At 45.0% G+C, this 259777-nt stretch overlaps 1 protein-coding gene across 3 annotated transcripts; it reads left to right on the top strand.

The window, feature by feature from the left end:
- The first annotated feature begins 84352 nt into the window (after positions 1 to 84352).
- LOC138769460 (NXPE family member 1-like) lies at positions 84353 to 208259 on the top strand. Of its 3 annotated transcripts, none has more exons than XM_069947961.1 (7): positions 84353 to 84509; positions 115217 to 115439; positions 120960 to 121057; positions 126539 to 127239; positions 164238 to 164302; positions 194916 to 195128; positions 206989 to 208259. In XM_069947961.1, exons 3-7 carry the CDS (start codon positions 120971 to 120973, stop codon positions 207522 to 207524), a joined length of 1602 nt encoding a protein of 533 aa, XP_069804062.1. In that variant the 5' UTR covers positions 84353 to 84509; positions 115217 to 115439; positions 120960 to 120970; the 3' UTR covers positions 207525 to 208259. The 3 variants fall into 3 exon arrangements, with proteins under 3 accessions (XP_069804062.1, XP_069804061.1, XP_069804063.1); XM_069947960.1 differs by lacking the exon at positions 84353 to 84509 and adding an exon at positions 112238 to 112599; XM_069947962.1 differs by lacking the exon at positions 84353 to 84509 and adding an exon at positions 112375 to 112390.
- The last annotated feature ends 51518 nt before the right edge of the window (positions 208260 to 259777 follow it).

The raw sequence follows: 259777 nt of genomic DNA, 5'->3' as shown, positions 1-259777 counted from the left end.
TACAGGTATACAGGACCTCTACCAGCTATACACTGCAGATATACAGTACTTCCCAAACTATACAGTACAGGTATACAGCCCCCCCCCCCCCAATTATACAATACTGGTATACAGTACTTCCCAAACTATACAGTACAGGTATACAGCCCCCCCAATTATACACTACTGGTATACAGGACCCCCTCAACTATACACTACAGGTATACAGCCCCCCCCCCAACTACACACTACAGGTATACAGGACCCCTTCAACTATACACTACAGGTATACAGTCCCCCACCCCAACTATACACTACAGGTATACAGGATGGATGTTTGAAGTTTTTAGTTTATTTCTAATGTGCACAAGCTACTATTTACATAAACAGTGCAGAACTATCGGGTATATGGGGGCATATAGGGCTACTGGTGATTTTCCATTAAGCAAAAAAAAAAAAAACAAGGACATAGATTGGCCTCCTGGGCACCTTAGAATAAATCTAATTAACACACTGACACTTTATACCCGGGCAGCGCCGGGTACATTTTCTAGTATATTATAGATTTGGAAAGTTATAACAGCAGGTACACTTTAATAGATCCCTCCACCCCCATCTTCCCAATATCTGATCAGATACTTCTTAAGTAAGCAAAATTTTCTGTGGGAGCCATTTTGATGAGACTACACATTGGAATGATATCCATTCTTACTCATCTGGGCTTAGATCACCACCATACTGGAGTAAGAAGGAGAGGAAGACTTGGAAAGGAGATTGGATTGGATAATTTGGATAATTGAAGAGGAGGTAAGAAGAGAGAGGCTGCCACAAACAGCCCATGTCATTCTGCATTTCCATGTTGGGTAGCAAGAATAAGAACCATTCTGGATGCAAGGAATGAGAGCAGAAGATATGTTGGGTGTCAGGGATGGGAGGGGTTGATGCTGAGGACAAGAATACAGATGTAGATCCATACTGAAAGCTTAGTATGTGTTCTGGGGTTGAGAGGGGTAGCCATGCTGAATGCAACAAATGAGAGCTGGAGACATATTGAGAACTGGGATTAAGAGGGGGACCCATTACAAGGGGTCAGGAATGAAAGGAGGAGCTTGCTGGAAACAAGAAATAAGATCAGTAATAATAGATATTGCACCAATGTTGATAGTGTCATTGGTGTGGACTCTCTCTTTCCCAGGGTTAGCCCTTGATGGTAAGAGGTGCCCTGCAGAAAACCAGTAAGCTGGGAGACGAGGAGGGAGGTGGAGCAACAACAACTTGTTAGTAAAAGTCGTAATACTTTAAATATGCAAAAAACACTGCAGAGACACCATCACGTGTCTCGACGTCAGTGAGCTAGCCAGACCTTCCTCCGGGAAGGAACAACGAAGCCAAGGAATGTCTGCAGTCAAGGAAACCACCCAAGCAAGGTATCCATTCACAGATAGCTGTTTCGGGGTATTTGCCCCTCATCAGTGTGGAGTAGGATTCTGACTAGTGGGAGCAATGCCTAATAAGTGCATGCAAAAGGACGCAGGTTGACCTTAGGGAGATCAATCAAAACACCAAAACTCTGGACTCATACTCCTTTCAACTGTCTTCACTCTCCCCTTAAAGGAGAACTCCGACACTGATAAAAGAAAAACAGAACTGAAGCTCCAGTTTGTGTAATTTTTTCTTAACTTCCTGGTTTGGGCTTTCCCATGATGCACTTTGTCTCCTGTGTTGTCTAACTGACTCTGTAGAACTGTTAGATGGCTTTCAGCTTGCTCAGCCAATCAGAACTGAGCAACCTGAGTCATCTGACTGAGGGAGGCTGACCTAACAGGGCTTAGACAAGTTTCCCTCTTGATGATGTCATTGTCACAAAATGGCTGCCACGGAAAAGCCTGGGGTCAAGTCATTAGGTAAGAATGAATTTGCTTCACTTCCTATTGGGGGTTTTAGGGTGATAGGTGATTAAAGCATATAACAAAGTTATATAACTTTGTAATGTGTTTCAATTACTGGGAAAAAGCTTTTCACCAGAGTTGTCCTTTAAATACGGGAACTACTTCCTGCATAGTTGCCAACATTTGAATTTTTTCCAGGGACACTTTAGCCATGACAACAAGGGGTGTCGCTTATTGTGGATGTGGCTTGTCACAGGTCTTTTAATTTTTTTCTTCTGAATTTTCCAAGTCAAATTTTTCAGACAGAACAACACAAAAGGTGCATCACATACCTCAGTATCAGGTCCCAGTATACTACAGACCCCAGTATCAGGTCTCCAAACTGATAAGCATCCTGTATATGGGCCTGATAAGCATCCTGTATATGTATATGGACCTGATAAAGATCCTGTATATGTATATGGGTCTGATAAGCATCCTGTAGATGGGCCTGATAAGCATCCTGTATCTGGATCTGATAAGTAACCTGTATATGTATTTGGGCCTGATAAGCATCCTGTATATGTATATGGGCCTGATAAGAATCATGTATATGTATATTAGCCTGATAAGCATCCTGTATATGTATATGGGCCTGATAAACATCCTGTATATGTATATGGGCTGATAAGCATCCTGTATATGTGTAAGCATCCTGATAAGCATCCTGTATATGGGTCTGATAAGCATCCTATATATGGGCTGATAAGCATCCTGTATATGTATATGGGCTGATAAGCATCCTGTATATGGGCTGAGAAGCATCCTGGATATGTATATGGGCCTGATAAGCATTCTGGATATGTATATGGGCCTGATAAGCATCCTGTATATGTATATTAGCCTGATAAGCATCCTGTATATGTATATGGGCCTGATAAGCATCCTGTATATGTATATTAGCCTGATAAGCATCCTGTATAGGAGTTGGGAAAGAGCTAACACTACATAACACGCACCCCAGTCCCTCCATCACTCACACACTCTGCTGCTGATTCCTCCTATGTCCCGACCGCTGCTCCTGACAGGGCGGAGGTGAGTCACACAGACGCTGCCCCCGCTGTATGTATATGGGCTGATAAGCATCCTATGTATGTATATGGGCTGATAAGCATCCTGTATATTGGCCTGATAAGCATCCTGTATATTGGCCTGATAAGCATCCTGTGTATGTATATGGGCTGATAAGCATCCTGTGTATGTATATGGGCTGATAAGCATCCTGTATATTGGCCTGATAAGCATCCTGTGTATGTATATGGGCTGATAAGCATCCTGTATATGTATATGGGCCTGATAAGCATCCTGTATATGTATATGGGCCTGATAAGCATCCTGTGTATGTATATGGGCTGATAGGCATCCTGTATATGTATATGGGCTGATAAGCATCCTGTATATGTATATGGGCCTGATAAGCATCCTGTATATGTATATGGGCCTGATAAGCATCCTGTATATGTATATGGGCTGATAAGCATCCTGTATATGTATATGGGCCTGATAAGCATCCTGTGTATGTATATGGGCTGATAAGCATCCTGTATATGTATATGGGCCTGACAAGCATCCTGTATATGTATATGGGCCTGATAAGCATCCTGTATAGGAGTTGGGAAAGAGCTGACAGCCTGACACTACATAACACGCACCCCAGTCCCTCCATCACTCACACACTCTGCTGCTGATTCCTCCTATGTCCCGACCGCTGCTCCTGACAGGGCGGAGGTGAGTCACACAGACGCTGCCCCCGCTGTATGTATATGGGCCTGATAAGCATCCTGTATGTTTGTCTGATAAGCATCCTGTATATGTATGCAGTGTCCCAGAACATGCAGACTACTACTCCTATTATGGCCATTTCTCTTGCTGTGTCAATGCCTGTTCTGGTAAGTGTTTGCACTGCAACTGCTGCTGGTTTTCCCCTAGTATTCTCTAGTAATGTGCATTCTCATGTGTATTCTCATGTATTCCTGTGTATTATTGCATTGTACAGTGGTATGCAAGGCTGTTGATCACGTGACCGGTAACCATGGTTCCTCCAATGGCCGACTAACTCTGGCCAGGAGCAACCATGTGACCTCCCACTTCCTGCTGACAAGTGAGTTCAGCCCCTGCTTTCAAGCAAGGAGGTTGTGTTGTTCTGTCCTCTCCCTCAGAAGAGTGACTGATTCTGCTGCTGTATTCAAGTCTTCGGCTGTATCTGCCTGCTCACGTGTCCGGAGTCTTCTCTCTCATCTGGGTGTCATTCCGTTATCTTTCCTCATCGCTGCAAGGATTCACAGCAAGTATTCTTCTCCAGTAAACTACCCAGCAACGCTATTTCTCTCATACTCCTACTCCCATCATCCGGCACGTATTCTCACAGCCTATGCAGCACCACTCCTGCTTTATTTGTCAAAGCCTGCTATATACCCGGTTGCATCCGGACAGAACTGTTGCTACTAGTTACCTCATCTATAATAAAACCGCTGTTACTGAACCCTGGCATTGGTGTCCACTAACTGGTGCCCTAAGTGCAGCGAAGAATCGCATGCCCATCATCACCCGCAGATTCCACAGACCGGCCCTACAGCTGTGCTGCCCTCAGGCCTATACCGTGACAAGTATAACCCCTGCAGCTGCCCCGGTCATTGCCCACTCATAACACCAGCACTGCGGAAGTGGCCCCCAGGGCCTTACGAACCAACGGCCAAAACCGGTACAGCCAATCACAGGATTTCCCTTGAAAATCTACCCGACAACAGCATCTGTGAAGAAACTTCGAGAGAGGTCAGTACCAAACCGCCCCCACTAGGGTGAGGACGGGAGAAACCATTTGCACACATATATACTTACCATTATAACTCCATAGCAGAACGAATAAAATTTAAGTAACATAAATTATTATAAAACAAGACCATTTTAGGAACCTGGAGTACGTGCTCGCCCATTTTGTCCCTACATATGCATTACAGGGCCCTTTCAGTGTCTTAAAACGGTTTCAAGGGAAATATCTATGGTTACCCTATGCACTTTATAGCCTATGAATAGTTGATTGGCGCAGTACTGACACCCCACACCCCTTGTAATCAGATGTCTGGCTCCTGCACTACACTGCGTGTAAAGCAGGAGCATTTAGGTTGTACTCAGTGTAGCTGCTGTGTCGGGTAACTGCAGCTTCAGATGCTATTCCCTTAAAGTGATACTGTCAACCCCTCTTCACCAGCAACTCCTAAAAAACCTTTGAGAAATGTGTCTTAGTAACTGTACCTAAACCCCTATAATATCTATTATCTCTAATAATAAGATTAGTAATAATGTAATATGACTAGAAATAACCGGTCATGTCATGTAGACAAAACTGAGACCCGCTCCTCTGGTAACACCTGTCTCACCTACACATAGTTTCCTCCACATCCACATTTCAACATTTTCTATATCAGTACAAGGTTGTGTGATAACAGCTTGGATGCTCCTATCTCTAGTAAAGCTTTATGTGAGGAATGGCTGCTTGTGTAAGTCTCATGAATATATGACACAAGAACTTATTTTGTCAGCTAATAACGTCGTACATTTCTATATACAGAACCTCGGAACGTGTAATTCTAGGTGAGCCATGACTATGACTTCTTCTCTGCTAAGCCTATTCAGACTAAAACCACTGCCATTGTAAGTGGAAACACTACACACATGTTCTGCATTTTTTTTTTTCCATAAATAAATATTTTACATAAAATGATTTTAAGGCAGATGTTTTTCACAGATCTTCACACACCCTGGCTACAACCCTTCAACCCTTACAAATGACATTGCACTTGTGAAGCTGACCAGCGCTGCTACTATCACAGCTTGTGTGTCCCCTGATGTATTCAGTGCAGAAGAGAGATGTGTCTCTACTGGATGGGGATACATAAATGGTATAAGTAAGTTATGGCCAGACAATAGTCATTTACCAAGCTGGTTATTACATGACTTTACCTTGATAGCCATAATCAAAGACATGATATGTAGATCAACCTCAATGTTATTTTGACTTTTAGCACAAACAAGACCAAGCAAACTGCAGCAGGTGCCACTGCCTCTTCTACAGCAATACTGAATGTCAGAGATACTTCAGAAGCAACTATCCAGCAGCATACCTCCCAACTTTGGCTGAGAGCAAAGAGGGACATGGACACGCCCTAACCACACCCAACGACACACCCTAACCCCACCCACACCTTAAGACACGCCCCCTTCTCCTGTATGAGTACAGGAGGATAATAAGTATATAATACACTGCTGTATACCTACACAGAATGGAGAGGTATATACACACTCATACAGGAGGATAATAAGTATATAATACACTGCTGTAGGGCTGGGTGATATGGCCCAAAAAAAATCTTGATTTTTAAAAACATGTTCTTGATTTTTTATTTAAATTTCGATTTATAATTTTTTTTTTTTTTTTTTGCTAATTATGATGGGTGTAGTAGTAGAGGCTTGGTGGATGAGGGGTGTACTAATATTAGAGGTATAAAAGATCAGGGGTGTAGTTGTAGATAAGGGGGGTAGTAGTAGTGACAGTAGTGGGTAGTGGTTAGTAGTAGTGGGAACACTCTTCTTAATGTTATGGTGCCACTTCAGTATAAGGGCTCTATGTTATGGGGACATTCTTTAGTATGGGGGCAACTATATTGTGGGGGAACTCTTCAGTATGGGGGCTCCTCTCTATGTTATGGTGTCTCTCTTCAGTATGGGGGCGACTATAGTGGATCGGTCTATGCTGTATCCCCCCACAGACATCTATCTACTGTATACTGCCTGTACCATTTACAGAAAATACAGACATCTATCTACTGTATACTGATCACACTATATACAGTACCTGGATACTAATCCAACTATATACAGCACCTAGAGACACAGTTCTATATACTGATCACACTATATACCTGGATACATCTATGTGCTATATGGAGCTAATATTATATACACTGACTGTCCACAACTCCTAGACACATCTACTGTATACAGCTTATATACTAATCCTACTATATACACCATGTAGAGCACCTAGAGACATCTATCTCCTGTATACAGATTACAAGATATCCATCTCCTGTATACAGATGATATTATATACACCACATACTGATCACACTATATATGACAGCTGAGCTTTTGCTTCTGTGTATTAGCCCACAGTTCTCCAGCACCATGTACACAGGATACAGCACCTACAGACAACGATCACCTGATACAGATGACATGATATCCATCTCCTGTATGCAGACTACATACACTATGAAAGCTGAAGCTTTGCAGCAGTGTGTCAGCAGCCTGCAGTCCTCCAGCACCATGATCACAGGATGCAACACCTAGAGACAGCGATCTCCTGTATACAGCTGGCATATAACTCTCACACACTGAGAGCTGAGGCTTGGCTGCAGTGTGCCAGCAGGGAGAGGGGCTCAGGAAGTAAACAGGTGCCTCCATTCACGATGGTGATCCGACAGGGGGGAGGGGGGGGGGGGGGTGCGCCGGGCGGTGATCTCCTTGGTGTGGGTGCGATGCCCTGGCCCCTGGGTGCCACTTCCGCAGTGCTGGTGTTATGAGCGGGCAATGACCGGAGCAGCTGCAGGGGTTATACTTGTCACGGTATAGGCCTGAGGGCAGCACAGCTGTAGGGCCGGTCTGTGGAATCTGCGGGTGATGATGGGCATGCGATTTTTCGCTGCACTTAGTCAGGGCACCAGTTAGTGGACACCAATGCCAGGGTTCAGTAACAGCGGTTTTATTATAGATGAGGTAACTAGTAGCAACAGTCTCTCCGGATGCAACCGGGTATATAGCAGGCTTTGACAAATAAAGCAGGAGTGGTGCTGCATAGGCTGTGAGAATACGTGCCGGATGATGGGAGTAGGAGTATGAGAGAAATAGCGTTGCTGGGTGGATTAGCTTGAGAGTAATACTTGCTGTGAATCCTTGCAGCGATGAGGAGAGATAACGGAATGTCACCCAGATGAGAGAGAAGACTCCGGACACTTGAGCAGGCAGATACAGCCGAAGACTTGAATATAGCAGAGCACCTGATCCACACTTCTAGTGGTGAAGTGGGAGCTGCAGAGAAGAAGCCCAACTCCTCTGAGGCAGGAGAGGGACGACACACATCCTCCTTGCTTGGAAGCAGGGGGAAGACTCACTTGTTAGGAGGAAGTGGGAGGTAACATGGTTGCTCCTGGCCAGAGCTAGTCGGCCATTGGAGGAACCATGGTTACAGGTCACATGATCAACAGCCTTGCATACCACTGTACAATGTAATAATACACAGGAACACATGAGAATATATATGAGAATGCACATTACCAGAGAATACTAGGGGAAAACCAGCAGCAGTTGCAGTGCAAACACTTACCAGAACAGGCATTGACACAGCAATAGAAATGGCCATAATAGGAGTAGTAGTCTGCATGTTCTGGGACACTGCATACCTCCCTAGCAAATTTGAGCCGACCTCGGTGAATCTAGAAGGCAGCAAACAAGAATAGACTGGACAATCAAACAACAGGAATGAATGATGAGAGTGAGTGTGATGAGGTGTGTGTTTCCCACGCCCAAGGCACAGGTTAAAAGAGAGAGAGAATGAGAAACCCTAGTGGCAGGACTTCACCTAGGGGTGCCTAACGTACTCTGGTGACCAGGTAGCTAGTGCGTGAACCATCTGACGTGTAAGCCAGGACAACTTAACTGCTGGCGGGTGACCCTCCATATTCCAGCCAGTTAGACAGTAGGTTTTCTGTTAAATGTGTTACCCTACTGGAAAAAAGAACTGTGAAGACCTGTGTACTACCTTGGCGTGTCTGAGTAGTGTCTTGGATACCTGGAAGAGAAAAGAACAAAATAATAAAAGCAAACATACATGGGGAGCTCCCTTTCATACCACTCAATCACACACACAAGCACTCCACAGGCCAAACACACGAAAAGGTATCCAAGGTGCGATATGTATGGACCAGTGTGAAGGTTAGGTATGACTATGTGTGATAACTACTGTGTTGGGACAAGACAGAGGCGAACAAATACTGGAAACAAAAGGAAGGGAAACACAAGGGACAACAAATACTGCGAGGTCTTGAGGAGAACTGGCTCACATGAATCTGAATGAAACCTGAGAGAAATCTGAATGAAAATCTGAGAAAAATCTGCATACGAACTGGCTCAACTAAATCTTTCCAGCTATAGATATGATAATAATACACAATACTGAGACTGGATGAGAAAATACACTCCTACATAAACTGGACTTTCTCTGAGGTATATGTAAACTGACTTCTCTTACTCAGAGGAGGAGCTATCTGACTTAGACACTGGAAAATATACTGTTTTACAAAAGAGGCGCTCTACTCTGAGGCAATCTATGTAACCTTGTGCTTACTCAGAGGAGGAAATACAAAGACTTCGATAACACTGGAATGCAATGGTAGAAAAAGTGCAATAATGAAATAAGTGCAATAATACCCTGTGTGGAACACACAATCACAGGAAAGTGCATTAGGAAGGAATGGATTAAGTGTCTCTGTTAGGTAGAGTCTCTTTTAGGCAATTAGACATCGTCCATGTAAAAGGCTCTGGGACAGGCACTAGAGAACCTTTTGTTATGATAAGTGTCCATCAGCTCATGGCTGGTTAGTACAGGGAACTTGGTCAGGAGGACCAGGCACGAACCTTAAACGTTGCATAAACTGGAACAATACAGTTAGACAACAAAAACAGTTTAAGGGCTCTGGTCTCTGTAACGGAGTGGAGGAATTCCTCTGGTAGAGCGCTCAGACCGTCTCAGCGGAGGATCCTCTTCAACAGTGATTGGTGCAGGTACAGGTCGAAGATCACCCCCAGCGTCTGGTTGTAGAGATGGAGTTGTTGGAGGCACAATTGGAAGTGGAGGGGCCACTGGAATGGGTACAGGGACCGCTGGATAGCCTATGGCCATGAGGAACGGTTCAACTTGGAACATTTCTTCCAGAGAGAGAGGTTTAGCTGGAGCTGCTGGGGGAACCGGAGGCGTGGATGCAGGTACCAGACACCGTGCTGTAAGGCCCTGTAGGTCCTCCTTAGTGCAACGTTTTATCCTATTCCGATGCACCGTCTGTGAGGCTAGCCCGGGCTTTTTGACTTCATACACATTAGTCTCTGGGTAAGGAATAGAAGAGATGACATAGGGCTCAGGCTCCCAAAGGCTTTCAAGTTTGTGAGAGCGATGATATTTCTTTAGCCAAACTTTATCTCCCACTTGTAGTGGTGTGGCATTCGCCCTTTGGTTGTAGGCATCCTCTTGGCACTGCTGAGCTTCCCCCATCCTCCGGTCAACAATTTCCCGGGCATCCTGGATTCTCCTCTGATGCTCCCGAACCCAGTCAGTTTCAGGTAGGGGGTTGAAGGTGTCAGGAGCTTGGACTCCAAGAGCACGGTCCTGAGGAAGTTGGCCTTGGCGGCCGAACATCAGGTAGAACGGGGAGTAGCCAGTGGAACAACGAGTGGTATTGTTATAGATCTCCACCAGTTCATCCAACAAGTGGGGCCACTCTACTCTCTTCGTCACTGAAGCCGTTCGGAGCATGTTGATAAAGACCTGGTTAACTTTTTCACACAGACCATTCCCTTGAGGGTGATAGGCCGTGGTACGGAGCTTCTTACATTCGTGGTAGGCACACAGCTCCTGGAAAAGTTGCAACTCGAAGGCCGGACCCCGGTCCGTCAGCAGAGACTCTGGGCACCCATAGTGCTTTACATACTTCTTGTAAAAAGTAAGGGCGGTGGTCTTGGCGGTCAAGTCTCTGACAGGTACCACGACTACCCACTTGGAGTAATGGTCGACCATGGTGAGGGCGTAGGTATACCTGCATCTTGTAGGGGCCAGCTTTACATGGTCCAGGGCGACTAGCTGATTCGGCCGGTGGGAGGTGTTTGGATGCAAAGGGGCCCTGACTTCTCTTCCCCCAGCTTTGGAGATATTACAGGCAGGGCACTCAGCACACCAGTTCTCGATGTCAGCCCTCATCCTGATCCAGTAGAACCGCTGTCGGATAGTGGCCTCCGTCTTGTGTACCCCGAAATGACCGGACCGGTCATGGTAGGCATTTAGCACCATCTTAGCGTCTCGTCGGGGAATGAGGATCTGGTGGCACCTCTCCCCAGAGACCGGGTCAATAGAGTTCCGCAGGATCAGTCCCTTCTGTAGGAAGAGCCTCTTTCTTTGCCTCCAGAGTCACCTTAGCTCGACATCAGGATAGGGCCTCTTTATCCCCATGGGGACCCGACCAGTAGAGAGGTAGTCATAGATCTCCCCCAGGACACGGGACTCTTCCTGGATGGTCTGCCACCTGGCCAAGTCTTGCGAGGCCCTAGGTGGAGGCGAAGGCGTTTCAGGCCTAGCTGCATCAATAGCACTCTGGGTAGCGAACCTTTGATAGAAGGGAGGCATTTCTACATCTTCCCAATCGCTGTCCTCTGGGGCCTCTTCGCCCTTGGGTAGTCAAACTGGAAATTGGCCAGTCGAGAAGCCCACCGCTGTTCCAGTTGTTATCCATATAGATGGTAACAGGGGTGGCAGCCAGGTAGTCCTTGAACTTTTCGGTGACAGCCCACACTAGGGCTAGTAACTCCAACTTGAAGGAGCTATAATTGTTGTCGTTCTTTTCAGCGCCCCGAAGACTCCGGCTGGCATAAGCTACAACTCTCTCTTGGTCATCTTGAACCTGGGACAGCACAGCTCCCAGGCCTTGGAAGCTGGCGTCCGTGTAGAGCCGGAAAGGAAGGTTATAGTCCGGGTAGGCCAGGATAGGAGGCGTGGTCAACAGGCGTTTCAGGGTTTGAAAGGCAACCTCCTGCCGTTCGGACCACTCGACGGGGAGTCGTCGGTTGTAGCTTTCTCGAGGGCAACCCCGGAGTAACTCATTGAGGGGCTCGGCCACTTGGGCAAAGTGGGGAATGAAGCGGCGGTAATAGCCGGCAAATCCCAGAAAGCTTCTCACCTCCTTGACGGTCTTAGGGGTATCCCAGTGTTCCACAGCCGAGATCTTCTCTGGATCGGGTCGTATCCCCTCAGCACTCACAACATGCCCCAGATAGTTCACTTGGGGTTTGAGAAGGTGGCACTTGGAAGGCTTGATTTTCAGGCCGTGATCGATTAGGACCTGGAACACTTCAGCCAGATGATGGACGTGATCTTTGTAGGTACGTGAATAGACAATCACATCATCTAGGTCAGCAGGACACTCTAAAAGTTGAGATGGCCGAGACACCTTTCCATCAACCGCTGGAAGGTAGCGGGGGCGTTGCACAGACCGAAGGGCATGCTGGTGAATTCAAAGAGCCCCATGGGGGTGGTGAAGGCCGTCTTCTCACGGTCTTCGGGTGCCATGGGCACCTGCCAGTACCCACTGGTGAGGTCCAAGGTGGAGAAGTAGGCGGCTGACCCCAAAGCAGCAATAGACTCTTCGATCCGGGGCAAAGGATAGGCATCCTTGTGGGTGATTGTGTTTATCTTCCTATAATCCACGCAGAACCGGATGTTACCGTCTTTCTTTTTCACGAGGACAATAGGGGCAGCCCACGGACTCTGACTTTCTTGGATAACGTTAGAGTCTTTCATCTCCTTGAGCAGTTTCTTGACCTGCTGATAGCTGGCAGGAGGGATTGGCCGATGTTTCTCTTTGATAGGCAAATGGTCCCCAGTGTTGATCCGATGCTGGACCAGATTGGTCTTCCCGAAATCGAGGGAGTGTTTGCTGAAGGCCTCGTGATACCTTTTGGCCACCTTGAGGATGCCGTGGAGGTATTCAAGTGGGGTATTGGCATCGCCAATATGGAGTTCGTCCCACCAAGGGGCGAGAGCCCTGTTTGAGTCCCTTTGAGTGCCACGGATGGATCTCTGATAGGCGATGGTTTCCTCACAGACGATGTCCTCAGGATCGAGTTGGTATAGCATGGCCACGGTGGTGAACTTGGGTAGGTCAGCTGGGGAGTCTCCAAGGTTCACCAGACGGACAGGGACCTGACCATTGGAGACGGTCACCAGGCTTCTAGCGGCCCTGACAAGAGGTTGCCCCTCAATTTCAATAGCATCGAGAAGGGCCACATAGTCAGCATTGTTGAGGCCCGGACGGACCCTGCACCAGATGAGGAACTCACTGTTAGCTGGGATGGTGATCGGACGAGCATCTCTAGTGCGGACACGGCAGATTTCTCCTCGAGGATTGGCAAACTTGCGCTGAGCGGTGAGCACTTTAATGGTCTTCTGGACGGCTTGCCTGTACTGAGGAGAAGCACAAGACATAGAGGCATTCAAGGCATCCAACACTTCAGTGAATACATGACGGATAATATTCATGCCTAATACCACGGTCCCACTATCTCCCTGAGCCTCAGTAACAATGATACCCTGACATGCTAGCTCTCGCTTCCCTATGCAGACAGTGGGTTCCCAGTAACCTAGTTGCACAATAGGACAACCATTACTAGCAATAAGTTTGAGACGGTATTTCTCAACCGGACCTAGGGTTCTCAGATCCCAATGTTCTTCAAACACATGCCTCGGGATAGTGGTAACCTGGGAACCTGTATCTACCAGAGCCTCCAGGGGGACTCTGTCCACCCAGAGAGTCACATGCGGGCATTGTGAGAGGAACCTTGAGAACCACTGTGCTTCCTGCGGGCCTGGATCTCGACCTCCTGGGTGTTGGCCCTCGGACCCAGGGGTTAGCCCGTTTAACTGATAGCACTGAGAGCGGTAGTGTCCATGTCGCCTACAGTAGCGGCAATAGGGGCGTTCAGGGGATCTAAGTCTCTGTGGAGGAGGCCGATCAGGAACTGAATACTCAGGGCAGGGGTCCTGTGGTGGTGGAGGTGTTGGATAGGCCCCTTGTAGCCCCCTTAGGGCTTGGCAGAGGGAGTCAACCACTTGCGTAAGGAGAGCAGGGATCGCTGGTGAGCTAGCCGGGATAGACTGTTGGGCAGCTTGTATAGCGGAAACCGGCGGAACCATAGTGGGCACTGGAGGTGAGGGTATAGGTCCCACCGGGTACGGGGAATCTGAAGCCGGAGTACGGCCGGCACAGGGATTGTCAATGCCAACCACCCTTAGAGCCAGAGTCTTGAATTCCAGGAAAGGCATTGTAGGGTTTTGGGCAGTCAGCATACGCAGTTGGCACTGGATGAGTCTAGAGTCCACCCCCTCTATGAAGCGGTCAGTGATCATACTCTCCACGGCAGAGGGGTCTATGGTATCAACCTGTCTCAGGGCCCGGTAGGCAGATTGGAGTGCTAGTGCATAGTCTCTGAGGGTCTCACCTGGCCTTTGTCGTCGGTCATAAAACTTAAGGTGGACCTCCGTGGGTGACTGTACCTCAAATTCTTTACTCAGCCGGGCCAGGATCTGTTGTACATTAGCTTTCTCCGTAGCTGGCCAGGATCGCACCTCCTCTGCAGCGGGACCCTCAAGTTGTCCTAGCAGCAACTGCACCTGCTGAGTGGGAGAGAGTGAGACAAGTTCAAGGGTGCGGGAAATTTTTTCCTTGAAAGCAACCAACGTGTGGGGTTCCCCTTTATAGCTGGGGAGATTGTTGGGCCCAATGAAGAACGGAACCGCTGCGGTAGCCATAGCAACGGGAGACGCGGGTGACGCCCGGGCCATCGGCGGACTGCTGGACCCGTCAGAGTCACTGTGATGGCCAGTGGACATGATGAGGGGTTCCGGTGTAAGGCGCCTGGAAGGGAGCAGAGACGAGGAGAACTCGCGGGAACAGCAGGCACCGATAGGCAGGGTGTCCGGGACCGGAGAGGGATAGGGCGGAAGTCAGCACCAACACTTCCGGCGGTCCGGGCACAATCTTCTTCCCTCCTGCAACAGAGGCTTGGGTACTGCAGGGCCGGGGCGGAGCCTGAGCGGAGCGCGCGCACGCGCGAAGACAGTGCGTCACCAGCTGACTTGACCCCTTAGCAGGCCGCAGCGCGGCAATAGCAGAGTTTCTGAGGATGATGAGGGGTAGCAAATATGAACACCGCGGGGTGTACGTGATCCTGTTCGTGACGCCAAAAATGCGATGCCCTGGCCCCTGGGGGCCACTTCCGCAGTGCTGGTGTTATGAGCGGGCAATGACCGGAGCAGCTGCAGGGGTTATACTTGTCACGGTATAGGCCTGAGGGCAGCACAGCTGTAGGGCCGGTCTGTGGAATCTGCGGGTGATGATGGGCATGCGATTCTTCGCTGCACCTAGTCAGGGCACCAGTTAGTGGACACCAATGCCAGGGTTCAGTAACAGCGGTTTTATTATAGATGAGGTAACTAGTAGCAACAGTCTCTCCGGATGCAACCGGGTATATAGCAGGCTTTGACAAATAAAGCAGGAGTGGTGCTGCATAGGCTGTGAGAATACGTGCCGGATGATGGGAGTAGGAGTATGAGAGAAATAGCGTTGCTGGGTGGATTAGCTTGAGAGTAATACTTGCTGTGAATCCTTGCAGCGATGAGGAGAGATAACGGAATGTCACCCAGATGAGAGAGAAGACTCCGGACACTTGAGCAGGCAGATACAGCCGAAGACTTAAATATAGCAGAGCACCTGATCCACACTTCTAGTGGTGAAGTGGGAGCTGCAGAGAAGAAGCCCAACTCCTCTGAGGCAGGAGAGGGACGACACACATCCTCCTTGCTTGGAAGCAGGGGGAAGACTCACTTGTTAGGAGGAAGTGGGAGGTAACATGGTTGCTCCTGGCCAGAGCTAGTCGGCCATTGGAGGAACCATGGTTACAGGTCACGTGATCAACAGCCTTGCATACCACTGTACAATGTAATAATACACAGGAACACATGAGAATATATATGAGAATGCATATTACCAGAGAATACTAGGGGAAAACCAGCAGCAGTTGCAGTGCAAACACTTACCAGAACAGGCATTGACACAGCAATAGAAATGGCCATAATAGGAGTAGTAGTCTGCATGTTCTGGGACACTGCATGGGCAGGCGGCCCAGCAGGTGGCGCTCTGACCTGCAGGCGAAGCAGCTTTCCGCTCCAGGCCCCGCTGAGGCTGGAAGCCGCCGGTCAATGCGAGCCACTGCTTCAGCCACCTGCATTGATTGGTGGAGCCAGGGCTATGATGGTCACATGATTTTAAACTCGCAGCAACTCCCCAGCAACCTATTGAGGGGCACTATATGTGAAGCGGGACACTGCATGCTGTTCCGGGACAGCGGGACGGCACCCCGAAATCTGGACCATCCCGTTTGATCCGGGACAGTTGGGAGCTATGCAGCAGTCCAGAGCAACATGATCTGTGCCAAAGTATCTGGAGCCTTCTCCTGCATGGTATGACATCTCACATCCCTATCCATGTCATGTCTATTAACTAGTTTATATAGTTTCTAGCTATTGCAGAGTAATCTGAATAGGCACCAGAGTCAAAGCAAACTGCAAATCAGACTACTTAATAAACTGCTCCATCTTGAGATCAGCTAACTGAAGTATCAGGATATAGCTGCTCATAGAAATCTATGAAAAGGGAAAGGGGAGAGATACTGATAAAATCTAGTAAGAGTTATACTCCCCCCCGATGCTGTACTCACAACTGCCTTGTATTGTCCTCCATTCTGCTACCATCGGCAACAACGGCTGTACTTTATGCGCATGTGAACACTGCCTATTGATCTATGGGATCCCGGCCGGAGTGTATACACATCGTATACGCTCCGGCCGGGATCCCGTGTGGCGCCGCAAATAACTGACATGTCAGTTTTCTGCAGCCGCATTTCAATGAATTGCGGCCGTAGGAAAACCTGTCAGTTCACTTAATGAAGCAAGTGGCTTCGGACGCTTTCTTCATTGTGTGCTGCGGGAGGTCATGATGCAGGCGCGCGCCCATGCGCCCGCATCAGAACCCTGCGGCTTGAAAGATCATCCGGCCGGTACTTAAGGTGTCACGGAACGGCCGGTCGTTCACGTAATGTGAACATAGCCTAATAGTGCATTTACACAGAGAGATTTATCTGACAGATTTTTAAAGCCAAAGCCAGGAATGGATTTGAAAAGAGGAGAAATCTCAGTCTTTCCTTTATGACCTGTTCCCTGTTTATAGTCTGTTCCTTGCTTTGGCTTCAAAGATCTGTCCTTTCTGTGTAAATGCACCTTTAGATTGTCATGGTAACCGAGCAGAGTTCAGTCAGTAAAGTAGCAGAGCTCTGAGCCAGCCTTGTAGCAGAGCCGATGTAGCAGAGCTGAGTCCGTGATGTAGCAGAGCCGATACCCGCATGACACAGCACAGTTGAGTCAGTGAAGTAGCAGAGGTACTAAAGTCACTCTTGAAGGTACAGTAACCAAGTTGCTCTTAAAGGGGTGGTACTCGAGTCGCTCTTAAAAGGGGCGGTACCCAAGTCGCTGTTAAAGGGTCATTACATAAGTCGCTCTTAAAAGGACAGTACTTGATAACCCCTTTAGTCCAGTCATTGTGCTTCTGCATGAACAATACAGGCTTAATTTCATTTTCATGCACGACAGTGCTCCATCTCATCCAAGTAGCATCATTAGGAAACAGCTGCTGGAGACTGGGGTGCCTAAAAAAGAAAGGCCTTCACTGTCTCCAGACCTGAATCCTATAGAAAGCCTATGGGATCAGCTGTGATACCATGAAGAGGCTTGTAACTCTGTACTCCAGAACCCCAACGACCTAAAGGCTGCTCTTCAAGAGTGGGATGCCCTGTCTCAAAAGACAATAAGTCGACTTATGAACAGCAGAAGACGTTGTCAAGCTGTAATTGACGCTCTGTAGGGGAATACCCACCACTGTTGTTTCAATTGATTTTAAATGTATGAGAATGTAGATGTATAGAGATATAGGCCCAGATTTATCACACTGGGTAAAACACAAACTGGTGTAAACTGCCCCAACAACCAATTACAGCTCAGGTAAAATGAAAGCTGATCTGTGATTGGTTGCTATGGGAAGTTTAACCCAGTTCCTGTTGTACACAGTTTTATAAATCTGTGTCTGGGACAACGAGCCAGTGGCGTAGCTATAGGGGTTGCACCACTCGCCATGGCGACTGGGCTCTGGGCTCCCTCGCCACTTCCTGCCTCTCTGCAGTTCTTCCGGATCAGCTGTCATAGCCGATTCGGGAGAACTGCACTGAGCCTGCAGTCTGGGTCCTGTTTCCTCATCTATCTGCTCTCCTCTGCTGTTGGTACAGGGGTGCAGGGGAGGAAGAACCCATTGCTGGGACCTGGATGAAGATAGAAGCAAAACTGCAGTGAGCCTGCAGTCTGGGGTCATACCGGGTCCTGTTTCCTCCCCTTCCTGCTCTCCTCTGCTGTTTATGGGAGGAGGGGGAGGGGCGGAAGAACCCGGTGCCTGGACCAGGAGGAAGATGGAGGAGGGAGGCAAGGGGCTGCTGACAACCAGCAGTTTCTTCATAATAAGTAAGTTTGTGTGTGTGTGTGTCTTCCTCTCTCTGTGTATGAGAACTGTGGATGTAAACATGCAGTGTGGAAGTGTATGTGTGTAAGGTTTGTTACTGTATGTAATGTGCTCAGTAAATGTACTATGTGTGGTTAAAGGATATGTGTATATGATGTATGTATATGTGTATGCATGTACAGTATGTGTATATGATGCATGTACAGTATGTATTGTAGGGATCTTCCCGGGGGATGGTGTGTTTGGACACAGTTCACAACAGACTTTGCTTTATAAAACAGGAGCTTGGCGTTTATTTGCAGCATAAACAGTCCAGCAAACAGAAACTCAGCAACACCGTGCTTTTAAGAACAAAAACGAAACAAAAAGGTCTTGCCCGTCTGGGCGCTTACTAACAGGTCTTCTCACCTATCTGACACTATAACACAGCATCTTTTGCCTGGATACCGCAGGGTGTATATTTGCTCCAGCCGTGGCTGCATTCGCAGCTTCCACCAAACACACTGGCTGTTCACTCCTGGCTGAGAGCGACCACCTGCAGCTCTGCAGAGCTTTTACCTTTTCCAGGCTCATCAAATCACACCTGATCACAAGACCAAACTGGATCGGGGGGAGGGAATGGCAAGTCCCACTACCAAAACCTACCTGCCATTCCATGTAAATCCAGGCCCGGTAAAAATAAATAATAACTCAGCAGCATAGCACTGCTGAGCAACAGATCCCTCCTGGACTTACCATCTCACACTCTCGAACACATCTCCAGTGACATGTCTACAGTATGTATATGCATGTATATGATGCATGTACAGTATGTATGTATGTATGTATGTATGTATGTATGTGTATGCATGTACAGTAAGTGTATATGATGCATGTACAGTATGTATGTATGTATGCATGTACAGTATGTGTATATGATGCATGTACTGTATGTATGTATTTATTTGTATGCATGTACAGTAAGTGTATATGATGCATGTACAGTATGTATGTATGTATGTATGCATGTACAGTATGTGTATATGATGCATGTACTGTATGTATGTATTTATTTATTTGTATGCATGTACAATATGTTTATATGATGCATGTACAGTATGTATGTATATGCATGTACAGTATTTGTATATGATGCATGTACAGCATGTATGTATATGCATGTACAGTATGTGTATATGTGTATGCATGTACATACAGTATGTGTATATGATGCATGTACAGTAAGTGTATATGATGCATGCACAGTATGTATATGTATGCATGTACAGTATGTGTATATGATGCATGTACAGTATGTATGTATATTGTGGCATGGTGGGGCTGTAAGAGGCAGTTCTATGCCTCTGGAGTGGGAATTGGAGTTTAGGTAGAGCTCCTGCTCCAGATACTCCACTCCAGCCCTAGAGCTAATGAGGCTCTGAAACCACCTGGTGGATCTATTAGAGACTCCAGAGCTTTCCAGGTGATGGCTCCCAGGTGAAGACTCCCAGGGTGGGAGAACACAGGCAGTGCTAGGCCTGTGGGAGCTGCAGCCAAAAGGGCTTGGTGAGACCAGTGTACCTGGTAAAGTTGAGCAGTAGGCTCAGAAAGTCAGCTAGGGAAGCTGCAATGTGTAGTCAGTGGCTAGACAGCCCAGGTTTTGTTTTATTTGCAGTGTTGCTTATGTCTTATGTTTTGAATGGATAAATAAAGCTGACTGTGGTCAGTATAAAGCATACTGACTGGACTGCAAGTTGTGATGTGCCAACCGTCTCAGGCCCAGGAGATGGCGATCCCAGCGAGTGAGTAACCCCCAGATTGTCACATATGGTGAAGGATTGCTGTGGGCAAGAAAATGGCACATGAAGTTTGTGGCTGGATTTAAAGGGCCAGAAGCCTTAAGAGAGGTTGTGTCTCTGTGGAGAAAGTGATATAGAGCCTGTGTTTCTGCTGGATTTAAAGGGCCGGAAGCCTTTTGAGAGATTGTGTCTCTGTGGAGAGAGACATACAGAGACTGTTGCTGGGGAGAAAGACATACAGAGACTGTGTTGGATGAGGCCAGAATTGCTGGTGTTTCTGCTGCTTAAAGAATATTGTTGCCATGGGTCATGAGGACTTTGTCAGACGCATATGGGACATACAGCGTCGTGAAGACATGGCCAAACAGACGGGTCATAACCCTGTGCAGTTTGAAGCAGAGCGGGAGGCTGTTCGGGCCCAACTGCAAACGACATTAAATAAGCAAACTTCTGTACAAAGTGCATGTACTGCTACACACAGCTGGTGTCCAAATACATGCACTGACGTTAACCCACAAAGAGACAAGGAGCTAGACAAACGTTAAAGAGTGCACTCCACCATATAATAAATGTATAAAGATATATGTACAGAAAAATATATATATAATTTTTATTAGTTAATTATACTCACAAAAAACACTCACAAAACACACTACACAATACACTTAAAAACATTTAAAAATTCCTATCAGGAACATGCAAATCTACGGTCTACCCACACTAATGATGAAGGGTATCAGACCTACGGGGAGTAGCAAACAAATAGTATTGTCAACATGACCCAAATAGAATATATGGAATGTAAACAAGTAAGGGAATAAAGTCCCTAGGCACTCAATGTAAGAGACCAATGTAGCCTGTAGAAACAGAATTAAACAAAGAGAACACTAAATCAGATGAAGAATAAAGTCAAAAACATCATCATAACAATAATAATATAAATCCAAAATATCGGCAAAGCAAAGAACCAGAATGCCAAACCATAAAGGATATGTAGATGTATAAGGCAAAAAATATATATATCACCCAGAGCAACACAGGAAGGGAATGTGTAAATCTCGGTGCCTAGATAAATAAAGGGTCATGGAGCTGCTACCCCCGGCAAAGAACCCCACGCGTATCGTCACCCTTTAATTCTGTTTCTACAGGCTACATTGGTCTCTTACATTGAGTGCCTAGGGACTTTATTCCCTTACTTGTTTACATTCCATATATTCTATTTGGGTCATGTTGACAATACTATTTGTTTGCTACTCCCCGTAGGTCTGATACCCTTCATCATTAGTGTGGGTAGACCGTAGATTTGCATGTTCCTGATAGGAATTTTTAAATGTTTTTAAGTGTATTGTGTAGTGTGTTTTGTGAGTGTTTTTTGTGAGTATAATTAACTAATAAAAATTATATATATATTTTTCTGTACATATATCTTTATACATTTATTATATGGTGGAGTGCACTCTTTAACGTTTGTCTAGCTCCTTGTCTCTTTGTGGGTTAACGTTATTGCTATCTAGACATTGAGTGGCACCCCCGCAATTTCACACAGTAATTGGTTGAGCCACCTGTCTTCTTTTGTGTTCAAATACATGCACTGCACTGCAGGAGGCTGCCAACCAGAAAGTGCGGTGTCCAAGCCAAGTGGTTGCTGTATCAAGGTCCAAGGTGCATCCTTGTCTGATTCTCCAGATAAAAAGTGTGAGGTTGCCGCCCCTAAGGGCAACCAGCCAGAGCCGCGCTAAGGATGTGTGAGAGTGGACTGTTGTATAGTTGGATGTGCTTTTGCCAAGTGCCCATGTGTTAAAAAGTCACTTCTGCAGAGGCGCCATGATGATGATGTTGCTAGGAGCAACCAACCACAACAGCAAGCGGCAGTCACTGAGCAGAGAGCGCCATGTTGGAGGTGCATGGGAGTGGGTGTCTGTGAATCTCATTGTCCTCTGGTCAGGAGATCAGAGAAATTTAAACCAAAAACCTGTGAATTGCTGGTGGGGGGAATCCCACTAATGGTTGACCTGGATTGTCGCCAGGAGGTGTCCAGGGTCCACCCGGATATTATACTGTTCGTGAAGAGTCGACCAGAGCCATATGGTAAGACTATTTTAATTGACTTTAAAACCTGTTATGGGACAGTAATCATGTGCTTGAGGTCTGTGCGGAGCTTGAGGTGGAGTTCATACTTGGCAGAGACTTTCCTTATTTCTGGCAGTTGTGGGAGGGAGAGTCCCCTGTAAAGTGTGCTGTACCACTGCCTAAGGGGGAGAAGCCATATACAAAAGTCCCAGAGTTACCACTGGGCGGGGCCTCACCATCTGACTGTGTGAACTGTGACCAGGATGAGTCCAAATGTTATCCAGAGATGCTACCAAGTGAGGAGAAGAATCCTGCGGGTGCCAAGGCCATCCTGATATCTGATGAGATTATTGCACAGTCTGAACATGGACTTGATAAGTCAATTGTACTTAATGATAAAAATTAGGGATGAGCGAACCGAACCGTAACGAACCAGATTTGTTACGAACTTTGCAAAAAGTTCGGTTCGTCACCGAACTTTAAGAAAGTTTTTAACGAATCTGGTTAAAATAACAATAACCAATAAAATCAAAGACATCCAAGACATCTTTAGAAAGTGATGCAAACACCTCTGGAATGCATCTGGGAAAGCAGGGAAACAGTATTAGAGGAATCGGCATTACGGGGTTAGCGATCCTCTGCAGTAATGCCGATGTCTCTAATGGTTAATATATTTAATTAATAAAACACATTTTCGTTGTAATAAAGTCACTTTCGTTGTTCAATAATTTAATTAAAACGAATCCATCATTGTGCAATTAAATATACTGTTAAAATAAATATATATATAAATAAATGTATATTTATTTTTTTTACAGTATATTTAATTGCACAAGTATGGATTCGTTTAAATTAGATTATTGAACAACGAAACTAATTTTATTACAGCGAAAATGTGTTTTATTAATTAAATATTAATTATTACAGGAAGCTCTAGTAAAGCCGTTAATTCATATACCCAGCAATAGAGCTTTCTGTCCTAATTAATACTTTAATTAAAACATCAAATTTGTTTCATCTAATTATGCTATCACAATAGCATTATTAGAAGAAACATTTAGAATTATATGTGCGCTCAGCTGATTGGCTGATCGGCTGAGCGCACATATAAAGAGCCGGTCCGCAGTACAGTGACTTCATTGTGCTGCGGACCAGCGAAGAGGCAACATCGGGACATCGGATGGTGAGTATAAAGATCTCCCCACCCCCTCCCCAGCACTGCACCCATCCCAGCAAGGAAGGGGGGTCACTTAACCCCTTCCTTGCTGGGATGGGTGCAGTCTGACATCAGTCTGGCCCCCAAGGGGTTAAGGGGGATGCAATGCATCCTCCCTTAACCCCTTGGGGGCCAGACTGTAAGCAGCGATCTGTAAAGATGCTGCATACTGTAAGGTGCACAACACCGCTCACAATGATGGGTGTTGTGATCTTGTTTGTGTGTTTTTTGTGTGTTTCTCCCTTTTTCTTTTTCAGATATCGGTATTCTGTGGATTATGTCGGATTCGCTGGACTACGTCGATGACCAGCGGTTGTTTGTGGGGGTCAATGAGGGGTGTGGGGGTGTTTTTATTTGAATAAAAAATTTTTTTTCACTTGTGTCTTGTCTTTATTTCTTTACTTTATAGACTTAGTAGTGGAAGCCGTCTAATAGACGGAATCCATTACTAAGTCGGGGCCTAGTGTTAGCCAGTATAAAATGGCTAACACTAACCCCCCATTATTACCCCAGTACCCAATGCCACCAGGGGTACTGGGAAGAGCCGGGTGCCACTGGTCCCGGAGCGTCAAAATTGGCGCTCCTGGACTGGGGCGGCAGCAGGCTGGTAATATTTAGGCTGGGGAGGGCCTAAACCAATGGCTCTTCCCGACCTGTTACAGATCGCTGCTTACAGTCTGGCCCCCAAGGGGTTAAGGGAGGATGCATTGCATCCATATTAACCCCTTGGGGGCCAGACTGATGTCAGACTGCACCCATCCCAGCAAGGAAGGGGTTAAGTGACCCCCCTTCCTTGCTGGGATGGGTGCAGTGCTGGGGAGGGGGTGGGGAGAGCTTTATACTCACCCCCATGTGTCCTCTTCGCTGGTCCGCAGCACAATGAAGTCACTGTGCTGCGGACCCGCTAATTATATGTGCGCTCAGCCGATCAGCCAATCAGCTGAGCGCACATATGACTCAAAATGTTTCTTCTAATAATGCTATTGTGATAACATAATTAGATGAAACATTTGATGTTTTAATTAAAGTATTGATTATTACAGTTTGCTCTATTACCGGGTATATGAATTAACGGCTTTAATAGAGTTTCCTGTAATAATTAATATTTAATTAATAAAACACATTTTCGTTGTAATAAAATTAGTTTCGTTGTTCAATAAGTTAATTTAAACGAATCCATACTTGTGCAATTAAATATACTGTAAAAAAATAAATATATATATAAATATACATTTATTTATATATATATTTATTTTAACAGTATATTTAATTGCACAATGATGGATTCATTTTGATTAAATTATTGAACAACGAAAGTTACTTTATTACAACGAAAATGTGTTTTATTAATTAAATATATTAACCATTAGGGGAGTCGGCTCGGCATTATTGTCGATTTGCCGGCTATTTTTTTTTTTTTTCACTATTTTTGCACTTTGATTTTTTCCACTTTCTTCATTGTAATAGCAACTGCAACTACACAAAACTATACCCTATCACACTCCCACTACTGTAGCTGCAATTATTCAGCTGTTATTGCAAGGTTCGTTTTCGGTTCAGTTCGGACCAATGCGAACTTCAGGAAAGTTTGGGGGATCGAACCGAACCGAACTTTTCAAAAGTTTGCTCATCCCTAATAAAAATGTATTGCATGCAATGTCTGTTGAAAATGTCACCCAGCAGTTATGTGATAGCAGTAATGTCAACCAGCAGTTATGTGATAGCAGTAATGTAATGTCAGATATGCTGCCTAACGTGCATTTAACCCATAACTATGTCACACAACCTGAGCTGGTAAATGATGGGTGTTCTACAGCGTTAGTTCGAGTGAATGCTGAGTGTGAACTAACCTCTAAAGCAGACAAAGCAGTAGAGGGGATTAACTCTAGTGTGCCCCTAAAGGTCATGATGTGTAATGACGAGAAGATTGCATGTGATGAATGCGCTGTGCTGCCCCTAGAGGTCATGGTGTATAATGACCAGAGTATTGCATGTGATCAAGGTGCAGTGCTGCCCCTAGAGGTCATGGTGTGTAATGACCAGAGTATTGCATGGGATGCATGTGCTGTGGGGCAAAGCAGTGCAGAGAGTTTGGAGGCCTTTACAGACTCAAGAGAGGCTAATGTGAGCAGCTCAATGAGGAAGAGGAGGAGCTAACGGACACTTCTCTACCCGTTGGCTGCGCTGTGGAGGATGAGAGCCTAGGGAGACGCTAACTTGAATCACCTGGCCTGCATTGGGTGTATGTAGCGCCGATCTGACTGGGACGCCGTTCGGAGGTGGTGGATAGGAGCGAGGACGGGACACACTACCCTGCTAGCTGTGAGAGAGCTGGTCGGGCCGTACTTAGGAAGCCACGTGGGAGAGAGCTTGAGGCGCCGCAGTCACAGAGGAGACGCTAGAGGTAGCGGTACAGGAAGCCGCCGACTGCTGAGAGGAAGACATGTGGCAGCTGTGAGAGAGCTGGCTGGGTGCCACAAGGACGCTGACCTCCTCGGAAGGAGGAGACCAGAAGCAGAGCGGTTACCGGGGCAGTAGGGGACATATCGGAGCAATGAACGAACGAGCTACAGAGAATAAAGTGGCAGTGAGAGTGCCACACAGAAAAGAGAAAGGGCGCCAGGACGATCGGAGAAAGACATTCGGCTTCTAACAACGTGCTCAGGTGACTTTGTTCCTTTTTTTTTTAAAAGGAGGGACTGGGTGGAGGAGTCTGCACCTTCTCAGAAGAGTAGGGGTGGTAATTTAGGGGACTATGTGTAAAGGGGATTGTGTAACATTTAAGTCCTCTTTTGGGTTGATGGTTGGTGTCTACTGTACTAACAAAGTGGCAACTTGGACATACAGGGTTATTTGCCCATTGTTTTTTGTGGGTAACAACTGAAACTGGAACAACAGTGCAACTGGAGTACCTAATTTGGAACAACGGACAAATACAGTGCACCCTGACTAGAGTGTAATCTGAAACAACTGGGACATTTAGTGCAATTTGTGAATCTTTATTTCTCTTTTCTCATTTTTTTGCAATATTTTTTTTTTTTTTGAATAATTTGATGATTTTCCCTGTAATAATTGATTTATATATTGCAATTTGACCACCTCTCTTGTGATATCGGGGACATATAGAGCAATCTGATTACATTCCAGTGTTTTGTTGGGACATATAGTGCAATCTGATTACCTTTTCTGTGATGTCTGAGACATATAGTGCAATTTGATTATTTGCTTGTGACATATTGTGTAATCTGATTGCATTTCTGAAATCTTTTTTGTATATATAGTGTAATCTGATTGCTTTTTCTGTGTTACCAGAGATATATAGTGCAATCTGATTACTCTCTGGGATATTTGGGGCATATAGTGTAATCTGATTACTTTTTATGAGATATATAGAGTTAGTGGATTACCTTCCCTGTGATATCTGAGACATATAGTGTAATCTGATTAACTCTCCTGTGAAATTTGAGATGTATAGTGCAACTTGATCATCTTTCCTGGGATATCTGGGATATATAGTGCAATCTAATTACTTTTCCTGTGATATCCTGCAATATCTAATATATATAGAGCTATTTGATTACCTTTTCTGGGATATTTGAGACATACAGGGCAACTCGATTAACTCTTCTGTGGGATTTGAGATATATAGTGCAATCTGATCACCTCTCCTGTGATATCTGGGACATATAGTGCAATCTGACCACGTTTCTTGTGATATCTGAGATATATGGAGCTAGTTGATTACCTTCTCTGGGATAGCTGAAATATATAGTGCAGTTCGTTTAACTTCTGAGATCTGAGATATATTGTGTAACTAGTGCAATCTGATCACCTTTCCTGTGGTGTCTGGGATATATAGTGCAATATGACTACTTTTTCTGTGATATCTGAGATATATAGAGTTAGTCGATTATCTTTTCTGTGATATCTGAGATATATAGTGCAATCCGTTTAACTTTTCTGTGAGATCTGAGATATATAGTGTAACTTGATCACCTCTCCTGTGATATCTGGGACGTATAGTGCAATCTGTTTATCCTTTCTGTGATATCTGGGATATACAGTGCAATCCGATTGCATTCTCTGTAGCATTTGGGATACATAGGGCAATCTGATCGCTTTTTCTGTAACATTTGGGATACATAATGCAATCTGGATGCTTATTCTGCAATATTTAAGATACATACAGCAATCTGATTATCTATTCTATAACATCTGGGATATCTAGTGCAATCTGACTATCTTTTCTGTGATATCTGAGATATATAGTGTAATCTGATTACTTTTCCTTTGTAGTATCTGGGATATATAGTGCAATCTGATTACATTCCTGTGGTATTGAGACTCATGGTGTAACTTGATTACAGTTCTTGTGATATTTGGGAGGTATAGTGTAATCTGATAATTTTTTTTTTTTTTTTTTTTTTTTAATTTTTAAAGCATATAGTGCAATCTTATTACCTTACTGGTAATATTTGAGATATACAGCTCCTGTAACATCTGGGATACATAGCGCATTTTGACCCCTCCTGGTAATATTTGGGATATATAGTCTGATCACTTCTCCTGTAACATCTGGGATACATAGAGCAATCTGATTGGTTTTTGTTTTTTTTTGTTTTCTGTCTGTAACGTCTGGGATACATAGTGTAACCTGATTATCCGCCTGTAACACCTGGGATATATAGTGTAATCTGAATTTTGCGGTAGCATCTGGGATACATAGTGCAATCTGATCACCTTATGATATATAGTGTAAACTGATTCCCTTTTCTGTAATATCTGGGACACATAGTGTAATCGGATTATCTTTCTTGTAACAACTGAGATATATGGTGCAATCTGACTACCTCTCCTGTAGTATCTGATACCTATAGTGCAATCTGATTACCCTTCCTGTAATATCTGGGATATATAGTGCATCCTGATCACTCTTCTGTAACATTTGGGATACATAGTGCAATCTGATATTAAATTTATTTGTCTCCATAAGGATAGACTAGAACAGCAGCTCTAATATATCAGCGATTGTGTAGTGCGGGGGGTAGAACTCAGTCGCTGTAGGTGGAAAATCGGTTGTTGCAGGAGGGTGTTGTGGTGGCAAAATGAGTAACAAAGGGAAAAAGGGTCCTGCTAGCCCCGTAAAAGAGGGAAAAGGGACAGGTAAAATGGAGCAAGCAAAACTAGAAATCCAAACATAAAGACATTGGTGAACGCTAGTATGGAGGAGGCATGAGGGGGAGGCCTTCAAGAAGAATTAGATCCTAATTCAGCACTGGGGAGAATTCTGGCAGCAGTTAATAGAAGTAATGTCGCATTGGAGGCCTTAACAGGACAAATAGGAAATTTGCAAGCAGAATTCTCTCTAATTAGCGGTGCTGGCCGGGTTCTGGTGTGGTGTTTTTGGGTCTGGTCCTGTGGCATGGGGGTCGCAGGGCCGTCCCATGGCCCCCGTTCCCTGGCTGTGCGCGCCTGCGGGGTTGGTGGCCATTGACTGGCACGGTGTGGACTTAGTGTAGGGACCCATGTGTATCAGATACCGGCACGAGGTACATGGGGCAGTATGGCTTGATCAATTCATACACAAAATTCTGATGTGTTTTTTATTTAGCCTAGCGGCACTAGTATCAGCCATAGGTGTGAGGTGCAGCACTCTGTTTCTTCCCTGAACCGCATTTTGTTTCTCTCTTTTCTCCGTGTTTTGCACTCCTCCTGGTGAGACCCACATGACCGCAATTAGCAGGAGACACCTGTGTGCACATGGTTTTAATCCCTCCTGTTTTTTTCCCATTCTGTTTGCTGCAGCTATGGCGAGTGTAATACCTTATCCAGACTTGTGCTGCTTGGGGGCGACCTTATTCGCCGGCTCTGCTGGCCGGGTTCTGGTGTGGTGTTTTTGGGTCTGGTCCTGTGGCAAAATGAGTAACAAAGGGAAAAAGGGTCCTGCTAGCCCCGTAAAAGAGGGAAAAGGGACAGGTAAAATGGAGCAAGCAAAACTAGAAATCCAAACATAAAGACATTGGTGAACGCTAGTATGAAGGAGGCATGAGGGGGAGGCCTTCAAGAAGAATTAGATCCTAATTCAGCACTGGGGAGAATTCTGGCAGCAGTTAATAGAAGTAATGTCGCATTGGAGGCCTTAACAGGACAAATAGGAAATTTGCAAGCAGAATTCTCTCTAATTAGCGGTGCTGGCCGGGTTCTGGTGTGGTGTTTTTGGGTCTGGTCCTGTGGCATGGGGGTCGCAGGGCCGTCCCATGGCCCCCGTTCCCTGGCTGTGCGCGCCTGCGGGGTTGGTGGCCACTGACTGGCACGGTGTGGACTTAGTGTAGGGACCCATGTGTATCAGATACCGGCACGAGGTACATGGGGCAGTATGGCTTGATCAATTCATACACAAAATTCTGATGTGTTTTTTATTTAGCCCAGCGGCACTAGTATCAGCCATAGGTGTGAGGTGTAGCACTCTGTTTCTTCCCTGAACCGCAGAATTCTCTCTAATTAGGGAGGATTTAAAGAAAGTGAGAGAAAGGTGTAGTGAAGCAGAAGGTCGTATTAGTATGGTGGAAGATGAGGTGGCCAGGTTAAAAAAGGAAATGGTGGAACTTCAAGCAGATAATAAACAGATGAAAGGGAAACTAACGGATTTGGAAAATAGGTCTAGGAGAAATAATCTAAGGGCCCTATTCCACCGGACGATTATCGTTTAGATTATCGTTAAATCGTTCGAATCTAAACGATAATCGTTCGGTTGAAATGCAGTTAACGATTAACGACCGAACGAGAAATCGTTGATCGCTTTATAAGACCGGAACCTATTTTTATCATTGCTCGTTCGCAAAACAATCGCAAATCGTTCGCATTGAATAAGACATCGTTCGGTCGTTCGCAATAGATACGAACGCAATAGCGAATAAATAGTGAAGAAAAACGATCGCAATTACGATCATAAGTAACGATTATCGTTCCATGGAAATGAGTGAACATTTTCAGGTCTTTCGCAATAGCGGTCGTTTGAGATTGTTAATTGTTAACGATTATGCAAACGATAATCGTCCGGTGGAATAGGGCCCTAAGAATAGTGGGAATACCAGAGGGGGAAGAGGAAAGACGAGCCAACAAGATTTATCCAGGAGTGGCTATTGAAACAGTTTTCAACGCAGCTGTCCTCAAATTTCACTATAGAGAGAGCCCATAGAATACCAGGCAGGAATGTAGTGGCAGGAAATAGTCCTAGAGCAATGATTGTAAAGACACTTCTCTCTAGTGACAGAGATATCATTCTGAAAAAATCACGGGACGGATTGAATTTGGAATATGGGAATTCAAAAGTCTTTATATACCCAGATTTTGCAATGGAGACACAGAAAGCAAGAGTGAAATTTATTGAAGTTAAGAAAAGGTTGAGGAATAATGGAGTCAAGTACTCGCTTATGTTCCCTGTAAAATTAAGAGTGGAATGGAAGGAGAGGGTGTGGTTTTTCTACTCGGCCGAGGAAACGGTAAAATAGGCGGACTCCCAGGGCCTGAAATAGATGAAATTAATAAAATTAATTATCTATGTTAAAAGCGCAGCCAGCGGGTAAATCTCAAGTTTAGGGACCGTAAGTGGTAGGTAGGATTAGTAGGGGCCAAACGGATGGGGGTGGAGGGATGAGGGTGGTTTTTAGGGCCGGAAAATTTGTGTGTTTTTTGTCTTCTCTTTCTTTCTTTCTTTCTTTCTTTCTTTCTTTCTTTCTTTCTTTCTTTCTTTCTTTCTTTCTTTCTTTCTTTCTTTCTTTCTTTCTTTCTTTCTTTCTTTCTTTCTTTCTTTCTTTCTTTCTTTCTTGTTCCTCTCTCTTCCTTCACTCTCTTTTGTTTGTTGGTTTCTATTGGGTGGACTTGCTCTCTTTCTCCTCAGATGGGGATTGGTTACGGGGACGGTATGGTGGCAGGTAATTTTGAGTATAATAAGCAACAATAACTCACATAATAAGTATAAATAATACACATATTAAAACACATAGTATTATGATTATATGGTATCACTTTAGGTTGTGTATGTGCTTATATTTAGCATTCATCCCCTCTTTTAGTGAGGATGTGAGGATTATGAGGCTATTGTTAAAAACAGCGGTCTGATGGGAGAGACGACTACAAGGTTGATAATGTGGAATGTAAGGGGGATGAGTGATAGATTGAAAAGGCACGTTATCTTTCAAATAATAAAGAAACACTTTCCAGGAATAATTTTATCTCACGGAAACACATTTAACACATGACACGATACACTGGGTAAATAGAAAGTGGTGGCAATATCAGTGTCACTCAGTCTTCTCCTCTTTTGCAAGGGGAGTGACAGTATTAGTACATAAGAACGTTAAATGGGAGTTATTAGATAGTAAAATAGATAATGAAGGACGTTATGTTATTATTTATTGTACACTGGGGAATTTAACCCTTTGAGGACCAGGCCCAAAATTACCCAGTGGACCGCGCAAATTTTGATCTTAGTGTTTTTGTTTTTCCCTCCCCCCCTTCTAAGAGCTCTAGCACTCTCAGTTTTCTATCTACAAGCCATGTAAGTGCTTGTTTTTTACAGGAATAGTTGTTCTGTGTAATGGCGTCATTCATTTTACCATAACATGTATGATGGAATTCCAAATATATTATTTATGAAGATATAAATAGGTGAAATCGTAAAAAAGAATGCAATATGGTAACGTTTGGGGGGTTCCTGTGTCTACGTAATACACTATATGGTAACAGCGACATGATACTATTATTCTATAGGTCATATACACCTACAAAAAATATACTGTACCCAGATGTAATATAATCACAAATAAATTTTTATTGATAACAAAGACATGTAAAAAAATACAATAAAAACACAAACTGAATCAGAGCGGATGGGGGCGCACCTCATGGGTATTGTATGAACACACATCTTAGGTAATGTTTCAGTGATAGGGGTTTCTGTGATATCGGTTTATGGTCTTTTGGGATATGTTGCTTACTGTAATGAACCCTTGCTGAACATGTAGACCCCATTTATTTATTGTGCCAGGCACTTGACTTGCAGTACTTACAGCACTTGCATTTTTGCACATTCCTGCTACATGCCGGCACTTTAATATATGCACTTTACCCATGTTTTTTGTAATCATCCGCTCTGATTCAGTTTGTGTTTTTATTGTATTTTTTTACATGTCTTTGTTATCAATAAAAATTTATTTGTGATTATATTACATCTGGGTACAGTATATTTTTTGTAGGTGTATATGTATTGTTTTGCTGTTGTGGCACCCAGTAGGTTATCCCCATATATATTGTATTTTGCATTTGCTTGTTGTACCATTGGGGTAGAATATCAGCTAGTACAATTTTTGTTTGTATTCTATAGGTCAGCCCGAACACAACCATATGCAGGTTACACAGATTCTCTAATGTTATATATATATTTTTTTATGAAATCCTTTTTTTGGCAATTAAATATTAATAAAATTGGCCTATTGTGACGCTTATAACGGTTTTATTTTTTCACCTACGGGGCTGTATGGGGTGTCATTTTTTCCGCCATGATCTCTAGTTTTTATTAATACCATATTTGTGAAGATCGGACGTTTTGATCACTTTTTATTAATTTTTTTTATATATAATGTAACATTAAATCGGTAATCTGCGCACTTTTTTCCCTCTTTTCGTCTACGCCGTTCACCGATCACAATGAAGCTTGTTATTTTTTAATAGATCGGACAATTACGCACGCTACGGTATATTATATGTTTATCTATTTATTTATTTTTATATATGTCTTATTTATATAATAGGATAGGGGGGGTTATTTCAACTTTTATTGGGGGAGGGGTTTTGGGGTAGTGTAATAGTGTTTTGAACTTTTTTTTTTTTACACATTTGAAGTCCCTTTGGGGGACTTTTACATACACTAGTTTGATTTCTACACTGATGATTGCTATGCCATAGGCATAGCAATGATCAGTGTTATCGGCGATCTGCTCATTGAGCCTGCCTGTGCAGGCTTAGTGCAGCAAATTGCCGATCGGACCGCACGGAGGCAGGTGAGAGACCTTCGGCGGGGGTCCCGATCGGTAAGTGACAGGGGATTCCCCCTGTCACTTACACTTAAACTTTAAGGGGTTAATGACACGCGGCAGCGCGATTGCTGCAGCGTGTCATTACCAGTGAGGTCCCTGCTGCTCACTGCAGCCGGCCCCCACCTCCTATGAGGTGGGGGAAACACCCAGGACGTACAGTTACGTCCAGGGTCGTCTGGGGACAGACTTCCATGACGTAACTCTACGGTCCCCACCTCCTATGAGGTGGGGGAAACACCCAGGACGTACAGTTACGTCCAGGGTCGTCTGGGGACAGACTTACATGACGTAACTCTACGTCCTGGGTCGTCTAGGGGTTAAGATGTATACTTGTTTTTATTTATATTCCGCCCCCGTTTTAGTCTTCCATATTAAAAATGGTGTTTGAGTATGTGAGTAGAAGAAATAATTGTCCAGTGCTTGTCATGGGGGATTTAAATAATGTAATGGATGAGCAAGTGGATAGTAAAAAGGAATAGAGAGGTAAAAAATATCCCAAAGGTTACAGCACTAGCAAGAACGTGTGAGGAGATAGGGTTGATTGACATTTGGAGGAAGTTACACCCTGAGGATGTTTGTTTCTCGTGTGTAAATAAGACCAGTGACACAATGTCACGAATAGACTTGGCATTAGGGAGTCAGCAGATCTTAAGATATATCAGGGCTGTAAAGTATTTGGCTAGATCAGTATCGGACCACGCCCCACTATATGTAGAAGTGTTGATCGGAGAGGGTAGGAGGAATATATCTTGGCGGATCAACCCCTATTGGTTCAAATTGTTAGATATTCAAAATAAAGTGGTGGGACAAATAAAAGAGTTTCTAGACATTAATTGGAATTCGGCCCCTGAGGGAATGGTATGGGATGCATTAAAGGCATTCATGAGAGGGGTGCTAAATAAAGAGGTGCAACGGAAGAAAAGAGAGTTTAAGAAGGAGGGTCAGGAGATAAAAGTAAGCGAGGAGGAGTATGTAGTGGACCCCACTGAAGCTAATAAACAGAAGTGGGAGGAGGTTCAAGAAGAATATAAAGAGTTTTTAAACAGGAAGTCTAGGAATAAGTTATTCTTTTTAGGGAAGGATGAATATCTGGGGGGAGGGAGGCCAAGGAAACAGATAATATCATTAATCCAGAACCAGAAAGAACACAACTATATCTCTGTGATAATTAATGGTATTGGAGATGAGGTGAAGGTACAACAAAATATCAAGAGATAATTTTTTGGGTTCTATAATAACTTGTATACTAAAGGGACTACATGTGATGCTGTGCAGATAAGGGAGTATTTAGATGGTATTAGCTTTCCAACTGTGAGTGCAGAGCAGAGGAATATGTTGCAAGGTAACCTGACATTGGGAGAATTCAAGAGGGCATTGCAGGAGGTTAAAGGGAATACAGCACCAGGACCAGACGGGTTGCCCAACGAAGTCTATAGGAGGTATGAGGAGCAGCTGCTCCCGGCGTTGCTGAGAACAATGCAAAATGCGGTAGAAGTAGGGCTACTGCCAAACTCTATGAAAGAGGCTGATATAATTTTAATAAGGAAGGACCCAACAATGGTAGAGTCATATAGACCCATCTCACTATTAAATGTTGATGTAAAACTGTACGCTAGGGTGTTGGCTAATAGGCTAAAGAAAGTAATATCTGATTTAATTCATCCAGATCAGTGTGGTTTCATGCCAGGGCGTGTAATTTGGCAGAGCATCCTTAGAGTGTTCCACAATTTGCAGAAAGGGTCGGACGCTGGCTCCCACTCCATCCTGTCACTAGACGCAGCTAAGGCGTTTGACAGGGTGGAGTGGCAGTTCTTGTGGGAGACTTTGAGAAAGTTTGGCTTGGGGGAGGAATTTATAAACATGATAAAGTTGTTGTATAGTAGGCCGGTTGCTAGGGTTCTGGTGAATGGGGAGAGTACGGAGGGATTTGAGTTGGTAAGGGGAACCCGGCAAGGGTGCCCTCTGTCACCCATGCTATTCGCATTGGCTCTTGAACCTTTAGCGATTCTCATAAGGGAAGATGAGCAGATCAGGGGCTTTGGGGTGAAAGGAAAAAAAGATAAATTGAATATGTATGCAGACGATATGTTAATTTTCCTGGAAACCCCGGAGACTTCTTTAAAATATGTGATAGATTTGATTGAACAGTTCGGTAAATATTCAGGGCTATTGATAAATTGGCAACCATTTTAATGCCTTTGTCCGGTCCTTTGCTTTTGCTGCCGGGAGCAACGTATTTAGATGTGAAGGTCCTAAAAGAACGGGATAGCTTTAAATATCTAGGTATAAATGTTACAAATAAGGTCTCTGAACTCCACGAAAGAAATGTAAAACCTCTAATTCAATTCCTAAAAAGTAAAATAGAGATATGGATAGATTTAATAAAAACAAAGGTGGATAGAATGATGTTAGCCAAAACGGTCATACTCCCAAAAATGTTATACATATTTAATGCAACACCAGTATGGATTGAGAAACACATCTTTAAAAAAATAGATGTTCTAATGAACCGCCTAATTTGGGGGAGAAAGAGAGTGAGAATAAAGCTTAACTATTTTTGTTTATCATCAGATAAGGGTGATTTTTCGTTTCCCTGTATTAGATTATATTTTTTGCCATCTCAGTTAAATTTGTTAAGGTGTAGGGGTAATTTTGATTTATTACAATGGCTGGTGGGGGAGGTAGAGGGACAGCAGGAGGATTTGTTGGAGGTATTAGAGACTGGTCTCCTGGAAGATAAAAAATGGAAGTTATATCCATCAGTACAAATATTAATCAAGACGTGGAAGGAACTTAAAACCATTAGTGGAATAAAAACATCTTTAGGGCTCGTTCCCACTGAGCAAAAGCAGCTGAATTTCTGCGCTGAATCACCGCTGAAATTTCAGCCGTTAAAATAGGTGCAGAGCTAATTTCCATTGTGTTGAATGGAAATTCTGCTTTGCAGTTCACACAGTGGAATTTCCGCACTGAACTAATCCGCTTTCCGCCAGAAGAATGAACATGTTCATTCTTCCGCTAGCGGAAGCCTATACAAATCAATGGGGCTCTGATTTTCTGTTTCAGCGCGGATTCAGCGCGGATTCAGCGCGGAATACAAGCGTAATACAAGCGGAAATTACTCGCTGAATCAGCGCGGAAATGGGGAAAAGGGGGGGGAGGAGGATTCTAGTATATGTTCTGGTATAGTCTAGTTTACTCGCCAAATACTCGCTGAATTTCAGCGCTGAATGCATGCGGATTCAGCGCGGATTCCTCGAGTATTCCGCGCTGAATTTGTCAAGAGCTGATTACGAGCTGAACACTTTCCTAGCAGAAAACGCAGGGATTCTGCTTGCATTCTGCTTATATTCTGCTCGGAATTCAGCGTCAGTTGATTTCAGGCGGAAATATTTCCTTGCGTAATCCGCTCCTTTTGCTCTGTGTGAACGTAGCCTTAGAGATCACCCCCCTGTGGTATAATAAGAATCTAGCAGGCATAGGGAAAATGGAGAGATTAAGGTGGTGTGGAAAGGCAGGGATAAGTAAAGTGAAAGATGCGTTTCATTTGGGTCAATTAAAGACATGGGATAGTTTACAATAATTAGACAAAATGGTAAAAGGATTGGGAAAAAAAAAAAAAAAGAGAGGCTAATGTGGTTGCTAGTGGCAACCAGATATCTGCTGTTGCTGCAGATGATAGAAAGGAGGGTGAGCAGACTGTTGACAAGCCTTTGGGTTTGCATTATGCCAGGAGAGTCGCCTACAAAGTCAAACAGCATGTGAGAAGTGACTGTGGCAGTAAGCGGTATGTGTGCTGGGTTTGTGGGGCACGTTTTTCCTAAAGTGGTGCAGTGAGAATGCATGTGATGTGGAAACATAGTGAAAATCTGGTGTGTATTCTCACACCTAAACTGCGTCCTTACAGTGAGCGAGGCAAGAAGTGCTGCTGTAGTAATAAGGTCTTCCATCACAGCCGTGCTAGTCTGGTGCCCAAAAGGTATGGCAGAAATAAAAGGGGAAAAAGTGACCAGTCTGAACATGGTTGTAGACAGAAATGTTGCATGGAGATAGCCAGGTGTGCTTGGCCTGGTAGGAAGCCGTATGCACGTGGCTTGACTGAGAGCGCCCCCTATGTCTATGACAGTAAGCCTGGTGTGGGTGACTTTGTTACAATGCAGAGCCAGATAGACCTGAGTGATGCATCCAGTGAGGTTAGTGGTGGTCACACAGTAGTAGAGAGCCACCAGAAGCTGTTCCTGAGGCTAATGTGAACATGCCTCAAGTAGCAGGTGATGAGATGGTGGCCAGAGAAGGTCAGGTTGAAGAACTAGTGCCTCTTACAGGGAGTCTTGAAGCTGCTGAGGTTCATATAAATGGTGAAGAAGTAAATTTGGAGGAACTGAGTCCTTAGTACACAGATGTGCATGAAAGAGCTGATGTGAAGACTTTTCCTTTGGACACTGAAAGTGTCTGCAGTCTGTATGTTGCCCTGTCTGGAGTGAGACTTACCTCCCCGGTTCCAGTGTCGGGTCCCGCATCATGGCGCTCCAGTCCGCGGTTCCCGGCCGCTTCCGGGTGTCTGACGCCGCCCGAGACGCTACGTCTCAGGGCCGCTCAGCCGCTCAGCCACTCAGCGAAGGAGGCGGGATCCGAGCGGACTTCAAATGGATCCTGCCTCCTTCACTGAGTGGCTGAGCGGACCTGAGACGTCACGTCTCGGGCCCGCGTCAGACACCCGGAAGCAGCCGGGAACCGGGCAACGGAGCGTTGTGATGTGGGACCCGCCGCTGGAACCGGGGAGGTAAGTGGACGTCTTTTATTTCAGCCACCTCCTCCCCGGTCCCCCCGAAAAAGTGCCCCCACGCTGGAGCACCCCTTTAAGGAAAATGTGGGGGAAACAAAAATCTCATGAAAAGTGTGATGTGTGTCCCCAGAAAAAGAAAATAAGGCATGAATGGTGTCACATCAATGTAGGACCTTTGACCCAGGAGGGGGTGTTAATATAGTGACAAGTCCTACGGCCTGTGTCAGGGGGGGGGGAGGATATGTGGCATGGTGGGGCTGTAAGAGGCAGTTCTATGCCTCTGGAGTGGGAATTGGAGTTCAGGTAGAGCTCCTGGTCCAGATACTCCACTCCAGCCCTAGAGCTAATGAGGCTCTGAAACCACCTGGTGGAGCTCTATTAGAGACTCTAGAGCTTTCCAGGTGATGGCTCCCAGGGTGAAAGAACACAGCCTGTGGGAGCTGCAGCCAAAAGGGCTTGGTGAGACCAGTGTACCGGGTAAAGTTGAGCAGTAGGCTCAGAAAGTCAGCTAGGGAAGCTGTAATGTGTAGTCAGTGGCTAGACAGCCTAGGTTTTATTTTATTTGCAGTGTTGCTGATGTCTTATGTTTTGAATGGATAAATAAAGCTGACTGTGGTCAGTATAAAGCATACAGCACTAACTGGACTGCAAGTTGTGATATGCCAACCGTCTCAGGCCCAGGAGATGGCGATCCCAGCGAGTGAGTAACCCCCAGATTGTCACAATATGCATGTACAGTATGTATGTATGTATGTGTATGCATGAACAGTATGTGTATATGATGCATGTACAGTATGTATGTGTATGCATGTACAGTATGTGTGTAGATGATGTATGTGTATGCATGTACAATGTGTGTGTGTGTGATGCATGTACAGTATGTGCAACAGTGTGAACAGGATCCAACAGTATAAGAGTGTGAACAGGATCCTATGTTAGACCTGGGTGTTGGGTGTCTTTCACTAAAGCGGCTACAGAGCTGTCACAATCACATACTAGTCCATAAAGAAAAAATAAAATACTTATTTTCTAATGCTCAAATCTTCATTATGGGTAGCTTCACATGTACCGTATTGCTGCTGTTTTTACGCACAAAAAACACAAGAAAATCGCAGATCCGCCCTTGCGATTTTAGAGGCAGAAAAATCGCATGAATTGACCTGCATTATGTATATATAAAAAACGCAGCGTAAATTGCGCACATATAACGCAGGTCAATTCATGCGATTTTTTTTTTTTCTGCATCTAAAATTGCAGGGGCAGATACAAATGTACATTAGTAACATTCATGTATATCACCCAGTGCATACGACGCAGCTTCAGAGAACATCTATTCCTCCAAGTTCAGTCTTTGACATCTCAGGTGTTGTTCACAGAGGCGAGATGAAAGGTTCCATGATACATGTGCAACGTTTCAAGCCTTGACAAAGAGAGCATTTGCTCTTGAAACGTTGCACATGTATCATGGAACCTTTCATCTCGCCTCTGTGAACAACACCTGAGATGTCAAAGACCCAACTTGGACGAATAGATGTTCTCTGAAGCCACGTCGTATGTACTGAGTGACATACATGGATGTTATTACTAATGTCCATCTGTATGTGCTGCAGAAATTTACTAATAATACAGATTTGAGCATTTGAAAAGAAATATTGTATGTTTCTTTTGTATATGGTATGTATGGTGTACTGTATGCATGAACAGTATGTGTGTATACAATGTATGTACATGGAGTATGTATTTACAATATATGTGTAGCCCCAGAGAAGAGCAGGAACATTGACAGGTTATCCCTAGAACTACAACCTCCATCATGTCCTACTGGCAGCTCGTGATGGGAGTTGTAGTTTTGCAGTCAGTGTCTCTTCAGATCGCAGCATTACAACCTCAATCATGTCCTACTGGCAGCTCATCATGGAAGTTGTAGTTTTGCAGTCTTCTGTCTTTCCAGGTTGCGGCACTACAACCTAATCATGTCCTGCTGGCAGTGCATCATGGGAGTTGTAGGTTTTCAGCTGGAGAGTCAAAGATTGGTAAACAATGATTAGAGAATGACACAGTACAGTCCATTAAGTATAGGGGACAGTGGTACAGTGCATGGGTTGGAGGCAGTGGTACAGTACATGGGTTGGAGGCAGTGGTACTGTACATGGGTTGGAGGCAGTGGTACAGTGCATGGGTTGGAGGCAGTGGTACAGTACATGGGTTGGAGGCAGTGGTACAGTACATGGGTTGGAGGCAGTGGTACAGTACATGGGTTGGAGGCAGTGGTACAGTACATGGGTTGGAGGCAGTGGTACAGTACATGGGTTGGAGGCAGTGGTACAGTACATGGGTTGGAGGCAGTGGTACAGTACATGAGGGGGAGACAGTGGTACAGTATATGGGGTGGAAGTTGTGGTACAGTACATGAGGAGGAGGCAGTGGTACAGTGCATGAGGGGGAGGCATTGGTACAGTACATGAGGGGGAGGCAGTGACAGTTCAGTAAGACATGGTGGCACATTAGAGGGTGTCACCTTAAATTCATTGGGGGGCAAGCTAAAATTCTGCACCAGGGCCCATCAGCCTTAAGCTACGCCCATGTTATGAGCTATTAACAGTAGGAGGAAAAGAGTGGCATATGAGGAGGAGGCAAGTTTGCTAAATAAATATAAATGCAAATATAATTTGGTACAAATGAAAGCAATTAAGTGAATCATTTGTGGAACTAACATTTTGTGTTAAGTTTTACTCATCTCATATGCGTACGATTAACTCCAGTGAAAAATGTTATAAAAGTATTGTATTGCCCCTCCCCCCCCCTCCCAAAAGTTAGACAAATCACCAATCTACACCTATTATGGGAAATGCACATAAAGTGCTTTTTTCCCTGCACTTACTATTGCATCAAGGCTTTACTTCCTGAATAAAGTGGTGATGTCACTTCCTGGATAAAATGGTGATGTCACGACCAGACTCCCAGAGCTGTGCAGGCTGTGGCTGCTGGAGAGGATGATGGCAAAGGGACACTGAGGGACACAGGGCACTGGAGGGACACTGAGCATCCCCCTGCCATCATCCTTTCCAGCAGCCACAGCCCATAAAGCTCTGGGAGTTGGGTCGTGACATCACCATTTTATCCAGGAAGTGAAGCCCTGATGCAGTAGTAAGTGCAGGGAAAAAAAGCACTTTATGCGCATTTCCTATAATAAGTGTATATTGGTGATTTGAATAACTTTTGGGCGGGCAATAACAATTTTTGCCGGACTTCTGCTTTAAAATTTAGGTCAGAAAATCGGTGCAAAAAACAAACCGACCATAGAACCTTTAAATCTTATAAATTTTACCTGTAACATTAAAGCACAATGTAGTTGACCTCTAATTTTCATAGATATAATTAGTTCCAATAATATCTTGTGCAATGGCATTTTTATATTGACATATTAAAACCTGGAATTAGAATTAGACACCTGCCTGTGAGGGTTTGACTACATTGTTAGCAATTTATTATTTAATATTGTGCAATAACGATCAAATTTGAACGATAATCGTACGTGTAAACGCAGCGAACGATCAAACGACGAACGGGAAATTGTTCATTTTGATCTTTCAACATGTTATCAAATCGTCGTTCGCAAAAAATTCGCCGATCGTTCTGTGTAAACAGTCGTCGCGCGATAGTCCGGCAGCCCGCAGCCTCGTCCGGCCCCCCGCTCGCAGCCCGGCCTCCCGCTCATCCACAGCCCCCTGCGCCGGCTCGATCGCCGCTGCCGCTCTGATCGCCGCCGCCGCTCTGATCGCCGCCGCCGCCACCGCCGCTCTGATCATTGACTGATTCATTCAGAAGGAGGAGTGTCACCGAGGGTAGCGAATATAAGTGTACTGGGGGCACCAGGCCTGTCTCTTGTGCATAGAACTGGCCAATTTGCACATCACAAAACCGGTGCAGATGGCAGTAACTGGGCGGCAATTAGAAAAAAGGGACCGTGCCACTGGGATCTCTGCGCTGGCGCTGAACAGGTGATATAAAAATAAAATTAAGGTAGTGAATTGATATATTCGCTTTAAAGAGTACCTGTTATAAAAAATAACTTTTCACATGTCATCTGGAATGTCAAAAGTAATTGATCACAGCGGGTCTCAGCACTGCTGACACCTGCTGTGATCAGGAGATACAGTATAGCTGGGGAGAGAGTGCATCAACAGCGCCATTCACTCCCTGGCCGTATGTCTATAGCAGCCAAATTCGACTAAGTATGTCTCTGAGACTACATTATCAGAATTGGTGGCTGGCCAGGAAGTAGACTGCGCTGCTGCCACTCTCTCCCCGCCTATATCTCCAGGTCACAGCAGGTCTCAGCAGTGACAAGTTAAAAGTTATCTTTTATGCCAAGTACTCTTTAAAAACTATTCTAACAATAAATACAAAATATTCACCATAGACAACAATTTATCCTGGCTTCTAGGCTATTAGCACTACTTAGATTCTTGTGTCACACAGAGACTCCAAACTTCACAAGCACAGTGTGATGTGACACACTGTGCGAAGTTTCAGGGAACTCCCGAATTCCCACTACCACATTTATCATTAACGGTTACCAAGACAACATTTCAAGGTTTTTTTTACGTGGCTTCACTTACACATACATAATCTTTCTCATAACTTACAAAAAAAGGTTATTTCTTGCAGTTCCATGAATATACCACTAGATGGCATGATGAGTCTGTCTAGCATGCATTTTACAAAAACGCTAGAAAGTTACACTGTTGATTTAAACCGTTTTGGCATAGAGATTCTAATGTATGTATCCAATATGTTTCTTTTTGTAGTAGCCTCTTTTTTATGTCAGTTACATCTTCTTCCCTCTGCTGTAAACTCAATCACTTCATGTCATTAATTAATCCCTTGCCACTGCTGCCTATTTTGAACTTAATGACCAGGCCATTTTTCATTTTTGCGTTTTCATTTTTTTCTCCTCACCTTCTAAAAGCAATAAGAGTCATTTTTTGTGCCATGATCTGTAGTATTAATATTACATTTGTGTAAATGGAATTTTTTTTTTCTGATAATGTTACAATACATCTGCAGTCTTTGCCCTTTTTTTTAGTTTACGCCATTTACCATGCGGGAACACTATTGTTATATTTTACTAGATCATCCATTACTAGAACAGGCATACTATAATCTATTAGAGATGAGTAGGTATTTGATCGAATGTTGCGGTATTCGAAAGACTCGAATACAATCGAGTAGTGTGTTGAATATGTGGCAAACATTTGAAAACCCTCCCATGGCACTTGGCGCTTTTTTTAATCCAATCACCATGCAGGGAGGCTGTGAGGGACCCTGGGAGTACGCACGCAGCGCAAAAACGGCGTCTACCCTCTTTGGATGGCTGAACCACATGACCTCGAATATTTAAGACTTGATTCCGCCTCTCGACCGCAGATGCGCTTTTAACCTAGTCAGGGAGAGTTCTTCGAGCAGGGAGAGATAGGTTTTAATAGCGTTTTGGTTAGGCAGGTTTACTACTGAACCCAAAAGTCCTTTTCAGGGCTAATATCCATCAAAAAAGTAATCCCTGGAGTCTGCATCCAAAGCACTTCTCAGTGCTAAGAAATAGATGATATAACAGCAGCATCAGCTGTATTCATTCCAGTACCCTGGTTTAGCCCACTAAGGGCACTTTAACCTTATACCTATTGTGCCAGTTGCCCAGTTAAAGGCACGTGATACCTATTGTGCCAGTTGCCCAGTAAAAGGCACGTGATACCTATTGTGCCAGTAGCTCAGTAAAAGGCACGTGATACCTAGTGTGCCAGTTGCCCAGTAAAAGGCACGTGATACCTATTGTGCCAGTTGCCCAGTAAAAGGCACGTGATACCTATTGTGCCAGTTGCCCAGTAAAAGGCACGTGATACCTATTGTGCCAGTTGCCCAGTAAAAGGCAAGTGATACCTATTGTGCCAGTTGCCCAGTAAAAGGCACGTGATACCTATTGTGCCAGTTGCCCAGTAAAAGGCAAGTGATACCTATTGTGCCAGTTGCCCAGTTAATGGCACGTGATACCTAGTGTGCCAGTTGCCCAGTTAACGGCACGTGATACCTAGTGTGCCAGTTGCCCAGTAAAAGGCACGTGATACCTATTGTGCCAGTTGCCCAGTAAAAGGCATGTGATTTACCTAGTGTGCCAGTTGCCCAGTAAAAGGCACGTGATACCTATTGTGCCAGTTGCCCAGTAAAAGCAAGTGATACCTATTGTGCCAGTTGCCCAGTAAAAGGCATGTGATACCTATTGTGCCAGTTGCCCAGTAAAAGGCAAGTGATACCTATTGTGCCAGTTGCCCAGTTAATGGCACGTGATACCTAGTGTGCCAGTTGCCCAGTTAACGGCACGTGATACCTAGTGTGCCAGTTGCCCAGTAAAAGGCACGTGATACCTAGTGTGCCAGTTGCCCAATAAAAGGCACGTGATACCTAGTGTGCCAGTTGCCCAGTAAAAGGCACGTGATACCTATTGTGCCAGTTGCCCAGTAAAAGGCATGTGATACCTAGTGTGCCAGTTGCCCAGTAAAAGGCACGTGATACCTATTGTGCCAGTTGCCCAGTAAAAGGCAAGTGATACCTATTGTGCCAGTTGCCCAGTTAATGGCACGTGATACCTAGTGTGCCAGTTGCCCAGTTAACGGCACGTGATACCTAGTGTGGCAGTTGCCCAGTAAAAGGCACGTGATACCTATTGTGCCAGTTGACCAGTAAAAGGCACGTGATACCTATTGTGCCAGTTGACCAGTAAAAGGCACGTGATACCTATTGTGCCAGTTGCCCAGTAAAAGGCACGTGATACCTATTGTGCCAGTTGCCCAGTAAAAAGCAAGTGATACCTATTGTGCCAGTAGCCCAGTAAAAGGCACATGATACATATTGTTCCAGTAGCCCAGAAAAAGGCACATCATACATACTGTTCCAGTAATGTTCGTACAGCATGATGCGTGATACGCGCGAATAACATGACGCTCTACAGACGCACATTGGAATCATGTATGTAACAATGCGCAAGAAATACAAACGAAATGTGTGAACATTGCCATAAAGCATTCACAAATATTTTTCCTTCTCAACTGTGGGGAGTGGCATTATACTGCGATTTTGGGGTGTTGGGTGCACCCAGGCATGCTCCTCCTAATGTCCCAGTGTCATTCCAGAGATGTACGCATCGTTTAGGGAGGTTTCATGGGGGACTTGGTGACCTCCAAATGGTCGAATTTGGATTTCCAAGTGCCGAGCATTATTTTCCCATAGACTATAATGGGATCAAATATTCGTTCAAATAGTCGAATCTCGGTGCTATAGTGTGTGATGAGGAGCTCTGTATACACTGAGGGGGCTGCTATAGTGTGTGATGAGGAGCTCTGTATACACTGGGGGCTGCTATAGTGTGTAATGAGGGGCCCCTTATACACTGAGGGGGCTGCAATAGTGTGTGATGAGGAGCCCTGTATACACTGGGGGCTTCCATAGTTTGTGATGAGGAGCCCTGTATTCACTGAGAGTCTGCCATAGTGTGTGATGAGGAGCCCTGTATACACTGGGGGCTTCCATAGTGTGTGATGAGGAGCACTGTATTCACTGAGAGTCTGCCATAGTGTGTGATGAGGAGCCCTGTATACACTGGAGGCTGCCATAGTGTGTGATGAGGAGCCCTCTATACACTGGAGGCTGCCATAGTGTGTGATGAGGAGCCCTGTATACACGGAGGGGGCTGCTATAGTGTGTGATGAGGAGCCCTGTATACACTGAGGGGGCTGCTATATTGTGTGATGAGGAGCCCTGTATACACTGGAGGCTGCCATAGTGTGTGATGAGGAGCCCTGTATACACTGGAGGCTGCCATAGTGTGTGATGAGGAGCCCTGTATACACTGGAGGCTGCCATAGTGTGTGATGAGGAGCCCTGTATACACTGGAGGCTGCCATAGTGTGTGATGAGGAGCCCTGTATACACTGAGGGGGCTGCCATAGTGTGTGATGAGGAGCCCTGTATACACTGAGGAGGCTGCCATAGTGTGTGATGAGGAGCCCTGTATACACTGGAGGCTGCTATAGTGTGTGATGAGGAGCCCTGTATACACTGAGGGGGCTGCCATAGTGTGTGATGAGGAGCCCTGTATACACTGAGGAGGCTAGCATAGTGTGTGATGAGGAGCCCTGTATACACTGAGGAGGCTGCCATAGTGTGTGATGAGGAGCTCTGTATACACTGAGGAGGCTGCCATAGTGTGTGATGAGGAGCTCTGTATACACTGGGGGCTGCTATAGTGTGTGATGAGGAGCCCTGTATACACTGGAGGCTGCCATAGTGTGTGATGAGGAGCCCTGTATACACTGGAGGCTGCCATAGTGTGTGATGAGGAGCCCTGTATACACTGGAGGCTGCCATAGTGTGTGATGAGGAGCCCTGTATACACTGGAGGCTGCCATAGTGTGTGATGAGGAGCCCTGTATACACTGAGGGGGCTGCCATAGTGTGTGATGAGGAGCCCTGTATACACTGAGGAGGCTGCCATAGTGTGTGATGAGGAGCCCTGTATACACTGGAGGCTGCTATAGTGTGTGATGAGGAGCCCTGTATACACTGAGGGGGCTGCCATAGTGTGTGATGAGGAGCCCTGTATACACTGAGGAGGCTAGCATAGTGTGTGATGAGGAGCCCTGTATACACTGAGGAGGCTGCCATAGTGTGTGATGAGGAGCTCTGTATACACTGAGGAGGCTGCCATAGTGTGTGATGAGGAGCTCTGTATACACTGGGGGCTGCTATAGTGTGTGATGAGGAGCCCTGTATACACTGGAGGCTGCCATAGTGTGTGATGAGGAGCCCTGTATACACTGGAGGCTGCCATAGTGTGTTATGAGGAGCCTTGTATACACGGAGGGGGCTGCTATAGTGTGTGATGAGGAGCCCTGTATACACTGGAGGCTGCTATAGTGTGTGATGAGGAGCCCTATATACACTGAAGGGGCTGCTATAGTGTGTGATGAGGAGCCCTGTATACACTGAGGAGGCTGCCATAGTGTGTGATGAGGAGCCCTGTATACACTAGAGGCTGCCATAGTGTGTGATGAGGAGCCCTGTATACACTGGAGGCTGCCATAGTGTGTGATGAGGAGCTCTGTATACACTGAGGGGGCTGCCATAGTGTGTGATGAGGAGCCCTGTATACACAGAGGAGGCTGCCATAGTGTGTGATGAGGAGCCCTGTATACACTGAGGAGGCTGCCATAGTGTGTGATGAGGAGCCCTGTATACACTGGAGGCTGCTATAGTGTGTGATGAGGAGCCCTGTATACACTGGAGGCTGCCATAGTGTGTGATGAGGAGCCCTGTATACACTGGAGGCTGCCATAGTGTGTTATGAGGAGCCTTGTATACACGGAGGGGGCTGCTATAGTGTGTGATGAGGAGCCCTGTATACACTGGAGGCTGCTATAGTGTGTGATGAGGAGCCCTATATACACTGAAGGGGCTGCTATAGTGTGTGATGAGGAGCCCTGTATACACTGAGGGGGCTGCTATAGTGTGTTATGAGGAGCCCTGTATACACTGGAGGCTGCTATAGTGTGTGATGAGGAGCCCTGTATACACTGAGGGGGCTGCCATAGTGTGTGATGAGGAGCCCTGTATACACTGAGGGGGCAGCCATAGTGTGTGATGAGGAGCCCTGTATACACTGGAGGCTGCCATAGTGTGTGATGAGGAGCCCTGTATACACTGAGGGGGCAGCCATAGTGTGTGATGAGGAGCCCTGTATACACTGGAGGCTGCTATAGTGTGTGATGAGGAGCCCTGTATACACTGAGGGGGCTGCCATAGTGTGTGATGAGGAGCCCTGTATACACTGAAGGCGGCCATAGTTTGTGATGAGGAGCCCTGTATACACTGAAGGCGGCCATAGTTTGTGATGAGGAGCCCTGTATACACTATAGGCGGCCATAGTGTGTGATGAGCCCTATATACACTGAAGGGGCTGCTATAGTGTGTGATGAGGAGCCCTGTATACACTGAGAGGGGTGCTATAGTGTGTGATGAGGAGCCCTGTATACACTGAGAGGGGTGCTATAGTGTGTGATGAGGAGCCCTGTATACACTGAGAGGGGTGCTATAGTGTGTGATGAGGAGCCCTGTATACACTGAGGGGGCTGCCATAGTGTATCCGGAACCTGCCAGTGTGCAGCGGTCGTTCCCAGGTATGCTGGGATATGTTGTGCACAAGGAGGTATGCTGGGAGTTGTGCACAAGGAGGTATGCTGGGAGTTGTTGTGCACAAGGAAGTATGCTGGAAGTTGTTGTGCTCAAGGAGGTATGCTGGGAGTTGTTGTGCTCAAGGAGGTATGCTGGGAGTTGTTGTGCACAAGGAGGTATGCTGGGAGTTGTTGTGCACAAGGAGGTATGCTGGAAGTTGTTGTGCACAAGGAGGTATGGTGGGAGTTGGAGTTGTGCAGCAGCCTCCTGACACTACAACAACTCCCAGTATACTGTCTTGTACATAAACACTTCCACCATGATATCCGCAGTCTGGGCAGGGGTCATTACATTTGTATTTAGCATTTTTAGATAGTACTATACATGTATAAATGTAATCTGAGTGTGTTTGTATCTGTGTAATTTGTGTATCTGCATATTTGTGAAATGTGCCCATCTATGTGTTGTGTATCTATGTTATGTGTTTAGTTGTGTGGTAGTACTGTAGAGGCAAATATATATGTGCATGTATTTGTATATGTATGAAATGTATGTGTACATCTATGTCATGAGTCGCATCATGGGAGCTTGGCAGGAAAGACATTTAAATTGAACCAATCAGCCCAATTAGGCTGATATGGTTTCCAGGAACGCTGTATAAAGCTCTCACAGCTGCCGTGGCATGTACCGTCCGCAGCTGCTGCAGAAGTTTTATACTGGAGAAAAACAAGTTTTAATTCCCGGGTGAGTAACAGGCAGAGACAGGGAGGTAGTCATCTGGGCAGAGGCCAGAGAGGCCAGTAACAAACACCTCTGCCTGTCAATCATCCCTCCGAGCGTGCTGACAGCCAGAGAGTGGTGACTAAACACGGGGGCAGGGAGCCACCCAGATGACTACCTCCCTGTCTCTGCCTGTCACGCACCAAGGGAATAAAGGAAAAATTGACTCTGATCACACTGCAGTTTGCACGCTGCTTGTGGCTAAAGTACAGACAAAAAAACAGAAGGTGCAACAGCAACCAACAGGTGCAAGGGCTTACCGTATATATTCTCATCCCAGTGTACACACGGTAAACACCTGCTCTGTAGATATTAAAAAGTGAGGATCTAAGCAAACTATTTGATTAGAGTGTACCATGTCGCCACGTTAGGGCGTCATTGAGACATGGTCCCTACTCTAGCATATTCACACTAGTTATGGCCTCTCCTAGGCTGAATAAGCCTGCAACTCGGCAGATAGGAGCCAAATGATCTTTTTTTATAGCATCCTTGGGACATTGGTGGAGTGCAAGCCAACAGGAGGTAGACACCCCCCCCCCCCTTCCCACACACACACACACACACACACACATTCAACAGGAAAAAAGGAAAAATTGGCCACACATCTATGACTCTGTTCACACTGCAGGTTGCACGCTGCTTGTGGCTAAAGTACAGATGAAAAAACAAAGTGCAACAGCAACCCACAGGTGCAGGGGCTTATCGTATATACTCCTCCCAGTGTATACACGGTAAACACCTGCTCTGTAGATATTAAAAACTCCACCCATGTCCCAAGGATGCTATAAAAAGAGATCATTTGGCTCCTTTCTGCCCAGTTGTAGGCTTATTCAGCCCAGGGGAGGCCATTGCTAGTGTGAAAATGCTAGAGTAGGGACCATGTCTCGAGGACGCCTTAACGTGGCAACATGGTACACTCTGATCAAATAGTTTGCAAAGATCCTCACTTTTTAATATCTACAGAGCTGGTGTTTACCGTGTCAACACTGGGAGTATATACGATAAGCCCTTGCACCTGTGGGTTGCTGTTGCACCTTTTGTGTTTTTGCCTCCACCAAGGGAATAAAACTCATTTTTCTCTGGCATAAAGCTCCTGCTGCAGCCGCGGCTGGTGCGTGCCATGGCTGCTGCAGGAGCTTCATACAGAGCTTTTTTTTCACATGATCTGCTGCCCTCTGGTTTTATGTGTGTTTGTCAGATGTTTTTTTTAATCACATACAGAAATATAATTGCAATCATATTATGAGTAACAAAAGCTTATATTGACAGTTAGAATGAGTTAATGCAGCAAGTCAATATTTGCAGTGTTGACCCTTCTTCAGGACCTCTACAATTCTCCCTGGTAGGGATGGTCCGAACCGAGTTCGGTTCGGGTTCGTACGAACCCAAACTCTCGGAAATGATTCCAGCTGTCTGCCCGCTCCGTGGAGAGGGTGGATACAGCGGGAGGACCGCCTGGAAAACTGGGATACAGCCATAGCCATAGGCTGTATCCCAGTTTTCAAGGCGGTTCTCCCGCTGTATCCACCCACTGCACGGAGCGGGCAGACAGTGGCAATCTGATGCCAAGCGTTAGGGTTCATACGAACCCGAACCTCGGCAGTTTCGGACCATCCCTACTCCCTGTCAAGCTCTCAATCAACTTCTGGACCAAATCCTGATTGATAGCAGTCCATTCTTGCACAATAAATGCTTGCATTTTGTCAGAATTTGTTGGTTTTTGCTTGTCCACCCGTCTCTTGATGAGATTAAGATCTGGGGAGTTTCCAGGCCATGGACCCAAAATCTCAATGTTTTGTTCCCTGAGCTATTTAGTTATCACCTTTGCTTTATGGCAAGGTGTTCCATCATGCTGGAAAAGGCATTGTTGATCGCCAAACTGCTCTTGGACGGTTGGGAGAAGTTGCTCTTGGAGGACATTCTGGTACCATTCTTTATTCATGGCTGTGTTTTTAGGCAAGACTGTGAGAGAGCTGATTCCCTTGACTGAGAAGCAACCCCAGTCATGAATGGTTTAAGGATGCTTTATAGTTGGCATGAGACAAGACTGGTGGTAGCGCTCACCTCGTCTTCTCCGAATAAGCTGTTTTCCAGATGTCCCAAACAATCGGAAAGGGGATTCATCAGAAAAAATGACTTTACCCCAGTCCTCAGCAGTCCACTCCCTGTACCTTTTGCAGAATATCAGTCTGTCCCTGATGTTTTTTCTGGAGAGAAGTGGCTTCTTTGCTTCCCTCCTTGAGACCAGGCCTTGCTCCAGGAGTCTCCGCCTCACAGTGCATGCAGATACACTCACACGTGCCTGCTGCCATTCCTGAGCAAGCTCTGAACTGCTGGTAGCTCAATCCCACAGCTGAAACACTTTTAAGAGACTGTCCTGGCGCTTGCTGGTCTTTCTTGGGCACCCTGGAGCCTTTTTGGCAACAATGGAACCTCTCTCCTTGAAGTTCTTGATGATGCGATAGATTGTTGACTGAGGTGCAATCTTTCTAGCTGCGCTACTCTTCCCTGTTAGGCCATTTTTGCGCAGTGCAATGATGACTGCATGTGTTTCTTTAGAGATAACCATGGTTAACAGAAGAGAAACAATGATGCCAAGCACCAGCCTCTTTTTAAATTGTCCAGTGGTGTCATTCTTACTTAATCATGACAGATTGATCTCCAGCCCTGTCCTCATCAACACCCACACCTGTGTTAATGGAGCAATCACTGAAACAATGTTAGCTTGTCCTTTTAAGGCAGGGCTGCAATGTTGAAATGTGTTTTGGGGGTGTTTGACTTTGCAAGTAATTGCTGTTTAGCTGATCACTCTTTATAACATTCTGGAGTATATGCAAATTGCCATTTTAAAAACTGAAGCAGTAGACTTTGTAAAAATTAATATTTGTATCATTCTCAACTTTTGGCCATGACTGGATTTGCCCTTGTACGAATAGACCCTTGGTGTGGAGGCTTATGTGTGTGTGTGTGTGTGTGTATGTATGAGTCTGCATGTGCTGTGCGTATGTATGTGCATATGTGTGCTGTGTGTGTCTACCTGTGCTGTGTGTGTATGTGTGGGTATCTTTGTGTGGGGCTGCAGTTGTGTGGGGGCTGTAGTTTTGTGGGGGGCTGGGGGTGGTAAATGTGGGGGGGCTGGGAGTTTGGGGAGCTAGGGGTGGGAGTTGTTTAGGGGCCGGGTGTGGTATTTGTGTGGAGGGCTGGGGGGGGTGTAGTTGTGTGTATGGTGGGGGGGGGGGTTATGGGTGTTGTCTGGAGGGCTTGGAGGCTGAAGGAGCTTTATGTCACCTTAAAGGTGTGTGTAGGTGTGTTTGGGGTTTGGGGTGGGGGGGGGAAGGGTTTTGAAAAAAGGTTTCGCACAGGGCGCCATTACCCTAAGGCCGTCCCTGGCAGCTCCTTTCTCTCCATGTCCGTATGTGTTGAACCCCAGCTTTTTTCTCCTGTGACATCATCCTCTCATGTCACAGGAAACTTGACTGGATCTTGTCTCCCACTCCCCTGAGCCTCCCTTGTCTCCCACTCCACTCCCTATGACTAGCCCCACCACCATACATCTGAGCAAGCAAGGAATGACAGAAGCAGGCGTTGTAACTTCACTGCTTGACCAATAGTTTCCAGTGAAATTAAGGCTCTGTTCACGCATGTTAGTTTTACAAATGATGGACAATGGAATGGAAACACAATGGAATAATACTAAACAGAACAGAGGATTAGAGCCGGCACTGCTAATCCCACCTGCACAAAAAACAAGACATAAATGGCATAGCCAGTGTAAGATAATATCAGATAAATTCCTTATTGTGGGGCTCTACTTTAACCCCTTCCCGCATATGGACGTACCGGCACGTCCAAATCTGCATACAGTTCCTGCAGATGGACGTGCCGGTACGTCCACGGGATGACAGGGGCGCAGGAGCTGCACTCCTGTCATCCTCGGTGGGGCCCGGCTGTCAGTGATAGCCGGGCACCCGCCGCAACTGCCGAGATCCGTGCTGTGCCCGGATCCCGGCAGTTAACCCCTTAGTGGCCGCCGATACGGCGGTCACTAACGGGCCGGCGCTGTACTGCATTTCATCTCCCCCCACCGTGAATCCACGGCGGGGGGAGATGAAATAAGTCAATCAGACCCCAGATCAGCCCCCCTAGTGGGCTGGTCACTAACCCTCTCCCTCCCCGCGGCGGCCATCAGATCCAAGATGGCCGCCGCAATCACTGTGAACAGACTAATGTCTGTTCACAGTGATCAGAAAATAAAAATGAATGAAAGCCCCATGCTCTCCGCCACCGGAGGTAGCGGAGAGCATGGGGCAGTCATCGGGACCCCCCCGTGGGGTCCCGGTACAAGCGATCAGCGGTATATACTATATACCGCTGATCGCTTGTGCCATGTGGAACCCGGCACTTTTTATCCCCTGTCACCATCAATGATTGGTGACAGGGGATAAAAAGTGTCACCGTGCCCCCCCCCCCCCAAGTGGCCCCCCACCCCCCTGTCACCCTCGTCCCCCAGTCACCCCCCCCCTTCCCCATATACTCACCTGCTCCTGGAGCTCCTTCCTCCTCGACGTCCAGGCTGGTTATGAAGTGCGCATGCGCTCCATAACCAGCCAACTCTGAAAATTTAAAGTGACAGAGACCAATTTGGTCTCTGTCACTGAACTATGATTACTGTGATAGAAAATATCACAGTAATCATAGTAATACAGTGAAAATGAATGTATAAAGTACAAAAAGTGACAAACATACAAAAAAATAAAACACACACTTTTTATTATAGTAATAATTGCAGTTTACTCCCAAATTACCCTTAACCCCCCCAGATTACCCGTAACCGCCCCAGGTTGTCCGTAATCACGCCAGATTGCACGTAACCCCCCAGATTACACGTAACCACGCACGTTGCCCGTAACCACCGCACGTTGCCCGTAACTACCGCACGTTGATAGTGACCCCCTCCAGATTGTCCATAATCACCCCAAATTACATGTACCCACCCCAGATTACCTATAAACACTTCAGTTTATCCATAACAATGCCAGATTGTCTGTAACCCCCCCCCCCCAGGTTTCCCGTGACCACCCCAGGTTGCCGTAATCATGCCAGATTACATGTAACCCCCCCAGATTGCACGCAACCACAGCAGGATGCCTCTGAACACCGCAGGATGCCTCTGACCACCGCACGTTGCCACTGACCACTGCACGTTGCCACTGACCACCGCACGTTGCCACTGACCACTTCACCTTGCCTCTAACCACCCCAAATTGCCAATGACCGCCTCCAGATTGCCCGTAACCACGCCAGATTACAGGTACCCACCTCAGATTACCTATGAGCACTTCAGTTTATCCGTAACCACCCCAGATTGCCCATAACCACCCCAGATTGTCCGTAACCACCCCACGTTGCCCGTAACCACAGCAGGTTGCCTGTAACCACCCTAGATTACCCGTAACCACCCCAGGTTGTCTGTAACCACAGCAGGTTGTCCGTATCCATGTCACGTTGCCCGTAACCACCCCAGGTTGCCCGTAACCACCCCAGGTTGCCCGTAACCACCCTTAGGTTGCCTGTAACCACCCCAGGTTGCCCGTAACCACCCCAGGTTGCCCGTAACCACCCCAGGTTGCCGCGACCATTCCATGTTGACCGTATCCACCTCATGTTGACCGTATCCACCCCAGATTACCCGTTACCACCCCAGGTTGTCTGTAACCACAGCAGGTTGTCCGTATCCACCCCACATTGCCTGTAACCACCTCAGGTTGCCCGTGACCACCCCATGTTGACCGTATCCACCCCAGATTACCCATAACCACCCCAGGTTGTCTGTAACCACAGCAGGTTGTCCGTATCCACCCCACGTTGCCTGTAACCACCCCAGGTTGCCGGTAATCACCCTAGGTTGCCTGTGACCACCCCATGTTCACCGTATCCACCCCAGATTACCTGTATCCACCCCAGGTTGCTTGTAACCACCTCAGGTTGCCTGTGACCACCCTATGTTCACCGTATCCACCCCAGGTTGTCCGTATCCACCCCAGACTACCAGTAACCACCCCAGGTTGTCCGTATCCACCCCAGATTACCCATAAGCACCCCAGGTTGCCCGTAACCACCCCCAGATTACCTGGAACCACCCCAGACTGTCCGTAACCACCCCACATTACCTGTAATCTCATTTTTTTTATTGTATTTTAGTAACTGTGCTATTCTAATAACCGATACTAGCTGCGGTTTTGCTCCAGCAAATCGGCGCTCCTTCCCTTCTGAGCCCTGCTGTGTGCCCATACAGTGGTTTACGCCCACATATGGGGTATCGTTGTACTCAGGAGAACCTGCTTTACAGATTTTGTGGTACGTTTTTTCTTCTGTTCCTTGTGAAATTTAGAAATTTTAAACTAAATGAACATATTATTGGAAAAAAATCGAGTTTTTCATTTTTACTAGCCAATTTTGAATACTTTCCTCCAATACCTGTTGGGTCAAAATGCTCACCACACACCAAGATGAATTCTTTAAGGTGTGCACTTTCCAAAATGGGGTGACTTATGGGGTGGGTTCACTCCACTGGCACTACAGGGGCTCTGCAAACGCACCTGGTGCTCAGAAACTTCTTCAGAAAAATCTGCACTGAAAATGCTAATTGGCGCTCCTTCCGTTCTGAGCCCTGATGTGTGCCCATACAGTGGTTTATACCCACATATGGGGTACCGTTATACTCAGGAGAACCTGCGTTACAAATTTTGTGGTGAACTTTCTCTCCTGTTCCTCAAGAAATTTAGAAATTTCAAACTAAAGGAACACATTATTGGAAAAATTCGCGTTTTTCATTTTTACTGTCTACTTTTGAATACTTTCCTCTAATACCTGTGGGGTCAAAATGGTCACCACACCCCAAGATGAATTCTCTAAGGGGTGCACATTCTAAAATGGGGTGACTTATGGGGAGATTTTACTTCGCTGGCACTACAGGGGAACTGCAAATGCACCTGGCGCTCAGAAACTTCTTCAGCAAAATCTGCATTGAAAATGCTAATTGGCGCTCCCTTTCTTCTGAGCCCTGCTGTGTGCCCATACAGTGGTTTACGCCCACATATGGGGTACCGTTGTACTCAAGAGAATCTGCCTTATAAATTTTGGGGTAATTTTTTTTCTCTTGTTCCTCGTGAAATTGAGAAATTTCAAACTAAACGAACATATTTAAGGAAAAATTCGAGTTTTTCATTTTTACGGTCTAATTTTGAATACTTTCCTCTAACACCTGTGGGGTCAAAATGCTCATCCTACCCCAAGATGAATTCTTTGAGGGGTGTACTTTCCAAAATACGGTGACTTTTGGGGGGGTTCTATTCTGCTGACACTACAGGGGCGCTGCAAACGCACCTGGTGCTCAGAAACTTCTTCAGCAAAATCTGCATTGGAAAAGCTAATTGGCGCTCCCTTCCTTCTGAGCCCCGCTGTGTGCCCATACAGTGGTATATACCCACATATGGGGTACCGTTGTACTCATGAGAACCTGCGTTACAAATTTTGGGGTGCTTTTTCTCTCATGTTCCTTTTGAAAATTAGAAACTTTACTCTAAACGTATATATTATTGGAAAATTGTAATTTTCCATTTTTTTACGGCCTAATAGTGAATACTTTGCTCCAGCCCCTGTAGGGTTAAAATGCTCATTATACCCCTAGATTAATTCTTTAAGGTGTGAAGTTTCCAAAATGGGGTCACTTATGGGGGTTTCCAGTATACAAGCCTCCTAAATCAACTTAAGAAAAGAACTGGTCCCTAAAAAAAATCAGTTTTGGAAACTTTCACGAAAATGTGGTAATTTGCTGATAAATTTCTAAGCCCCGTAACACCCTAAAAAATTAAAATATGTTTATGAAATGAAGCCAGAATAAAGAGGACATATCGGTAATGTGACTTAGTAACTAATTTATGTGCTACGACTTTCTTTTTTAGAAGCAGAGAATTTCAAAGTTCATAAAATTTTTTTAATTTTTCATGATATTTTGATGTTTTTCACAAAAAACACACAAAGTAGTGACCAAATTTTGCCACTAATATAAAGTGCCATATGTGACAAAAAAAACAATCTCAGAATCGCTAGCATATGTTAAAGCATCACTGAGCTATGAGCGCATAAAGTGAGACAGGTCAGATTTTGAAAAATGAGCCTGGTCATTAACCTCTTAAAGGGGTTGTCCGGCGATAAAAAAATATTCACAGAATAACACACATTACAAAGTTATACAACTTTGTAATGTATGTTATGTCTGTGAATGGCCCCCTTCCCCGTGTTTCCCCCCACCCACGCTAGACCCAGAAGTGTGGTGCATTATACTCACCGCATATCGTGTCGTCCACGGTCTCCGATCGTCAGCAGTGACGTCTTCTTCGGGAGCTTGGCGGATCTTCCCGAGTGCCGGCCACCCTCTGCAGCGTCATCCGAAGCTCAGCCGCGATTGGCTGAGCATAACTGTGCTCAGCCAATCGCGGCTGAGCGGCTGATGACGCGGCCACGTCATCAGCTGCTCAGCCGCGATTGGCTGAGCACAGTTATGCTCAGCCAATCGCGGCTGAGCTTCGGATGACGCTGCAGAGGGCGGCGGGCACTCGGGAAGATCCGCTGGCCTCCCGAAGAAGACGTCACTGCTGACGATCGGAGACCGTGGTCGGCACGTGACAGGTAATGTATAGCGCACCACACTTCCGGGTACACGGGTGGGGGTGGTGGGACACGGGGAAGGGGGCCATTCACAGACATAACATACATTACAAAGTTGTATAACTTTGTAATGTGTGTTATTCTGTGAATAATTTTTTATCGCCGGACAACCCCTTTAAGGACATATGACGTACCGGTACGTCATATGTCCTCACTTGCACTTCAAAGCGGGGCCGCGCGGCGGCCCCGCTTTGAAGTGCCGCGATCCCGGGTGCCGCGTGTAGCCCGGGACCGCCGCTATTAGCGGGCACGGTCTGATCGCCGTGCCCGCTAATTAGCTAATCGGAGGCAGCTGTCAAAGTTGACAGCTGCCTCCGATTACCGGAGGCAACGTTTCCCTGGTGTCTAGTGGGGGAGATCGCTCCTCCGGGACCTTGTCCCGGAGGAGCGATCTCCGTTACTGATGCTGGCCGGGGACGCGTCCAAGATGGCGCCGTCCTCGGCTCGGCACTCGTTCGTTTTCGGCTGCAGCAGCCGAAAGCAAACGAGTGCCGATCTCATGGATCTCTGCAGCATATCTATGCTGCAGAGATCTCAATGAGAGATCCAAGTGTATATACTAGAAGTTCCCTAGGGGGGCTTCTAGTATATGTGTAAAAAAAAAAAAAAAAGTGTTGTTAATAGTAAAAAGCCCCCTCCCCTAATAAAAGTCTGAATCACCCCCCTTTTCCCAGGTTTTAAATAAAAGTAAACAAATAAATAAATAAACATGTTTGCTATCGCCGCGTGCGTAATCGCCCGAACTATTAATTAATCACATTCCTGATCTCATACGGTAAACGGCGTCAGCGCAAAAAAATCCCAAAGTGCAAAATTGCGCATTTTTGGTCGCATCAAATCCAGAAAAAATGTAATATAAAGCGATCAAAAAGTCGTATATGCGCAATCAAGGTACCGATAGAAAGATCACATCATGGCGCAAAAAATGACACCTCGCACAGCCCCATAGACCAAAGGATAAAAGTGCTATAAGCCTGGGAATGGAGCGATTTTAAGGCACGTATATTGGTTAACAACGGTTTGAATTTTTTACAGGCCATCAGATACAATATAAGTTATACATGTTATATATCGTTTTAATCGTAACGACTTGAGGAACATGCATAACAAGTCAGTTTTACCACAGGGCGAATGGCGTAAAAACACATTTCCCCCAAATAAAAGAAATGCGTTTTTTTTTTTTCAATTTCACCACACTTTGAATTTTTTTCTGGTTTCGCAGTGTACTTTATGCAAAAATTCAGCCTGTAATTGCAAAGTACAATTAGTGAAGCAAAAAATAAGGGGTCATGTGGGTTTCTAGGTGGAAAAATGCAAGTGCTATGACCTTTTAAACACAAGGAGGAAAAACCGAAAACGTAAAAACAAAAATGGGCCATGTCCTTAAAGGGTTAAAGAGAACCAGTCATGGACGAAAGTTAAAAAATTTTTATTCCTTAATTAGATGCAAATCATAATTTAATTGACATTTGCAAATATAATTAATTATTTTTATTGTCACGTTTTTGAATTATTCCCTTTTTACTTTCCTGTCTCGAGCCGGCTCTTTTCAAAAGAGCCGGCGCGAGACAGGAAACTCCCGTCATGCAGAGTGGCAGGAAAGGTTCTCATGATCCTTTGCCTGCCGCTCTGTTAACACACAGTGATCTCGCGCTATACAGCGCAAGATCGCTGTGTATTATCTAAAGTCCCTCTTCTCTAATCTATTTATGAAGATACAGACTGCCTCTGCAGTCTGTATCTTTATACTTTACCTAATCCTCTTCTTCGGTGCAGCAAGGCTGGCGGCGCCATCTTGATTACGTCACTTGCGTTCCAGCGGTGGAACGCAAGGCCCGTAATCAAGATGGCGGTGCCCTGCCTTGCGGCACTGAAGCAGAGGATAGGTAAAGTATAAAGCTACAGACTGCAAATGCAGTCTGTATCCTCATGAAGTCTATCTATGAAGATACAGACTGCCTTTGCAGTCTGTATCTTTATACTTTACCAGATCCTCTGTTCCCTGGCTGTTCCGGCGGCGCCGCCATCTTGATGACGTCACGCTGGAACGCACAGCTGAAACGCAAGTGACGTCATCAAGATGGCGGCGCTCACCGGAACAGCCAGGGAACAGAGGATCAGGTAAAGTATAAAGATACAGACTGCAAAGGCAGTCTGTATCTTCATGAATAGACTTAGGGATAGATGTACTGTCATAATAGGGACAGTTATATTTAGGTGATTGGTTCTCTTTAAGGCCCAAATAGGCTTAGTCTTGAAGGGGTTAAAGACAAATGATAAAGATCATAATAATGTGCATGGAAGTGAGAAGAAAAAGACCATCACTGACCAAATTAAATAAAAAAAAATCTTTATTTTATTCCAATATCAGTAGAGAATACAGCATGCTGTGTGATTATAGGCAATAATAATAATGCTTTTATTTGTATAGCGCACACAGATTTCGCAGCAGTTTACATAGTTTTTGCCAATTATTGTTCCCTGGCCCATAAGGTCTTACAGTCTAAATTCCCCTTTCTGCATGTTTTGTGTGTGGGTGGAACCCGGAGTACCCGGAGGAAACCCACGCAAACAAGGAGAGAACATACAAACTCTTTGCAGATGTCACCCTTGGTGGGATTTGAACCCAGGACTTCTGCAAGGCTACAATGTTAACTGAGCCACCAGTGTGCTGTGTGGTGTTAAAGGTAGAAATTACAGTGTGCTATGTGATGTAACAGTTAGAGAATACAGCGTGCTGTGTTGTGTTATAGGTAGAGAATACAGTGTGCTGTGTGGTGTTACAGGTAGAGAATACAGTGTGCTGTGTGGTGTTACAGGTAGAGAATACAGAGCGATGTGTGATGTTACAGGTAAATAATACAGCGTGCTGTGTGGCGTTACAGGTAGAGAATACAGCGTGCTGTGTGGTGTTACAGGTAGAGAATACAGTGTGCTGTGTGGTGTTACAGGTAGAGAATACAGCGTGCTGTGTGGTGTTACAGGTAGAGAATACAGCGTGCTGTGTGGTGTTACAGGTAGTGAATACAGTGTGCTGTGTGGTTACAGGTAGAGAATACAGTGTGCTGTGTGGTGTTACAGGTAGAGAATACAGTGTGCTGTGTGGTGTTACAGGTAGAGAATACAGCGTGCTGTGTGGTGTTACAGGTAGAGAATACAGCGTGCTGTGTGGTGTTACAGGTAGAGAATACAGTGTGGTGTTACAGGTAGAGAATACAGAGCGATGTGTGATGTTACAGGTAGAGAATACAGTGTGGTGTTACAGGTAGAGAATACAGTGCTGTGTGGTGTTACAGGTAGTGAATACAGTGTGGTGTTACAGGTAGAGAATACAGAGCGATGTGTGATGTTACAGGTAGAGAATACAGTGTGGTGTTACAGGTAGAGAATACAGTGCTGTGTGGTGTTACAGGTAGTGAATACAGTGTGGTGTTACAGGTAGAGAATACAGAGCGATGTGTGATGTTACAGGTAGAGAATACAGTGTGGTGTTACAGGTAGAGGATACAGAGCGATGTGTGATGTTACAGGTAGAGAATACAGTGTGCTGTGTGGTGTTACAGGTAGAGAATACAGCGTGCTGTGTGATGTTACAGGTAGAGAATACAGTGTGCTGTGTGGTGTTACAGGTAGAGAATACAGTGTGCTGTGTGGTGTTACAGGTAGAGAATACAGTGTGCTGTGTGGTGTTACAGGTAGAGAATACAGCGTGCTGTGTGATGTTACAGGTAGAGAATACAGTGTGCTGTGTGGTGTTACAGGTAGAGAATACAGAGTCTGTATGCCATGGAGAGGAAAATTCAGCTCACCCTATAGCAATGGTGGTTAGAGTGTAGGTTGTGGGCCGTCACCCGTGTGAAGTATTTCAATATAAAGGTATCCACAGCTCCTTAAAAGTATTCAAGGCTTTATTGGTACATCTTTAAAATAACAAACAAAATTAAAACCGTGTGGTTTTAATTTTGTTTGTTATTTTAAAGATGTACCAATAAAGCCTTGAATACTTTTAAGGAGCCGTGGATACCTTTATGTTGAGAGAATACAGAGTGCTGTGTGGTGTTACAGGTAGAGAATACAGCAGGACCACAATGAAATGATGCAGTACTGCAATTAAATAATTCAGTAATGATGTGCTTACACAGAGAGATTTATCTGACAGATTTCTGAAGCCCAAGACAGCAATGGCAATGAAAAGATCATAAAATATCAGTCTTTCCTTTATTATCTGTTCTCTGTTTATAGTCTATTTCTGGCTTTGGCCTTTAAAAAATCTGTCAGATAAATCTTTGTGTAAACACACCCTTACACAATGAAACAGCAATGTGTGAGCACAGCCTAGATGTCCTACAACAGCTTTGGGTGGGTAATGGGCAGGGTGGAGGAGTGTGATGAACAGCTGAAGGAAACAATGCATTCTGTAAGAAAAAAAATTGTGACAGGTGCGCTTCTATGCAAAGGCAATCTAATGCTACGTTTACACGGAATGCTAATTCGCCCGATCGTAGGATTATTGATGTCGAAGTAACGATGTGTTTTTCATAACGATCAACATTTAGACGGTATGATATATCAAACGGAAAATTCGTTTTGTGATCGCCTATGCCCATCTCACACATAGGGTAAGTCGGTAAACGACTGTTTACTCGGAACGATCTGCAAATTTTTTGCGAACGATCAACGACGATTTGAGAACTTGTTGAAAAATCTAAATGAACGATTTATCGCTCGCCGCTTGATCGTTCGCAGCGTTTACACATACAATTATCATTCGAATTTGATCGTAAACGCAGCATTAGCTAATAAACTTAGATTGTTGGAAAAGGATGAAAAGCATCTAGTGAACAGGATTGCAAAAGTGCAGTGTAACATCAAACCTGTTGGTTGCGGGAGCTTTGTCAAGGTGTCAAAAGTCTCTTCCCCATATCCTGAGGAAATGGAGAAAGGGAAGGCTTAAATGTAGATACTCAAATGTAAAGTATCCAGATCAATTAAAAAAATAACAAATCACTGCAAGAATAAAGAAAAACTTGCAGAAACAGTCAGCAGGGAGTAACCACTTCTGGGCTGATCTGAAACTTGCAACCTATTAATCCAAATGTCTAAAGGCCCTATTACACCAACAGATCTGACGAAAGATTATCTGCCAAAGATTTGAAGCCAAAGCCAGGAGTGGATTTGAAAAGAGGAGAAATCCAGTCTTTCCTTTGTGACCTGTTCCCTGTTTATAGTCTGTTCCTGGGTTTGGCTTCAAATCTTTGGCAGATAATCTGTTGTCAGACCTGTTGGTGGAATAGGGCCTTAAGGTCCCATTCATAGAATCAGTTTAAGTGGTTAAGAACATACACCCCGAACTTAAACAAAACCAATAACCTGGGGCCTATAATAAATTCTTAAGAAACAACCATATAAATTATGCCTTACATTTCTATCTCATTTTAATCATTTTAAGACAAAAATACATTGTTATTTTCAATCTTATAAAGCGTGTCATTGAAATCAATGAAAAATTTGATGACAGTGCACTAACCGTATAGAAAACTGCTCAAATAAATGTTTTTACCTAGTTATTTAGATTTGTAAAATACTTTTCTTTAAAAATCTCAAGTCTTCCAGTACTTATCAGCTGATGAATGCCTTACAGGAAGTGGTGTATTTTTCCAGGCTGACAGTGCTCTCTGCTTCCACCTTTTCCAGTTTTCAGAGCAGTAGAGGTTTTCCATGGAAATTTCCTACTAATTTGAGGTGGGTGCTGATCTTATAGGGGAGGTCACAGCAGCACAGAGGATGTCAGGAGAGGAGGGTGCTGATCTTATAGGAGAGGTCACCGCAGCACAGAGGATGTCAGGAGAGGAGGGTCCTGATCTTATAGGAGAGGTCACAGCAGCACAGAGGATGTCAGGAGAGGAGGGTGCTGATCTTATAGGGGAGGTCAAAGCAGCACAGAGGGTGTCAGTAGAGGAGGCTGCTGGTCTTATAGGGGAGGTCACAGCAGCACAGCAGCACAGAGGATGTCAGGAGAGGAGGATGCTGATCTATAGGGGAGTTCCCAGCAGCACAGAGGATGTCAGGAGAGGAGGCTGCTGGTCTTATAGGGGAGGTCCCAGCAGCACAGAGGATGTCAGGAGAGGAGGGTGCTAATCTATAGGGGAGGTCACAACAGCACAGAGGGTGTCAGGAGAGGAGGGTGCTGATCTATAGGGGAGGTCACAGCTGCACAGAGGATGTCAGGAGAGGAGGGTGCTGGTCTATAGGGCAGGTCACAGCACCACAGAGGATGTCAGGAGAGGAGGGGGCTGATCTTATAGGAGAGGTCACAGCAGTACAGAGGATGTCAGGAGAGGAGGGGGCTGATTTTATAGGGGAGGACACAGCAGCACAGAGGATGTCAGGAGAGGAGGGTGCTAATCCTATAGGAGATGGTCCCCCTCTTCCCCCCTTATAGATGCTCCCCCTCTTTATAGATGCTCCCCCTCTTTCCCCCTTATAGATGCTCCCCCTCTTTCCCCCTTATAGATGGTCCCCCTCTCTCCCCCTTTATAGATGGTCCCCCTCTTTCCCCCTTTATAGATGGTCCCCCTCTTTCCCCCTTTATAGATGGTCCCTCTTTTCCCCTTTATAGATGGTCCCCCTCTTTTCCCCTTTATAGATGGTCCCCCTCTTTTCCCCTTTATAGATGGTCCCCCTCTTTTCCCCTTTATAGATGGTCCCCCTCTTTTCCCCTTTATAGATGGTCCCCCTCTTTTCCCCTTTATAGATGGTCCCCCTCTTTCCCCCTTTATAGATGGTCCCTCTTTTCCCCTTTATAGATGGTCCCCCTCTTTTCCCCTTTATAGATGGTCCTCCTCTTTATAGATGGTCCCCCTCTTTTTTCCCCTTTATAGATGGTCCCCCTCTTTTCCCCTTTATAGATGGTCCTCCTCTTTATAGATGGTCCCCCTCTTTTTTCCCCTTTATAGATGGTCCCCCTCTTTTTTCCCCTTTATAGATGGTCCCCCTCTTTCCCCCTTTATAGATGGTCCCCCTCTTTCCCACTTTATAGATGGTCCCCCTCTTTTTCCCTTTATAGATGGTCCCCCTCTTTATAGATGGTCCCCCTCTTTTTTCCCCTTTATAGATGGTCCCCCTCTTTTTTTCCCCTTTATAGATGGTCCCCCTCTGCTCCCCCCCTTATAGATGGTCCCCCTCTGCTCCCCCCCCTTATAGATGGTCCCCCTCTTTTTTCCTCTTTATAGATGGTCCCCCTCTTTTTTCCCCTTTATAGATGGTCCCCCTCTTTTTTCCCCTTTATAGATGGTCCCCCTCTGCTCCCCCCCCTTATAGATGGTCCCCCTCTCCTCCCCCCCTTATAGATGGTCCCCCTCTGCTCCCCCCCTTATAGATGGTCCCCCTCTGCCCCCCCCCTTATAGATGGTCCCCCTCTCTCCCCCTTTATAAATGGTCCCCCTCTTTCCCCCCTTTATAGATGGTCCCCCTCTCTCCCCCCTTTATAGATGGTCCCCCTCTTTTTTCCCCCTTATAGATGGTCCCCCTCTTTTTTCACCTTTATAGATGCCCCCCCCCCCCTTGCACAGCAGTCAGTAAATAAAAAAAAACACAACTCACCTGCCATCCGTTCCCCTGTCGATCCTCTCGGCTCCTGGTCTGTCCCCGACTGCCTCCGGCTGATGTGCGGCTGCCGGGGGTGTCTCGTCCTCTCCCCGGCAGTGCGCGCATCACACAGCTCACTGTGCCGCCTGGGCCCTGACTTCCGGTACAGAGCGTCTCTAACGTGCGCTCTTAATACCGGAAGTCAGGGCTTAGGTGGCACAGGGAGCTGTGTGATGCGCGCGCTGCCGGGGAGAGGACGAGACACCCCCGGCAGCCGCACATCAGCCGGGGACTCCTGTGACCGCAAGCGAAATAATGCTTGCGGTCACAAGAGTGCAGTGGCGGGCCGGGCCGCAGCGGTGTGGGCGGATTATAATGTGGGCGGCACGACATGGGGCCCCCCGGAGCCTCGGGCGGCCGCCCAAACCGCCCACATTATAATCCGCCACTGCAGAGAGCACTGTGAATGACTTCAAAGAATAAACCACTTCCTTCAGGACATATAGTAGCTTATAAGTACTGGAAGGATTGATATTTTTAAATAGAAGCAATTTACAAAACTGTATAATATTCTGCCAATTGATTTAAATCAGATTTTAACAACCTTCTTTTGCAAAATATGGACAGTGTGTGGACATAGCTGTATAGTAATAAAAATGGTAATTTCAAGAACAAACAATACATTAGAAAAGTCATTTGAAACTTTTTTTAACGACTGTAATCAACACATCTTGCAGGTTTTGTAGGTTTGGTACCTACAGGAAATAGTGTATACTTGCTTTGACTAACTTGTTCTTCCAGTACATTTATGTCTTCACAGTGACTGAAGATATTTCCTTTGTGCTGACGTTATTCTACTTGCTGAGGCATGCCTAAATACCAGAAGGTATTCTTCCAAATGGTGCCTGGGGCTGTTAATCTAAACTATACCCTTACCTTCAGTGATGGTCAGCAACCAATCAGTAACTTGGGTCTCCTGGTGCCGGAAGTTTCAGCAGCCCGCCACCAGGACCCCTCAGAGACTGACCCAGCTGGAAGTTACCCCAGGGAGCAGCAACTTGACAGGGACCCCCAGAATCACCCAGCAGCCAGTCTGAGCTGGTGGTAAGTTACGCCCTCCTGCCGCTGCTGGTCTGTGGATTAATGTTGCTGCAGCCTATGCCTCGGTGCTGCAGCAACGTTAATTATCATCCTGAGATGACACAAGCGCAGGAAAGTTGTGTCTGTGTCATCTGTGCAAGGGTCCCGGCTGTCAGACAGCCAGGGACCGCCTCAACTGTCATCACTGGAGCCGCACTTCAGTGCTGAGAGATTACCTTAAATGCTGAATCCAGCACAGCTCCAGCATTTAAAGGGTTACAGAGAAAGAATTCCCCCTGTATCCTCTCTCTGTTTACTATCCGGCTGCTGTACAGAGGGGAGAGGTCACACTGTGTGGTCCCAGCAAGGCCGGCATTAGCACTACTCGGGAGATTACCTGTGTGGAGACACCGTGAGGGGTCCCTGGGGGGTGCTGCGGCATCCTGACAGCACTGGAGGCGGTCGGCATCACACTGCTGGCTGACTGCTGACTGCTATGCATGCTGTCTGACTGCTATGCATTTCGGCTGGGGGGCTGGGGGGGTGGATGCAGTCAGACAGCAGAGTGATCAGCAGTGTGTATATACTACCTCTCTATTGTGTGTAGTGATCAGCAGTGTGTGTATATAGTACCTCTCCATTGTGTGTAGTGATCAGCAGTGTGTATATACCTCTCCATTGTGTGTAGTGATCAGCAGTGTGTATATAGTATCTCTCCATTGTGTGTAGTGATCAGCAGTGTGTACTGTATATAGTACCTCTCCATTGTGTGTAGTGATCAGCAGTGTGTACTGTATATAGTATCCTATTCATTGCTACTGTACTGTATATAGTACCCAGGGCCGGCTCCAGGTTTTTGCGGGCCCTCGGGCGAGGGAGCCTCAGTGGCCCCCCCCCCCCATCCATCCACTATGCACCCGTCATCCACACAGTATGCAAACACTAATCATCCACACACTGTACACAATCACTTGAGGCACCACTAACATACACAAACACACAGTACTGGCACACAGTACTTACAGATCAGTCTTCGCCCCTTTCCTTACAGTGCTCTGCACACTGTAAGGTTGAGGACCTTCAGGTCATGTGATCAGGTCTTTCGCCCTTTTCTCTCTGTGCAAATCCTGCTCCTTCTCTGTATTCTGATGTTTATCCCCTTACCCTGCACTAAAGTGAGTGAGCTGAACATTAGAACACCAGGCCCCTCTCCCTATCTGGGCCCCTAGAGGCGCTGTGGGCCCTGGCACTTGCCCAGGTATGCCCTGAGCTGACGCCGGCCCTGATAGTACCTCTCCATTGTGTGTAGTGATCAGCAGTGTGTATATAGTACCTCTCCATTGTGTGTAGTGATCAGCAGTGTGTAGTGTGTGTAGTGATCAGAAGTGTGTACTGTATATAGTATCTCTCCATTGTGTGTAGTGATCAGCAGTGTGTGTATACCTCTCCATTGTGTGTAGGTATACAGCAGTGTGTATATAGTACCTCTCCATTGTGTGTAGTGATCAGCAGTGTGTGTATACCTCTCCATTGTGTGTAGGTATACAGCAGTGTGTATATAGTACCTCTCCATTGTGTGTAGTGATCAGCAGTGTGTATATACCTCTCCATTGTGTGTAGCGATCAGCAGTGTGTATATAGTACCTCTCCATTGTGTGTAGTGATCAGCAGTGTGTATATACCTCTCCATTCTGTGTAGTGATCAGCAGTGTGTATATAGTACCTCTCCATTGTGTGTAGTGATCAGCAGTGTGTATATAGTATCACTCCATTGTGTGTAGTGATCATAAGTGTGTACTGTATATAGTATCTCTCCATTGTGTGAAGTGATCAGCAGTGTGTGTATACCTCTCCATTGTGTGTAGGTATACAGCAGTGTGTATATAGCACCTCTCCATTGTGTGTAGTGATCAGCAGTGTGTATATACCTCTCCATTGTGTGTAGCGATCAGCAGTGTGTATATAGTACCTCTCCATTGTGTGTAGTGATCAGCAGTGTGTATATACCTCTCCATTGTGTGTAGTGATCAGCAGTGTGTATATAGTACCTCTCCATTGTGTGTAGTGATCAGCAGTGTGTATATACCTCTCCATTCTGTGTAGGTATACAGCAGTGTATTATATACTTATTATCCTCCTCCTGTACGAGTGTGTATATATCTCTTCATGCTGTGTAGGTGATGTTTGTCTTATGTGAAATTTATGTGTATGTCTAATGCTGGGTTTACACGGAGCGATTATCTGGCGAATTTTCGCGATAACGATCGAATTCAAACGATAATCGTACGTGTAAACGCGGTGAACGATCGAAAAATAGTTAATTTTGATCTTTTAACATGTTCATAAATTGTTGTTCGCAAAAAATTTGCCGATCGTTCCGTGTAAACAGTCGTCGCGCGATAGTCCGGCAGCCCCGCCCGCCACCCGGCCCCTGCTCGCAATCCGGCCCCCCGCTCATCCGCAGCCCCCTGCGCCGGCTCGATCGCCACCCCCGCCGCCGCCTTGATCGCCACCCCCGCCGCTCCGATCGCCACCCACGCCTCTCCGATCGCCTCCCGCAGCCCGCCACCGCCGCTCCGATCGCCCCGCCGCTCCGATCGCCACCCCCCCCGCCGCTCCGATCGCCACCCCCGCCTCTGCGATCGCCACCCCCGCCGCTCCGATCGCCACCCCCGCCTCTGCGATCGCCACCCCCGCCGCTCCGATCGCCTCCCGCAGCCCGCCACCGCCGCTCCGATCGACACCCCCACCCGCCGCTCCAATCGCCCCGGCGGGGGTGGCGATCAGGGCAGGGGGGGCGGGGCTGCGGGCGCGCGATCGCAAAACGATTTTTCCGTGCGATATATCGTACCGGTGGTGGCAATCGGAACGGCGGGGTGGCGATGGGGGAGGGGCTACGGACGCGCGAACGCAAAACGATTTTTCCATACGATATATTGTACCGTCTAAACGCTGATTGTTATTAACCTCTTAAGGACATAGGACGTATGCGTACGTCATATGTCCTCACTTGCACTTCAAAGCGGGGCCGCGCGGCGGCCCCGCTTTGAAGTGCCGCGATCCCGGGTGCCGCGAGTAGCCCGGGACCGTTGCTATTAGCGGGCACGGTCTGATCGCCGTGCCCGCTAATTAGCTAATCGGAGACAGCTGTCAAAGTTGACAGCTGCCTCCGATTACCGGAGGCAACGTTTCCCTGGGGTCTAGTGGGGGAGATCGCTCCTCCGGGACCTTGTCCCGGAGGAGCGATCTCCGTTACTGATGCCGGCCGGGGACGCGTCCAAGATGGCGCCGTCCTCGGCTCGGCACTCGTTCGTTTTCGGCTTCAGCAGCCGAAAGCAAACGAGTGCCGATCTCATGGATCTCTGCAGCATATCTATGCTGCAGAGATCTCAATGAGAGATCCAAGTGTATATACTAGAAGTCCCCTAGGGGGGCTTCTAGTATATGTGTAAAAAAAAAAAAAAAAAGTGTTGTTAATAGTAAAAAGCCCACTCCCCTAATAAAAGTCTGAATCACCCCCCTTTTCCCAGGTTTTAAATAAAAGTAAACAAATAAATAAATAAATAAACATGTTTGCTATCGCCGCGTGCGTAATCGCCTGAACTATTAATTAATCACATTCCTGATCTCGTACGGTAAACGGCGTCAGCGCAAAAAAATCCCAAAGTGCAAAATTGCGCATTTTTGGTCGCATCAAATCCAGAAAAAATGTAATATAAAGCGATCAAAAAGTCGTATATGCGCAATCAAGGTACCGATAGAAAGATCACATCATGGTGCAAAAAATGACACCTCGCACAGCCCCATAGACCAAAGGATAAAAGCGCTATAAGCCTGGGAATGGAGCGATTTTAAGGAACGTATATTGGTTAACAACGGTTTGAATTTTTTACAGGCCATCAGATACAATATAAGTTATACATGTTATATATCGTTTTAATCGTAACGACTTGAGGAACATGCATAACAAGTCAGTTTTACCCCAGGGCGAATGGCGTAAAAACACATTTCCCCCAAATAAAAGAAATGCGTTTTTTTTTTCAATTTCACCACACTTTGAATTTTTTTCTGGTTTCGCAGTGTACTTTATGCAAAAATTCAGCCTGTAATTGCAAAGTAAAATTAGTGACGCAAAAAATAAGGGCTCATGTGGGTTTCTAGGTGGAAAAATGCAAGTGCTATGACCTTTTAAACACAAGGAGGAAAAACCGAAAACGTAAAAACGAAAATGGGCCATGTCCTTAAAGGGTTAAAAAAAAATTGTTACTTCGAAACTGTTAATCGTGCCATCGGGCCAATTATCGCTCTGTGTAAACTTAGCCTTAGGGTGCGTTTACACAGAAAGATTTATCTGACAGATTTTGGAAGCCAAAGCCAGGAATGGATTTGAATAGAGGATAGATCCCAGTCTTTCCTTTATGACCTGATCCCTGTATATCGTCTGTTCCTTGTTTTGGCTTCAAAGATCTGTCAGATAAATCTGTGTAAACGCACCATGAGGCTGCGTTCACACTACGTATATTTCAGTCAGTATATGTATATTTCAGTCAGTATTGCAACCAAAACCAGGAGTGGATTAAAAACACAGAAAGGATCTGTCCACACAATGTTGAAATTGAGTGGATGGCCGCCATATAACAGTAAATAACTGCCATTATTTCAATACAACAGCCGTTGTTTTAAAATATTTGCCATTAAATGGCGGCCATCCACTCAATTTCAACATTGTGTGAACAGATCCTTTCTGTGTTTTTAATCCACTCCTGGGTTTGGTTGCAATACTGACTGAAATATACTGACTGAAATATACATATACTGACTGAAATATACATAGTGTGAACGCAGCCTTAGGGTGTGGGTGGTTTGGTTAGGGGCATGTCAATGTCCCTCTTTCTTCTCAACCAAAGTTGGGAGCAGGGCAAATTCTAGGTTTTCTGCTGCCTAAGGCGAAACCTGAAATGCAGCCTATTGAAAATCATAAGTAAGGTGTGTTTGTGCACAAAACCTGAAGCTTATAATAATAAATGCATACTGTATACACAATCCAGCACCATATTTCACTCTATCCCAGCACTACCTTCCATCCTAGGTGAGGACAAGACAGAAAAAATATCAAAGTTTCCAATTCTTCAGGGGTGATGATCACAGTAGTGACGTGTTAAGCGTATAACAATACCTGCAAAGTGTTTGCAGTCCTGTCTTCCTTGCATTCTGATAAGGCTACGTTCACATCAGCGTTTGACCATCTGGCTCACTTCTCATAAGGCAACTGACAGGAAACATGGCTGGGCACTGAGCCGTAACTAGTTGTAATGATAAGGACACAGGACGCTGATGCCGCCCCCCTCAAGGGCTGTGTTATCTGCCGCCTGAGGCAAGACTTCACCTCGCCTCATGGCAGACACGGGCCTGCCTACAAACTACAAAGCTGCTGCCCTGAGTAATAAACTCATCTCACCTCATGGCAGAAGCGGCCCTGGTTGGGAGGTATGGGCTGATATTTCTTCTGAAGCCAAAGAGTTAGCAGTGACAGTAGGTGAGTGTACTGTGTCACTGATCTGTGTGTGAGGCGGAGCAGGAGTGCAGGGCAGCTGTAACCAGTGTTATGTCCTGTTCTCCTGTGATCAGTTATGTCGGGTTACCCTCCTCCCCTCCTCTCCTCATCCCCCCTCCTCTCCTCTCTCCTGTTATGTGGCTGCTATGGCCTGGGTAACATCAGTCTTATGTGGCTGCAGAGGTCGAGTCAGGGGAAGAGAGGATAAGGGAGGATCAGCATATACTCTGTTACAGTCTGTGTGAGTGCAGAAAGAGCAGGATCAGGGCAGTGCTGGCTCCATAGTCCTGTGCTGTGCCCAGAGACCCCCAGCCCCCTCACTGCTCTCCTAAAGATGGATATTAAAAGCCCCTCAGCAGGGTGGTGGGTATGCATCTGTACTGTGTCCTAGTGTACATGGGGAAATATATGTCATGTAGGTGTAACAGGTGTGTGCATTCATGTGCCTCTGAATGTAATGCAGATACCCCCGATACAATATAGATGCCCCCCGGTATGATGGTATATGTACAGTGAGGATAGATGCCCCCCCCGGTATAATGGTATATGTAAAGTGGGGATAGATATCCCCCAGTATGATGGTATATGTACAGTGAGTAGAGATGCCCCTGGTATGATGGTACATGTACAGTGAGGATAGTTACCCCCCCCCCCCCCCCCCCCCCCCCCGGTATGATGGGATATGGATGGTATGGCTCTGCCATGATTTGCAAAAAATCTGTTTTTTTTTATGCAGTTTTGCACAAATCAGGGCAGCATGACATTATTTATCCTGTACTATGAACACCACGCTAGTGCTGCCATAGTTACAGTGGGGTGGGGGGGCCCAGGCTTGGTGAACAGCCCAGGGCCTATGGTAAAGTTAATCTGCCCCTGTATGTACAGGGAGGATAGATGCCCCCCCAGTATGATGGTATATGTACAGTGATGATAGTTGCCCCCCTGTATGATGGTATATGTACAGTGAGGAGAGATCCCCGGTTATGATGGTATATGTACAGTGAGGATAGATGCCCCCCGATATGTTGGTATGTACAGTGACAATATTCGTTCCCTGTATAGTTTTCCAGCATCGCTGTGCCTGTGTCTGTGTACTAAGGGTGCAGACTGCAGTCACTGAATGCATATCAGTCATCCGGTGTATTGGGGACAGTCAGGCCAGTAGCAGTAAGTGGCACATATTGTTACATATACACCGTGAATGGGGCAAAAAGTAAATGGCTTCCCTCCCTATGTAGTGGCTATGCTGAGTTACTGCAGCTTTCATACATTCTATCAAGAGTTGAGCTGCAGTAACTCAGCATGGCCACTATGCAGTGAATGGTGCAATCTGCTTCTGGCGCTGTCCACAGCATAGATTTTTGTAGAACCTTTGTTGCAAAATTGTGGCCTCTGGCTGCCATGCCAAGCATGTTGTGATTGGGAGTGGCGCTAAAGTGGCGTGCCAATGCCCATGAGACATTAGCTAGGCCCCTGGTGCCAGGGACTGAGATTTAGCGATCTGAGTCACCAGATCCGGCTGCAAGATGGCCCCTACCACACCAGGGGACAGAATAGTATCAGGATGGACCCTGGGAGTGGTCTCAATGTGAAAGCTGCGAGACAGAGCTTCAGCCTGGACATTGAATCGGGTAAAAAACAAGGCCCCCCTGGCCTGACGTGGTGTAAGACGTCTAGCTTGGTCCAGGTACATGAGATTCTTATAATGGGTAAAAAACTAAATCTTATGCTTTGCACCCTGAAGGAAGTGTCTCCATTCATCAAAAGCCATTTTAATCGCTAACAACTCCCTGCTACCTATATCGTCGTTGTATTTGGCCTTGGAGAACTTCCTAGAGAAGAATGCAACCAGTCGGCGGTTGGTAAGAGCTACAGACACTTGAGATAGCCCAGCTCCTACCCCGACCTTGGATGAGTCTACTTCGACTATAAAAGGACGTTCAAAGTCTGGTTGTGTCAGTACTGCAGCCTCCGAGAAACATTGTCTGAGTTGGTTAAATGCCATAATAGCGGGGGTCCAGTTTTCAAGATCCGCCCCTTTTTTAGTTAGGTCAGTAAGGGGTTTGTCAAGGAGTGAGAATCCCTTGATAAATTTCCTATAATAGTGCGTGAAACCCAAGAACCTCTGCAAAGCTTTAAGGTTATTGGGTCGCTCCCAGTTTTCGATGGCCTTGACCTTCAGAGGGTCCATTCTGAAAGAATCCGAGGTTATCTTATACCCTAAAAATGAAACCTCTTGAATTCCAAATTGACACTTGGACAATATGGCGCAGAAATGGTTGACTCTCAGAAGCTCCATGACCAATCGAACACCGGAATTATGTGCTTCCAGCCAGGGTAACCCCAAGATCACATCAGAAGACAAATCCTGCATAAGAAGGAAATCGAGGGTCTCGACATGGACAGACCCCACCTAACTTCAAGGCGGGGGTAATATACCATATGTCCTCTTGGGCAAAGGGGGCCAAGTCAGCTCCAGTTCACTGGACACCTGAGCCGAAGAGGTCATGCTTCCAAACCAGACCAAAACATGGGGTTAATGAAATTTGCAGAAGACTCAGAATTGACCTGGGAATACCCAGAAATGCATCTATTCCCCAACACCAGAGAGATAGGTAACAGTAGCTTGTTCCTTCTCATGAAGGTTACCTGTGCGCCTGAGAGACCCCCTTGATAGTCGCTCCGGCGCCTGGAGCTTTCTGGCGATGGTTCAGGCCTGGAGGGACATTGCCGTACTCCACTCCACTTTCCACAGTACAGGCAAAGGTTGTTCTGTAGACGGTGTGGTATCTGTGGCGTCCACTTGCATCAGCTCCTCCCGAGGGGGTGCAACAGGAGGGGAAGGTTTAGGGAAGGAGGTTGGAGAGAAAGAGGTTCTAGTCAGGTCTGGGGAACCCCTTTCCCTCTGTCGGTCCCTCAACTATATCCACCCGAATGGCCAATGTTATACTCTCTTCGAAGGTGTCAGGAGTCGGGTAGGCCACTAACACATCTTTCAGTCGGTCGCTCAGCCCTGCCCGGAATGTGAACCAGGGGTTGAGTCGTTCCAAGTAGAAGGGCCGCTCCACTGCCGGAACTCTGAACAATAGCCCTCTATTGGACATTCACCTTGCTGTAACCTGGTTAGTTGTCGCTCCGCATTGGTTGCACAATCCGGGTCATCATACAGCAGGGCCAATGCAGAGAAAAAAAACGGTTAACTGTTTGCAGGTTGGGGGAGTGAGGTGAAAGGGAGAAGGCCCATTTCTGAGGTGGTCCTTGGAGGAGGGATAAAACTATGCCCACCCTCTGCGACTTGTCTCAAGAGGAACGAGGACGCAGTCGAAAGAACAGTTTACAACCTTTCCAGAAAGTGCAGAAGCTTTTCCGGTCCCCCTTGAATTTCTCTGGGAGCTGGATGGGAGGCTCAGGAGGTACCGGGAAGGTCATGGTAGGTGGTCGTGGACAACTACGATGACGTTCTCTGTACTAGATACTTGCACACAGAACAAGACAGACAAACAAACACAATATCGGAAAGTCAAACAAGCAAGGTCAGAACCAAACGGGCAGCGTAGTACATTATCAGGTAAAAATCGGATAATCAAAAAGTCAAGCCAGGTAAAAGTCAAGCCAGGTAAAAGTCAGGTAACAAAGTCGAGCAAGCAGAGGGAGTTAGGACGGGGATCACAGGATATGGGGGACCAGGGTATGAAACGCAGGCCCGGATTGGTAATCTGGCGGGCCGGGCAAATGCCTGCTGGGCCGCCAGATTACCAGTCAGTGGGGCCGCTGGTCCTGCTGTAAACTTGCATTGGCCCTCTGCAGTGGCTGAGAGAACCGTGTGGCCGGTCGCCGCACTGTTCTCTCAGCCTCTGCCAGTGTGACTGGGCCGGAATATTCCGCCCCTGCTCCCCCCTCCCCTCTGTCTATTCCCCTATGGGAGGTGCCGCACAGGCCGTCTACTACAACTCCCTCTCTCACAGCTGACGTCATTTCCTGCAGAAGATCAGCTTCCTGGAGGAGAGAGAGGAAAAGAAGTTACCCCACAGCTGCAGCACTGAGAGGCTGCTGCTGACTGAGGTGTCAGTCAGAGGGGGGCCGGGCACTGCTTGGTGATCAGACAGGACCCATTCTCCCCACCAAGCTACAGCCCGAGCCTGTCATCTGTCCCCCTCACAGTGATTTTATCATCTCCTTGACTCCTTCCTGCTCTGCAGTCGGAGGGGCAGGGGAGAACCATGCTGGCTGTGAGGGAGCTTAGTGATGACAAGTAAGTGATTGTATGTGCATGTGTAAGTGTGTTACTATGTGGAGTGTGTTTAAGTGTGTAATGTATACAGTATGTGTGTGTACAGTATATAGTGTATGCATGCCTCTAGTATGTTTATGATGTATGCATATATGTATGTAAAGTGTGTGTGGGTTTGTATGTGATATATGTACAGTAATACATGATGTATGTACATTATATATGTGTGTATACATAATGTATGTACAGTATATATGTGTGTATATATATGTATGTACAGTATATGTGTGTGTAATATACACACACACATACTGTACATACATCTATACACACACACACACACACACATACTGTACTGCCATATATACACACACATACTGTACATATATATATACACACACACACACATATATACTGTACACACACATATATATTATATAATGTGTGTGTATATATATATATATATATGTATGTACAGTATGTGTGTGTATATATATGTATGTACAGTATATGTGTGTGTTATATATATATATATATATATATTTATAACACACACATATACTGTACATACATATATACACATATACTGTACATACATATATACATACATATATACTGTACACACACATATATATTTATAATGGGTGTGTACAGTATATAGTGTATACATGCCTCTGTAGTAGGTTTATGATGTATGAATATATGTATAGTGTGTGTGTATATGTATGTACAGTGTATAGTGTATACATGCCTCTGTAGTATGTTTATGATGTATGAATATATGTATAGTGTGTGTGTGTAGATGTGTGTATAGTGTATACATGCTTCTGTAGTATGCTTATGATATATGTATGTGCAGTAGGCATATGTGTATATAATTTTATGTTTGTACAGAATGTGCTCATATATGATATGCATGTGTTAAACAAAATCCAGAGGACCTCATCTACTAAAAATTGTGCCTTCTTATTCTGACATATTGCACATACAGTATTACATATATGTTGTATATGCAATATGGCAGAATATGAAAACACATTTTTTGTATGAAGGAGATGCTGTCCTAGTTTATAGTCTCCATTGTGTGACAGGGATGCTATGGGTTGGTTGTAGTTTGCCCATCCCAGGGTATTGGCAGTACACAGCCAGGGCCGTATTTGCCACTAGGCACCCGCGGTCCGGTGCCTAGGGCGGAGCCCCGGCACCCGCAGGGAACACATTTTTTTTTTAACCCCCTCCGTCGCCATAGGCACCGGCCCACGGGTGCCTAGTCCACGCCGGGGGGGGGGGGGGGGGGGGGGTCGGGGGGTATTAATTGCCGGGGTCCGGGGTGAGCTTCCCCCCTCTCAATGCAGGTTTGGGGTCTGCAGGTCGCCGGGGCCGGGGTAAGCTTCCGGCACATACAACCTGACAGAGGCCGGAAGCTCACAGCTGCAGCCCCGCGATCCTGGACTTCTTCCCTGCTCGGCGATGACGTCACATCACCTGACCGCCGCAGAGCAGGGAAGAAGTCCGGGACCGCGGGGCTGCAGCTGTGAGCTTCCGGCCTCTGTCAGGCTGTATGTGCCGGAAGCTCACCCCGGCGACCTGCGGACCCCGGACCTTCATTGAGAGGGGGGAAGCTCACCCTGGACCCCGGCAATCAATACCCTCACCCCGGACCCCGGTAATCAATACCCCCGCCCTGGACCTGCATTTGGGGGAGGGGGGGCACCAGCCTGCCTCTGCTCCCCTGCCCTCCGTCTGCCCCCAGCCGCTCTGTCTCCCCCCAGCCTCTCCCCCTGACCCCCCAGCCTCTTCCCCTGACCCCCAGCCTCTCCCCCTGACCCCCAGCCTGACCCCCCCAGCCTCTTCCCTGACCCCCAGCCTGACCCCCCAGCCCCTCCCCCTTACCCCCCAGCCTCTGTCTCTTTCCTGCCCCCCAGCTTCTCTCCTGATCCCCAGCCTCTCCCCTGCCCACCAGCCTCTCCCCCTACACCCCCCAGGTTCTCCCCCTGACCCCTAGCTTCTCCCCTGTCAACCCAGCTTCTCCTCCTTCCCCCATCTTCTCACCCTGCCACCCTAGCTGCCCCCTATCTGCTCCCCCTGCCTGTCACCCCATCTGCCCCCATCTTCTCCCCCTGTCACCCAAGCTGCCCCCCATGTTCTCCCCTGCCACCCTAACTGCCCCTCCCTGCTGCTCCCCCTGTCACCCCAGCTGTTTCCCCTGTCACCCCCAGCTGCCTCCCTTCCCCAGTCACCCCCAGCTGCCTCCCTTCCTCAGTCACCCCCAGCTGCCCACCTGCAGACTAGTTGTGGTCGGAGAAGTCTTCATGATGCTGCACCAGATGCAGAAGAAAGAAGACAACAATCGGAGAAGACGTCACCTGTGAGTCATTAGTAACTGCACTGTAATCACTATACTGTGCAGAGCCTGTGTACCATTGGGGTCTAAATGGGTCAGTGCATTGTTTGTGGTAGTGTACTGACACAGCCCCGCGGACACTACAGTACACTAGTACAAATTTTTAAACTGGAACCCAACTACAACAGCTGCAGGCACTACAACTCCCAGCATATCCTGAGGGCTGCAGACTGTCAGTACATGCTGGGAGTTGTAGTTGGGTCCTATACACTGGATGATTTGTGGGAGATCAGAATACATAGATCTGTGGGGGCTCAGTGCAGAGAAGTGAAACCAGAACAGCACTAATAGGGGATAGAACAAAAACATCTCCCCCTATATCTTATTAGTGATGTTCTGGGGTCACTTCCCTACACTGAGCCCCCACAGATCTATGTGTTCTTATATGCCACAACGCATCCAGTGTATAATGCACCTAGGACCCAATTACAACAGCTGCAGGCACTACAACTCCCAGCATGTACTGACAGTCTGCAGACCTCAGGATATGCTGGGAGTTGTAGTACAATAGTAGAATCCTCTGATAACTGCTGCTGTAGACAGATGTATTGCTGGACCTTCAGGGCTGATGGTTGTCACCCACAGATTGCAGCCACCAGGAGCCTCTGCACACAGTGATTTACAGTGTCCACTCAGAGACTACAACTCCCAGCATACCCTGAATAAATGGAGGGGGTCCTGAGAGTTTTAGTTTGACTGAAAATGTTATTCCCAAGGGATTTGTCACAGATACAGATGAATCCAGGAGAGGACGGGTCAGCATGTCGTGTTTCACTGGTTCTATATTGGTGGCCCCAAGGATCATTTCCTCTGGTGGGCCCTAGGTACCCAAGTCCGACACTGGACAGAAGTGGTCCCGAACTAAGACATTTCCAGCCTCCTTCCTACCTCCATCACGTCTGTTTGATGAGAAGAGCGGGCGGCACCCAAGTGCCAGGGTATATACCATGCATGTAACCTGCCAGTGCCGGGGGGGGGGCGCCTCAGCATGCAAAGTGCCTAGGGCAGCATGAACCCTAAATACAGGCCTGTACACAGCACTACTACACAAAGTGTATACTGCCAGTTAGGGCTGGGCGATTAATCAAATTAATTTGATTAATTCGCCCAGAAAGTTAGAATCGATTTGATTTTTTGTAAAAATCGTAAATTCGAGTTTCATAAAAAAACATTGCGGGCGAGCGGTGCAGGGACGGGTAGCGCGGTAAAGTGTCGGGTCCGGAGGGTGTCAGGGCGGCGCGGTGAGGTGCAGGGACGGCAGTCAGGAGAGATGTGGTACCGGTGGCTCCAGGCTCTCCACAGAGCCGCGGCTGAGCTGTCCCCACCCCTTACACGGCAGAGCCGCGCTGACCTGAGCCTGGAGCCGCCGGTACCACATGTCTCCTGACTGCCGGCCCTGCACCTCACCGCGCCGGACCCGACACTTTACCGCGCCTGTCTTAGTCCCCCTCAGCGGCCCCATACCCACTTGGTTATCCCCAGTCTGCCCCATACCCCCCAGTGACCCCCAGTCTGCCCCATACCTCCTCAGTCTGCCCCATACCCCCTGTGACCTCCAGTCTGCCCCATACCCCCCAGTGACCCCCAGTCTGCCCCATACCTCCTCAGTCTGCCCCATAACTCCCTCTCTGCCCCATACCCCCTGTCACCCCCGGTCTGCCCTGTGACCCCCAGTCTGCCCCATACCCAGTTACGACACCCCTTATCCACTATACCCCCACTATTACACCCTACCTAGATGGAGGCACATGGAAGATCTCCTATACTATATGGGGGCACAGAGTACATAGGGCACATATTTGGGAAAACTACTTATATGGGACACAGAGGGGGCTTGTCTACTACATGGGGGCACAGGTGGAGCACTGTTACATTGGGAAGCAATACAGTTGTTTCAAATGTTAATAAAATAGTATCCGATGCTGCAGGGAGAAAAATGTCCTGTTTATTTAGCAAAAAGAAAAAAAAATCGAGATTTAAATCGAGAATCATCCAAAATGTAAAAAAAATTGAGATTTTATTTTTTGGCCATATCGCCCAGCCCTACTGCCAGTGTTAGACACATTGCGCTGACATGTGACCATACCTGAACTGTAGCATCAGCACAATCTGTTTAATGCCGGCTACATGTTTACGTACGTACTGTATGTGTATATATATATATATATATATATATATATATATATGTAAAGAAAAATGAGCGGCACAGCGGCGTAGATATGGGTGCCAGCGGCGTCTGTTGGATTGCTGCACTTATGATTTGAATAAACTACAAACCTTCACGACTTCGGTGTGCCGCGGATTTTCTCTCTCTATATATATATATATATATATATATATATATATATATATACATATATATATATATATACATATACACCACTGGAATAATCTGTAGTTAAATGTGACTGTAAATATATGTAGGATTCCATAGACAAAAGCCCAGCACTTTCTTCCTATGTAATTATATTCACATCTTTATTGTAAATCCCTGATACAAGACTCCATCACCATCACATGATGCAGTTGTTGGTAACAATGGTGTCTTACATTATGGATCTGTTATAAAGCTGTGAATTCTAATACACCAGAACGAGGTGCTGGACTTTTGTCTGTCAGGCTATGTTCACACACACTTTTTTGAGCCATAGGCCGCATTCACAAGTTCCGTGTTCTGCACAGAACACGGACGTGTGAATACGACCATACAGTAGCTGCTCATAAAGTCCTAAAAGGTCCATAACAGTTTATTATGTTCAATTAAACTTGATATTAAAATGGCTGTTTGCGCACACATATAGTGACTTTATGGTCATAATCATCACTACAGAATTTAAAAGGATTATCCAGAATTAGAAAAACATGGTTGTTTTCTTCCAAAAACAGCGCCACCCTGTCCTCAGGTTGTGTGTGTTATTTTATTAGAACTCCGCTCCATTCACTTCCCTGGAAATAAGCTGCAGTACCGCTCCCTCTTTGCAAAGTGACACTAGTTGAGGGGCTAGGTAGCTTTTAATATATCATCCGGTCATCAGTATTGTTCTATGGATAGTAGTCTGCAGCTACTACAGTATAGGCAGGGCCAAGGTGGGCCGCCATATCCATACACTTCATATACTGGTGACCTGGAGTGTATTTTTAATAGTGTCACCTTCATCTTCATGTTAAATTTATTCTTTTATTGGGTATTAACAAACACTAAGTTTTAATAATAGGGTCACGTCTGAGGTGTGAGTGGGGCATTGGCCCTTTTGTTAGGGGGGCCCCAGACACTTTGGCAAAGGTTACTCTGTGAAGCAATACACTTGGGTATGATGCTGGAGCAAGGATCCTAAAATGTTTGTCTGGTAGATCCTACAGAGGGGAGTCACAGACGGAGAAGTCTTCATGATAGGCGAGCAAGAAAAAGAGAACAACTTTAGCAAAAACGTCACTTGCAATTCATGCAGAGAAGACGCCTCCTGTAAGTCACTGGACGTAATTGCACTATAAGCACTCCTTTTATAATCATCCTTTTTATTACCAGCTACAGTGTCACAGTGACAGCCGCAGCACCGCCATGTATGTAAATCAGTCAGAACAGGAAGGATGATTATGAAAGTTTACACTGGACTAAAAGTCCTGTCACTTATACTGTATCTCCCCCGCACCTTTCTACAGCTCTGTACCTGGTATGGACCTCACAGATTCCCGTTTGCACGTTCATACCTAATCTATTGCGGATTTGGTGCTGCTGAAATACATAAATATGCACAAAAGATTTTTTTTTTTTTTTTTATGTGTTGATGGTAGGGTTCAATATTTAAGAAGTAGTGAGTAGTGAGTAGAATTCGCTACAGCATGTATAGTACAATGCTATCTCTAATATATCAGGGAGGATATGGTATGTGGGCTGCTGAGGTTTGATCTTTCAGGTTCCAGACAGGTAGAAAAACCAGTCAAACAGACTACTCAGCAGTATAAACAAGTCTAGTCAGTGATCAGTTTAACTCCTGCATTGCCAGGAAGCTGGGAAGCAAGTCTCACAAAAGAAAAAAAACAGTCCCAGTTCACACCTAGTTACTGCACATTCCTGACAGAAGTCACTTGTCTGAGCGGAAAATGGCGGCATCAGGGGAGCGCGCGCTCTCCCATAGACGGGCTATGACACACTAAGACAGGCGGAATTCCGCCTGTTTTATTCAATGTGAACATACCCTTAAACTGTCAGTTGTAGAACTCTCTCCTGCTGCAATCTGCACAAAATAAATGATACTCTGAGCCACTTCCAGTCTACAGACTGGAAACATTAACTTCACTTATTCAGAGCATGTCACAGTGATAGGGATGTGATGTGAAACAACAAATTCTGTGCTGGAAATCGGGCTAAAATGACTGTTAATAATGCAAACATTTCTTGTGGTAGTTATTTTGGGTATGATTACTGTACCAAAGACACATGATAAAATAACAGAGTAGAGGACTACAATGGTTGCTTGAAGAAAGGCAGAAGCCATTTCTGAGATGGTGTGTATATATATATATATATAATATATATATATATATATATGTGTGTGTTCGAGAAAGATCTCGCGATGAGATTGAAACGTTGCATGTATTTTCTGCTTTATATGGAATAAAACACTTGAAAGTCTTTTCACAAGAAGGTTGTGCTGCGGATTTCTTGGATATATATATATATATATAAATATAAAATAGTTTTTTTCTTTTCTTTGTAGAAATGGCTAAAATCATACAGTTGATATATAACTTTATATTATGACTGATAAGGCCAGATTATGGGATTTTACCTACTTGCACCGTACCTATATGACTACACCTATATATATTGCCCTCTTAAGAGACTGGAGATGATCAGAGCGTGATGAGAGCGTGATCAGAGGGTGACAGAGAGATGTTCTGGATAAAGAAGAGGAATGCTGGAAGCACGTCACTGAGAACAGCTCCTGGAAAGTTATCATTTGTAGACACAATCCCCAAGGACCCAGAGACACTTATCTATAAACAATTTATGGAAAACAAATACATTGTGCTCTTGGATTCATGAAAAAGTATCTTTGCACAGAATGTATTGTTCTACCCTTTTTGACCTTTTTGAATAATAATAATGAATACTAATATAGGTGCCATTGCGCATGACTGAATATCTAAATCACTAGCACCGCCTCATCTATGTCTTATTAGCATTTGTTACCACCCTATATTTTATCGGTCTATAAAATGTGATGACCATAATAAAACTTGGGCCATTTCTCCAGGCTTATAATCATGATACATTGTCTTATCTGTGTCCATGACTTATAAGTAACGAGCTGGTAATACTGCAGGATTCCAACTCTAGATATAATTTAAAAACCATCCTTTACCTGGGTTTTCGGCTTCTCTCCATAGAGAGAGGTCAACATCTAAATTTAGTCTTAACAATGACACAGGTATTGTCATTGTTTGCACCCAAGCTGGATGTTCTGGTTTGTCTCTTGCATGTCCACCACACCTCAGGAAATTCCTGCAACATTCCTGTGTTTGCCTCTGGAGGAATAATGTAAGAATCACTGCTATGTGGTGCTATGGAAGGAATCTTGTAAGATAAGGATCCACTCAGTTGTTTGGAGAGAAAGACCGCTGGCTGGTAGATATGATGATTTAATTATAAATGTTGTGCACATGTTTATGTATTGTTAGTTTAGTGTATTTTATGGTGGAGGATTATTGTATGTTTTACTGTTTTAACCCCTTAAGGACAGAGCCTGAAATTGCCTTAAGGACAAAGACAAATTTTATGAATATGACCAGTGTCACTTTATTCATTAATAACTTCGGGATGCTTTTACCTATCCGGCTGATTCTGAGATTGTTTTCTCGTGACATATTGTACTTTACATTTCTGGTAAAATGGAGTCGATACTCATAACAAATCTTTATGAAAAATACCAAAATAACGTGAAAAATTGTGAAAAAATGCATTTTTCCAACTTTGAAACCTTTCTGCTTATACAAAAAATGGTTATGCCACATAAATTATATATTAAATAGCATTAGCAACATGTCTACTTTATGTTGGCGGCATTTATTAAACTATATTTCATTTTTTTTAGACAATAGGAAGCTTAAAACATTAGCAGCAATTTTCCAAATTTTCTGTAAAATTTCAAAATCAGATATTTTTAGGGACCTGTTCAGGTTCAAAGTGTATTTGAGGGGCCTGTATGTTAGAAAGCACCACAAAGCACCCCCTTTCAGAAACTGCTACCCCAAACTCTGCAAAAGCATATCCAGAAAGTGTTTTAACCCTTTAGGGGAGTCACAGAAATAAAAGCGAAGTGTGTAAGAAATTAGAAAATTTTTATTTTCTGTGCAGAGATTTTATTGTAATCCAATATCTTTCATAATGATAAACCTATTACCAGAGAAATCCACCCCAATATTTATTGCCCCGTTTCTGCAGTTTATAGAAATACCCCATATGTGGCCCTATTGCGCTATTTGACACAACCACAAGCCTCAGATATAAGGGAGCGCCTAGTGAATTTCAACGCCTCCGTTATATTTGGTCATTTTTGACTGTACCACTTCAGGTTGGCAGAGGCTCTGGGGTGCCAAAACCTAAAAAACACCCCTAAAGTGCCACCATTTAGAAAACTGCACCCCTCAAGTAATGTAACAAGGGGTGCGGTGAGCATTTGGACCCCACAGGTGCTTCGCAGATTTTCAGAACAATGTGGTGTTTATATAAGGAAAAATTCTATTTTTTACACTAAAATGTTGTTCTAGCCTTCATTTTTCATTTTTACAAGGGGATAAAAGAAAAAAAAAAACACCAAACATGTAGCGCAGTTTCTCCCGAGTACAGAAATACCCCACATGTGGACATAAAGTGCCAAGCGGGCGCAGGACGAGCCTCCAAAGGGAAGGAGCGCCAATTGGCCTTTGCAAGCTGGATTTTACTGGAATGGATTTCAAGGGTCATGTCGCATTTACAGAGCCCTCGTGCTGCCAAAACACTGGAAACCCCCCACAAGTGACCCCATTCTGGAAACTACACCCCTCAACGGGCACAAATGTGGAACAATGTGACGTGAAAGGGAAAAATTTCATTTTTTCACTTTCATGGCACAAATGTGGCCGTCATCAAGGGGTCCATATCCTCACTGCACCCCTTGTTAGATTCCTTGAGGGGTGTAGTTTCCAGAATAGGGTCACTTGTGGGGGGTTTACAGTGTTTTGGCAGCACGAGGGCTCTGTAAATGCGACATGGCGTTCATCATCCATTCTGGCCACATCCAGCCTGCAAAATCCAAATGGCGCTCTTTCCCTTCGGAGGCTTGCCCTGCGCCCACATGGTGCTTTATGTCCACATGTGGGGTATTTACGGACTCGGGGGGAATGGCTCTACACATTTTGTGTGTTTTTTTTCTCTTTTAACCCCTTGTGAAAATGAAAAATTTAAGGCTAAACCAACATTATAGTGTAAAAAATGTAACATTTCATTTTCACGCCATATTGTTCCACATTTGTGCCCGTCACCAGTGGGGTCCATATGCTCACTACACCCCTTGTTACATTGCCTGAGGGGTGTAGTTTCCATAATGGGGTCACTTGTGATGGGTTCAACTGTCTTGGCAACACAGGGGCCTTTTAAATGCAACATGGCCCCTCGAAATCCATTCCAGCCAAATCCAGCCTCAAAAAGCCAAATGGCGCTCCTTCCCTTTGGAGGCTTACCCTGCAACCGCATGGCGCTTTATGTCCACATGTGGGGTATTTCCGTACTCAGGGGAAATTGCGCTACACATTTAGTGTTTTTTTTTAAATCTTTTAACCCCATGTGAAAATGAAAAAATCAAGACAAGATCAATGATTTGGTGTAAAAATTAAACATTTTTTTTACACTAAATGTTGGTCTAGCCTTGATTTTTTCCACAAGGGGTTAAAAAAGAAAGTGAACAAAAAACGTGTAGGGTAATTTCCCCTGAGTACAAAAATACCCCACATGTGGACATAATGTGCCACATGGGCACAGGGCAAGCCACCAAAAGGACAGAGCGCCATTTAGAGGCTGGAATGGAGGATGGAGGCCATGTCGCAACTACAAAGCTCCTCTGCTGCCAGGACAGTAGAAACCCCCCACAAGTGACCCCAATAATGGAAACTACACCCCATAAGGAAGCGAACAAGGGGTACAGTGAGCATATGGACCCCACTGGTGAAGGGCACATAAGTGGAACATGTGCCATGAAAATAAAAAATACAATTTTTTCATTTTCACGGCCCAAATGTGGCTGTCACCAGGGGGCCATATCCCCACTGCCCCCCTCGTTAGATTCCTTATGGGGTGTAGTTTGCAGAATGGGGTCACTTGTGGGGGTTTCTACTGTCCTGGCCGCACAGAGGCTTTGTAATTGCATCATGGTATCCTCTAATGGGAATGGCGGCCATACCTATTTAGCTCGGGAAAAGGGACAATTATTAATTTATTTGGGGGTATTAGGCCAATTATTAGTTTATAAGGTTGAAAATGACAGGTGTCCATCAAATTCAACCTGTGTTGATCCAGAGGAAGGCAAAAAACCCTCGTGAGGCAGACGACAGTAGCTTTATCACTGGGAAAAATTCCTTCCCGACTCCATAATGGCGATCAGAATAATCCCTGGATCAACGTGACCCCTGAAATAGGAATAAGGGACAGAATTTAGATAATGTAGAACTCCGATTACGTGTGGTACGCCTTGAAGCGTTCCAGTATGCAGAGGCCGGGGGGATCAGGACAGGTGTCACACTGGAAAATGGTGTCCCCTGTTACACCACACTCTGCACTTCTTCTGGGGTCTCCCTTTCTCCAGTGTGGGGGGCGTCACCTGGAAAATGTTGTCCTGGTGCGATCCGGGGTCCTTCATATCCAGAAGCGCTGGGTCCGCTCCATGGCTGCTAAATATTAGGGCTTTATTACTGCTTCTGATATTTTCGTGTCGCAAGTTACAGTAGCTCGGGCAGCGAGGGACCGGAAGAGGGGGTGCTGGTATAAAAGTTATCCCCGTACAGGTGGTAAACTTTATCCAGCAGTGGGAAGATCAGTTCCCGAACGATCTCCCCACTAACTCGGAGGATGGGGGGGGGGCATCTGGGGGCTGGATTCGGGTGTCCCTTCCTTCATACACTCTAGGGGAAGATTTATCAAAGTGTGTAAAATTTAGACTGGTGCAAACTGCCCACAGCAACCAATCACAGCTCAGCTTTCCTTTCAGCACTGCCTAAAGCTGAGCTGTAATTGGTTGCTGTGGATATTTTGCACCAGTCTAAATTTTACACCCTTTGATAAATCTCCCCCTAAGGGTACATGCACACTGCGGAATGGCGAAGGATAACCCTTTGTGCATTCCGCAGCTGGCACCCGCCGGCGGACTGGTGGAGGCGCGCGTCTCCGCTCGTGTCACACTCCATTATATGCACAGGCGGATTCTGCCCTCTGTCCAAAGAATGAACGTGTTCATTCTTTGGACGGACGACGGAATCTGCCCGTGCATAGAATGGAGTCTATGACACGGGTGGAGACGCGCGCCTCCATCAGCCCGCCGGCGGGTGCCAGCTGCGGAATGCACAAAGGGTTATCCTTCGCCATTCCGTAATGTGCACGTACCCTGGATCTGTAAGAGTACCCTGAGGTACACTCACAGAGTTTGGAGAATTTCACGCCATACCGTGATCTCTTATTGGGACGGTACTGGCGGAAAAGACGTGTCTGGAGGGCAGCGTACGCTACGCTACCCCCCCAGACACGTCACTGAATGATGAGGATGATGAGGATGAATGGAGGAAAGAAGGATCCCCCCATTCATCCTCACTGGCTGTTTCGGTGTGTCGGAGGCAATAATAGCGTATGCGTCCGTAGTGTGGTGTAGTGTAGTGTTTTTTTCGTGTTTTTTTGACATTAAAAAAAAACATCCCTTCGCCAAGAAAGGAGCTGCTGATAAATGCCGCACTTATGTGCGGCACTTATCAGCAGACGGTTGCGGTAGGATATAGGGGGGGAAAAAACGCCCTTACGCCAAAAAGGAGGAGTTGCTGATCAGCGGCGCATTTACGTGCGATGCTGATCAGCACTCAGCGGCGTTAGGGTGAATAAAAAGAAAAAAAAAATTGGGGAAAAAAAAAAAATCTTTTTAACCCAAAGCAACTGATCAGTGAATGATATTCACTGATCAGCCGCTAGGGGGCAGTAGAGCGACGCTGCCGGAGATTGCCGAGACCCGCCGAACCCGAGGACCTGAACGTTTCCGAAGATTTCCAAAGAAGATGCAAGGACGGCGCGTACCGCAGATCGTCGCTCCGGACGCCCAGATCAGGTGAGTATGGTACACCTGCACCACACACACCTGTTCTGCACCCCTCAGTTACCTAGCTGAGGGGTGCAGAATCCGACAAAACAGTTTTTTTACAGTTTGATCGCCATGATGGGCCGGCCGATACTGTCCGGCCTATCACGGCGATCGTGGGGGTGGCATCGGCGCCATCTTTCCCCAGTACACTAATGGCGATTGGTGCTATCTCGGACAGCACCAATCGCCATTGCTTTCCGGGTCACCGATGACCCGGAAAGCTGTTTTTAGCGCTATATGCTTATCTGTATTGATCAGCATATTGCAGCGATCGTCGGCACGGGAGGGGTTAACCACTCCCCGTGCAGACGAGCAGAGATTGCCTGCTATACATTATAGCAGGCCATCTTCCCCGACCGCTGTGTGTGAACACACAGCGATCGGGGAAACATCAGGCGTAAGTATACGCCCGTTTGCGTTAAAGCCCACCCTGCGGGGGCGTATACTTACGCCCGATGTCGTTAAGGGGTTAAATGCATGCTTAGGTTAAGAACTTTATAAGGAGGCATATTTACTAAAAAAAATTGCTGATTGAAGCCAATTTGTGCAGTTTTGAATTATTATTATCCAAGTATAGCTGTGCATATCTATGTGTATCAGCATATAAGTACAAGCATTTTTAGGCTCAGGTCGCACATTAACACTAGTACTAAGCGAATACATTTGGAATAAATTGGTTTTAATCTGAATTAATCAAATTTTTTTATGATTCACTTTGGGATTCTCTGGGTCAGTAGACAATGATATATATACCCAGGTGAAAGACGCACTTGTGATCAAGTGTCAGATAGGTGAAGAAACCTGTTAGTAAGCGCCCAGACGGGCAAGATCTTTTTGTTTGTTTTTATTCTTAAAAGCATGGTGTTGTATTTCTGTTTGCTGGACTCTTTATGCTTCAAATAAACGCCAAGCTGTCCTTTTATAAGTCCAAGTCTGATGTGAACTGTGTCCAAATACACCATCCCCGGGAAGATCCCTACAATATATATATATATATAATTTTTTTACTGTCTATGGCCTCAAAAAAGACACGGGTGGAGACGCCCGCCTCCATCAGCCCGCCGGCGGGTGCCAGCTGCGGAATGCACAAAGGGTTATCCTTCGCCATTCCGTATTGTGCACGTACCCTGGATCTGTAAGAGTACCCTGAGGTACACTCACAGAGTTTGGAGAATTTCACGCCATACCGTGATCTCTTATTGGGACGGTACTGGCGGAAAAGACGTGTCTGGAGGGCAGCGTACGCTACGCTACCCCCCCAGACACGTCACTGAATGATGAGGATGATGAGGATGAATGGAGGAAAGAAGGATCCCCCCATTCATCCTCACTGGCTGTTTCGGTGTCGGAGGCAATAATAGCGTATGCGTCCGTAGTGTGGTGTAGTGTAGTGTTTTTTACGTGTTTTTTTGACATTAAGAAAAAACATCCCTTCGCCAAGAAAGGAGCTGCTGATAAATGCCACACTTATGTGCGGCACTTATCAGCAGACGGTGGCGGTAGGATATAGGGGGGGAAATAACGCCCTTACGCCAAAAAGGAGGAGTTGCTGATCAGCGGCGCATTTACGTGCGATGCTGATCAGCACTCAGCGGCGTTAGGGTGAATAAAAAGAAAAAAAAATTTGGGGAAAAAAAAAAAAATCTTTTTAACCCAAAGCAACTGATCAGTGAATGATATTCACTGATCAGCCGCTAGGGGGCAGTAGAGCGACGCTGCCGGAGATTGCCGAGACCCGCCGAACCCGAGGACCTGAACGTTTCCGAAGATTTCCAAAGAAGATGCAAGGACGGCGCGTACCGCAGATCGTCGCTCCGGACGCCCAGATCAGGTGAGTATGGTACACCTGCACCACACACACCTGTTCTGCACCCCTCAGTTACCTAGCTGAGGGGTGCAGAATCCGACAAAACAGTTTTTTTACAGTTTGATCGCCATGATGGGCCGGCCGATACTGTCCGGCCTATCACGGCGATCGTGGGGGTGGCATCGGCGCCATCTTTCCCCAGTACACTAATGGCGATTGGTGCTATCTCGGACAGCACCAATCGCCATTGCTTTCCGGGTCACCGATGACCCGGAAAGCTGTTTTTAGCGCTATATGCTTATCTGTATTGATCAGCATATTGCAGCGATCGTCGGCACGGGAGGGGTTAACCACTCCCCGTGCAGACGAGCAGAGATTGCCTGCTATACATTATAGCAGGCCATCTTCCCCGACCGCTGTGTGTGAACACACAGCGATCGGGGAAACATCAGGCGTAAGTATACGCCCGTTTGCGTTAAAGCCCACCCTGCGGGGGCGTATACTTACGCCCGATGTCGTTAAGGGGTTAAATGCATGCTTAGGTTAAGAACTTTATAAGGAGGCATATTTACTAAAAAAAATTGCTGATTGAAGCCAATTTGTGCAGTTTTGAATTATTATTATCCAAGTATGCACAAGCATATTATCCAAGTATGCATTATTATCCAAGTATAGCTGTGCATATCTATGTGTATCAGCATATAAGTACAAGCATTTTTAGGCTCAGGTCGCACATTAACACTAGTACTAAGCGAATACATTTGGAATAAATTGGTTTTAATCTGAATTAATCACATTTTTTTATGATTCACTTTGGGATTCTCTGGGTCAGTAGACAATGATATATATACCCAGGTGAAAGACGCACTTGTGATCAAGTGTCAGATAGGTGAAGAAACCTGTTAGTAAGCGCCCAGACGGGCAAGATCTTTTTGTTTGTTTTTATTCTTAAAAGCATGGTGTTGTATTTCTGTTTGCTGGACTCTTTATGCTTCAAATAAACGCCAAGCTGTCCTTTTATAAGTCCAAGTCTGATGTGAACTGTGTCCAAATACACCATCCCCGGGAAGATCCCTACAATATATATATATAATTTTTTTACTGTCTATGGCCTCAAAAGAGACTTGCCATAGAATACCTGTGCTGACCTGGCTTTCTGTATCTGTTTAAAGGGAATCAATCAACTCAATTGTGCTGATATGGGTCCCTGCTGCACAGCTTACAGTATCTCTGTTGTGCATCTCCCCAAAGCTACCAGCTGTGTCTGCTTTACAGGGGGGAAAAAGGTAGTCATGGGTGCCCCCCCCCCCCCCACCCTCATGCGGCAGAATAAAACTACTTTTTTCCCCACAGTACAGGTACAGCCAAAGACGTGGCTGGTAGCTTGTGGGAGCTGCACAGCAGGTCTATACTGTGCAGCAGGAAGACATGATTGGTCCCCTTTAATGTCATACAGTTTTCTGGACAAAAAGCACTGGTAGAAGCCGTTGTCAATCACTGCGTCCCCCTGTAGTCCTGAAGAGGGAGTCTTCATTGGTTCTTATTCTGGGCCATGACATGTCATTTAGGCCTTATCCACACATCAGTTTTTCTCCAGGATCCGTGATATCCTGGAGAAACCATCAGTGTGGCATCAGTGATGGATCACTTTTAGCAGATCAGCAAAAGCAGATAGGAGGGTAATAAATGGCCATGGGGTGGAGCCTGCCCCGGGCTGCATGGCACTGAGGTGCTCAATGAGAGGGCCACTGACTGTGGTGCCCTACTCTTTCCCTAACATGACTAGCTTGCTGCTTGCTAGTTGTCCTTCTTTATCTTTAACCCTTAGAGGACCCGGCCAATTTAAATTTTTGCGTTTTCGTTTTTTCCTCCTTGTTTAAAAGGCCATAGCACTTGCATTTTTTCACCTAGAAACCCACATGAGCCCTTATTTTTTGCGTCACTAATTGTACTTTGCAAAAATAGAAAAATACTATAGCACTCCTCTTTTTAGACTTGCCAGTCTTAATGAGTAAATAAATAACAAGTTAGTAAGAGATGCAATAGTTACCAGCCCTAGTGTCCAAATAGGGCAAAAACAGTCCAAAGTACAGCAAAGGTAACAGCATCTCACAAGGCGGATTAGATAAAAAAAAGTTATTGTTTATTCCAGCATGGCACCAATACGTTTCAACCGCAATGGTCTTTTTCAAGTATACAGGATCAGAAACATATCATGGTGTCACGATCCCCGTGACTTAGGTTCTGGCTAGTAGGCAACCGGGCTCACCTCGGACCGTCTTGGATCAGCTACCAACCAGAACCTAACACCCAGTTACACGTTTTCTGCTGCCACCACACGTCACAATAAGGCTGACGTGACACCTTACCCTTATGCACACCTAAGGCAACTACAAATTACATCTATCACAATCTTATGGTAATCACTTACCCCTGGTAACGTTTTACTTCAGAGACATAGGGCCTTTTTAGAACACAGGAAAGCTCTTATTAAAGTGAAATTTAATATCAAATAAAAAAGGACAGTGCATACAGTACAGGTCACAATAAAAAAGAGATGGTACAAAATATACAGACACATACATACACAGTAAAAACAGTTCTTAAAATAAAAAGGAGAAAACCAGAACCTACTTTGCTATCGGGCTGTTTGGAACTGGAACGCTATGGGGATTAGCAGGAACGGCGGGCCAACACACTCATAACAAGTTCCCCAAGTGTTGAACACTCTCCCATCATACTCCCTGCCTTATCAAGCATGGTGAGAGCAGTTGTCTCCCTCCCTCCTCTGACCTCACAGGGGGGTGACAGGGACTATGCTAATGAGCTAATGGTCCATCTTTTATGACCGGAGACGCTTGCCTGAAGATTTTCAAATCCTCATAACTTGGCAGGCGCGTTTCCGATCAGCATTCCAGGGGCATCAAACTACGGGGCATCACCTGCCGGTCACGGGCATACCAACCATGGGTCTGGTGTGTACCCGATTAGCAGGGGCTGGCTGGCAGATTTTAGCCTGGGGGGCAAGCACACGGCACTGGCCCTTGACTGGCAGGCTAGCGGCCCATCCACCACCCTGGCCCTTACCTGGTATTACCCTCCCCAAATAAGTGCGGGAAAGGAAGATTACACATGCGCCACAGAATTATAGTATTGTGGCCAGTGTTCCCAGCCACGAAAAGCCCTTGTGATATACATCTATTGGATTAAAGGGAACCTAGCTCCAGGTGCACAGCATAGTACCTTAGGGTGCCTTTAAACAGAGAGATTTATCTGACCGATGTTTGAAGCCAAAGCCAGGAACAGACTATAAGCAGAGAACAGGTAATAAAGGAAAAACTGAGATTTCTCCTCTTTTCAACTCCATTCCTGGCTTTGGCTTCAAAAATCTGTCAGCTAAATCTGTCTGTGTGAATGCACCCTTAAGGTACCATGCTGTGTACCCGGTGACCCTGTTATCAGTGCTGTAATGCCCTCTTGGTTCTCTTATCATGTTAAAACCATCAGCCCTGAATCTCTGCAGCACCAGCTGTTATCAGAGGATGTACTACAACTCCCAGCATATCCTGAGGGCTGCAGACTGTAAGTAAATGCTGGGAGTTGTAGTGTTTGCAGCTGTTGTACTTGGAGGATTCCTGGTGTATTGTATACTGGAGGCTTTGTGAGAGATCAGTATACAGAGTTCTGTGGGGGATCAGTATGTGGATGTGACCCCAGAACAGAACTAATAGGGGATAGAAGAAATATACCGTTACTGACCAAATCCAATACACCAGTATATAAGAAACATATATTGTCACTGTGACCACAACCATTACCACCCCATACTAACTAATACCACCACACCATAACTGAGATCCAGTATAACAAGACCAATAATACCAGTATAAAAGAAACAAATATCACAACCCCTTCACCACCACCGCCATTACTAACTAACATCCACTGTACAAATACCAGGATCATCCCCATAGAAGGTTCTCATTATTAAAATGTGTCTGCTGGTTGTGATCTCATGTGTAATCAAAGATACATAATGAACTGCTAGATAGCTATTTCCTACTGGATATCTATCTATCTATCTATCTCCTATCTATCTATCTATCTATCTATCTCCTATCTATCTATCTATCTCCTATCTATCTATCTATCTATCTATCTATCTATCTATCTATCTATCTCCTATCTATCTATCTCCTATCTATCTATCTATCTATCTCCTATCTATCTATCCATTATCTATCTATCTATCTATCTATCTATCTATCTATCTATCTATCTATCTATCTCCTATCTATCTATCTATCTATCTATCTATCTATCTATCTATCTATCTCCTATCTATCTATCTCCTATCTATCTATCTATCTATCTATCTATCTATCTATCTATCTATCTCCTATCTATCTATCTCCTATCTATCTATCTCCTATCTATCTATCTATCTATCTATCTATCTATCTATCTATCTATCTATCTCCTATCTATCTATCTATCTATCTATCTCCTATCTATCTATCTATCTCCTATCTATCTATCTATCTATCTCCTATCTATCTATCCATTATCTATCTATCTATCTATCTCCTATCTATCTATCTATCTATCTATCCATCTATCTATCTATCTCCTATCTATCTATCTATCCATCTATCTATCTATCTCCTATCTATCTATCTATCTATCTATCTATCCATTATCTATCTATCTATCTATCTATCCATTATCTATCTATCTATCTATCTATCTATCTATCTATCTCCTATCTATCTATCTCCTATCTATCTATCTCCTATCTATCTATCTCCTATCTATCTATCTCCTATCTATCTATCTATCTATCTATCTATCGCCTATCTATCTCCTATCTATCTCCGGTATAAGAACACTGACAATAGAACACAGTTGTCAAACTCCGTCCCTCCAGTTGTTACAACACTACAAATCCCATCATGACTGGACAGATAAACCATGACGGGAATTGTAGTTTTGCAACATCTGGAGGGACATAGTTTGACACCCCTGATAAGTTATAAGACCTTATAAGTTATTATAGTGCAGTTACATTCAGTGACTCACAGTAGGCGTCTTCTCTGCATGAAGAGACGTCCACTTTTCCTTTTCTTCTCCATCCGGCTCCGGCCATCATGAAGGCTTCTCTGGCCATGACTCCTCTCCACGGGATCTGTCAGACAGACATTTTAGGCTTCTTGCTCCAGCAACATCCTCATCAATACATCCCTCCATATAGAATAGCCCCCCGCTGCACATCTCTCCATATAGAATAGCCCCCCCCCCCCGCTGCACATCTCTCCATAAAGAAAAGCCCACCTGTGCATCCCCCATATAGGATAGCCCCCCCCTGTGCATCCCCCCATTTAGAATAGCCCCCCCCCCGTGCATCTCCCCATATAGAATAGCCCCCCGTGCATCCCCCCATATAGAATAGCCCCCTTGTGCAACCCCCCTCGTAGAATAGCCCCCTGTGCATCCCCCCTCATAGCATAGCCCCCTGTGCATCCCCCTTCATAGAATAGCCCCCCTGTGCGTTCTCCTTTATAGAATAGCTCCCCCTGTGCATCCCACTTATAGAATAGCTCCCCCTGTGCATCCCCCCCTCATAGAATAGCCCCTTGTGCATCCCCCCTCATAGAATAGCCCCCCTGTGCATCCCCCCCAATATAGAATAGCCCCCCTGTGCATCCTCCCATATAGAATAGCCCCCTGTGCACCCCCTCATAGAATAGCCCCCTGTGCATCCCCCTCATAGAATAGCTCCCCCTGTGCATCCCCCTCATAGAATAGCCCCCATGCACCCCCCCATATAGAATAGCCCCCATGCACCCCCACATATAGAATAGCCCCCCTGTGCATCCCCCTTCATAGAATAGCCCCCCTGTGCATTCTCCTTTATAGAATAGCCCCCCCTGTGCATCCCCCCTTATAGAATAGCTCCCCCTGTGCATTCTCCCTTATAGAATAGCTCCCCCTGTGCATCCCCCCCTCATAGAATAGCTCCCCCTGTGCATCCCCCCTCATAGAATAGCCCCCTGTGCATCCCCCTCATAGAATAGCCCCCTGTGCATCCCCCTTCATAGAATAGCCCCCCTGTGCATCCCCCCCTCATAGAATAGCCCCCCTGTGCACCCCCCCTTATAGAATAGCTCCCCCTGTGCATCCCCCCCCTCATAGAATAGCCCCCCTGTGCATCCCCCCCTCATAGAATAGCCCCCTGTGCACCCCCCCTTATAGAATAGCTCCCCCTGTGCATCCCCCCTTCATAGAATAGCCCCCCTGTGCATCCCCCCCTAATAGAATACCCCCCCTGTGCATTCTCCTTTATAGAATAGCCCTCTGTGCATCCCCCTAATAGAATATCCCCCTGTGCATCCCCCTTATAGAATAGCCCCCCATGCATCCCCCCATATAGAATAGCCTCCTTGTCCATCCCCCCTCATAGAATAGCCCCCCATGCACCCCCCCATATAGAATAGCCCCCCTGTGCATCCCCCCCTCATAGAATAGCCCCCCTGTGCACCCCCCCTTATAGAATAGCTCCCCCTGTGCATCCCCCCCTCATAGAATAGCCCCCTGTGCATCCCCCTAATAGAATAGCCCCCCTGTGCACCCCCCCTTATAGAATAGCTCCCCCTGTGCATCCCCCCTCATAGAATAGCCCCCTGTGCATCCCCCCTCATAGAATAGCCCCCTGTGCATCCCCCCCTAATAGAATATCCCCCTGTGCATCCCCCCTCATAGAATAGCCCCCCTGTGCACCCCCCCTTATAGAATAGCCCCCCTGTGCATCCCCCCTCATAGAATAGCCCCCTGTGCATCCCCCCTCATAGAATAGCCCCCTGTGCATCCCCCCTCATAGAATAGCCCCCTGTGCATCCCCCCCTAATAGAATATCCCCCTGTGCATCCCCCCTCATAGAATAGCCCCCCTGTGCACCCCCCCTTATAGAATAGCCCCCCTGTGCATCCCCCCTTATAGAATAGCCCCCCTGTGCACCCCCCCTTATAGAATAGCCCCCCTGTGCATCCCCCCTTATAGAATAGCCCCCTGTGCATCCCCCTTCATAGAATAGCCCCCCTGTGCATCCCCCCCTAATAGAATATCCCCCTGTGCATCCCCCCTCATAGAATAGCCCCCTTGTGCACCCCCCCTTATAGAATATCCCCCTGTGCATCCCCCCTCATAGAATAGCCCCCCTGTGCACCCCCCCTTATAGAATAGCCCCCCTGTGCATCCCCCCTTATAGAATAGCCCCCCTGTGCACCCCCCCTTATAGAATAGCCCCCCTGTGCATCCCCCCTTATAGAATAGCCCCCTGTGCATCCCCCTTCATAGAATAGCCCCCCTGTGCATCCCCCCTAATAGAATATCCCCCTGTGCATCCCCCCTTATAGAATAGCCCCCCTGCGCATCCCCCTTCATAGAATAGCCCCCCTGTGCATCCCCCCAATATAGAATAGCCCCCTTGTGCACCCCCCCTCATAGAATAGCCCCCTGTGCATCCCCCCTCATAGAATAGCCCCCTGTGCATCCCCCCTCATAGAATAGCCCCCTGTGCATCCCCCCCTAATAGAATATCCCCCTGTGCATCCCCCCTCATAGAATAGCCCCCCTGTGCACCCCCCCTTATAGAATAGCCCCCCTGTGCATCCCCCCTTATAGAATAGCCCCCCTGTGCACCCCCCCTTATAGAATAGCCCCCCTGTGCATCCCCCCTTATAGAATAGCCCCCTGTGCATCCCCCTTCATAGAATAGCCCCCCTGTGCATCCCCCCCTAATAGAATATCCCCCTGTGCATCCCCCCTCATAGAATAGCCCCCTTGTGCACCCCCCCTTATAGAATATCCCCCTGTGCATCCCCCCTCATAGAATAGCCCCCCTGTGCACCCCCCCTTATAGAATAGCCCCCCTGTGCATCCCCCCTTATAGAATAGCCCCCCTGTGCACCCCCCCTTATAGAATAGCCCCCCTGTGCATCCCCCCTTATAGAATAGCCCCCTGTGCATCCCCCTTCATAGAATAGCCCCCCTGTGCATCCCCCCCTAATAGAATATCCCCCTGTGCATCCCCCCTTATAGAATAGCCCCCCTGCGCATCCCCCTTCATAGAATAGCCCCCCTGTGCATCCCCCCAATATAGAATAGCCCCCTTGTGCATCCCCCCTCATAGAATAGCCCCCCCCCCCCGGTGTGGCCACATGTTAATGGGTTTAAAAAAAAAGAAAAACAACTCACCTTTCCTCGGGCCGGATCTTCAGTGTGCAGCAGCTTCTCCCTGCTACTGCAGCGCGGCGGCTCCTCGCCTCTCCCTTTCCTATCAGGTCCTCAGCGGTGCGCGTCAGGGAAGTGACGTCACCGCTGGGGACCTGATGTAGGTGCCTGCAGACGTGCCTGCGTACAGCACGTCTGCGGCTCCTGGGGGATCAGGCGGCCCGGAAGAGACTGAGGGAATAGCGCGGCGGCCGGCCGCGCTATTCTTTCAGTCTCTACTGCAGAGAGTCGGCCGCGGGTCGCGGCCCACTCATTGGTGGGGAAGACCGGCCCGGGGGGCACATGCCCTCCTGCCCCCCGGCCCAGCCCGCCCCTGCCGATTAGGGGAGTTACAGGTTTCCCTGGGTTCCCCTAGAGCCACTTTCTTGCTTTTACAATGGTGGGTCCCTCTCCCTACCCTGCTGACCTGTAGCGAATCTCACCTCTGGAATATGACAGCTTGTCATCTTTCTGAAGGGGTCAAATTTCTCCATAGACGTCTACAGTGACCTCTGATTGTCTCCTGCGTGAACTCTGGATGCATATTGCAGCCAGACCCCTTGTCATAAAGCCATTACGCCATGAGGACGTTTTATTGCGCCCCCAGTCTGGTAAGAGATAAGCGAATCTGTTAATATCCAGGACTCTCACTATATGGCCCCAATCCATCTAGCCATGACATCTAGTGCCCAAAGGAAAACAGGACACCAGCTTCAAAAAGAAACAAAAAAAAAGTGTGTGTGGGGGGGGGGGGGGGGGGGGGGGGGGGGGGGCGAGGAGCTTTGCCAAATATGAGTGATCAGGGATATTTTATTCAAGATCGTGAATATATATTGATCATCCTCACACCTCCCCCTTTGAGATATGGCACGGGACTATTGATCCATCCATCAATATCCCACGCCATCCTCGACCACTTCGCCCTGCCGGGACAATCCGTCAGCATTACCATGATTACTTCCCTTCTTGTGTTGGATGGTGAACTCATACTGCTGCAGCGCCAAACTCCACCTCAGCAACTTCCCGTTGTCACCAGCTACCCGGTGTAACCAACTCAGAGGGTTGTGATCAGTAATGACCGTAAATCGGCGCCCATACAGGTACGACTGCAACTTCTGCAGGGCCCACACGATGGCTAAGCACTCTTTCTCCACCGTGGCGTATGCTACTTCCCTAGATAGCAGTTTCCTACTCAGGTAAAGTATGGGATGCTCTTCCCCTGCTGCATTGACCTGACTGAGCACAGCGCCTAGGCCATATGCGCTGGCGTCAGTCTGGACGATGAATTGGCGGTTAAAGTCGGGGCTTTGCAAGACTGGTGCGCTTGCCAGGGCCCGCTTTAGCGCCGTTAGAGCTTGCTCACAATCTGGGGTCCAACTAATCACTTGTGGCAATCTCTTTTTTGTGAGGTCCGTTAAGGGTTTTGCAAGGGTGCTATAGTTGGGAATGAACTTCCTATAGTACCCTGCAGTCCCTAGAAAGGACATCACCTGCTTTTTGGTCTTGGGGGTGGGCCAGGCTACAATAGCCTCCACCTTACCTTGTTCGGGTCTCAAGGTCCCTCCCCCTACTCTGTGTCCAAGGTACTGGACCTCTGTCATGGCCATCTGACACTTTCCAGGCTTGATTGTCAGCCCGGCTGTTTGGATCCGCTGTAGCACCTGTGACAGGTGGGACAGGTGATCCTCCCAGGTCTGACTAAACACAGCGATGTCATCCAGGTAAGCTACTGCAAACCCTTCAAACTCCTCGAGCAGCTGGTTAACCAAGCGCTGAAATGTGGCAGGGGCATTCTTCATGCCAAAGGGCATGACGACATACTCGTACAGCCCAAATGGCGTGATGAAGGCTGACCTCTCCTGGGCTTCTTTGGACATGGGAATCTGCCAGTATCCCCTACTTAAGTCCATAATCGTGATGTATTGGGCACCGGCGAGCTGATCCAGTAACTCTTCAATGCGGGGCATCGGATACGCATCGAACACCGTGATGGCATTCAGTTTCCGATAGTCCCCACAAAAACGAGTTGTCCGGTCTTTCTTAGGGATAAGAACAACCGGTGAGGCCCATGAGCTATGGGATCTCTGGATCACGCCCATGCCCAACATCTCCTCTATCTCCCTCTTCATGTCCGCCCGCACCTCTAAGGAGACCCGGTAGGCTGACTGTCGGATAGGGAGGTGCGCACCCGTGTCTACATGGTGCACCGCAAGGCTAGTCCTCCCTGGTTTCCCCGTGAACGTGGACAGGAACGGGTTCAGCACCGCCCACAGCTGGGACTTCTGGGTCTCTGTTAGCTGTGGGTTCAGCTGGGCCTCGGCTAGGGTCCCCTCGGTCTTTGCATCAGCTACGACGTCAACTAGACTGTCACTCTCCCCTTCCTCTGGCAGACTGCACACTGGCATGACACACGTGTCACGCTCCACATGGGCCTTGATCATGTTAACATGAAACACTTTGTGCTTCTTGCGAATATGATCAATAGTGACAACATAGTTCACATCATTCACCCGCTGGTGAATGGTGTAAGGTCCTTCCCATGCGGCCTGCAGCTTGTTTTGAGGCATGGGTATTAGTACCCACACCTTTTGTCCGACGGCGTAAATGCGCTCTCGGGCATTTCGGTCGTACCACCTTTTCTGACTATCCTGCGCCTGGGCCATGTTCTCCTGAACCAGGCCGGTCAGGGTTTCCATCCTCTCCCTGAATCTTAGTACATAGTCTACGACCGAGACGTCAGGGTGACCCACTTCTCCCTCCCAGGATTCCTTGATGAGATCTAGGGGACCCCGTACTCGTCTTCCATAGAGGAGCTCAAACGGAGAGAACCCAGTGGATGCCTGAGGTACTTCTCTGTAAGCAAATAGCAGGTGCGGGAGGTAGCGCTCCCAGTCCCGTCCGTGGGACTCCACAAGCATCTTGAGCATCTGCTTGAGGACGCCATTGAACCGCTCACACAGACCATTAGTCTGTGGGTGATAGGCACTGGCGACCAGATGCTGCACCTGTATTTTCTTGCAGAGGCACTCCATCAAGTTAGACATAAACTGTGTTCCCTGATCCGTCAGCATCTCCTTAGGAAATCCTACTCGGGAAAAGATGGTGAGAAGTGCATCCGCAACTTTATCGGCCCTGATGGAGGATAGGGCAACTGCTTCTGGGTACCTAGTAGCATAATCTACCACGGTAAGAATGTAGCTTTTGCCAGAACTACTGGGTACTGCTAACGGTCCTACAATATCTACGGCCACCCGCTGGAACGGCTCATCTATGATCGGTAAAGGGATGAGGGGAGCCTTGGGAACATGCCCAGGCTTTCCCATCCTTTGACAGACCAGACATGACCGGCAGAAGTTAGCCACTTCTTTTCCCATACCCGGCCAATAGAAACGCTGTTTCAACCGGTCCTGGGTCTTGCGGATACCCAAGTGGCCTGCGAGGGGTATCTCATGGGCCACTTGCAGTAGTCGCTCCCGGAATGGACGAGGCACTACCAGCTGCCTACTCTGCACCCATTCCGGTTGATCCTCGGTGGGAATCATCTGCCTATAGAGACGGCCCTGATCCCAGGTTATCCGCTCGGTATCAGACTCAGCCGGGGTGCTATCAGCCAGCTCTCTCAGTTTCTGTAACGTCCCATCAGTCAGCAAAGCTGCCTGAAATTGGGCCCAGTCACTTTGAGAGTTGCCAGACATCACCTCGTCTGCTCTGATGCCTTGATTCAGCTGTGAGCTGTCAGCTGACCCTCCAGCTGCTGGTATACACACCGCAGGGGGGCTTCCACTCACTGTGTCAGAGTGGCCCCGCCCACTACGCGTCACCACAGCTATGTACTTACAATCTGTTCCGCCCACCTGCTGAGGATCAGGGGTGAGGGGGACAGATGGAAGCCTGGTACAGTCCTGGTTATATACATCAGATTCATTACCTATGTAATTGGCATCAGGATTAGTACTCATGTTTATCACATTTAAAGGGTTAGTACAAACAGTGAGGTCATCTTTATAGACCTCCGCACTAGCACCAACCAATGAGGGGGATGCACATGAAATGCCAGGAACCTGTGAATCCTCCCTGACATCAGCAGGTACATAGTGGGAGACTAAGGAACCAAGATCAGTGGCTAATAAGACATCCGTGGGAATATGATCCGTCACTCCCACCTCCCTTATTCCACTCCCAGCCCCCCAGTCAAGAAATACCCTCGCCATGGGCAAAGCGGGGCTCACTCCTCCAATCCCAGTCACAGTTCGTGTTTTCCCAGGGATTAAGTCCTCTTCGTTCACCAGTTCCGGGCGAACCAGGGTGATCTCCGCCCCAGTGTCCCTCAAGCCCATCGTGATTTTGTTACCCACGGTAACGGCCTGCATGTTATCACTGAGCTTCCCTCCCCGTCCACCCACAAACAAAACAGTAGATGGGGAAACCGGTGATTTGGGCACAGGGGTTGGTTTCTTCCTCTCGGGACAGTCTCGACTAATATGTCCCCCTTTGCGACACATAAAACAGATGCGGGTATCAGCAACAGGTTTGGTGGGGACCACAGGGGTAAAACCCCCAGAGGGTCGAGTAGCAGGGACAGAGTTGGTAGAAGTCTGCTTACCCCCTTTCCAGCTGGTCACTGCCGGCTTCTGATAGTGCGGGGCCCGATTGGCGGTGTACGTGTCGGCCAGCTTGGCTGCTTGCGCGGCATCTCTGGGTTCTCGGTCCAAGATGAACTGACGAACTTCTGCGGGACACAGGTGCAAAAACTGATCCTTGACCATCAGGTCTTTGAGATCCTCAAAGGTGTGGATAGACAGTCCTTCGATCCACTGGTGAAAGTTGGTGTTCAATCCATCAATGACATCTGAGTAACTGTCATGAGGTCCACGCTGCATAGCCCGGAATCGTTTCCGATACATCTCTGGCGAGAGATTGTATTTCTGGATGAGGGCTTGCTTAATGGCCTCATAGTCACCGTCCTTGTCTCTGGGCAAGGAGACAAAAACCTCCAGGGCTTTGCCTCTCAGTCCTGGGGTCAAGTACCGCGCCCACTGCTCACAAGGCAACTGGTACTGTCTGCAAATTTTCTCAAAGCCTCTGAGAAACGTGTCCAGGTCCCCATCCTTCTCCATCACCGGGAAGTGATCTAAACGGGGTTTAAGGTGTCCCGTCTCACTGGACTCACGGTTGGGTGGGAAATTACTGGACCTCTGGGCACGTGCTAGTTCCAGCTGATGCTGCCTCTCGGCCTCTGCCTGTCGTGCGGTGAATTCTCGTTCAGCTTGGCGTTCGCGTGCTGCGAATTCTCGATCAGCCTCCTGCTGTCGTGCTGCTGCAAATTCCCGTATAAGCTCCAACCGCACAGCTTGGTCGCAGTCGGCCATCTGTTGGAGAATCAAAGGTAAAGGAGAGTCCGTACCATTCTGCGGACTGGCGCTACCAGTACGTTGGTGCCCCATTGATTCCAGAACCGGACCCTCTGCTGCCTCCGATGATGGTGTGGAGACCACAGGCTGCTCTGGCCGGGCATCATCTTCCATCAATGCTTGGATCAGCTGGTCTTTACTGCGATTCCCTCCTTCCAGACCTCTTTGCTCACAAAGGCTGCGTAGCCCATCTCTCGTGTAATTTCGATATGCCTCCGCCATTTTAGCAGGGATTTGCCAAATAAAAGATAGGATAGAAGAACAGAGAACAGGGGAGGGGAAAAACTGTTTCACGTATATATATATATATGTCTGTTATAACCAAGTGTATGCACTGAGAGCCTTCCTGTAGACTGAGAAAGTCTGCTACAGATAACTCAGCCCTTAAGTGTACAGAGCAATTTATTACTCCACAGACTTAATGTTCTAAGATATCCCACCGCTGCCACCAATTTGTCACGATCCCCGTGACTTAGGTTCTGGCTAGTAGGCAACCGGGCTCACCTCGGACCGTCTTGGATCAGCTACCAACCAGAACCTAACACCCAGTTACACGTTTTCTGCTGCCACCACACGTCACAATAAGGCTGACGTGACACCTTACCCTTATGCACACCTAAGGCAACTACAAATTACATCTATCACAATCTTATGGTAATCACTTACCCCTGGTAACGTTTTACTTCAGAGACATAGGGCCTTTTTAGAACACAGGAAAGCTCTTATTAAAGTGAAATTTAATATCAAATAAAAAAGGACAGTGCATACAGTACAGGTCACAATAAAAAAGAGATGGTACAAAATATACAGACACATACATACACAGTAAAAACAGTTCTTAAAATAAAAAGGAGAAAACCAGAACCTACTTTGCTATCGGGCTGTTTGGAACTGGAACGCTATGGGGATTAGCAGGAACGGCGGGCCAACACACTCATAACAAGTTCCCCAAGTGTTGAACACTCTCCCATCATACTCCCTGCCTTATCAAGCATGGTGAGAGCAGTTGTCTCCCTCCCTCCTCTGACCTCACAGGGGGGTGACAGGGACTATGCTAATGAGCTAATGGTCCATCTTTTATGACCGGAGACGCTTGCCTGAAGATTTTCAAATCCTCATAACTTGGCAGGCGCGTTTCCGATCAGCATTCCAGGGGCATCAAACTACGGGGCATCACCTGCCGGTCACGGGCATACCAACCATGGGTCTGGTGTGTACCCGATTAGGGGAGTTACAGGTTTCCCTGGGTTCCCCTAGAGCCACTTTCTTGCTTTTACAATGGTGGGTCCCTCTCCCTACCCTGCTGACCTGTAGCGAATCTCACCTCTGGAATATGACAGCTTGTCATCTTTCTGAAGGGGTCAAATTTCTCCATAGACGTCTACAGTGACCTCTGATTGTCTCCTGCGTGAACTCTGGATGCATATTGCAGCCAGACCCCTTGTCATAAAGCCATTACGCCATGAGGACGTTTTATTGCGCCCCCAGTCTGGTAAGAGATAAGCGAATCTGTTAATATCCAGGACTCTCACTATATGGCCCCAATCCATCTAGCCATGACATCTAGTGCCCAAAGGAAAACAGGACACCAGCTTCAAAAAGAAACAAAAAAAAGTGTGTGTGTGGGGGGGGGGGGGGGGGGGGGGGGGGTGAGGAGCTTTGCCAAATATGAGTGATCAGGGATATTTTATTCAAGATCGTGAATATATATTGATCATCCTCACACATGGTATATAAAGCACTTCCAGCCAATAGCTGGTGTAATCCAATCAGTACAATTAAAATAATTTAACCCATACCACCCCTGTGACACAATCACTATATACATATACTTTATTAGAACTCACAAAAGGTGCTTCATAGGTTAAAAACATACTCAGAGAGACCCACCTCCCTGCAGCTGCGATCTCCAAATAGAGCGAGGAAGGAGCGTGCCATGCGCAGATGCCGTCGTCCTGCCGCATCCACCGCATCAAAAGCCAATCGCAGCGTCGTGGGCGTTACCTCGTGCGGTCAGCTGACCGCTGTCATGGCGACCACAGACGCCATACTACACAGATATCAGCAAACCCCATTAGAAGTCCATATTCAGTAAAGCACGTCCAAGCTTACATTAGGTGCCATCCAGTTCTTCTTAGATCATCATCTGAAGCAAAGTTCTTTATTGGAGTTCCGGCTTGGTAGATATTGCCGACGCACAACACTCATTCATCCACAGTATCTCTAGAGTTTACAAACACGGTCAAACATTAGTGTAGATGGTAAAGTCTCTTATTTCCACAATCACTTCATGATCGCACCAATAGGGCTACAATGTCCATTGATTAATCAGACGTCATAAGGAGTATTCTCTCACCATGGTTCCCAATGGCATCGCCGCGCAGTCCACACACAGTCTCCCATGTGTGTCCGCTACTCGCCAGTAGCCTCGGATCCCGTTCAACAAGGTTAAGAGTCCACTCCAATAGTCGAGTTAAGCCCCAATCCGCGTACGAATTCACTTCTGGTTTAGATGGAACAGACCTTTTCATATGCATGGAATTTCCGTCCGTGTCCATAACTCATATAAGGGCAGATTGACAACCATACAATCAATCCACTCTGAAGATATTATGGCTTAATATGGCAGCAGTCGGCAAAAACATCAATACACCGGATATAAACTTGTGTCAACTTTATACGTAATTGCTTCACACAAATCCGACACCTTGGCGTCGTATCAGATTTTCTAACGAGACATAGGGGTATTGCTGACATCTTATGTAGTAGTAAACTCCTCCTCATAGCACATCTTTAATTTGGCAGAACTCAACCCGGAAAAGGTGTCCAATCTGTAAATAGTAAATAAAGAATTGTTAAAAACATGTAAATGTAAAAAACTATAAAAAACACATTAAAAAATCCCATAATACAGCCTTAACGCATCACATACCAGGCAACACCTTATATTCCAAGTTCAATCCCTTTGGGGCCAAAGTGCCCAACAGAAAAATCCACTTTAACTCCAGCTTTTTTAACTTAAGTTTCTTATCACCACCTCTCACTAGTGGTGCAACATGATCTATTACACGGAATTGTAGCTGACTCATGGTATGTCTCGCTTCCAGAAAATGTTGGGGAATTGGTAATTCTGTTTTCCCTGTCCGGATCGTGCTCTTAAGTTTCTTGATCCTCACCCTGATATCATTAGTGGTCTCCCCCACATAGTATAAGCCACAAGGACAAGAGATTATGTAAACAACATAGTCAGATCTACAACTAAATCTTTGCTTAATTGTGAATTTCTGTCCTGTGTGGGGATGACTAAATGTATCACCTTTCAGCATATTACTGCAACAAGAGCAACTCAAGCATGGGAAACATCCCATTTTACTGGTCTTAAGTGTAGTTTGTCTAAGACCTCTAGATATGCCAACATCCGATTTCACCACCATGTCTTTGATGTTACGTGTACGTTTGTATGACATCATAGGGGGATTCTTGAACTCCTCTATCTTAAGGCATCCCTTAGCAATAATACCCCAATTCTTTCTGAGAATGTTTGCAATTTTACCACTAAGTGGTCCAAGAGTGGAGATGAAAGGTATACGCTTTTCCATATTGCACAATTTGGGTTTAAATAGATCAGACCTTGGCATATCCAGAGCCCTATTCTTATGTTTTTGGACTAGCTGTGGAGGGTGTCCCCTGGCAATGAATTTCTCACACATAGAGTTCAATCTATCATCCACTACCTCCTCTTGTCCAACCACTCGTCTGACTCTGAGCATTTGGCTCCAGGGTAGTGACTCTAGCATTCTTTTTGGGTGGTTACTCTGAAAATGTAAAATGTTGTTCCTATCCGTTGGCTTTACGTAAAGATCGGATTCCAGTCTATCATCAATTTTGAAGATGCGTGTATCAAGGAATTGGATTTCCACCTGTGAGGACACTAGAGTGAATTGCAAACCGTCATGTATAGTGTTTAAATAGTCACGAAAACAAAATAGCTCCTCCTTTGTCCCCTCCCACAAAAGAAAAATATCATCTATATACCAAAGCCAGCAACGGACATGACTCCAGAAAGATGACACATACACGAACTCCTCCTCCAGGACCGCCATGTAGATGTTTGCATACGTTGGGGCCACATTGGACCCCATGGCGGTCCCGCGACGCTGCAAGAAAAATTCATCGCCAAACGCAAAAAAATTCAAACAGATATGCAACAAATTTTCCTTTGACATTATGTTACTCAATGCGGAATGTTTACAAACAGAGGTGGAGAATAGCAAAGTTAAAATCTTGACTTATGAAAGACAACTTAAAACGTTGATTCCTGCTGAGCAATGGACACAAATATCTGAGAAAGTGGAAGCGAATATTAAAAAATTCGGTACAGACATAGAGGAAGTAAAGAAAAATAAATGGTTCAGGGATATGTATGATTATGATAATGGACAAGTCTATAATTGGCATTCTTCAGTTGATTTTCAACAGGACAGAAAGAAAAAACCTAAAGGACGTAAAGTAAATTGTGGAAAAAACTTCAAACAAAGAAAGGAACGTGACTTTGGTTTCACTGATGAATATGACTCTACAGATGACTCAACACAAGGAGCAACAGGAAGGAATCCAGCACCTTTTTTGGACAAAGGCCCAATGAGAGATGCAGGAGGCGGACGCGCAGAGGAGGGCGCAAAAACTGGAGGAAACGTAAGAGAGAACAACAACAAAAACAACAGGGTGACTCGCACGACAGGGAAACGCAATCCACCGACATAGCCCAAGCCTCCCTAGTGGTAAATATTTCTGATATTTCTCTAACCGATGAAAAAATGCATTTATTATCTAAAGGTTTATCATTTTGTCCCATCTATTCTATGGATTGGTTCAGATTGGACCTGGACTTACATAATTTTTTTCGCAGATTAAAACTAAGTGTTTTTTTCAGAGCAGCCTAAAAGCAAACCCAAGTACAAACAGGACAATATGCTTTGTTTGAAGGATAAAGGTTTGACTAATGTGAGCAACTTTTATCCACCTGTACATAATCATTGTGTGGAAGCATATGTACAAATTGTTTTGAAGGAAGAGGAGTCATTAAGACAGAGGGAACAAAAAGGTGTTGTTAATTTTAACCTCACTAGGCCAGAAAAGCAAGCTCTGGAGGAGCTGATGTCGGATGTGCGCATCATCATCAAGCCCGCCGACAAGGGCGGGGCCTTGGTGGTGATGCGCACTGATGCCTATAAACAGGAGGTATATAGACAAATTTATGATGTGGAAGTCTATACTAAACTATCGAATAACCCCATCTTTGAGTTCCAGAGGGAACTAGGGAAACTGGTGACTGATGCAATGACGATGGGGATTAATGATGAACATCTGCATGAGTATTTATTGATTGAGAACCCCACCACACCGGTTATATATATGCTCCCTAAAATCCATAAGCGGCTGGACGCCCCTCCAGGGCGTCCAATCGTTTCTGGAAGAGGTTCAGTATGCTCTAATGTTGCCATTTTTCTTGACCGTAAACTCAGACACTTTGCTGTAGAAACTGACTCTTATGTTAGAGATACAAGCGATTTTCTAACTAAAATTTCTACCTTACATGTTACAGGCCAATGTATATTAGCGTCTTTTGACGTAGTTTCACTTTACACGTCAATTTCACACGACCTGGGTTTGAGTGCAGTTCGGAAGAAACTCACCAGCACGGACATGCCTCCAGAACACACGGAATTCCTCCTGACGCTGCTTGAATTCGTCTTGCGTAAGAATTTTTTGCGTTTGGCGATGAATTTTTCTTGCAGTGTAGCGGGACCGCCATGGGGTCCAATGTGGCCTGGAGGAGGAGTTCGTTTATGTGTCATCTTTCTGGAGTCATGTCCGTTGGATGATAGATTGAACTCTGTGTGAGAAATTCATTGCCAGGGGATACCCTCCACAGCTAGTCCAAAAACATAATACTAGGGCTCTGGATATGCCAAGGTCTGATCTATTTAAACCCAAATTACGCACTATGGAAAAGCGTATACCTTTCATCTCCACTTTTGGACCACTTAGTGGTAAAATTGCAAACGTTCTCAGAAAGAATTGGGGTATTATTGCTAAGGGATGCCCTAAGATAGAGGAGTTTAAGAATCCCCTTATGATGTCATACAAACGTACACGTAACATCAAAGACATGGTGGTGAAATCGGATGTTGGCATATCTAGAGGTCTTAGACAAACTACACTTAAGACCAGTAAAATGGGATGTTTCCCATGCTTGAGTTGCTCTTGTTGCAGTAATATGCTGAAAGGTGATACATTTAGTCATCCCCACACAGGACAGAAATTCACAATTAAGCAAAGATTTAGTTGTAGATCTGACTATGTTGTTTATATAATCTCTTGTCCTTGTGGCTTATACTATGTGGGGGAGACCACTAATGAAATCAGGGTGAGGATCCAGAAACATAAGAGCACGATCCGGACAGGGAAAACAGAATTACCAATTCCCCAACATTTTCTGGAAGCGAGACATACCATGAGTCAGCTACAATTCCGTGTAATAGATCATGTTGCACCACTAGTGAGAGGTGGTGATAGGAAACTTAAGTTAAAAAAGCTGGAGTTAGGGTACAAACCCACACACCGTATACACAGCAGATACGCAACAAATACGCAGCAAATTCGCAGCAGGTTTGTTGGTACAGATTTGATGCTGTGTTAAGTTATTTTGATCTAATCTGCTGCGTATTTGCTGCGTGTTTGCTGCGTATTTGCTGCGTATCGCAGCAGTAAATACGCTGCATATACGGTGTGTGGGTTTATACCCTTAAAGTGGATTTTTCTGTTGGGCACTTTGGCCCCAAAGTGATGCGTTAAGTCGGTATTATGGGATTTTTTAATGTGTTTTTTACATTTACATGTTTTTAACAATTCTTTATTTACTATTTACAGATTGGACACCTTTTCCGGGTTGAGTTCTGCCAAATTAAAGATGTGCTATGAGGAGGAGTTTACAACTACATAAGATGTCAGCAATACCCCTATGTCTCGTTAGAGAATCTGATACGACGCCAAGGTGTCGGATTTGTGTGAAGCAATTATGTATAAAGTTGACACAAGTTTATATCCGGTGTATTGATGTTTTTGCTGACTGCTGCCATATTAAGCCATAATATCTTCAGAGTGGATTGATTGTATGGTTGTCAATCTGCCCTTATATGAGATATGGACACGGACGGAAATTCCATGCATATGAAAAGGTCTGTTCCATCTAAACCAGAAGTGAATTTGTACGCGGATTGGGGCTTAACTTGACTATTGGAGTGGACTCTAAACCTTGTTGAACGGGATCCGAGGCTACTGGCGAGTAGCGGACACACATGGGAGACTGTGTGTGGACTGCGCGGCTATGCCACGGGAACCATGGTGAGAGAATACTCCTTATGACGTCTGATTAATCAATGGACATTGTAGCCCTATTGGTGCGATCATGAAGTGATTGTGGAAATAAGAGACATTACCATCTACACTAGTGTTTGATCGTGTTTGTAAACTCTAGAGATACTGTAGATGAATGAGTGTTGTGCGTCGGCAATATCTACCAAGCCGGAACTCCAATAAAGAACTTTGCTTCAGATGATGATCTAAGAAGAACTGGATGGCACCTAATGTAAGCTTGGACGTGCTTTACTGAATATGGACTTCTAATGGGGTTTGCTGATATCTGTGTAGTATGGCGTCTGTGGTCGCTATGACAGCGGTCAGCTGACCGCTCGAGGTAACGCCCACGATGCTGCGATTGGCTATTGATAGCGCATGCGGCATCTGCGCATGGCACGCTCCTTCCTCGCTCTATTTGGAGATCGCAGCTGCAGGGAGGTGGGTCTCTCTGAGTATGTTTTTAATCTATGAAGCACCTTTTGTGAGTTCTAATAAAGTATATGTATATAGTGATTGTGTCACAGGGGTAGTATGGGTTAAATTATTTTAATTGTACTGATTGGATTACACCAGCTATTGGCTGGAAGTGCTTTATATACCATGATATGTTTCTGATCCTGTATACTTGAAAAAGACCATTGCGCTTGAAACGTTGTATTGGTGCCATGCTGGAATAAACAAGAACTTTTTTATCTAATCCGCCTTGTGAGATGCTGTTACCTTTGCTGTACTTTTAATTGTACTTTGCAATGACAGGCGGAATTTTTGCATAAAGTACACTGCGAAACCAGAAAAAAAATTCAAAGTGTGGTGAAATTGAAAAAAAAAGAATACACATTTCTTTTATTTGGGGGGTTTGTGTTTTTATGCCGTTCGCCCTGGGGTAAAACTGACTTGTTATATATGTTCCTCAAGTCGTTATGATTAAAAGGATATATAACATGTCTAACCTTTCTTTTATCTGATGGCCGGTAAAAAATTCAAACCATTGTTAACAAATGTATGTCACTTAAAATCGCTCCATTCCCAGGCTTATAGCGCTTTTATCCTTTGGTCTATGGGGCTATGTCAGGTGTAATTTTTTGCGCCATGATGTTTACTTCCTATCGGTACCTTGATTGCGCATATGCGACTTTTTGATCGCTTTTTATTACAATTTTTCTGGATTTGATGCGACCAAAAATGCGCAATTTTGCACTTTGGGATTTTTTGGCGCTTACGCCGTTTACCGTGCGAAATCAGTAATGTGATTAATTAATAGTTCGGGCTATTACGGACATGGCGATAGCAAACATGTTTATTTATTTATTTTTATTTATAACATGGGAAAAGGGGGGTGATTCTGACTTTTATTTGGGGAGGGGGCTTTTTACTTATAATATCACTTTTATTTTTACTTTTACACATATACTAGAAGCCCCCCTGGGCTGAGTATATGCACTTAGATCTCTCATTGAGATCTTTGCTGTATAGTTATACAGCAAAGATCAATGAGATCGGCACTCGTTTGCTTTCGGCAAACGAGTGCCGAGTCGGGGACGGGCCATCTTGGAGAGGTCCCCGGCCGGCAGCAGGTACGGCGTTGTCCCGGAGGAGCGATCTCACCCACTATACCACCACCGATCATCTGCAGCCGGTAATCGGAGCCAGCTGTCATCTTTGACAGCTGCCTCAGATTACCTGATTAGCGGGCAAGGCGATCACACCGTGCCCACTAATAGCCGCGATCTACAGGCGGGCTACAGGCGGCATCCGGGATCGTGGCAGTTCAGAGCGCGGCCGCCGCCCGGCCCCGCTCTGGACGCGGGGAGGTTGCCCTGGTCGTACGGGTACGTCCAGGGTCGTCTAAGGGTTAACCCAGCCAATCTTGGCATTCCCTCCCCCTCTGTTATAACCCAGAGGGCTGTTCTAATTCCTCAGTCATAGCTGAGCACAGAACTTTGTCCACCATCCCTCCTGTTTTTCCTATGTTTCAATGTTGTCAAAGTCAAAAGAAGATGTTCACACATAGTATTTCAGTCAGTTGTTTTTGCAACCAAAACCAGGAGTGGGTTGAAAACACAGAAACTGTGTAAATGTTTCCAATATAAGGGCCCATTCACATTGAGGAATCAGGGCTGAATTTCAGCGCTGATTCCTCACTGAAAATTCCACCTGAAAAATAGTGCTGAGTTAAATGGAATTTGCGGTTTGCAGCTCACACAGCGGAATTTCAGCGCAAAATTTTGTGGGGCGGATCCGCTTTCTGCCAGAATAATTGACATGTCAATCCTTCTGGCTGAATTCCATTGAAATGAATTGAGCAGTGAATTTTTCAGCGCGGAATGCCCATGAAAATTCAGCACAGAATTGGGAAAACGTAATTTGTTTAAATGAAAAATGAATTTGCACGGCATTCCGCCAGAGGTAATCCCAGGCGGAACACTTTCCTTGCTGATTCCGTGCGGAATCCCATGAGAATTCCACCCAAAACACTTTCCTTACTGATTCAGTGCTGATTCCTCAGGGTAAACTCGCCCTAATTTTGCCCGGTCAGTTTTACTCCTGATTTTGGTTGAAAAATGACTGACCAAAAGACTGACAGAAATACTATGTGTGAACATAGCTGAGATGTTTGGCTTTGTACAGGTCCTGCTTTTTTGCGAATCAGTTGTCAGAAATAGATGTGTGGATGACCATATTGAAATCCATGGGGGAGATTTATCAAACATGGTGTAAAGTGAAACTGGCTCAGTTGCCCCTAGCAACCAATCAGATTCCACCTTTCATTTTCCAACGTGTCTGTGAGGAATAAAAGGTGGAATCTGATTGGTTGCTAGGGGCAACTGAGCCAGTTTCACTTTACACCATGTTTGATAAATCTCCCCCAATGTCTCCCCTTTCCGTCCATGATTGAGGATCCTGATTCACAGACAGAAAAAATAGATGTGTGGATGATATCTGTTCAAATGATCAATGCACTTCCTTATACCTAGGTATTTGCCTATGACAAGAGTACAGTGTTCCTGAATTTCAGGTTTTGATAATTTGTTTCACACCTCTGACCTTTTACCAGGAACATTTAAGAGTTTTTGACAGTCTAAATAGTAGGAAGAAAGTCAAAACTGTTAAGACGCAAGCAGTGCCAAGAGCAGAGGAGGATGCAATAACTCAGGATTATTCTTGTGTGTACACAATTTCTACAAAGTGACAGAGGTAACCTTCTATCCAGGAGCAGCTGCCAGTGTTCAAGCCAAGACACCACTTCATCCATTACTGACTCTAACAGTGCTGCTAAGGTTAGTCACTACCATTTTACATCTTTTATCATTGACTGTATAATCCTTATCTCTGTATAGCTCTAGATAAGATAAGAGACTATAAGAATACATTCAGGGAGGCTAAACTTAGCTATTCTGTGTGAAAGGAGCTACATAATCATCAGTAACTGTAAAGCTCATCTTACACGTAGTGATTATCATTCAAAGATTCGCTATAATGATCGTTTGCTAGTGATAACTAGCGATTTTGTAGCGAACGATTCTGAGGTTATTATATTCACTGAATACTATTATGAACGATGGTTTTTACGTGGTTATATGGGACAGCCCACACAACATTTTTTATTGGGAACGACTTATTACACAAACAAATATGCAAACGATCGGCAAACTACCAATGATAATTTTTCAACATGTTGAAAGACAAAAATGAATGATTTTTCATCCGTCGTTTGTTCGTTGGGTGCTATTACACGGACAGATTATTGCTCATTTTCAGTTGTTTTAGCAAATTTTTAAACAATAATCGTTCTGTGTAATAGGGCCTTAATGAGAGTTTCTTTGGGTGCGTTTACACAGAAAGATTTATCTAACAGATTTTGAAAGCCAAAGCCAGGAATGGATTTGAAAAGAGGATAGATCCCAGTCTTTCCTTTATGACCTTATACCTGTGTATAATCTGTTCCTGGTTTTGGCTTCAAAGATCTGTCAGATAAATCTTTCTGTGTGAACGCACCATTTCTCCCCTCTGTGGACAGCTTGTATGGAATATTCCATGTAGTTTTATTAACCCCTTAGTGACCGTCTTATTTTGGGGCCCTTCACATGTCCGCACATACTGCAGACTGGACATCAGAGCCCCCAACATCATGATTTATTATGATGCTGGGAGCTCCAAATGACTTTTAACCCAAGACAAGACCTTTAACCCATGTCCATTTAAATATTCATAATACTGTAGTTTCACTTTTTTATTTGAAAAATGGAAAATGGGGAGTGATTTGAAATTTTTATATGAAAGGGACTTTAAAAATAAAATAATTTTTTTTTAACACTTTTTAAGACGGACTGTAAATACAGATCAGCCAAATAGCCTTGGGCTGTAATTACAATGAATCAGCTTGGCCATATTGTTTAAATGCTGCCATCAGTTATGACTGTCAAGCTATTAGGTGCAGCCTAAAAAAAATAAAATCAGGGCTGCCATCCAAGAACAATTGAGAACTAAGTTACCAGTCACCACAAATACCAAGAAGTAAACTAAATATGTTTAATGACTAAATAAGTTTCAAGAGGGAAGTGTTTTTAGAAAAAAAAATCAAGAACAAAGGGACACAGACATAGGTTAGCTGGGGGATTGTTCAGAAGCAATGTGAGAAAATATTACTTTATTGAAGTAGTACAAACGCGTTGATACCAAATATGTAAGTGTTAAGGGGTGTTTTTACACTTTTTTTTATTATTATTTATTTTATCTTATGTTATCTGTTAGGTCTCACTGGTGCCATGACAATCATCTACACACTGAGATTGCAATAGGGAGAGCTTTAACATGATGTGTGGTAGTGGCCTGATATGTGCAGATTCTACGGGGCCTAGCTTAACAATCACTTTGACAGGGGGAGCTCCTTCTCCCTGTCAGATCCTGTATATGCTGGGCGATCCTGGCATTGTCAAAGAATGACAAAGAAAGCTCCCTTCCTCTGTCATTCTCTCTTTACATGGCATGGTCTCTATAACCGTTGCATATAAAGGGTTAAACAATCAGAGACAGACTTCTTTCTATTGCTCACTTTGCAGCAGAAGCTCAGCTGTGTGTCTCACAGTTGGGACCCTGCTGATTGATTGCAGGGGGTTCAGTGCAGAGCCCCCAGTAATCAGCCTGTGTCCTGGTTGGGCAAAACTGTATTGGCCTCAGCCATTTAGCCCAATCAGGCCTCAGGTAAAACTGCAGGGTGGGTAAAAGAGGTTTTCCAGGAAAATGTAAAAGATAACTTAAAGGGGTATTCCCCTCAAACATAACTTTTGATATGTTGCTGCCCATGGTGAGACTTACAGTTCATTCCACACTTGTTATTGTCTATTTAGTCTCCTTCCCCCAGTTCTCTGCTTACTAAAAACACATAAATCGGTGTGTGAGCCTTTCTCTCTGTCTTCCCCTCTTCCCCTCTCCCTTTTGAGACAGCTGATCTAAACAAGTCCCTGACTGGCTTTAACTGCAACATTGTAGCTTCTTTGTAATATTTGCATAAAAAGGAGGAAATGGAACTGCACTCACCGATAAAATCTCTTCATCTTTATTTATTATCCATAGTAAAAACAGGCAACATCGGACAAGGTGCAGACAGTGCGGTAGCAGACGCCACGGAGGTTAGGTGACAGGCTGTTTTACGCCTTTTACACCACCCCGTCCGTAGAAGCGCCGGAAAAAGGCGTGAAACAGCCTCAGAATAACCCTCCCAGCATTGCAAAGAAGCTACAATGTTGCAGATAAAGCCAGTTAGGGGCTTCTTTACATCCGCTGTCTCAGAAGGGAGGAGGAAGGAGGAGAAGACAGAGAGAAAGGCTCACACACAGATTTTTGTGTCTTCAACAGAAAGCATCAGCTGAAAAATGGGGGAAGGAGACTGAGTTGATAATAACAAGTGTGGAATAAATTGTTATTCTCACCATGGGCAGCAATAAATCAAAAGTTATGTTTGAGGGGAATACCCCTTTAACCTTATGCATCCTTCTGTATTAAAACAATAGACAGTACTGTCATTTTTAGTACTATGAGAATCCAGGAATTTTATTTTATTTAAGTATGGTGCTTATTAGGAGTCAGAGAAATGCATAGTCAGTTCTCAGTGTGAGGACAATCTCCTTTGTCATCATTAAAGATGTTAAAGCAACTGGGAGAATATGCTATGCTCTTCACTTCTTGGTATTATTGTTGGGGGTCACTAGGTGGCAAGATTTGGGGATCTGTCCCAGAAAAAAATGATGACTCGCCCTAACACCAAGAGGTGACTCTACACAAAAAAGGAGGGCAGCATTTTCCTCCCCTGTTCCTATTCAGTTTGGTATACAGACAGGTATGGTCTGCTTTTAGTGGCTTTTGAAGTTTGCTTCTACTGCTGTATCTGATATCCGTTTAGCAGTCAGGACTGGGAGGAGGGGTAGAGATCTGCTAAAGTTCAGGTACTGGGATTATGTCAGTTTGTAAGAATTGTGACTCTTATGAAGCCCTCATGCAAAAAAGTCCCACATCATACTGCACAAGTTCAACCAAAGTAAATGACATATAGAGAATACCACTAAGAAAGTTTTATCTTACACAATTAGTCTATGTTCACATGGTGGCCGGTACTGCAATTATAGACATAGATACTGCATCTGACCACAGCAGACTAAATGGTGGATTTTTTTCTCACTTAAAACCCAGTTTAGATAATCCAACAAGCAATACAGTAAGACAGGTGTCAACTATATGTAATAGAAAGTACATGATTCATACATAAAATAGCCACTTATAGAGAAAAAGCATATGCACAAAACGGTAGCACATCAAGAAAAATCTTTATTTAAATAGCCTTACAATGCACAAAATTTATATACAAAACAGGAGAAGTTTACCTAGGGAGACAAGTCCTAAATGCCACTCAACATTAAAAACACTTAAAATGTCATCCTTGGTCCGGCTGGCATCCCAGCCAGGACTCAACACCCTACCTGACCCCGGACTCAGCACATGATAAGAATAGAAATCCCCAAAACTAGAACAAAAATAATGGGTAATGTAGTGTCTATAAATAAAAATGAAAAATATACCTCCCTGAGGTATACAAGGCTATGTTCCCATTTCAAATGACGTCCGTCATTTTGAGTGTAAAATAACGGACGTCATTAGTGCAATGACTGATGTTTGTACACTATTCTAGTTTGGGGTAACTAATTGGCGTTTGGGTGTGGCTTGCAAAAGACATCCAAAAATAATGGTCATGTTCATTATTTTGAGGTCCGTGGTAAAAACGTCCATTATTCAATTCATTATGTGCATTGGATGTTCGTCTTTCCACTGACATCAACGCATTGCCATTGCAGTCAATAACAGACGTTATTTTAACCCTTTGAGGACCAGACCCAAAATGACCCAGTGGACCGCACAAATTTTGATCTTAGTGTTTTCATTTTTCCCTCCTCTAGCACTTTCAGTTTTCTATCTACAGGGCCATGTAAGGGCTTTTTTTTACAGAAGTAGGTGTACTTTGTAATGTCATCTTTCATTCTACCATATCATGTATGACGGAATTCCAAAATTATTATTTATGAAGATATAAATAGGTGAAATTGTAAAAAAGAATGCAATATGGTAATGTTGTGTCTAATTAATTCACTATATGGTAAAAGTGACATGATACCACTAGTCTATAGGTCAGTCCGAACACAACCATATGCAGGTTTACACAGATTCTCTAATGTTATATATATTTTTTTAATTAAATGCTTTTTTTTGGCAATTAGTTATTAATAAAATGGACCTATTGTGACACTTTTAACAGTTTTTTTTTTCACCTACGGGGCTGTATTGGGTGTCATTTTTTCCGCCATGATCTCTAGTTTTTATTAATACCATATTTGTGAAGATCGGATGTTTTGATCACTTTTTATTAATTTTTTTTTATATATAATGTAACATCAAATCGGTAATCCGCGCACTTTTGCCCTCTTTTTGTGTACACCGTTCGCAATGAAGCTTGTTATATTTTAATAGATCGGACAACTACGCACGCTACGGTATATTATATGTTTATTTATTTTTATATGTTTTATATAATGGGAAAGGGGGGTGCCATAGACATAGCATTGATCAGTGTGACAGGCGATCTGCTCATTGAGCCTGCCTGTGCAAGCTCAGTGAGCAGATCGCCGATCGGACCGCACGGAGGAAGGTAAGAGACCTCCGGCGGTCCCGATCGGTAAGTGACAGGGGACTCCCCCTGTCAATTAGACTTAAACGCGGAGTTAATGACATGCTGCAGCGCGATCGCTGCAGCCTGTCATTAGCGGTGAGGTGCCGGCTGTTCACTGCAGCTGGCCCCCACCTCCTATGAAGCAGGAGAAACACCCAGGACGTACAGTTAGGTCCAGGGTCGTCTGGTGACAGACTTCCATGGCGTAACTGTACGTCCAGGGTCGTCTATGGGTTAAAAATCTAAATCAGACGCCTTTTCTTTATTTTTGACGTTGTGTGAACATAGCCTAGCAGTGACTATGTTTATTGATCTAGCAGATGTTTCTGATCTGTGTCTCAGGTCTGTGAGCTTCCTATTTTCCAGCTGCCATCCTGCTTGCTAATCTCTACTGTCTTGTGCTTAAAGGTGCAGAATCAACAATGTTTAGTCCCTCAAACTTCATGTTTATTGTTAATTTTCAGTAAATAAAGAGTTTCTGAAGAGTCACAAATGTTGTAATAACTGGAAATAGATAAAATGTAAAATATATTTAACATTATGTTTATCTGTTGTAGTTAAAATTTTGTTTTGTCTCATGCAGACATTAAGGACATGCTACTGAACTATAAAGGCCTTGTGATATTACTGGCTGTATTCTTTTTCTTCTTGAGCATTACTTATTATGGACACCAAAGAAAGGTAGGAATATCTGTGTACACAGTTTTATGTCTGTACATGTTCTAAATTCCTAATACACAACATTTATCTCTGCTCTTGGTATATTTACATAGATATGAGTTCTTTGTTCAGAATATTTATGCATATAACAACTGAGTTATATATATATATATATATATATATATATATATATATATATATTATACATAAAATGTTATTGATTAATTGGGGGGTAGTTCAGCAAAAAATGTTTTGTTATATGCTTCTTTTTAAAAAATATAAATATTTATGAAAAAAAAAGTTTTCTTTTAAATTAAGAAAGTGCCAGAGATTTGTAATTTACTTCTATAAAAAAAAAATCTCAAGCCTTCCAGTACTTATCAGATGGTGTATGTTCTGCAGGAAGTAGTATTCTTTCCACTCTGGAGAGCAGGAGGGAGTTGCTACTGCTCTGGACATTTCCTGACATGGACATAGGTGATAGCAGAGAGCATAGTGTGTCAGACTTGAAAGAATACACCACTTCCGGCAGGACATACAGCAGCTGAAAGAAAGTATTGAAAGACTTAAAGGGGAACTCTGGATAGGGAAAATTATTTTTTATTAAAAGTACATTAAAAGTTATATAGATGTGTCTATATAATGTATTATCATATCTGTGCGGTTCTGCCACACTGGTAGTTGATTGACATCCAGGAAGTGAAGAAAACTGGCCCCTGTGCCAATCCACTTTGTGTCCTGCTCCGTCTGCTCTCCCGCCTCAGGAGACAGAGATTACATGCCTCTGTCTCACATTGAGTTTAATTGCTGACACAGGCTAATGATGCAGGGGGCAAGGCGTGATGTCACAGGAGACTTGTCTGGATCTTTTCTCCCACCCCCCTTAGTAATTCACCATCTCTGACCAGCCTCTCCAGTCTCCACCTGAGCAGGCAGGAAGTGACAAAGGCAGCTAAACAGCACAGAGGTTCCGAGCCGCCACTGCCAATCCCACCAGGGCAAAAAAACGAGGCAATAGTATAACCCATGTAAGATAATATCAAATAATGAGATGAGCAGGTTTATTTTTTTTACCTCTACCTGGAGTTCCCCTTTAATTTTTTTTTAAAAATAGAAGTACTGCAAATTACAAATCTCTGACACTTTCTGATACCATATGATTTGAAAGATTTTTTCTTTCTGCTGAACTACCTCTTTAACGCTGCATGATGTAAATGGGGAACTGAGTTCTCCCCAAATCCGGTGGCTGTGTGCTGCTCTCAGTAGCGAACTTCTCTAGCCAGTATGTGGCATCAGAGCACGTTCTGACACCGGTCATTTAACTCCTTCACGTCAGTAATATGAAAATATATGTTCCTACTGCAGTACCTTAGCCAGTACTGGCCAAAGCGCCAAGGGAGTGAGCGCACCAAAACCAGTTCAGAACAACTTGCCAGCCTGGTATTTTTTCCAATCAATATATTAGGGGTGTACACCTTTAAAACTCTACTTTTATTAAGCTTTCTAAAAACACACAAAAGAACCCCACATACAAAACACAAGTACAATGAAATCCGTATTTACACCAGTCCACAATTCAATCTACACAGTCCGAGCCGGGATGTATGAAAATAAAACCGGTTGAATCTCCCCAGTCTGTCGTCCCGTAGTCTCGCTGGTATCTCTTCAGTAGATAACAGGTTGTGACCAATCGGGAGTTTATTTTAACCCTAATACGCCCTTTGTGTGTGTGCATATTGGTCACTACCCCTTCTCGCACAGGGAACTGTGGGGGCACTCGCCCTAAAAAGGGCGACCCCTGCCCCGGTCTATCCCTTTGTTCAGTTCCTGTTATACCCTGTATTTACTCCCAACGTGTCAAGTTTCCTCTGGGTAATCAAATTCATCAGGGGAAAACACAAAATAGGGTATCAAATAGTAATGTAAATTTAAATCAAATACATAAAGAATACATAACAAAAGTACCTATGACATGCACAGTGGTGCTAAACTGCCTTATTGCCTACATTGCCTGGCCTCACATAAAGTGTCTAGTGCTCTGTGGCTATTACCATAAAATGCAAATGCATCTAACAGCTAATCAGAGTAAAGATGTCTAGTGCTCTGCCGCTATTTCAGTAAAGTGCAGTTGCAATCTAATGCCTATCAGAGTCTCGGCCTTTCTGTGCAAATAATAAGCTAAAGTGTCTGGTGCAGTGGCATCTACAGACCTCGGTACCTGCATTCACACTGTAGGGATCCTCCTATATACCTGCGTATCCCTGGACATGCTTGCCCCACTTCTGGACGCTAGCCCCACTTCCGGCGGCCGCTCGCGTAATTTCGGAGCGCATCAGGGTAACCATGGATACAGTAAACAACATTACAAACTGCATCCATGGTTTGTTTTACCACTTAAACGGCCGTTACTTAGCTTACTTTGACAGACAAAGTCTCTCTCAACACCTCCAGCTTCTTCCATGTCATACGCCTGATTTCTACAACAGTATAATGTTTTAACCCCTGCATATCCAGATGATTTAAACAAAAGTGTACAGGCATTATCATTTATATACTTTTTCCTTCCTTTCTCTTTTACAGCACTCTAGCCCTTCCATCTAGGTTATGCGCATATATCAGGTAGCCAACAAATAAATTCATTATGCAATTAGACAACCTATATAATGGCATCATGTTAAAATGGGAGAGGAGAGTTCCCATACATAAAAGTATGTTAAAATAAAAATAGAAATAAAAGCGTCGGGTTGGACAATGGAGGATTGTAAATCCAGCATAAACCCAATTTTATTATTTAGAGAAAACAGGTATAGCTCAGTTTCTTGTTTAACCCCTTCGGGGAAACAGTCTGTAGTCTAAAAATCCATTGAGTCTCCTTTTGTAGGATCACTCTGTCCCAGTCACCGCCCCTACAATGAGGGCGGACCAGCTATATCCCTACAAACTTAAGACCCGTCACATCTCCTCCATGAGTAGGGTTGATGTGTCTCGCCACTTGTTTATCTGCTCCATTCGCCACTTCTCTCAGATGCTCACCCACCCTCCATCTGAACTCTCTTACTGTTTTTCCCACGTACTCCATGCCACAAATACATGTGGCCTTGTATTCTTTATGTATTTGATTTAAATTTACATTACTATTTGATACCCTATTTTGTGTTTTCCCCTGATGAATTTGGTTACCCAGAGGAAACGTGACACGTTGAGAGTAAATACAGGGTATAACAGGAACTGAACAAAGGGATAGACCGGGGCAGGGGTCTCCCTTTTTAGGGCAAGTGCCCCGACAGTTCCCTGTGCGAGAAGGGGTAGTGACCAATACGCACACACACAAAGGGCGTATTAGGGTTAAAATCAACTCCCGATTGGTCACAACCTGTTATCAGCACGGTCTACTGAAGAGATACCAGCGAGACTACGGGACGACAGACTGGTGAGATTCAACTGGTTTTATTTTCATACATCCCGGCTGGGACTGTGTAGATTGAGCTGAATTGTGGACTGGTGTAAATACGGATTTCATTGGACTTGTGTTTTGTATGTGGGGTTCTTTTGTGTGTTTTTAGAAAGCTTAATAAAAGTAGAGTTTTAAAGGTGTACACCCCAATATATTGATTTAATTCACCGTCAGGGTGGTGATTTTTGTCCGCGGTAAGACACTGATATTGGTTGTTTTGGTATTTTTTCCGCCAAATGGTCGCTGACAAGACACAGGTAGTTTGCATGCTATGCCATCAGCTTCTCAAGCAGGGTGTTTGTTTAAATAACTTCAGCACCACATGCATGATAAGGCATCTAAATGCCAAGCATGAGCTGCAGTGGATTAGACACCATAAGCCTACAAACATCTGAGGCTCACTGCGCTCCCTCTTCTGCTTCTGTTGTCTTGGCCTCTTTAGCACCCAATCCAGTGAGTGTCTAGAGGCCAAATCACCCCCCCCCCCCCATCGTGATGCAATCCGTTTAACTTACCCATCCGGGCCTCAGTATCTGAATGACGCTGATCCCGGCTCCGTATTCTGCTGATCAGGTCTGCAGCAGACCAGACCAACAGAGCACCGATCTGATGGATTGGTGCTCTGTAATATACGCAGCATTGATCTCAATGGGAGATAAGTGATGTGTATATAAAAGTCCCACAAGGGGACTTCTAATTACTGTGTAAAAAAATAAAAAATCCCCTCCCCTAAAAAAATTTTTAATCACCCCCCTTTTCCCATTTTATAAATAAAAATAAATAAACATATTTGCTATCACTGCCTGCGTAATCGCCCAAACTATTAAATTATCACATTCCTGATCTTGCATGGTAAATTGTGCAAATATTTTTTTTCCTGTTTCGCAGCATATTTTATGAAAAAGTCAAGTCTGTCATTGCAAAGTACAACTAGTGGCGCAAAAAATAAGGGTTCGCGTGGGCCTGTAGGTAAAAAAAAAAGGAAGTCCTACAGCCTTTCAAACGCGAGGAGGAGAAAAGAAAATCGCAAAAGCGAAAATTCGCACTGTCCTGAAGGGGTTTATAGATGCTGGTAGCTTCAAGTTACCTCTCTGACTGGAAATGTAGGGTGAATACACCCTAGCTGCTATTCAGTTGCCAGACAGTATGTTTCATAAAAAAAAAAAATGCTAAAGAAGCTGTAACTGAACAGCAGGTGTTTGTGTAAAAATTGCCATGGCAGAACATTAGTGTTGTAGATCAGGAAAGGGGTTTACTTTTGTAGTGCAACAGATTTAATTTTTAACTAAGCAGTTGTAGTCCACATTATTGCATCCAGTTTAAAGTCACTGTCGTTCATTTTTTTTTTTTTTTTTTTTGCAGAAATCAATAGTACAGGCGATTTTAAGAAACTTTGTAATTGGGTTTATTAGCCAAAAATTTATTTTTTTTTTTCATGAAAAAGCAGTTTGAAGCTCTCCAACTGTATTCATGGTTTTTCTATGGAGAGAGTGAGATGAGGCACCAAAACAGGACAACAAAGAGTTAAGTTACAGCTACATGACCAGGCTCTCTCCTCTGATGTCACCACTGACCTCTCTGACCTCTGAATAGCACTCTGAATAGCTCCCCCGCTGTGTAATCCTTTGTTCTCTGCTGCTGACTAATCTCGCTCCTTCCTCCTCCCCCTCCCCTCTCCATAGCACAGACAGGATCCGACTGATAAAAAAAGGTCGAGATTTCCTGATTCTAAGCAGTGGATGAGAGAGAGGAGGGGGGGACATGGGAAAAGGCGTTTTAAATGCAGATAATGGAATATTTTCCTAATAAACTCAATTACAAAGTTTCTTAAAATCGCCTGGACTATTGATTTCTGCAAAAAAAAATTTTAACGACAGTGACCCTTTAAAGTATTGCTTTGAATTGCAGCTGTGGAGCGATAGTTAGAATCAGTTTGTAGAGCTTCAAAAAGTTGGAGTTCATCCCTAGCCTAAACTGACTGTCTTTAGATTTTTTTAGTTAAACATTTTCTCTATCTTCACCCATTTATTCATTTTTTTTCTTGTAAGTGTAAAAGAGAAACGATTCAATATCCTTTAACAACTGGAAAAGTCAAGCAAGTGGAGCAAGTAAGTGAAATTCAAAAGGAAGTAAATAGAATTTACCAAGAAGTAGATCGAACAATTCCCAGGACAAATATCACTGACCCATTAAAGACGAGCAGTGCTAAACATAGCAAAGTCTTCCTAAAATATCCTAAAGACTCCTACTGTGTAGGGGACCAATTAATACTCGAAGTTACCATGTATGACTACTTGGGCCAAAGGAAAACCTATGGAGGAGACTATTTAAGGGCAAGAATGTCAACAACCGATCTTGGAGCAGGGTCTTCTGGGAAGATTGAGGATTTCCATAATGGCACATATCATGTCCATTTCATCTTATTCTGGGAAGGTAGAATCAATGTTACGGTGTTTATGATGCATCCAAGTGAAGGGACATCAGCCCTGTGGACTTATAGAAATATTTGGCATGGCTATGTAGACCACACAGGCATGTTTGAAGCACCTAATCAAAAACATGAATCTGTATGTGGATTTGACATTGACAAAAGCAAAGAACTGTGCGACTACAAAGATGAAAGAGATGAAGAACATTTCTATTGTATCAAGCCTGATAAGTTTAGCTGTGATTCTCTTACTCAAGTGAGAAGTTGGTGGAGGCATGACAAATCCCTTTTTACCAGTCTTGAAAAGAACTTATTTGAGAAGTAAGTAAATCATCTTGCAACATATTTCACCTGCGTAGTCACTGTTATGTTTATTATATCAGGCTCCTGATGTTATAATATTTAGGCTACGTTCACACTACATATATTTCAGTCAGTATATTTCAGTCAGTATTGCAACCAAAACCAGGAGTGGATTAAAAACACAGAAAGGATCTGTTCACACAATGTTGAAATTGAGTGGATGGCCGCCATATAACAGTAAATAACTGCCATTATTTCAATATAACAGCCATTGTTCTAAAATAACAGCAAATATTTGCCATTAAATGGCGGCCATCTACTCAATTTCAACATTGTGTGAACAGAGCCTTTCTGTGTTTTTAATCCACTCCTGGTTTTGGTTGCAATACTGACTGAAATATACTGACTGAAATATACATATACTGACTGAAATATACGTAGTGTGAACGCAGCCCTAGTGATATTAATAATTTCTTTATATAGCATCAGCTTGTTTCAGAGGACTTTACATAGCTTGTCATTGTTTAAATCAGTTCCTGTCCCCATTAGGGCTTAGTCTTTTGAATATGTATCTGTATGTTTTGGAATGTAGGACACCCACTAAGACACAAACTCCCTATACAATACAAGACCCTCAGTGCTGCAAGGCTACAGTGCTGTCACTGAGCCGCCATGCTGTTAAAAGTTCATATACGATATGTGGAGAATGTGAGCATGGGCTCCAAAAGACCTCTGATGGAGTCCTCTAGTATCTGCCACTAATATGCTAGCAGTAGATTGTGCAAATTCCGAGAATTGGTCTTGTTTTTGGGGCACATTTCACAGATTCTCAATCTGATTAAGACCTGGTGAATTTGAAGGACAAATCAACACCTAGAATTGTTTGTCATGTTTCTTAAAGTAAGAGACATGTCAAACATTTTGATCAGTCTGGGTCTGAGTGTTTAGACTATGACTGATCAGGAGAACGAGCCAGGAGAAGACTAAACCCTCAGACCCTTACCAATAAAAACTTTTTGACATGTCTCTTTAACACGAAAAATGGTAGATTCCCACTAATCATAAAATCTGTGGATGGGGCCGTACAGACAAAACATAAACACCATGCTCTCAGCGAACACACTGCTAGCTTTCTGTGCCGTGCACGTAACTGCCCGGAAGAAGAATTAGGAGCTGTAAGTAGGTAGGTAATAGAAAGCAGATAGCAAAACATTGGACTAGAGAGGAGAAATTATAAGGTAAGCGAGATGAGAGATAGCTGCAGAACACAGATAATGGCAAGTACCGGGGGAGAAAGTAGAAAAGAGAAAGGGCTAGCTGGCACTGCAGAGCACTGTGCACTATAAAGGGGCACACAATGCTGTATAATAGAAGAAATCAAAAGAGAGAAAGCGCTACAAGGCACTGTGTACTGCTTCTGTAGAGGTGTAAACAGACCTGACATTGCACGTTTGCATCTTAAGGCTATGTTCACACAACGTATGTTTTGCATAAATTGTAATTTGCAACAACGGCCGTGATTTAAACAAAACATACGTTTTATTGGAATGAATGGAATACCGGCCGGAGCATATACACCATCCTCCGGGGGTGATTACTGTCAAAGATAAGAAGATTATTTCTGCCCTGTTTTTATATGCTTATGTCCAAGAACTGTATTTCCTGAAATCAATGTCCCAGCATGATTTGGAGTGTGTATAATTGATCTGGGTGTATATCATTAAACATGTGTTAGAACTCCATCAAGCCCCCCCCCCCCCCCCCCCCAAGGGAAAAATATGTAATCTATATACCTATGCCACTTACGCACCCATCACATAAATGTGGAGTCATAGATGTGGTCCTCTTCAAAGTTGGCCATGTAGACATTGGCCTACGTAGGTGCTACATTAGACCCCATAGCAGTTCCCCCACATAGACGATAGCAGGACTTCCCAAATTTCAAATGGCTGTGCTGAAGAATGTATGTACACTGAGATATAATGAATGTACTGCAATCAGGAGGAAAATGGTATAGGCTAGACTGTATGGCCTGTATGCTGAAGGAATGTTCAGTAGAGGTGTACAGTGATATCACATTGAATGAGGTCAGTATGGTGTTGGGATTAACTGTGATGTCAAGGATTTTTGTCAAGAAGTCAGAGGTATACTGTGGGTCTATTCCTGGTTGCTGAAAAAGACCTTAAAGGACAACTCCGGCGGGACCCCCCCCCCAAAAAAAAAAACACAGACACACACAGACACCATACTCACCATCCCTCCGGTGACGATCGCCACTCCATTCGCCCGCCCTTCGCCTCACCGTCACCTGCGTCCGCCGTCCAGCCATGCCTCTTACTTCCGGGTCCATGGGAGAGAAAAGGCTGCCAGTGCGCTTGTGCACCGGCAGCCTTTTCATTGGCTGGAGAGCATCACATGGCTTCCAGCAAGCTCAGCCAACCAGCAGCCTTTTCTCTCCCATTCACTTTCTCTCCCATTCACTTCGTCGTCACCAGATGCCGCCCAGAAGAAGAGGACCGTGACGATCGTAATAGGTAATGTATACAGGTAATCGTAATAGGTAATGTATACATTCTTTAACTTTGTAATGTGTGTTAAAAAAGCAAAAAAAAAAATTTGTGGGAGTTGTCCTTTAAGTCTCAAACTGCAGTAAAACGATTGTAATTCCCTTTGTAGGGTAAACCAATCCATGTTATGTGTAGAGCAAAACTACAGTACCTTACAGTCATTACAGTCATTTGTGCTTCTAACACAAATGATAAACACAACTGGTAAAGAATATATATTTACCACTAGTTTGCAGGTCCCGCAGGGTTCTTGTTGTTCCTGATGGTGAGGGATTCTAAGGGATTTTTGTGTGGCTGCGTTGGTGTTTCCTCCTGCCCCTCTTCATTTTTAGGAATCTATACAGCTGGGGGAAGGTGCAGCTCACTTAAATAAATCCCAATGCTGAACTAAACAGAAAAATGCCAATACCCAAGCATAAACAAATAGATATACCATAAAAAAATACCTTTAAAATAACAATGTCAAAATCCTTAAAACATAATTCTTCAAGTGCACAGTTTATACAAGTTTCATATAATGGGTAATCTGGTCGTTGGATTCAGACCTAGAGAGGTATTCCCATAATCCTCTTAATAGCTTGCAGCAATGACTATCAGTGATTATGGGCAGATGAGGGTTATACTTCTAACCCACTATGTTTAGGCAGCTTCGCTGATCGAGCAAGAGTCAGTTTGCTTATAATAATAGATGATGATAATAATAATTTTTATTTATATAGCGCCAACAGATTCCGCAGCACTTTACAATTCTGGAGGTACATACATAGACAAAAAATCGACATTACAGAGATATACATATAATTATCCATACATGAGGAGTGAGGTCCCTGCTCGCATGCATGAGCTTACATACTATCAGGAGGGGGTGCGAGACAAAATGGCAGAGGGGCAAAGTGCATCGTTGTTCTTATGGTCCAGCCATCTTTATAAATAAGGCAGTGCGGGTAAGGGGGGGTGAGCCTGTCACCAGCCAATGCCTGCATGCACAGGTCTAAGTGCTTAAATGCTTGGTGTGTGTGTGTGTGTGCGTGTATGTATGTTTCTGTGTGCGTGGTGGAGGTGTGTGTGTGTGTGTGTGTGTGTGTGTGTGTGTGGAGGGGGGGTTGAGGGTTGAGTCAAAATTAGGGAACCTGGTAAGCCTGTTTGAACAGATGTGTTTTGAGGGCACGTTTGAAGCTTTGTGTATTGGTGGTGAGTCTGACAGTCTTGGGTAATGGATTCCATAGAACTGGTGCAGCTCGGGTGAAGTCCTGGAGACGGGAGTGAGAGGTGCGGATCAAGGTGGATGTTAATCGTAAGTCATTAGAGGAGCGTAGGGCACGGGTAGGGCGGTAGACAGAGATGAGGGAGGAGATGTATGGAGGTGCAGCACTGTGGAGAGCCTTGTGGGTGAGCAGGAGGACTTTATATTGTATCCTGTGTTTAACAGGGAGCCAGTATAGTGACTGGCACAGGGGGGAGGCATCTGTATAGCGGCTGGACAGGGAGATGAGCCTGGCCGCTGCATTGAGAATGGACTGGAGAGAGGAGAGTTTAGAGGAAGGAAGGCCGATTAGTAAGGAATTGCAGTAGTCAAGACGGGAATGAATAAGAGCGACAATGAGAGTTTTAGCAGATTTGACAGGAAGGAAGGGACGGATTTTAGAGATGTTTATTAGATGCAGATTACAGGAACGTGAAAGAGATTTAATGTGAGGAGTGAAGGAAAGATCTGAGTCAAACATAACCCCAAGGCAGCGGGCTTGCTGTGCAGGGGCTATGGTCGCACCACAGACAGAGATGGAAATGTCAGGTGGAGGGTGTTTAGCAGAGGGAGGGAAGACAAGAAGCTCAGTCTTAGAAAGGTTTAGTTTTAGGAATAGGGAGGACATAGCGTTGGAGACGGCAGACAGACAGTTACTGGTGTTCTGTAGAAGTGCGGGGGTGATATCACGGGAGGAGGTATATAGCTGGGTATCATCAGCATAGAGATGGTACTGAAAACCAAACTTGCTGATGATTTGTCCAATGGGTAAAGTGTAAAGTGAGAAAAGGAGAGGGCCCAGGACTGATCCCTGAGGAACCCCAACTGTAAGGGGGAGAGAAGATGACGTGGAGCCAGAAAGTGATACACTAAAGGAGCGGTCGGAGAGATAGGAGGAGAACCAGGAAAGAGCAGAGTCCTTGAGGCCGATAGAGCGGAGCGTGGAGAGGAGGAGCTGGTGGTCTACTGTGTCAAAAGCTGCAGATAGGTCCAGGAGGATGAGAAGTGAATGGTCACCTTTAGATTTGGCGGAGAGGAGATCGTTAGAGACTTTAGTAAGGGCAGTTTCTGTAGAGTGGTGAGGACGGAAACCGGACTGAAGGGGGTCAAGGAGAGAGTTGTCAGAGAGGTAGCAGGTTAGGCGGGAATAGACCAGACGTTCCAACAGTTTGGAGATAAAAGGAAGATTAGAGACAGGTCGATAGTTGGCAGCACAGGAGGGGTCTAGGGAGGTTTTTTTCAGTAAGGGAGTGATAATGGAGTGTTTGAAAGCCGAGGGGAAGATGCCAGAGGAGAGGGAGAGGTTGAAGATTTTAGTAAGGTAAGTAGTGACAACAGGAGAGAGAGACTGGACAAGGTGTGAGTGAATAGGGTCACTATGGCAGGTGGTGGGACGAGATGAGGAGAGGAGTCTGGAGACTTCCTCCTCTGTTACAGGTTCAAATACTGAGAGGGAAGAGGAGGAAATACAAGAGGGAATGGGATCAACACTTCTTTGGGACTGGGAGGTGATCTCCTGACGGATGGTATCTATCTTTTCCTTGAAGTAGGATGCTAGGTCTTCAGCACAGAGGTTAGTTACGGGTGTCTGAACTTTGGGTTTGAGGATGGAGTTGAGGGTATCAAAGAGACGTTTTGGGTTATGGGATAGAGAAGAAATGAGAGAGGTAAAGTAAGATTGTTTAGCAGAATGAAGAGCGGAGTAGTAGCTTCTAAGCACAAATTTGTAATGTAGGAGGTTTGCATCAGTTTTAGACTTCCTCCACGAACGTTCAGCACACCTAGAACACCGTCTAAGAAAACGAGTTGAAGGTGTGTGCCAAGGTTGTGGTCGTCTGCGTTTTGCTGATTGAGGTGTGAGGGGTGCCATTTTGTCAAGGGTTGTTTTGAGGGTGTCGTGATAGCACTTGGCAGCCAGATTGGGACAGGAGAGCGAAGAGATAGGAGGCAGTGATGACTGTACAGAGTCTGTAAGTTGTTGGGTGTTGATGGCACGTAAGTTTCTGTACATGACCAAGGTTGGGGTGTCAGGAGGAGAATGAGTATTAGTGATTGAAAAGGAGAGAAGATTGTGGTCCGAGAGCCCGGTAGGAGTGTTATTAAGGCGAGAAACTGGGCAAAGTCTGGAGAAGACAAGGTCCAGGGTATTCCCACCCTTGTGGGTTGGAGAGTCAGAATGCTGGGAGAGGCCAAGGGAGGAGGTTAGGGAAAGAAACTGAGAGGCCGATGGGGAAAGTGGTTTGTCAATAGGGATATTAAAATCGCCCATGATGAGGGCGGGAATGTCAGAAGATAGAAAGTAAGGAAGCCAGGTAGAAAAATGGTCAAGAAAGCGTCGTTGTGAACCAGGGGGGCGATATATGACTGCGACTCTCAGGGAAAAGGGCCGGAAGAGTCTAATGGTGTGCACCTCAAAAGAGGAGAATGAGAGGGAGGGCTCAGGGGGAATGACCTGGTAAGTGCAGTCCTGAGAGAGAAGTACACCCACTCCTCCACCATGTCTGTTATCAGGTCTAGGAGTATGGGAAAATTGAAGACCTCCATGGGTCAGAGCAGCAGGTGAGGCTGTGTCTGACTCTTGTAGCCATGTTTCTGTGAGAGCCAGCAGGTTGAGCGATTTATTGAGGAATAAGTCATGGGTTTCAGTGAGTTTGTTGCAGACAGATCTAGAATTCCATAGAGCACAGTTAATGGAGATGGGGTCTGGCATGCAGGGAATCTTAATCAGGTTAAAAGGGTTTCTGTAGGTGGCCGATGAAGAGAAGCTGTTAGTAAAGGTTGGAGGACCAGGGTTAGGAGAGATGTCTCCAGCAGTAAGCAGGAGCAGAGATAGAGATAGCAGGTGTGAGTAAGAGAGGGAGGGAGGATGTTTGGAGGGAATGGGAAGAAATGGTTTATTGTATGGGAAAAAGACAGCAGGGGGGGTTAGATCAGCAGGTAGAAGGGAAGAAGAGATAAATATACTATTGCTTGATATAGGAGTTGGGGGTTTGGAGCAGAGTTTGAGTGTTAGGGAAGCAAAAGTGATAGCAAAGGTGAACATTTTTGGAGAGCAGATGAGTATATGGAATGCAGTTACCTTCAGTTCCAATTCTGGCTTAATTCATCTAGACACTTTGACTGATCAGCACTTAGAGTGATCAGCAATGACCATGGTCAGGAATGACCAGAGCAGTTCACTATATAGTTAGATAACTAGCTGAGAAGTACTACCAGGTGTGAAACATGGGGTGGGTGGGGAAGAGATGGAAGAGGGCAGGGGTAACTGATAGAGAGAAGATTGTAAACAAACAATTTGGGTTCACTGCTTAGAAAAGAGGGCAATAAAAGTCAATGCTGACAAGAGTAGAGCCAGATATCATACCATGAAATTTAAACAATGCAATGGATAATGGGGGTAGGAGTTGATAGTTGGAGCCAATTCATACCATGAAATTTAAACAATGCAATGGATAATGGGGGTAGGAGTTGATAGTTGGAGCCAATTCATACCATGAAATTTAAACAATGCAATGGATAATGGGGGTAGGAGTTGATAGTTGGAGCCAATTCATACCATGAAATTTAAACAATGCAATGGATAATGGGGGTAGGAGTTGATAGTTGGAGCCAATTCATACCATGAAATTTAAACAATGCAATGGATAATGGGGGTAGGAGTTGATAGTTGGAGCCAATTCATACCATGAAATTTAAACAATGCAATGGATAATGGGGGTAGGAGTTGATAGTTGGAGCCAATTCATACCATGAAATTTAAACAATGCAATGGATAATGGGGGTAGGAGTTGATAGTTGGAGCCAATTCATACCATGAAATTTAAACAATGCAATGGATAATGGGGGTAGGAGTTGATAGTTGGAGCCAATTCATACCTGTGAATGGAAGAAGAAGATCAGGTCAGGAGATGGTGATATTCCATAATTAATTAATTCTTTCTGGCTTAATTCATCTAGACACTTTGACTGATCAGCACTTAGAGTGATCAGCAATGACCATGGTCAGGAATGACCAGAGCAGTTCACTATATAGTTAGATTATTATTATTATGATGAGATGTTCCCCCTTGGATAAAGCATATGTATATTTCTACAACAAGACAGATACCGCCGCTCTCCTGGCGATCTATCTATGGCACAATGTGTGTGCTCAGTCTCTTTGGCTTTACAACTGCTAATTGTCATGGGGCAGAACTTAGACACATATCCAATTGTTTAGTGCAGGTGGCACCTCTCACCCATGCAGGATCAGCGTCTTCTCTGGGGTCACCAGCTTCCCAGTCTGCCCACAGTGAGTGTAGTGATGTCACCAGCCCTGTTCTAACTCTGCTCCAAAGCACGCCCCGCTGCTGGTATGTAAAAAACAGAGTGATAACCAGGCCAACTCCTTCCACACTTGCCAACCGAGAAAAAGAAAACTGAACCTCACAATTCATTATCACAAAATGAAAAAAGCTTTATTGATTAAAAACATACATGAAAACGCCAAAAGGCAAAAAGCGATGAATTGTGACTGAAAGAATGTTAAAAATACCACAACGGTAACGAACATACAATCAGGGGGAACAAATTGCAGGTGGACAAACAGGAGTGTGAAGGTGATCACTATGTTAGCTATACATCAACTGTTATAGACATAGATACACACACCCACAAACTGCTTAACAATAGGTATATAGTGTTAGAATCAATGGAGGTATATTACCAGTATGTAAAAGAAGTGTGGCGTCCACCAGCGGCCCCCACCCCGACGCACGTTTCGGCTATCCGCCTTCTTCAAAGGGGCACACTTCCACACTTGTACAGTTACAAAGTGGATACAGAGGTGCACTCAGATTTGTTGTTATCCTCCACTTCTTTTTACAACAATTGGTGTACTTGTCACAAACCTACCTCTTCATGCTCCAGTGGCGACTGCTTCCCCTCCATTGCATTGATGGAGTTGGGATGTGGTTGCAAAGGCCACCTAGCCTGCTGTCAATGTGGATGGGAAGCCAGTCAACAGCCAGAAGGGTCTGTCTTCTGCCAGCTGCAATGATGCTGGGGCCAGTCAACCTATCAGGGAAGCAGGACAGCCGGAAGAATCAGGCTGGAGACTGCATCTGGTAGCTGGAAGAAGATCTAAACCTTTGTCTGTTAATAGGAAACGCCTATGATTGTTTGTACTTCTGCTAACATCACCAGCATTACTGACTTTAGGGCCATTCCATTGTTACGGGTGTTACAATCGCCCAACTTAAAATGTATTAATAAGGGGGGACGTGGTTTGCCGCTGAAGAGAGCAGACGCACGCCGCCGGAGCTCCTGCACAACGGGCGATTAAACAGCGCTATAACAGCGTACTTGGACTTAATCACGATCTTCAGAGACACCCGATCTCCCCAACTCCTCTCCGGTAACGATGGCCACATCAAGGAGAGCTTCTGCAACCATCAAACGGAGATTTCTCTCATCCATGCTGTCGGCCAGAGCACAACAAGATGGTGCCGGCTTGTACATGAGCAACCAGTGGAACCGGTTCTTCCCAGGTGCTGAGGCAACGCGGCAGGCTCCTCCTTTACCCGACTCTTCAGCTCACCAAAAGAAGGACTTGCCAGGTGAGCAATCAACCCCTTCTTAGTAAAAAAAAAAGAAGCGGAGGAGGAGGGGAGCCGGCTGCGTTGCTGGCCGGACCGACTCAGACCCTACTATACAACATCACCGGCAATAGCAGCCACACTCTGTCACCATATGCCGCCCCCTTCCCGATGCCTCCTTTCTCACCACTCGGCGATGTTAGCTGTCAAAGCTCACTATCAGACTTATGTTTGCCAACATTCTTCTCAGAGACCCTGAACATACACCCTTGCCTTCCAGCAGACTCTTCACCTGCTGTTAACTCACAGGACATTAAACAAAGGATCTCTGTGCCCACACCACTCCCGGCACAAGGGTTACATGTAATAGCAACGCATGACCCCCTAGATGACATACTTTATACTACGGACCTGTCTGCTATGCCCTCAGTAAAAAAGATGATGTTAGCCCTCCGGGACTCTATCCGAGCGGATTTAGACCGAGCCACTTCAACAATATCTGAATCAGTGCGTTCAGCTATAAAAAGAATTCAGCGCCTGGAAGACACGCTATCTTCAGTTATGAATGAACACAACTCACTGCTAGCTTCCCATCATTAACTGGAGTCGGAATTGGCTGCTGTTAAACAATCATTATCTGCAGTGGACAACCGCATAAGAGACCACAATCTCAAACTAAGAGGTATCCCTGAATCAATCCCAGCTTCTGAGCTTCCTGATTTTACCCGGGGCCTTATTGAGCATATGGAACAATCTTTAAAAAAAGGCGAGTTACTTATTGACTGGGCGCATCGGGTTCCCAAACCTGACTACATCCCCCCGGAAGCTCCACGCGACGTCATTGTAAGAATGCGACATCTTTGTCAAAAATCAATTCCTGCCAAGTACCAGGAAGCAAACTGCAACATCTCCCAAGTACGCTCACATCTCGGTCTTTCCAGATCTTTCAGCTCACACCTTGGCCACACGAAGGAAGTTCTCCTCAGTTACCACTTCCTTAAGGAAACATGGGATACCATACAGATGGGGGAAATCGGGCGCACTTGTGGTCCACCAGGACTCTGGCTCTATTTTATTACCGGATGTCGAAACTGGCCTCCAATTCTTAAGAGATAGCAAATTTACCTGTCAGCATGGAGGAAATACAGCAACATAATTGCTGAGCGGCGCTGTGGCTCACTAAAAAATGCTTCTGCAATGCACAAGACTGTGATTTACCGCACTCCCTGTGCAGGACCCAATAAGGCGGACTTTGAACTACAACCCTCAGCATTTCTCTCTTCAGTTTAACTGGATTATTTGCTCTTTCCGGTCTGTTGCTGCGTTACTCCCCTTACACCGGGCGACCCGCAGCGTTTTGTTTCTCGCACCTTGTTTACTGTTTGATCAATGCCTAATGCTTCTCTGAGAAATTATTATTATTGCGTTTGTATGTTATTGCAGTTCTTCTAGCTACTGATAACTAAATAGGCGCAAACTAGATTAGCATCTTATTGCTTATGCTTTTTGTTATTGCAACATATTCTATGGAACAATCCTAACCTAAGCATATCTTAAACCCATAATAGCTATGCAACACCATATTTTTCTCTCCTTTCCACTTCATTACTCATGCATTAAGCTATAGCTTCTTGCTCAAACCAAGCCAGCTACATGGAATCGCGCTGATAATAGTTATTATGCTCTATATACTCTAGAGCCATTTCTCTGTTATTATATATGCGTTATGTCTGTAATCTGCAACCTTTATATGCATTATGTTAAAATTTATGCAAAACTTTCAATTAAAACTTTATTGAAACGTTAAAATGTATTAATAAGTTAGAAGGACATATATTAGATTTGTTTTTATAGAGCAAAATCTCACTCATCTGAGGCACAATGTGTGATGTCTGCGGAGTTCAGACGCAGAGTGGCTTTGCTACGGGTAGTAGTGCGATAGATGGAAGGAGTTAAAATTAGTAGTGTTAAAATTGTATACACTTTTATTGGAATGATGTAAAAAACAATACGTATCGAGGCTGAACCTCTTCATCAGATCATTACAAAAATGTATGCATGTCAGATATATAGGTCAGAGGGTGTGGGAACACCCAGATTTGAATTTCCAGGAAACAGCTGTTATTGAGTACATAATCAGCAGTTCTTGGTATCTCTATTTTTCATTAACCTATCAGAACTAATTGCTCTATATCCATCTATTACAACATTAATGCAGTAATGCATAAATATCTGACATAAATATGTGACATGCACACATGTTTTTAGTGATCTGATAAAAAAGGTTCAGCCTAGATGTTTTTTAAAACACGAACTGGAGAGAATGGAACCGCTGCACATCCCATCTATGGCTGATACTAATGCCGCTAGGCCTATATTAAAAATCAACACCAGAGTGTCTGTATATGAATTGATCAAGCCATATTGCCCCGTGTACCACCGCGCAGGTCCTCTGGTCCACACGGGTCCCTACGCTAACTCCACGCCGTGTCTGTCAGCGACCGCCAACCCCGCAAAGCGTGCACGTGCATTGAAGGGAGGCCATGGAACGGCCCTGCAACCCCAATGTCACAGGACCAGACCCATCAACCATATCAGCCATAGATGGGATGTGCAGCGGTTCCATTCTCTCCAGTTCGTGTTTTGCAATTCTCCCTCTCTGAACAGCTAGCACTCCTTTATAAGACCCACATGACCAAAATTAGCAGGAGATGCCTGTGCTCACATGTCTGGACCCTATGTCTTCCCCATTCTGTGAGAGCAGCAATGGTAAGTGTAATATCATATCCATACTTGTGTCGTTTGGGGGCAGCCTTCCCCGCCGGTGGTGCTGGCTGGGTTTTGGTGGGGCTTTTTGGGTCTGGTCCTGTGACATTGGGGTTGCAGGGCCGTTCCATGGCCTCCCTTCCCTGCACGTGCACGCTTTGCGGGGTTGGCGGTCGCTGACCGACACGGTGTGGAGTTAGCGTAGGGACCCGTGTGGACCAGAGGACCTGCGCGGTGGTTCACGGGGCAATATGGCTTGATCAATTCATATACAGACACTCTGGTGTTGACTTTTAATATAGGCCTAGCGGCATTAGTATCAGCCATAGATGGGATGTGCAGCGGTTCCATTCTCTCCAGTTCGTGTTTTGCAATTCTCCCTCTCTGAACAGCTAGCACTCCTTTATAAGACCCACATGACCAAAATTAGCAGGAGATGCCTGTGCTCACATGTCTGGACCCTATGTCTTCCCCATTCTGTGAGAGCAGTCTGGACCCTATGTCTTCCCCATTCTGTGAGAGCAGCAATGGTAAGTGTAATATCATATCCATACTTGTGTCGTTTGGGGGCAGCCTTCCCCGCCGGTGGTGCTGGCTGGGTTTTGGTGGGGCTTTTTGGGTCTGGTCCTGTGACATTGGGGTTGCAGGGCCGTTCCATGGCCTCCCTTCCCTGCACGTGCACGCTTTGCGGGGTTGGCGGTCGCTGACCGACACGGTGTGGAGTTAGCGTAGGGACCCGTGTGGACCAGAGGACCTGCGCGGTGGTACACGGGGCAATATGGCTTGATCAATTCATATACAGACACTCTGGTGTTGACTTTTAATATAGGCCTAGAGGCATTAGTATCAGCCATAGATGGGATGTGCAGCGGTTCCATTCTCTCCAGTTCTAGATGTTTTTTACGTAATTCCAATAAAGGTGTATATAATTTCTACACTACGACTCCTTCCATCCATCGCACTACCATCCGTGGCAAAGCCGCTCTGTGCCTGAACTCCAGAGACATGACACATTGTGCCTCAGATGAGTGAGATTTTGCTCTATTTTCTCCACCGAATTGTTCAAAGTCCCAGAGGGGCAGCGGGCAAAGAGTTGTACAAATCAAGCTTCCGGCGGTGTCATGCTCGAAACACGGCTGAAAAAGGTGAGCAACACCGAATCTTAGCTACTTTATAACGCAGTCTACTGCAGCTTTACGCTTTGTGCGCTGGGCGCTGTTTCTTTCTTCTTCTAGATTTGTTTTTATGGTATAGACAGATGTATCTTAATGTATATTTTTAACTTATGTGTTAGATGAGAAAGGAGAGGAAGGGCGCTTCCTGGTGCAATAAATTTCAATAGACAGGTAAGCTAGTGCCTAGGGCAAGAGTGTCACCAGGTACTCACCTTCTCAGGTTGTGCAAATAGGCACAGCTCTATTAGCAGCATATAATCACCACAGCTCATCAGAGGAGTCTCGGAGACCAACGGCCACGAGTGGACAATGGGAAGAAAGATCTGTCGAACCCAGGACAGAAAAAACTATCTCCTCTTGGAAGATGGCGCAGGTGTACCAAAAAAGAAACGGTATAATTCCAGTGTAGAAAAAATGATAATCTGCTAGGAGTCAAAAAATAATAATTCCAAAGTTTTAGCGCTTTGAGTTTGAGTGCTTGAGAAAGGCCCTCCTGGATTTGAGGGCAGAAACGCGTTGCCGCAATTAAAACTTTGGAATTATTATTTTTTGACTCCTAGCAGATTATCACTTTTTCTGCACTGGAATTATACCGTTTCTTTTTTGGTACACCTGCTCCATCTTCCAAGAGGAGATTGTTTTTTCTGTCCTGGGTCCGACAGATCTAACTTATGTGTTGAAATTTTTTTTTTTAAATAGCAGTTAAATTTTATTTTTTTTAACTAGGTAATGCAGTAATGCATTAATGTTGTAATAGATGGATATAGAGCAATTGGTTATGATAATTTAATGAAAATAGAGATACCAAGAACTGCTGATTATGTACTCAATAACAGCTGTTTCTGGGAAATTCAAATCTGGGTGTTTCCAGTCCTAGTTTGACCTTTGGCTTTTCCTGACTTTTCTTGGTTTTCTAATTTGTAGCTTAACTGTGACCATCTGGTTTAGATGTAGACTGTTGACTTCCTTAACCCCTGATAGGCCCTGCGCCTAGTGAAAATAGGGACAATTGCCCAGTCATGTGGTTGCCATTTAGGGCAGATTGTCTAAGTAGGCAGGTAGAGCAGACTGGGTTCAGTTAAGGGCTTGCTGTTTCTCTACATTACTACAGGCCAGATTACATTTTTGTCTTTGCTCTCACCAGTGGCGTAGCTACCATGAAGGCAGGGAAGGCAGTTGCTATGGGGCCCTGGCTCCCAGGCCCCTTTGGCAAAGCGTGGCCTGTCTTCCCTGTCTCCATGGTGCAAGAGCACTGACAGTACTGTCCTAGAGCCACCCCGCCTCCCCCAACCAACACACACACACTGTTGGCCCAGCACCTCCCCTGGACACATTGTCTGACAGCTGCTGGTAAGGATGTCCACTCTCCATAGTTGCCAACAGTCCTGGGTATGTCCCGGTAACCCCCCCCCCCCCCCCATTGCGGCAGAGGAGGAGAGAAGCCATGGACAACAGGAAGGAGGTTAAGTATAATGGGGGTCACTCAGCTTCCCTGGCATCCTGTATAATGGGGTCACTCAGCCTCCCTAGCATCCTGTATAATGGGGGTCACTCAGCCTCCCTGGCATCCTGTATAATGGGGGTCAGTCAGCTTCCCTGGCATCCTGTATAATGGGGTCACTCAGCTTCCCTGGCATCCTGTATAATGGGGTCACTCAGCTTTCCCTGGCATCCTGTATAATTGGGTCACTCAGCTTTCCCAGCATCCCATATAATAGGGGTCACTCAGCTTCCCTAGCATCCTGTATAATGGGGTCACTCTGCTTCCCTGGCATTCTGTATAATGGGGTCACTCAGCTTTTCCAGCATCCTGTATAATGGGGTCACTCAGCTTCCCTGGCATCCTGTATAATGGGGTCACTCAGCTTCCCTGGCATCCTGTATAATGGGATCACTCAGCTTTCCCAGCATCCGGTATAATGGGGGTCACTCAGCTTCCCAGCATCCTGTATAATGGGGTCACTCAGCTTTCCTGGCATCTGGTATAATGAGGTCACCCAGCTTTCCCAGCATCTTGTATAATGGGGTCACTCAGCTTCCCTGGCATTCTGTATAATGGGGTAAGTATAGGGTCACCCAGCTTTCCCAGCATCTTGTATAGTATTCAGTATATGAAGGTCACCCAGCTTTCCTAGCATCTTGTATAGTAGTCAGTATATTGGTGGTCACCCACCTTTCCTAGCATCCTGTATAATGGAGGTCACCCAGCTTTCCCTGCATCTTGTATAGTAGTCAGTATAATGGAGGCCACCCGGCGTTCCCAGCATCTTGTATAGTAGTCAGTATAATGAGCATCCTGCAGTTTCAACCCCCCCCCCCCCCGACTCAAGGCGGTCCCCACACCTGCACGGACTCAGAGCGGCCCATAAACTCTGAGCAGCCTGCTACTCCTCACCCACCCCACCCTAGGGCACAGCGTCTCAGAGGTGCCGAAGGGGGGACAGCACCCTATTGTCGGGACAAGTGAGCATGTTGGGGACCCCATACAGTTTTTTGCTATGGGGCCCCATGAATCCTAGTTACGCCCCTGGCTCTCACCATGCCACATAGATGCCATGACTGTTCTAGTGGAGCATATGCAAGAGTATGTGCAGCATTAGGAGACTGGGAGGCTTTCCAGTCTTTACACCACAACTACTTATGCTATTCTCTCTGGAAGCTCTTCTCCAATTCCCAAGTTATCATGGGATAGAAAGGCTTTTGTGGCCTTCTTGTGAGGGTTATGTTATTTTTTCCGCCTTTTTTGCAGAATTCGTAGGAATCATGTCCCTCTTTCATGATTTTTCGCAAGAATAGGCCTTCTTCCTACCCCCTAATGCTATGGAACTGACCTTAGTTGACTTTTTTGGGACCATGGGCGCATTGTATGATGAACCTGTCAGTTTTTCCTAAATCACGGCAGATTCCCCTAAAGTGTCACTGTCATTACATTTATTTTATTTTTTTTGCAGAAATCAATAGTACAGGCGATTTTAAGAAACTTTGTAATTGTGTTTATTAGCCGAAAAATGAATTTTTATTATGAAAAAGCAGTTTTGAGCTCCCCCCCTGTCTTCATTGTTCTCCTGTGGAGAGAGGGAAATGAGACACCAAAACAGGACGACAAAGAGTTAATTTAAGGCTACATCACCTGGCTCTCTCCTCTGCTGTCACCACTGACCTATCTGACCTCTGAATAGCTCCCAGTTGTGTAATCCTTTGTTCTCTGCTCTCTGCTGCAGACATTTCTCCACTGTCTCTACTCCCCCCTCCCCTCTCCATAGCACAGACAGGATCATCTGATTGAGATTTGGGACCTGGGAAAAGTCTTTTTAAATGCAGATAATGGCATATTTGCCTAATAAACCCAATTAGAAAGTTTCTTTCTTTCGATTACTGGAGGCAACCGTTCCCTGGTGTCTAGTGGGGGAGATCGCTCCTCCGGGACAACGATCTCCGTTATTGATGCCGGCTGGGGACTCGTCCAAGATGGCGCCATCCCCGGCTCGGCACTTGTTTACTTCCGGTAAACGAGTGCCTATCTCATTGATCTCTGCAGCATATCTATGCTGCAGAGATCTCAATGAGAGATCAAAGTATATATACTAGAAGTCCCCCATGGGGGCTTCTAGTATATGTGTAAAAAAAAAAAAAAAAGTGTTTATAGTAAAAAGCCCCCTACCCTAATAAAAGTCCAAATCACCCCCCTTTTCCCAGGTTTTAAATAAAAGTAAACAAATAAATAAATAAATAAACATGTTTGGTATCGCCGCGTGCGTAATCACCCGATCTATTGATTAATCACATTCCTGATCTCGCATGGTAAACGGCGTCAGCGCAAAAAAATCCCAAAGTGCAAAATTGCGCATTTTTGGTCGCATCAAATCCAGAAAAAATGTAATAAAAAGTGATCAAAAAGTCGTATATGCGCAATCAAGGTACCGATAGAAAGAACACATCATGGCGCAATAAATGACACATCACACAGCCCCATAGACCCAAGAATAAAAGCGTTATAAGCCTGGGAATGGAGTGATTTTAAGGAACGTATATTTGTTAACAATGGTTTGAATTTTTTATAGGCCATCAGATATAATATAAGTTATACATGTTATATGTCGTTTTAATCGTAACGACTTGTGGAACATGCATAACAAGTCAGTTTTACCCCAGGGCGAATGGCGTAAAAACACAGTTCCCCCAAATAAAAGAAATGCGTTTTTTTTTTTTCAATTTCACCACACTTTGAATTTTTTTCTGGTTTCGTAGTGTACCAAATGCAAAAATTCAGCCTGTCATTGCAAAGTACAATTAGTGACGCAAAAAATAAGGGCTCATATGGGTTTCTAGGTGGAAAAATGCAAGTGCTCTGGCCTTTTAAACACAAGGAGGAAAAACCGAAATTGCAAAAATGAAAATGGGCCCCGTCCTTAAGGGGTTAACCCCTTACCGGCCCCGGGCGTAAATGTACGCCCCCAAAGCCCATGCCTTAACACAAATGGGCGTACATTTACGCCTGCGGTTTACCCGATCGCTGTGTGTAAACACACAGCAATCGGGTAATGATGGCTGCTGTAATACACAACAGGTCATCTTAGCTTCTTGGCACAGGGGGTGAATTACACCCCTCGTGGCGATGATCGCTGTAATTGGCTGATTTATTCAAATCAGCCAACTACAGTGATTTTCCGGTTCCCGGGTCATCGGTGACCAGAGGCCCCGGAAATCAATGACGATTAGTGCTGTCCGAGACAGCACCAATCATCATCAGTGTATACAGTGAAGGGGGCCATGGGGCCACCCTCCAGATCGCCACTATTGGCCAGCCAGGCTGGGCCGGCCAATAGCACCGATCTAAGTAAAAATAAATATTTTTATTTAGCTCTGCACCCCTCAGTTAGCTAAGGAGTGCAGAGCAGGTGTGTGTGGTGTCGCCTTTCTTCCGCTTTTTTCGGCTATCTACGTCCAGTTACGTTGTACTGCTCCCTAGCTGCTGATTAGTGTATATAATACACTAATCAGTGGCTTTGAAGTGAAGAGGTAGCTTCCCCCCCCACTCACAATTTTTTATTTTTATTTTTTTTAGCACTATTCTGCTGCTGAGTGCTGATCAGCATTGCACGTAAGTGTGCCGCTGATCAGCAACTCCTCTTTTTTGGTATAGGGTTCCCCCCCCATTTTTTTCTATATCCTACTGCCACTGCCTGCTGATAGGTACCGCACATAAGTGTGGCATTTATCAGCAACTCCTTTTTTGGCGTAGGTTTCCCCCCCCCCCCCCCCCCCCCCCCCCCCCCCCCCCCCCCCTTACTGTTAGAAACACGTATAAACACTACATTACCCACATTACATGAAATAAAGTTTTACACTACACCACGACACTACATTAGGGTGTTTTCAGCAGAAGAGGCATACACTCTTATTGCTTCCGACACCGAAACAGCCAGTGAGGATGAATGGGGGGGATCCTTCTTTCCTCCATTCATCCTCATCATTATCATTATCATCATCCAGTGATGATGACTATCCACCTAGGCGTCCAAGGAGGACGCCTCAAGCTGCCCCCCAGATACATCATCCCATCCCGCCCCCTGCCCCCCAGACAGGTAACTCCATCCTGCCTCCTGCCCCCCAGACAGGTGACCCCATCCCGCCCCCCAGACAGGTGACCCCATCTCAGCCCCAGATTCCTGGCTTTGTGGCAACAGCGGGAATCCAAATGAACCCCACAGGTCTCAGAGAAATAGACTTTTTCAAGCTCTTTTTCTCTGATGACCTTTATAAATTTGATGGTGGTGCAAACAAACTTGACATAATTTTGGGGGCTCCTGCTGCACATGGGCCTAGTAAAAACACTCACAATTCTGGGGATATTACATATAATAGCCCACTTTACAGTATGAAGCCCTCCTGAAATTCTTGCATTATAATAACAATGCAAGTTGCCCCCCACGAGATGATCCCTCATATGACCAACTGTACAAAGTGTCATGGCCGCGGCGGCGTCCCGTGCTCCGGGACGCCGCCGCGACGCCATCTAGCTCAGGCAGCTGCCGGGGTCCTGGTGCAGGGACCCGGTGCTGCGGTCTGTTCAGCCCCGGGGGGCGCCTCACCTCGTCCCGCTCCACCTTCCGTCTGTGCCGGCTGGCGCGCGTGTCCCCGCCTCCTAGGGCGCGCGCGCGCCGGCTGTCTCAGATTTAAAGGGCCAGTCCACCCCTAATTGGTAGTTGCACCCAATCACTCCCTATAAATCCCAGCATGCCCTGTCCCCTGTGTTGGAGCCTCTACATGCTTCCCATAGCGTTTGGCCCAGCTCCCTGTTGTTCCTGATACCTGTCCGCTACCTGGTCCCTAGTCCTTGTTCCTGATTCCTGTCCGCTACCCAGTCCCTACTCCTAGTCCCTGGTTCCTGCTTCCCGTCTCTCTGCTGTTCCTGTGTTCAGCCTGTCACCTGCGGTACGCTTACACGCCACTGTCAGTACCTGCTCCTGTCACGCCTCGCCTGCCGTCACCAGCAACCAAGCCAGGGGTAGCGACCTGGGGGTCGTCTGCCGCAGCAAGTCCATCCCGCTTTGCGGCGGGCTCTGGTGAAAACCAGCGGCCCCTTAGACTCCGCTCCCTGGTGAGGTTTGTGCCATCGCTGGTGCCGGTCCAGTGGATCCACTACTCCCGGCATAACACAAAGTACGGCCGGTCACAGAGCATTTCTCAGCCAAATTTACTGAGATGTATATCCCAGAGAAATACATCTTAGCAGATGAGTCCCTCCTGAGCTTCAAAGGAAGACTCCATTTCCGCCAGTACCTTCCCAATAAGAGATCGCGGTATGGCGTGAAATTATACAAACTCTGTGAGAGTACCTCAGGGTACACTTACAGATTTACTGGGTTCACACTATGTATATTTGAGGCTGTATTTGTGAGGCTGTATAGCAACCAAAACCAGGAGTGGATTGAAAACACAGAAAGGCTCTGTTCACATAATGTTGTAATTGAGTGGATGGCCATCATTTAATGGCAAATATTTGCTGTTATTTTAAAACAACGGCTGTGGTATTGAAATAATGGCTGTTATTTACTGTTATATGGCGGCCATCCACTCAATTTCAACATTGTGTGAACAGATCCTTTCTGTGTTTTCAATCCACTCCTGGTTTTGGTTGCTATGAGGACCTGACATGAGGACCAAATACTGCCTGAAATATACATAGTGTGAACCCAGTCTTAGAGTATATGAGGGTAGGAACACCCAAATCCAACCCCCAGAATGCCCCCCCCATCCTCAAAGTTAGTGGGAAAATCATTTGGGAACTGATTTTCCCACTGCTGGATAAAGGTTATCACCTGTACGTTTATAACTTTTATACCAGCATCCCCCTGTTTAGGTCCCTCGCTGCATGAGCTACTTTAGCTTGCGGCACTATCCGAAAAAATCTGAAGCCTCCCAATTCATCCAGTTAGACAACTGATGCAAAGGGGTGAGAGCAAGGCCTATGCCTGTGAAAATATGTTGTTGGTCAAATATAAGGACAAACGTAATGTCCTTATTTTGACCACAATTCACAGGAATAGCATCACCCCTGTCACTGTACGTGGTACCACAAACATGGTGAACAAACCTGATTGTGTTATAGACTACAATCAGTATATGGGAGGAGTTGAACTCTCAGATCAAGTCCTCAAACCATATAACGCCACCTTTTAGCGGAGTGGAACAATGCCTTATTTTCAATGGGATACTGTCCGGAGCATATACACATCGTACACGCTCCGGTTGGGATCCCGTGCGGGGCCGCAAATAACTGACATGTGAGTTTTCTGCGGCCGCTATTCAATGAACTGTGGTCGTAGGAAACCCTGTCTGTTCACACGGTGAAGCGAGCGGCTGCGGCCGCTTGCTTCACTGTGTGCTATGGGAAGCTCTGATGTGGGCACGCGGTGATACACCCACATCAGAGCTCTGCAGCTGGAAAGATCATCCGGCCGATTCTTAATCTGATTTAGAAATTTTACTGAAAATTTGAAAAATTGCTGCTAATGTTTTAGGCTTCCTATTGTCTGAATAAATTGAAAGATAGTTTAATAAATGTTGCCAACATAAAGTAGACATGTTGCTAATGCTATTTAATAATTTATGCGGCAAAACCATTTTCTGTACAAGCAGAAAAGTTTTAAAGTTGGAAAAATGCTATTTTTCCAAATTTTTTACGTTATTTCGGGTTGTTTTTTTTTTTTAAAGATTCGTTATAAGTATCAACTCCAATTTACCAGAAATGTAAAGTACAATATGTCACGAGAAAACAGTCTCAGAATCAGCCAGATAGGTAAAAGCACTGCCAATTTATTAATGAATAAAGTGACACAGGTCATATTCATAAAATTTGCCTCGGTCCTTTAGGCCATTTCAGGCCCGGTCCTTAAGGGGTTAAAGGAGTTGTCTGGCAAACAGGAGGTGGCTTAAACCTGGAACTTTTTCTCCCCCCTCCCCTTGTGAGTTGCAGGGAACAGGGCTAAGTCACAATCAATGGAGTATCAGAGGCACTGTAGAGACACTGCTATTTGACATTGCATGCGGGCTTAGTTTAGCCTGCACATGATGATCATGGTGCCTTATGCTACGTTTACACGGAACTATTATCGGGCGAATTTTCGCGATAACGATCGAATTCGAACGATAATCGTACGTGTAAATGCGGCAAACGACGAGCGAGAAATCGTTCATTTTGATCTTTTAACATGTTCTTAAATCGTCATTTGTAAAAAATTTGCCGATCATTCCGTGTAAACAGTCGTCGCGCGATATTCCGGCCGCCCGCAGCGAAGAGGAGCACTGATTGGCTGAGGAGGAGCCGTTTGAAATTCCCGGCTCCCCTCCTCAGCCAATCAGTGCACTGAAGAGGGGAGTCGGGGATTTCGAAGACCTGCTATGCGGAGCAGGTAACGTATGCTCGCGGACGGGGCGGCGATCGGAGCGGCAGCGGGGGGGGGGGGGGGGGCGTTTGGGGCGGCGCAGGGGGCTGCGGTTGACCGTGGGGCCGGGCTGCGGATGAGAAGGGGGCCGGGCTGCGAGCGGGGGGGGCGGGCTGCGGGCAAGCAGGGCGCGCGATTGCAAAACGATTTTTCTGTACGATATATCGTACCGTCTAAACGCTGATCGTTATAAAAAAAAAATCGTTGCTTCGAAATCGTTAATCGTGCGATCAGGCCAATTATTGCTCCGTGTAAACTTAACATTACCTATTAGATGAGGCTATGATGTTAGTGGTTAGACACCACAGACATCTTAGGGATCAAAGGCATTAAAGTTCTTCCACTCCTGTACCATGACTAGTTTTTGGTCAGTCAGCTACCCTTCCTGTCCTATCTACATCAATAGCTGAGGAGCTTGGAGACACATCTGTTAGTGAAAGGAGGAACTTTTGCAGAAGAAAGGGGCTCTGTTTTTACTGCGGCATTCTGGAGTACCTCCTAAGTAATTAAACCAAGACCCCAACTGGAAAACTTTTATGTCTTGGTTGTTCAGGGGAAGGCCACGTAGGCAGCCAGGTATTCCTTAAAAGAGGCACTGCTACTTGTGGCCATTTCTTATATGTTTGGGCATGCATTTAGGGTATGTGCACACTATGGAATTTTACTGGAGTCTTCTAGCAGATTATGCCGAATGGCCTCCACTTGAAGTTCCACCCGTTCGTTAGACTCAATAATATTTGTCGGCAAATTCCGTTATCCAACCAAAGAATTGACATGTCAATTCCTTGGGCGGATGGCTAAATCCGCTGGCAAATATTGTTGAGTCTATGGAATGGGCAGAACTTCAAGTGGAGGCCACCCGGCGTAATCCACTTGAAGTCTCTGGAAATTCTGTAGTGTGCACGTACCCTCATGATCTGCTGCTTACTTATTCAAGGTTTGCTCAGGCTTAGTGTATTCTGTTTATTACTATAGTAGCTGTTAATACTATTCCAGTGGCTAAAGGGTTAATACAATTTGGCACTACAGAAAATTTAGGTTGTTTGCCGATGTTATCTTGGCGTTGCAGTGACTACAGATCCATAATCCTGTGATACTTAGGGTGGTATTACACGGGCCGAGCAGGGCCCGATAATACCTGTAAACGAGCAGCGATCTGCTAGATCGTTGCTCGTTTACTGGACCTATTACACGGCCCGATAATCGTTTGACAAGAGCTGCAAGGACATCGTTACCGATGTCCTTGCAGCCCTTGCTAAACTGGCATACATTACCCATCCACGTTCCAGGGCTGTTCCTGCGTCCGCTTCTCCCGGGGGTCCCGCGCGCTCTCTAGCGTCACAGCAGCCTGTCAGCTGGTAGGCCGCTCAGCCAATCACAGGCCGGGACCGCTGCGGCCTGTGATTGGCTGAGCGGCCTATCAGCTGACAGGCCTCTGTGACGCTAGAGCGCGCGCGGGACGCAGGGAGAAGCGGACGGCAGGAGCAGCCCTGGAACGTGGATGGGTAATGTATATCGTTAGTCGCCGGCCACGCACCGCTATTACACGCAGCGGTGCGCGGTCGGCGCCCGTCGAAAATAGGTTCTAACCTATATCAACGATCAGCCGATGATCGTTGTCATCGGCTGATCGTTGCATTTATTACACGGAGCGATAATTATTATTATTATTATCGTTCCGTGTAATACCACCCTTGGGCTGCATGTACACACAGACAGATAACTGACCAGTTTATCTGACCAAGAGCCTAGAGTGGATTTGAATAGAGGAGAAACTCCAGTCTTTCCTTTATGACCCGTTATTTGTTTATACTCTGTTATGCTGGTTTTGGCTTCAAAAATCTGTCATATAAATTGGTCAATTATCGCAGTCTGAATCCTGTGGATTTAAGAGAGAGGCCAGTTAGGATTACACTTCTGACAGCCTTCAAAAGGGACATATTAAACTCTCAGTGTAACCTATGGGCGCTGGATTCTTTTTTTGTTGGAAGTTTCCAGATCGAATTAATCAAATTCATAGTGCAAAGTGTTTTTTTAAGTTGGATGTCAGAGGTACATATAACATAATTTGGATTAGAGAAGGGGATGAGGTGAAAAACCTATTCAACACCCCATAGGGACATTCACATACCTCACTGAAACCCTGCAGCAATTCCTTGGATCTGAAAATTACTATCATAATTTTATTCAGAACTTTTCAGTCTTCGTACGGCCGTTAAAGGGGTATTCCCCCCAAGAGCTAAAAAAATGAACTGTTCCCAAACCTAGCTATTCTTACTCACCAAGTCCCCCTGAGTACTTTGAGCCGTCTCCCATCTTTCTAGCTGCTGCCGTTCCTGAGTTACAAGTTTTTCAAAAAGATGTTCTATATTCAAGATAGTAAACTACATTTCCCATCATGCAATGCTTCTGCCTGATGATGTAGCAGAGCTAAGATGGTAATGTGGCCATGTAGCAGAGGTGAGATGACAATGTAGCAGAGCTGACAGTATAGTACTTGGATATCTGTATAGCACGTTTTTGTTCTGTGCACCCTTTGCTCTCCTATGGCTAATCTATCTACCTATCTATCTTTCGCCCTCTCTATTTTTCTCTCTCAATCACTATATGTTTCTCCTTTTCGCTTTCCTAATCTTTTTGTCTTTGCTTTTGTACAATATCTTCCCAGTACAGCAGCGTGCAGCAGAAGCGTTTTGTCACTGACGAGCTCTGTGCACTGCTAACAGTCTCCTTCCTCTCTCTGTGCAGACTGCCTCATGCGGTCATGTGACCACTCCTCTTAAAGCAATACCGATGTCAAACAGGGGGGGGGCTAGTGCAACATCCCTGCTGATTGGATGTGTTCCAGGCATCATGGGAAAGCGTTTTTCCCGCTCAGAACACTTCCTGCTTTCTAAAATGGCGGCTGGAATCCGACCAGACTCGGACGTTTGGAAAAATCGGAACCAGTTCGCTCATCTCTACTAATCACACCACCTGTGAAATCTCTATACTAGATAAGGCTATGTTCACACTACGTACGATTCCGGCCGTAGTGCGAACCGCGAATATACGCACGTAGTTTTGAGGTTGATGCGTTCGCATGAAAGTATACGATATACGGCCTCACAATGCACACTACGTATGAACTTACGGCCGGATCGTATACGGCGCCGTGAAAAATGAACAAGACCATTGTATGAGGACGTAACTGTTCCAACTCACTGCCGTGGATTTCAGTGCGGTCCCGTACGAAGTACTTATTTCAGCCAAATTGAACTTGATTTTTCGATCCAAAAGGTTCTGTGTGCTTTATTGGGCTGGGCGAAGATTTCCAAGTAAATGAACTGTTTCAGATCGCTTCGAAACAAGCTAGGGAAGCATAACTGTACTACGGGCGTATGTTCGCGGTTCGCACGCATCCGGCTGCATGTCAATTTTTCCCACGGCCGTACTTTCAGCCGCACATGTACGTCGGCGAAATACGGCTGGAATCATACGTAGTGTGAACATAGCCTTATGCTAAGTTTACACGGAGCGCTAATTGGCCTGATCCCATGATTAACGATTTCGAAGTAACGTTTTTTCTATAATCAGCATTCAGACGGTACAATATATCGTGCCACCCGGCCCGCCTGCAGCCCGACCCCCTGCTCATCCGCAGCCCGGCCCCACGGTCAATCGCAGCTCCCTGCGCCGCCCCGATCGCCACCTCCGCCGCTCCGATCGCCACCCCGCTGCCGCTCCGATCGCCACCCCCCCGCGCTGCCGCTCCGATCGCCACCCCCGCTGCAGCTCGGATTGCCCCCGCCGCCGCCTCTGCTGCTCCGATCGTTCCCGCTGGCCCGGCCGCGCGCATACGTTACCTGCTACGCGGAGGTCTTCGACATCCCCGGCTCCGCTCTTCAGTGCACTGATTGGCTGAAGAGGAGCCGTTTGAAATTCACGACTCCCTTCTTCAGCCAATCAATGCAAGGCAGCACTGATTGGCTAAAGAGAAGAGTCGGGAATTTCAAACTGCTCCTCTTCAGCCAATCAGTGCTGCCTTGCATTGATTGGCTGAGGAGGGGAGTCGGGAAATTCAAACGGCTCCTCTTCAGCCAATCAGTGCTGAAGAGGAGCCGTTTGAAATCAGTGCACTGAAGAGCGGAGATGGGGATGTCGAAGACCTGCTACGCGGAGCAGGTAACGTATGCTCGCGGCGGGGGTGATCGGAGCAGCGGCGGGGGGGTGACTATCGAAGCGGCGGCGACGGGGGGGTGGCGATCGGGGCGGCGGGGGTGGCGATCAGAGCGGCGGCAGGGGTGGCGATCGAGCCGGCGCAGGAGGCTGCGGATGAGCGGGTGGGCGGGCGGCCGGACTATCGATTGACGACTGCTTACACGGAACGATCGTCGAATCTTTTGCGAACAACGAACGATGATTTAAGAACCTGTTAAAAGATCAAAATGAACGATTTCTCGCTCGTCGTTCGATCGTTCGCTGCGTTTACACGTACGATTATCGTTCGAATTCGATCGTTATCGTGCAAATTCGCACGATAATCGTTCCATGTAAATCCAGCATTAGGGTGCATTTACAAAGAAAGATTATCTGACAGATTATCTGCCAAAGATTTAAAGCCAAAGCCAGGAACAGACTATAAACAGAGATCAGGTTATAAAGGAAAGCCTGAGATTTCTTCTCTTTTCAAATCCATTCCTGGCTTTGGCTTCAAATATTTGGCAGATAATCTGTCAGACAATCTTTCTGTGTAAACGGACCCTAACATATCACAATAGTGATGTCTAATGATAAACAGTAATGATATCTGACTATTAAATAAAAACTTTGTTGACTATAACCACAATCATATCTGATAATATGCATTTATAAAATATGCAAAAATATGCATTTCACCTTTGTAATCCTTTGTTCTTGGCTCTCAGCTGCCCGCTAATCTCCCTCCTTCCCCCTCCCCCCCTCCCCTCTTCATAGACCAGACAGGATCCGACTGATGAAAGAGATGACAAAATAGTCGACATTTCCTGATTCTAAATGGACAGCAGAAAGCAGAGGAGGGGGGGACCTGGGAAAAGGCTTTTTACATGCAGATAATGGCATATTTGGCTAATAAACCCAATTACAAAGTTTCTTAATATCGCCTGGATTTTTTAACGACAGTGACACTTTAAGGCCCTATTACACCAACAGATTATCTATCTACCCTCCTTGTGATTAGGAATGTCCCAGGGATTTCCCCTATTGAAGGTGCGTTTACACGTAACGATTATCGTGCGAATTTGCGAATTATAGTGTGAACTGTGCAGCCGTACATCGTATACTTTCCATTGTACGCAAACTACGTAAATCTCCGGCCGCTTATTCACGGAACGCGCTACGGACGGAAACTTACGTAGTGTGAACATAGCCTAAAAGATATTTCTTTACCCTGAGGGCCCTATTACAACAACAGATTATCTGACAGATTTTTTTTAAGCCAAAGCCAGGAATGGATTTGAAAAGAGGAGAAGTCTCAGTCTTAACCTGTTCTCTTTTTATAGTCCATTCCTGACTTTGGCTCAAAAAAATCTGTCAGATAATCTGTTGGTGAAATAGGGCCCTCAGGGTAAAGAAATATCTTTTAATCTGCTGCAGCTGAGTTAAAGGGAACCGTGTCGGGGTGACAGGCTCCCAACCACCGCTACAGCCGCCTATACTCACCTGATCCCGCCGGGTCCAGCTTCTGGATCCGGTCGGGTCACGGAGATATCAGCCGCTGCAGCCCGGCGCGCGCTGAGAGATGAGTCCAACGCTCATAGAGAATGACGGAGCGCTGGACAAAGTAGGAGAAATCCCTGGGACATTCCTAATCACAAGGAGGGTTGGAAGGAAGAAAGGAGAGGTGTCACAGGCCTAGGGCACAGACACTCCAGGTTTTGCCTTATTAACTTTGCTGCTGCAGATTAAGGGTGGGTTCACACATACAGGATGATGAGTTGGTGAATACAGTATTGCTTTAAAGTGTCACTGTCGTGTATATATATATTTTTTTTCAGAAAAAAATAGTACAGGCGATATTAACCCCTTAGTGACCGCCGATACAGCTTTTTACAGCGGTCACTAAGGGTTCTTTTTCTGCTGCCATCAGCTTTTTACGGCGATGGCAGAGAATAAGATAGCGGGGCCGAAAAGGCTCCCACCCCATCCCCCCAGTTACCGGAGGTAGCTGAGGGGTTGGGGCAGTGAGTGGGGTCCCTCCCGGCCGGGCATTGCCGGAGTCGTCGCCGCCGCCTTTCATCTCCCCCCACCGTGAATCCACCGAAGTTAGCAGAGAGCATGGGGCAATCATCGGGGACCCCCCTGTGGGGTCCCGGTACAAGCGATCAGCGGTGATTGGTGACAGGGGATAAAAAGTGATGTATCCGTCCCCCCCAAGTCTCCCCCACCCCCCAGTCACCCCCATCCCCCAGTCACTTCCCCTGCCCCATATACTCACTGGATCCAGGGAGGTAGCTGAGGTGTTGGGGCAGTGTGTGGGGTCCGTCCCGCCCCCCCCCCCCCCCCCGTACCGACGATCACCGCTATTAACGTTATAGCGGCAGCCGTCGGTAAAGGGGATTACTGGTGCCGCCGCCGCCTTTCATCTCCCCCCGCCGTAAATCCACGGTGGGGGGAGATGTAATAAGTGTCCCCCAGACCTCAGATCAGCCCCCCCTAGTAGGGCGATCACTAACCCCCCTCATTTCCAAGATGGCCGCCGCCATCGCTGTGAACAGACTAATGTCTGTTCACAGCGATGGAAAAGTTAAAATGAATGAAAGCCCCATGCTCTCCGCCACCGGAGGTAGCGGAGAGCATGGGGCAGTGATCGGGGACCCCCCTGTGGGGTCCCGATACAAGCGATCAGCGGTATATACTATATACCGCCGATCGCTTGTGCCATGTGCCGCCAGCACTTTTTATCCCCTGTCACCATAAATGATTGGTGACGGGATAAAAAGTGATGTGTCCGTCCCCCCAAAGTCGCCCCCCACTCCCCCAGTCACCCCCCCTTCCCCATATACGTTACCTGATCCCGGAGCTCCTTCCTCCTCGGCGTCCTGGCTGGTTATGAAGTGCCCATGCGCTCCACAACCAGCCAGCTCTGAAAATTTAAAGTGATAGAGACCAATTTGGTCTCTGTCACTGAACTATGATTACTGTGATAGAAAATATCACAGTAATCATAGTAATACAGTGAAAATGAATGTATAAAGTACAAAAAGTGACAAACATACAAAAAAATAAAATACACACTTTTTATTATAGTAATAATTGCAGTTTACTCCCAAATTACCCCTACCCCCCCCAGATTACCCGTAACCACCGCACGTTGCCCGTAACCACCGCACGTTGCCCGTAACCACCGCACATTGCCCGTAACCACCTCTGACCACGCCACGTTGCCTCTGACCACCCCAAATTGCCAATGACCCCCTCCAGATTGCGGTGCCCATGCCAGATTACAGGTACCCACCCCAGATTGCCTATAAGAATATATCTGTAACCACCCCACGTTGCCCGTGACCACCCCAGATTGTCTGTAAGCACTGCAGGTTGCCCGTAACCACCCCACGTTGCTCGTATCCACCCCAGATTGCCCGTAACCACCCCACGTTGCCTGTAACCACCCCAGATTGTCTGTAAGCACTGCAGGTTGCCCGTTACCACCCCACGTTGCCTGTAACCACCCCAGATTGTCTGTAAGCACAGCAGGTTGCCCGTAAACAGCCCACATTGCCTGTAACCACCCCACGTTGCCTGTAACCACCCCACGTTGCCTGTAGCCACCCCAGGTTGACATAACCACCGCACGTCGCCTCTGCCCACGGCACGTCGCCTCTGCCCACCGCACGTCGCCTCTGACCACGCCACGTGTTCTCTGACCATGCCACGTAGCCTCTGACCACGCCACGTAGCCTCTGACCACGCCACGTAGCCTCTGACCACGCCACGTAGCCTCTGACCACGCCACGTAGCCTCTGACCACGCCACGTAGCCTCTGACCACGCCACGTAGCCTCTGACCACGCCACGTAGCCTCTGACCACGCCACGTAGCCTGCAGGTCGCCCATAACCACCACATGTTGCCCGTAACCACCCCACGTTGCCTGTAACCACCCCAGGTTGCCGTAACCACAGCAGGTTGCCCGTGACCACAGCAGGTTGCCCGTAACCACCCCAGATTACCTGTAACCACCTCAGGTTGCCCATAACCACCCCAGACTGTCCGTAACCACCCCACATTACCTGTTATCTCATTTTTTTTATTTTATTTTAGTAACTGCGCTATTCTAATAACCATTACTAGCTGCGGTTTTGCTCCAGTAAATTGGCACTCCTTCCCTTTTGAGCCCTGCTGTGTGCCCATACAGTGGTTTATGCCCACATATGAGGTACTGTTTTACTTAGAAGAACCTGCGTTACAGATTTTGGGGTACATTTTCTCTCCTGTTCCTCGTCAAATTGAGAAATTTCAAACTAAACCAACATATTATTGGAAAAATTTGGGTTTTTCATTTTTACTGGCCAATTTTGAATACTTTCCTCTAATACCTGTGGGGTAAAAATGGTCACCATACCCCAAGATGAATTCTTTGAGGGGTGTACTTTCCAAAATGGGGTGACTTTTGGGGGTAATCTATTCTGCTGACACTACAGGGGCACTGCAAATGCACCTGGCGCTCAGAAACTTCTTCAGAAAAATCTGCACTGAAAATGCTAATTGGCGCTCCTTCCCTTCTGAGCTCGGCTGTGTGCCCATACAGTGGTTTATGCCCACATATGGGGTACCGTTCTACTCAGGAGAACCTGCGTTACATATATTGGGGTGACATTTCTCTCCTGTTCCTCATGAAATTGAGAAATTTCAAACTAAAGGAACATTATTGGAAAAATTTGAGTTTTTCATTTTTACTGTCTACTTTTGAATACTTTCCTCTAATACCTGTGGGGTCAAAATACTCACCACACCCCAAAATGAATTCTCTGAGGGGTGTACTTTCCAAAATGGAGTGACTTATTAGGAGATTTTACTCTGCTGGCACTACAGGGGCACTGCAAATGCACCTGGCACTCGGAAACTTCTTCAGCAAAATCTGCATTGAAAAAGCTAATTGGCGCTCCTTTCCTTCTGAGCCCTCCTGTGTGCCCATGCAGTGGTTTATGCCCACATATGAGGTACCTGTTCACTCAGGAGAACCTGCTTTACATATTTGGGGAACTTTTTTCTCTTGTTCCTCGTGAAATTGAGAAATTCCAAACTAAACGAACATATTATTGGAAGAATTCAAGTTTTTCATTTTTACTGTCTTCTTTTGAATACTTTCCTGTAATACTGGTGGGGTCAAAATGGTCACCACACACCAAGATGAATTCTTTGAGGGGTGCACTTTCCAAAATGGGGTGACTTATGGGGGGGCTTCTCTCTGCTGACACTACAGGGGCACTGCAAACGCACCTGGTGCTCAGAAACTTCTCAGCAAAATCTGCATTGGAAAAGCTAATTGGCGTTCCCTTCCTTCTGAGCCCGGCTGTGTGCCCATACATTGGTTTACGCCCACATATGGGGTACCTTTGTACTCAAGAGAACCTGCGTTACAAATTTTGGGGTGCTTTTTCTCTCACGTTCCTTTTGAAAATGAGAAACTTTAATCTAAACGTATATATTATTGGAAAATTTAAATTTTCCATTTTTTTACTGCCTAATTGTGAATACTTTCCTCCAGCCCCTGTAGGGTTAAAATGCTCATTATACCCCTAGATTAATTCTTTAAGGTGTGTAGTTTCCAAAATGGGGTCACTTATGGGGGTTTTCAGGATACCAGACTTCTAAATCCATTTAAAAAAAGAACTGGTCCCTAAAAAAAATCAGTTTTGGAAACTTTCACGAAAATGTGATAATTTGCTGATAAATTTCTAAGCCCCATAACACCCTAAAAAAGTAAAATATGTTTACCAAATTATGCCAGAATAAAGAGGACATATTGGTAATGTGACTTAGTAACAAATTTATGTGCTACGACGTTCATTTTTTTTTTAAGCAGAGAATTTCAAAGTTCATAAAATGCTAATTTTTAAAATTTTCCATGATATTTTGATGTTTTTCACAAAAAACACACAAAGTAGTGACCAAATTTTGCCACTAACATAAAGTGCCATATGTCACGAAAAAACAATCTCAGAATCGCTAGCATACGTTAAAGCATCACTGAGCTATAAGAGCATAAAGTGAGACAGGTTAGATTTTGAAAAATTAGCCTGGTCATTAAGGCCCAAACTAGCTGCAGCACGAAGGGGTTAAGCAACTTTTTAATTGGGTTTATTAGGCAAATATGCCATTACCTGCATTTAAAAAGACTTTCCCCAGGTCCCCCCCTCCCTCCTCTCTTTCATTCACTGATCATTATCAGGAAATCTCGACTGTTTTACATCAGTCGTGCCCTGTGTAACCTATGGAGAAGGGAAGGGGGAGGACTGAGATTAGTCCCTAGCAGAGAGCAGAGAGCAGAGAACAAAGGATTACACAGGGGGGCCTGTGTGATAGCCGGTATTCAGAGGTCAGAGAGGTCAGTGCTGACTTCAGAGGAGATAGCCCGGTGATGTAGCTGTAAATTAACTCTTTGTTGTCCTGTTTTGGTGCTTCATCTCCCTCAACCCCTTCCCTCTCCATAAGAGAACTATGAAGACAAGGGGGAGAGCTTCAAACTTTTTCATGATAAAAATGCATTTTTCGGCTAATAAACCCAATTACAAAGTTTCTTAAAATCGTCTGTACTATTGATTTCTGCAAAAAAAAAATTAAATGACTGACACTTGAAATCTGTCATTACAAAAAACTGGTGTTGCAAAAAATAAGGGCTCATCTCATATGAGTCTGTAGTTGAAAAAGTGCAAGCACTCTGGACTTTTAACACGGGGAGGACAAAGTGAAGTTTATATGGGGCTTCCAGCTGTTCTGAAGGTTTATAGCATACAAGTACTGTATATCCACATCATCAGGGGCATTGCTAGGGTCCTAAAACATCCGGGGCATGGGCCCTCTGAGTGCCGTCATAAGCGGATAGTAATAATGCCCCCTGCTGTGCCCCCATATAGTAATAATGTCCTCCTGCTTTGCCCCATATAGAAATAATGTCTCCTGCTGTGCCCACATATCGTAATAATGCCCCCTGCTGTGCCCTCCATATAGTAATAATGCTCCCTCTGCTGTGCCTCCTATATAGTAAGAATGCCTCCTCTGCTGTGCCTCCTATATAGTAATAATGCCCCCTCTGCCGTACCTCCTATATAGTAATAATGCGCCTGCTGTACATACCATAGTAATAAAGTTTCCCTCCTGCGTGCAGTTAACTCGACCGCCATCCCCACACCCACTACCCCACCTGACCCCCTCCACCCACACACTACCCCACCAGACCCCCTCAACCCACACACTACCCAACCTGACCCCCTCAACCCACACACTACCCCACCTGACCCCCTCCACCCACACACTACCCCACCTGACCCCCTCCACCCACACACACTACCCCCCTGACCCCCTCCACCAACAAACACACTATGCCATTTGACCCCCCCCCCACACACACACACACACACACACACACTACTCCACCTGATCCCCCCACACAGGAGCTGGCTGGCGAGTTTTAGCCTGGGGGGCAAGCACACAGCACTGGCCCATGAGTTACGGCCAATCACTAGGGTACATTTGCCCCCGTGCACTATACGGGGGGTGGGGGGTGGCAAATGATACTGCTATACCATGATCACATATCACTGCCACATAATGACTAATACCACCACACTGTATACAATACAATATATATACAGACCATCTATACCCCCATACAGTGAGCATATTATAGCACAGATATACATCCAGTGTCTCACAAGTGACCTCTTTGCTGATTCGAGTCTTCCTCTTCTGTTGTCTCTCCCACTTGGCCCAGGCTGTCATGATGACTTCTTCTGGTCATATGGTAGCTAATGCCCCCACAGTACCCCATATAGTAGCCAATACCCCCACAGTGCCCCGTATACTATCCAATCCCCCAATAGTGCCCCATATAGTATCCAATACCCCCATAGTGCCCCATTTATTATCCAATACCCCCATAGTGGCCCATATAGTATCCAATCCCCCCAAAAGTGCCCCATATAGTATCCAATACCCTATAGTGCCTGGTATAGTATCTAATCCCCCCAATAGTGCCCCATATAGTATTCAATACCCCCAATAGTGCCCCATATAGTAGCCAATACCCCCCAATAGTGCCCCATATAGTAGCCAATACCCCCATAGTGCCCCATATAGTATCTAATACCCCCCATAGTGCCGGTATAGTATCTAATCCCCCCAATAGTGCCCCATATAGTAGCCAGTACCCCCATAGTGCCCATATAGTATGCAGTACCCCCATAGTGCCTATATAGTATCCAGTACCCCAGCAACTCTGCCCCATTTAGTAGCCAATACCCCCCAATAGTGCCCCATATAGTTTCTAATACCCCCAATAGTGTCTCATATAGTATCTAATGCCTCCAATAGTGCCTCATATAGTATCTAATGCCCCCAATAGTGCCCAATATAGTATCCAATACCCCCCAATAGGGCCCCATATAGTAGCCAATCGCCCCAATAGTGCCCCATACAGTAGCCAATACCCCCATAGTGCCCATATAGTATCCAGTACCCCCCAATAGTGCCCCATTTAGTAGCCAATACCCCCAATAGTGCCCCATATAGTAGCCAATACCCCCCAATGGTGCCCTATATAGTTTCTAACAACCCCAATAGTGCCTCATATAGTATCTAGTGCCCCAAATAGTATCCAATACCCCCACAGTGTCCCATATAGTGTCCTATACCCCCATAGGGCCACATATAGTATCCAATATCCCCCCCAATAGTGCCCCATATTACCAATGCAGCCCCTCCCCTCTGTGCAGTGCCCTTCTAGTGACACCAGCCCAGCCCCCGCACTTCCCCACCAGAAAAAAAACAAACAAACAAAACCTCACCTGTCACCCGTTCCCAGCAGCTCCTCTCCCAGCAGCGCACGGTATCCTGTGATCTTCCGGCGCAGGCAGCATAGTACAGAGACACTGCTTGCGTCACATGCCCCTGCAGCCTCTATCATTCATGATAGAGGCTGCCTGACACATCCGGCGCAGGCAGTGTCTCTTTACTATGCTGCCGGCACCAGAAGATCACAGGAGACCGCGCTTGCTGGGAGAGGAGCTGCAGCCGCTGCCCGTTCCAGAAGTGTTTGGCAGCTGCGGGCGGCCTCCTTTTGACAGCGTGGTGGGGGGTGGCCCACTGGCAGCTGAGCCATATGCCCCACTGCCTCCACACACTATTTATACATCTCCCCCGCGCTTCCTCACCTCGACAGCCTCACCTAGTGCCCGCCCGACGTGTCCCTCCAATCAGCGCAGAGCCGGAGAACCACGACCCGCAGCAGCGGCCCTGCACTCCCGCTCTGTGCTGATTGGATTGGAGGGACACGTCGGGCGGGCAGTAGGTGAGTGATGGGGCAGTTGCGGCCATCAAAACAGCCGCATCTGGCTTGCAAGGCCCGAGCAGCAGAGATCCGGGGCAGCAGGCATTTTATCCGGGGCATGAGCCCCGAATAAAACTGCCTGGCGACGCCACTGCACATCATTATGTACTGATCATGAACAACAGCATGTCTTACACTCCAGAGCTGTATTCAGAGTTCTGAGCTGACTATAGGGTACAATCAACCATTCAAATCCGTTAATTCTTTGAGATATATTGATTTATTTTGGAGCAGAAACATAGTACAGCAGTTCCACAGTTAAAAATCTGCAGCATGAAATGTTCAGTTGATAAGATAAATGTGAATGTACACCGAGGGTCCTTTTACATGGCTCGACATTGGGGCAGTGCAAGCAACCAAATAAGCAGCGATCAGCGAAACTGATCCTCGTTTTAAGTGCCTTTTTAGAGTACAATAATCAAGCAACCAGGCCACATGAACAATACTTGTATGCATATATCTGTGCTGTCAGTTTCCAGATCACACATGCAGTGCATACATACCAAGTGAGCTGCTCTGTGATCCGGCATTTTGCTCTGCCGTCCAGCTCTCTGGCTGCCGCCCTCTACCTCCTCCACCTGTCAATCATTCTGGAGGAGTGGGGTGGCCTGCCGGGTCACCCCTTTTGCTATCGTACGAACACGTTCTATTTACACAGGGAGATGTGTGGCGGATAGTGATACATTTTAAAGCAGTCCAAAAGCTGGTTTCCCGATCATCACAATTTTACACGGCCAATTATCAGCCAGAGGAGTGTTTCTAGCCATTAGGGTATGTTCACACATGCAGATTTGCAACTGAATATTTATACACTCAATTGTTTTATTGCAGAATCACTGCACATTTCCTGCAGTTTATTTGCAGCAGATCGGGAGGTCATTAGACTGAGCACATTTTTACATTTACTTTAAGGGTACGTTCACACTTACCGGATCCGCAGCTGATTTTTTGCTGCGGATCCGCAGCAGATCTGCAGCAGATTTCATTTAAATAACTGAACACAACATCAAATCTGCACCATCAAATCTACTGCAGATTTGCTGCAGATCTGCTGCGGATCCTGTAGGTGTGAACACACCCTTAAATGTAGTGTTAGAACTCTGAATACCCGATGCAATAGTGTTTATTAAAATATTTGAGTAAATTTTAACCTTTTTATGTTTTGATTTTAAGGTCTAATGTCAGAATTGATATTCCAAAAAACTTTGATCATATCCATGTATCGCAATGCAACAACAGTAAGTACAACTATTTGTAATTAGAAATTAAGCTTAAAGTCACATCTGTAAGAGTATATTTGGTATGCCATATATCTTTAATATTATATGGAACTTAAAGGGGTAGTTCACCCAAAAAAATTTTCTTTCAAATCAACTGCTGCCATGAAGTGCCAGAGATTTGTAATTTACTTCTATTAAAAAATCTCAAGCCTTCCAGTACTTATCAGCTGCTGTATGCCCAACAGGAAGTTGTATTATTTCCAGTCTGGACAGCAGGAGAGGTTTTCTATGGGGATTTGCTCCTTTTTTGGACAGTTCCTGACATGGACAGAGGAGGCAACAGAGAGCACTGTGTCAGACAGGAAAGAAAACACCACTTCCTGCTGGACACACAGCAGCTGATAAGTACTGGAAGACTTGAAATTTTTTAATAGAAGTGAATTACAAATCTCTGGCACTTTATGGCACCAGTTGATTTGAAAGAAAATTTTTTTTGGTGGACTACCCCTTTAAAGCAGCAGTATTTAAAATCTTCAATTTGGGGGGAACTCTCTGAGGTTACTTATGACATTTGGGGGAACTCTCACTGTCACTAGTGCTTTGTGGAGTGACTCTGACTGTCACTGTAGGTTTGTGTGGGAACACAATAGCAATGACTTTTGAGTTATGGAGTAACTCTGGCTACACACTTGGTTTACTAGGAAGCTCTGACTTTCACTACGGGGGTACTCTGAGTATCTCTTTTGATTTCTAAATGACCCCTTGTGATAACATTTCACTTACAAGGGGGCTCCAGATTTCATTGCTAGTGTATGGGGAAGATTAAAATCTATGCCATCTATTGACTAGAGATAAAACAGGTGTATTTATGCCAGACATCACTGTAAATTACAATGGTACCTCTGTACTCAACCACAGTGTACCTCACTACTCAAGCAAAGTGTGTATGATTTTGCCCATACTAACCAATTACAGCTCAGCTATTATTTCATAACTGTACAAACCTGGAGGACAGAAATGGCTGCACATCGCACCCATGGTTAATATGAAAGCCTGTTCAGCTACATTAAAAATCAACATCAGAAGTTAGTATATAATTTGATCAAACCACATCGCCTCATGTACTATGTGCGGTTCTCTGATACACGAGTCCCTAACCAAACAACACAGTGCCATTCGCAAACGCCAACCCCGCAAAGCAAGCAGAAGCATTGACGGGGGGCCACAGAATAGCCCTGCAACACCACTGTCACAGGACCAAATCGATAGGACCCCCCCAAACCCTGTAGGCGCCGCCGGAGGAGAAGGTGGCCGCCAAGCAACACAAGTGTGAACAAGGTGTTACTACTCACCATTGCACCAGCAGGTAGAATGGGAGAAATAGGAGGTTCTTACCATATGTGCACAGGTGCTTCCCATGTAATTTGGATTGCATGGGTCTTACAAGGGAGGAGTGCTAGCCACAAAGGAAAAAAAAAGGACAGGAATAAATAAAATGCACAAACCTGGAGGACAGAAATGGCTACACACCGCACCCATGGTTGATACGAAAGCTTGTTCAGATACATTAAAAGCATACATCAGAAGTTAGTATATAATTTGATCAAACCATAAAACCTCATGTACCACGTGAAGGTTTTCAGATACACATGAGTCCATACACTAAACGACACTGGAAGGGGGGGCCATCCTGTGGCCCCCCCTCACTGCTTGCGCTTGCTTGACGTGGTTGGCATTCGCTGACCGGCACAGTGTCTTTTAGTGTATCAGAAGACCCGCACCCGCACATGGTTTGATTAAATTATATACTTACTTCTGATGTTGGATTTTAATGTAACTGAACAGGCTTTCATGTCAACCATGGGTGTGATGTGCAGCCATTTCTGTCCTCCAGGCTTGTGCATTATTTCATAAATTGCTTTGCTAAGATGAAAGCTGTCAGTATCATATATTTTTTTTTTTTTTTTTGGGGGGGGGGGGATACATAAAATAAACATATAAAAAATGTGATTTGAATGAACCAAATTATTTTTTGAAGTTCATCCAAAATGGCAGCTGCACATTGTACATTACACTTAAGCAAAAGCACGGGTGCAAGGGAGTGTCCATAATTCTTTGCAGCTGGACAATGGGCTGCAAGGCACCCCTCCTGCGACATCACACTTTCTCTTTCTCTACGTATATTGTAGAAAGTCAGCTCCTGTGCAGTGAACTGAAACCAATATACAATACGATCCCAGCAGCACAGGATATAGCACAGGGTATCGCCACAAGATATAATAACAATTATAGAGTGGGTGCACGTCTCACCAAACTGGACCCAGGTTGGCCAAACATCCAAAGAAACAGCACTTCCAAGTGAGGTTCAGAGTTTAATACATACCAGTGCAACGTTCTGGCATAAAGCTACATAAGGCTTCTACATAAAGCTTTTATAAAGTCAATTTGTGTGCTAGTATACCCTGCAGCATGTATTCTAAAATGTGGCATGTTTTTTTTCATGGTATACATTAAAAATATATTTTACCAATAGTCCAGGAGGGTATTTTTATATACAATATACGGCTGCATTCACACTACGTATATTTCAGTCAGTATATGTATATTTTAGTCAGTATATTTCAGTCAGTATTGCAACCAAAACCAGGAGTGGATTAAAAATACAGAAAGGATCTGTTCACACAATATTGAAATTGAGTGGATGGCCGCCATATAACAGTAAATAACGGCCATTATTTCAACATAACAGCCGTTCTTTTAAAATACCAGCAAATATTTAAATGGCGGCCATCCACTCAATTTCAACATTGTGTGAACAGATCCTTTCTGTGTTTTTAATCCACTCCTGGTTTTGGTTGCAATACTGACTGAAATATACTGTTTGAAATATACGTAGTGTGAACATAGCCTACAGATGTATATACAGTATGTGTGAGATCATATATACAGATGTATATATGTGTGAGATCTCTTTTTTCCAAATAATTTTTATAAACCCTTGTTCAATAAAATTGACCCACTTTTCTATTTATAAAGGATAAATATTTAATAGCATTACTGGTGACTTACACACATCTGACACTAGGGTCTCAATGCATTTTGCCCATCACTTTGGGCTCATCAGGGGACTGACAATAATCAAGCAAGAGAGTCATACCTAAGGGCCAATCTAAAATACAGGGGGAGATTTATCAAACTGGTGTTAAGTAGAATTGTCTTAGTTGCCCCTAGCAACCAATCAGATTACACCTTTCATTCCTCACAGATTCTTTGGAAAATGAAAGGTGGAATTCTACTTTACACCAGTTTGATAAATCTCGCCCACAGTGTTTTTAGAATACATGTCTCAGTGATACTTTACTTAGAATACATATAAATAAAGGAATTGGTATCTTATTTTTTGATTCAGTGAGTCACCTACCGGGTGACCTCAGATGGCCTGTTGTAAAACTGTGTCTGGCAGTAGAATAACTGTTATTGCCAATAACATTTATTCTTTTACAACAGGCCACCTGACAGCTGACTGATACATTTAACTTTACCCAGGAGAGCTGTGGACATTGTGTGGATCACCGACGTACAGTCATTGTGCACCAGTGATTCTCTGCCGTCTACAGCTCTAAACCAGTGAGCCATCTGTCAGGAGATCGTATGGACACCCATGGTGTTGGTGAGGTGCAGTAGAAGACAACTAACAGGGAGACTTCTATCTGTTGAGCACCTGGCACTGGTTCACAGTTCTGGCACTGTAAATTTGTCCTCTAGTACATAGCTAGTAGTGTCCATTAGAGTCTTCACAAAAAATAGTCACCAAACATCATCCTTTTTAAAAGACAGTAGTAGCAACCACTGTAGTAGCATGTTATTTTACACACTAAACCCCATCAAAACTACCACCCCATAATAATAGGCAGTTTTTCTGCTACATACAGCTTTAATGACCCAGCCCTTTTCTTAAACTGCCCAAAGGGTGAAATCCATCTGAGGCTCTCTAACTGCCCATTTTTGGCAAACCACTTATGCAGGGCCAAGAGCTAACCTCAACCTGTGACCTATAAGACATGTGGGCATCCTCTCATGGTGACAACACACCCAGCTGGGTTATGGCAGCAGCCTACCATCCCCGTAGCCCTTGGATAGGGGTGTACTCCACCTCTTCATCAGGTTCCAGGTTATGCATTTGGTCTGGTAGGTAGTCCCTTTCATGGAGCTCCTGGCAAAAAACAGGGCACGACCATGTACTAGCTCTTTTACAAAGCCATACTCTTTACATTTGTTGGTATCCTGCACGGTTACCTTCCTCCATTCAGGACACGCTTCACCTGGGTGTGCGGGGGTTCCACATGTCTACTGATAACTCACTCCTGCTTCTTCCTCTGTCCAACCCATCTACGATAGGTTAGGGGTGAAGTAGAAGGTCCTGGTGCAGGAGAGGGTAATGCTTATTTTGGACTGCTGCACACTGACAGCTTGATGGTCTCTCTGGACTTCTAGATGCAATTTTCTTACTTGAACTTATATGCCCAATACCGCCTCCCAGTAGGATGGTGGTGGACTTTGATAAAGAGGCTTCTCATCCCAGCCGGACTCGACTGCCTCCCTTTAGCATGGCAGTGGTGGAAAGGGACATGGTGGCATACCCTCCTACTCTACAGGGCACCCTATAGGGTATAGTGGATGCCTGGGCTCCTCATCTTCTTCAGGCCACCCCATAAACAATCATGGACAGCCGGTAAGTACCTCACTCACGACCAGTTGCACACCGCTGCCAACCTGCCGCCATACTTTTCTCTCCTGTGGTTTCACTTTCATGCAGGCTTGGAAACACAGGGGCAGAGATGCAGCTCCACAGGGACGGAGATGCAGCATTCTAAGGCTATGTTAACACAACGTATGTTTTCGCAATCGGCAACAACGGCCGTACTTTGTACGAGAACATACGTTGCCTTGCTTTCTATGGGATCCCTCGCGGCGCCGCAAAGAACTGACATGTCAGTTTTCTACAGCTGCTATTCATTGAATAGCGGCTGTAGAAAACCATGTCAGTGCACACTTTTGAGCGAGCGGCTGTAGCCGCACGCTCAATAGTGTGCATTGGAGAGTTCTGATGCAGGCGCGCAGAGATGCGCCCGCATCAGAACTCTGCGACTGCCACTGCAGTACCAGCTAGGATGATATTTTTAGAGACCGGCTGTTCCATGACCCGGCCGGGTCACTGTACGGCCAGTCTCTCACGTTATGTGAACATAGCCTAAAGGTGTTTAGTAGGCTTTTATGGTGTTAGTTTTTGTGGTAGGGTTATGCCACAAAATTGCACGCAGATGCGCTCAAAACAGCTGCTTTAACACATAGAAAGCAATATGACATTAAAAATCACTTTTCGCTGCAAAAGACTCAAATTGTCCAAGATAGCAATAGACCCACAATTTAGCAAATCTGCTTAACCAACCTTTTGAAAAGTTTGCTCATCTCTAGCAACAAGTTTTTCATGAATTAAAACGACTCTGTACCCACAATCAGTCCCCCCCAAACCACTTGTACCTGGATAGCTGCTTTTAATCCAAGATCTGTCCTGGGGTCCGTTCGGCAGGGGTTCCATTTATTGTCCTAAAAACAACTTTTAATCTGGCAGCGCTGTGTCTAACGGCCGGAGCTAACATTTGTATATGCATTAGGCTGGCACAACCTCTCTGTCCTTCCTCCTCACCCTCCTCATCATTAGGAATGCTCCAGGAACATTTACTGCTGTTTGAGCTTTGCACAGGTGTATTAACGATCCAGCCCATGTTCATTATATATACAGGTGGGGAATAGGAAGCAATCTGCCTGGAGCATTCCTAATGATGAGGAGGGTGGGGAGGAGGGACAGAGAGGTTGTGCCAGCCTAATGCATATACAAATGTAAGCCCCGGCCGTTAGACACAGCGCTGTAGGATTAAAAGTTGTTTTTATGACAATAACTGCATCCCCTGCCGAACGGAAGGTACAAGTGGTTTGGGGGTTAAGATTGTGGGTACAGAGTCGCTTTAACACCTGCTCGTACAGTTTGATACTGGATATACCTGAATATTGTGTCATTTTCCTCATGTCACCACTACCCGTGCAAGTAGAAACCGAGCCTGCTGCACAACATCCTGTCAGGGCAGGCCCAAGGTATTTGGGTGCTCCAGGCAGACAAGGCACTAATTTGTGATAATAATGTATACTTTTAAAAGGTACCTGTTGTTGTAACTTTCAAAATCAACAGGTAGTGTGAAATAAAGTAAGTTTATACATTCATAATTTCTTCTTTTTTTTTATCATGCTTTAAAACAAAGCTATACTTGTATCTAGGTCCAGTCTCCCAAAGGCAGCTTTTTTGTCTTGTGCTGGTTGAAATCTACTAAATAACACCACTATACAATGATCAAATATTGACCACTATACCGTTTACCTTCTCAAATCCAATGCAAAAAAAACAATAAAACCAGTATACAAGGGGCTGTACTCAAAAACATCCATATGCATGGCCTCATGAATAAAACTGATATTTATTATACCCATTAAAAATTACACAAATTATTCAAATTGTGGCAGGAGATTACAAAATAATATCAGACCAGCTGTAAATGTAACAATTCATAGTAATCTATATATAAGAACATTATGAGTAATCGCCATGACCCCCTGAAGAAGTGGCGGTAATGTGAAATGTGTGCTAGGGGTTGGGACCAATACAGCTAAAAAATGGGAAAGGGAGGACAGGTGGACTTGCGGGTGCGTACGCCCTTGGAACAGCCGTTTCACGCCCATTGGCGCTTTATCCTGCCGAGGAAGATCCGTAGTAGGACAGTTTCTCTAATTCTGTATTCTTACACATCTGGAGTGTAGAGTCGAGCTGTGCAAATTTCCTCATTGGTAAATACCCATTTAAGATACATATACCAGAGTTGTATGAAGTGAGGTTTAGTGACCGGGTGGGGCACTATCAATTTCCTTTAAAGCAGTGAGATTGTATTTACTCAAACCACACAATCAGTCTTTGAAAGTTGGGGTGTTTGCAGGCCTGTATTTGGAGTTCATGCTGCCCTAGGACCCTTAAGTGCTGTCATGCCCCCCCCCCCCTACTGTTAGAAAGGATGGGAGGGGAGGTGCAGCAGGGAAGAACTGGTTGTGGCCCGCAATATGTTTTTTCCACTTGCTTCGGGATACCACTGCCAACTGAGTTAACCACTACAGCAATTAGGTGAGCAGACATTTTTTCTATTTTTGCCCATGAAGAACTGATAACAGCCTGGTGCCCACAACAAACCCCCCTCCCCCTGAATGTATATGCACCAGGTTCTGAGTAGTACATAGGGTGGTAAGGGTTGGCTACTGTATCATAGAGGATCCCCTCTATCCCCATATACTGTTCAGGGCCTGGTGCCCCCCTTTTTATGTACAGTCATGTACAGGGGGTACTACAGGATCCCCTCCTCCTGCCTGTATAGTGTTCACAGAATACAGGGAGGGGGTACTGTATCATACAGGATCCTCTCCCTTTAAATTCTTCACTAGGCCCTGAACAGTATACTGAGGGGGGGGGGGGGGGGGGGTTACTATTTTATACAGGATCCCCTCCCTACATACTGTTCATTAGGCCCAGAACAGTGACAGGATCCCCTGTATGATAAAGTACCCTCCTCTTTACCATATACTGCTTAGCGCCTAGTGAACAGTAAATAGGGAGGGGGGAAGGGAATCCTGTATGATACATTATCATCCTCCCCACACATAAGGGAGGGGGGGAGCTGTATGGGCACCAGGCCTGAACGTATATAGGGATGGGGGTTTCTGCATAATAGAGACCCCCACCACTCAGACTATTACTTTATCTGTGGTGGTTACCAGGTTGATGATGGTGGTTAGCCTGGTGGTGAGCTCAGCCAGAGGTGGTGTTTGTTGTGACGCCATTGCTAGTCAAGCACACAGGTGTGATGTGGATACCTGCTTGTTTGTATGGCTGGCTTTGTTCCCCAAATGGTCAGTAACCTGCTGGGTTGTTGCGGGTCACTTGGGCTTTTGTCCTGAGTGGCAGCTGACCCACCCGGACTGTCGGCACCGTTACCCACAGAAGGGGGGAAAAATAGTCCTGGTAGTATAAAAATATAACAGCTTTACTGTAAGACTTTTCAGTATAACAGTACACGTTTCCACAAGTAAATAAATCTTTACACACTCTTGAATGCTAAACCTTAGTGCTTGGAGGAGGAAAAGGTTGAGTAGAGGAGTTTGCCAGAGGAGCCCCAACCCAGTGTAGCTGTGTACTCTCTGCCCTCTGGTATCGTAGAACTCGTCCCAGTAGGGTAGTACAAGCCCCAGCTGTGGTTATCTGGATGTAGCTAAATGTCCGAGGTTTCCCAGTTATTTGCACTGCGCAATAGGATACGTACGCCTTCTTTACTGGCTGCTTTGCCCTAAGAAAGCTAGTTCCTCTCTTGTTCAGGATACTGCCCTGCTCTTTTTAGACATGTTCCTGGCATGGGTCAGTGTGTTCCTTGGTGACTAGTCTCCCTTGGGTGATATAGTGGTAGCAGTTATAGAACTGTTGGTCTCTAACTGCATCTGTTCACTTCAGTGGCTAGACTAGACTGAACTGCTGTCCCTGACAGGGGTCCTGGCATCAGCCAGGCCCTGGCTTAAATTCTGCAAGAACTTGGCTTTTGTGTGTCCTGTCTCCCTGAGATTCTGGATAAGACTCACTGTTCTTCCTCCACCAGTGAAACTCCTCCTACAGGGGCCTTTTGTATGCCTTCCTATGAGTGGTGGGGATGAGTGTGCACAGGAGAAATAAGAAAGATAATAGGTAGGAAAGAAAAAGGCTACTTCTATTGCACAGCATGGAACACATTGCACACACAAAACATTAACCAATTACCTTCCTCAGCTTTCCATATAAAAAATTAATACAAAAAAAAAAAGGACACCTAGTGGGGAAACTTAATACACTTCATCCACCACTGAAAGAAGGCTTTAAGACAGGTGCATAAAAGAAGAGAAAAAACACCAGTGGTGGGACACCACATACAACAGGGAGCAGCAGTCCTGCAGAAGGGATTGGCCTGTCTTCGCCCTCTTATCTGGGCAGTGGGCGGTCCCAGCTCTGCTTCTTGCTTCATTGGTGGAGCAAAGGAGCTGCTTGTGCTCGCTCTGCTGTCTGATCCACTATTGGGGCAATTTGCTGCAGGTATTAGCTAGGAAGGTATTCAATATCAATTTAGGAATCACCTCCATGATTGCAATGTAAGGAAGTAAAAAAAGGTACTATTTACGAGCGCTGTCTACAGGAATATCCACAGCAGCCAATATCAGAGTAAAAAGGAATTCTTATTGAAAAAGCACATCTATAATTCGTTTCAGGAGTTTGACTTCCTTCATCAGATCAGTCAGATAATGCAGATAATGTTATCTGATGGAGGGAATCAAACTTCTGAACCACATAATAGATGTGCTTTTTCAATATAAATTCCTTTTTATTCTGACATAGGCTACCGAGGATATTCCTGTGGACAGCACTGGTAAATAGTACCCTTTTTAAAAACTTTTTAAAATTTACTACACAGGCCCCTTTTGGGAGTATCCCGTTTTTAGCTTTTGCAGTTCTTGATGTCCTAACCACACCTTCCACAGCATCCTGCAGACCACACCGACACTGGTACCCCCATATTGGGGCAAATTGGTGAGCAGACTGACATCCCCATCCTACCTCATAAGGTTTTACAAGAAGCGCAGGGCCTTTCCTTTCTTTCTCTTTCTACATGACTGCAATGTAGCAGTGATCAAGGGGGTTAATTATATCCAACTGTAGAAGAGAAGAGTGATAAGGTACTTAATGGTTTCCATACCAAGTCTTATCCAGTAAATATGTGGTGTAGCAGTGATAGATAGATGCTATCAGTTTTGCTGTACAGCTCAGCCAAAGAAGGTATAGTTGTGACACCAGTGCTAGTCCAGCACACAGGTATGATGGTAGGACCTGCTTTGTGTTGTGGCTGGCTGTACTCCCCAAAATGGTCGGTGACCTGCCGGGTTTTAGTGGGTCCCTTGGGCTCTTGTCATGGTAGTCCTGGGTGGCAATTAACCCACTCGGATAATCTGTACCGCCACCCACAGAAAGGGGAAAAATAACCAATGGTGTGAGGCTAGTGTGTATGGGTGTTGGTGGATAGGAAAGGATGACTGAGTCCCAGTGATATAAAAATATAACAGCTTTACTGGGCAGTCTCTTAGTACAATACACTTTGTGTAAAAAAATTTTGTAAAATAGATAAATTTTTGGTTTGTGCTTGAGGAGGTTCTTTGAGAAGTAGAGTAGAGAGATAGTTGCAGCAGTGTTTGAAGAGTTGAAAGTAGAGTAGAGGAGAAGAGTTTTTTGAGGGAGTCCTAACCCAATGTAGAACGTGCAGTTCCACATTGTGTTAGGACTCCCTCAACAAACTCTTCTCCTCTACTCTACTCTTAACTCGGCCGAACTTGAGAGAATACTTTAGAGTGAGAAATTACTTGTACCTGTATATAGACTGTTGTCTGACCACCTTGTGCACTATAGTGTATAGTAACCCATCCTAATATGGTGATACAAGTCCCAGTTGTGGTTATCTGGGTGAAGCTAAGCTCCTGCGGGTGTCCCAGTCACCTGCACTGCGAGATAGGATACGTACACCTTCCTTTAGAGCAGTGCTTCTCAAACTTTTTGTTCTCGGGCCTCACTTGGCGTTCCATATTGATGCTCGGGCCTCACCAACAAACACTACTATGCATTGCCTGATACCACCATGTAGTACACATTATATCCCAAAGCAGCAGCAAAGTGCAGAAATAAATACTGCTCCACCTGCAGTAACACAACACCACATACTGCTCCACCTGTAAACTAGCACCACAGTGCAGCACTCCTTCCTCTGTGACCCAGCCCTCTACTCACCTGCCAGCTTCCCCACACACACACACACCAGCATGATTCCATTCTTAGCGTCCTCTTTCTGGTGCAGCTCTCTTTCTCCTCCTTACCCCATTTCTGTGCATGCAATGCTCCTGGCACTGTCAGAGTGTGCCACAAATAGTTGATAATCCCAATGGTGTTCCACAAATAATTAATAACCCCACTAGAGCCCAACAAATGGGTAATTTTACACATGTATACACACAGATATCACAGTCATCATCACACATGCATGTATACACATGACATCAGCACACATGTATACACACAGATCAGCACACGTGTGTGTGTGTATATATATATATGTGTATATATATATATATATATATATATATATATATATATATATATATATATAGGTAAAGAGGTGGACGCGGCACTCGAGAATAATGATGCGGTTGGTGCCAGCAGTATATACCCTTGAGGACCGTGGGTATAAATGCATACAATAGAAGAAAATCACTGCGGCACTCCAATACAGTTCGTGTTCAAATGGTTTGGTTTATTTCTCCCACAAAGTGCATTAGCGACGTTTCAGCTCAATCCTTATGAGCTTTTCTCAAGCTATGCAATATACATGTGTAACATCAAGCCTTAAATGGGTACAAATTGATTACTCCCACATATCACATGATCAATACAAAATGCAGTGAAAAAGACATAAATCGCATCTGAAAATTACAAGTATACAAAACTTAATTAGCGTGAAATGAGACATGATTGCCATGTCATGAGGTATAGATATCCAAAGCGTGCTATAGTGTCCATAAATGATAAAAGTCCTTTAGACATTCACAATTGAAGACAGGTGGGATGATCACTCACCAGATCACGTCAGAAGGCCAAACAAGGATGAAGGCATAAACACGAGACATGTGGACAAACTGGTGGACTCGGCTTGTAAACAAGGTTACAGCGCATGCGCCAGTTGGAGCCGACCAGAATGGATGACGTGGCGAGGTCGGATAGGCACAGAGGCGTCATGTGTAGCGTGACGTGTGGCGTGACGTAACCCATATGGAGATCAACGGGGCAGCTTAGCAGGTAACCATGGAGACCAGACGCTGTAGCCGGACTTCACAGGGGTTTAACCCATTGCTGGTGGACGGCATCTCTTCAGTCACCTAACGGGAATCATAATAGCCAAGGAAACATGGCCCGATAAGCGGGTGGGTTCCTGCATAGGGCTGCGCCCTCAGACCAATGTCAGCCCCAGACAATCCAGGGTTGTCGCGATTCCTGTATCGGCCTCATCCCAGGGACTGTAGTATAGCCAATTACCTCGCACCGGCCCGTCTGATTCAAATAACAGGATACTGCTTCATTGCCGCTGTCACAGCCGCACCATGTGAATGGCGTTGTAGAAATGAAAATCCAGAAAATACGATAAGGCCAAGACGTTAATCAGGTGAGTGTCCCACTTTGCTTCACTGAGAAAACAGCTTGTTACTACAATGAAAAACAAAAGATATATAGTAAACATATTATGGCATATTGTTAATGATAATCAAACAAAAATATTTTTACACATGTATAACTGGGACCAGAAATAAGAAAGGGGAGAGATAACTGGAGTCACAGCCACGAGGTGAAATAATATCAAATGTTAGCAAAGAATAAAATTTACCTGCAATAACTCGGTAGAATTTTAAAGTCTACATTGAGACCATTCGGTTTCAATGTATTAAATTTGTCAATCCAAAATAATTCCCTTCTTTTTAATGATACTTGTCTATTGCCACCTCTACGTGGTACTGGTATTTGCTCAAATACAATGGCTTTCAGATCACTCTCTTTGTGTCCCTTTTCTAAAAAGTGCTTTGAGACAGGTAGGTCAGTTCTCTGTTTACGTATACTGTAGCGGTGTTGTACAAGACGAGTCTTGAAGTCCAATGTCGTCTCCCCAATGTAAAGTAAACTGCAGGGGCATATCAGGATATAGACCACCCAATCACTCTCACAGGTCAAATGTTGCTTAATTTGTACGACCTGTCCTGACGTAGGGTGTGTGAACTTATCGCACTTAACAATGTGTCTACAGTTCACACACTTTCGACAAGAATAACAGCCATTTTTTAAAGGACCTAAGAGGAACTGTGTGCCTTTTTCTTGGTGTGTGGCTGTCTTGACCAAGAAATCTTTGAGGTTTTTCGGTCTCCTGTAGGACATGAGGGGGCGGTTGTTAAATTCGGGGATAGCAGGGAAACTATTACCCAAAATTTTCCAATGTTTACATAGGATTTTTTCTATGTGTTGGCTCATGCCACTATATTCACTCACAAAGGGTATACGCGATGTATTGATCTTTTTGTCTTTTTTTCTTAGGAGTTCCTCCCTGTTCGTCTCCAGAGTCTCCCTCTTATACCTTGCGGTAAGTGAACGTGGGTAACCCCTGTGGTGAAAGTCCTCTGCATATTCGTCTATGGTTTTTGCTAGTAATGTCTGATCCCCTACTATGCGTTTAACTCGCATAAATTGACTTTTGGGTAAAGATTTCATGGCACTCTTAGGGTGATTGGATTTGTAGTGTAGTAAGGTATTTTTGTCGGTGTCTTTCTTGTATAGTCGAGTATTAAAATGTGTTCCATCTCTGTACACCAGTGTGTCCAAAAATTGCACATGAGTTGTCGAATGATTCAGGGTGAGTTTAATGTCGGGGTCGATGGAGTTGAGATACTCAAATAAATCAAGAAGCTCCTCCTCCGAACCCCTCCATGCCAAAAAGATATAGTCGATGTATCTCCACCAGCCCACAATGTTGTGGGCATGGTGGGACACATCGACGTAGGCTCCTTCAAGGTGGGCAACAAAGAGGTTGGCGAAGGCAGGCGCCACATTAGACCCCATTGCCTTTCCCTTACATTGCAAAAAAATTTGGTTGTCAAACATGAAAAAATTACCGTAATGCAAGTCCCCTCCTATTTACAGGACACGACACATTTTCTTACTAAAGTGCAGAACTTACGTTCTGAAGAAGTCACATTCATAGCTTCAATGGACATCGCTAGCCTTTATACTTCAATTGCACACACTAAGGGTATCCAAGCGGTAGCGATAGCATTACAAAAAACAACATACTCTGACAGTTGCCAACAATTTATGCTCTCTCTATTGGAGTTAATCCTTACAGGTAATTTTTTCATGTTTGACAACCAAATTTTTTTGCAATGTAAGGGAACGGCAATGGGGTCTAATGTGGCGCCTGCCTTCGCCAACCTCTTTGTTGCCCACCTTGAAGGAGCCTACGTCGATGTGTCCCACCATGCCCACAACATTGTGGGCTGGTGGAGATACATCGACGATATCTTTTTGGCATGGAGGGGTTCGGAGGAGGAGCTTCTTGATTTTTTTGAGTATCTCAACTCCATCGACCCCGACATTAAACTCACCCTGAATCATTCGACAACTCATGGGCAATTTTTGGACACACTGGTGTACAGAGATGGAACACATTTTAATACTCGACTATACAAGAAAGACACCGACAAAAATACCTTACTACACTACAAATCCAATCACCCTAAGAGTGCCATCAAATCTTTACCCAAAAGTCAATTTATGCGAGTTAAACGCATAGTAGGGGATCAGACATTACTAGCAAAAACCATAGACGAATATGCAGATGACTTTCACCACAGGGGTTACCCACGTTCACTTACCGCAAGGTATAAGAGGGAGACTCTGGAGACGAACAGGGAGGAACTCCTAAGAAAAAAAGACAAAAAGATCAATACATCGCGTATACCCTTTGTGAGTGAATATAGTGGCATGAGCCAACACATAGAAAAAATCCTATGTAAGGCCCCCTTCACACGTCCGGAAAAACCACCCGGATTTCCTATCAGGAAATCCGGACGGATTTCCGGACGCATAGACTTTCATTGGACACGGACACCCTTCCGGAATTTTCCGGAGGGCTGTCCGTTCCGGAAAATAGGACCGGATTTTTTAGAACCGGTCCTATTTTCGTCCGGAAATCCGGCCCGGACGCCCCCATAGGAGACTATGGGAGCGCCCGGGCCCCGGACGATTTCCTGATGCACATCAGGAAAGCGTCCGGAGTTCCACTCACCTTCCGCCTCTGCTCCTGCTGCCTCTTCTCTGCCTCTTCATTCGCAGGTACCCCCGGCAGCCACTCGCGGCACCCCCGCACCCCCCCCGCGGCACCCACGCACCCCCCCGCGGCCACTCGCGGCACCCCCGCGGCCACTCGCGGCACCCCCGCACCCCCCCGCGGCACCCCCGCGGCCACTCGCGGCACCCCCGCACCCCCCCCCCGCGGCCACTCGCGGCACCCCCGCACCCCCCCGCGGCCCCTCGCAGCACCCCTGCACGCCCCCGCGGCCACTCGCGGCACCCCCGCACCCCCCCCGCGGCCACTTGTACTTCTGCAGCCTGTGGCCATCCAGGTGGCAGAAGTACAACTCCCACCATGCCTTGCTGACAGGTCATGATGGGAGTTGTACTTCTGCAACCTGGATGGCCACAGGCTGCAGAGGTACAACTCCCATCATGTACTGCAACCTGGGTGACCACAGACTGCAGAAGTACAACTTCCATCATGACCTGTCAGCCAAGCATGATGGGAGTTGTAATTCTGCAAGCTGTGACCATCCAGTTTGCAGAAATACATGTCCTATTTTTTTTCTCATCAGGAAATCCTGAAGGTTTTTCCTGATGGTTTCCTGATGGTAAAAACGGATTACTGTCAGGAAATCCTGATACTATCCTGATGACATTTAAGGCCTCCTGATCAGGATTTCCTGACAGTAAAAACTGACACGGACGTGTGAATGGGGCCTTAACATTTGAAAATTTTGGGTAATAGTTTCCCTGCTATCCCCGAATTTAACAACCGCCCCCTCATGTCCTACAGGAGACCGAAAAACCTCAAAGATTTCTTGGTCAAGACAGCCACACACCAAGAAAAAGGCACACAGTTCCTCTTAGGTCCTTTAAAAAATGGCTGTTATCCTTGTCGAAAGTGTGTGAACTGTAGACACATTGTTAAGTGCGATAAGTTCACACACCCTACGTCAGGACAGGTTGTACAAATTAAGCAACATTTGACCTGTGAGAGTGATTGGGTGGTCTATATCCTGATATGCCCCTGCAGTTTACTTTACATTGGGGAGACGACATTGGACTTCAAGACTCGTCTTGTACAACACCGCTACAGTATACGTAAACAGAGAACTGACCTACCTGTCTCAAAGCATTTTTAGAAAAGGGACACGAAGAGAGTAATCTGAAAGCCATTGTATTTGAGCAAATACCAGTACCACGTAGAGGTGGCAATAGACAAGTATCATTAAAAAGAAGGGAATTATTTTGGATTGACAAATTTAATACATTGAGACCGAATGGTCTCAATGTAGACTTTAAAATTCTACTGAGTTATTGCAGGTAAATCTTATTCTTTGCTAACATTTGATATTATTTCACCTCGTGGCTGTGACTCCAGTTATCTCTCCCCTTCCTTATTTCTGGTCCCAGTTATACATGTGTAAAAATATTTTTGTTTAATTATCATTAACAATATGCCATAATATGTTTACGTTGATCTCCATATGGGTTACGTCACGCCACACGTCACGCTACACATGACGCCTCTGTGCCTATCCGACCTCGCCACGTCATCCATTCTGGTCGGCTCCAACTGGCGCATGCGCTGTAACCTTGTTTACAAGCCGAGTCCACCAGTTTGTCCACATGTCTCGTGTTTATGCCTTCATCCTTGTTTGGCCTTCTGACGTGATCTGGTGAGTGATCATCCCACCTGTCTTCAATTGTGAATGTCTAAAGGACTTTTATCATTTATGGACACTATAGCACGCTTTGGATATCTATACCTCATGACATGGCAATCATGTCTCATTTCACGCTAATTAGGTTTTGTATACTTGTAATTTTCAGATGCGATTTATGTCTTTTTCATTGCATTTTGTATTGATCACGTGATATGTGGGAGTAATCACTTTGTACCTATTTAAGGCTTGATGTTACACATGTATATTGCATAGCTTGAGAAAAGCTCATAAGGATTGAGCTGAAACGTCGCTAATGCACTTTGGGGGAGAAATAAACCAAACCATTTGAACACGAGCTGTATTGGAGTGCCGCAGTGATTTTCTTCTATTATATACACACACAGATCAGCACACACACATATATATATATATATATATATATATATATGACAGACACACACAGATCAGCACACACACATATATATATATATATATATATATATATATATATATATATATATTATATATACACACACACACACACACACACACACTTACTTAAGGCCCTATTCCACCAACAGATCTGACGACAGATTATCTGCCAAAGATTTAAAGCCAAACCCAGGAACGGACTATAATTAGAGATCAGGTCATAAAGGAAAGACTGGATTTCTCCTCTTTTCAAATCCACTCCTGAGTTTGGCTTCAAATCTTTGGCAGATAATCTGTTGTCAGATCTGTTGGTGGAATAGGGCCTTTAGCAGCATGGGCCCTTGAGCTTCCCTGCAGAGTATCTTCTCCTCCTCACACAGCGGCTCCGGACCCTCCCTCTCCTTCTTCGACATCCTAGCACAGGAGGAAGCAGCTAGAGGAGATAGTGAGGGGCCCAGGGGGGAGTAAGGAGGGGGCCCTGTGTCTCTACTGCTTTCTGCCTGTGCGGTGCACGTGTCAGGAGCTTGGATGCAGGGAGGCTGGAGGGCCGGGTCCCCCTGGATCCCTGTTTGATAGCATCTTCCTGTTTCCTCCCCAGCGGGCTGCTTTGAGAGTCCGCCCTCTTCTTCCTGGCCGATCACGTGACCCTGCTCCCACCACTCCTGTGCTGCTGCTGATGGATCCCTGGCTGAGCGGGCAGCTATCAGCAGTGACTGGGGCTTCCCGACTCCAGGCAGGGACCTCGCGCCTCACCGGACTGTGGGCTGTGCCTCACCAGTGAGGCGCGCCTCACAGTTTGAGAAGCTCTGCTTTAGAGCTTAGTCCTGTCCAGGCTAGTTCCTCTTGTATCTCATTATACAGCCCTGCACTTTTTTGGCTGGTTCACAGTGTGGGCTAGGATGTTCCTAGACTCTTCTCCTTTTGTAGTGTTTAGCACTGCATAGAAGATATAGTTGGAATACTAAAAAAACTGGTTGTCTCTAGCTGCATCTGTACTGGCTGGCTGTTCACCAAGCTCCCCCCCAACCCACTGTAACTATGGCGGCACTAGCTTTAGTCTTTTTCTTCCACAATGCAGCCTGTAAAGGACCTATGGTGACATCATTGTCACATGATAAGGTCCTTCAGTATGTTCTCTAATGTTACTGCATTGTCTACTGGCTGCAGTTTTGCCCTGATTTGTGCGAAATTGCGTTAAAAAGCAGTGATTTTTATGTTGGGTATTAGTATGTCAGGCGTGGTAGATCAAACTTCTTGGTTGTATAGAGAATAACAGAAAAGTTTGAATTCTTCTGCTATGCCATGGAAAGTCTTAAGGGCGTGGCAGTAGTTATTCATTGCATTGCGTTTCAGGTATGTCATCATATATAGTATTGAGATGGTGTAGCGCCAGGGACTGTTTATGTAAAGTTTCTAATTGCTGGATCTGTTGAAGTATTTATTTTATTTTTTTAAGAGTTTATATCTTTGGGGAGGAAATTAAATTCAACATAGAACCATGGTTGATGTATAATATTCTTCCTTTTTGTGTGTGTGTGTGGGGGGGGGGGGGGGGGGAGGCGGGATTTTGTTGAGAATAGTTTAATCTATTCACCACTTTGGTGTTTTTTTAATGCAATTTTAAGAGACATATCTGTCTTAGGCATTGGAAGAGGTTTTCCTGTAAGAGTAATAATCGCCTTAGACCTTTTTGGGTAGGAAAATAGTTGGTGTCTTTTTGGGGGATAGTTAATCCGTTTGTGACATTGTATGCCACTAATGTAAATGTAGCCATGTTTTAAATTAGATACACAAACAGAACGCTATGGGGAAGATTTATCAAACAAAGTGTAAAGTGAAACTGGCTCAGTTGCCCCTAGCAACCAATCAGATTCCACTTTTTATTCCTCACAGACTCTATGGAAAATGAAAGATGGAATCTGATTGGTTGCTAGGGGCAACTGAGACAGTTTCACTTTACACCATGTTTGATAAATCTCCCCCATTGGGCGTAGTTGAAATACAATGTTCAATGTTCCTTTATTCACATGATTGATTAAAAAAACATGATATAATAAAATACAGTATACTATATGAAAAAGTGTTTTCAAAAAATGACAAGTTACTAATATAAAATAAGATCGTGCAGACAAACTATTGGGATCTAGGGTGCCGGGATTGATATATAGGATTCCTCACATTTACATCTAAGCTTGATCGTATTTATTCCCCTCAGAAAGGTATCAAAACCCCTCCAAAGGACCCATCTAGCATACCCTTAGCAGACATTACACTCAGCCATGTTGTTGCACAAGGTGGAGCTGTCCCAACTAGAGATTAGCAGATTTCGCGAACTTCGGGTTCGTATGAACCTGAACTATCGGCATCTGACTCCTGCTGTCTGCCGGCTCCGTGCAGCGGGTGAAGCCTAAGGAACGCCTAGAAAACTGGGATACAGCCTATGCTAGGGATGGCTCCTTTAGTGTGCAGCAATATGGGTGAGTGCAATATGGCCTGAGGTTGTGATAGTAATCAGTTATAGACTCTTTGGCACTACATAAAGAATGATATAGGGAGGCACTGTGAGACTTGTTATAAGAATCTAATGTAATAAGATTATGTATATCCCCATTATGCCATCTAGCTGGAGGTCATGATAGAGTGTGTTTGACAGCCACAGCACTTTTAATGAGTTATATTAGCGGACAACATTTTTTAAAATATTGTGTTCTTATGTTGTGGTAATTTTTCAATTTATTTTATATACAATATATGATGCTTGTATTGGTATCTTTTTAATATATAATAAAAATATAAATTGATTTTTATGAACTATGTGCATCGTTTTTCTTGTCTAATAATAACAATGATAGGTGCAGACAGGAGAGCGAAGAAGTGTTAATCTGTGAACGGAAGAGAGTGGAGTATTGGAGCGTCTTGAGGCCCCTGCTCAATTTAGTACTGTACTCTGCCCGGGATAGCATAGCTGGGTGTTGTAGAGAAGAAGAGAAGATCCTTGTACTTATGTTTACTGAATCGCCTAATGCCTTACAGTGTTGAGCTAACTGTCCTGTGAGGGTAGTACGAGGCCCCAGGTCCCTGCGCTGGGTTAAGAAGACTTCCTGAAAGTTTCCAGGATAGCCGTGCATTACGCAGTGGAATATGTCGGCTAACTGCAGCTTTTTTTCCACTGGAGTCAGTGCCTAACACAGTGCACAAGTGTATAAACTGATGGAACACATTATTGGTAATCCGTTTGAATGGAACCCGAGTTTGGCTTTATTAGGCTTAGGAATGGAGGATTGGATACTACCTAATTTGACTATTGCTATGCATGTATTATTAGCTACTAGGAACTGTATAGCAAAAAACTGGAGCGATATTCTTCCGACTGAGTGAAATCATTAATACGGTTGGTTATAGCAGTCTATAGCCGCTTGGTTGGGAACTATAGCTAAGGTACGGCCTAATTGGTTTGAATGGACAACTCTTCCTCCTGCCTCTATTTCTATGTGGGTAGGATCTCCACCTGTGCTCAACACAAGCACTCTAGTTCCAGGTTCCAGGAAAATCTGTTATGGATGAATAAGTGGTACTGCAACAGGATACCTAAAGCTTAACTCTCTCTGTACGAAGATTAGTGCCTGTATGTCCTTTATTTATACACCTTACTAAAATACCACTCTGCTACCCTGAAAAATGTCATAATGCAGGAAAGATGTTTGTACTGTAAGTTTTTCTGGCAACTTCGTTGTTGCCTGTGTGTTTATTCTGTTATAAAAATGCAAAATCTACAATAAAACTTTTAATAAAAAAAAAAGAAAAAAGAAGCTTAGTGCAGCACCTTGTGCCGGGGCACTACATATATACCTTCCTGGGGCTATATTTAGATCAGTGACAGCTATATAAACCATAGTAAGAGACATAACAGTGATTTACTGTAAGGGGATGTGGTCTAGAGAACAATACGACACTAGTTCTTACTAGTTCTTATCCATGAGCCTTAGTGGGTTAATATACATAAAACTTAACATCTTTTGGCATTGTAAAATATTTAAGGTTTGTAGAAGTAGGCAAATGAATGTAACAAATTTACTACTAAAGAAAAGATGTATCATAGTTTAAAACATGATGTGAATAAAAAACCTTGAATGGGTGTAACGCCTGGAGTAGTGGATCCACTGGACCGACACCAGCGATGGCACTAACCTCACCAGGGGGCGGAGTCTAAGGGGCCGCTGGTTTTCACCAGAGCCCGCCGCAAGGCGGGATGGACTTGCTGCGGCAGGCGACCCCCAGGTCGCTACCCCTGGCTTGGTTGCTGGTGTCGGCAGGCGAGGCGTGGCAGGAGATGGCACAGGCAATGGTCTGCACGTGAGAGCGCACGTGACAGGCTGAACACGGGAACAGATGGAGTGACAGGGGAACAGGAACCAGGAACAGGGACTAGGGACCAGGTAACGGATAGGACTCAGGAACAGGGACTAGGACCAGGTAGCGGAATAGGACACAGGAACAACAGGGGGCTGGGCCAACGCTATGGGAAGCATGTAGAGGCTTCAACACTAAGGACAGGGCATGCTGGGATTTATAGGGGAGTGATTGGTGCCACTAACCAATTAGGAGCGCACTGCCCCTTTAAATCTGAGACAGCCGGCGCGCGCGCGCCCTAGGAGGCGTGGACGCGCGCGCCGGCCGGCACAGACCGCGACATGCACGGAGGAGAGGTGAGGCGCCCCAGGGGCCGAAGCAGCAGCAGCGCCGGGTCCCTACACAAGGACCCCGGCGGCTGCACGGGACAGGAGGCGGTCGCGGCGGCCACCCGGGACGCAGGAAGCCGCCGCGGCCGTGACAATGGGTATTTCCTGAAGTGCTGTGGAGGTTAAATTAAAGTCCTGGATGATTTCCTTGGAAGTAAGTTGGTTGGTACTTTTCTTCGCTCCTTTTTTTGCTTTAGTGTATTGTATTACCAAGGTAAAGTCAGTTGTAGTAATGGTAAAGAGCTTAAAGGGAATGTACCATTAAGTATATTGCCTTTTTTTCTTTACTGTATCAGATCGGCAGTGGCGCGGGGATCCCAGTGGCACGGTCCTTTTTTTGAAATGCCACCCGGTTCCCGTAGTTGGCGCTGTTCTTTTGCCGTGCACTGGCTCAACCCTATACACTATGCCTAGTGTGGTGATATCCCCTCCCCTGTGTGACGCGGCTCCATTAAAATCAATGGAGCCATATCACAGAGGGACAGCAGGCCCGCCCCCAGTGCGTAGAGGCAGACCGGTGCACAGCATAAGAATGGCGCCGAGCACAGGAACCAGGTGGCATTTAAAAAAAAACTGCGGCCCTGAGATCCTGACATTGGTGCATTCACATTAAGTCGTGGACAGCATGAAATGTGCTGGTACACTTTTTCTAGAGGTCTACATATTCAATGATGGTGATCTGCTTGTCGTCATGAATAAAGGAGATTGCAATTGAAAAGAACTCAAACGGGAATCTTTTATTGTGAAGCCAGTCAGAGGCTGGAGTGTCCATCTTATGAATAGAGTAGCTGGTGTAAGATCTGGAAAAATGGTGATATTAGAGTTTTCAAACTTTTTTGTAGATTCAAGTTCCCTGGGTTTCAGCAGTACAGTGGTACCTTGGTTTAAGAGTAACTTGGATTAAGAGCATTTTTTAAGAGCTCAGTGTTTCAAAATTGTAAATTGGTTTAAGAGCATCGCTTTGGTTTAAGAGCTCCCTGTACTGGGTGGAAGTGGGAGTGGGGGAAGAGCATGGTCTGCAGAGCAGGGTCTACAGAACTATACTCTGACCCAGGAATTTTCCCTCACCTTCCAAATCATAGCATATTTACTTCAGGCTGGGGCTTGCATCAAGGGGCAGGGAAAGGAATCTCTTCATAGCCTTAACCCCTCTCTCCCTGGACAGAGAGCACTGCATTTATGTGCCCACAACTGCCCTGCTCATTCCTTCATACTCCCATCAGTCTCTGTCAGTGCTTGTGTTTCCTATCCTCTCTATTCCTGCTATAATGTGCCTGCACTCACACTTAGCTATACACACTGCTGTATATAAAGTTTCTTTCTCTGTCCTCCTGCACAGCTCTGTGATGCTCACTTCCAGATTGGTCCATGCTAAACACACACACCTTCCCCATTGCTGTCATGTGGCCACACAGACCTCTGACTGCAGCCCTGCTTCTCTATTCTAGCCTGTTGTACTATGCTACTGCATTATTGGGATCTTTATCTCCATTCTGTATCTACAAAATGCTTCTGTTTTTTCAGGTTTATTCACTTACTATACATTATACTCCACATGCTGATTGCTATACTGTACAATAACTTATAATATGACACTTGAAAATAGAAGAATCTTGAGAGTGCACTCACCATAAAAAGCTTTTCTTTATTGATTCCTTAAAATCGCATACTTAGCAGACGACGGCGCAACACGCCAGCACCCTCCACTGATCGTTACAGCTGTTTCGTGCTAATTACAGCACTTCCTCTGACGTCCAAGGACGACCAGGACGACCAGGACGTCAGGACGTCAGAGGAAGTGCTGTAATTAGCACGAAACAGCTGTAACGATCAGTGGAGGGTGCTGGCGTGTTGCGCCGTCGTCTGCTAAGTATGCGATTTTAAGGAATCAATAAAGAAAAGCTTTTTATGGTGAGTGCACTCTCAAGATTCTTCTATTTTCAAGTGTTTTATGGACCTGTATTTCCGAGATGCTTGCACCTCCAGAGCAGCGTTCACTATCCGGTTCCCCTTAGCCTGCTATAACCCCGTCCCAGGTGTCTTGTAGTGCCGACCGCTTTAGCCTTTATACATACAACTTATAATATGACTTATTCAGCTTTTTCTCATTGTGTGTTTTATCTGTTCTACATGGTTCCACACATGGGGTGTGGAACCAATTGTCTGCATATCAGTGATTTCTTATTTGCTTTGGTTTAAGAGTGGATTTGGATTACAAGCACGGTCCTGAAACGAATTACGCTCGGAATCCAAGGGGCCACTGTATTTGGTCTTTGCCACAGAAATTTAAGAAGCACAGATAACACCTTTTGAAGGTCCTGAAGGCTAGTGTTCTATAAGATCTTTCAGTTGTATTTGCAGATGTTGGATCTTGGTCTCGTATAGAGATGCAGATTTTTTGAACCACTTTTGGGACTGCCTTAGGTGCCACTTTCTGGGATTTCTCTTTAATAAGAGTTTTTTTTAGCATCTGTGGTTTTCCTGATCCTCTAAAGATCGGAATAGGTGATTCATTTGGACTTGGCAGGCTGCAAAGCATTTAGTGGATGTAGGGTTGTATTCCAATAATGATAAAAAAGAGATGTAACAAGCAGGATTTCCTATATGGAAGAGGTCCTCAAAAATTCGGGTAGTATGCTCAGGAAAAAGGTATGTAACTTTTATAGGAGTTATTTCAGAGGTGGACTGCAAGTTGTTAGGTAGGTAGGACTCCTCATATGGTAGAGATAACTAGAGATCATCAAAAATTAGGCTAATACCCAGGGGCATAGCCAGGAATAATGGGGCCCCATAGAAAAAAACTGTACTCCCACCCCCCCTTGTAGCCAGTGGCATTATGCTGCAAATGGCCACAAGAGAGTCTGGCACAGAGAGGAGCCAACAGCGCAGTTTTTAACCATGGGCAGCCGGCCGAACAACCCATATTATAATGCACCACTGGCTTGACAGGCCCCCTTAATACACGGGCACCAGGGCAGTTGTTTGGTCTGCCTTCATGGTAGCTACACCTCTTGTAATACCCTTAGAGAAAGAAATGTACAGTATTTACTTTGCAGAAGGCAATTTAGATGAGAACATATGTAGTATTCTTTTGTTGCCAGTAGATGGTGCTGGGGGTTAATAAAAAGGTTGTAGTTGCGTGGAGCTAATGTTTAGTTATAGTTGGTTTCAATATGGTGATTGGGTGCTCCTTACTCTTTATAAATTTCCATATAGTCCACAGTAAAGTTGGCAAGTGTCTCTCTTGTAATAATTCTCTGTTATAAACAAGTGTTGCCTCTCTGTACTTCTCCCAATATAGTGGTTCAAATCTGCTGCAGTGAATGAGCCTTTTGTGCTCCTGTTTTATGCTATATTTCCTGCTGCGTTCTGCAGCTGACAGGTTGCGATGTAGTTACGTGTACTGCCATGTATGCAATTTTCAATGGGTATAATAAATATTAGTTGTATTCATGAGATGATGCCTATGATGTTTTTATGTATTTGATATGAATGTGGACATAAAATTGTGTATTTAGCTGGTTAACAATACCAGAGAGTTTGGTTTTGTCCATTGGAACCATTGTGTACAACAAGGGGCACATAATACTGCCATACCATGACCGCCACACAGTGACTGAATAATACTACCATTATTCACTAAACAAAAACCAGTATATCAAGACCAGCCTTACCAATTATACCACTTTACAAGTGTAAACAACAACACATGACAATATTACCCCCAAACAGTTACCATATCATTGTAAATACACAGACCCAAAAAAATCTTTAACATACAAACTGGTATAAATGCCCACAGTAACAAATCACAGCTCAGATTTCTGGTCTGGAAAAATGAAAGCTGAGCTGTGATTGGTTGCTGTGGGCATTTCACACCAGTTTCTGTTTTACAAAGTTTGATAAATCTGGACCATAGACCTCACATAGGTGATTACATACAGTCATTTCTGTACCTTTTCTTATTCCTCTTGCCCAGATCGCCATGATGATTTCTCCCATCCATGTGTCTGCAGAATCTGTCAAACATCTTAGGTTCTGCACATTTTCCAAAAATATTTTCACCTCTCTTGGCAGCTAGATGCCCCTTTGTTATCTGCCCCATTACGTAACCAAGTGCCAACCTGTAGATAGGTGCTACAAGCTCTAGTTTTCTAGAAAAAAAAAATACCGCCATGTGTCATTCAACCTGTAACTTTGCAACTGTTGCACAATTACAACTCTCTTCATGCACAGTCAAATGGGACTTATTTTTGGTCATGAATAAATAAATAAATTGTTAATTTAGAAAAAAAAATTGGGGTCCCCCCATTTTCCGTAACCAAACAGGTACAAACAAAGCAGTAGTAGAATAATGTTACCAGGGTTGGGGGGACATTTATTTTGGCCCTCCACCGCCTAATAATACAAGCTTCCTACTGCCTAAGGCACAACCTGCAACAACGCTAAGCCCTGGCTTAGTAATGGACGTCATGGTCACATGGCTGTGTCAGTACAGTCCAGGGCCGGACTGGGACTAAAAAGCAGCCCCGGCAGTCAAACCCTTCCAGCCCACATACAATACCCCTGGCGCTCATTTGCAGTGCTCTCATAAGGTATGAGTAATCGAGCAGCCGGGCCTTAAGAACGATCACTGTATTTTTTATGTGGCCATTGAAATATATTGCTATTGTCCAGTAAGATGTGCAGGTGATATATTTTACTGCCTGCACAAAAGATAAGATCAGCAAAGGTTTCTGTGTTAAGGACCTAGACAGGCCGATTATCAGACGAAGCCGCATTTCTAGCAATGTTCCTTGCCAATAATCGTCCCACGTACCGGCCTTAAAGGGGTACTCCGGCAAATATCTTGTTTTTTTTAAATCAACTGGTGTCAGAAAGTTATACAGATTTGTAAATTACTTCTATTTAGAAAATCTCAAACCTTCTAGTACTTATCACCTGCTGCATGTCCTGCAGGCAGTAGTGTATTCTTTCCAGTCCTCCAGTACTTATCAGCTGTTATTTGTCCTGCAGGAAGTGGTGTATTCTCTCCAGTCTGACACACTGCTCTCTGCTGCCACCTCTGTCCATGTCAGAAACTGTCCAGAGCAGCAGCAAATCCCCATAGAAAACCTCTCCTGCTCTGGACAATTCCTGACATGGACAGAGGTGGCAGCAGAGAGTACTGTGTCAGACTGGAAAGAATAAACTACTTCCTGCAGGACATACACCAGCTGATAAGTACTGGAAGACTGGAGATTTTTAAATAGAAGTAAATTACAAATCTGTATAACTTTCTGACACCAGTTGATTTGAAAGCAAAAGATTTTTGCTGGAATACTGTACCCCTTTAATACAGAGCGGAATGCAAGCTGTGGCAAACTCCTACTTACTAGGTCAGAACCCTTGACACTCATTTCAATAGGTGACCTCCACCATCATCACAAGAAGGAAAAAAAGGACCACAGAAACTAATCAAACAGATAGGAATAAGTGTTCACTACCACTACACAAAGAACGATATAACACATAGTACATAGATGCACAGTATGAAAATATCACATTGTCGACTGTAGTACAAAATTCAGAACTGATCAGATGCACCAAGCACTATGTATACTATGTTCCCACACAGTATTTTTGCTTAGCATTTTGGTCATTTTTTTTGCAACTGCCAGTGTTTTGAAATAATGGCCATTATTTGCCATTATATGGCGGCCATCCACTCAATTTCAACAGTGTGTGAACACAGCCTTTCTGTGTTTTCAATCCATTCCTGGTTTTGGTTGCAAAATACTGAGCAAAATACTGTGTGGGAACATAGCCTGATAGAGAATCTGCCAACTTTTCTAACCGTTCTGCTTTAGGAAATACAAGTATGTAAATGTATTATCCAATAATGATTCCAGAGCATCTTGTTCCTCTTTTATTCATCCTGGAAATATATGAATGTCTGGATATAAATATTCTCATAGGGCCGTGTCCCACACAGTACAGTGTCCAGGGACAGGAGCATGGCAACACCCAATAGTCCTGGACTACTCAGAGACCATCTGTAGTTATTCTGTATAACTGTATAACTAGTTAACTACTGGAGCTGGAGCCTCATGGTTAAAATGAACAGATTGTGTTACAAAAGTCTCCATGTAGTGCGGACCTTATATTCGACGTTTCCAGGAGGAATAACAGAGGGACGTTACAACAGAGTTCTAAGTAAAAATGCTCCAGAATTATTGTGCTGTGGGAAATAAAAAGATTTATTGTACAGGACAGGTGAGGAGAGGGGACAGGGTCTCTGTAATCCTTTCTATTTCTGTTTCCTTTTTCACCTGGCTCCAACCAACATGACAATATTTTTCTTGCTGAGGCATTTTTGGCCCCTCATTTTTGTAGCCACAGCTCTATAGCTACACAGGAAGGGGATGTGCACACTACAAAATTTGGGCAGAAGTTTCAAGCGGGATCCGTTCGGCGCCCTCCACTTAAAGTTCTTTCTCTCTCATAGACTCAATTATATTGACATGTCAATTCTTCGGGTGGATTGAGCTTCAGAATATCATTGAGTCTATGGGACAGGCAGAACTTCAAGCAGAGACTGCCAAGCGAACTCTGCTTGAAATTTCCACTCCAATTCCCAGGGTCACTTATCTTCTGTATGGATGTGGGGGGCAGAATTTCAGCCCCTATTCCTCCTGTCAATTTGTAATTGATCCCATAAAACACTGCAGTGCGACTAACTCTCCTCCTTCTGGGAGGCCTGGGGGCGGCCTGAGGGAGCTGAGCTGGCTGTTTGAAGACTTGGGTAGTCCGGCATTGTCCTAAACTGTATCGCGGGGCGGGGCTAACTGTCAGGGGTGGAGCCAATCGGGCCACATTGAATACATACCAGTGCAGAACCTTGTATGAAAATCGCTTCTGCACCTGTCTGGGGCTGGGAATCAGAGGAGAGCAGCCCCTACATGGACCTACCAACTGGCCCAGGGGACTCTGCCTGCAGGGGAGCTCACTGCCTCAGTGTTCCCACAGCTCCAGCCAACACTTCTCTTCTCCCCTGCTTGCCTGCAGACATGTGAGTAGTCTGCTAGTGGCGCAGGGCCGGCTGTCTGCTGCCTAACTGCATTCAAAAGATGATCCTCTCTTCCTCCTCCTCTGAGCCGCCAGCGACTGCTCTGCAGCGTCCAGCAGAGTGCGAACCTCACTGCTGTGACAGGATGAGACTGAGCAGCCCCCTCAGAAGATTTCTAAGCAGCGCAGTGGCGTGCAGCCGCTGCACTATTGGTTTATGTTAATACAGGATTTTAAAATGCGAACTAGGCGGCCCCAGAGGCTTGAGAAAGGCACCTATGGATGCTGGTGCCGAAACGCGTTGCCGCTATCAATAAATTATTTGTTTTTATGACTAGTTTGATTGGGAGTTACTATTCTGGTAACCGCATATGCGGCTATGTACCATTGACTACCCGGTCCTAGTTTTTATCTGCGCTTGGCACTTTAGAAGATCATTGTTGGATCCCTAAGTCCTTGAGGGATTCCTTTGCTGCTTGTCTATGTGCTCCACACGCTGTGTGGATGATCTTGTGCTGAGCTGCGGTATTTGATTGAAGCCCTAGATAGTGTTGTGCCTATCCTTTGCACAACACAATAAGGTGAGTGCATTGGGGATTGATCTCTGCACCGCTGTTATAAACCATCAATGTAAGATTGCACTAGGAAGCGCCTTTTTTTCCCCCCTTTTTTCTCTTTCTCCCATAGAGAAGCAGTATCACAATGAGGCAGGCGGGATTCCGCAGTGGGGAGTTCTGTTGTGGAATTCTGCCTGTTTTACTCAGTGTGAACATACCCAGGGCCGTATTAACAGCTGCTGCTGCCGCCCTAGGCACTAAACCTGAAGACGCCCCATCTTGGGGAGCGTGGTTTTGGAATCGCGTTTTTCATGGTTTTTAACTGCTTAAAACATAAACAAATTTCCACATTGAATAAATGATTAGAGCCATCTCCATATTGTCTGAGGGAATTCTCACCACAGGATTGGTAGGTAATAGCTCGAGGCTTCACATTTACCACCGCTACACCAGACCTGACCAATACCGCCATACTGTGACTGGATACCCTCCCCACCTCTCAGAGTTACTGGCATGTCTGAACGGGAGGTGGGAGATTAATTAAAAAAAAAATGTTTCCTTCCCCCTGCTCCCTGGTGCTGCCCCCCTGAAAGGTGCTGCCCTAGGCACCGGACCACGAGTGCCTAGTGGTAAATACAGCCCTGAACATACCCTTAAATATTTTTGGCACTCCTGGCATTCCAATGATGCATGATGCCGGGAGGTCTGTCAGTCCTGAACTTTGCCTTAAGGCTCATACACATGAGGTAAAACATGCACAAACCTGACAATGACATTTATGTGAGTTAGGTATGTTGTTTTTACACATGCCAAAATCCTATGTTCTTATGAGGGATAAGCACTCACAAAATGTCACAAAATCTCACAGTGGCTTATTCCCCTCTCCACTTTGAGAACCTAAGCGTACATAGCTAAATCGAGTTTACATGTATGTTAATTAGTGTTAGTCTCATACTGAAGGTGGCCATATACCTTCTATAACTGACAGACAAACACAACCTTCTTTTATCAGCAATTAGTTACCTGATTTGTAATGTATTTGATCCTCTGGATGCAGAGCCATTGTTAGGACAACATGATGTGTAGGTAGGATAATGCTGTCATGGTTATTATTGTGACTGTTGTTTTTAACAATTTTAACAGGTGTCAGTCCCAAAAATGAAAAATGCAAAATTGGATCAAAGTTGGAGTATCCCAGTGGATATGTTATGAAGGACGTCTGGTACCCGAAGGGATGCAGTACTTTGTCATACAAAGCCTTGAATGATCTTCAGGATTGCTTCAAGAGAAAGTTTATTTATATTTTTGGAGACTCAACGTTAAGACAGTGGATGTATTATTTTAATAAATATATACGTAAGTTTTTGCCATACTACTACTTCTACTACTACTACTTGTTTATATAGCACTAGAGCAATTTACAGTTACATAGTTAATAAGGTTAAAAAAAGACAAGAGGTTCAACCTAAAAAACTCCTTAGAGAGAATAGAACACATACAGGTGGGTGAACCAGTAGCAAACCAATCTCTGAATGTCTAAAGACATAGACCATAGGAAGAACCTGCTGAATAAGAGTTGGGGGGGAAATGATAATAGTAGGGAAGACCAATTAGGAATTGTTATACACCTGCCTGAAAATGTGTTGTATACATGCTGTGAATGGTGGATTTAAAGGGTATTTATTAATAAACTTCCAACATGTCATAGCGACATGTCAGAGGTTTGTATCTGTCAGGGTCTGGGTGCTGAGACCTCCACCTGGACCCCGATGCAAACCTCTGACATGTCGCTTATAAATGATAGGACGGACTTTGATTAATAAACAGTAACATCTTGAACTCACTCCTCAGGCCTTTAATGCAAGCACTCATATCATCTCTGACCTCTGTGCTGAAGACCTGTTCATCTAAGGTCAAAGCTAAAATTGATTGGCAATCTCCATTTTGTAGGTTAGATTCCCCCCCCCACACACACACACACACTTTGGGGGACATGTATCAAGAAGAAAAGGTGCACTTTTTTGCAGAAAGTGCCGATTTGCGAATATTTTATTCGCAAAATGGCCATTTGCGAATAAAATATTCGCAAATCGGCATTTTCCACTGTATACGCCGGGGGGCGGGAGGGGGCGGAACGGGACGGAACGGGCGGGGAGGGGGCGGACTCAGAGTCTGCGTGATTCATTATTGTTTCCGCCTAAAGATACGCAGAAAACCTACTCCAGCTCTCAGAAAGCGCAGAAAACTTCAGACTTAATAAATGTCCCCCTTTGTCTCCATCCCTGTCAGGTTTTGCATTAAGGGGGTATTCCACTGAAACATAACTTTTCATATGCACAAGCCAAAAAGACAGAAATGGCTGCACATCATACCCGTGGCTGACACGAAAGCTTATTCAGCTACATTTAAAACCAACATCAGAAGTTAGTATATAATTTGGCCAAACCATATTGCCTCATGTACCACGTGCAGGTCTTCTGATACACATGAGTCCCAAACCAAAAAACCTCACTGTGCCGGTCAGCGACCACAATTCCCGCAAACCGTGCGCAAGCAGAGAAGGGGGGCCAATGAATGGCCCTGAAACCCCATTGTCACAGGACCAGACCCTAAAGGGCCCCCCCCCCCGAACCCCGCAGGCGCCACCGACGGAAAAAGTGGACGCCAAGCAACACAAGTGTGAACAAGCTCTTACCTCTCTCCATTCCTCTGCAGGTAGAATGGGAGAATACTAGGAGATCCTCCCCTTATGTATACAGGGGAGGGTCTCCTAGTATTCTCCCATTCTACCTGCAGAGGAATGGAGAGAGGTAAGAGCTTGTTCACACTTGTGTTGCCTGGCGCCCACTTTTTCCGCCGGTGGCGCCTGCGGGGTTTGGGGGGACCCTTTAGGGTCTGGTCCTGTGACAATGGGGTTGCAGGGCCATTCCGTGGCTTCCCTTCTCTGCTTGCGCACGTTTTGCGGGGATTGTGGTCGCTGACCGGCACAGTGATGTTTTTTGGTTAGGGACTCGTGTATCAGAAGACCTGCATACATGAGGCAATATGGTTTGGCCAAATTATATACTAACTTCTGATGTTGGTTTTAAATGTAGCTGAATAAGCTTTCGTGTCAGCCATGGGTGCGATGTGCAGCCATTTCTGTCTTTTTGGCTTGTGCATAACTTTTCATATGTTGCTGCCCATGGTTAGATTAACAATTCCTTACATACTTGTAGTATCTATTCAGTCTCCATCCCCCAGTTCCGAGCTGCTTTCTGCTGAAGACGCAAAAACAGTGTGTGAGCTTTTCTCTTCATCCCCACTCCCCTCTTCTCTCCCTTCCGAGCTGATGTAAACAAGTCCCTATCTGCAACTTTATAGTAACTTAGTTACTCTACATTCTACAACCTTCATCTACTTCATGGTTGGCCTGCTCAAGGTTTCTTGGCATCCACTGTTCTTTTCGCAGGCCTCCTGCGAAACAAAACCTGTTAGGGTCTTGTTAATGATCGGATCAGTGATCGTTCTCCTGCAGATCTGCAGAATTCTTTTGTGAGTATGAATATTTCCTGTGAAGACCCACATAAGCAGAGTCCAGTCTAATTGAACCATATTTCTACCAGAGAACCTTAGAACCCAGCTTTTCATTTCTGCTATCAGCAGTATGGATACAGGGATGTTGACCATCTACTCTTACTTTCAAGCATAAATGCAGTATTTTTTCTTTTTAGTACATCCAGTTATGAAAGCACCACCTGGAGATTGATCCCATTAGGCCTAATAGGAACAAGAAGCACAGGTTAAAACAGGCTCCTCCCCTCAGTGTTTTTTTCTGTTCAGAACAATCATAAAGGCTTCACCTCTCCTGGTCCTATGACTGGCGACTGGATCAGAATGCTGCCTAGCCAGGCGGGTGAGGGTGCTTTGACCTTGCTCTCTCCTCCTTCTTTTCCCACATCGGGTTGGGTGGCTCTGCTTTGCCTCTTGATGCAGCTACTCCCTTGCTCCAGGAGTTTACACAGCAGTGGTACAGCGCATAGAGCTGTTTGCCAGGCCTTGGGCGCACGTTTGTTCTTCCCCTGGCTTCTTTTGGCCTTGGATCATGGTGGCGTCTGACGTGACCCATCTGTGCCACCGCTAGGGATTCTGAGACTGAAAGCTCCTCCCCCAACATGCCTCCATCCATCCCAGAATGCTGCCTTAATTGGATCGTGAGAAGGGTGGGGGATCAATCGTTTAATGCCATGTTGGAACACCTGATCTGATGTCTGGTGTATTTAACCCCTTGCCTCCGCAGCCTGTTTTGTCCTTAATGACCAGGCACATTTTTCAAAATCTGACCTGTCTCACTTTATGCGCTTATAGCTCAGTGATGCTTTAATGTATGCTAGCGATTCTGAGATTGTTTTTTCGTCACATATGGCACTTTATATTAGTGGCAAAATTTGGTCACTACTTTGTGTGTTTTTTGTGAAAAACATCAAAATATCATGAAAAATTAGGAAATTTAGCATTTTATGAACTTCTGAAATTCTCTGCTTCTAAAAAAGGAAGTCATAGCACATAAATTAGTTACTAAATCACATTACCAATATGTCCTCTTTATTCTTGCATAATTTGGGAAACATATTTTACTTTTTTAGGGTGTTATGGGGCTTAGAAATTTATTAGCAAGTTATCACATTTTGTGAAAGTTTCCAGAACTGTTTTTTTTAGGGACCTTTTTTTAAATGGATTTAGAAGTCTGGTATCCTGAAAACCCCCATAAGTGACCCCATTTAGGAAAATAGACACCTTAAAGAATTAATCTAGGGTTATAATGAGCATTTTTAACCCTACAGGGGCTGGAGGAAACTATTCACAATTAGGCCATAAAAAAATCGAAAATGAAAATTTTCAAATAATATATACGTCTAGATTAAAGTTTTTCATTTTCAAAAGGAACATGAGAAAAAAAGCATGCCAAAATCTGTAACGCAGGTTCTCCTGAATACAATGGTACCCCATATGTGGGCGTAAACCACTGTATGGGCACAGAGCCGGACTCAGAAGTGAAAGAGCGCCAATTAGCTTTTTTAATACAGATTTTGCTGAAGAAATTTCTGAGAGCCAGGTGCATTTGCAGAGCCCCTGTAGTGTCCGCAGAACAGAATCCCCCCAAAAGTACACCCCTCAGAGAATTCATCTTTGGGTAGGATGAGCATTTTGACCCCACAGGTATTAGAGTAAGTTTTCAAAATTAGACAGTAAAAATGAAAAACACAAATTTTTCCAATAATATGTTCGTTTAGTTTGAAATTTCTCAATTTCATGAGGAACAAAAGAAAAAAAGTACTGCAAAATTTGTAACGCAGGTTCTCCTGAATACAACGGTACCTTATATGTGGGCATAAACCACTGTATGGGCACACAGCGGGGCTCAGAAGAAAAGGCTTTTTTAATACAGATTTTGCTGAAGAAATTTCTGAGCGCCAGGTGCATTTGCAGAGCCCCTGTAGTGTCCGCAGAACAGAATCCCCCCAAAAGTACACCCCTCAAAGAATTCATCTTTGGGTAGGATGAGCATTTTGACCCCACAGGTATTAGAGTAAGTTTTCAAAATTAGACAGTAAAAATGAAAAACACAAATTTTTCCAATAATATGTTCGTTTAGTTTGAAATTTCTCAATTTCATGAGGAACAAGAGAAAAAAAGTACTGCAAAATTCGTAACGCAGGTTCTCCTGAATACAACGGTACCCCATATGTGGGTATAAACCACTGTATGGGCACACAGCGGGGCTCAGAAGAAAAGGAGCGCCAATTAGCTTTTTTAATGCAGATTTTGCTGAAGAAGTTTCTGAGCCCCAGGTGCGTTTGCAGCGCCCCTGTAGTGTCCGCAGAAGAGAACCCCCCCAAAAGTCACCCCATTTTGGAAAGTGCTCCCCTCAGAGAATTCATCTTGGGGTGTGGTGACCATTTTGACCCCACAGGTATTAGAGGAAAGTATTTAAAATTAGACAGTAAAAATGAAAAACTCATATTTTTCCAATAATATGTTTGTTTAGTTTGAAATTTCTCAATTTCACAAGGAACATGAGAGAATCCGCACCCCAAAATTTGTAACGCAGGTTCTCCTGAGTAGAACGGTACCCCATATGTAGGCATAAACCACTGTATGGGCACACAGCGGGGCTCAGAAGGGAAGGAGCGCTAATTAGCATTTTCAATGCAGATTTTTCCGAAGAAGTTTCTGAGCGCCAGGTGCGTTTGCAGCGCCCCTGTAGTGTCAGCAGAATAGAACCCCCCCAAAAGTCACCCTATTTAGGAAAGTACACCCCTCAAAGAACTCATCTTGGGGTGCAGTGAACGGTTTGACCCCACAGGTATTAGAGGAAAGTATTCAAAATAAGACAGTAAAAATGAAAAACTCGAATTTTTCCAATAATATGTTCGTTTAGTTTAAAATTTCTCAATTTCACGAGGAATGGGAGAAAATACGTACCCCAAAATCTGTAACGCAGCTTCTTCTGAGTAAAACGGTACCCCATACGTGGGCATAAACCACTGTATGGGCACACAGCAGGGCTCAGAAGGAAGGGAGCGACCAATTTGCTGGGGAAAAAACGCAGCTAGTAATAGTTATTAGAATAGCGCAGTTACTAAAATACAATAAAAAATTAGATTACAGGTAATGTGGGGTGGTCACGGGCAACCTGGGGTGGTTAAGGGCAACCTGGGGTGGTTACAGACCATCTGGGGTGGTTACGGGCAACCTGGGGTGGTAACGGGCCACGTGGGGTGGTTACGGATAAACTGAAGTGCTTATAGGTAATCTGGGATGGGTACCTGTAATTTGGGGTGGTTACAGGCAATCTGGCATGGTTACGGGCAATCTGGAGAGTGTCACTGGCAATTTGGGGTGGTTGGAGGCAACGTGCGGTGGTCGGGGTCAACGTGCGGTGGTTGGGGGCAACGTGCGGTGGTCAGAGGCAATCTGAGGGGAATTACGTGTGATTAGGGGCAACCTGGGGGGGTTACAGACAATCTGCGGTGGTTACAGACAATCTGGGGTGGTTACGGATAAACTGAAGTGCTTATAGGTAATCAGGGGTGGGTACATGTAATTTTGAAGTGGTAATGCCCGGTACCGGCGGATCGCCGCTATAACGGTAATAGCGGCGATCTGCCGGTATCGGAAGACGAGGGGAGGGGGCCGGGGGACACACTGTTAGTGGCGGTGGGGGGAGGCAACGTTCTGCAGCCTCCCCCCGCTGCCCGATCGGCGGGAGGACACAGAATCTCCCCATAGACGCTGCGGTCGCATTGACCGCGGCGTTTATGGGGTTAACTGCCTGGGGGCAGAGGCAGCAGGAGGAGGCTGTGTCACACAGCCTCCTCTTGCTGCTCGATCTTAGATAGGGTCAGCGGGGGGAGGCAGGGAAACCATGACGTCCAGGGACGTCATGATGCGTTCTGCCACTGCTTTTCATGACTTCCCTGGACGTCATATGGGGGGAAGGGGTTAAGTAAGATGTTTCTTTCCAGGCTATCTTTCTCTGTCACCATGGAAGGTACAATCCACTTGTAAAATGACAAGCTTCCAGACTCTTATACCAAGCCGAGCTTGCATGACAAAAATTGTGCAACAGGAATTCCCATCCCTAGTCAAACAGTGACGCAAATGATCATTTACAAAGTAATGGCTTCAGTGTCTGCAGCCAGGGGCGTAGCTAGGGGTTCAACCTAGAGGGGGCGGGTGAGTCTGAGTGGGCCCCCAACCAACGATCCCATAGGAAACCTTATCAGGTGACAAAGCTTTCTGAATAATAAAGGATATATTCTTCTACATTACTTAGTGAATATGGATAAAGAGCAGTGTAAGAGGCTTCTACATTGCGCATATAGAACCACAAAGAAATTAAAGGGCTTATCTAAGATTAGAAAAATATAGCTGCCCTCTTTCAGAAACAGCACCACTTTTGTCCTCAGCTTCTGCTGGTCACTGCTGTGTGTGTGTGTGTGTGTGTATAATATATATATATATATATATATATATATATATATATATATATATATATATATTGTGGCATGGTGGGGCTGTAAGAGGCAATTCTATGCCTCTGGAGTGGGAATTGGAGTTCAGGTGGAGCTCCTGCTCCAGATACTCCTCCACTCCAGTCCAAGAGCTAATGAGGCTCTGAAACCACCTGGTGGAGCTCTATTAGAGACTCCAGAGCTTCCCAGGTGATGGCTCCCAGGTGAAGACTCCCAGGGTGGGAGAACACAGGCAGTGCTAGGCCTGTGGGAGCTGCAGACAAGAAGTCTGGGTGAGACCAGTGGAGCTGGTGATATTGGGCAGTAGGCTCATAAGTGACAGCTAGGGAAGCTGTGGTGTTAGTCAGTGGCTAGACGGCCTAGGTTTTATTTTATTGGCAGTGTTGCCTATGTCTTGTGTTTTTTGAACGGATAAATAAAGCTGACTGAGGTCAGTATAAAGCAAACAGCACTGACTGGACTGCAATTTGTGATGTGCCAACCATCTCAGGCCCAGGAGATGGCGATCCCAGCGAGTGAGTAACCCCCAGATTGTCACAATATATATAGAAAAAAGTTGGGAAGACAGCGTCCTTTTGTAGATTAAAAAGTTTTCTTTATTTTGCCATAAAGGGGATTCCGCTGTTTCCACAAGGAATTGTAGTATATATATATATATATATATATATATATATATATATATATATATAGAGGGAGAGAGAGATATAGAGATATATAGATAGATAGCCATACATATATACAGCAGTGACCAAGTGACCAGCAGGAGGTAGCCATATACATACAGCTGTAGCCATTAATATAAAGCAGTGACCAGCAAGTGGTACCCATATATATAGATACAGCTGTAGCCATTAATATACAGCAGTAACCAAGTGACCAGCAGGAGATATATAATTTGGTGACCCCCTGAGGTGTTATGTCGGAGGAACGGCTGGTCACTTGCTAGATGGTGAGGTGTGACGCCACTTCTGTGGTGGTTGGCCAAGATTTAGCTGGACCCTGAGATGTGTCGTGACACCAATGCCGGTTGGGCACACAGGTATGGTGGCACACCTGCTTTTTATTTTAAAGGGACGGTTACACCTTGTTCCCTTGTGGTCAGTGACCTGCCGGGTTGCTATGAAGTCCCTTGGGTTGTTATGAGAGTGGGCGTGGTGTAGTTACCCTCCCGGACTATCGGTACCAACACCAACAGAAAGGGGAATTGTCCCAAAAAATCCGTCCAGGTGAGCCTCAATGAGGAGGTCTTTCAGAGCCTAATGATATAGTGGGCATCTAAGACATGGGATGCTTCTTTAAGCTGACCCCATGGGACAGTTCAGAAGCAGTAAATGCTCTGCATCAATCATGGACCTTCAATCTAGCGTATGCATTTCCTCCTCTCCCTCTAAGGGCCCTATTACACGGAACGATTATCATTCGAAAAATCGTTATATCGTTCAAATTAAAATGATAATCGTTCTGTGTAATTGCAGGCAACGATCGAAAAATAGTTCGTATGTCGTTGATGGTTGATTTAGATCTGAACCTAAAATTATTGTTAATTGTTCGCTGTAATTCCACATTCGTTCACTCAAGTTCCGCATTTGTTCACTAATCGTTCAGTGTAATTGCACATTGTTTATTGTTTTGCTGGGATCAGATGGAGTAAACGATGGTAGTAACGATCGCAGTAACGACCATAGATAGGTCAGAAGATTATTCAGAGTGGTAGAAAGAATGAAGCCAATAATCTCTGACCTTACTCCTCCCTGGCTGAATCTGAATCTTGTGTTACAAAACCTGAGCCTAAAAGCCTATGAACCCCTGGATGAAGCATGTACAAAATGTTTACCACTCACAACATTTTTGATTGCAATAACTTCTGCAAGACGAGTCTGTGAAATCCAGGCTCTATCTATGGAAGAGCCTTACTTAAAGGAGAAGTCAGGCGAAATTTTCTTATTAAAGTATTGTATTGCACCCCAAAAGTTATACAAATCACCAATATACACTTATACAGGAAATGCTTATAAAGTGCTTTTTTTCCTGCACTTACTACTACATCAAGGCTTCACTTCCTGGATAAAATGGTGATGTCACGACCCGACTCCCAGAGCTGTGCGGGCTGTGGCTGCTGGAGAGGATTATGGCAGAGGGATGCTCAGTGTCCCTCCAGTGCCCTGTGTCTCTCAGTGTCCCCCTGCCATCATCCTCTCCAGCAGCCATAGCCCACACAGCTCTGGGAGTCGGGTCATCACATCACCATTTTATCCAGGAAGTGACATCACCATGTTATCTAGGAAGTGAAGCCTTGATGTAGTAGTAAGTACAGGGAAAAGAGTACTTTATGTGCATTTCCCATAATAAGTGTATATTGGTGATTATTATACTTTTTGGGGGACAATACAATGAAAATGTCGCTAGACTTCTCCTTCTCCTAACTATTCTAGGTAAATCCTTCTTTTCTCCCAAAAGTGGTCTCAAACTTCTACAGGTCACAGGATATAGCGTTGCCTTCCATTACTTTCCCAAAATTAACAAAAAAGCATGCTTGCAAACTCTGAATGAACGCAGAACTGTCATTACCTATTTACAGGCAACCAGAGAATGGAGAAATTATTCAAATTTAATTCTTCAATTTAAGGGGCCTAACAAAGGCAAAAAGGTTTCCAAAGAATCTATTGAAAGGTGTATGAAGACAACAATCTCTGAAGCTTAAAAGTCTGCTGGTAAAGAAGTACCTAACAATCTTAAAGGGGTTATCCAGCGCTACAAAAACATGGCCACTTTTCCTCCTACTGTTGTCTCCAGTTCAGGTGAGGTTTGCAATTAAGCTCCATTTACTTCAATGGAACTGAGTTTCAAAACCCCACCCAAACTGGAGACAACATTAGGGGGAAAGTGGCCATGTTTTTGTAGCGCTGGATAACCCCTTTAAAGCTCACTCCACTAGAGCTATGTCAGTCTACTGGGCTGAAAAATCTGCAGCTACCTTAAACAGTTAGTCGAGCCCCAACGTGGTCTACACCACACACCTTTAAATTTAATGTAGCCCCGTCTCAGGACCTAATGGTCCTTTTACATGGAACAATTAACCTTTAAATCGATAGCAATCGCATTTAATCGCATATCTGCTCATGTAAATACAGCTAACGATCAAGCAGCGACCAAGTCCGTAAATTGTCGCTTGCCTTTTACTGATATTTTCTAGATTCTTTTATTTGAACAGTCTTTACTGTGTAAAAGCAAAATTGATCAGTTGAATGATGATCAAACGATCGAAAAATAGATTTTGCAACAATTCATCTGTTCATCTAAACAACGTTCACTGGATAAATAAAATTGTTGCTTTAAAGTTGTTAAAGGGTATATTCACACAGGCGGGCTCGCAGCGAGATTCTCGCTGCGAGCCCGGCAGGTCCTGGCAGTTCCCATACACTACATACTTGCTGCGGTCTAAACGACCGCAGCGAGTATGTAATTATACCGCCCTTAACCCCTTCTGCTCCCGCCCCCGGCTCCCCTGCTGTAAGCATACATTACCTCTCCTTGCTGCACGGGTCCGGCGTCCTGCTCTCCCGCCCGGCCAATCAGTGGCTGTGGCTGGGAAACACACTAATTGGCCGGACAGGAGAGCAGGACGCCGGACCCGTGCAGCAAGGACAGGTAAAGTATGCTTACAGCGGGGGAGCCGGCCAGGAGCAGAAGCGGTTAAGGGCGGTATAATTACATATTCGCTGCGGTCGTTTAGACCGCAGCAAGTATGTAGTGTATGGGAACTGCCAGGACCTGCCGGGCTCGCAGCGAGAATCTCGCTGCGAGCCCGCCCGTGTGAATATACCCAAACAATCACTTAAGAAATGTATTGCTCCATCTAAAAGGACTATAACTTCCAAATAGAAAATGCTGCAAGCGGTGGCCCTCCCTAAATTGATAATTTGTCATGTCTCCAGGTGGTGCTGTCATGACTGCACATCCTGAAAAGCCAACACTATATCTGAATAACAGTCTGTATGATTGTTGGATTTTTGCAGAACTGTTCAGGAGTTATATTTGTTTCACGAAATCCTAGTATCAAAAGTCATTTGTCTGAATTTACTAGCACTGGGGTTCCATAGGAGTGGCCTGGTCTGCCTTTATATAGTAGCTATGCTACTACAGCTACTCTTTTTCCTCCTGGATCTTTCTGCAGCATTTAAAGTGATACTGCTGATTTCTGTATGAGGGTATCGCTACACAGCTGTAAAGCCCTGCCCAGGTGGCACAATCCACCAAGAAATCTATTATAAAGTAATGTATGAAGTCCTCATACAGAAAGGGGGTGACAGTATCACTTTAAGGTTATGATCACACAACGTATGTTTTGTGTAAATCACGGCCGTTGTTGCAATTTGCAACAATGGCGGTGATTTACACAAAACATACAGTATGCTGTATTGTGAATGAATGGAATCCCTCCGGAGCATATACACATAGCATACGCTCTGGGCGTGATTCCATCCGGCCGCACGGAAAACTGACATGTCAGTTTTCTGCGGTCGCTATTCATTGAATATTGGCCGCAAAGAACCTGTCAGTGCACACAATGGAGCGTGCAGATCCAGCTGCTCACTCCATTGTGTGCAGCAGGGAAGTCGAATGCAGGCGCACACTGGTGTGGTCGCATCCGACAGAAATGAAAATCATCCGGCCGATACTGCAGTACCAGCCGGGATGATCTTCAGTAACACAGGCCGTTCTGTGACACAGCAGAATGGCCGGTGTTATACCATGTTTTATTTAGAGGGAATTCCAGTGTTTTATATTGTTAAATACAGTTCAGAACATGTTGAAATTTAGTGGATGACGGATACTGAGCAAAAATACTGTGTGTGAACATAGCCTAAACCTCAGTCACTTGCTGTCACATGTCCTGTGTTGAGACATACAATAAATAAATAGCCTGTCAACGACTATAAGGTCTTACAGCAGATAGAGATTTCGAACCACAAGAATTAATTTATATACTTATTTAGGAAACATTATTGCTTCCTGTCAGCTCAGCAGAGGCAGGCTTATATTCATTCACATTGACCTAGAAATTTCTGCAACAAATCTTCCATGTGTGAATTCACCCATAGAAAATGTATACATAGAAAAGCATGTACTGCATATAATACTTATAAATAATTCCATGCATTTATTTGCTGTTATACTTTTTTTTTTTTTTTTTTTAGCAATGACTGAATTCCCTCTCACGCATGATAACTGGTCACATCAGATGTTATATTTGGATCTTAAAGACAATATGAAAATCTTTTGGAAGAGGCACACCTTCCCTTTTATTACTACTTCATATGGATCATGGAAAGAGGAGCGCACCATCACTCGTGAAATTGATTTAATTGCAGGTGATGAGCGGACTGTGATTGTGCTGAATATTGGGGTGCATTTCAGAGCCTACCCCATTTATTACTTCATTAGGAGAATATATAACATCCGCCGTGCCATAGAGCGTCTGTTCCTTAGAAGCCCAGACACTAAAGTGATCATCAAGACTGAGAATACAGGCCCCGTAATGACCAATTTTGAAACAACAGATGACTTTCACGCTGCTGTACATTATGTTATCATGGAAATTGTCTTCAAGGACCTCAATGTTGGCTTTGTTAATGGCTGGGATATGACCAATGCATTTGATACAAATGAAATTCATCCTCCAGAAACTTTCATTGGGAATGAGGTTAAAATGCTGATGACATATATCTGTTAAAGAAATTGTGGGAGATTAATTAAACTGGGGTAAAGTTTTCATTTTCATTCCTCACAGAGTCTTTGAAAAATGAAAGGTGGAATCTGATTGGTTGCCAGGGGCAACTACAACAATTCTACTTTACTCTAGTTTGATAAATATCCCCCATTGTCTTTATTATTATATAATATATGCATAAAATGAAAATAAAAGCAAATAAAAAATGGAAGTACATGATCCCAAAGTGCTGGCATATCTCCTAACATCCCACCTGCCCTCGTGCTTCATTGGTTTCCCAGAGTTCTGAATGGTAACCCCTTGCCGTAAAATGACATTTGGGAAACGTCATGTGAAGCAGGTAGTTCCTACAACATGACTTTTCCCAAACGTCATGCTTTCCCTGCCTCCCCCCTGTGTCCCTAAGTGAAATCGGGCAGCAGGAGGAGGCTGTGTCACACAGCCTCCACTTGCTGCCACTGCCCGGAGGGGTGGCGCGCTCCCCCCGGGCAGTTAACCCCATAGACGCCGCAGTCAATGCGACTTCAGTGTCTTTGGGGAGACTTGTGCTCTCCCGCCGATCGGGCAGCGGGAGGAGGCTGCGGCACGTTGCCTCCTCCCGGCGCCACTTCCTGATTCTTCCCCTGGCCCCTCTTCCCCTTCGGTCTCCCCCCCTGGATCTGCAACCCCCCCACACACACAATCAGCGTCCTTCCCCGTTCTCCGCTCCCCCACCCGGATCAGCGTCTCCCCCTTGTTCCACTGATCGTTTGAATCGTTTGAATGAGCAGTCAGTGTGTAACACTGACTGCTCATTCAGTATACAGTGTAATGCATTACAGCACTCATCATGTGCTGCAATGCATTATACTGTATATACACCTGTAAAGTAAAAAAACAAACACAAAGCACCCAAACAAATAAATAAATAAAACAAATAAATTAAATAAATAAATACACAAATAAATAAATATACACATTTTCTATCCCCTTTTATAAATGATCCCCTATAAATAAAGTGCACATATTTGGTAACGCCGCGCCGCGTCCATAACATTAATTATCCCGCCCGAATAATGCCAATAAAAAAATAACCAAAATTACAATTGTTTTGTTAATCCCGCCCCCTAAAAAATATAGAAAAAAGCTATCAAAACGTCACATATACCCAAAAGGTGTACCACGAAAAACGTCAGCTTATGCCGCAAAAGAAAATCCCTCACAACTCCATTGGCGAAATTTAAATAGTACAGATCTTGCAATATGCAAGACACCAACAGTTTTTATAGTATAAATGCCATAAACTATAATAAAAGCTATATAAAATGGATACCACTGCAATCATACCGACCTGACGAATAAGATAACATGTCATATGTGATGTATAGTAAATGGTGTACAAAAAAATTGTGAAAAACTGCTGCTAAATTGTGGGTTTCTATTAATATAACCTCATAAAAAAATTAAATAAATAATGATTAAGGTGTCACATGTCCCCCAGAATGGTACAGGTAGAAACGTCAACTTGTCTTATACAAATATTTTGTCACCCCAAGGCCTCTGTGACATAATATAATGGCTATAAAAATATGAACTAAGAAAAGACCCCAAAAATACACAAGGCATCTGTCATGTTTGAGGCCTGTGGTTGAGTCAGGTGACGCACTGCGGCCACATATGGGGGATTTCTAGAAATATTGAAACATATGGAATAAATATTGAGTTCCATTTCTTAGTATTTGCTGTGTTAGAGGAAAAAATAGATTGAAATGGAATATCTGCCAAAAAAAATTAAAATGTTAAATTTCCCCTCCAACTTGCTTAAATTTCTGTGAAACACCTAAAGGGTTAATACACCTATGAAATGTTACTTTGAATACTTTGAGGGGTGCAGTTTTTACAATGGAGAGATTTATGGGACTAACATACAGGCTCCACAAATCCACTTCAGAACTTAACTGGTCCCTAATAAAATCAGAATTTGAAATTTTCCTGAAAAATTTTGAAGCCCTCTTAACATCCTAAAAAGTAAAATGACGTTCACCAAATGACGTCACCATAAAGCAGACATGTTGTAGATGTTGCATTAATAACTAGATTTGCATTTCCAGGAAAATACATAGTGCTTGAAAAGACCGCCCCTTTACCAGTGACTTCCCTTTAAGAGAAACTTGGATCCCATTCCTTTAAGAGCGACATGGCTCCCGTCCCTATAAGAGTGACTTGGGTCCCATACCTTTAAGAGCTACATGGATCCCTTTAAGAGCTACATGGATCCCTTTAAGAGCGACTTGGATCCCTTTAAGAGCGACCTGGGTCCCTAAAGGGACCCAGGTCGCTCTTTAAAGGGAATCATTTCGCTCATAAAGGGACCCAAGTCGCTCTTAAAGGGACCCAGGTGGCTCTTAAAGGGACCCAGGTGGCTCTTAAAGGGACCCAGGTGGCTCTTAAAGGGACCCAGGTCGCTCTTAAAGGGACCCAGGTCGCTCTTAAAGGGACCCAGGTCGCTCTTAAAGGAATCCAGGTCGCTCTTAAAGGGACCCATTTAGCTCTTAAAGGGACCCAGGTCGCTCTTAAAGGGACCCAGGTCGCTCTTAAAGGCACCCATTTTGCTCTTAAAGGGACATATTTCGCTCTTTAAGGGACCAAGGTCGCTCTTAAAGGGACCGATTTATCTCTTAAAAGGACCCAGGTCGCTCTTAAAGGAACCGATTTTAATCTTAAAGGGACATATTTCGCTCTTAAAGGGACCGATTTTGCTCTTAAAGGGACATATTTCGCTCTTAAAGGGACCCAGGTCGCTCTAAAAGGGACATATTTCGCTCTTAAAGGGACCCAGGTCGCTCTTAAAGGGACCGATTCTGCTCTTAAAGGAACATATTTCGCTCTTAAAGGGACCTATTTTGCTCTTAAAGGGACCTATTTTGCTCTTAAAGGGACCCAGGTTGCTCTTAAAGGGACATATTTCGCTCTTAAAGGGACCCATTTTGCTCTTAAAGGGACATATTTAGCTCTTAAAGGGACCCAGGTCGCTCTTAAAGGGACCAAGGTCGCTCTTAAAGGGACTGATTTTGCTCTTAAAGGGACATATTTCGCTCTTAAATGGACCAATTTTGCTCTTAAAGGGACCCAGGTCGCTCTTAAAGAGACCTAGGTTGCTCTTAAAGGGACATATTTTGCTCTTAAAGGGACCCAGGTTGCTCTTAAAGGGACCCAGGTCGCTCTTAAAGGGACCTAGGTCACTCTTAAAGGGACATATTTTGCTCTTAAAGGGACCCAGGATGCTCTTAAAGGGACCCATTTTGCTCTTAAAGGGACATATTTCGCTCTTAAAGGGACCCAGGTCGCTCTTAAAGGGACACAGGTCGCTCTTAAAGGGACACAGGTCGCTCTTAAAGATACCCAGGTTGCTCTTAAAGGGACCCATTTTGCCCTTAAAGGGACATATTTTGCTCTTAAACGGATCAAGGTCGCTCTTAAAGGCACCGATTTTGCTCTTAAAGGGACATATTTCACTCAAAAATGGACATATTTCGCTGTTAAAGGGACCCATTTCGCTCTTAAAGGGGCCCAGGTCGCTCTTAAAGGGACCCATTTTGCTTTTAAAGGGACATATTTCGCTCTTAACGGGACCCATTTTGCTCTTAAAGGGACACATTTAGCTCTTAAAGAAACATATTTCGCTCTTAAAGGGACCGATTTTGCTCTTAAATGGACCGATTTTGCTCTTGAAGGGACATATTTCGCTCCTAAAGGGACCCAGGTCGCTCTTAAAGGGACCGATTATGCCCTTAAAGGGACATATTTCGCTCTTAAAGGGACTCATTTTGCTCTTAAAGGGGCCCAGGTAACTCTTATAGGGGCCCAGGTTGCTCCTAAACGGACATATTTCGCTCTTAAAGGGACCAAGGTTGCTCTTAAAGGGACCGATTTATCTCTTAAAGGGACATATTTCGCTCTTAAAGTGACCCATTTTGCTCTTAAAGGGACACATTTAGCTCTTAAAGGGACATATTTCGCTCCTAAAGGGACCAAGGTCGCTCTTAAAGGGAGCGATTTTGCTCTTAAAGGGACATATATCGCTCTTAAAGGGACCCAGGTCGCTCTTAAAGGGACATATATCGCTCTTAAAGGGACCAAGGTTGCTCTTAAAGGGACCGATTTTGCTCTTAAAGGGACATATTTCGCTCTTAAAGGGACGCAGGTCGCTCTTTAAAGGACCCATTTTGCTCTTAAAGGGACCCAGGTTGCTCTTAAAGGGACATATTTCGCTCTTAAAGGAACCCATTTTGCTCTTAAAGGGACATATTTCGCTCTTAAAGGGACCCAGGTCGCTCTTAAAGGGACCGATTTTGCTCTTAAAGGGACCCAGGTTGCTCTTAAAGGGACATATTTCGCTCTTAAATGGACCCATTTTGCTCTTAAAGGGACATATTTCGCTCTTAAAGGGACCCAGGTCGCTCTTAAAGGGGCCAAGGTCGCTCTTAAAGGGACCGATTATGCTCTTAAAGGGACATATTTCGCTCTTAAAGGGACCCATTATGCTCTTAAAGGGACACATTTAGCTCTTAAAGGGACTCATTTTGCTCTTTAAGGGGCCCAGGTAACTCTTATAGGGGCCCAGGTGGCTCCTAAACGGACATATTTCGCTCTTAAAAGGGACCAAGGTCGCTCTTAAAGGGACCGATTTATCTCTTAAAGGGACATATTTCGCTCTCAAAGTGACCCATTTTGCTCTTAAAGGGACACATTTAGCTCTTAAAGGGACCCATTTCGCACTTAAAGGGACCCAGGTCGCTCTTAAAAGGACCCATTTTGCTCTTAAAGGGACATATTTCGCTCTTTAAGGGACATATTTTGCTCTTAAAGGGACATATTTTGCTCTTAAAGGGACATATTTTGCTCTTAAAGGGACCCAGGTCACTCTTAAAGAGACCCATTTCGCTCTTAAAGGGACCCAGATCGCTCTTACAGGGACTCATTTTGCTCTTAAAGGGACCCATTTCGCTCTTAAAGGGACCCAGATCGCTCTTAAAGGGACCCATTTCGCTCTTAAAGGGGCACAGGTCGCTCTTAAAGGGACCAAGGTCGCTCTTAAAGGGACATATTTCGCTCTTAAACGGACCAAGGTCGCTCTAAAAGGGACGTATTTCGCTCTTAAAGGGACCCAGGTCGCTCTTAAAGGAACCGATCTTAATCTTAAAGGGACATATTTTGCTCTTAAAGGGACCGATTTTGCTCTTAAAGGGACATATTTCGCTCTTAAAGGGACCCAGGTCGCTCTGAAAGGGACATATTTCGCTCTTAAAGGGACCCAGGTCGCTCTTAAAGGGACCGATTCTGCTTTTAAAGGGACATATTTCGCTCTTAAAGGGACCGAGGTCGCTCTTAAAGGGACCCATTTTGCTCTTAAAGGGACCCATTTTGCTCTTAAAGGGACATATTTCGCTCTAAAAGGGACCAATTTTGCTCTTAAAGGGACCCAGGTCGCTCTTAAAGGGATCCAGGTCGCTCTTAAAGGGACTGATTTTGCTCTTAAAGGGACATATTTCGCTCTTAAAGGGACCAATTTTGCTTTTAAAGGGACCCAGGTCGCTCTTAAAGAGACCTAGGTTGCTCTTAAAGGGACATATTTTGCTCTTAAAGGGACCCAGGTTGCTCTTAAAGGGACCCATTTTGCTCTTAAAGGGACCCAGGTCGCTCTTAAAGGGACCTAGGTCACTCTTAAAGGGACATATTTTGCTCTTAAAGGGACCCAGGATGCTCTTAAAGGGACCCATTTTGCTCTTAAAGGGACATATTTCGCTCTTAAAGGGACCCAGGTCGCTCTTAAAGGGACACAGGTCGCTCTTAAAGGGACACAGGTCGTTTTTAAAGGGACACAGGTCGCTCTTAAAGATACCCAGGTTGCTCTTAAAGGGACCCATTTTGCCCTTAAAGGGACATATTTTGCTCTTAAACGGACCAAGGTCGCTCTTAAAGGGACCGATTTTGCTCTTAAAGGGACATATTTCACTCAAAAATGGACATATTTTGCTGTTAAAGGGACCCATTTCGATCTTAAAGGGGCCCAGGTCGCTCTTAAAGGGACCCATTTTGCTTTTAAAGGGACCTATTTCGCTCTTAACGGGACCCATTTTGCTCTTAAAGGGACACATTTAGCTCTTAAAGAAACATATTTCGCTCTTAAAGGGACCCACGTCGCTCTTAAAGGGACCGATTATGCTCTTAAAGGGACCCAGGTCGCTCTTAAAGGGACCCATTATGCTCTTAAAGGGACACATTTAGCTCTTAAAGGGACTCATTTTGCTCTTAAACCTGGGCCCAGGTAACTCTTATAGGGGCCCAGGTCGCTCCTAAACGGACATATTTCGCTCTTAAAGGGACCAAGGTCGCTCTTAAAGGGACCGATTTATCTCTTAAAGGGACATATTTTGCTCTTAAAGTGACCCATTTTGCTCTTAAAGGGACACATTTAGCTCTTAAAGGGACATATTTCGTTCTTAAAGGGACCAAGGTCGCTCTTAAAGGGAGCGATTTTGCTCTTAAAGGGACATATATCGCTCTTAAAGGGACCCAGGTCGCTCTTAAAGGGACATATATCGCTCTTAAAGGGACCAAGGTTGCTCTTAAAGGGACCGATTTTGCTCTTAAAGGGACATATTTCGCTCTTAAAGGGACGCAGGTCGCTCTTTAAAGGACCCATTTTGCTCTTAAAGGGACCCAGGTTGCTCTTAAAGGGACATATTTCGCTCTTAAAGGAACCCATTTTGCTCTTAAAGGGACATATTTCGCTCTTAAAGGGACCCAGGTCGCTCTTAAAGGGACCGATTTTGCTCTTAAAGGGACCCAGGTTGCTCTTAAAGGGACATATTTCGCTCTTAAAGGGACCCATTTTGCTCTTAAAGAGACATATTTCGCTCTTAAAGGGACCCAGGTCGCTCTTAAAGGGACCAAGGTCGCTCTTAAAGGGACCGATTATGCTCTTAAAGGGACATATTTCGCTCTTAAAGGGACTCATTATGCTCTTAAAGGGACACATTTATCTCTTAAAGGGACTCATTTTGCTCTTAAATGGGCCCAGGTCGCTCTTAAAGGGACCCAGGTCGCTCTTAAAGGGACATATTTTGCTCTTAAAGGGACCCAGGTTGCTCTTAAAGGGACCCATTTTTCTCTTAAAGGGACATATTTCGCTTTTAAAGGGACCCAGGTCGCTCTTAAAGGGACCCATTTTGCTCTTAAAAGGACATATTTCGCTCTTAAAGGAACCAAGTTCGCTCTTAAAGGGACCGATTTTTGCTCTTAAAGGGACATATCTCTCTCTTAAAGTGACCCATTTTGCTCTTAAAGGGACACATTTAGCTCTTAAAGGGACATATTTCGCTCTTAAAGGGACCAAGGTCGCTCTTAAAGGGACCGATTTTGCTCTTAAAGGGACATATTTAGCTCTTAAAGGGACCCAGGTCGCTCTTAAAGGGACATATTTTGCTCTTAAAGGGACCCAGGTCGCTCTTAAAGGGACATATTTTGCTCTTAAAGGGACCAAGGTCGCTCTTAAAGGGACTGATTTTGCTCTTAAAGGGACCGATTTTGCTCTTAAAGGGACATATTTCGCTCTTAAAGGGACCCAGGTCGCTCTTAAAGGGACATATTTCGCTCTTAAAGGGACATATTTCGCTCTTAAAGGGACCCATTTTGCTCTTAAAGGGACCCATTTTGCTCTTAAAGGGACCCAGGTCGCACTTAAAGGGACACATTTTGCTCTTAAAGGGACCCAGGTTGCTCTTAAAGGGACCCATTTTGCTCTTAAAGGGACATATTTTGCTCTTAAAGGAACCAAGGTCGCTCTTAAAGGGACCGATTTTTGCTCTTAAAGGAACATATTTCTCTCTTAAAGGGACCCAGGTTGCTCTTAAAGGGACCCAGTTCGCTCTTAAAGGGACATATTTCACTATTAAAGGGACCCAGGTCGCTCTTAAAGGGACCAAGGTCGCTCTTAAAGGGACCCATTTTGCTCTTAAAGGGACATATTTCGCTCTTAAAGGAACCAAGGTCGCTCTTAAAGCGACCGAATTTTACTCTTAAAGGGACATATTTCTCTTTTAAAGGGACCTAGGTTGCTCTTAACCCTTAGAGGACCCGGCCAATTTCAATTTTTAGCATTTTCATTTTTTCCTCCTTGTGTTTAAAAGGCCATAGCACTTGCATTTTTCCACCTAGAGACCCACATGAACCCTTATTTTTTGCGTCACTAATTGTACTTTGCAATTACAGGCTGAATTTTTGCATAAAGTACACTGCGAAGTCAGAAAAAAATTCAAAGTGTGGTGAAATTGAAAAAAAAAACGCATTTCTTTTATTTGGGGGAAATGTGTTTTTACGCCGTTCGCCCTGGGGTAAAACTGACTTGTTATGCATGTTCCTTAAGTTGTTACGATTAAAACGATATGTAACATGTATAACTTAAATTGTATCGGATGGCCTGTAAAAAATTCAAACCGTTGTTAACAAATATACGTTTCCTTAAAATCGCTCCATTCCCATGCTTATATCGCTTTTATCCTTTAATCTATGGGGCTGTGGGAGGTGTCATTTTTTGCGCCATGATGTGATCTTTCTATCGGTACCTTGATTGCGCATATGCGACTTTTTGATCGCTCTTTATTACAATTTTTCTGGATTTGATGCGACCAAAAATGCGCAATTTTGCACTTTGGGATTTTTTTCCGCTGACGCCATTTACCGTGCGAGATCAGGAATGTGATTAATAGTTCGGGCGATTACGCACGCGGCGATAGCAAACATGTTTGTTTACTTTTATTTATAACCTGGGAAAAGGGGGGTGATTCAGACTTTTATTAGGGGAGGGGGCTTTTTACTATTAACAACATTTTTTTTTTTACTTTTACACTTATACTAGAAGCCCCCCTGGGGGACTTCTAGTATAAGTGCTTTGATCTTTCATTGAGATCTCTGCAGCATAGATATGCTGCAGAGATCCATGAGATAGGCACTCGTTTGCTTTGGGCTGCTGCAGCCGGAAGTAAACGAGTGCCGAGTCGGGGACGGCGCCATCTTGGAGCGGTCCCCGGCCGGCTTCAGTATCGGAGATCGCTCCTCCGGGACAAAGTCCCGGAGGAGCGATCTCCCCACTATACCACCACGGATCATCTGCAGCCGGTAATCGGAGGCAGCTGTCATCTTTGACAGCTGCCTCCGATTACCTGATTAGCGGGCACGGCGATTGGACCGTGCCCGCTAATAGCCGCGATCCCGGGCTACATGAGGCGCCCGGGATTGCGGCGGTTCAGAGCGCGGCCGCCGCGCGGCCCCGCTATGAGTGCGGGGAGGCGGTCCTGGATGTAAGGTTACGTCCAGGGTCGCCTAAGGGTTAAAGGGACCCAGTTCGCTCTTAAAGGGACATATTTCGCTCTTAAAGGGACCCAGGTCGCTCTTAAAGGGACATATTTCGCTCTTAAAGGGACCCAGGTCACTCTTAAAGGGACATATTTCGCTCTTAAAGGGACCCATTTACCCCCTCAAGGGACCCAGGTCGTTCTTACAGGTACTTAGTTCGCTCTTAAAGGGACCCATTTAGAGCGGCTTGGGTCCCTTTAAGAGCAACTTGGGTACCGTTCCTTTAAGAGCGGCTTGGGTACCGTCCCTTTAAGAGCAGCTTGGATGCCGGTCCTGCTACATGGCTGCCTCAGCTCTGCTATTTTACTGACTGACCTCTGCTACTTATAATGGTAAAGACCATTGCTCGGTTACCATGACAATCTTACTCATGTCAGGGAGACAAAATGGTTAAGGACCTTCCATATATTACATCTTCTATTGGCCAATAGTGGACATGTGACTGTGGATGGTGTGATACAATGCATGACGAGACCGTAGAGTTCCTATTGGCTGCTATATTTAAGCTATTTGCATATGTGCTGTGATTGGCTGTCAGCAGTTAGAGTGTGGCCATTATTTGCAATGGGCCATTATTTTCTATAGGAAATTTGGGGTCTTTAAACGTAAATTTCTTAAAAACGACAAATCTGATCGAAACGAAAAATAGATAGCACACCACACACCGCCGAGGGCTTCGAAACGCAGTTTGAACGGAGTCTGTGCGCAAAGCGGTTCAGGCTGTATTACGCGCAGAAAAATGACTGGAAGAAGAAACGGAAGAAGAAGAAGAATACGGATTACAATATAGTGCTTTTCAAGCACTATAATGAGTTCATGTGGCATGACTATTTTTCTTAGAACAAGAGAGTTTTGAATATAAAGGATTGTAAATTTTTCAGATTACCACCAAAGTTTACCACAAACATAAAGAGGAATATGTCACGAAAAAAACAATCTCAGAATAACAGCAATAGTTAAAATCATCGCAGGGTTATAACTACATAAAGAGAAACAGGTCAGATTTGAAAAATAGGCCATGGGCATTAAGGCCAAAACAGGCTGAAGAGGCAAGGGGTTAAAGTGTAACTGTCATTATTTTTTTATTTTTTTTTGTAGAAATGAATAGCTCAAGCAATTTTATGAAACTCTGTAATAGCTTTTATTAAACAAAAAAGCCTCTTTCTATACTCAAAAAGCTGTTTTGAAGCCCCCACCCCTTCCCCCTCTTCTTACCTGTTCATTATCAGGCAAAGCGGTCTTCATTACATGCACAACGTGAAGACTGGTTTGCTGAGTCCATTATAACCTGGGGAAGGGTGAGGGGCCGAGGGGGTTTAGTTAGCAATAAAAGGAAAGAACCAGCTTTGCTGTTCGGAGACTGGGAACATAAAACACTGAATTCATGGGTCAGAAAGGTCTGAAAACTTGATTAGATAGGTTTGCAGGATAAAATGCTCTGCAGGGCTGCTTTTTCTCCTCTCTGTGCTCAGCCCCCCCCCCCTGACCCTCCCCTCTTCATAGACCATAATGGACACAGAAATCCTGCTTCTTCTGAAGTAAGGGGGGAGGCTGCAAAACTGCTTTTTGAATACAGAAGGAAATTCTCTTGGTTAATAAAACCTAATAAAGAGTTTTTTTTTTCTTTAAATCCTTTGTACTGTATTTGTTGATTTCTGAAAAATTACATTTAAATGACAGCTACCCTTTATATCTTCCTATTTAAATTTCTATGCCTATTTAAAGCTGCCAAATTAAATGTCATTCTACCCTGTAAAAAAAATTACAAAATTTATAGAATTACTGTACAACACATTATTCTGATTTAATAAAGATACATTTCATAGATGACACAAAATGATAATGATGCTGTTGATACAAAACATTTATGATTTTTTTATTATCAAGCCTAATATTTATAAAAAAAAATTTAAAACCATAAAAGGTCTAGCTTTCCTAGTCCAGACTCCAGATGCCAGCAACCAGGCAAAATTACTGAGAGCCACTTTCCTTTAAAGAACGTCTTTATCCCAACAGGAGGGGCCTGTCCTACAGAGCCAACCACACCCACAGCCATTTTGATCATAGCCTGCAAATTCTAGTTGTATATATCCATGTTGAAGCAAGATAAAGGCTGGGCACACCACCCTCAAAGTCTACATGTCTAAAGGGGAAACCTCCTACAAAAGGCATTAATTTGGCTAGCGCCCTGTTTAAAGGGGTACTCCGGCGGGGGGGGGGGCATTTTTTTTCCTGACACCGGGGAGGAGGTGGCTGAGGGAAACTACTCACCTCCCCGGCTCCAGCTGCGGGTCCCGCATCGCGGCGCTCCAGTCCCCGGCCGCTTCCTGGTGTCTGGCGCGGGCCCGAGACGATACGTCTCGGGTCCGATCAGCCAGTCAGTGACGGAGGCGGGATCCGTTTCAAGTTCGCTCAGATCCCGCCTCTGTCACTGACTGGCTGACCCGCTTTACCCGCCAGACATTATACATTACCGGGTCCCCGTTCCTGCTTGCTTCGGGGCTCCCGATGTCTTCACGGCCTGCCCGGCCAATCAGTGCGCTGCGGCGGGCTGGCTCCTGTATGAAAACCACCAAAACTCAGTGTCCCCAGTGCTAAATAGAGATGATCGAACATCAGAAAATCTTAGGTTCTATAGAACTCGAACCTTCCGCATTTGATTCTCGATGCCTTCCCGGTCCGTGGGGAAGAAGGAGACAGCCCAGGTACCGCCTGGAATTCTGGTACTCTGCCTAGGTAATAGTCTGACGCAGCTAGAAATGATCGAACATCATTTCTAGGTAATAGGCTGACGCAGCTAGAATGATAGAACATCGGAAAATCTAACCTTGTCGAACCTTCCGCATTTGATTCCCGATGCCTTCCCGGTCTGTGGGGAAGGAGGAGACAGCCTGGGTAGCTGATCATTCCCTTCAAAGCAAATATACCACTCGGTACATTGCTTGTGTTTTTTTACCTGAATGGACTGGCGCAGACATGGTGATGCCAGTGGCGCTGTTCACGTGCATGGCGCAGGTCTTTTCCTAGGCATCGGGGACAGCATGAAACACTCGTAGCATCCCTGCCACCGCCAGTGGGCCACAAGCCCCTCTATGTGAGGCAGCTCCATAGACTATAATTGAGCTGCGTCAAAGAGGGGAGGAGCTATCAGCAGGTCCGCCTCCAGTGCTTCGTGCCGGCCATGGTGCTTGGGAATAAACCGGTGGTGTGTACGGGAAATAGGCGGCAGAGGCCAAAAAGGACCACACCACTGGCATGCCTGTGTCAGTGTCAGTCTATTCTTTAAAAAAAATTAAATTTGCCTAGTGGTAAATTTGCTTGAAATTTCATCTGCTACATGTAATTTACATGTGTTTATTATGTGTAAACAATCCAACCCTACTAATGTTTTCTGCAGCACCCTATCCCTTTTGCCACCTGACTAAACTTTGCAAGACAAAGTTCAGAGAGTGTTTTGAAAATAACCTAGACCCTTAAATAAAAAAAAAATTGCAGTGCAATCTAAGACTAGGTTCACACTGCGTCTTTGCAATACGTTTTTTGCAAAAACGGATGCATGTGTGTCCATTTTTCCATTGACTTCCATTGTAAAAAAAAACGGATCAAAACGGATCCGTTTTTTTTGACGGACACAAAAACGTAGCTGACACTACTTGTGTCCGTTAAAAAAACGGATCCGTTTTGATTCTTTTTTTTACAATGGAAGTCAATGGAAAAACGGATCAAAACGGATGCACACTAATGCATCCATTTTTTCCATCCGTTTTTTTGCAAAATTGGATGAAAAAAACTGATTGCAAAAACAAAGTGTGAACCTAGCCTTTAGTTACTTACAGTTCAATGGCCTTGCATAATGTATCTGTAACATGTTGTTATGGAGTAAACACTTTTAATCAATGTGGCAAGGAGGAGCTGTGACCCTCCGAAACGTTCACAGGAGCGTGGCGTGCCTGGAGCATCCGGGAACTGTGAGCATCAGCTGTAAGCCTATTGTACGCTGCATCTTTTGTGAGTAATAAACTTTATGAATGATGGATGAATACCCCATAAGTCATTATTTGCCCGATGTATATGTTGGACGAGCTGAAGATACCTTCAATTGAGATGACAGCGGAATGGTGAGAACCCGATTCTTTTACATCCATACCTTTTGTACTATTTACTAAAGACTTAGGCCCCCTTCACACGTCCGGAAAATCTGTCCGGATTTCCTATCAGGAAATCCGGACGGATTTCCGGACTCATAGACTAACATTAGACACGGACACCCTTCCGGATTTTTCCGGAAGGGTGTCCGTTCCGGAAAATAGGACCGGATTTTTTAGATCCTGTCCTATTTTCGTCCGGAAATCCGGCACGGACGCCCCCATAGAAGTCTATGGGAGCGCCGGAATCACGGGCATTTTCCTGATGCATATCAGGAAAGTGCCCGCGATTCCGGACTGGTAGAGAGCCAGCCCCGGCCGCCGTCCGATCACCCGCACACCCCCATCCCCCCCCCCCGCACCGCACCGCACACTCTGGCCGGCCAGAGTGCGGTGCAGATCCCCCCACCCCCCGCCGCCGCCGCCTAACCCCCAGTACCCGCTAGCCCCCGACAACCACCCCGCGCCCCCATACCCGCCGCCGCTCACCACCGGAACACCGCCCCCCCCCCCCCGGGAACTCACCACCGGGCCGCCCGCCGGATGCTCCACACCTCCGACCGCCGCCGCTGCCCGGACCTCAGCACTGCACTCTGACCCGGACCCCAACCTCGCGGCCCCGACAGAGCAGGATCCGGGACAGGTAAGATTACCCCTTAGGACTACTACTCCCACCATGCTCTGCTGGCAGGCCATGATGGGAGTTGTAGTTCTGCAGCCTGTGGCCATCCAGGTTGCAGAAGTACAACTCCCATCATGGCTCTGCTGGCAGGCCATGATGGGAGTTGTAGTTCTGCAGCCTGTGGCCATCCAGGTTGCAGAAGTACAACTCCCATCATGGCTCTGCTGGCAGGCCATGATGGGAGTTGTAGTTCTGCAGTCTGTGGCCATCCAGGTTGCAGACGTACAACTCCCATCATGCCTTGCTGAGAGGCCATGATGGGAGTTGTAGTTCTGCAGTCTGTGGCCATCCAGGTTGCAGACGTACAACTCCCATCATGCCTTGCTGACAGGCCATGATGGGAATTGTAGTTCTGCAGTCTGTGGCCATCCAGGTTGCAGACGTACAACTCCCATCATGCCTTGCTGACAGGCCATGATGGGAGTTGTAGTTCTGCAGTCTGTGGCCATCCAGGTTGCAGACGTACAACTCCCATCATGCCTTGCTGACAGGCCATGATGGGAGTTGTAGTTCTGCAGCCTGTGGCCATCCAGGTACACGGGTACCTGTGATTTATGTTGGCATACTAGACAATTTTATCTCATCAGGAAATCCTGAAGGTTTTTCCTGATGGTTTCCTGATGGTAAAAACGGATTACTGTCAGGAAATCCTGATACTTTCCTGATTACATTTGAGGTCTCCTGATCAGGATTTCCTGACAGTAAAAACTGACACGGACGTGTGAATGGGGCCTAAACATTATATTAAGGTAAACATTCTCTTTTGGTTAACATTTGTCATTCTATAGTACTACTTGGTGTTATGGGAAGTGTAACTATAAATGCCAAAATATATGTTTATACTTCCCATAACCTTTGCAATGACTTTACATCACCTGTTATGTTTTTGACCCTTTTTTGGGCTTTTGGGTGCCTTTTGCCTAAGCATTCATGCACACTTTTTCCGTTCCGTACCGGAAATGTATGTGCAAAACCTATATAGGCCCCAACCCCTGCAGGGCAGTATCTACAATATGCCGCTGTGAGTCTTACAGCTGTATGAATGATGGCCCTATTTCACGGGTCGTTTAGAGGAGCAAACGAGCGTTCTCAGCGCTCCGGGCAGCTCATAGGATACAGCGGCGTCTGCTGCCGATGCTCCTATTCAACGGAGCGACGGCAGCAGATCCTTGCTGTATCAGTCGCTTGTTTTTTAACATATCGGCCGAATACGGACGATCATCGTTCCGTGGAATAGGGCCTTGAGTAACTCTGTAACTGCAGAGCCACGCGCCTCTGCGACTACATGGTGCATCATATTCTTACAGTTCTTCCACTCAGAGAAGCATATTGGAGATGTTGCCATGCAGGTTTTGAGGGAGGAGGGGGGCCATTGTAGGCTTTACAGGTCTGTATTTCATATGGAGCATATAAAGTGTGAATGCATTCTCAGGTAATTGCTGATCTTTATAAATAAGAGATGTGCCTGAATGCTGTATCAGTAGTAACGCTCTTCAAGCTACATTTGGCTTCACACTTACTTTAACGTTTGATGGTTCATTTATATGACAAAAAGTATAACAGAATGTCTAACATAACAGTATTGTCACAAGGTCAATACATGTTACATTGCATGGCATTACCTATGGAAAATGTAAACTGAGTTTAGTTGTTTTTGTTAAACATAATAGTTATGGAAAGTTTAATGGCAAACACACTACTTGATAGTTCAATGTGCACTTGCAATGTGCATTGTGCATTTTGTTGTCTTTTTTATAGGTCACAATTAGAATCTTGTTTAGGCAATAATCCATCAGAAATAGGGCAATGCGGCACTTGCTTGTTTATCCACAATACTTTATTAGGCCATATTCACAAGAGACAATACAAAAGACTAGGCAACGAACGTTTCACACATAATCACGCTTCATCAAAGCCCTTATGTCATATCCTCCACCTGATGTTCTTAAAGGTATAGTTACTACTATTTACTATTTACTACTATTTCTACTCCCCACGCATGTACCGCACGCTGGGGACACGCTGCTCCAGTGATGTCATCCGGCCCTTCATCCATTTGAGGGATGGCCGCAGCGGTTCCACGCTTCTTCGGCACCTCTCTCCTCTCTCCCCACTCGAATTATATCACCTGGCCTTCCCCACAGCCGGCGATATCGGCACCCAGCTGGTGAGTATTGTAACACGGGAGATGGTGGCAGGGGGGGGGGGGGTTGGCAGTGTGCGTGTGTGTGAGGATGGGGGGGTGGCAGTGTGTGTGTGTGTGTGTGAGGATGGGGAGGTTGGCAGTGTGTGTGTGAGGATGGGGGGGTTGGCAGTGTGTGTGAGTGAGGATGGTGGCCAGGTGGATACTGTGTGTAGGGGGAGGGGGGTCAGGTGGGATAGTGTGTGTAGGGGGGTCAGGTGGGATAGTGTGTGTAGGGGGTTCAGGTGGGATAGAGTGCAAAGGGGGGTAAGGTGGGATAGTGTGCGTAGGGGGTCAGGTTGGGTAGTGTGGGTAGGGGGGTCAGGTGGGGTAGTGTGTGTGGGGCAGGTTTATTGCAGGCAGAGGCAGGCATTTTGTTGCTATGGTGGGTACAGCAAGTGCATTATTACTATATAGGGGTTACAGCAGTGGGAGCATTTTTACTATGCGGGACACAGCAAGGGGCATTATTACTATATGGGGGCAAAGTAGGGGCATTTTAAAATGTGGGGAACAGCAGAGGACATTACTATATTTAGGTGCACCGCAGGAGAATTATTACTATATACGGGGCACAGCAGGGGGGCATGATTACTATATTGAGGACACAGCAGGGGGCATTATTAGTATTTGGAGGGCACAGTAGGAGCATTATTACTATATAGGGGGCACAGCAGGGGGACATTTTTACTATATTAAGGACACAGCAGGGGGCAATATTAGTATATAGAGGGCACAGCAGGGGAGCATTATTATATGGGGGCATTATAACTATATCTGGATGCACAGCAGGGGACATAATTACTATATGGGGGCATACCAGGGCACATTATTACTATATGTAGGGCACAGGGGGTATTATTACTATATGGGGGCACAGTAGGGGCATTTTACAATGTGGGATAGCAGAGCAGGGAGCATTATTACTATATTTGGGTGCAGAGCAGGGGGCTATTCTATATGGGAATGCTGCACAACAGGGGGGGTATTTTATATGGAGATGCTGCACAGCAGAGGGGGGCATAAACTATATAAGGTGTGTTGCACAGGGGGCCATTTACTACATGAGGACTGCTGCATGGGGACCTATACTATATAGAGGCACATTTGAGGCCTATTATTTATGCCCCAGATGTTTTAGGACCCTAGCAACTCCCCTGGTGGCCGCATTTATGGTTACCAACTGGTAATTGTCTTGTTAACCAGTTCTCAACCAGTGTCTCATTAGAATTAATATTGCCCCGGACCAGCTGATCTTGTAAATTAGTACTTCTTTTAAGGTGACTAACGGACAATCCTGTCTAAATTCACCCAACACTTCATCCCTCTGCAAAATATGCCAATTTCTATTAAGGACAGCAGGGAGGACCTGATCCATAGGACTATGTCTAAAATTAAACATGCACCCCTGAGACTGCGTTTTTCTTGTAGGTTTTTTATTTAGGGTGTGACTATTAACATTCCCTTAACTGTTTCCCCCTTCTGTTGTTTCCCTTTCTCTATATGTCTGATGGTTCCTGCACTATATGTTTACTTGCATCAGACATTGGCGTTGTTACTGGCTTATCCTGTATTTCTAACTATGTACAATGGCTGGACCATGGACAAATAAAGCACTTATGCCTGGTGTCAACGAAAATTATAGTCTGTAAGCTCCAACTAGCAGGTCTCGTTTATACTTTGTATTTTTGTTATTTTTATTTATTATGTTCTTATTTATTCCAATTTAACTGTGTATTATGTACCTCTGTACTGTATGCATAGAAAAAAAAAAGCGCTGCGGAATCTGTTGGCGCTATGCAAATAAATGTATTATTATTATTATTATTATTATTATTATTATTATTATTAAGGTTTCTAGCTCTATTTAGTGTCTTATTCACATTTTCTATAGCGTACCCTCTGGCTATTAAACGATCACTTAAATCAGATGCTTGTACCTCAAAATGTTTGTCAGTGTTATTTATCCTACGTAATCTGACAAAATGTCCGTAAGGGACCACATCCCTAACGTGTTGGGGGTGGTAACTATCAAACTGTAGCAATGAGTTTGTTGCGGTCGGTTTTCTATAGCCACTGATTTCCAAAGAATCATTAACCACCTCCAAACTGACATCTGAAAAATTTTAATTTGGAACCACCAAATACAGTCAATCGCATGTTGTGTGAATTAGTGTTTAGGTATCCCACAAATTCTAAGAAGCGTTTTTATCACCCGACCATATAATTAGGATATCATCTATGTACCTTAAAAAAAGACTTATATGACTAGCAAAAGGGTTATTCTCATCCTCTAAATCTGCTAAAAAAAATAGAAAAAGTAGGAGCCACCGGGGTTCCTATCGCCATCACAGCCCGCTGGCAGTACCACCTGCCAGTGAACTAGAAACGAACTATGGGACAATACAAAAGAAAGCAACTCACAAATTTAATCTACAAAAAATGCATAACGGAGTGTAGAAATCGACGCCAGACCGCCTTTACACCCGCATCCTGAGGGATGCTGGTGTTCAGGCTCTCCACGTCAATGCTCACCAAGCATCTCCAAGATGCTTAACCCCTTAAGGACCGGGCCTGAAATGGCCTTAAGGACCGGAGCAAATTTTATGAATTTGACCAGTGTCACTTTATTCATTAATAACTTCGGGATGCTTTTACCTATCCGGCTGATTCTGAGATTGTTTTCTCGTGACATATTGTACTTCACATTTCTTGTAAATTGGAGTCGATACTTATAACGAATCTTTATGAAAAAACTCAAAATAGCGTGAAAAAATGCATTTTTCCAACTTTAAACCTTTTCTGCTTATACAGAAAATGGTTATACCACATAAATTATATATTAAATAGCATTAGCAACATGTCTACTTTATGTTGGCGGCATTTATTAAACTATATTTCATTATTTTTAGACAATAGGAAGCTTAAAACATTAGCAGCAAATTTCCAAATTTTCAGTAAAATTTCAAAATCAGATATTTTTAGGGAACTGTTCAGGTTTAAAGTGTATTTGAGGGGACTGTGTGTTAGAAAGCCCCACAAAGCACCCCATTTCAGAAACTGCGCCCCCTAAACTCTGCAAAAGCACATCCAGAAAGTTTTTTAACCCTTTAGGGGAGTCACAGAAATAAAAGCTAAGTGTGTAAGAAATTTGAAAATTTTAATTTTCTGTGCAGAGATTTTATTGTAATCCAATATTTTTCATAATTATAAACCTATTACCAGAGAAATGCACCCCAATATTGATTGCCCCGTTTCTGCAGTTTATAGAAATACCCCATATGTGGCCCTATTGCGCTATTTGACGCAACCACAAGCCTCAGATATAAGGGAGCGCCTAGTGAATTTCAATGGCTCCGTTATTTTTGGTCATTTTTGACTGTACCACTTCAGGTTGGCAGAGGCTGTGGGGTGCCAAAACCTAAAAAACACCCCTAAAGGGACACCATTTAGAAAACTACACCCCTCAAGGAATGTAACAAGGGGTGCGGTGAGCATCTGGACCCCACAGGTGCTTCACAGATTTTCCAAACAATATGGCTTGAAAAAAGACTAAAGTATTTTTTACACTAAAATGTTGTTCTAGCCTTCAATTTTTCATTTTCACAAAGGGATAAAAGGAAAAAAAAAACACAAAACATGTAGCGCAGTTTCTCCCGAGTACGGAAATACCCCACATGTGGACATAAAGTGCCAAGCGGGCGCAGGACGAGCCTCCAAAGGGAAGGAGCGCCAATTGGCTTTTGGAAGCTGGATTTCACTGGAATGGATTTCAAGGGCCATGTCGCATTTACAGAGCCCTTGTGCTGCCAAGACACTGGAAACCCCCCACAAGTGACCCCATTCTGGAAACTACACCCCTCAAGGAATCTAACAAGGGGTGCAGTGAGCATATGGACCCCACTGGTGACGGGCACAAATGTGGAAAAATGTGACGTGAAAGTGAAAATTTTCATTTTTTCACTTTCATGGCACAAATGTGCCCGTCATCCAGGGGTCCATATCCTCACTGCACCCCTTGTTAGATTCCTTGAGGGGTGTAGTTTCCAGAATGGGGTCACTTGTGGGGGGTTTCCAGTGTTTTGGCAGCACGAGGGCTCTGTAAATGCGACATGGCGTTCATCATCCATTCTAGCCAAATCCAACCTCTAAAATCCAAATGGCGCTCCTTCCCTTCGGAGGCTTGCCCTGCGCCCACATGGCGCTTTATGTCCAGATGTGGGGTATTTACGGACTCGGGGGAAATTGCTCTACACATTTTGTGTTTTTTTTTCTCTTTTAACCCCTTGTGAAAATGATAAATTCAAGGCTAGACCAACATTATAGTGTAAAAAATTTAATATTTCATTTTCACGCCACATTGTTCCACATTTGTGCCCGTCACCAGTGGGGTCCATATGCTGACTACACCCCTTGTTACATTCCTTGAGGGGTGTAGTTTCCATAATAGGGTCACTTGTGGGGGGTTTAACTGTCTTGGCAACACAGAGGCCTTTTGAATGCAACATGGCCCCTCGAAATCCATTCCATCCAAATCCAGCCTTCAAAAACCAAATGGCGCTTCTTCCCTTTGGAGGCTTACCCTGCACCCGCATGGCGCTTTATGTCCACATGTGGGGTATTTCCGTACTCAGGGGAAATTGCTCTACACATTGTGGTTTTTTTTATCTTTTAACCCCTTGTGAAAATGAAAAAATCAAGACAAGATCAATGATTTAGAGTAAAAATTAAAAAAAAATTACACTAAATGTTGGTCTAGCCTTGATTTTTTTCCATTTCCACAAGGGGTTAAAAAAGAAAATGAACACAAAACGTGTAGGGTAGTTTCCCCTGAGTACGAAAATACCCCACATGTGGACATAATTTGCCATATGGGCACAGGGCAAGTCACCAAAAGGACAGAGCGCCATTTAGAGGCTGGAATGGGGGATGGAGGCCATGTCGCAATTACAAAGCTCCTGTGCTGCCAGAACAGTAGAAACCCCCGACAAGTGACCCAATTCTGGAAACTACACCCCATAAGGAATCTAACAAGGGGTGCAGTGAGCATATGGACCCCACTAGTGATGGGCACATGTGTAGAACATGTGCCGTGAAAAAAAAAAATACAATTTTTTTCATTTTCACGTCCCAAATGTGGCCGTCACCAGGGGGCCATATACCCGCTGCCCCACTTGTTAGATTCCTTATGGGGTGTAGTTTCCAGAATGGGGTCACTTGTGGGGGGTTTCTACTGTCCTGGCCGCACAGAGGCTTTGTAATTGCATCATGGCATCCTCTAATGGGAATGGCGGCCATACCTATTTAGCTGGGGAAAAGGGACAATTCTGATTTATTTGGGGGTATTAGGCCAATTATTAGTTTATAAGGTTGGAAAGGACAGGTGTCCATCAAACTCAACCTGTGTTGATCCAGGGGAAGGCAAAAAACCCTCGTAAGGCAGACGACAGTAGCCTCATCACAGGGGAAAAATTCCTTCCCGACTCCATAATGGCGATCAGAATAATCCCCGGATCAACGTGACCCCTGAAATAGGAATAAGGGACAGAATTTAGATAATGTAGAACTCCAATGACGTGTGGTGCGCCTTGGAGCGATCCAGTATGCAGAGGCCGGGGGGATCAGGACAGGTGTCACACTGGAAAATGGTGTCCTTCCTGATCCCCCTGTTACACCACACTCTGCACTTCTTCTGGGGTCTCCCGTTCTCCAGTGTGGGGGACGTCACCTGGAAAATGTTGTCCTGGTGCGATACGGGGTCCTTCATATCCAGAAGCGCTGGGTCCGCTGCATGGCTGCTAAATATTAGGGCTCTATTACTACTTCTGATATGTTCGGATCGTGCCGCAAGCTACAGTAGCTCGGGCAGCGAGGGACCGGAAGAGGGGGTGCTGGTATAAGAGTTATCCCCGTACAGGTGGTGACCTTTATCCAGCAGTGGGAAGATCAGTTCCCGGACGATCTTCCCACTAACTCCGAGGATGGGGGGGAGGGGGCATCTGGGGGCTGGATTCGGGTGTCCCTTCCTTCATACACTCTAAGGGTACGTGCACACTGCGGAATCGCGAAGGATAACCCTTTGTGCATTCCGCAGTTGGCACCCACCGGCGGACTGATGCAGGCGCACATCTCCACACGTGTCATAGACTCCATTCTATGCACGGGCGGATTCCGCTCTGCGTCCAACATGTTGATGGAATGACTGATGATGGAATCCGCCCGTGCATAGGATAGAGTCTATGACACGGGCGGAGACGCGCCCCTGCATCAGTCCGCCGGCGGGTGCCAGCTGCGGAATGCACGAAGGGTTATCCTTCGCCATTTCGCAGTGTGCACGTACCCTAAATCTGTAAGTGTACCCTGAGGTACTCTCACAGAGTTTGTAGAATTTCACGCCATACCGTCATCTCTTATTGGGACGGTACTGGCGGAAAAGACGTGTCTGGGGGGCAGCGTACGCTACGCTACTCCCAGACACGTCACTGGATGATGAGGAGGATGAGGATGAATGGAGGAAAGAAGGATCCCCCCATTCATCCTCACTGGCTGTTTCGGTGTCGGAGGCAATAATAATGTATGCGTCCGATACCGAAAACACCCTGGGGGGCCATCTTTATATGGGGATTGGTATATGGGGTATGTAGTGGTGTAGTGTAAAACTTTATTCAATGTAGTGTGGTGTAATGTAGTGTTTTTTTACGTGTTTTTTACAGTAAGTATACAAAAAAAAACTACGCCAAAAATGGTGTTGCTGATGAATGCCGCACTTATGTTCGGCACTTATCAGCAGACCGTGGCAGTAGGATATAAAAAAAAAACACCCTACGCCAAAAAGGAGGAGTTGCTGATTAGCAGCGCACTTTCGTGCGATGCTGATCAACACTCAGCGGCGATAGGGTGCGGAAAATAGAAAAAAAAAAAATTGGGAAAAAAAATTTTTTTTTTACTACATTCTGAACATCCCTGTAGTGGCTGATACGTGTATTACACTTATCAGCCGCTAGGGGGCAGCAGAGCGCAATATCCGAAAATAGACGACGCTGGAGCCGGAAAAATACGAAAATAGACGACGCTGGAGCCGGAAAGAGACGATCGGGACTCACGGAAGAAGCCGAAGATGAAGAGGACGCCGGGAACCCGGAAGACGCCGATCAGGACCCCGGGACAGGTGAGTAATGTACAAATACCTGCTCCGGACCCCTCAGCTACCTAGCTGAGGGGTCCGGAGCAGGTATTTATTACTTGTGGGGACTTTGATCGCCGTGAACGGCCGGCCGGCTGGCCGGCCGTTCACGGCGATCGGGACGGTGGTACCGTGACCACCATTACTTTTTACAGTAATGGCGGTCGGTGCCGTCCTCGGACAGCACCGACCGCCATTTTTTTCCGGGTCATCGGGCCACCGATGGCCCGGAAAGGTTCCGATCGCCGCTATGGGCTTATCAGCCAATAGCGGCGATCGTCGGCATGGGGGGGGTTAACAACCCTCCATGCCGACAGGGAGAGATTGCCTGCTATGTATTATAGCAGGCTATCTCCCCCGATCGGGACCCGGCCGGCCGCGGCGCCCGTTTAAAGGGATGACGTACCGGTACGTCATGGGTCCTTAAGTGACAGTGATCCATGACGTGCCGGTACGTCATGGGTCCTTAAGAGGTTAAAGCGTAACTGTCATGTTTTTTTTTTTTATTGCAGAAATCAGTAGTATAAGCGATTTTAAGAAACTCTTTAATAGGTTTCATCAGCCAAAAAAGCCTCCTTCTGTACTCAAGAAGCAATCTCCCAGCCTCCCCCCCTGACTTCTTATCTGTGCATTATCAGGCAAACACATCTTCATTACAGAGAAGCCAGTGAAGACGGGCTTTGCTCTCTCCATTGTAAGCCTATGAAGGGGGGAGGGGCTGAGGGAGATGAGGGAGCAGGAAGAGGTGACATGAGGGTCAGCTGTTTGTATACTCTCTGGGCACCTAAACCGCAGGATTCTGGAGTCAGAAAGGTCAGTGCTTATCTATGAACTTACTGAGAGAAGATTGCAGGGTGTTGTGCTGTGCAGGACTGCTCTGTGCTCAGTCACTCCTAACAGCCCCTCCCCTCTCCATAGCCACATAATGGAGACAGAAATCCTGCTTCATCTGATGTGAGGGGGGAGGCTGGGAGATTGCTTTTTCAGTACAGAAGGAAACTCTTTTAGTACATAAAACCTATTACAGAGTTTCTTAAAATCGCTTGAACTGTTGATATTTAATGTTTTCAGAAAAATGACCCTGAAATGATAGTTACGCTTTAAGGCTGCATTCACACGTTCCGTGTTCCGGAACATGGACGTGCAATGCCTGTAATGGACTTCTCCCCTCGCCCCGGGCAGCATCTGTGATAAGATGCTGGGAGCGGGGAAACTGTACAGATATGTGCCGCGCTGTAACGACAGAGCCGTGCGGGTGCCTTACTACAGCGAGGCACATATCTGTAAAGTTCCCCCGCGCCCAGCATCTAATTATAGATGCTGTCCGGAAGGGGGGAGACGTCCGTTACAGGCATTCCACGCCCGTGTTCCGTGCGGAACACGGAACATGTGTATGTAGCCTAACAATTCCTTTGTATCCTTACATGTACACTCTGGATTTGTGCCTAGGAGAGGGCGGAGGACCCAATCCAATTTGAATTTTCGGGATCCAATACCAATAAGGATATTTAGGATGCTCTATCAATAATTTCTCTGCAAATCTATGAAAAAAATGCCCATTTCTACCCCTTCCTCAGCAGCGTTCGTACCTTATCTTTATACTCCAAAACAGGATTATTCTTTAAGGGTTGATAAGTTGTCATGTCACCCAGTTGGAGATCAGCTTCCTGCATGTAATATTGTAAGGGAATAAGCACCCCATTACCCCCTTGTCCGCCGGCCGCACTACGATGTCCTTTTTAGCCTTCAACCATCTCAGGGCTCGGTGTTCACCCGCAGAAAGGTTAGACCTGTCCTTAGGGTAAATCAACACTTGAACATCATGCAGGACACTGGAAGTAAATACATCCAAGTTGCCGCCAGCAGGCAAGGGGGGGTTAAAGGAAGATGGAACCCCACCCAAAAAGGGGGTACTACGTGTATCACTTGCTATAGATTCCCTATCTTGCAATTGCATGAGTTTCCACTATCTGTTGATCCTGATCTGTAAAGGACGGACATAAGCTAAAACCCAGAGGTCCAATGGATATAGGTTCCTCTCCCACCCAATTATGATCTTCTGAATTACAACTCTTAGTAGCAAAAAAAGTGTTAAAGGTTAAGCTTGTATCTGAAATACTTAATTTGACTGACTATACATTATCCCAAGAATGCATTTCTCTTCTGAAAAAGGGGCTAAACTTCTGCTTATATCAGAAATTTGATTTAATTGAGTTTTAATCAGATTTACATTGGGGGCTTTAGAAAGCTTAACCCTAAACACTTTTTTGCTACTAAGAGTTGTAATTCAGAAGATCATAATTGAGTGGGAGAGTTACTGAACCAATTTCCAAATATTTGGATTGGGTCCTCCGCCCTCCCCTAGGCATAATTCCAGCAAAATCATAAGGATACAAAGGAATTGTTAAGCATCTTGGAGACGTTTCCTTGGAACACCCCAGTTTTTCTTTGGTGAGCATTGACGTGGAGAGCCTGTACACCTGCATCCCTCGGGATTGCTACACTCCTGTTCACATGATGCGCTTTTTGTAGATTAATGCAAAGGAAAACTGGCAGTCCAGCACTTAAAGCAGTAGAGTAAGCTTTATTTCTCGGATGTACAGAGTACAAAAATCCAACCAACACCTAAATGCAGTGACCCCACAGGACGCGTTTCAAGCGCATGCGCGCTCTTGATCACCCAACATTCCCCTGTGTACAACTCCTTTAAATATTCACCTAATCAGGTGTTTAAACAGGTGCACAAAAGAACTTCATAAAAGAACAATGAAATATGTTGCGATTGTATAGCACAGAAAGGCACATAAATAACCCATGCACAAAAGATAGTTATACATTTACAAAATACATATAATTAACAATGTAATATTAACCATCTATCTATAAACATTGCATGTTCAACAATACTATTTGCATGAATCAATAAATAAATGCCCTGATTGCGTGTGAATAAATCGATCTCTAAATAAAAACTGTAATGATATATTTGTCAGAAAAAGGACTACCAATAAGTAAAAGGAGATGAAATAAGATGAAATGAGCAGAATGATGACATTCAAAACAATAAAACATTAATATGACATGCCACAATGTCAGGTATATTGTGATGAAATGAATTATTTCTATCACTAGTAAGCATAAAATTGCTATACTGACCATGTGTGCAGCCACAAAAACTCATATATATGTAATGTTAGTTTGAATATGTGTCTATACAAGGTATGAAATGCGGAAAACCAAAAGAATAAAATATGAAAAACAACAAAAAGAATAAATAAATAAAACAGTAATCATAATGAAGAATGAATGAAATAAAGGAATTAAGGAATTAATTTAGGCATAAATTTGATGGCATGGGCATCCGTATTGGAATAGCAATGTAGCAACATGAAAGCCATGACCATCAATAATGGTACATGAACTCACGACGTACATTCATGCCATCAGGAGCTCTAGTTCCCAAGACATGTTGCCAATAAGCTTCCCGATTTCTAAGGTGTTTTTCTATGTCACCCCCTCTGACTTTGGGGATCACTCTTTCAATGCCATAAATTATGAAGCTAGTGCACTTCCTGTCATGACGCTCCCGATTCATGGCGAAAAGGATTCCCTGTGATGTCATTGAGATGTTCAAGTGCACGTGTTTTCATTTTTCTAGTGGTGCAACCTACATATTTTGTATTGCACTGTGAACACTCAATGACATATACAACATTTGTAGAGTTACAGTCTATCCTCTGTTTGATGTTATATAGTTTAGTATTAGAATCATTTGAAAAGGTGGTGCAAACCCTGACATATGTGCAAGTACGACACGGGTAACCACCACACTTAAAAAATCCATGTTTCTGTAACCAAGTGGGAGTTCTATTTTCAGAGATAACAAGACTTTGGGAAAGCATCTCACCCAAGGTTTTGGCACGCTTGGGGACAATGGCAAACCCTTGCGCCAGGATCTCTGATAATTTGTCATCCTCCTTTAGAATGTGTACATGATTCCTGATAATGTATTTGATTTGTTCAAAAAACGGAGTGTACACCATGGATAGAACGGGTTTAGTTTTCATTTTTTTATTTGTCTGATTGTCAAATGAATTTTGTTTGGGTGCAATTAACCTGTCACAATATTTTTTAGAGACTACATATTTGGCTGTTGTAAGATGGTGATTGGCATAACCTCTCATTTTCATCCTATTTTCCAGTGCCTCCGACTCTCGTTTAAATTTGTCACTATCCGTACAATTCCGCTTGAGGCGTGTGAGCTCTCCTATGGGAATAGCACGGATAGTGTGGGGGGGATGATTACTGTCAGCTCTCAGCAGCGTATTTCCCGAAATGGGTTTACGATATGTGGAAAAATTAATTTTACATGAAGGTGTGCCAAGTAACTGTAAATCCAAAAATTCTATTGGGAATCTCTGTAAATTATGAGTGAATCTCAAATTGAAAGTATTAGAATTTAAATAATCCAAAAACAATGGGACGGGAGAAACATCTCCGTCCCAAATGATGATGACGTCATCAGTGAATCTCCCGTACCATTGCAAATGTGAATGAAAAGGATTTGAATCAGAGAACACAAACTGTTCCTCCCAAAACGACATGGTCAAATTTGCTAATGAAGGGGAGTGTCTAGCACCCATTGAAACTCCGCTTTTTTGCAAAAATAAATTGCGATCAAACATAAAAATTGTGACTCAACAAAAATAAAGTGATGTCCAAAATAAAATTATTTAACTCATTAGTGTAATTCCCATACTTATTCAAGTGAAATTCCAATGCCTGCAATGCAACATGCCAGGGGATGCTGGTATAGAGCGAAGTGACGTCACATGCCAACCAGTGCCACTCCGGTTGCCATGTGACGTCACTCAATGCAGTAAGAACATCTCTAGAGTCCTGTAAGTAACCCGGACTCGTTTGACTAAAGGTTGCAGCAAACAATCAAGCCATTCAGATAATCGCTCCAATAAGGAGCCTGTACTGGACACAATAGGTCGCATAGGTGGTGGTACTATGCCCTTATGGGTTTTGGGCAGGGCATACAAAATAGGTACCAAGGGATAATCCATAATGAGATATTCCGATTCCCTCTTACTGAGTATGCCCTGTTCCAACCCATGATTCACGTTTTTTTGGAGTTCGTCACGAAATTGTTTTTTGTAGATTACATTTTGAGTTGCTTTGCTTTGTATTGTCCCATAATTCGTTCCAGTTCGCTGGCAGGTGGTACTGCCAGTGGGCTGTGACAGCGATGGGAACTCTGGTAGCTCCTACTTTTTCTAATATTTTTTTGGCAGGTTTGGAGGATGAGAAGATTTTTAACATCAATAACCCTTTTGCTAGTGATATAAGTCTTTTTTTAAGGTACATAGATGATATCCTAATTATATGGTCAGGGGATGAAAACCGCTACCTGAAATTTTTGGAATACCTAAACACTAATTCACACAACATGTGATTAACTCATGTGTTTGAATTTTTAGATGTCAGTTTGGAGGTGGTTAATGATTCTTTGAAGATCAGTGGCTATAGAAAACCGATGGCATTACCACTCCCAACACGTTAAGGAAGCGGTCCCTTACAGACGATTTGTCAGATCACGTAGGATGAATAACACTGACGGACAATTTGAGGTACAAGCATCTGATTTACGTGTTCGTTTAATAGCCAGAGTGTACCCTATAGTAAGTGTGAATAAGGCACTAAATAGAGCTAGAAACCTTAATCGTCACACCCTTATTGAACAACCTACAAGAAAAATGCAGTCTCAGGGGTGCGTGTTTAGTTTTAGACATAGTCCTATGGATCAGGTCCTCCCTGCTGTCCTTAATAGAAATTGTCATATTTTGCAGAGGGATGAAGTGTTGGGTGAATTTACTCAGGATTGTCCGTTAGTCACCTTAAAAGAAGTGATAATTTACGAGAACAGCTGGTCCGGGGACGTATTAATTCTAATGAGACACGGGTTGAGAACTGGTTAACAAGACAATTACCAGTCGGTAACTATAAATGCAGCCACTGTAATCAATGTAATAATCAAATAATACATTGAATAATAATAATAACAAAGTAAAGTGTATACAGTTGGGAGGAGTAGAAAAAGTATTGAATAGCTTTATTACATGCCGGTCATATGTGGTTTATGCAATAATATGTACATGTGGTTCCTTGTACATAAGAAAAACTATTAGACCTATGTGCGAAGATTTGTTGAGCATCAGAGATCTGTAGTAACGGTAAAAGGATGTCCCCGATTTATATATCACATACGAACTGTACATAAAGGTGACGTGTCACATGTGAAGTTTATGGGATTGTACAAGGTGAAACCAATGAAGATAGGAGGGGATCAACACAGAGTGCGTTACAGAAAGAAAAGGAATTTATTATAAGAACTGGAGCGTTGGGATCGCTAGGCTTAACCCTTTAAGGATGGAGACAATTTTCGTTTTTGCTCTCTCATTTTGTCCTCCTTGTGTTTAAAAAGCCATAGCGCTTGCATTATTTCACCTACAGACCAATATGAGCCCTTATTATTTGTGACACTAATTGTACTTTGCATTGACCAACTTCATTTTTCCATAAAATATGCTGCACAACCGGGGAAAAAATAGTTTGTACAATGAAATTGAAAAAAAAAGGGCTTTTTTTTTTTTTTTTTTGGGGGGGGGGGGGGAGATTTGCGTTGACACTGTTTGCCCCATGGTAAAATTAATATGTCATTTATGTTCCTCAAATCAGTACAATTACAATATGTAACTTGTACAACTTTTGTTTTATTTGATGGCTTTTAAAAAATGTAAATCTTTAAAAAAAAAAAAAAAAAGTTCTTCAAATTGCTCTATTCCCATCTTTATAACGCTTTTATCCTTTGGTCTATAGGGCTGTGTGAGGTGTCATTTTTTGTGCCATGATGTGTTTTCTATCGGTACCTTGATTGTATATATGGGACTTTTTGATCGCTTTCTATTACAATTTTTCTGGATTTTTCTGGATTTAATGTTACCAAAATCATCAATTTTGCACCTTGGCGGGTTTTTATGCTTACGCCATTTAACGTGCGAGATCGGGAATATGATAGTTTAATAGTTCAGGCGATTAAGCACGCAGCGATACCAAATATGTATGTTTATTTATTTAATTTTATTTATAAAATATGAAAAGGGGGGTGATTCAGACTTTTATTAGGGCACGGGATTTCTTATTGATGAGAAAACCTTTTGTTATTTTTGTAATTGCAACTTTTAGTCCCCCTGGGGGACTTTTATTATTACTGCAGTGATCTCTTATCTGCTTTGACAGCTGCATCTAATTAGCTGGCCACGGCGGCTAATGGTGCGTTTACACAAAACGATAATTGGCCCGATCGTACGATTAACGATGTCGGAGAAACTATTTTTTTTCATAACGATCAGCGTTTAAACGGTACGATATATCGTACGGAAAATTCGTTTTGCGATCGTTTTGCGATCGCTTAAGCCTATCTCACACATTGGTTAATCGGCGAACGACTGTTCACACGGAACGATCTGCAAATTTTTTTACAAACGACGATTTGATAACATGTTGAAAGGTCAAAATGAAAGATTTCTCGTTCGTTGTTCGATCGTTTGCTGCGTTTACACGTACGATTATCGTTCAAATTCGATCGTTATCACGCAAATCCACACGATAATGGTTACGTGGAAATGCACCTTAATGCGCGTGGTCCCGGGCTGTATAAAACAGCTGGGTGCAGTGTGCTGCAGAGAGGGACGGCGGCGGGAGCCCTCTCTGCATCCCCTTAACGGCGACATGATGGGTATACCCTTCATGCGTCATGAACGCTGAGATGTTAATTTATGGTTATAAATAATATGACTGCGTATTAACACATATTGTGACTACTTTACACTAATACCTTTGTTAATTTGCCAAAAATAGGACCTCTAATAACCAATATCCATATACATCAGGATAATATACATAACCTACAACTAAAAGATGCTGGACAAAATACTAAATTTTATCAAAAAATACTTTATTATTACATACAGAAAATATATTTTAAAAACATATTAAAAAAGGGAGCAGAAAATCATACAACACATACATCAGATGGTATACAAGGCAGAAAAAGTTGATATGATATGTTCTATATACTGAACAGATGATGGTATATCACTTGACCCACAGAGGTGCGGAAAGTGCACACAAAAAAAGGGTGTACTAAAAGATAATAATACTTAGTATATAATGCTGCAAGTGCAGACTAAGGTGCAAGCTATGTGCAATCTCAATAATAATGCAAAACAAAAAAATAAAAAGGAAGAAGAAATATATATATAGAAATATATATCACAAAATAATACCTCAGACCTCTGGGTGTAAAAATGTCCTGCCTAGTACTACCACTCACCCAACGCTGCGTTTTAATATGTTTTTAAAATATATTTTCTGTATGTAATAATAAACTAATACCTTTGTGACATACTTGGTAAAGATTTTTGTTTTTATCTTGCACGTGTATTTTATGTGTAACTATACCTTTAAGAACATCCATATAAAAGGGTCAGGTGGAGAATATGAGGTAAGGAGTTTGATGAAGCGTGATTAAGCGTGAAACATTCGTTGCCTAATATTTTGTATTGTCTCTTGTGAATATGGCCTAGTAAAGTATCGTGGATAAACAAGCAAGTGCCGCATTGCCCTATTTCTGATGGATTATTGCTTGGATTTTGTTCAACTTTTGGGCGCAGAGCACTTCTAATTACACGGAGGTGTCCGAGAGATTCATGACAGCGGTGGTCTCCTAAGACTGGTGAGTGGATAGGGCCGATACCTAATCCTTCTGGATTTTGTTAGTTTACCATGTTCAGGGTTTGCACAAAATGCTGACTTTGAGCCTTTATCTTTATAATAGCCCTGAAGTTGTCTGCAGTCTCTCTGTGACCATCAATATTTAAGATGTTTTTTTGCATTATTGCAGGTGATTTCCGCATCTGCTTCAGGCCGGGGTCTGCGCCGTAATGGCGCTGATCCCGACTCGGCACTCTATTGCTTTCGGCTGCAGCAGCAGAAAGCAATAGAGCACAGATCTCATTAATCTTTGCAGTATATCTATACTGCATAGATCTCAATGAGAGATCAGAACAGTCATACTAGATGTCCTCCAGGGGGACTTCTAGTATGTGTGTAAATAAAAAAAAAGTTTTTTTTTAATTAATACAAAATCCCCTCCTATAATAAAAGTTTGAATCACCCCCTTTCCCCATTTTAAAAATATAAATAAACATATTTGGTATTGCCGCGTGCATAATCACCTGAACTATTATATTATCATATTCCTGATCTCGCACGGTAAACTGCGTAAGCATAAAAAAATTCCAAAGTGCAAAATTGCGCATTTTTGGTCGCATCAAATCTAGAAAAATTGTAATAAAAAAATCTAGGTACCGATAGAAAGTACATATCATGGCGCAAAAAAGGACACCTCACAAAGCTCAAAGGATAAACGTGTTAGAAGCCTGGCAATAGAGTGATTTTAAAGGAACATAAAGGAACATATTTTTAAAAAAAAGTTACATTTCGTTGTAATCATACTAACTTGAGGAACTTCATATACCTATATATGATCCAATGGGTGTATATCCCGGGGTCCTTATGCACACTACAATGCCTAAACCAAAAAAAGGAAAGAAGAGGGGGAAATAGACCCACCCCACTAACCAACCATGCAGGACCAAAAAAAAAAAAATCACAAAATTTTTCTATATCATATATCTTTATTAGTATGTATGAAAAGTATATTACAAAACAAAATTTAAAATATTTTTACATAGTAAAGGAGCTGACACATAAACAGATCCCCAGAACAATGGTGGTGGTAAATAATATAGAGCAATATATGTACAAAATACAAAAATAATGAATTAATTTACACAAACGAAGCACTGGGCATTGGGCATGTGATTAGCTACGTTTAAGCATAGTGCTTAATAAAGTGCATACAAAAAGACCATAAAATACATGTCAAAATACTACCCATATGTCCTTAATGCAACGACCACCATACCACTCACCCGACGCGCGTTTCGCGTACTTGCTTTATCGAGGGTGATGTCACAAGTGGTAGGCTTTCCTCATTTATATTATGGTCAACCAATCCATAGCTTACCCCCCATGTGTTGTGTGTAATCCATTCAAACTCGGAAAACCCGGAAGTGATATCACTTCCGGGACCAACGTCACCAAGTCATGTGATAACCCATCATAACGGGGGAGATTAAAGAGAAAGAAAAAGGACAATATATCCGTCAATTCGTGTGTTTATATGATCCCTCACAATGTTCTGGCATCGCATATAGTAGATTGGCATAACTCACATACCCATCATATATCGCACAGACGTCGGACCGGAAGTGACAACATATCACATGATCATTATCATCTGATCATAGCAAACGCCGGACCGGAAGTGTCTGTAGATCACATGGACCTGTCACCTGATCCGAAGAATGACGCCCTAAACCGGAAGTACCACGAGCTCAATCACATGTGCGGTCAGGTGAACCGGATATGTCACATGACCACAGGCGAACCCAACATATCACATGACCGCACATGTGAAAAGTAAGCATATATAATTGCAGTATTTTTCAACAGGGGTAGGACTAAGGCTAATACTAATATCGGGTCATATCAATTCAAAACAATAAAAAATAAAAAAATAAAAAAACAATACAAAAAAGTAAATTAATCCCCGAAGTCATGTGACCACCCAGTCACATGACCGCGGCATCACACCAATACATCAAAGAGGTATATCCTCCACATCTTAAAGTGACCGTGCGCATAAAACCAAAGTGCTCAGTGCCAGTGAAAGTGCCATGCAAAAAACGTGATGTGATAGTTAAATACAAACCTAGATAAAATAATAAATAATATATTTATTATAATAATATATATATATATATATATATATATATATATATATATATATAAAAGTGCATGTGATTGTATATAAAAATGAAATATAATAATTAATGTGCGAATAATTAAAAATACGTGTAGAAGTGAATAAGTGTGTAATGTGATAATAGTAATAAACCATGCACATTAGTACATGGTAGAATAATGTGAAAAAGGTGAACTGTGTTTACACAATTAATTAGTGTGTGTAATAATATAAATAATAATAAACCATGCACTTACGTACATGGTGAATAATGAAAGGTGTGTGTGATGATGATGATAATAAATGAAAAAAATATTGAATAAATAAAAATTAAATATTAAATATTGGAAAAAATGAAAAAAATAAATATATAAAATATATATAAAAAATAATAAAAATAAATAAAAAGGAATTTTTAACAGTGTAATGCATGATGGCAATAAAGTGCATATGAAAACATGCCATAAATCAACATGTATAAAAAATATAAACAGTATCATAGGATGATATCAGCATCTATAATAGTAATAGTAATTTTTAACATATTGCATCGAAACCCAAAATACATATTGCACCAAAGCCCAAAATACATATATATAGGTATAAATATAATAGTTAACACACACACATATATATATATAAATATACATAAAAAATCCTTTACATAGTATGAATGTACATCATGCCCAATACCACAATGCCTACCAATCAGATGACAGATATACCAAAAAAAGGGGGATAAGTACGTATTATAACATAGCCAATACCATTATTAGAGAGAAGAGAGGGATAATAAATATAAAACCGAATATTGTGCATCTATATAACATCATCATAGAAGTATGTGATGTATAGCAATAGAGGACCTTATAAAGTCCAGAACCGATGTTTCTGTGTCCTATTTCTTTAAGAGTGGAGTAGGGAAAATTAACCAACCTTCAAACCTGAACCTAAAAATGACAAATATAAAAATATTGAAACCATAAAACACTATCTTTATTGAATAACGCTAAAATGTCCCAAAAGGGACAATGTTAAAAAGAAGAGAAAAGATAGTTTGGTTAAAATTAAGAACAATAAGACTTAAAACAAGTAAGAGGAAAGAAAGGAAAAGAAAAAAGAGAGAAAAGCCCCTTACTTGGACGGAAGCGGAACAATGATTCAATGATTCAAACTATTCGGATTTGGACTTTCACGGACTACTTAAGGAACATATTTTTTTTAAAAAAGTTACATTTCGTTGTAATCATACTAACTTGAGGAACTTGTAAAACAAGTCAGTTTCACCCTAGGGCGGTGGCTTACTGGTTAGCACTGTAGCCTTGCAGCGCTGGGATTCTTGTTTCAAATCCCACCAAGGGCAATATCTGCAAAGAGTTTGAAGTGTTGAAGTGTTTGCGTGGGTTTCCTCCCACATCCAAAACATACAGATAATTATGTTTTAAATTTAATATACCTATTATCAAAACCAATGGACTTTGCAAGTGCCAAAGATTTGTAAGTTTCTTCAAATTAAAAATCTGGTGTGTTCAAGTACTTATCAACTGCTGTATGTCCTGAAGGAAGTGATATTTTTTTGAGAGCAGGAAAGGTGTTATATTGCGATTTGCTATTTCTCTGGCCAGTTTCTGTCTCGGACAGGGATGGCGGCAGAAAGTACTGTGTCTGTGTCTCCTTTTCAAAATAAGGTACTTACCACGTACAGTAAACTCAAATTTAATTTACAGATGAGACCGCACTTTACGTTCCCATCAAAGTCCAGCCTGTCTCAATCATTGAATAGGACAACTCACATGCACATTGCTTTCCCTTAAAAGCAGTAACCAGTCTATTCTCTCAAAAGAGAGCATGAGACCTCCTCTTTAATTATAATGATGGGTGCGACTTTGGGTCAGGTGTGCAGCACAAGCTCCAGAACAAATAGTGGCCCATTCAGACTATGGAATTTGTGGCGACATTCGGAGTGGAGTCCCCTGCTGCGTACTCAGCTTGGAATCCTGGCTGCCTATGTGTTCAATGGAAGGCCTTGCGTGCCTCTGCTCTCTAGCATTCTGCTGAAAGAATTGACATGTCAGTTCTTTCAGCCAAATGCCATGGAGAGTGAAGGCACACACGGCCTTCCATTGAACACAAAGGCAGCCAGGATTCCAAGCTAAGTCAGCGGCAGGGGACTCTACACAGAATTTCTGCACAAATTTCATACTGTGAACATGCCCTAACACTGGAATTCCTCTGTCAACACCAAAAATAGCCCTGCGAATAATGTCCTAAAGTGCAACAATATTTAAAACCACCAAAGAAATTGCACACATAGATGAAAATGTATAACAAAGTCTTTATTTCAATAATCAATTCATAAAATCACATAAAATAAGATATGGGATAGAACACAGAGGTCAAAACCAGAGGGGAAGGAAGAAATCAGTGTGGTATATCAAGAAGCACAATTAAAGAGGATGTACCACCAGGTACATCCTCTTTAATCTGACACAGGGATAGAATGGCGCCGTCACAGGCAAGCCGGTGCCGCGGTCCATTTTTCAATCTGCGGCCAGGTTCTCGTGTAAGGCACCATTCTATCCACGGGTCCTGTGCCGATGCTCAAGCACTGGAGGCGGGCCCGCCCGCCCCCAGTGGGAGGGAATTCCTTCCCCTGTATGATGTGGCTCCATTGATTCTAACGGAACCGCGTCATACAGGGGAGGGAATTCCCTCCCACTGGTGGCGGGTCGGCCCACCTCCAGTGCTTTAGCACCAGCCCGGGACCCACGGATAGAACACTGCCGTACATGGGAATCAAGATGTAATTAAACCAGTGATATAATTATTTAGTAAATGAAATAAATTAGGCTACAGGGGGACTGTATGTAACCCCTACATAAATGAATTAAAAAATCACAATAGGGTTTCTAAAAAAAACAAAAATTAGGATAACGGAAATTTTTTTTTTTGTGCAGCCATACAAATGAAATAAGCGAATTAAGCACCAAACCCACCTTGTCCAGGACAAAAGCCCGACGGACGTTTTGCTCACTTCATCAGGAGCTAATGAGCTCCTCATGAAGTGAGCGAAACATACGTTGGGCTGTTGTGCCAGATGGGGTAAGATTTCAGTGTGGGTTTGGTACTCACTTTGGGTTTGGTGCTTATTTCATTTGTATGGCTGCACAAAATTTTTTTTTGTTACCCTAATTTTTGTTTTTTTAGAAACCCTATTGTGATTTTTTGATTCACTTATGTAGGGGTTACAAACAGTCCCCCTCTCTAGCCTAATTAATTTCATTTACTAAATAATTCTAGCACTGGTTCAATCACATCTTGATTTTTGGCTTTCCAGGATGCCATACAAATAATCATCACCAGATGGTGGTGTTGTACAGACATCCATCATAGTATGCCATTCTTTATTAATTGTGCTTCTTGATATACCACACTGATTTCTTCCTTCCCCTCTGGTTTTGACCTCTGTGTTCTGTCCCATATGTTATTATAGTGCTTGAAAAGCACTATATTGTAATCCGTATTCTTCTTCTTCTTCCATTTCTTCCAGCCATTTTTCTGCGCGTAATACAGCCCGAACCACTTTGCGCACATACTCCAATCAAACTGCGTTTTGAAGCCCTCGGCGGTGTGAGGTGTGCTATTTTTCGTTTCGATCAGATTTGTCGTTCTTAAGAAGTTTACATTTAAAGACCCCTAATTTCCCATAGAAAATAATGCCCCATTGAAAATAGTGGCCACACTTTAACCGCTAACAGCCAATCACAGCACATATGCAAATAGCTGAAATATAGCAGCCAATAGGAACTCAAAGGTCTCGTCAGGCAATGTATCACACCATCCACAGTCTCATGTCCACTAAGAGACGGTACACAAGCCGCTCTTAAAGGGATGGTACCCAAGCCACTGTTAAAGGGACAGTACCCAAGCTGCTCTTAAAGGGATGGTACCCAAGCCGCTGTGTAAGAGGAATTACATAAGTCACTCTTACAGGGACAGTACCCAAGGCGCTCTTCAAGGGATGGTAACTAAGTCGCTCTTAAAAGGATGGTACCCAAGTCGCTCTTAAAGGGACGGTACTCAAGTCGCTCTTAAACGGACCAAAATCGCTCTAATTGGGTCCCTTTTAGAGCGACCCGGGTCCCTTTATGAGCAACCTAGGTCCCTTTAAGAGCAAAATAGGTCCCTTTAAGAGCAAAATATGTCCCTTTAACCCCTTAACGACATCGGGCGTAAACTTACGCCCTCGCGCCCTGGTACTTGGCGCATCAGGGCGTAAATTTACGCCCGATGTTTCCCCGATCGCTGCGTGTTCACACACAGCGGTCGGGGAAGATGGCTTGCTATAAATCATAGCAGGCCATCATAGCTTAACACCCCCCGTGCTTACGATCGCCGCTATTGGCTGATCAATTCAGATCAGCCAATAGCGGCGATCAGAACCTTTCCGGGTCATAGGTGACTCGATGACCTGGAAAAAAATGGCGGTCTGTGCTGTCCGAGGACGGCACCGACAGCCATTACTGTAAAAAGTAATGGTGGTCACCGTGCCACCGGCCCGATCGCCGTGAACGGCCGGCCGGCCGTTCACGGCGATCGGGCCGGTGGCATGCGATCAGAGTCCCACAAAATAATAAAAACCTGCCCTGGACCTCTCAGCTAGGTAGCCGAGGGGTCCAGAGCAGGTATTTGTACATTACTCACCTGTCCCGGGCTCCTGATCGGCGTCTTCCGGGTTTGCGGCGTCCTCCGTCATTCCGTTCGGTCTTCGGGTCTTTCCGGCGGTCCCTGTCGTCTTCTTTCGGCTATTTTCGGCTCCAGCCTCGTCATTTTCCGGATTCTGCGCTCTGCTGCCCTCTAGCGGCTGATATGTGTAATACACTTAGCAGCTACAGGGATGTTCAGAATGTAGAAAAAGTTGTTTTTTTTTTTTCCAAATTTTTTTTTTCTATTTTCCGCACCCTATCGCCGCTGAGTGTTGATCAGCATCGCACGAAAGTGCGCTGCTAATCAGCAACTCCTCCTTTTTGGCGTAGGGTGTTTTTTTTCTATATCCTACTGCCACGGTCTGCTGATAAGTGCCGCACATAAGTGCGGCATTTATCAGCAACGCCTTTGTTGGCGTAGGTTTTATTTTTATACTTACTGTAAAAAAACACGTAAAAAACACTACATTACACCACACTACATTGAATAAAGTTTGACACTACACCACTACATACCCCATATACTAGTCCCCGTATAAAGATGGCCCCCAGGGTGTTTTCGGCGTCGGACGCATACGTTATTATTGCCTCAGACACCGAAACAGCCAGTGAGGATGAATGGGGGGATCCTTCTTTCCTCCATTCATCCTCATCATCCAGTGAAGTGTCTGGGGGTAACGTAGCGTACGCTGACCCCCAGACACGTCTTTTCCGCCAGTACCGTCCCAATAAGAGATGGCAGTATGGTGTGAAATTCTCCAAACTCTGTGAGCGTACCTCAGGGTGCTCTTACAGATTTAGGGTACGTGCTAGGGTACGTGCACACTGCGGAATCGCGACAGATAACCCTTCGCGCATTCCGCAGCTGGCACCCGCCGGCGGACTGATGCGGGCGCATGTCTCTACCCGTGTCATAGACTCCATTCTATGCACGGGCGGATTCCGTCGTCCATCCAAAGAATGAATACGTTGGACGAAGAGCGGAATCCGCCCGGGCATAGAATGGACTCTATGACACGGACGGAGACGTGCGACTGCATCACTCCGCCGGTGGGTGCCAACTGCGGAATGCACGAAGGGTTATCAGTCGCGATTCCGCAGTGTGCACGTACCCTTAGAGTGTATGTAGGAAGGGACACCCAAATCCAGCCCCCAGATGCCCCCCACCCCCATCCTCAGAACAAGTGGAAAGATCGTCCGGGAACTGATCTTCCCACTGCTGGATAAAGGTCACTACCTGTACGGGGATATCTTTTATACCAGCACCCCCTCTTCCGGTCCCTCGCTGCCCGAGCTACTATAGCTTGCGGCACGATCCGAAAATATTAGAGGCCGTAATAGAACCCTAATATTTAGCAGCCATGGAGCGGACCCAGCGCTTCTGGATATGAAGGACCCCGTATCGCACCAGGACAACATTTTCCAGGTGACGTCCCCCACACTGGACAACAGGAGACCCCAGAAGAAGTGCAGGGTGTGGTGTAACAGGGGGATCAGGAAGGACACCATTTTCCAGTGTGACACCTGTCCTGATCACCCCGGCCTCTGCATACTGGATCGATTTAAGGCGCACCACACGTCATTGGGGTTCTACATTATCTAAATTCTGTCCCTTATTCCTATTTCAGGGGTCACGTTGATCCGGGGATTATTCTGATTGCCATTATGGAGTCGGGAAGGAATTTTTCCCCTGTGATGAGGCTACTGTCGTCTGCCTTACGAGGGTTTTTTGCCTTCCTCTGGATCAACACAGGTTGAGTTTGATGGACACCTGTCATTTCCAACCTTATAAACTAATAATTGGCCTAATACCCCCCAAATAAATTAGAATTATCCCTTTTCCCCAGCTAAGTAGGTATGGCCGCCATTCCCATTAGAGGATGCCATGATGCAATTACAAAGCCTCTGTGCGGCCAGGACAGTAGAAACCCCCCACAAGTGACCCCATTCTGGAAACTACACCCCATAAGGAATCTAACGATGGGGGCAGCGGGGATATGGCCCCCTGGTGACGGCCACATTTGGGACGTGAAAATGAAAAAAATGGTATTTTTTATTTTCTCAGCACATGTTCTACGTAAGTGACTGTCACCAGTGGGGTCCATATCCTCACTGCACCCCTTGTTAGATTCCTTATGGGGTGTAGTTTCCAGAATGGGGTCACTTGTCGGGGGTTTCTACTGTCCTGGCAGCACAGGAGCTTTGTAATTGCGACATGGCCTCCATCCTCCATTCCAGCCTCTAAATGGCGCTCTGTCCCTTTGGTGGCTTGCCCTGTGCCCATATGGCACATTATGTCCACATATGGGGGATTTTCGTACTCGGGGGAAATTACCCTACACATTTTGTGTTCATTTTCTTTTTTAACCCCTTGTGGAAATGGAAAAAAATCAAGGCTAGACCAACATTTAGTGTAATTTTTGTAAAATTTTTACTCTAAATCATTAATCTTGTCATGATTTTTTCATTTTCACAAGGGGTTAAAAGATAAAAAAAAAACATTTAATGTGTAGCGCAATTTCCCCTGAGTACGGAAATACCCCACATGTGGACATAAAGCGCCGTGCGGGCGCAGGGTAAGCCTCCGAAGGGAAGGAGCGCCATTTAGTTTTTGAAGGCTGGATTTGGATGGAATGGATTTCGAGGGGCCATGTTGCATTCAAAAGGCCTCTGTGTTGCCAAGACAGTTGAAACCCCCCACAAGTGACCCCATTATGGAAACTACACCCCTCAAGGAATGTAACAAGGGGTGTAGTGAGCATATGGACCCCACTGGTGACGGGCACAAATGTGGAACAATGTGGCGTGAAAATGAAATCTTACATTTTTTACACTATAATGTTGGTTTAGCCTTAAATTTTTCATTTTCACAAGGGGTTAAAAGAGAAAAAAAACACACAATATGTGTAGAGCAATTTCCCCCGAGTCCGTAAATACCCCACATGTGGACATAAAGTGCCATGTGGGCGCAGGGCAAGCCTCCCAAGGGAAGGAGCGCAATTTGGATTTTGGAGGTTGGATTTGGCTAGAATGGATGATGAACGCCATGTCGCATTTACAGAGCCCTCGTGCTGCCAAAACACTGGAAACCCCCCACAAGTGACCCCATTCTGGAAACTGCACCCCTCAAGGAATCTAACAAGGGGTGCAGTGAGGATATGGACCCCTTGATGACTGGCACATTTGTGCCATGAAAGTGAAAAAATGAAATTTTTTACTTTTACGTCACATTGTTCCACATTTGTGCCCGTCACCAGTGGGGTCCATATGCTCACTGTGCCCCTTTTTAGATTCCTTGAGGGGTGTAGTTTCCAGAATGGGGTCACTTGTGGGGGGTTTCCAGTGTCTTGGCAGCACGAGGGCTCTGTAAATGCGACATGGCCCTTGAAATCCTTTCCAGTGAAATTCAGCTTCCAAAAGCCAATTGGCGCTCCTTCCCTTTGGAGGCTCGTCCTGCGCCCCCTTGGCACTTTATCGCCACATGTGGCGTATTTCCGTACTCGGGAGAAACTGCGCTACACATTGTGTCTTTTTTTCCTCTTATCCCTTTAAGAAAATGAAAAATTGAAGGCTAGAACAACGTTTTAGTGTAAAAAATAAATTTTGCTTTTTTCACGCCATATTGTTCGGAAAATCTGTGAAGCACCTGTGGGGTCCAAATGCTCACCGCACCCCTTGGTACATTCCTTGAGGGGTGTATTTTTCTAAATGGTGTCCCTTTAGGGGTGTTTTTTAGGTTTTGGCACCCCAGAGCCTCTGCCAACCTAAAGTGGTACAGTCAAAAATGACCAAATATAACGGAGGCATTGAAATTCACTAGGCTCTCCTTTGTATCTGAGGCTTGTGGTTGCGTCAAATAGCGCAATAGGGCCACATATGGGGTATTTCTATAAACTGCAGAAACGGGGCAATAATTATTGGGGTGCATTTCTCTGGTAATAGGTTTATAATTATGAAAAATATTGGATTACAATAAAATCTCTGCACAGAAAATTAAAATTTTCAAATTTCTTACACACTTAGCTTTTATTTCTGTGACTCCCCTAAAGGGTTAAAACACTTTCTGGATATGCTTTTGCAGAGTGTGGGGGGTGCAGTTTCTGAAATGGGGTGCTTTGTGGGGCTAACATACAGGCCCCTCAAATACACTTTCAACCTGAACAGGTCCCTAAAAATATCTGATTTTGAAATTTTACTGAAAATTTGGAAATTTGCTGCTAATGTTTTAAGCTTCCTATTGTCTAAAAAAAATGAAAGATCGTTTAATAAATGCCGCCAACATAAAGTAGACATGTTGCTAATGCTATTTAATATATAATTTATGTGGTCTAACCACTTTCTGTATACGCAAAAAAGTTTCAAATTTGGAAAAATGCAGTTTTTCACATTTTTTCACATTATTTGGGTTTTTTTCATAAATATTCGTTATGAGTATCGACTCCAATTTACCAGAAATGTGAAGTACAATATGTCACGAGAAAACAATCTCAGAATCAGCCGGATAGGTAAAAGCATCCCGGAGTTATTAATGACTAAAGTGACACTGGTCATATTCATAAAATTTGTCTCTGTCATTAAGGCCATTTCAGGCTCTGTCCTTAAGGGGTTAAGAGCAAAATGGGTCCCTTTAAGAGCAACCTGGGTCCCTTTAAGAGCGACCTGGGTCCCTTTAAGAGTGACCTGGGTTCCTTTAGGAGCGATCTTGGTCCCTTTAAGAGTGAAATGGGTCCCTTTAAGAGCAACCTGGGTCCCTTTCAGAGCGACCTTGGTCCCTTAAGAGCGACCTGGGTCCCTTTAAGAGCTAAACTGCCTCTGAACCGCCGCAATCCCGGGCGCCTCATGCAGCCCGGGATCGCGGCTATTAGCGGGCACGGTCCGATCGCCGTGCCCGCTAATCAGGTAATCGGAGGCAGCTGTCTAAGATGACAGCTGCCTCCGATTACCGGCTGCAGATGATCCGTGGTGGTATAGTGGGGAGATCGCTCAACGTCCCGGAGGAGCGATCTCCGATACTGAAGCCGGCCGGGGACCGCTCCAAGATGGCGCCGTCCCCGGCTCGGCACGCGTTTACTTCCGGCTGCAGCAGCCCAAAGCAAACGAGTGCCTATCTCATGGATCTCTGCAGCATATCTATGCTGCAGAGATCTCTATGAGAGATCAAAGCACTTATACTAGAAGTCCCCCAGGGGGGCTTCTAGTATAAGTGTAAAAGTTAAAAAAAAAAAGGTTGTTAATAGTAAAAAGCCCCCTCCCCTAATAAAAGTCTGAATCACCCCCCTTTTCCCAGGTTATAAATAAAAGTAAATAAATAAATAAACAAACATGTTTGCTATCGCCGCGCGCGTAATCGCCCGAACTATTAATTAATCACATTCCTGATCTCGTACGGTAAACGGCGTCAGCGCAAGAAAATCCCAAAGTGCAAAATTGCGCATTTTTGGTCGCATCAAATCCAGAAAAATTGTAATAAAGAGCGATCAAAAAGTCGCATATGCGCAATCAAGGTACCGATAGAAAGAACATATCATGGCGCAAAAAATGACACCTCCCACAGCCCCATAGATTAAAGGATAAAAGCGCTATAAGCCTGGGAATGGAGCGATTTTAAGGAACGTATATTTGTTAACAACGGTTTGAATTTTTTACAGGCCATCCGATACAATATAAGTTATACATGTTACATATCGTTTTAATCGTAACAACTTGAGGAACATGCATAACAAGTCAGTTTTACCCCAGGGCGAGCGGCGTAAAAACACATTTCCCCCAAATAAAAGAAATGCATTTTTTTTTTCAATTTCACCACACTTTGAATTTTTTTCTGACTTCGAAGTGTACTTTATGCAAAAATTCAGCCTGTCATTGCAAAGTACAATTAGTGACGCAAAAAATAAGGGTTCATGTGGGTTTTTAGGTGGAAAAATGCAAGTGCTATGGCCTTTTAAACACAAGGAGGAAAAAACGAAAATGCAAAAATTGAAATTGCCCGGGTCCTCTAAGGGTTAAGCTTGAAATTGGTCCCTTTAAGAGTGACCGGGGTCCTTTAAGAGCGACCTGGGTCCCTTTAAAAGCGAACTGGGTCCCTTTAACAGCGACCTGGGTCCCTTTACGAGTAAAATGGGTCCTTTTAAGAGCCACCTGGGTCCCTTTAAGAGCTAAATGGGTCCCTTTAAGCTTGAAATGGGTCCCTTTAAGAGCGACCTGGGTCACTTTAAGAGCGAAATATGTCCCTTTAAGAGCAAAATGGGTCCTTTTAAGAGCGACCTGGGTCCCTTTAAGAGCAAAATGGGTCCCTGTAAGAGTGAAATGGTCCCTTTAAGAGTGAAATGGTCCCTTTAAGAGTGAAATGGGTCCCTTTAAGAGTGAAATGGGTCCCTTTAAGAGTGAAATGGGTCCCTTTAAGTGCGACCTGGGTCCCTTTAATAGCGAAATGGGTCCCTTTAAGAGCGAAATATGTCCCTTTAAGAGCAAAATGGGTCCCTTTAAAAGCGACCTGGGTCCCTTTAAGAGTGAAATGGGTCCCTCTAAGAGCGACCTGGGGCTGTTTAAGAGCTAAATATGTACCTTTAAGAGCGAAATGGGTCCCTTAAAGAGTGAAATTGGTCCCTTTAAGAGCGACCTGAGTCTCTATAAGAGTGATCTGGGTCCCTTTAAGAGCGACCTGGATCCCTTTAAGAGCGACCTGGATCCCTTTAAGAGCGACCTGGATCCCTTTAAGAGCGACCTGGATCCCTTTAAGAGCGACCTGGATCCCTTTAAGAGCGACCTGGATCCCTTTAAGAGCGACCTGGGTCCCTTTAAGAGCGAAATGGGTCCCTTTAAGAGCGAAATGGGTCCCTTTAAGAGCGAAATGGGTCTCTTTAACCCCTTAGTGACCGCCGATACGGCTTTCTACGGCGGTCACTAATGGGCTCTATTCTGCAGCCATCAGCTTTTTACGGCGATGGCTCAGAATAGAATAGCAGCGCCGGTAAGGGTCACAGCCCCCTCCTTTCAGCTACCGGAGGTAGCTGAGAGGTTGGGGCACAGTGTGGGGACAGTTATTTTAGGTCCCCGTACCGACGATCGCCGTTATACACGTTATAACGGCGACCGCCGGTAACCGCGATTACCGGCGCGCCTATAGTAAAAAAAAATGTTTATCTCCTCCGCCGTGAATCCACGGCAGGAGGAGATAAAAATAGTGTCCAGGAACCCCCCCCGACAGCACGATCCCGCCGGCGGTTAACCCCCTCACCCCCAGCAGCTGTGGCACAAATCCAAGATGGCCGCCGCATGCTGCTGAACACTGTATACAAACAGCAAAGCTGTCTGTATACAGTGTGGGTGATCGGGGCACTCAGTGACCATGCTCTCCGGTACCAGGGGTACCCGAGACCATGGGGCACTGATCGGTGACCCCTGCATTCAACAGCGATCACCAGTATACACTGTATACTGGCGATCGCTGTGTCAGCCTGCTGCAAGCACTTTTTATCTCCTTTCAGCATAAGTCTTTGCTGAAAGGAGATAAAAAGTGCCCCCAAAGTCTGATGTGGCCCCCTGTAGCCCCCGATCGCCCCCTGTGGCCTCAGATCTCCCCCTGTGGCCCCCGATTTCCTCCTGTGGCCCCCGATCTCCCCATGTGGCCTCCGATCTCCCCCCCAAGTGCGCCCATGCTCCCTAAGGCCATATAGTGCCCCCAAATGTCCCCCCAAGTCCCCAAATGCAACCCCCCCCCCTCATGCCATCCAAGATGGCGATGGCTCCTTACCTCCTCCCCCTCCCCTCGGGTATCCAAAATGGCGCAGGCATGCGCAGTACAGGGAGGCAGAATGCCTCCCTGTAAATAGAAACTGCAGGGGACAATTTTCATTGGCCCCTGCTCTATGATCACTGTGATATAACCTATCACAGTGATCATAGGCTACATATTTACAAAATACAGCACAGGGGATGTGCTGTGTCTTTCTCTCCTCTCACTGTAGTTGCTTTGTGAGAGGAGAGAAAGAGCTACAAACCCTGTGCTGTATTATACTGTGAAAAAACACCACACACATTATATATATATATATATATATATATATATATATATATATATATATATTATATATATATATATATTTTTTTTGCTAGTAATTTCGCTTTTCTAATTGCGGTTACTAGCTGCGGTTTACCGCCGTATCACGTGATATTATTTGGTTACTAACTAAATATACCCCATAATACCCTCATATTACCTGTAATCACCCTCAGATTACCTGTAATAACCCCATATAAATATGACCCCATATGATCTCATGTGCTCTAGCAGCTCGGACAGTGAGACAGAGACTGCCTCAGAGGCAGAGTTTTCGTCTGAGAGCGAGACGTCTTCCGTCTCTGGACCCCCCCAGTCCCATGCAGGTGGGCTCAGCTGCTAGGCATAATCCATCAGGAGCAGGGCCCAGCCATGCTGTCCCTCGCTCACTGTGGGATCAGGTGGAATTATTTTCCCCCCAAATTCCCCCATTTGTGGCGACCCCTGGCATTAATGTGGATGTCTCAAATTTTACCCCTTATGATTTTTTCCATCTCTTCATAGGGGATCAGGTCCTGGAATTAATCGTCCAGCAGACCAACCTTTATGCTAGACAAGTTATCCTACAAAACCCCAGGTCTAGCTATGCCCGGGCATGGGTTCCCACCACTGTGCCCGAATTCAAAAAAATCTTGGGAATTACTCTGAATATGGGTTTAGTTAAAAAAACATCTGTACGGTCCTATTGGGTAACAAATGTGACCAACGCCACCCCCGTCTTTGCAGCGGTTATGAATCGTACACGCTATGAGGCCATAATGCGCTTTATGCACTTTACAGATAATTCCCTAATTCCCCCCAGAAGTGACCCAGCCTATGATAGGCCCTTTTTTCCCTTCTTCAGCATTCTTTTTTTAACCTCTATACCCACTCTCTAAACTTGTCTGTAGACGAGTCCCTTATGAGTTTTAAGGGCCGTCTATCCTTCCGGCAGTATATACCTTCCAAAAGAGCCCGTTATGGTGTTAAGCTCTATAAAATTTGCGAGAGCTCTACGGGCTACACCTGTGGCTTTTTTATATATGAGGGCAGGGACCACCACCTCAACCCCCCCGGCTGCCCAGAAGGAATTGGCATCAATGGGAAGATTGTCTGGCAGCTCATGGAGCCCTACCTACAAAAGGGCTATCATGTCTATACAGACAATTATTATACCAGTGTACCCCTTTATAAAGCACTCCATGAAGCCAACACAGGTGCCTGTGGGACTGTTCGTAAGAACAGGACTGGTCTCCCACAGCAGCTGGTGTCATGGCGATTGGCGAAGGGACAGTCACTTTCATTTGCAACTGACCAACTGCTGGCAGTTAAATGGAGCGACAAGGAGGTCATCTTGCTGACTACTGTGCATACGAGCACCACAGTGGCAGTCACAGAGAGGGGATCCACCACACAGAAACACAAACCATTATGTGTGATGGATTACAATGTGCACATGGGGGGGGTGGACTTATCAGACCAAGTCTTACAGCCCTATTTGGTCAAGCGAAAAAATAAGGCTTGGTACAAGAAGGTAGCCATGTACCTCATCCAGATGGCTACATACAACAGCTACGTGCTCTATAAAAGACAAGGATCACTCAGCTTTCTTCAATATCAGGAGAATGTTGTTGAGCATCTGATGTTTGAGGAACCCCCTTCTGCAGACACCTTTCAGTCTGAGAATGTTGAGCGGCTCACTGGGCGCCACTTCCCTCACCATGTCCCTGAAACCCCAAACAAAAAATACCCCCAAAAGAGGTGCCGGGTGTGCCGTAAACATGGTATAAGGCAGGAGACCCGGTTTTATTGCCCCATGTGTCCCTCTGAACCAGGCCTATGTGTGTATCCCTGTTTTGAAAAATACCACACCATTGTCAATTATTAATTTTAACAAAAATGCCAAACAAAACTGGGATGGGGGCATTCTTTTAGGTAATCAATTTCATTTATTCTAATTTTTTGCTTGAGTTTATGGGCTTTCCAAGGGAGGGAGGGATTCTTATGGTGAGGTTGTATTTTATTTTTTTTCTATTTTTCAGACTGTAAAATTAATTTTACCATTCACTTTAATTTTCCAATTTCACTTTTATTACTCTAAACTTCTTAATTAATTCCAGGACTTAATCACTCACTCACCTATATGACAAATTATTGTGCAGAAGACAACATCTGTCTATTTCGAATAAGGAACCCCCCCACAAGTGTTCTTGTACTAAAAATTAAATGCGGCCCCAGCATTTGGAAGTAGATAAATCCAACAAATGTGGCCATGCCGCCTCTGCATTGAATTATTTTTTTCACATGACTATGTCTTGCCACATAGAGCTGTGACATTCTTACTGCTGTACCATGATAAGGGCATGATTTTTGGAGGATCTACAGTAATCTAGATATTCCTTACCAATACACCATGGGCTATGTAACAATTTTGTTCAGATTTTAACTGGACATCATACAGACTAGACTAGACTTAAAAAAATATGAAAAAATAAATTGGGATAGTAGTCCTTTACTGTTCATTCAATGGTTTTGGACACTGCTCCTATGTATACTTGAAGCGACTGGTTATTTGGCGAACTTAGCAGTTTCTACCTTGCGGCAGGAACTTGCTAGGTTTACCGCATCACTTGGCATGTTTGTCCTTCATAAAAGGATTGACATTGCTAAAGAGATTTACAACTGGTCACTTAAAAAAATACCTTTCATGACAGCCCTGTAGGTGTTCTGTTCTCTTGTAAGCAGCCTCGAGTTTGCAACATAGCTGGATACATTTTCCACATTTTTTTTTGTTATGCCTGTCACGCCAGTACATTGTATGTTTTTCCTCTATTTTATATCTGAACATTGTCATGGCACAGCTGTTGAACGTCAGTTATGACAGCAGCACAAATGGGGAAGATCCTATCTTCCTGCAATGGTAGGACAGATGGTACTAATAAAAGATTGATTAGGAGCCCTATAAGAAGGCCATACAGACCCCTCCTCCTTGTGTCAATTCTAACGACAAAAAAATTTAAAATTCATAATAAAATCTTAGTTAATAAGGCATTAAAACAATCAAGTTATGCTGCATAAATAATAGTTTGTTTAAATCAGGGTGGGAAGTCTGTGCTGCTGCTTCGGACTACAGAAAAGAAAATTTACGGTGAGTAAAAAATTATCCTTTCCCTTACGTCCTCAGCAGCAGCACAAATGGGGATATAGCAAGCTATAAAAAACAGACTAGGGAGGGCCATTACATTACAGAAGACAGAATGGCTGAGCCAAAAACTGGTTGACTCGTGAATATCTAGTCCATAGTGCTTTACAAAGGTATTGACGGACGACCATGAAGCAGTCCTGCATATTTGTTTCAAGGGTACAGATCTTTTTTCAGCCCATGTGGATGATATTGCCCTCATTGAATGTGCCTTGATTGCATCAGGTACTTGTAATCCAGCTTCTTGGTAGCATATGGAGATTACTTCCCTTATCCATATGGACAGAGAAGCTTTGGATGACTTGCATCCTTTGTTTTTCCCTGCAAAGGATAAAAACAAGTGGTTAGATTTCCTGAAGGAGTTTGCCCGTTCAATATACATGCTCCAAGCCCTTCCCACATCTAAGGGATGAAGCTCCTTCTCTCCCGTGTTGGCAGGAGTAATGGATTGTAACAATGGAAATGTGGAAGAGAGGTAGGTTCTGTAGGCAGTTGTGGCTCTGGACTGCAGAAGAGTGGTCACCACTTTGACAGCATATCAATTCCCACCTTGTTGGCGGCAGTCAAACTTCAGACAAGCCTGCCCTCTTGAGTTATTAACTGAGGGTATACAGAAGCCTCCAGATTATTCCTATGGAATTAGCGCCATGCTTTTGGATAATAAGAGGCCATCATGAAACCAGAGACTTGCTACTTGCAAGATTTTTAGACTCTGCCCACACCTGGCAGGGACGCTGGGAGTAATCTCTGCTACTCTGTCAGTAGCTGGGGAGACTGGGAGAGTTCCCAGAAGATTCTTAGGCAGGGGGCTCACCATTGTGAACCATGCCCTCTTGGGTCAATAGGGGCAAATGAGGCTGACCAAGGCCCAACCTTGTCTCAGATTCTGCAAGACTCTGGGCTTTTTAGGAGTGAGGAAAAAAGGTTTTCCAATTTGAACCTTGAATAGGAATAGGTCTATTCTCCATGCGATTTACCAGAAAGCTTCTGGTCCAGAGACCGTTCCTCCGACAGGGTTACATCGCAGCATAGATTGCCAGCAGACAAAATGCCTCTGCCTCCAGTAGTAATGCTACTGATTTAGTGCCCCTATAAAGATCGATATGCGCCATCCTAGATGCAGTTTTCATCAGCTTACCATAGATTGGTGTGCTGGAGTGGACTAGTATTCCCTTCATATGTTGGATGCCAGCAACATCTCTAATGGGGATTAAGGCTCCTTTGCTCGTTGCTCCTGCATACAAGCGCCCTACTGTGTGCTTGATACATCAATGGTTTTCTCTACCCACTTCATTGGGAGACTGCTGCCATTGAGCAGGGAAAGCTATCCTTGTCTCTGGGTGTTATTTCCAGTGTAGACCTAAGACCCAAGGGTATCAGATGAAGTGACAGCAACTGGGGAGTGCTGAGAACCCCGACTTGTGTCAACTTCTGTAATCTCTCTGGAGGAAGAGAGAGTCACAGACTGGGGATCTATTCTCCTCCCTAGGAATTGTTCCATGCCAGAAACAATGATGAGCTTCAATTTTCTCAGACAGTCAAAGTACAATAGACATTACGTGGTGACTGTAGATGGAGCCAAGATGATTCCAGACAGAAGGGCTGTAAATTGAAAAGAATTCCAATTGCCTTGTACAAAGGGTCTTAATGTAAAGGAATATGCAGCTTTTGTCTGTAGACAGGTACATGCGGGTATACATGGCCAGATAACGTCCTTCTTCTAGGAGGGAACTACAGAGCATAGATCCTCCATACAACTGCTTTCTCAGAGAAGGCTGTATAC

Source organism: Dendropsophus ebraccatus, chromosome 12 (assembly GCF_027789765.1).
Source record: "Dendropsophus ebraccatus isolate aDenEbr1 chromosome 12, aDenEbr1.pat, whole genome shotgun sequence".
Lineage (NCBI taxonomy): Eukaryota > Metazoa > Chordata > Amphibia > Anura > Hylidae > Dendropsophus > Dendropsophus ebraccatus.
Note: the sequence above shows the minus strand (reverse complement) of the source record. Positions and strands in the feature narration are given on the sequence as shown.

What these genes read in the sequence shown, in the direction of transcription:
- LOC138769460 (XM_069947961.1), top strand. Translation starts at nt 120,971, where the DNA reads ATGCTACTGAACTATAAAGGCCTTGTGATATTACTGGCTGTATTCTTT. An exon ending in GAAAAGAACTTATTTGAGAA is followed by an intron (nt 127,240 to 164,237) that starts GTAAGTAAATCA and finishes TTTGATTTTAAG; the next exon opens with GTCTAATGTCAGAATTGATA. An exon ending in TTATTTTAATAAATATATAC is followed by an intron (nt 195,129 to 206,988) that starts GTAAGTTTTTGC and finishes TTTTTTTTTTAG; the next exon opens with CAATGACTGAATTCCCTCTC.